The sequence below is a fragment of the Thermobia domestica genome, chromosome 10 (genome assembly GCF_964235325.1).
Source record: "Thermobia domestica chromosome 10, izTheDome1.hap1.1, whole genome shotgun sequence".
Lineage (NCBI taxonomy): Eukaryota > Metazoa > Arthropoda > Insecta > Zygentoma > Lepismatidae > Thermobia > Thermobia domestica.
Genome location: NC_137463.1, coordinates 83,637,071 through 83,925,428, shown reverse-complemented (window position 1 = coordinate 83,925,428; position 288,358 = coordinate 83,637,071). Strand labels below are relative to the sequence as shown.

The 288,358-nt window shown below is 35.5% G+C and overlaps 5 protein-coding genes across 6 annotated transcripts; 4 read left to right on the top strand and 1 right to left on the bottom strand.

Annotated features, from left to right (window-relative positions):
- The first annotated feature begins 1,348 nt into the window (after positions 1-1,348).
- LOC145661528 (uncharacterized) lies at positions 1,349-2,557 on the top strand. The gene has a single exon (XM_081726847.1). The coding sequence runs from the start codon at positions 1,349-1,351 to the stop codon at positions 2,555-2,557; it is 1,209 nt and encodes a 402-aa protein (XP_081582973.1).
- A 762-nt stretch (positions 2,558-3,319) lies between these two features.
- LOC145661527 (uncharacterized) lies at positions 3,320-4,402 on the top strand. Its single transcript, XM_081726846.1, has one exon. It carries the CDS (start codon positions 3,320-3,322, stop codon positions 4,400-4,402), a length of 1,083 nt encoding a protein of 360 aa, XP_081582972.1.
- A 603-nt stretch (positions 4,403-5,005) lies between these two features.
- LOC145661526 (uncharacterized) lies at positions 5,006-6,541 on the top strand. Its single transcript, XM_081726845.1, has one exon. It carries the CDS (start codon positions 5,006-5,008, stop codon positions 6,539-6,541), a length of 1,536 nt encoding a protein of 511 aa, XP_081582971.1.
- A 46,401-nt stretch (positions 6,542-52,942) lies between these two features.
- On the top strand, positions 52,943-160,222 carry LOC145662518 (scavenger receptor class B member 1-like). The gene is made up of 9 exons (XM_081728173.1): positions 52,943-53,144; positions 98,811-98,902; positions 133,991-134,151; positions 135,393-135,534; positions 137,124-137,330; positions 141,200-141,593; positions 149,933-150,051; positions 154,250-154,378; positions 155,942-160,222. Exons 1-9 carry the CDS (start codon positions 53,021-53,023, stop codon positions 156,200-156,202), a joined length of 1,629 nt encoding a protein of 542 aa, XP_081584299.1. The 5' UTR covers positions 52,943-53,020; the 3' UTR covers positions 156,203-160,222.
- Positions 160,223-161,351: 1,129 nt separating this feature from the next.
- On the bottom strand, positions 161,352-244,386 carry LOC145662517 (scavenger receptor class B member 1-like). Of its 2 annotated transcripts, none has more exons than XM_081728172.1 (9): positions 244,083-244,386; positions 211,130-211,221; positions 197,821-197,987; positions 188,336-188,477; positions 183,727-183,930; positions 176,856-177,243; positions 174,057-174,175; positions 162,698-162,823; positions 161,352-161,685 (listed from the first exon to the last, which is right to left on the bottom strand). In XM_081728172.1, exons 1-9 carry the CDS (start codon positions 244,135-244,137, stop codon positions 161,404-161,406), a joined length of 1,575 nt encoding a protein of 524 aa, XP_081584298.1. In that variant the 5' UTR covers positions 244,138-244,386; the 3' UTR covers positions 161,352-161,403. The 2 variants fall into 2 exon arrangements, with proteins under 2 accessions (XP_081584298.1, XP_081584297.1); XM_081728171.1 differs by having other exon boundaries at positions 244,087-244,386.
- Between the last annotated feature and the right edge of the window lie 43,972 nt (positions 244,387-288,358).

The window sequence follows — 288,358 nt, the reverse complement described above, 5'->3', positions numbered from 1 at the left end:
TTGAGTTACCAACACACGAAAACAAACATACAGACTGCAACCATGTAAAAAGAAATCAGGATTTGATCCAATCGATGTCTTGAGTGACGGATAGAATACATCAATAATCTGCATTCTTTTTAAAAGTATTCGGTTGAAACTGTTTTAAACCAATACTAAACGCTTAATTTTAATTAATTTCTTCAGGTTCAATGTTTATGTAGCGAATTTTTCATGGTCATGTACTGTAGACGGATAAACAAATACGATGTTATCATTCACAAACAGTAAAATAAATTCAAGTAGCCTTCGCTGTTATTGTTTAATATAAATTTTTATAGAAGATAGTTGCTCTTCACGTGATTAGATAAAAGTAATCAGTATTTAGTAAAAACTACGTATTGAAATTATGTTGGCATACCATTTGAAACAGTTTTAAACTTCAGTTTCGGATTATTTTGCGACTCTATTAATGAGGGATGATTGGCAAAACAATGTCTTTATAATTGAAAAAAAAGAGTTCATATAATTATTTTGCAAACATTACCGGTATATAAAATTGAACTTCTTATGAGGTAAGACTGATCCTTCCTTTCTGTTGTCTAAATTGTACCCAGATCCCATTTTATTTTACACGAGTATAATTGAACTCTTCCTTACTGAGGCCTCTGGTATGTTCAGTATATATACCTGTAGCCAAACTCTCTCTATAAAAATTCTTGCGTGAGTACCTTAGGATTCTGAAACATGTATTTTTGGATAGCGCACATATTAAACGGCGTGACAAACATCTTGGCATTTGAAGGCGGCGCTCCAAGTTCCTTTTAAATGCTGCTAGAAAATGAGAGGCCAGCGGTATTGCCACGTTTATTTTGCACACATTCACGTCTATTCCCTGTCACCTGATAGCGCACTAGTTTGTCTGCTTAGCCATAGCCACGCCCCTTTACCACTTAGCAACGTCGCGCCAGAGCTTACGTTTTATCCGTTTAGCTGAAATGCCAAGATATTTGTTACAGGCTTTAGTTCCTAAGTGAAGTCTTGACTCGACTAAGCTAGGTCCCTCAGTTTTGGAGCTATGGACCTTTAAAGTACATTTTTTTCATGTTTTCGGCAGCCTATAGCTGCGAAAGGAAGCATTTGTGCACCCAGGTTGGTCTATACTTTTGTTGGATTTGTTATGGCAACATTTGTACCGAGTTTTGTTCTTCTTTTGTTTTTCTTTTGTTCCTTCCCTCGTTTTCTATCAGCTGTAGTGCAAGTGCTAATGTTAGAATAAAAATAGTACTTTTTTGCCTTCTATAATATAATATTAACGTTTTATTGTAACATCTGGCGATCGTGACACGACTGAGAGACAACTTAAATAATGGAGACGGCAAAAAGAGTTAGAACAGTGGCGAGAGCTGTAATTACAAAAATCGCAAAAAATGTGGAACAGTTTTGTAATGCCGCGAATGTGAACATTGACGAAATTGAAGTGAACTTTGAATTATTGGAGGATAAATACAGGGCGGTTGATGAAGCACACAATGAATACATTGAACTGTTATTAAAAGAAGAATTCCAAGAAGATGATTTGGTTCAGGAAACAGAAGCACAAGATAAGTATGTTCTGACATTTTATAGTCTTCGTACGAAAGTTCAAGAGTTGATCGATAAGCATGCATCAAATTCAACTCGTGATACAGACAGTGTTTCGACAGAAGGTAAGAAACGGGGTATTAAGTTACCGGTAATTGAATTGAAGAAGTTTGATGGTGACTTGAAGAATTGGTTACCGTTTTGGAGTCAGTTCAATCGAATCGATGCGGACACGAATATCGCAAACAGTGACAAATTTCAGTATTTAGTTCAGGCCACTCTACCCGGTTCGAGAGCACGCCAATTTGTTGAAAGTTTCCCGTTATGTGAAGAAAACTATCCGAAAGTGATTGAAGGTTTGAAGTCACGTTTCGGTCGTGAAGATACATTGGTAGAAGTGTATGTGAGGGAACTTTTAAAACTGGTGTTAAGCAATTTGAACAGTAATAAGCAATTAGAACTCAGTGTCTTGTACGACAAAATTGAGTCACAATTACGAGCATTAAGTACATTAGGAGTAACGACAGACAAATGCGCAGCAATACTGTACCCACTAGTGGAATCGTGTTTACCTGAGGAACTTTTGCGAGCATGGCAAAGGGGAACTACGAACTATGGAGAATCTACAGTGGAAAATAGACTGGAAAATTTAATGTTGTTTGTGAGAAAAGAAGTTGAAAGTGAAGAGCGGATAGCACTTGCAGTTGCGGGCTTTGATTTGAAAGATACTTCCAGTGCGATAAAGAAAAGGAAGGATCGAAGTAGTCCCACAGAAACTGTTCCAACAGCGGCAGAGTTAGTTAATTGTAAAGGTGACCCAGAGAAATGTATTTTTTGTAGTGATTTTCATGTTACTGAAGAGTGTTCGAAGGCACGTAACTGGTCTTTTGAGGAAAAAACAAAGGCGTTAAAAGCCAAGGGTTGCTGTTTCAAATGTCTAAAACCGGGGCACGTTAGCAGTAGATGTAGAGTAAAATTAAAATGCGCCAAGTGAAAGGGACAACATTCATACATTATGTGCAAGGGACAAAAAGGTAACAAGGAAAATGACGGTACAGTGAAACAAAGTGTAACGAAACCGGTTATTGAAAATACATTAACTAATAACGTATATGCCGAAACATTTTTGCAAACATTAGTTGTAAAAGTAAGGGGTCAAGAGACAGAAAGGGAGGTAAGAGCAATTATCGATACCGGTTCCCAACGATCGTACATTCGAACAGCTACCGCATTGGAAATGGGATACGAAATTGTTAAAAAAAAAAAAAGTGTTACGCATGCACTCTTCGGAGGTATTTGTTCTGCACCTTATGAACATAGTTGTTATCAAGTTAGGTTGTATAGTCTAAAGGGAGATTATGCATGCAATTTTGAAGCACTTAACCAAGATACAATATGTAGCAATGTGACGTCAGTAGTTGAAGGTCCTTGGATACAAGAGTTAGAAAATTTTGGTGTAGAAATTTACGACAGGAACCCTGGCGCGGTAGAAATTTTAATTGGTTCTGACATTGCAGGAAAACTTTTTACTGGGAAAAGAATTGTGTTGAAGTCCGGATTGGTAGCTATGGAAACATTGCTTGGTTGGGTTTTAATGGGCAAAGTTAAAGTACGTGGTGATGTTAAATTCTCGTCTATGGCAACGATGTCCATGTTTTGTAAAGAAGCATCTATAGCGGATTTATGGCGGTTAGATGTTCTTGGTATTACAGATCCTGCGTAAAAGAAGACAAAATTGGAAGCTCAGCAAGCAGTAATGGATTACTTTAATAAGACCGTAGCTATTAATGAAGAGAAGAGATACGAAGTAATGTTACCTTGGATAGAAGGACATCCTACACTTCCTAGTAATATTGAAATGTGCAAAAGAAGATTGAATACACTCATTGCTAAGTTGAAGAAGGAAAACCGTTACGAAGACTATCAACAAGTGTTGAATGAATGGATATATGATGGGGTAATAGAAGAAGTTCCACCAGAAGAAAAGGATAGAGAAGGACATTATTTACCTCGTCGCCATGTAGTCAAGGAAAGCAGTACGACGAAAATACATCCCGTCTTCGACGCTTCAGCCAGGAAGAAAAATTATCCTTCATTGAATCGGTGTTTAGAGAAGGGCATTAATTTGATCGAAATGATACCCTCAATTTTGATAAAGTTTAGGTTAAATAGAATCGGGGTTGTTTCCGATATCAAGAGAGCATTTTTACAAATTAGTGTTTGTAAAAGAGACCGTGACTTTTTGAGATTTTTGTGGGTTGACCAGGAGGGAAATGAAAAGATATTTCGTCACAAGCGTGTAGTTTTTGGTGTGAACTGTAGTCCATTTTTGCTTTGTGCAGTGATAGATCATCATCTTAAGTTAGAAATGGAAAAACAAAAAGAAGGAAAAAGCCAATATTCCAGAGAAGTCATCGCTCAGCTTTCGAAGTGCTTTTATGTGGACAATTGCGTTACCAGCGTAAGGAATGAAGAGGAGCTTCACCACTTCATTAATGAAAGTACCCAAGTAATGGCGAAAGCTGGATTTGAGCTGAGAGGGTGGGAGCACACTTCTTTTGGCGAGATGGAGCAAGACAACGGAGTACCAGTCTTAGGTCTACAGTGGGAAACGAAATCTGACACTTTGGCAATAAGACCAGAATGCTGCGACGGGTTGACACCAGAAGTTCTTACTAAGAGGGTTATTTTGTCGTTTGCAAACCGGATATTTGACCCCATTGGGATTACTTCTCCAGTGACGTTGTATCCCAAGATCCTTTTGCAAGAAATTTGGCGATTGGAATTAAGTTGGGACGAAGAAGTACCAGGGGCAGTAAGGAAGAAATTTTTACAGTGAGTAGGTGAATTGCCTTTGTTGAAAGAACTTTCATTTCCTAGATACATACAAGGAAATTCAGAAAATTGTAGCCTACATGTGTTCTGTGATGCAAGTGAAAGAGACTATGCTACGGCAGTTTTTCTTAGAACTGTTACCAGAGAAAACATTAATGTGCAGTTAGTACAAGCCAAGACAAGAGTTGCTCCTATGAAGAAATAAACCATAGCAAGATTAGAATTATTGGCAGCTACTATTGGTGGGAGACTAGCTACTTCTGTGATTGAGGCCTTGAAACTTGAAGATATACAGATTTATTATTGGACAGATTCTACAACAGTTCTTGCATGGATTAAACGAGATGAGCAATGGAATACTTTTGTTTGGAATCGAGTGCAAGAAATCCGAAAATTAAGTGAAAAAGAAACTTGGCATTACGTACCAGGAACCATGAATCCGGCGGATTTACCATCGAGAGGATGTACTTCAGAACAACTGCTTGAGTCAAAATGGTGGGAAGGTCCTTCGTGGCTGCGACGACCCAAGGAGGAATAGCCAGAACAGAAGTATGAGTACAAAGAAGAAATTATTACACAGGAAAAGAAAAAGACAGTCTCATCAGCTATGCTTAATGTTGGAAAGGAGGACAGTGACTGGTATTATCGGTATCCTTCGAAGTACGAAAAATTAGTTCGCATAATAGGTTGGATGAAAAGATTTATTCATAATTGTCGTTCTAAGCAAAGAAGAAGCAACGAATTGTCTGTTGAAGAATTGATATCAGCAGAGAAGACTGTTATTAGACTTGTCCAAACAGATCCCTTTGAGGGTGTTTGCGACAAGAATTTGAAATCTTTGTGTCCGTTCGAAGACAATGACAAACTCATCAGAATAAAAACCAAAATTACAGAACTTTCAGATGTTGAAACCTTCCGTTATCCAGTTGTGTTGCCAAGCACACATCCAGTAGTAAAAATTTTAGTTTACGATAAACATGTGGAAGCTTGTCATGTTGGTGTTCAAGGTTTGTTGAGTCTTCTTAGGGAACAGTTTTGGATACTCAAAGGAAGAAAAACAATTCGATCTATAATAAAGCAATGTGTCATATGTAAACGATATACTGCCAAGAAGTTGGAACCAATCCCTGTAGCCCTACCCGAAGATAGAATCAGAGATGCAGCAGTGTTTGAAGTAACGGGAGTGGACTTTACCGGACCAGTTAGACTACGAGATGGAGGAAAAGCTTGGATTTGTATATTTACCTGTGCAGTATATAGAGCAGTGCATTTGGAGCTTGTTTCCGGATTATCAACTAGTGACTTTCTTCTAGCCCTTAGAAGATTTATAGCGCGTCGAGGCCGTCCTTCGGTCATTTACAGTGACAATGGCACGAATTTTGTTGGCACAGAAAATTTATTGAGCAGACTGGATTGGAAATGTATAACGTCTTTTGCAACTGTGAAACGCATCAAGTGGAAATTCAATCCACCCAGTGCTGCTTGGTGGGGTGGATGGTGGGACAGTTTAATTCGATTAATGAAAGGATTGTTAAGGAGAATACTTGGAAAGGCTTCGCTAAATTATGAAGAATTCATTACAGTGTTGTGTGACTGTGAAGCTGTCATGAATAGTCGACCGTTAACTTATGTTTCTGATGATAGTTCGGATTTATTAGCTTTAACTCCAGCTATGTTTCTGCAGCAAGTTAGAGAAGTAGGAGTACCGGATCTCGACAACTTGGAATCCGTTAACTTACAAAAACGGTTGAGATATTGTCATAAACTCAGGGAACAGTTACGCAGTAGATTTCGCAGTGAATATTTGGGACAGTTGGTGCAGCATTGGAAATCTAGAAGAGACCATAGTGAAATAAAAATAGGGGATGTTGTACTTGTAGAAAACGAGAACTTGAAACGTTTAGAATGGCCTTTAGCAAGAGTTGTTGAAATATTACCTGGACGTGACGGTGAAGTACGACTTGTGAGGTTGAAGACACGTACCGGATTGATGATGAGACCAGTGCAACGCGCTTTTCCCCTGGAAGTTCATTCAAATGAGATACCACAGGTGATGAAAGAACCAGCAGTGCATCCTAGTGATGAACAAATGGACGGAGTGAGTGATAAAAACAAAGAGACTGAGTGTGAAACAAAACTTTAAACTGTTACAACTCGAACTGGTAGAAAAGTGAAACCTCCTACCAGATTAGATCTTTTGTATATACTTAAAAATAAATAATGTTTGTTGTGGTTGAGTTACTAGTCCCCTCAACGTAACTCAAGGTGGGAGGATGTTGGATTTGTTATGGCAACATTTGTACCGAGTTTCGTTCTTCTTTTGTTTTTCTTTTGTTCCTTCCCTCGTTTTCTATCAGCTGTAGTGCAAGTGCTAATGTTAGAATAAAAATAGTACTTTTTGCCTTCTATAATATAATATTAACGTTTTATTGTAACACTTTTCGTCTTATCTTGGTGTCAGAAACCGCCTCCCAAACGTTGTCGGTGTTTTTTTGAAACACCTGTATAATAACTTTCAATTAAGTCTGAAGAAGAGAAAGGTTTGTTAGTTCGGAATGGATCATTCGCTATGATTCTTTCTCTTGTATCCTGATAGTACGTGAAGGGAAATATTTATGTTCCTTCACTGACACAGACACTGTTAGGATCAGGAAGGAAGATCAAAATCGCCAACTATTTCTTTACTCAACGCATGCTGTACATAGTTTGACGAAACTGGGATTACCGTTTGAACATCTGTAAGGTACACTTGGGGCGCAAAATAAATGTCTTTGAATTCATTAAAAAGTTCACAAGTATAAACTATGGTATACATTTTACTCTTCTCTTTTCAGTATAAATTGAGTTGAGTTGATTTTGAGTTTAACGTCCCGTTCAGTAGCGAGGTTATATGAGACGTGCACCTACTGATTAACGTGGAATCCGAACCACATGAGCTCCCGCCGGGAATCGAACCCGGGTCTCCCGCGCTAAAGGCGAGTACGCTAACCGCTTAGCCACGGATGAGGTCAGTGTTAATTGATATTTAATTACAAAATCGACCAATGATTTGTGCTTATCATATATAGCTCAGCTGTGAAGTCATTGTATATAGGAAACAGCAACCGGGATGGAAAGAAATTTTGTCAGGAAGTCGGAAAGATCTTGATTTTTTTTAAATACTATCCCATCATTTACGTTAACTGCAATTATGGTAAACTCTATGAAGCAGTGAAAACTGTTCATGAGATCATGCAATAACAACTCCAGCTCTGTGAATTGGCGCATTATAGTCTCGAGAAATTATGTTATTGGCTGAAAGGAATATTTGGAACAGAGTTACCTAAAATCTCCTTAAATCTGCATACTGCATCCTTGCCGGTTATGCGTCCTACGAGAGTAATCATAGTACTAAAGAATACTAAAAAAAATAGTATTCCACAGTGTTACAAAGCAAACACCATGTTTCAGGGTAAGGAAATATAGTTCGGAGAATAACATTCTTTCGGCGATCGCCTCAAATAAACCAGCCTATTGTTAGAAATAAATATAAAGATATCTTATTATACCCATTAAGCGTTTTTAATCATAGGAGGTGAACTTTTTCTTCACGCTAAAGTTGTTGGTGGCGATCAGGAGTTTGGAATTCACAATTCGACAGCAGATGTTGAAATTAAGCAAGTTGCACCGAAGTGTGATTATCGCAAAACACTGTTCTGGGTACTGATCGAGTAAACTCATTTTTGCTGTATTCGCTTTATCCTACAGTTCTTGGTGGCAATGCTCTTCAATCCTCATCGATCCCTGTCAATGAGGCGTCTCTTCCGCAATGTTGGGTAAGTTACTTGTAAAAATGTAACGCGTTACAAATTACTTTACTTTCTCTTAAAATGTAACGCGTTCCTAACGCGTTACTTGCCCCAAAAAAGTAACTGTTACTTTACTTCGAAAGTAACGCGTTACTTTTAGGTCCGAAACTTTGAATATGTCAAAAAAATCTTATTACTTCAATTTTCCGTACTACTATTACTACCGATATTATTATTATTATTATTATTATTATTATTATTATTATTATTATTATTATTATTATTATTATTATTATTATTATTGCACATTCTGAATCGCTTTGTGTAAATGCAAGGACAAATTTTTACTTGACAGCTATATGAACATTTTCATATAATGTACGGTAACATTGACAAAAACGCCATACTCCATTACTCGTAGGGATGGGCACAAGTGAGTTCGAGCGAGTTTTCTTTGAAACTCGATTCGACTAGAAACAGACATCTTTGACCTCCACCCGAGAACTCGGCTCGAAACATTTCCTTCAAGTCGACTCAAATTCGGGTCGAGTTTCGAGTCAAGTCGAGCCAAATCCGGTGTGTAGTTTCCAGTACTCTCTTCAAGTATTTTACATAGGCAATATAATTATTTATCATTGATACTACTACTACTACAACTTTTATTATTATTATTATTATTATTATTATTATTATTATTATTATTATTATTATTATTATTATTATTATTATAACAACACTGTGTATAAACATGAAAGGTAGGCGGTTTGTATTTAAATACTTAAAAAAAAAAAAAAAAAAAGTAGTTGATTGCCAACCTCGGTAGTCGTGAAGTCTAGGAATCAAGGACATTGTTCACGAGCTTCTTCTGAATTTGGGTTGAAGGTCTAGGTTGAGTATTCGGGTCGAGCCAAACGTTAAAAGTTATAGGGCACTGGCCAAATATCTTCAAAACTGCTCAGCCCGAGTTTAGAATTGTCAACGACTTGAGCAGCTCAGCTCACAGCTCATTCACTATCGACACGAACCGAGAAGTGAGCCGAGCCACGGAGCCAACAGGTCACCCAACTGAGTCGGCTAGAGGCCTCGGCTCAGTTGAAAAATGAAATGAGATCTTTGAGTCTTACGTCCTTGAGAAAGTGGGAGGAAACGGGAGAACCCTGAGAAAACCCACGCACACGGTGTTTGTCCACCACAAAGTTCACTTTTCGGGAGCTTCGGCTCAGTTGAGCCTAACCCAGCAGATGGCTCATCTCAACCAAGCCAGCTCGAGCCGATGGTTCACTCCGAGCGAGCCGGCTCGAGCCGAGCTGAACTTGTTATAAAAATCTCTTGGAATCTCACTAACGAGACGAGACGAGATGCGACCAATGTGCCCTCTCGTGAGTGACACTAAAAGTATTCCATATTACTGCTTAGCTTACATGGCTTTCGCTTTCCAGTTTAATCAGGCCATGATTTCAAAACGAGTTAAAACGAGCGAGCTATTTATCAAACTCGACTCAACTCGAAACTCGACGCCGAAAACAGTGAATCTGCTCGGAACTCGACTCGAGAATATTACCTTTGACTCGACTCGAAACTCGACTTGAATTCGAGTCGAGTTTTAGCTTGACTCGTGCCCATAACTATGCATTATAAAAATGGTTGTTTATTATTATTCTGCTAAACTAATTATATAATAATAACAATGTTGTTATATAAAATTAAAAATACAGAATATAGAGAAACATTACACTACAACTAATAAAATAAGAACACATGAACTGGGGGTGAATCAAAACTTGGCAGTAACTCTGAAATCGATACATGCCTTTTAAAGCTAGTTGTTCTAACCTCTATAAACAACGGGACTCTAAGATACGCAAACTGATCTGAAAGAACCAGGGGCGGATCCAGGACGGACTTCTGGGGGGACGGTGGGTTCTAATACTGCTACTTAGAGCTACTTTTAAGAGCACCAAACTCTGGTATGGGTTTTATTTATATATAAAATAAGAAAGTTTTCTCTTCTGGGGGGTGCGATCCGCCCCTGGAAAGAACTCTAATATTACATATCATCAACAAAGTATTTTCTAGTAATGAAGTAGCCTGCTCATCAGAACACAGTTTATTCGTATTAACCTCTTACTGTACATCGTTAATTATGACACCCTAGTTGTTGATAAATATTTCCCACCGCGGCACCACTTTACTTTTAAATCCTGTCCACCATCATCTTCAGCTTTTAAGAAAAAGTATGCTTTCAAATGTTCGAACGATAAAATAGTTTCATTCACCATCTTCATAAAAACAACACCAATCAAAATAAAATAGACTACCGGTACCATTGCACTCGTAATTCACTCACTGGATGTATTGATTTGGAGCTGTCAAAATCTATGACAAAATCTTCCAAGCGCTTGCAATCAGAACACATGATCTGACTGAGGTTGTCCTCATCTTCCAAAAACAGCAAGTTTCACTATGATCTTATCTGTTTCTTTGTGTGTCGATGACTGACTGTCGTTCATCTACATCGTTGATGCTCCATTGCTCCATTCTGAGAAATGCACTTACAGGAAAGAAACATTTGTTTCCGAAAAAGAATTTACATATATTGTAGTTACTCATCCGAAATGTAACGCGAAAAAAGTAACGCAAACTAGGTACGTTACTTAAAAAGTTGTAACGCGTTACCGTTACAGTTACATTTGAAAAAATGTAACGCGTTACTAGGAAACGTTACTTTAAAAGTAATGCGTTACTTGCGTTACGCTAGTTCCCAAGACTGCTCTTCCGTCCACCATTACACTTCGCCGATGTGGTTTCGCAATAAGATACGTAAACCGTACTCTTCCTCGCAACATATGTAACACTCTGGGCATATTACACTTATGTCAGTTAACAGTATTCTCACAATTTGGTCTCTTTAAAACGCAGAGAAGTCTCACCATTTTGCGTCACTACCGTATGCCTTAAACCCCTGTCTCTGTTAGGGATGCATTCGAGTCGAGTCGAGTCGAGATTTAAGCCTGTCTCGACTCGTCTTGAGAAAATGTTGTCTCGACTCGTATCTCGACTCGAAAATATGTTTCTGTCTCGACTCGTGTCTCGACTCGACAGTCTCTGTCTCGACTCGACTCGAATTCGAGTCGAGACGTCTCGAAATTCGAGTCGAGACAAAATGTACGAGTTAAAATATACGCACACATCAGCCAGACCATCATGACTACCTACCTAATTGTCAGTATGTCGACTTTTGGCATGGATAAAAACGGCGACACGTCTTGGCATACACGCAATGATCCTTGATAGGTCGCTGGAGAGAGCTGGCACCACATGTGCTCACTCAGTCACCTAATTCCCGTAAATTCCGGGAAGGGGGTCGATGTGTTCTGACGTCACGTTCCATCACATACCACAAGGGACATCATTCAAATGTCCGGTTCCAATTTCAATGAAACTTTTTTTGCTGATAGAAGGCATGTATGCATCATTACTTGTGATGACAAATTTTTGCCATGGTGCATGTTTTCTATTTTTTTTTAATAACTTTTAAGAGTTGTGATGTGGTTATTAGAGATTACCACAGAAGTCCCTTACTACCCTTTGTAAACGGAGCGTTAATGAAGAAAAGTGAAGAAAAAACATGTGAATACATATAAGTCCTGGGGGGAAGTCGTATGGTAGATATGACTTTGATGGCAGCCATATTGAAATCCGCCATTTTGAATTAAGGTCAAGTTTTCAAAATGGGAATAGGGTAATATGATACATAATTTCCGGCTAGAATTTAATTAGAAAAATAATGGTGAGATTAGTTTTAAGATACACCCATTTGGGGGAAAGTTACCGGCATATTAATTGTTTTTACTTACTGTGTGCGTAAGACCCTTCTTAGTTTCGTCTCAAGACCTGTAAATCGATCGCAACGGCAGAGCCCGGTTTCGCACTAGTGTTTAGAAATCTTTAAACTCACTTGAGGCAATATTTGTGGATTATTGTATTGTATTTTGCCTTTAATTAAATTTGAACCCACTTCATGATCTTGTGTAAAGTATCACTAAAAGAGAATTTCTGTTTTTATGGAGAACGTAAGCATAGCAATTATAAAAGGTGAGTAAGGTGCGTATGTATTTATAAGAAAGTTTATTTTACGAGTCTTTTGTGGTTCCGCCGACCTATTCTTTAGTTGTTTTTTTTTTTTTTCAAAATACTCATATCTCATAAATAAAAGAGCTATTATAAAATCTCTTACCACTATTCTTTAGTACTTATAAAATTTTATTTATTGTAAAACCACTGGCGAGATATTTCTTATCGCCCACTAAAATTATGGTGGAGCTCCTTCGTGGCTAACGGTTAGCATACTTGCCTTTGGTGTGGGAAACCTGGGCTTGATTCCCGATGGGAGTTCATGAGGTTCGGATTCCACGTTAATCAGTAGGTCCACGTCTCATATAGCCTCGCTGCTGAACGGGACGTTAAAATCAGAATCAATTCAACTCAAAATTAGGTTTTTGACTTTATTATGATGTCATTAGTTTAAACGCCCAACTGCCCAGTAATTATAAACATTGACTACATTATAAAATTGTAATTTGTGACGACTAAAATATCAGAAATTAAAGATCATTCTTTGGGTTTTGGAACATTTTGAAAAACGTGAAAAACTGGTACTGCACCGATACAACACACCTTTTGGATTTGTCATTGTGTAAAGTGATACAAACTAAAGAAGAATTACAACTTTATAAAATTGTATTAGGACTTATTATTTAGAAATAAACACCAAATAAGTGTAATAGTTCATATCCGTATCAAATACCAAGTTTATGATGAATCAACTACACAAAGTAGGATCCAAAAACGCTCATTACAATTTGTTCCATCCTTCAGTCGAACCAGGAACTGAAACATAAAGAGTGACATTTTCTTTTTAAAGATACTTTGTCCAGCTAAGTATTGTGAAGGTTTATGTCAGTAGAAGGAATTGCATTCCATTATACAAGCGCAATTTCACAACTTTATGTACACATTAATAAATATCGAACACCCTTGTCCATATGATTAGCGTACGCGTCTTTGGTGCGGGAGACCTAGGTTCGATTTCCGATGGAAACTCCTGTGGTTCTGAACCCACGTTAATTTGTAAGTTCACGTCTCATATAGCCTTGATGCTGAAAGGGACACTAAACTCTAATCTAATACTAAATACAAATATTTAAAGAAAAATGATGACGCACCAAGATGTGAATTTGGCTATCAAATTCATTTTGTGTTTTCAGTTATTTTCTAGTAGTATTTTTTCTAGGCATCCTTTCAAAAGACAGTGATGCAAATTTCGTAATTGCGAATTCCTGTTAGAAGCCATGAATTTATCCGATTAGATGCAAAATTTCCCGTCCACTAAAATAGATACCGTAAATTTACAATATCTAACAATAAATAATTTTGAAACATATCGCTTTCGAGGGAAAAAATGAAGTGAAATCTTTGAGTTTTACGTCCCACTGTTATGCCGGTTAGGCTAAAGGAGAGGGGTGATGATGAGAAATTAGTGAAATCGTGGAATGAAGAAAGTGGGAGGAACGGAAGAACCCCGAGGAAACCCACGCACACGGTGTTTGTCCACCACAAAGTTCACTTGGTACGAGCTGGGATCGAACCAGGGTCCCCAAGCACCAGAGGTGAACGATCTACCACTGAGCCACCGCGGCCCCGCTTTAGAGGGGCCATGACGTATAGTTGAACTCATTCACGTAGTATGAAAGGCATTATTTATAATTATGCATGATAGGATCACAAACAAAATTTAAAAATATTATGTGCACTTTCTTTTAACAAACATTATATTGTCTTTTATGGTGTGGAAGGGAATGTTATGTTCGAAAAAAAAAGTCCTTAACACGATTCTTGTTGCTACACACTGCATGTTTCTAGCCACAGAAAAGATGCAGCGATAGGTAGGCTATTTTTCAATTGCTTTACATTAGCTTGATGTTTCAAGTCTTTTGTGTGTTTCTGAAGTTCACTTTTACCACAAAAGAGCTCAATATTAACATGTCTTACATAGCTTTGGTTCGATTCTCAACACGGACTGCAACTACCTGTTAAATTGTACATCCGAAAGGCACTCTTTGTTAAACCTCGCTTATCACCGCTCATCTTAATAATATATATAACTTCACCTCGAAGCAAATGTTGCATTTCTCTCTTTCATCCTAACACAAAACAAAACTAACCACAGCTGTGACACGAAGGAGCTATTTCAAAAAGAAACAAGCTGTGCTTCATAGAGATGTGTACCAAATGATAGAAGTATAAAGTATTGTTTTCTTTCCTGTTTATTGATGTCAGTTGGTGTTCTAAATGAGTTTACTCATTAGTTTAGAAAGAGTATATATGGAATTTGGACATATGTTGTACGTATTCTCCTGAGAAATTGATGAGACCAGAAAAATTATAAGGACAGATGGAATAGGTTTAAGCGCATCTACGTGACTTTATCAAATATTTATTCTCCATAATGGTACCACGCGGAAAACTTGGTATAGGCCTACTTTTATCTTTGCCTCCCTCTGTTAGTTGTTTTGTGTCATATATATCGGATGGTTTTGATATTTCTTCTGATCATTAAAACAACAATGGTACCTGTGTGCGTGCAGAAATGCAAAAGCACAAGGTAACTTCCTATTTGTTTTGGAAACAACAAACCCATTTCACATGTGCGAGAGAAATTGAGCACAGCGAGATCGGGTGTTTACTCACGGTCAGTTCGCAGCAGGAGTCCATGGTAAAAATTTGGCTATCTCAAAAACACTCGCAAAACCTTACAAATACAAAAGACTGCGCTTCAAAGAAAGTTTAGACACAGATGTTTCAATTTTCTTTTAGCATCGTTCTTCAGCAAAAGAGTCGGTTCATTGTATTCGAAAAAGAGGAGGGAGAAAGGGTGAATTTATATTTTATGTGGGGGGTAACGTTGTAAGTAGTATAAACAATACATACCGCTTCCGACTCTGTACGCATACACTAGCCGCGGAGTTCACACACACACACACAGAATCAGAGTCCTCACACACCAAGGGTGAGAGCTGTGCCACTGAGTCACAGCGGCCACGGGGCTAGGTCGAGTCCACTTTACGTTCATAGTTTCTTAGTACATAAATGTTACGATTATGAAATAGATTTTCCTTAATGAGCTGCATAAAAACAAAAGCTTTCGAAATGCATTAAACAATTAGCTCGATTTGAGTGTGAACTTAAAGTTATATCAGAGTGTAAATACGGATACGCACCAAAGCTCGAAAACTTAATACACTATTTCTCCTATATAGTCAGCATGTATCAAGCAATCATTCAGCTTTCATTTGAGAGGATGGAAATCGAAGGCCCCTGAACAACTATGTTACTAATGTGCGGAATGTATTTATCTTACAGTGAACTGCTTTGATGCCAAGGGGCCTAACTCCAAAATTGAAATTTTCCAGGAGTGAAAGTTGAAGTTCAATATCTCATGAACAATCCATATTTCTTTTATATTGGGAACCAAAACCATAACTATTGTATGTAGTTCATTGTTTTATAACTTAGTGTTTACAAAAATCCTTTTAAAAAATACCTATTCATAGAAGTGGATGGTACTTATCTGTACTAGTTCTTGGCATCCAAGCAGTCCATTTATTGTAATACTAGCTTAATATACCCATTCTTCGCATGGGGGCTGTATTTGGAAGTCAACACCTGTGGAAGTATCACCATTCATTTCAGTGACCGCGAAAACTAAGGATTTAACACTACTATCAATCAATATGGGCTATTTATACATATCTCGGTATTCCTCACCCGCTGACACCCGGCCCGCATGCAGTAGTAGCTGAATTTGCAAGTCATCGCTGATGGAAGTGTCACCATTGATCTCAGCGACCGTGAAAACTATGGATTTGACACTAATGTCGATCGATTTGGATTACTTTTACTACATGTCTCGCTAAACGCCCCCCTGAGACCCCCTGGTTCCACTTTGACAAAAACGCTTCGCCTTAGACTGGGACCTGCACCAAGGTATCCGTGACCAAAATTTGGTAACTCTCGGTCAACTTGTCTGGTCCCCAGGTCGGTCCCAGTAAACGTCCCCCCGAGACCCCCCTGGTTCGAAATTTAAAAAAAAACGCTTCGTCTTGATCTGGGGCCTGGACTAAGGTACCCGTGACCAAATTTTGGGAACTCTCGGTCCACTCGTCTGGTCCCCAGGTCGCACAGACAGACAGACAAACACACAAACAAACTCTTTATTTTATTTATATTAGATAAGATATACTATGTAAAATAGTCTCGTATCATAATATGTGATGTACAACAAATGTTACATTATATATTATCCGTAGCTCGTGATATGCTGCAACATATTAAAGCCTGAGAATAGTTGGGCAAGCGAATAATCCAGAAGTTACGTAACCCTATTGCGTTCATGGGAACGAAAACACAATAATTATAACTATGCTAAATTACTATAGACTACCAACTGCTCAGAGAATTTATGAAGTTCACTCTATCGCAATAGTTTTATACAAACTAGATTTAGACTACGGATAATAGTTTTATACAGACTAGATAATCAATTATTATTATTATTATCATTATATTTACAGTACAACCAAATACAACGACATTAACTATTAGTTCTAATTAACTGAATTGAGCTGAAAATTAAATCTTGATCTTTAAAGAATAACTATTAATTTTATGCGTTCTGTACCTTTCTAAAGAAATAAAAGCTGGAATTGGTTTCAAGGCTGTTTCTGAGTGAATACTTTCTTCAAAATAATATTAAAAATTATAGAAAGATTTTCGAGACATTCGAGTCGAGTCGAGATTTTTAAGAGCCGTCTCGACTCGACTCGTGTCTCGACTCGAAAATTCGAGTCGAGAAATACGTTTGTCTCGACTCGTCTCGAATTTTACAAAGTGTGTCTCGACTCGAATCTCGACTCGAATTCGAGTCGAGTCGAGTCGAGATTCGAGACATGTCTCGACTCGAGCGCATCCCTAGTCTCTGTTCTAATCCAAGCTGACACATTACATAACGATCAAATAATACACCACTCTGTCAACAAACAGACAGTGTTAGTACTTCACATATCTTAAATAATTCTATGATTTATGCAACCCGGAGGTTCAATACCACGTTCAGAAAAGCTCCATATTGACTTTAGTTCTTAACCAACTTGATCTATTTTCTATGTTTCTAGTTTGTAATATTATTTCTGAGAGACCCATTTTAATATCGCCCTCCCATCTATGCCTAGGTCTTCCTAATAGCCTTTTCCCGATTGGGTTTGTACTTAAAATTTGAAAGTGTTCCCACTTTCTTTCATTCTGGCCACACGACATACCCACATGAACCACCTAGACTTGACGACCCTAACAATGTGAAGTAAACCGTATAAATTATGCAGTTTCTCATTATGAAGTTTCCACCCTCTTGGGTCCAATATTCGCCTCATGCTTTTAATCTCAAATCCTGTAAGTCTGCGTTTTTCCCTCAGATAAGCGACCATGTTTCGCAACCATACAGCACAACAGGTATAATTATCATTTAATATAATTTTTAACCTTCAAATTTTAGGCTTCACGTTTTTGTTTTTAATTACAGTATCCATCATCTACATAACTATCTGTATAAATTCCAAATATTCTTCTGCGTGCTTACTTGTTAGGACGCTAAACGTAAAGAGCAAGAAAGTTAAAAATGTGCTGTATTATGTCTTGGATTAAAAAAATAAATAAATAAAATAAAACTTTGAAACTATAAACACAAGCAGTTCCTTGTTTTAATAAGACGAACTCCTTACATCAGTAGATGCATTTTTTGAGCATACAATAATGCTTGCAGATATTAATTTACAAATTATTTTGCATACAAGGAATAAATTAAAAAAAAACATATCGAAGTTCACTGCCAAAAATCTTATCATTACATAAGTCAAGCTTATTGGTTAAAAAATGTACTTTATTTTATTGTTTATTTTTAATATGTCCTCGAAGGATCCTGTTTTTCATCGTATCGAACTTCACGACCTTTTAGTGTCGTATTAATTTCCACGACATTGTGATAAAAACAAATAAGCCTTGAAAATTGCAAAATAAGATTTCGTAATTTTCCTTTTACTCACGTGTTAACCAATAGAAATAAAATGCCGTCCATTTTCTTTTTAGTTTTTTTAAAACCCATTGCAATTAATTGCATGTTTAATTCTAAGAAGACGTAGCCTAATAGTATCAAGTACAGAAAATAAACGTAGACTTTATGTGTTTAGAAAGAGCACCGCTCTTTTATCGTTGCTAATTAATTATGCGTACTTTGTCTTTTGTACTGTCAGTTATTGAAGCTAAGAATTAAGACAGTTATCACTACATGAAAATAATTATATTTTGGATATATCATTATCATCATCATCATGATGAGTAGCATTCTAATTTCAATGGCAGGTCATTCAAGAAATAAGTATGCTCTTCCATTAATCGCCTGCAAATGAGAATTAATCTTTTCCAGTACAGTTTGTGATTTTGTAGCTTATCTTTTTCGTCTCCCAATTTACTTTCCTACCACTGTTTCTAAGTCAACGAGAATCTGCTAATGTCACGGAACAGGGCGCAAAATTTCCGGTCGCTAGGTCGCCATTGGCGTTTAGAGCTGGCGACCAGTGCTCAGTAGGAATTGTTTCTGCCTAAACTCACAGGGCTGCGCAGTTTCTATTTCGCACGAAAATACTTGTCACTGAGTGAGAGAAAACACGGAATATGAAGCCATTACACCGAACATGGAAAATGAGTTCTTTACAACGTTGTAATTCACCCCTCCTTTCCCACCCTCAATCGAAATAATTTGCATCCTGGCTAGTGTTGTAAAGGCCTAAAAAAAAACGGAAATTTTGGGTAAAAAAACAGTTTTTTTACCGTTTTTTCCCGGGCTTGGAAAAAAATAAAAAATTGGGAAAAATTGAAATTTTCCAATATTTTACTACATTATGCTTTTAAAATGAAAACTATTTTGTATTTACTAGTTTACAGTTAAGATCATTGAGTAGTTATGTTTCTTGTATTAGAAAAGGGAAATTTTATGGCAACAAATACGGCTTCCTGTGGCTGTGTACCATTCCTTTGCACCGTGATAGAATAGAGTCATGGCTACAAAAGATGCTAAAATATAATCCTAGTTAGAATAATTAATATAGACGTATTTAAATTATCTTAAGTAATCTTATAAAGTTACCGTTTTATGGCAGGGAAGTGTTAAATAACAGGGCCAGAATCATTTTAGTTAATACCAGTATGTTAAAATCAAATATACAGGGTGTTTCAAAAGAACACCGTACACCGACAACGTTTGGGAGGGGATTGCTGACCCCAAGATAAGACAGGGATTGCTGACCCCAAGATCCTGGGTGCACAAATGCTTCCTTTCGGAGTTATAGGCCGCCGAAAACATGAAAAAATGAACTTTGAAGGTCCATAGCTCGAAAACTGTGGAACCTACCGTAGTCGGGTCAAGACTTCACCTAGAAACTAATATGTGCCCTATCCAAAAATCCATGTTTCAGAATCCTAAGGTGCTCACGAAGCAATTTTTGTATAGGGAGTTTGGCTACGGGCATATAATTTGAAGTAGGGCCTACTCCCCAGTTTTCTGATAAAAATCCCTCTTTATTATTTATATTTATATTTTCCGAACAACTGAAAAAGAGAGATGATCTTATTTATATACATACACATACACCGCACAAGTGCGTAAATTTAACCAGCGACAAATATATTAAATAATTTAACATGTGAAATTTCCGTTCGTTATTATTAAAGACTAACAAAATACCCATTCTTTGCACGGAGAGAATGCGTATCATATTGGGTATAAAGGGCACCAAAACTGTCAGCAATGAACTTAAGAACCCCCAAAACTATGAATTCGGGGTTCCTAAGTTTCAGTTATGTAGTCGGATATTTTCAGCTACCCGACTACATAAATTAAACATAAACAATCTTATTCTAAAAATATTAAATTATATTATCATAAATATAATATAATTACAGAGTTATGGAAAGAGAACGTAATTACCTAGTACATTGTACGTAATTATAATATATATATATATATATATATATATATATATATATATATATATATATATATATATATATATATATAGAGAGAGAGAGAGAGAGAGAGAGAGAGAGAGAGAGATACGATATAGATATAGATAAATATAGATATAAATATAAAATTGAAAATCACTATGTTAGTGACTAAATCTCCTTAACCGCTCGATCGATCTTGATCAAATTTGTAACATGGATGACGTTCGAGGCTGGGCTGGTTTTAGGCTATTTACTTTGACGATAGAACTACTGAGGGGTAGTTGAGGGGAAGGGGGTAAAAATAAATAAAACTTATTAACTAGTGAACCACTCGACCGATCTTGATCAAATTTTCACCATAGATGAGGTTGAGGTCTGGGATCGTTTTTATGATTTAAATTTGACGGAGCAACGTAGGGGAGGAGGAGGAGGGAGAGATATATAAAAATTAATCTATATAAGGCGGAAAGGGACTATTTGGGGAGTTGGGGAGAGGATAACTTAATAACTCTTGAACTATCCGACCGATCTCAATTAAATTTTCAAGATATAAGAGATTCGGATCTGGAAACATTTTTGTAATTTCACTTTAACGATAGATCCTAGGGAAGGGGGAGGGAAGGGAGACATAAATGAAAACTAATAAAATCTTATAGCTTTTGAACCACCCAACCAATCTCGATCAAATTTTCAACGTATATGAGGGTCGGGCCTTGGGTGTTTTTTGTTGTTTCACTTTGACGAGCGAACCTAGGGAGGGGGAGGGGGAGATATATATGTAAAAACAATAAAATAAAAATGACTGCCTTTGTGACTTCATCACTCTTGAACCACCCGACCGATCTCAATCAAATTTTCAACATACATGAGTTTAGGGGTAGGGATTATTTTAGGCGATTATTCACTTTGACGATGCAACGTAGGGGAAGGAGAGATGGAGAGAAATTTTAAAATGATCAAAAATGACCGATATTATTGTTGAATCCATAGTTTTAGGTGTCGATGAGAGAAACAGTCACACTTCTGATGCTGTTTCAATCCAAGTGCAGCCCTGATAGTTGGGGAGGGGGAGGATACAACGTTGGGGAGAGGATAAACATTTAAAAATGATCAAAAATGACGAATATTAGTGTCGAATCCATAATTTTAGGAGTAGCTGAGATTAACAGTGACAATTTTGATGCAGTGTGTCGCAGCACGGAGGAGGGAGAGGGGGAGATAAATATAAGAATGATCGAAAATAACCAATATTAGTGTATAATCCATAGTTTTCGGGCTCATTCAAATGATCAGTGACATTTCCGATCCGGTTTAAATCCAAAATCAGCCCCGCCACTTGGGAGAGGGGGAGAAATAGATATATGAAAATGATTGAAAATGGCCACTATCAGTGTCAAATTTATAGTTTTCTGACTCGCTTAGACGAACAATGACACTTTGATCCCGTTTAAATTCAAATTTAAACCCGCAACTTTGGGTAGGGGGAGGAAGAGATATTTAAAAATGATCGAAAATGACCGATATTAGTGCTGAATCCACATTGTTGGGGGTCGCTGAGATAAACGGCGACACATCCGATGTCATGGGCCAAACATGGGGATAGCTATATATATATATATATACAGAGAAAAATCCGTTCTCCGGACAGCGGTATATTGTACAAATATACGATATCCTCCTGCTTAGTATAGAAATCAGTACGGAGCATACGTTATCCGGATGCTACATAGGCAATGCCCTTAGATGTTACATCATACCCTTGCAGAATGTCTGACATCTAACAGTTTCCCGTATATCACATGCATGTACTTATGTTACTTTCGTCAGCTATATGTTATATACGTCCATTTGTATGTGAGATCCTGACCGCCTACATTGTTTCATACGGTAAGTACGTATAGATGGAACACTTATACAGAAAGTATTATAAAACATGCGTTTTCAGTTATACGTCTGCTGTACGTTAAGGCAAAGACTACAGGAATTACGCATGTAACCTATCTCTTTAAGTACGCCACCTATTACATTTTTTTTTCTCAGTGTATATATAAATGGTCGAACATGACCGATATTAGTGTTGAATCTATAGTTCTTGGGATCGCCGAGATGATCAATGATCTTTCCGATGCCGTTTAAATCGATACCATTAAAAACGAAAACAGCATATTTCATGGATACTAAACACATGAGATAATCAGTTGTGCATTTAAATTTTCATTTTCACCTAGCAAAGCGAGTAATGTATGCTAGTATATATATATATATATATATATATATATATATATATATATATATATATATATATATATATATATTATAATACGGTGTAATACTGTGTAATACTGTATAATACTGTGTAACGTTTTTTCCATGGTAGTTTTTTTCCTTTTTTAGGAGCCTGTTGGGAGGCTAGCCAGTGAATGCCGTTGTATTCTGCCTCACTAGCTTGTATTTTTCCATCCAAGTTGTTGGCGCTAAATTTTTTTAATGGAATGTTTTGTAGCTACTTTTTTGGCAGATCAAAACATATAAATTCAGCCTGCTGTTTTGTTCTTTGCTGTGCGTTATAGGAGTCCTTATGTTAAGGTCTTGGCCATCCAACATCTGCATTGGAAGTTATTAGTGCAGTGGGGAGTATCCCATTTAGTCAGTTGCTGTATGTAGTCGGAACAGAGAATCCGTTGCATTACAAATATCCGCTGAAGCAATTGGGCTTTGGCCGTCAGATAGTTTTCCATGATAGAGATTTACAATGTTAAGAATTGTATTAGTGATTAATCCTACGACTAAACGGAGGCTAGTTGGATTATATATTGTTTGATTAGAATGATAGCATATAGGCTATCTATGGGATTTATATCGAAGGCGAGTGACGTCGAATAGACTTAGGAATTTTTTCCGTTCTAGTAGTGGAGGAACTTTGTTTGAATCCGAATGCTGTTGAGTTCGATCCTCTGTGTGTGTATTTCTTAGCACAATTAGGTGCTGTGAATATTTAGCATGTCTCACTGCAACTTTCATGTAGGAAAGTGTAAGAGTGAGTGTTTACCTGATTCCTCATTCCTTGAATGCAAGGAAATTTAGTCTGGGCTCAGGAGTGAAGGCTGACAAACTAATCCAAAGACCAACCTATCCTATAATTAGTTAGTTTCCTTATGATAGACTTATTTTTGGAGTCTCCAATTCAGTAGTATGCCAGACTGAGTCTTATGAGTCAAGGTCCAGTCTTTGAAATGTAAGGGAGTACAGGAAGAGCTGAGTGTTTACTGTAACCCGTATTTCCACAGGTCCCCTATTGATTAGAGAAATTATGAGTAAGTAAAGAATCTAGAAATGATAGAAGTTGGTTTCTTTCTTCGTTAATTACTGGGAGATTGTAAGCAGGAGAATAAGAGTGCATATAGGGACGGGGTGGCGTCCTTACATTCTAACCAATTAATCAACTACTAAATTAAAGTTTCTAATGTCGAAATGAATGTTTAATAGTCCAAATTCAATATTTTTTAAAGGTTAACCCGATCAAAAGGTTACGCCCTTTCTTCGGTAGGAGGAAAACTAGGTATAGGGTTTTACTTTTATTGATAGTTGGGCATTGAGAGTTTGAGGAACATTAATTTGTTTTATTTTTTGTGGTCATCTTTTTTTTTTCAATATGGCTTTGGAGGCATCAGTTAGCATAAGGAAGGCATCAGTATACGTAGGGTCCATTTATTATTCACTATGGCGTTAAGGAGGCGGGGGTATGGTTGTGAAATGAGAGATAAGATGAAGTGCTGATAGACGCCACAACAGACACAGGGATATGGTTAGTGTAAACAAATAAATGGTTATCTTCTGCCCTTGGGCGTCACAGGGCTGATGATGACAGATGAAGCCCGCTGCTAACAACATTGATGAAACACTAGTACAGAGATGGATAAATGCATGGACTAAGGTGAGGTGGACGGTATATAGCAAAATCGGCCTTGTGGGGGGCATTATCGTCTAAAGTGTTATGAAGAGTACGAAGATGTTGAAGAGATGTGGCTTGATGTTGAGGAGGGGTATCATGAATGATGTCCTGCTGAAAAGTGTCGAGGAAGAGCGAATTACCTTCGGCAATGACTTCTGTTATGTATTTTGTACGGAGTGTTTCCAAGTGTTGTAAGATGGTGGGAAAGTTGATACGGCAATAGAGATCGGCAGTTGGTGCTGGTAGTCTTATGCGATAAGCAAGGCGGAGAGAGTGACGTTCGGATATTGCAAGTCTAGTATATAGTGCGTCAGGGGCAGAGATCCAGCATATATGGCCATGTGTGAGAGCAGGTCGAAGAAAACCTTATAAGTCTTAATGACAATATCAGTATGTAAGTCCCAAGTGATGCCCACTAGCCGCCGGAGAAGGTTTAATCGATTTGTAGCCTGTGATCGGATTTTCTGTGAGGTTTCCAGCTGAGTTTTGAGTCAAAGATGATTCCGAGGTATGTTACTTGTGATGATGGGGCGTATGAAAGTGCCATTGACGCGAATATGAAGAAGAGCAGGATTGCGGTAAATTCGTGATCGGCAGCGAGGTGGAAGAAAAATGATAGCCTGTGTTTTGAGGGGATTTATGGTTAGGCGCCACTTGTCACACCAGGAGGTGAAGGCATCAATTGCTGGTTGGAGTGTTCGATTTATGTGTTGAACAGGATTGGCTGTGGTGAAAAAAGCTGTATCGTCGGCATATTGATATAATGAGACATTTTGTGGTAGAGGGGACATGTCTGCTACGTATAATATATAAAGAAGGGGTGAAAGAACAGAGCCTTGAGGAACACCATAATGAAGAAAGATCAGATGTGAAAGAGATTGGTTGATGGTAATGTAAGTCATACGATTTGAACCAAATTCTGTATCTCAATGTTTAATTTTCTTTCTTTGATGCGAAACATTCTTACGCACGTAGTGAGCCTTTATTTATTTCGGACGTATATATATATTTGTTGAGCAGAAGGTTAGTGATTGAGAATTTCATATATTTATTTATTTTAATTGAAAGTTAAAAAAATTATTAATATTTCCTAATTGAACCTATTTTCTTATTTTCTTTTAACCTTCAAGACTAGCACCATCTTATGTGCAGAAAGCTAAGTACCTTTTATTAGCCGTCCTGATATTACTAGGTTTTTGACGAAGATAAAGTATCAACAATTGAAACACATATCAGTTAATAGATCTGGGTGCATGAGTATAAAAGTTAATGCGTAGTTTTCGAGAAAATTGAGAAGAACGAATTATTTTGTAAAGCTAAAAATTGATGCTGAACGAGCACCACAAAATTTATGAAGATGAGACTATTTCAAATACATTGTCGTGGAGCTCTTCATTATGACATTAGTAAGAGGGCAGTCAGTATAGGATATGGTTAGTCAGGTTATTAAGTATTAAAAATTATGAAATAATTCTTAAACTTCATTTTGTATTTAACTGAAATATTGTCTAAAGATAAGACATTTATCGACTGATAGATAATCTCGAGCTTAATAAAATAGCACGCTTAAGGGCAGGGGTAAAAGTGAATCTAAAAAAGTAGTCTAGGGGGAAGCATGTCTTCAAGCCGTCCACCGTGTTTATTTTTGCCCATTGTGCTGAATTTTTTTTAAAAAAAGCAGGGGGGACGCCACAAAAATCTTCTGGAAATGGGGGACGACGTTCCTCCGCATTCCCCCTCACTTTTACCCCTGCTTATTTTTTTCTAAGAAAATCGACAAAAACAAAATTTCGTGGTGCTAAAAGAGTATGTCGTTCCTAGTTAATAATAATAATTGGTATTTCTGCTGGAACATAACTGTCTACATACAGTATTTATCTCTTGTATACGTGGAAAAAAAGTATATACACTGTCAACTATCAAACCGCGTCTTCTCCTAACGTCTAACGGCGATACGTATATACTACTAACAGTTACGTAACTCTATATAATTCTTATGTTCATTCCTTTGAATGTTGTCGCGCGTAGCGTAGTTGCTAATGCTCTCGTCTTTGGTGCGAGAGGTCTCTGGTTCGAATCCAGGTGGGGACACTCGATTGAAAAAGTGTAAAAATGCCGGGATTGTACCTAACATAGGGTTCCAGGCCGCTTACTTCCTTTCCTTTCCTCTTATAGTGATCGCCGAGGGACGTCCATTCCTCATACATAACGGGTTAACGTTGCCACTGATGCCGGAAGTCCAGAAATCTAATTCCTAATCCTGATCAAATTCCTTTGACCCATTCTATGTTATTATTTTTTATTTTTTATTTATTTATTTATTTATTTTATTTTATTTATTTATTTATTATTTTTTTGCATTAAGGCTACATAACTTAAAACAGAATTTGGACATTTGATATTCTCCCATCATAAATTGAGTTGAGTTGATTTTGAGTTGAACGCCCCTTTCAGCAGCGAGGCTGTATAAGACAGGACCTACTGATTAACGTGGAATCCGAACCACATTAGCTCCCACCGGGATACGAACGCCCAACAGAAATTGAATTCAGAACATACTAGTCACATACATTCCCAAGGTGCACATACTAGTCACTTTTTTGTGTCGACCCAAGTCACCTGCCTCCATAGTTATCTAATTAATATTCCTTTTATTACGATACAAATATTTAATCCAACACGACAGGGACACGAATACAAACCAGCAGCGTTATCATTTTACATTTTTCTTAGCGCGGGGCGGGGAGACCAAACCCTAAATGTCAGTAGATTTCCTTGGGTTTCATTGCTGTATTAGTATCTTAGGGATTAAAATGTATATAAATGCCAAAATTCAGGGAAGGGGGAAATTGATCCCCAGAGGAGCCTCAAATGACACTCTGATAAAAATCCTTAGGAGACAGTTAATAACGCCAGTACTCTACAGTTGGATTCGAACACATGATGAATTGCACCTCGTGATTCACAGCCGAACATCCACCGAGATCCCTGAGGTATTGCCATTGGCAGCCACTCGTTAGTATCTAGAACTTTCTGCGCCCGGGGAAAGTAGAATTCGATGTCCCTGTACTTATGTCACCAAGTTTGGCTTTTTTCCTTTCCTTTCCTTTCTTTCCTTTTTTTTTTTTTTTTTTTTTTTTTTTTTTTTTTTTTACATATAAGAGAAACAACTTTTGTTGTAATGCTACTCTGAATTTTTATCAAGATCCTTCGTTAACAGTTATGAAAATTTACATCTATTTACAACATTTCTTGCTATCGATAAGAAATGAAATTTTAGTACATTACAAACTATGTGCTTTTAAAATGTTCGAAATCGGTGACAGCATTAATTTCCAGTAATAATTGTAAACTTTTGAAATTTTATGCTGTGTGGCCACACAAATAACATTTTAATTTCGATTTTTTTAGGCTAAAAAATATCTTGTAAAATGTAACCAAAACTCAGAATTAGACTTGTTTGCAAATTTCTCAATATTGATCGATGGAGGTGAAGAATATGTTTAATGTTCATATTTAAAATGAGTCACTACATACCTTTAAAATTACAGTAATTACTTAATTTCTTAATGAATAAAATTCTGAATTTATGGTTACTTATTATTAATTAACATATGAAAAATACGCTTACACACATGCATACAGTTTAAGTTTATATATAATGTGTGTAATGTAGATACATAAGAATATCACAGAACTAGATACTAATACACACAAAAAAATATCCTGCCGATACAAGTAGTTGATGGAGAAGTGATCCCAATAAATTCCTTCAGATTGGAAGCATTTCATATATCAATGGAATAATAATAATAAAAAAAAAAAAAAAACACTGGTAGTTATCAGTCTTTGGAAAAGACTAAATTCGTTGGGTTAAGTTCTGACCCATTAAGCCCCTATTCTAGAACTGCTTTAAGTACGAAAATGTTGGCATTCCCCTTTTTTACCTTCGTTTTTAATATTCCCGCCCAAACAGCAGCTTATGTGTGTCTCTTCAATCCTTTCATTTTCATACCCTCATTCTCCCCGTTGTGATTAATCCGATTTGGTAGAAAAGTGGAATTAATTAATCAAACTCATCACTATCAAAAAGCCGAACACATATTTCAGATTTTGACTGTTTCTAATTTGGAAAACGCTCCTGCATACTTTATAAGTCCTTATTCGGCACCTTGTATATCACATCGTTATTCAGAAACCGTATATATATAGGCCTATTAACTTTATTTTAGTAACGATTAAAAACTTGTAACACTTTTTTTTGAAAACGTTTCAGTTACGAGCGAAGTTTGGAAGAAAATTATTACCAAAAGTATTTCTTTGCAAACCGACAACAATATTGATTTAATAGGGCGCTAATACTTTTACGGGGGGCCGTGTCGTTTACTCTTTTTTTTCCTTCCTGTTTACGTTCTCTTGCTATCAGTACCCGGGGTAAATGGCCCCGCTCGCCCCCTCGTAGTTATGACTCTGTAGCCACTAGATCAGCTAGGAGGAATATTTTGGATTGTCTGAAACTGAAAAAAAAATCTCATCTTAATAATTGAGATGCAAAGTCCACACTTGGACTACCTGCTACCCTGGAGTTTAGAACAACATTAGTTCTTCTACTGTATTAGCGTTTTCGCTTTCCGAAGTGTTTAAGTTGAATAATGCGAGTAAGATGCTTTTGCATACATTTTAAGAGAGAGAGAGAAAGAGAGAAAGGAGGTTGTACTACCAAAAATCCCCGTGATAACTCCCCTTTTTATTTAAACCTTCTTTTTTGTGGTAATACCACAGGCTGTAAAATTCTAATATTCTTAGCATTTAACTGAAAAATAATGTCCAAACGTGAGCTAAATAAAATGTGATTGAGTGTAAATCTTCCTGCTTATTTTTCGAAAAGATCAACAATTGCTAGTATTGTGTAAATTACCTTAATTGTGTGCTAGTATTGTGTAATTAGGAAGGTTTCCTTTTTACCACTTCATTTTTCCCTTTTAGACTAATAGTCTTTAGTAGTACTTTAAGATAAATAAACTTAAAAAGGAAACGTATTTTTAGTAAACCTGAAAAAAAAGTTCACTGTAAAATAAAAAAAAAATAAAAAATAAAAAACACGATCTACGAAAGCTGAAACTGGTATTTTAAAGTATAAATTAATCAAGCTTATTTCATTGACACTAGTAAGTGTGATATAGCTCCAAATTAAGTTGAATTTTTTTTAAATTTTAAGTTTTGGTTACCATAATATTTGTCCAAAGATAAGATACGTATATTAGTCGATACATTATATTGATCTGAATACAAATGAGAAGTTCTAGAGTGTAAATTCTCACTCGAAGTTTTCGAGATAATCGGGAGGGGGACTAATTTTTGTGAACTTAAAAACTACGTAGTTCTTGCCATACTGATATAATTGAGAGTTTCTATTCTGTGTAGTTGGAATAGATTTATCTACTTATTATTTATTTATTTATTTATTTATTTATTTACTGAATATAAAAAATAAATAGTACACTGATGAGCAGCAAATTGTATACATTGTCGTTTGGTTTTTCTCAACAATGACACTCATACTCCTAATAGTGGGCACGCATAGTCCTTATTGTGACACACATACTATTAATAGTTAACTGAGGAGATAGAAACTATTGCTGCAGTGGTTCTCAACCTTATTCCTATCACGATCCCCATTTTATCATATTCTCTTGACAGTAACTCCGTTATAATTTCTGGTTTGTAAGCTTGTGAGAGATTTTTAATATACCTATTGCGGAGATCTCACGATATCCATTTATTTCTATAACAGTAGAATCCATTTCTTGTATCTAGTGGATAACTTCCCTAAAAGCGAATAGATTAAAACCAAATTTGGTCAGTTCACTCATATTACAAATATCGAATCCGATCCGTCATACTTTCAAAATGGCCGTTTGAAAATTTTAAATCTTCCTAACTCCCTTAATTAATGGCCATATGATAAAAATATCTATTGAAAATGTGTAGTAGGCCATTTTTTTTTTTTTTTTTTTGTTCTTGAAAATATATTTAAAAATAAAAATACGTCTATCAGAATAAAATTCAAAATAATATTAAAAATATCTTCCGATTTTAATTATTTTTATCTCTTTTCCGTTTATCTTAGAAACCCCATGACAACATCTCGCGACCCCCAGGTTGAGAAACCCTGTATTACTGGGTTGCTAAAGCGATTACAAAAAAACTGCTTCTCGATATTTCTTAGTATCTTCGCTCTGATACCTGACAATAGACGAACGAACAGCCAAAGCCCTTCAATAAGACTTCCGACACTTACGCCTAGTATAGTTTGGAGTTTAAAAAAACAGGGCCATAAATTTTGTATGTGAATTCACAAAATAAGACGAGACGACGAAAGCTTTTTTTGATAATCGAAACGAGACAAGAAAGAGAGAGAAGCGAAATAATCGAAACGAGACAAGAAAGAGAGAGAAGCGAGATAATCGAAACGGCACAAGAAAGAGAAAGAAGGGAGATAATCGAAACGAGACAAGATAGAGAGAGAAGCGAGATAATCGAAACGAGAAGCGAGACGAGACGTGATCTACAAAATTTACGAGGTGAGACAAGTAAATTTATTTCTCGTGTCGTCTCGTGGACAGTACAACAGCACTATATAAGACGCATTTATTAATCTATTGATAATAGTATTCGATCTGTGTTACACAATAGTCTTCAGCGATTATCAAAATTTGAGACGACGTCTATTACAGTACATTCTACGGTTTTGTTACAGTCAATAGTCATTATTTACATAGCACATATTATTATATTGCTATAGTATTCAGTTAGTGTTTAGGGGAGACGTTTATAATTCTTGTATCATATTGCTCTGGTTTCGCGGTAAATGTGTTTATTATATCTGAGTTACGAGATAGCTTAAAAATGACAATAAAAAAGATGGAAAGAGTGAGTGACCATGAGATCTCTTTCTATAAATATTCCCTGCTTGATCATTTGGAAAGATATAAGACAACATCATAAAACGCATTGAAGGATGGGTTTTGCTACCGAGAGGGTTGTCTGTTGGCGATATTTGAGTGCTGATCTGTGGTTCCAGGGGAAAAATACCGAGACTTTGAGATTCTAAAACTGTACGTGAGGAAGACGAACGAAATATAACATACACACTCCTAATGGTGACGCAATACTACTTGCAACTCAATTGCTTATGTAATAATTTCAAAATATGAGCGGTTCTGAGTAAAAGAGAATCCAGTCTAATTACTAATGTTGTAAGAAAAAGACAGATAAAGTTTGTACGATACGCGTCGTGCAAAAGTTTACACTGTTTTCCACATTATAAGTTCCTTACAATATCTGGAAATAAATTTTTTAAGCTGTGAAAGGAGCTTAAAATAACGATCTTAAAATATGACCAAAATAATAATTTAAAAAATAGACTTGATTCCCTTGTGTTCTGAACGTGCCATACACATATATTCGTCGCATGAGAACCAGAGCAACGTAACTCCAAAAATGCGGTTTTCGCTTTCTTCATGTTTGGACATAATTTTGAAAGTCCCACTTGGTGTAAATGGAACGTAACGCCATCTGTTCTCCTTGTCGATCATCTGTTGTAATATGTAGCTCAATTACCATCTTATTAAAAACCACATCTCTCTAAGAAAACAATATTTTTGTCCTCTCGCCTGTAGATCTACGAAAATGGAGTTACGTTCGTTTGAATCTCATACGACATATTGTCAAGGGAGATTACTATATGATATTCTTACCTTGTTGATCTGCAAAAGGAGATATTGTTTGTTGCGTGACTATAAACAGTGCTTCTTTTTCTTCACGGTGTGCCTTTTCGTAGGCAGAGTCGATACACCTTCCTTATCATACACACGCCGAAAATGAATTCTTCTTTGCCGGAAACTGCTGTTTAGCTCCGGGTCAATAGATGAAAATTACAAGAGATGTGTAATTGGGTGTCCCAATCTTATTGTGGTATTATGCAATTCAGCCAAAGTGAAGTTCATTCATCTGAGATGATCTCCACGTTTCAAAAGGTGAAACAAACTAGTTTTTCTTTTTACCGTTTGTTGTTTTTGCTATGAAATATCATGAACGGAAAAAGGAGAGAGAAGGAGAGAAGAAAAAGAAAAAAGAGAAAGAATAAATAAAAGAATAAAACGGACAGTTGTTCATAGCTCATCTCAGAATTTGGAAAATATGAGCCATTGGAAAGATGACTTACGTTACTTGGGGACATTTAGAGTTGTCATTCAGTATATACGTACAGTGGAATCCATAAGTTGATTCATACTAGCAGTTTTTCAGTTTTCAATTTACGAAAGTAGCAGTAAATGATTGACGTAAACTAGTGGTATCCAAACCAGAGGGCGCGCATCACTAGGAGAGCGTGAAGAGCGAGTAAGAGGGGCGCAAGCTACTGACAGAAATGAACTACATTTCTTACTACAAGTATTGCGAATATTGTAACAAAAAGGCGTTAAATTAAATACTGTCCACTTACAAAGTAACTATTGAGTAAAACTATGGTTCCATTAAGAACAAAGCTGATAACATAATAATAATACACTAGAACGATAGGCAGAAGTTTTACTGAAGGTAAATTATTATTATTATTATTATTATTATTATTATTATTATTATTATTATTATTATTATTATTATTATTATTATTATTATTATTATTATTATTATTATTCCAAACTATGCTATGCAACGTTCGACGCCATAGAACAAAAAAGCTAATAGATAGAGAGATTTTTTTTTCGAACTGATTCAGCGTCTCAAGGAAACATACCACCAGCAGCCGCAAAATCTACCAAAACTATAAGTGATTGAAATGTACTAGTACTTCTGAATTCAACATTTATTTTCATAGAAATAAAACAGTAAGAGATAGCCAGTAATAGTTTTTAGATATTTATTCAGCGTTCGAGGAACAGGTTCTATCTTTGATTTTATTCAACTATTCAAGTAGTTATACAGGGTGGCCAAAAAGTAGGTATACATTCCTGCATTGACCAAATATAACATTCTAGTTTATGGGTTTATTGGATTCGACTCTTCTGACCTTAAAATATAAGTAAAATCACATTAAGAACAAATAATAAAGAAACTAAGTCTACCTGCTGGATAACAATAAGGAATGATATAAAATGCAATGAGCTAATCAGTACAGTACTGTATACCTACTTTTGGGCCACCCTGTACAGTGTAGACGTTCTATTTCAAGTTTAAGTATTGAATGCGCGTAATATCTAAGTTTAAGTGTCAGAAGTCTTATTGAACAGCTGTCCGTTCGTCCGTCCGTCTATCTGTCGACAAGTATCAGAGGAAATAAAAAGAGACATCGAGAAGGGGTTTCTCTGCAATCGATTTAGAGCTACAAGAATAGGTTTTATTTCCTCCGTTAATTTTCTATTAAACTAGAAGTGGTGGAAATAAACCATTTCCAGTTTCAGCTTTGGTCACCGTAGAAAAAGAACTTTGACAGATAGCAACAAGCGGATTTTTGCAATAAATTCAGCGTCTCGAGAGAACATATCGTTACCACCCACTACACTCTAGAGAAACCGGAAGTTGTTTAAATTTAGTATTACTTCCAGTTTCAATTCTGGTTTCCATAGAGCAAAAAGCGTAAAAGATATCGAAAAGCGGTTTATTGCAATCGAATCAGTGCCCGAAGAATATTTGCTTTAACTCCTCCGTTAACCTTTTATTCAAATCAAAAATGGTTAGAAATCAATCATTTCCGGTATCAACATTGATCCAAATGGAACATAAACGGTAATAGATATCGAGAAGTGTTTTTTGTAATCGATTCAGCGTCTCAAGAAAACCTATCGTCACCACCCGCAAATCTATACCAAAACCGTAACTGGTTGGCAGGGATGGATTAACTCATTTGAAGTCTCGGGTCAAAAAAAATGGCACCTGCTGATTTCACGTAATACATTTCTGTAAAAGTACACCTGGAAAGTTAAAATTTTCGTGAGGACCTATGATAAGTGGCCCTGGTGGATAAGCAGAAGTGATTGTAAAATTTCAAACAACAAATATTTAATGAAACAATGATTTAACCACAGAATTAATTGATAATAATGTTGATCACAATATTTTAGCAGAGAGAGAAATAGAGCGAATTAAATGATATAAAAGGACTTTCATTTTAAATCATTAAATCAGATTTTATAAGCAATATATTACATGTTTTGCAGCATATATAAGTCAGCTCTTGTAATATTCCTAAATTACATATTAGCTTGTTAGCGTACTGTTATAGTTGCATCGTTGGTATCAACCGTCAGGAAATATGGTTACAGCTAGGAAGCACGCACGGAGAGGCCCACAGAATTCGTTCCTCAAATATCATTTTTTTTTTTTTAATGATTGTGTTTTGTTTATACCAGGGCGCACTTATGGAATGTCCATTCGATCTGGACCGCATGCAGTCTTAGTAATGGGGTGTTTACACTTAGTCGATTTAGTCGCACGACTAAATCGACTCGCTGCATTTGCCACTAAATCGAAGCAACTAGGCCGAATCAGATTGATGGATGTGTTCAATTATTTCAACCACAGAAAATAGAACGTCTTTTAATTCAGTTGCCAGTCGATTAGTGGCCTTCGATCAACAAGCGATTAAGTTGAAGTCCCGTTTACACGGTCGATTAAGTTGAAAGTGACGTCAATTCATCTGAATCGAACGCAAATCGACTAAGTGTAAACGCCCCATTACTTGACAGACATTTGTGCACTTTCTAAATAAAACTATACTTGCTTTAACAGAGAAATTATTAATGTGCACTGAGAAAAATCCGTTCTCCAGACAGCGGTATATTGTACAAATATACGGAATCCTTTTACTTACTACAGAAATCAGTACGGAGCATACGTTATCCGTATGCTACATAGGCACTGCCCTTAGATGTTGCATCATGCCGTTGCAGAATGTCTGATATCTAACAGTCTTCCTTATATCACATATAGACCTAGGTATGTTACCTTCATCAGCTACATGTTATATACGTCCATTTGTATCTAAGGACCTGACCGCCTATATTGTTTCATATGGAAAGTGCGTACAGATGGAATACTTATACAGAAAGTATTATGAAACATGCGTTTTCAGTTATACTTTTGCTGTACGTTTAGTCCAAAAACTACAGGATTTACAAATGTAACATACGATTTTACGTATGCCACATACGATTTTTTTTCTCAGTGTGGCTTAAAGATTTGATCTTACACTATATCTGTATTCTTTCCTTTCTTATAAAAACAAATTAGTTCTTTATTTTTCCCCTCTAACTATAGGTAAAGTAGGGGAAGTCGTGTCCAAGGACACAATGTACCAAAGGATATGGCACCAACGGCCCTCCTGATTTTCGTACCAATTTTGCCTTCCTATCACTGAATTCAGTTTTCTCCTACTTCATTTGAGCAACATAAAGTAATTGCATACAGAGGGAAACAAGTGAACTGGAAGGAAATATTTGTCTTTCGTATATTTTTCTGACATTTGGAGAGTATATCTTGCTGCGCATAAGTGGCTTCAGCATATTTAAGATACTTATGTATTGCTTCTACATTCTGATGACTCATTTATTATGCACTCCTTTCGTTAAATTTACTTTTATTTGTAAATAGAGCGATCCAAGTACCAAGGGATACAAATTTTCATGTACCAATGGACAAAACTTTGCATGTGATAATAGCTATTTGATGTAGCCCTAATAAATTTGTGAGTTTGCATTTTTTTTTTTTTTTTTTAATCAACAGATATGCCTAGTTCCATACTCATTGCGTGGTATTTTAACAAATAATGTGATAAAACTGCAATATAAAATCCCTATTGTATTGAGAATGAGAAAGGAAGCTATGGTTTCTATATTGTACTGATAATTGTTTAATTTATCAAATTAGTTGGCAATAATCGATTATCATCAGATTTATGGTTGTCGTTAGGTACAATAATTTAAGTTCCTTGGTACATGCTCATCCCCGTACCAAAAGACGACATGACTTGCTCGGTTAAAATTGCTCTGGCTCTTGTTATTGCTCCATACCAATGTTAACATTTACACTATGAAACTAAAATATCAGGTTATCAGGAGCATATTTTTTTCTTTAGCATATCACAAATATACTCAGTTTTCAAAAGCAAAACATAAAAAGTGTTCCTGGGGTGCACGAATTCCGTTACTTAGAAATTATTTGTCGTTTACTCAGGTGCAGAATAACGTCGTGTCTGTTTTGCAATATTGTGTCCCTCCCAACTTTCGAAAGAAAATTCTGGGTGCGCGCCTGGTTTTAGTTTATACCTTAAGACTCTAACCACAAACTTCAGTTCATAAATAATAATAATAATAATAATAATAATAATAATAATAATAATAATAATAATAATAATAATAATAATAATAATAATAATAATAATAATAATAATAATAATAAGGAAATCAACAAACGATATTGAATAGTGACTTTTGAATGGGTATTATATACATGTATGTAGAAGGCAACAATCGCTTAACAGTTCAAGAATTTGCTTTCTTTCTTTCCTTTGTTATTTTTTAGTGTACCGTAATAATTTGCTGTGAGAATCTTAACTATTCAAATATTACTATACTATAAATAAAATAATAACAATTAAGACTGGTTTATCATACACATAAGAACAAGAGAAACGTACTACGTCAATAATGTTAATTACTTGAAACAATATAAAAATAATTTACATTAATGAAGCTATCAAATTAAATAAAAACTCATATAGCACAAGTTGAGAAGCCACTATACTGCCCACTATCACATTGGTCCAGGGATTTTATTGCATCCAAGCACCAGACCATATTTAAAAAAAAAAAAAAAAAAAATCGATGGGCGGACAAGTATAGACACTATTAAATATGTCGAATGCAAGCGTCACTAAAATTGTTATGCGTAAATTGAGGTAAATTAATAACATTATTTTTCTCCAGTAGAAAAATTCCGGGGAGGGATAGCTTTGCTTCTGGAAGTGACCGGCCTCCCCCTCTAACCCCTCTCTAGTTCCTCCTATGTTCCAAAGACAATTATGTACAAGCAACACCTTTCTAAATATAAGTCTGCAATTTGCTTTTTAAAAGGGAAATTGCAAACTTTAGATGGCATTATAACTTTTCGATTTTAAAGCAAGAAATAAATTATCACTAACTTGTTCAAAAGAGCAAAATAAGAAAATAATAATAGAATAGCAGTTGTCTCATATTCGTTAGCCGTTGTAGTGCTACTCTATTAATGAAACACACGTATTCGGGCACTGTTTTTACCTGCTTGTAAGCCAATATTCTTTTACTTTTTTCTTGGTTCTAGAAATTCCTCTCTGCTGAGAGTCTATATTGTGAAAACGACCAATAAAGTTGACGATGCAATAAAAAAAAAGAAAAGAAAAGAAAAGAAAAGAAAGAAAGTTTCGAACTTATAATCAAATGCCACTATAATTAAGATTTTTGTAATGGTACAGACCAGTGTTGCTAAGTCAGTAGATTTTCTTTAAATTATAAAGGGTTCTATTTTTTTATTAAGAGAGAAATTCAAATTTTAAATTGCTCATGTAAAGGTTTAGCAGATTATTTTTATTTATTTACAGCAAATGTTTTTTAAAACACATTAATTTAACATAATTCATTAGCATTTACCAAGATAATTTGTTCCTTATGCTTGGCATGCTTCATTAATAAATTTCCTTTTTAATTTTCGGCGTGTTGGCTTACAATCAGTTCACCTTGTAATCAAATAAATACAATAATATTTTTGTAATTAATTTTAATCATTACTCTTTGATACTTCTTGTATACAATTAGAAGCATGTAATGAGTATTACTCGCAAATGTATTCGTCTTCTTTTTCCAGGAACAATAAAAAGTTGGAATCAGCGTACTTGGATACAAGAATTAAGGCCCGAAGTGTTGCAAAGTACATCTGGTTCAAAGAGAAGACTATCTGACAAGTTCATGGAGGAAACTTTTTATACCTGTATAAGTCTAAGGTAAGAATATTACAATGCATTGAAGGTAAAATAACCTAATGCACTGATATATTCCTCATTAATTAACTTACCAAACTATCTTCACGTTTCTTAGTGAATAACTTAAAGTTCCTGTTAAAAACTTAACTTCAAAAGTGAGTCAGCTAATATCTACGAAAACTATCCACCTATTTTGGCCCACTGTTCACAAATGGGAACATTTACATTAAGTTTTGGTTTCGTGAATGTAAAGGTTTATATTAGGTATGACCGACTGTCATTTACTTTGATTCAAAACAAGGTTTTTCTGTGCTCTAGCACGTTTTGTAATTCATTGCCCGCATGAATTTATGGATGGTAAACTTGTTAGCAACAGTACAACTTGGCGTAAGTCAAGGGCGCCGATCCTGGGGGCCAGGGGGGCTTGAGCCCGCCAAAACTCATGAGGGTCCCCCTATTCTATTTATGAATATACAATATTTGTCATAATTTGAATGCAATTTGTCTTAAAATCCTCATATATATATACCTTCTGCATCTGAATGCCCCCCCCCCCAAATTTACACAGAAATCGGCGCCCTTGGCGTAAGTTATTTTTCCTAAAGATGTCCACAACCAGTACGAGTAGTTTATTTTTACGAGCAAGTTTATTATTATTATTATTTCTGAATGGTTTCCCCAATAACTGTTCAAACATTCTGTTCATATTTCATCAACAAATATTTCATTAACCCTGTATGACCTGAATTATGTTTCCATTTCCGGCGGAAAAAAAATGGTTTGTTAGTCAAAATAAATACTTATTATTATAAAAATGAAAGAATTAATTCATTCTGATAATTTGTGTATAAGGGATAGCTTTGTTGCCTGCAGGCAACATTCAGTCTTCATGACTAATTTTCAGGAATGTAATTGAAAGAAAGAGTAATTCATGATAATGTAGGTTTTATTTAATTGTAGTAATTATAACAGATTGTACAATTTTGTAAGTTATTATCTCTTAATAGTTGCCAGCAAAATATACCAGCATTGCCTTGACATTCATAAACATATACATATACATATTACCTTGACATTCATAAACATATACATAGCCTTGACATTCATAAATATATACTTTAATATATAAAAAAGTTCTCAAGATGTAATATTATTTTACCTCAAGATGGATGTATTTTACCACACTATACACTCGTTGTGTCGGAAGTGATATGTATAAATAGAAATAAAAAACAATTTCAATTATATTGTCTCAGAACAACATGCATAGAAACTTTATTCATGAAAATATTCTTTTCCGTACGTATTTGCCAAATTGAAAATATTTATTTTCTGAAATAATGATTCTTTAGTTATTGATTACCTTTATTTACTTTCTAATTACCTCGAAATGTTATGCTACTGCTATCGTTAATGCACTATTATCGTTGAAATGCATATTACTTTTAATTTGCTGCCACCTATCACGTGTCATGATTTCACATACTTGACGAATCTGACATTCATTAAACCAGTAGGCGCGACTCTTTGGTAATTTTATCAACGACATGTACAAAAGTGTTCCAAGAAACTGTTCTAACTCATCTACAGTAATACAAAGTGCCTTATAGAATTTTTCTCTAAGCAAAAGCATACAAGTTGGATTGTTCCACTTTGTGTTTTAATATACTTTCATCTAAGAAAGTCCTTACATATTCCATGAGTGACTTCACTGAAGATGGAGTAGGAAGATTGTTAGAATACTGCGATGTGTCTATGCTGGACTTCCTCTGGGAACATCTTTCCACAATGTTCTCCTTGGCTGGCCCTTCACTGACTCCGCTAATGTGGAAGTTGAATTATTCCTATTACTAGAATGACCGAATTAGGAAAAGACCCAGAAGTTGAAGAACGCTCTGAACTAGATACTTCTGGTAAATCATCGCAATCATCATCTGCAACGAAAGATAAAACATATCCTTAGCATACCAATTTGAAATCAGAACTTACGATAAAACAATTTGAAATATATTATATTATTATACAAAACGTATTGCAAAACTAACCTGAGCTTGTTTCGTCATCCGATGTTGGAAGTCTATAATCAGGATCAAAATCACCGTTATCAGAAGATAAAGAGATCGGAGTCGTCACTATCTTCAGGCGGTAGTTTCGAGTTTTTGCGTCCATAAAAGACACCAGCAACCATTTTTAAATCTAAAGAATAAAAAAGGTGATTGGAAATAAAATATTAAAATGTACAAAAAAAATTATATATATAGTGAAATGCACAGTAATTAAAATTGAAAGAAAAGGTACATCTAGGTATGTAAATCAGAGTTGAGTATTTAATTCAAGCACAGAATACAATTAGTAAAGTCGGAAAACAATTGTATACATTCTATCCTCGAAGAAAATAATTTATAGCAACTCATTATCAACTATATACTTTGTGACCTGATGTTGCTTTGAAGCAACCAAGCAAGAACTTCTGTTTTCTGTCTCTAGAGGCGCAAAAGAAAAATCTCTGAGAAGCAGAAGTAAAGTAAATGATAGTTTGCATATATGATTGATTCCCTCAAAACATGCTTTGTCATGCTGGTAAGAGTACGTAGAAGCCTGATGTTGCTTTGAGGCAACAAACATGTTTTCGGAGTTTACAATTCAGGTACCAAACTGGAGAAATAAATATAGAAACACTTACCTTCAGCTTATAGTCCAGTTGCTGGCTATGAAGCTGCATACATTTCGATGTGTACGGCAACACTCACTGTGAAACGATTCTAGTAAGTCCCCTGATGGTAAAAAAAACAGGGTGTTCACTTGGCACTGTGGCAGATTTTTTGGTAATAGGTCTCATTTCAAAATGGCGGCTAAAATAGCGTTCAGGTAATTGTTTTGACATAGTCACGTATATGTATACCCCTGCAGCACCCCAATATTTTAGAACATAATTCTAAAATGTCCAAATATTGTCAACAATGGTTTATGGAGTAAGTACTTATCACTGTCAATAATTTTTCCCGATATTGACAATTTTTGTTTCTACTACTAAAACCATTTCCAAGTGAGTTTTGCCGTACACATCGAAATGCATCCAGCAATCAGATTATTTCTCGAAATGCATACAGCTTTTTAGCTTATAAATCTCGTTTCTCTGTAAGCAAAATATGTAAAAGCTATATTTTTGAGAATTGGCTCTGATACGGAGCGGAATGTTGGACGACGAAGAAGAGAGAAAAACAAAAGTTGCATGTTGTGGTGATAAGGATGCTGCGGTGGATGTGTGGAGTGACACGAAAGGACAAAATTAAGAATGAAATGATCCGGAAAAATAAAGATGAGAACAGTAGTAGAAAAAACTGCAAGAAAGTGGACTGAGATGATTTGTGCATGTAAGAATAAGACCTTTGAAATGCGTAGCTCATCGAGCAGATGCTATGGAAGTGAGTGGGAAGCGGGCCCGAGGCAGGCCAAAGAAGAAGTGGGGAGATTGTGTTAAGAACGATATGATATAGTGTGGTGTCACAGCAGACATGACGCAAGATAGAAACAGGTGGAGGACAGTGATCCGAAAAACCGACCTCAGCTAATTGGGAAAAGGGTTTAGAAGAAGAAGAAGAAGAGTATGTTTAGCATGATTTTCATTTCATGTAATGGAATCTTATCCTTTTGTCATTCGAGCTTCAGGGACGGAACCGGCATCTGCATCGAATCATGGATTACAACTTGAGTGAAGTGTGGTAGTGAAAAAGGAACTGATAGTGCTGTGCAAGATAAAGAAAATGGAAGGAATTGCTCTAACAAAGGAAGCTGACGAAGTATTAAGAAAACATAATTTGTCAAAAGCGCAGAACCAGTCCAACAACAAGCAGTGAAAATGGACGTAAGCGACTCCCAGAAGATGCTTATGTTAGAAATGACCTTGTATCAAGACGACTGACAGAAATTAAACCAAACGAATCATTTGTGTATCATGTGACCAACGAATTTTACAAAACTTATACACACCGGAGAACTTTAGAGAAACTGATGCTTCGAGATGCAAAAACACAGATGATCTACAAGAATCAGATAGAAGTGGTCGTGTTGAAGAATTTTCAAGGTGCACCAGAAGGAGATTTTCAGCAGTGATAGATAACCCAAGTACAACACCAGACAAGTTCATCGCTAACTGTAGCATCCGCCTACAAGCTAAAATAGGTATAGAGTACGCAAAATACAGTATATGCAAAATAAACCTTGGGAATATCTTCTTAAAAGCAACACGATATTTTCAGGATGAGGTATACATACCTACGAGTGATCGTAATGATGAGCATAGGGTATTTGCTGCTGACTTGTATTATCACAAATGTATAAGTGCATATATGACGAGATATCAATGCTGCAATGCACAAAACATATCTCACTATGAGTAATCGTCACCTACATCTTTAAGAGCAGTTTTCTTTTCCGTTCTGAAAGAAATCGAACCGAACTCGGAATTGAATACAGCCAATCGGATATTCGAGATCACATAAATGCAAAAAGTGATTCATAGAGGGCTACCAATAGAGACGTAAAACAGTTTCTCATAGACTTTTTTGGAGACGAGAACTCCTAAAGAAGCAAGAAAAGTCGGCGCTCTTTTTCTTTTCACAAATTTCTGCAGAAGATATAGATAACCGTGTTCACTCCACAGATGTTATCGGAGATTGTGCCAAACAACTGAGAGATGCTCTCTGGAAGGTTGACTTCAAGTTGCAAGATAGGTTTTGTGATGCTGATGACCTTCAAAGAGCATGGAGTGAGATACAAATGCCAACAACTGTTCATATGTTTCTGTCCACGTTGTTCAATTGTAACACTACAGATATTGATACTAATGACATTGAGACATCAGTGGAAATTAAGTACGAAGATCCTTCAAGTAATGGAATGAATGAGATAAAGATACTGTGCATGATTGCTACCTTTCAAATAATGTGTTACGCCAAATGGGAGGAAGAAAACAAAACTCCATTGATGAATGGACTAGCTGTTCATGAAACTTGCAAAAGAAGCATTCTTATTAAATCTTTGAACCATCTTGGTATGTCAGTTAGTTACGGTGAAGTTTAAGGACACCATAAGGATTTAGCTAACTTAATCATCGACAGCAGCAATGATAAAGTTCCTCTGCCTAGTCAATTCGACCCGAAAAAATACATTATTGGTGCCGTCGATAAATTTGATCATGATGAAGCGATTTTGGTATAGGAGGGAGTCATGGAACAGTATCCATATTATATCAAAATAAACCAGAACATCACCATGCAAAACCAAATTTCTCTGAAACAAATGTAAAGCATGGAACTAACCTCCTTAAAACAGACTTGTCGTGCCAGAAAATGCATGATTTTATGAAACCTACAAAAAAAAAAAAAAAAAAAAGTATACCGAAAGGTTATACAGTATCAAAGGTGTCGAAAAAAATGAACGTCTTAGAGTATGAGAAGATCAGAAACGAAGATCTGGTATTGTTTGCCAGCAAATTGGATTTGTCTAAGTTACATACACTGCAAGTTAGCTATCTACCAGCTAGGTAAACGATGTCATCCTGGTCTTCGTTCAACTCTGTCACAGCAGAAGATAGTATATCATCATCGAGCAGATCATTGGATACATCCCTTTAATTCCACACTCTAGCGGAATATTCCACGACATACACAGCTCTGACAAATTTTGTGAACGTCTTCAGTCAGTTAGAACGGAAACAACTTGTGGCGTGTAGCGAAGGAGTATATCGTATTGCAAGAGAAATTCAACTAATCAAAGCAGATGAATATAAGCACATTGATTTAATCATGCATTCCTTCCATGTGACAAACATAGTTCTTCACTTCCTTAGCAAATACCTGAAAGGAAGTGAGGCAGAAAACATTTTCGTACAGAATTCGGTATTTGGAGTGTCTACAACATAGTCGGTCTTGAATAAATCGAATTTTGCGCGATGATTGAAAGGTATGCTTATGTTAGCTGAAGCATTGATTAGGATGCAGTTCACTGCGATTTTCAAATCATATGAAGTTGAAAAGTAAACTGATGCACTAGAAACACTAACAACTGAAGCTGCTGCTATTAAGTGTAATCCAGTGTGTTTCTTGTCAACAATCGAGTGCAACACATGCAACCTTGAGAAGCAATTTTCACTTGCAGAATCGGATTTAATCCAGTATTGAAGAAAGGTAATTCGTTCAAGACATGGATGGATTGCGATGTTGAATTTATCATCATGGAAAAGAGAAAGCCATTGATCAACTACCACCAACTGGCAAGGAATTACGGAGACATTTGCTGACATCTTTTTATTACACTGTGCTTCAAATTACTTGTCTTGACAATAAAACACCAGAACCAGATCCCACAGAGTTCTGATTCAAATACGACATTCTTCATCTATTAAAAACCAATTAAAAACATCTGAAACTTGACAAGAAAAAGTAAAAATTGAATAATCTAGTCTTCCGTTTTAGATACCAGGTAAATCACTGTAAATACTTTTTTAAAAACTAGTGATATCCCACCAAAAACATAAATATGAAAAATGCAAAGCCACGTTCTCGTATATTTATTACTTCGTTCAGCCAAAACAAAAGAATAGAAATATGAAATGATGCCAGATTCTATTGAAATCTAAAAAAATCAAAAAATGGAATTTACAACTTTATTGTTGTGTCCCCGCGTAACATAGTCTCCAATTCTCTCGTCTTTGGTGCGATACAAGCGTTTCCCTCATATCAATTCTGTCTATCAATACAAAACTTGGTACACACATTACTTATCCCCTATAGTATTTTTCGAGATATATTTGCATTGTGTGCTTTTACCCAGGGCCACTCCAGAGGGGTCCAAAGTTAATGGGAGGGATTTTCTAGGAAATTTCCCCGACATTCTCCCAATTTTCCGCCTTCAAGGGCCCCCAATACATAGCATCTCTGGAAAATTTGTTTCATACTGAAGAGAATGAAGTATAAACCATGACTTTCCAATGAACAGTGTTGATGCAATAACTGTTTCACTGCGAGTCTACGATTTTCTTTATATTAACAAGGCTAATAGGCACCAGGGACTTACTCCGTTGTCCACGGCACCTATTTTTATTTTGTGTGTGTGTGTGTGTGTGTGTGTGTGTGTGTGCATGAACATATCTTTGTTATGATTATCGAATGGACTAGGTTTGATTCGGATGTTCGGATGACACGTTCATCTCAATTTCTTGTGAGTTTTTCTCATTCACACCAGACAAATGCAAAAGTCCCAGGCTGCTTCCTTCTTTTCCAATTCCTTTCTTTCCTCCTCTTTCCCCGGATAATGCGCTCGCCGAAGGCCCATCAGAAGGACATTTTTGTGGTGATTGTGGGAGTTTTTATTACCAACAACACGATAAAATATCCTGAATTCAATGTGTGGTATTCAAGATGTTTCATGAAAACTGTGATTCAGGGAAGTGTGAGTCAGTAGCTAAATCCTACCAGGAGTGTGCAAACGGCCGTGCACTGTTGGAAGATGAATACAGTGTAGTTACTTTCACAGTGAATCCAGGAAGTAGAATCATTGTTTTAATAATTACTGGGCACATTTCTTAATGTATTATTATTATTATTATTATTATTATTATTATTATTATTATTATTATTATTATTATTATTATTATTATTATTATTATTATTATTATTATTATTTGCTACAGACTTCTTTATTATGTGACTAATAATCTTTTTTTCTAACATTGGATTGTAAAACCTATCACTGAAATGTATGTTTCTATTTTTGTAAACTCTGGGATTTGTTAGTGGTGACATTACCTTCAGATACTTGAAATATCGCCGTTTTACCTATTGTAACAAAATAATGAATAAACTGTAGCTGATTTCAAATATTGAGCATTTCAAGTGAATGAATTATTTGCAATATTCCAAACTAGTGACGATATTCATACAAATTACCATATCCCGTATTTGAAATATTGTTAATAGAATATAGTATTGTTTCAAGAAATTCAAACATCCAGCACTTTGTTCGTGCCTACTTTTGTGTACGTTTACCCAGCACTCGGACCAGCGATACGTTCTGTCGTTCTGTTCTTTGTCCGAAGCTGTAGTGAGAGCATCTCATGTGATTTTTGCTGCTAATTTTAAGCTCTTTGATCAGTTTTAAGCTATATTTTAAACGTATAAACTATATATTTTTAATTTTATTAATTTTTTATTTAAACAATAAAATAAATGTATTATTTTTTATTATTTGTTAATATTTTGCCAGTGTATTTATTGTTGAATTTCATCCAGGAATTTATTAATCTAGTTTCTATAATTTTAAAGAGGTAAAAAAAATGTCTTGGAGCTCAAACGGTATTCTGGAACGGACTAAGTTCGTATACCAAAATAACATTGCACTTATTAAAATCGTTAGAGCCAGTTTGAAGGAAAGCATCCAAACAAAATTCATGCCTACCAATAAAATACATTTTCTTGAATCTTGATAGAAAAATAATTGTGTTGTGTTATAGGTTAATTAAATTAATAGTTGTTTATGAAACATTGTTGTTTACAAAACTCTAGAGATACTGGGCCTTATGCAGATTCGTTTTGGCGTATGATCAACGTCATACTAAAAGCCTGACTACTGCATATTTTACTCGCACCCTTTAGTATGGCACTAATTCACGCGTCGGAACGACTCTGCATAAAGCCCACTCTCTTTAACAGAAATCGTCCTAATAACCAGTTAGTAAACTATCCTTTATGGCTTTTTTTCTTTCAAAACTAGATTAAATTAAATTATACCCTATACTAATTTCCAATTAATGATTAATAATGTCTGAACATAATCGTTATAGCAATTGTTCAAGACATCACCCGAAAGGAATTCGACAATAAATTACTTTCTTTTTTTTTTTTTAAGTATTTTTCTTTTTCAGAAATAAATTATGGCAAAGTTGTAAGATTGTTAGTGGATCACTAGAGTCGTTTACGAAAAATTTATCTGAACAGAAGTAAGTCTCATTGATGGGGGCCCGGTAGAAGTTAGGGGGGTGCAATCCAACCGTATAATAGTTTATCACCATATTATAGTTCATTTGCAAGCCTACCGTGAACATTTTAGGGGGGCAGTAAAAATTTATGGAGGCCCGTCTGCCTAGACCTCCTTGCATACGGACCTGAAAATTACCCCTTTTCAAATTGTCAGAAAATTGGGCTATGTCAAACTGTAAGATTGCAAATGAAATATTAATCTAAAAGATATAGAGAAGGTCTTGAGGGAAAATGTGTAAACAAAATTCATCTCATTAGTACACAATTTTTTCTTTAATAACCATGGTTCTCGTGCAGCACCAATTTTTAGATTTACAAAGATTTTTAGAGTGTTTTTTTTATTTTTTTTATTGTTCATCCATTTTCTTGAAAAGTAAATACGAGCGTTAATAATCAAGCATATCATTTAATTCAGCTCAATCAGATCTGTCGATTTGTGTACGTCTTAACTTTGAACAGTTTTTTTTCCTTTAAATGCAAACAATATCGTAAAGTTTATGGAACATAAATATTATTTTGTGATTTTTTTTCGCGAAATTTTTTCTCTTAAAAGAAATGCACCAGTGAACCAATCGCTCAGGATTTTTGTATGAGAAATGACTGATGCCATACTATAAGGTTGTTAATGATAGATTGATTTTTGAAGTATATTGTAAACAAACTCATTAGAAAAATCTAAATTTTGATTTTTATACTCCATGAACTACTTTCATTTTTTTAGAAACATGGCAAAAAATTGAAAACCGCATGTGCAGAATTATATATATATATATATATATATATATATATATATATATATATATATATATATATATATATATATATATATATATATATAACTTAAGTTACATATTTGCATTCTATATATTGTAACATAGCTTGTGTGAAGTCACATGTATTCGTCTTTTTGCTAAAATACACGATATGGAGTGATTTCTACTTATAGATTCAAGTCAAATGAAAATGAAATAAAATTACATTTATGACCTGTAGGCTGTGGCTTACCATTGAGCCACCACATTTTCCATTAGGCATGAGTATTATGCACATGATATTCATCTGAAATGAAACAAATGGTAGAACAGTTAGATTTGGATTGAGCGATCTAAATAGTATTGTGATTATACTACGTATAAATCAGTGGCGGCCGGTGGATTGTGGTTTCGGGTGTTGCTGTACGAACGATCGGAGACAGAATATATAAAGTAGACTCATTGAGTAATCAGCATAACTTTAGATGCAAATACTATGTGACATGTTAAATTAAATAAAATTCTGTTTTTAAAAAATAAAATAATGCAGAACATTTAATCCGATTAATCACCTTATTTAATTAGTAAGTTCATTCTTTTCTCTTTGATTGGAACAAATCTGCCTAATACATGCTGGTTGAACTTTAGTATTCTTATTGTTAGGTCTTTTGGATGGAAAGCATAACCAATGGTGATAACCTTTCTTGGGACATTCAATTTCATGAAAGTGTCAATTCTTTTTGATGTTAACAAAATTTTCTTCTTTTACTGAAGCCATAGGTACAGTTAATTTTAATTTCAGAAGCTTTGTAGATTCACCAAATATTTTTTTCTAGATTATTGTGAACAATTCATTTTAGCAAACTCAGTCCCTGACAGTGATCCGAATTCCTCTTCAGTGCAGACTGGAGAGAGTTCGTAGCAGAGATTAATGTTATAAAAAAATTTACATTGAACACGCTTTATTCACAATTTATCTAGGAAAATTTAAAATAAATTGTGGAAATGTATCTAGTGCATACAACATTACTGCCATAAGATGTCCTGTAAATTTAAACTTTTTTTTTTCGAACACTCTCCTGAATTGCACTTTGCTTGTTTTGTCTAAGCCTTAATTGTAAGTTTTTCCTCAGTTGAAAGCTGGGCAATTTTTTTGTAAGTTATTTACAGAAGTCATGGTATGCAATTCATTCAGAATTCGTAGGTTATGTACAGAATTAAAGCACACTCATTAACATTAAATCTAATAACCAAAACAGCTGATACAAAAGAGATACTGATATATGAATTGCGAATGTCACATATTCATACATAGGGCTGTCAACTGGCCAGCTTTTCATTGGCCTAGGCGGAAAAATTGCTGTTAATTTGATTAAAGTCGGTGACTGGTACAAACTTCTCACCAGCCCTTTTATAACCGTTTTTTTTTTTATTTGTATCTAGTTCGAAGCATAGATATTGAAAAGTAGCTGTCATTCTGTAAACTCAAAACTGTGAGTTTACAGAACTGTAACAACAAAACTGTTACCTTTCACCATTTATCAACGATTAATATATTTTGTTCACCTGTTTAGAAAATTTTAGAGAGATAACACGGACTGTATCAGGGAAAATTTGAAATTTACTTTCAAGGAATTTTATACATTTATTAAGAGTGGAAAAGGACTTCTTAAAGCAATTTCCTATAGTTGAAGTAGAGACTATATGTTTAAAGAGTGAATTTCATTTTCCAAATCCAAAATTGTCACGTAAAGATTATTATACTTTTGTTCATCTGTTTCGATAATTTTAAAGAAATGGTAGTTACTGGTAAATACAATAAATTGATGAATGCCGATTGATCAATTTCAGTTTTTCATTTATAGCACGATGTATCTATTAAGCTTATTAGCGAATGTTCTAAGGACATACAGAATATATGTGTTAATGCACTTTTGTTCACGATAGTACGTTTCCTCTCCATGGATAGGTCCGAACATGCTGAGACCTATATCATAGAGAATTTTGAGGAAGTGCCGTTCTTTTTTTTTTTTTTTAATTTTTACAGAATTGGCAACCCTATTCATATATCAACACACACACACACACACACATGTGCGTAAAAGAAAAAAACTACATTCCAAATCATCCGTTTTGGTTGTTATGCAATGCACGATGAACACAATATACTTCCACACGAGGCGAAACAATGTTTATGAATGTCATACGTTCTGGAAAGCAACCTTGAAACCCGCCAGATATAGGAACAACATGTTAGCTTGGAGTGGTCCAAAGTATTTGAGGAAGGTCCAATACGTCTACGTAATAATGAACCTGTCTTATACTGTACCCAAAAAGATAAGTAATTCTTAATTACTGTCACCTATATTTTTAGAAAAAATGATAGAACGATTATTTCTATAAGAAAAGAAAGAGTACATGATGAGGCTTAAAATAAAATATTTAGCGTACATCAAACATTTCTCTGTTAAACAAGTATAGTTCGTTAGGAAAGTCTACAAATGTTAGTCGTTTCGAAATTTTTTGGAGGTCCGGTCCCCCGTTGGACCCCCCTCGTGGCTACGCCTCTGAGCATTGCTAACTAGTCCCAAATTCAATGTGGCGTTCCCCACCATACAGTTTTATCAAGAGTATAAAATATTTTATAAAAGATATGAATACCGTATACTAAAATACTATCCACAGAGAGGGGGGGGGGATTCTGCATATTGACTTATTAATATTTTGTTCACAAATTACTGTCTGTAGAAGAAACCTTCATTATCCATATAAGCTAAGAATTAACTTGTAAATGCGGATCTACTTTGATTTGATTTCTGCTCTACTACATATTTTCTGTCTTATTTTGTAATTCTGCTATCACTTTTTTAATTGTCATTATATTGATTTGCTTCAGTATAAGTACCGTAATTTAAAAATATGAATGCATAAAAACAAATTCTATTTGTTAATTGCTAGTGAAATAAAATTCAGAAAGCTTATTTAGCGCGAAAAACCTTCTCATTCACTGGAAACCGTGCTGTGTAGCAGAAACACTGCAACGACCAGTCTCTTTAGCTTCTGAGATAGGGGAAAGGAGACTTAACATTCGCTCCAATTCCCGCGCTGAAGGAATCTGGTCGTTGTATGCTCGCTGCAACACAATATAAATTAGAGACTCTGTGACGGATTATTTTTCGCTTTTTAAAACGGATGAACGAAACGGACAGTTACAGAAGTAAAAAAAATGTTATTTAAAGTATATATGGGAGTATTAGAAAGTATTTTTTCTGTTCTTTACTACTATTGCTAATAATATTTTTTTTCCTGAAATACTTTGGTCGTTGCGCAACGCTGCAACACTAACATTAGCCGCCACTGGTATAAATACGTATAAGTAATACCGTAATATCTCTGAAGCGTTTCTCAAGTAAACATTCCAAATTTTTGTCAATGTTTTAAAATGTTGTGGAGAAACGAATTGTAACATTAGCCAGGAAGTCAATTCCTCTTACGTTAGTACTTGTAATTATCATCTGCATACAACAATATAAATCCGAAATATGTATCCGGTAATATTCCTATGTTGACCAGTGGCGGCTCGTGCACATCGGTAAAAATTACAATTTTGTCACTATAAGATAAGGAAAGAAGATTCTTGTATACAATTAGTAGGACTTTAGGTTAAGTTTTCTTCTTTTAGATAGTAGCGATAAAAATTGTAATTTGTATTCTTCTCTTATATTGTAGCGATAAAAATGGCAATTTTTATTCTTCTCTTAGATGGTAGCAATAAAGAGTGTAATTTTTATTCTTCTCTTAGATGGTAGCGACAAAAATTTTAATTTTTATTCTTCTCTTAGATGGTAGCAATAAAGAGTGTAATTTTTATTCTTCTCTTAGATGGTAGCGACAAAAATTTTAATTTTTATTCTTCTCTTAGATGGTAGCAATAGTGTAATTTTTATTCTTCTCTTAGATGGTAGCGACAAAAATTTTAATTTTTATTCTTCTCTTAGATGGTAGCAATAAAGAGTGTAATTTTTATTATTCTCTTAGATGGCAGCGATAAAAATTCCAATTTTTATTCTTCTTTCAGATGGTAGCAATAAAGAGTGTAATTTTTATTCTTCTCTTAGATGGTAGCGATAAAAGTTGTATTTTTTATTTTTCTCTTAGATGGTAGTGATACAAATTGCAATTTTTATTCTTGTCTTATTAGATTGTAGCGATAAAAATTGTAATTTTTATTTCATCGACGTGATTTCTTTGGAAAGCCATCACTGATTTTGACATTGCTGTTGATAGATGTTTATCTGTATTGTAGCAAATTTAACTAACTTTAAAATTTTATTTTCTCCTTGTTTGTAATTTCGCCTGAAAAGTAAACAAGTGTCACTTTTCTGACTGAGTGCATTACATACAATTAATAAATTAATGTAAATTTCGTAATATGAGTACATTTATCATCTTGGAAACAGGATGCACGTGATTAGTTTAGAATGAAATAAATAAAAGCAACAAGTTCAAGCTCTGTCCATGTCACTTGAACCTCCATGGCTATTAATAACAATAGCAAGGTAGTGGACTTCGATGCTTTAATTTTAGTATTTTTATTTTCCAGAAAAAATAATAAAGAATGATATGTGTTGCAGACTTAAGAGGAAAAGCGACAAAATGCAGGGGGAAGAGGGGAGTGATTGACATAAGATGTTGAAGGACACAATTATCGCTGTTTAATTACCATTTTTTATATATCAATGTGTATGTATGGAAATAACAAGAAAAATCTACACTGTATAGATTTTGTTTGTTGGCTTAATTCCAAAAGATGGGGTTTTTTAATCTACGTACTGGCACAAGGGTTAAGAGGTCGTCATGTACAATTTTGAGATATCTTCGGAAACGTCGCCTGACTGCAAGATGGGATTTGTTTCTAATGTGAAGTGGAGGCGGTAAGAACTGCTTCTGTCATCATCATCATGTGTGAGCACGGGTTGAAGAATCCTGAGGTGAAATCCGTGCCCAAGGAGGACAGTGCCAAGTCGTCGAAACCTTCAGCACCTCCACTCAAGAAAAGTAGTCGAAGGGGTATAGAAAACAAAGGTAGGTTTAGGAAATGATTGGCTATTAACATTTAACAGTGATGCGGCGAAATCTGTTCAACTCTTCGTGAATATATATTCAAGTTAATATTTGTCCAAACTTACGATGGACTGGAGCTTGAAATATATCCTGGAGCCAGCAAGAAAGATTCCTATTTGTGACATTACCTTTATGTTCTCTATTTCTGGCTTCACTAGAGCAGAAAGAAAATCAGGCAAAATTTCTTCTTAAAGTGTGTGCACTATACAGTGTGGATAAACAAGGACATACAGAGTACTTCAAACACTTCCGTTATGTTATTACTCAAAGAAATCTAATGGCCAGTCAGAAGATAACTTCTTCTGGTTTGGAAATTTGTGACCTGGTTATCAGCAACTACCACTATTAATTATGGGTTTCAAAAAAAAATCGTTATATTTTAGTTGAAATGGATCTCAAACTGTCTCACAATGCTGGTTCAATAAAGTTAATTGTATGTTCACACTGAAAATTAATCCCGAGATCACGGTAACCAATGACTTGAATGCTAAACTATTCTGCTACGTACACACAGGGGCAGATCCAGGACGGACTTCTGGGGGATTGTGATACTGCTACTTAGAGCTACTTTTAAGAGCTCCAAACTCTGGGATGGGTTTTATTTATATATAAAATAAAAAGGTTTCCTCTTCTGGGAGGCCAATGGCCCCGATCGCTCCCCTGGATCCGCCTCTGCGTACACAATTCATTATTATTATGAAAGTTGCAATCACCGTCAGAAACTTTTTTCCAAAGTAGGTAGGCATTAAATTATAAACGAGGCTAAGGGTTCTGGGTCCCGTACCAAATTTATAGAAGAAGCGGCTGTTTTCACTAAATCACTCAGTTAAAAATAAATGACATCAGTCTCAAATATTTTCGTATATCAAAACAAGCATTTTGTGCAATCATATCAACAGAACCATACAATTATTAGATGTCATTAATTTAGTTGATATTTCGTTGCTTACTTCTGTTTGTTTACCTCCGTACGTTCTGTGTATGTACTATCCATTTATTATTTAATTTATTTAGTATCCAATTACTGGGATAACACTACATGGTTTACGCTACCTTCTTGTGTCAAGATAGCGATTGGCCAATCTCCCTGATCGATGACACTACAATTTAATTCCTGATAATAGATTTTGCTGCACCTGAGAACTTTGCGTGCAATGTGATTCTCAAATAGTATATTTTCTTGACGTTAAGTGTCATCCGGTTTAATATCGTCCATCAATTCTTCTTTTCCTGCTTCTCCCTCTTTTTCCTTATCATATATCCTATATTTCTTAGAATGAGCTTGCTTATCAACATTGTTCGAACTACTTTCCTTCTCTCTTTTCAATTACCTCCAACATCGATTAAAATAAACCCAAAAGTAGCATATCCTCTCCCTATATAAACACCGAACTCTCGAAGCTGAAAACTTACTGTAATTTTGAGAAAATTTGCGTTTAAAAATTCATACATATTTTTTCACTGAAAACCTCGACTAAGGCATTCACACTCATAATTTATGGACAGTAAAATACCAATATAAGGGAATTTTGGGGATTCCCGAAATGAATTTCTTACACTGAAATAAATCAATTCTCAAGAACTTACCTGTTGGTATATCCACTCCAGGGTCTACATGACTTTAACATGAAATTACACAAATATATGTATAATATGTCTATAAATATATATAATTAAGTAATTAAAGTGTTTAAGTGTAGTAGCATTAAATGAAATGAAATCTTTCAGTTTAACATCCTGTTAGGTTAAAGGAGATGGATGATTGAGGCAAGTGAATGATGGTCAAAGAGTCGGTGGAATGAGAATGTGGGAAGAAACGGAAATATCCTGAGAAAACTCACGAATACAATGTTGTCCACCACAAACTTAACTTGGCCGGGGATCGAACCAGGGTTTCCATACACCAGAGGTAAGCACTCTACTGTTGAGCCACCGTGCCCCCATCCAGTCATTGTATATGCCACTGTTTGTTTTCAATACAGGTAATTGTTTAAACAATTTCTAAAGACGGATATAACGTTAAAATGACCATTCCTTAATAATTACAGTTAACTTTTAATATTGTACAATAAGATAGAATCTATCTTGGCTACGTTTTAGCTTCTAATTCATTGCATTGAAAGATGCACACAACTTATTTAAGGGAATAACGGTCATTGCTTATAGCTGTCCTACTGGACCAATCGCGTACGTGTATGAAACATAGCCACCATATCATCTGAATAATAAAATAATATTATAAGAGGGAATATTTGTATAATGAATTTTAATTATATTTTGGGAAAATAAAATTAAATATAATCCTTTAAAAAATAGATGAAATTTTTATTCGTTGTACTGAAAGTTCGAGGTTCGTCAAACTGAAATGTTTTAACACATATTAAGCAGGGGAACAAGGAAGAGACTTAAAAATAAATTTCACAATCCTGAGCATTTTATTATACCAGTATTCGTTACAGTGACATAATAGGACTCACAGAAGATGTTTTAACGCAAATACTCATCCAGGAAATGAACTTATTCACATACATTATACATTTATTTATTTATTTATTTATTTATTTATGATGAATATTCGAGGTTTCGGAGTAGTGTCTATTACAATATATGAATGACGCAATTCAACATTAAGAACCTACATATATCTCCGAATATGTATCTCCGAATGGTGCAGTAACTGAGAACTACAGATGTCTTAAGCATAATTGTATGATTCAGAACTGTATTATCTCTCTCTTTCCCTCGTTTTTGGCATAAAAACGAAGCCTTCTTTCTCTGAATAGTATCACTTCCTGGTTCATGTTTTGATAATTCCGCAGTAAGGATCGTGTATCCTTCAGTGATTAACATCGTGAACAAATACAGAGTTGCTTCTTAATGAAGAAATTTATGATAGTTAAATATAGTAGGAAGGATTGATTGTCTGTTTATGATAAAATATGTTATTATTATTATTATTATTATTATTATTATTATTATTATTATTATTATTATTATTATTATTATTATTATTAGTATTGTTATTAATGGTCTGAAATAAATATGAGGATTATAAATAGTTCTTTTTACATATTCCCCTTCAAACTGACGAACAATAAGAAAACTATACTATACTTATACAATAAGAAAACTGACTGCGTTTAATAAGAAAACTGTGTGTCATGTGATTTCATAAACAAGAAGTTTTTAAAAAAAATTGTGTGGAATTTTATACTTTATGACAATGATGGGCAAACTTATTTTTAGAAGAGGGCCAAAGAAAGAATCAAAACTTTAGGCGGACCAGTATAATTTAATAAGAACAGCAATGGTGTAATATTTTAGAAAATTCGTGTAATATTTTACTGTATTAATGATGGAAGTTTCCCATAATTTGGTTCGAACTAAGATGCACTGGTTTTGAGAAATGAGGGTTAGGTATTAGGTTTCTGCGCTTTTGGCATCTAGTGCCATGTTAGCCTGTCACACATATGAGGGTTTCTGGTCGATCACACTGCCCGCGGAACTGGAAAGGGAGAAGGGAATGGGGGAAGGAAGGAAGCAGCCTGGGACCATTGTGTTAGGTACCATTTCGCCATTCGCCTGATATGAATGAGGAAAACCAAGCAAAAATCTCGCTGAAAATAGCTGACCTGAAATATAAGGGTATGCTGTTATACCTTTTCGATCAAGTATCCGAGATTCCCCGCCGGTAATCGAATCTGAGACCGCTCACACTAAAGGAGAGAGCGTTAGCGTCTACCCTACTCGGGGCCACTGCCTTTGACAAGTAAAGGTTAACTCCTTACCGCATACCGTGCCATATATGGCACATACCCTTTTTTCACTTCAGCTTTTTTGTGATTTATCAAAGACATCAAATCACTGTTTTGTCTGCTGTGTGGGATATTGACGTGTATGAATAAGAGATTTTGGTGTCATCTTGCATGTTCTTTGTGAGTTGTAAGTGTGTCATATATGGCACTTACTTATTTCTCGTCGGAATTAAGTGAAAAATTTAAAATTCAAATTTTAATTCATTTTTCAAATTCCCATATGAGGATTTCCAATACTGATTATTTTTTTCGCTAAAAGAGGTTAATACTCGTCTGTCAATCGGTTTCTAATACAACCCTTTCAAAAAATCCTGTTCTTTTTTTTTACTATTATTCCGCAGATTAGGAATCATGTCTCGAGCAGTATAGAAGCTTTCAAGAAGCCACATCCTGTTCGCGGGCCTTAGTTTGCCCGTCGCTACTCTAGGAGGAAAAAGAACCCCAATGAAAGGTTAAAAATAATACCACATAAAGACAAACAATAATATATGCAACCTGTTAGTTAACAGTGTATTTTGTTACATATATCACAATACAGACATACAATCATAGTCATACGTTTTGCAAAACGTCTGATGAGAATGTTGGCTAGAAGATCGAAACGTCACGTGTAAATGTGCTTTTATTAAACAAGTGCAGTCTTGTTCAGGTGTGTTTTTATTTTTCTGATACAGTATTGAAACCACAATTTCTTCCATCAAAATTAAAAAAAAACTCAGTTGACAACAAATGTCATAAATGTTCCTTTTTTCGATCTCTCTCGGAAACTACGCATGAGAATTTATTTGTAATCATGATACTTTTCAGCTCGATCTGATCTATTGACTAATATATGTCTTACCTTTGGACAATATTTTAGTTGGACAGAAATTGAAATTTAAGAATTAATTATATTTTTAGACTATTCTCAAGTGCTAGGAAGTCTTAAGACTCATATAAGTTGTATCATAAAAAGGGACTTTTGTTTGTAGAAAGATCTCGTGAGTTGAAAGTTCCTCAAAATTGAGGTTGTTGTTCAAGAGACGATCAAATTATTGTTTATTCAAAATAGTGAAGCTGTAAAATAAGAAACGCATTAGAGGTTACAGGTTTAGAGTGATTCTTCTGTTTAGATCAGAATTAATGATCAAATATTCAACAATTTTCTGTAAATTTCTCATGCACGCTTATCTCTTATTACAATACATTTTGTTAATTCTAACCCATATTATTAATGATAATAATATCTTGTGAACTTAATATAATTGCGATCTCAGAAGGAGTTGAAAAATTATTGTTGCAAAAAATAATTTTTGCGCTAATACAAAATGTCACTGTAGTTTTGTTTCATTAGTCTTCATGCAGCTGAGAAACGAAGCTCTATTGTTTGATTTTAAGAGATCATCTGATCAGTTTATGGGTTTTGACTGGGTTTTAACAAGTGACTACCAAAACTATAATTTTTTAAATATTTATATAAATTAATATTGTTTTAAGTGAAACAATGCTATTCAAAAGTTTGCTGGATTTTTTTCTTATTTGGTTGCTTGGTTGTTCCGCAATAACATTCGTTATAAAATCATCAAGCACACACACAAAAATATAATTTAAATCTATTAAATGTAACGAAACTACCAGAAAATACCTTAAAATTTGGCTTTAAATTCAAGGTTACAAGTAAGGAACAAATATATGTAAATTTATTATGATATCAGTCAGTGGTGGTTCTTGAGGGAAGTCATAGCGATTTTATCGCTACCAGGTAATTAAAGAAATCTTACCTAACGTCCTAATTCCTCTTCACAAAAGTTACAACCTTAAAATACTTTTCTTCCCTTAAAACTTAGTTATAGTGTTCTTCTTCACAAAAGTTAAAACCTTAGGAAACTTTTCTTCCCTTAAAACTTAGTTATAATGTAATTCTTCACAGAAGTTACAATCTTAGTTACTTTTTCCCTTAAAACTTAGTTACAGTGTTCTTCTTCAAAAAAAGTTAGGACCTTAGGAAACTTCTTTTCCGTAAAACCGTATAATGTTCTTCTTCAAAAAAGTTAGGACCTTAGGAAACTTCTTTTCCGTAAAAACGTATAATGTTCTTCTTCACAAAAGTTAGGATCTTAGGAAACTTTTCTTCCCTTAAAGGTTAGTTATAGTGTTCTTCTTCATAAAAGTTAGGATCTTAGGGACATTTTCCCTTAAAACTTAATTATAGTGTTCTTCTTCACTAAAGTTACGACCTTAGGAAACTTTTCTTCCCTTAAAACGTAATTATAGTGTTGCCTACAAGAGGAGACAATATGAGAAATAAGGTTTCCTCGTCTTGTCTTGTAATCTTTTGCAGAATTCTCGTCTCGTCTCGAAGACTTCTTTCTCGTCTCGTCTCGTTTCATAAATTTATGTATATACAAAATGAATTCCCTGTTTGTTTTCATAATTTCATCTAGAAGTTCTCAGAATCATCCAGCGTCACTGGAGTTCCGCAAAGGGTGTGATAACACAACATTTAAAGTATATTTATTACTAGAGGAAATTGTGATTGTGTAATATATTACGTACCGTATCTTTACACGTTGATAAATGCTTTTCACTATGTTCGTACAATTACTTTGTTAATTTGTAGTTTTTTTAATACTTTTGAATCGTGTAAAACTAAAATAGTGTTTGAGATATAAGACTTGGGTGTACTAGCGTCGCCCATAAGACTTCACAAATTTCTCGTTTCGTCTCGATTCTTTTCTCCAAAATGAGGCAGAATTATCATCTTTTTCATCTCGTCTCGAATTTCAAAATGTGCTTCTTGTCTTGTTTCTCGTGGGCAATATACGGTACTATACAGTCTTGTATTGAAAATTCGTTCACTAGTATTCTTGTAACTCCGCATAGCGTAGTCGCTGGTCCCGTGTTCGATTACCGGTGAGAACATTTGGTCTCAAATAAACTAAAAAAGCTTTTTCAGGCCACCCATCTTAAGTGAGATTTCACTCATTTACACCAGACAAATACTGAGATGGTACCTAAGATAATACTTCCAGATAGCTTCCTTCCTTCCCCGTTTCTTTCTTTCTGCCCAATTACTTGAATAGTGTGATTGTCAAGGGACGTCATTCTCATACGTAAAGGGCCACCGTGGACATAAAGGCCGAAAACCCAGAAATCTAATCTTAATTCTTGTGAACACGTGACAAACAAAACTTATTAATTGCATTTTTGTATATACTATGTATATTTTTGAAAAATAAGAAATCAAACTAACTTAGTGCATTATATGTATATAAACTAGTTCTACTCGATATTAAAGAATTTCGTTTCATACAATTAGGTTATGTACATATGTAGGTCAGATTCATATGATTAGGCCTTGAATTCTGCCCTTAACCATTCACACATTCGCTCACACGCTTATGCAACTAATTTATAACAAAATTGATAATATCTTAATTTTTTATATAAAAAAGAACATAAAATACCGAACGTAGACAAGATTTTTCCTTTTTCGAAAGCACTAGAATTTAGGTAAAGGTCATATTGCATTTGTTCATGACCTATTATATGATGTGGAATAGCCATATCTAATGTGATAAGCAACAGAAATTAAAAGAAGTTACTTCAATCGTAAAACCAGCCTGCTTACCAGCGTAGATAACACTATTCATATGTCAGTGCGAGATACAAAGGGTTTGGTTCCCGGTTAGACCGCAAATGTTTTGGATACCAGTTAAACTGGAGGGCCATGATTAATATAAACAAGGATCTGAAAAGAGATGCTTTACTGGAAAACTACAAACTAATAATATACACACACAAACCAATTCATTCATCCACTTACAATTACATCAGTAGTGGTAGTAACTTGTGAAAGCAGCGGTCATTATCAAAGACATATATAGGCCTATATATAAGACATATATAGGCCTATATATAAGACATATGTATATATACGCGCACTCAAACATATTTCCTGCTCTGAAATGTTACTTCAACATTTAGAAAAATATATGTACGGGAAAATGTGTTCTCTATTTTTATATTTCTTGGCTTAAGTTTGTATGCGCTATTATTAAGTGTATATGCGCTACATAAAGTTACTATTCACTTTCTACATAATTATACAGTGTTTAGGTTAAAAGTTATTTCAATACAAAGCTTTTACTTTGATCTTGTTAAGACTTAGTTGAATAAAATATAACATGTACTGAAAGCCATGAAGTATAATAGTTATATATATTCTGTTTAATTTACGGAATTAAAAACAAAACCATTTCCAAATTTTCCAGCCATACTTTTAACTGAAATAAAACAACAATACATTGTATTGAACTTTCTATACGATTATTAAAACAATTCTGGAACATTTTAAGCAACATTTTCTCCGCCCTTTGAAAATAACTGAATTCGAAGTGCGTACGGACATCCACCACGCTCATATTTGCTTATTCTTACCAAGTGTGTTTGCGTGTTGTAAACAATTGAGTCAAGTGCTGCTAAATAGAGAAATTCGTAACTATTATGGAAGTTAACTGGCGGTTTAAACGATTGTACTATTTATTGACAGTAGGAAAAAGGCACACGATATAGGAATAAATAAGCTTTCCTTTCCTATTTTAAGAAGTAGAAACTCTCAGCCATAGGATATTATTGGACGTAGTTGCAGTGCTTGTGCAGCTATAGAAGCGTAAACACCTAAATTGTCGAATTTTTGAGAGATACATTAATTTTTGTACAAAAATAGGCAGTTGTATAACCATGCAATCTAAGGCAGAAACCGCACCTTACATGCTTATTTATTTATTTATTAGAGTATGTAATGAACCAAAGAATTCAACATAATTAATCTTGAGTAATATAGACCATAAAGGATGGATATGAACAAAAATTTGCACACAAAATAAATAAATAAATACCAGATCTCTATAGTAATTTTCAAAATATTATTGGAAATTACACGAGACTCTCGCTAATCCGGCCATTCCTGGCGCATATGGGTGCCGGATTAGCGGGATTGCCGGATTATTGAGATTCTGACATTTATTTGATATATTTATTCGAAAACTAGGAGATATAGTGTACTGTACTTTATTAAATCGAAGGATATATATTTAAAACATAGAGGATATACTTTATTAAATCTAAATATACATTAATTTTCAAAGGAAAATTAGTCCTTGAGTAGTATCACTCACTATGAAACATGTCCCTACTTTTCAACTGTCGCAATGATGATACGCGACGGTGGCATACTTTATCACGCAACCGAATTGTAAAGAATGCTACAATTTCGAATACGTACAGTATATAAAGCATTGTTGAACTAAGCATTGTTGCGCATGCGCACGATAATTCAGTATGCACGTGTTTTTGGTTGGATGTGCGCCGGATTACTGAGAGGCCGGACTACTGAGGGCCGGATTATCGAGAGTCTAGTGTATCTGTTCTTTTATATATCGTATGCAGTGGTGGCTATTGAGAAAAGTCACATCAGTAAATAATAATAATAATAATAATAATAATAATAATAATAATAATAATAATAATAATAATAATACATTTCGTCGCTACAAATTAAGGGAAGATAGCTTAGCTAACATAATTGTTATTGCATACTGCGTTCTGAAGCCGTATGTAGCTTTTTTCCTATAACTTATGGGGATAACATTTAAATTTCAACCAACGTGACCAGTGTTTCTTTCAGAAACCATGTTCCGGGGGGCACACTTCGTACTCTGGAGGGACACTGCTGGTATTATTTATAGACGTATTATTTTGTCTCCTCCGGGGGGCACTCTCAGAGCTCTGGGGGGCAGTGCCCTCCTAAAACCATCTCTGAAAGAAACACTGAATGTAACTTTCCTTAAAAGCCGCTACTGATTACATGAGAACTGCTAATAAGCAATTATCTAACACTTTAAAAATAAAAATAAAAATACAGTGGAATTTCATAATGGTACCAGTAGACTTCTCTTGTGTCAAAGCCAGACCTGTATTTTAAGTAGAAAATACCTTAAACCAATAACCATTTTCTGTTTATTAGTAATGTTTATTTAAATTTGTTACTAGAAACCAGAATTTGTTAGATTTTAAGCTATAAGAGGAACAAAATATTCTATGTAATTAGTTATTTGAAATTCTCATGTAGCTTATATAAGGTGTTAATGAACTAGACCGACAAACTGAAACAGGTGATTCCTCACATCAAACTAAGGAAGAAAGTTCATATTGACCCGTGATCAAAAGTGCATAGTTTCAGAGTTAAAACTGTCCAAAACCGTGGGAAAATGAACTTTGGGGACGAATATCTCCGAAACTATCAGCTATTGAGTCGAGGCTATATGCTTTTGTCTTACACTTGTAATTTGCTCTATCCAAAAATGCATGATTCTGAATCGTTCAGTGGCGGCGCAAAGGAGTCCCTCCACAGGAAGTGGGGGATCCTGGGTATTCCTTCAGTACAGATGGGTCTGATTTATGAAAGATAGAACAACGTACCACCAAGTAACAAAAAGTTGTTGAAAGACATCAATGTTTTGAACAAAATCAAAATGGCGAAGGATTTTCAGTGTGTTGTGCATGGTTGCATAGCGACAGTTCGGCCTGAAAATGTAGTGGATAAAAATTTTCTAAGAGTAATAACATACATTTAATAGCATGTGTGGAATTAATAGTCAAGTTGTTTATTAATCTCCAGTTTCAATGTAACTTCTAAAAAAAACAAGCCTCATTATTCATTACTATGATTAATATTATCTTTTCTATTTGTTTGTTTTGGAAATTTATTATTAAATAATCTGATCACACAATTTTCCAGACAGAATTTTAAGATGTTCATGACCAAAGAATCAAATTTTTTCTTACACCTTCGTTGTTTAAGAGTACAAAGAGCTAGTATCTATTTCTGTTGCTCTTGTCAATTTACTTAATAAAATATGAAATACGATATACGGTACTTTAACTGAAAAAGATAGTATCCTATTAGTTATACAAACTTTTGGCAAACAAAGGGTTAGAAACAGCCAAGGAAATTAAGGTTGATACACAAATATTCAGATCATGTCCCCCTCCCCCACTTTTAACGTCCAATCGCAGCCACTGCATACAGCCACTTGCTGAACGGGACGTTCAACTCAAAATAAACTAACTACAACGTGACCAACATGGCCAAGAAACTTACCATGTTGGTCATCGCAATGAGAAGGCGTCTCTCCATAAGTGTCCATGGGTTTCCTCGCGGTTCTCTCGTTGTACTTTCATTCCCTCAACTCTGGGGGCCGCGGTGGCTCAGTGGTAGAGCGTTGAAACTTTGTGGTGGACAAACACCGTGTGCGTGGGTTTTCTCGGGGTTCTCCCGTTTCCTCCCACTTTCTTCATTCCACCATTTCATTCATTACTCATCCTCACCGTCTCCTTTAGCCTAACCGGCATAACCGTGGGACGTAAAACTCAAAGATTCCATTTTTTCCCTCAACTCTCTCCATATTTCTTTAATTAACCGCCTCCTTTAGCCTAAGAGGCAACACTGTGGAATGTTAATTTGTTTCAAACAAAAATGAAAGGATAAGTTTCTAACTCTTCTCGAGATATCTGCATTCTTAATACTTTTCCCTCTTTTTGTTACATAACCAGCAGTGGCGTCGGAAGTATTTTTCAGCTGGGGGGTAAACTGCTGTCTTGAAAATAGACACGGGAATGTAACATAGGTAAGATAATACGAATATATGTTTGTAATGGAACAATAATTTGATTTGATTGGTTGATAATAATAATAATAATAATAATAATAATAATAATAATAATAATAATAATAATAATAATAATAATAATAATAATAATAATTATTATTATTATTATTATTATTATTATTATTATTATTATTATTATTATTATTATTATTATTATTATTATTATTATTACAAATATTCTTCTTACCTCCTCGGCTGCAGAAGGGCAGGATTTTACAAGAAGTGACCCCTAAGGGTATTTGAATGATTTTTATTAGCATTTAACAGATATCCAAAACTGTCAACCCTTTTTGGACTTTTGGTAACTTTTGTTACCATGGCGTAGTATCGTCTTTGACCCCTTATTTAGGCCCTATAACAGGTATTTAAGGCGAGTTTTCATTGGTCAAGTCAAGGATGGCCCAAAGAACACCCCAGGTGCGTTTTGGAACTGAATCCGCGTGCCAAGTGGGGGTGCGTGACTTTTTATTTTTAAAAGACAAATTTCAAAAATTTGTCACGCCTTTAGTTTTCAAGACATCAGATTGAAACTTTACATACGTATTGTGTGTACCTTTGGGTATTTTTTTTTTTTTAGATCCCTACGCGAAACCAGGACTGGGCCCGAGGAGCAAAAGTGTTTCGAGGGAGTTATTTTTCAGAAAAATTTCCGTTTTTTTTTTTTTTTTTTCGATTTTTCCGGTTCAAATGTACGATACGGACATGTGAGTAGTATCGTTGGAAAGGACTTGTTATACTGAAGAAACTGACGTTTAAACCATGACTCTAGACCAAATAGTAATGACGCAGAACATTTTTGGAGTATTTATATATACACGGAAAAAAGATCACCTGGAGACTTTCAAACATTTCATCCGACCTTAGTTTTCAAGATACAAGATTAAAGTTTTGCAAACGTATTATGTACATAGCAACGTATTCTTTTTTTTTTTTTTTTAAATAGATCCCTACGTGAACGTAGGCCCGGGCTAGAGGGAGGCAACATTTTCGAAAAATCTCCCGGTTTTACCCGATTTTCCCGTTTCTGGTGTATAATACGGACAAGCGAGTGGTACCGTTGAAAGTTGCTCTATCCTGAAAAAAACGAGGTATGAACCATGATCCTACGATAAATAGTAAGAAAGCAGTAGCTGTTTGAGTGAAAGTCTAAAATTTACCTCAAAAAGTGGAAATCCTAAAAGGGTTAAGCGTAGATTATTGAAACCATGAAACTAATTTGTACATCATCCTATCACCATACAAAGATTCATTAAAATTAAAAAAAAAAAATCTTGAACAAAGGTATGTATAAAAAAGGTTTAAAAAATATTTCCTATTGGGTTAAAATTTTGTACTCGGGATAAGGAAACCTTGAACTTTTTCTCACCTTTCAGTTCTCAGAACTTGAGAGTAGGAACTTGAAAATTTTGCGAAGCTTTGCGAAATTCGAATCCTAAGAAAGAGTGGTAGGACAGAGTATTGATCATTTTTGCCCGTCCACCTGATCTGCAAAACTCGTGAATGCATGAACTCTAAATTTTGTACAAAGTTTTTTCTAGAACTCTGGCCTGTAGGTGGGACGGATTTTGCGAAGAAGTGAAAAGGAGACTTGAAACTTTTCTCTCTGTTTGTCAGATCTTGGAAAGTCTGCATTTTGTGAAATTCGATTTCTAAGGTGGGGAAGGGGTAATCTTTCCCACTGTTCAATAAGTTTCCGAGGCTGTTGGACGTAGTGGCTTGAAAATGTGCACAAATATTATCCTTTAAACCCTAGACCATATATAAGACGAGGTTTGGTGAAATCCGTCATCTGGGAGAGTGGATAGTCGGGTCATATTTTCCTGCTCTTCGTCAGGTTTCTGAACTCGTTCGGCCTAGGATCTTTCACTTTTGTATAAATATTCAGCTTATACCCTAAACAGAAAATATAATAGAATATAAGGGAAGAATATATTGATCTGATACCCTATATCTCTAGTCCTGTTATTCACAGTGGTCAAATAGTAGAATGTACGTGTGTCTCGAAGGCAGGTTCCAGTCTCTTTGCTAGCAAAGCAAGACGTATTCACCAACCTAGCGCTCGTTCATCGTCCAGTGAAACATAAGGTTAGTAAGAAATATTTGCAACACATGACATAACAACGAAATGAATTCTGACTTAGGGGAGTCGTTAAACCCAATTTCAAATTCATTTGAATCATAGACCACTACCGAAATGAATTTCCTGAATTACTAAACGTAGTTGTTCATTCACATCCGAAAACTATAGATTCACTTCCAACATCTGTATTCAATACATTTACATAGTTCTCCCAGGAAAATAAGTTTCTCAGAGTGAATTTCCCCAAAGTTTCAACCAGGGCGGTGCCGTGGAGAGGGCGAGCGGGCGACGGCCCCGGGCGCCGAAGTAAGGGGGCGAAAATTCGGGAGAAAAAAGGAAAAAAAGATAAAAATGCTTGGAATATATGTATGGGTGTGCCGTCGTATACTCCCGCCCCGGGCGCTGATTTTCCACGGCACGGTCCTGGTTCCAATCTAAACTATATCTCTCTCCTACTTTTGTAAGACAGACTCGCCGCACTTTCATAAATGGAAAAGAATAAAACAAGATAGGACGAGGGTATTTCCAAAAGTTCCCGGATTGACATTGAAATATTGCCCCGCTGGCAAGAAACCATTCACTGCATAAAACGCCATCTATAGAAAAAATAATGCATCAATTCAACTGTCCAGCTGCGTCAGTTTGTTGGAGTCAGTCTTTTAAATCAGTCAGTAGGCTATGGGTTGAGCTGGCACACTGCATCATAATCTTTTAGTTGTCAAAGCCGCAATGAAAGATTGTGGGTTCAAGGAGATTCCGCACTCACCCTACACATCAGATTTAGCACTGTATCGTTAGCAGCAACAGCCGTGTGGACTGGAAGATGGTCATGCAGTGTGCAGGCTCAACTCACCGTGTCTGATTCAAATGACTGCCTCTAACGAACTAACTAATGCTGCTAGACATTTGAAACGGATACAATATTTCTTCCACCTTATGCCATGACTGGCTTATTACCAGGGGAGACTTTTTCAGTGTAAATCCGATAACTTTTAGACATACCCTCGTATTTTAAAACTGAGTTTCCTTATAATAAGTATTTTCTAATTCTTAATTTGAAAGTATTGTCTCAATTTTGGTAGTTTATTTTCATAATTAAAACTTAAAGTCGTGATTAAAATAACTTTATTAATTTTCATTTGCTCCAATATACAATAAGAGATTTGCTTGTAATATAAAATAAATCTTAACCTAAACCTACATGAGAATAACATACATAACTTTTTAATTTCTCTTACTACTGTTAGTATTCTACTCAGAAAACAAATATTGAAAAAGCTAAAAATGACCTTGTATAACAGCAATATCAATCTAAATTTTTAAAATTATTGTTACTGGTTTCAAATTAATAACGTTTATTGTTGATACTGACGTCTTGTTTTACGGAAATTCAGGATAAACGAACCAAATTAAGAAGAATAAGAAGAAATAGAAAAAAAAAATATATGCATCCCTTCATTAAAAGCAAGATGGAACTGGGGCTGCTTACAGAGAGGGATATTGAATAGCACTGTGTATATTCTTAGCTACATAGCTATGTACTCCCACCACACGACCAGTGCTTCGATGTTCCACGCAGCAAATTTTTGTGGTGAGGATCTAGACATCAGTCATTTATTTTCCTTTACGTGTTTGCATTAAGTCTCAGTTTGTACGTAGATCTCACCTAAGTGCAATAGGCTTACAACTCACTTGGAAAAACACAAATAGTTGCCGGTGCTGAAAGATTATAGCTTACGTGCATCGTTTTGTATGAAAGGATGCTGGAATAGGTAGCTTTCTCCTAGTAAACAGTCAGCATCTTCACGAGGCAGATCATTGCACAATGTTACATTTAACAATGACATCTGATGCGACGAGGAAAGAGCCTTCGACATCTTTTCCCAATCCATCTTCTGCATCGAGGAAACCAACTTCGATGTGAAGGGAATTGTCTCTGGTGATAAATCGTAGTGAAGTCAGAGATGTTTCTCGAAGCTTCAGAGTTTTCTTCCGATGCCTCAAGCATGTTCACAGACAAAACCCTCTTCCAGTTTCTGAACAACTTGTCTTTCCTTGCCATACCACATTTCACCAGTTTTCTTGTCCTCAAGTCCAGAACAACAATTAGTGCTGCATAATGGCAGATATCGTTGTCTTCTCTTGTTATTGGGTGTATTTTTATTGCCAACAAATAATTCAATAATGACCACGCAACAAAGGTAAACAGTTTCACTGGCCCATAGTTAATAATGGCACAACTGACAGTCATTCCATTGTCCAAAGCAATAGGAAGAGCTACTGTTCCACTCCAGTCGCTTCCAGCAATAATGATATCATTGCAAGATGAGTCGAACAAAACACAAATTCGATCGGCGAATACAAAAGGCAGTCCTTGGTCTTCAAACTGACTCCTAGAGAAAGATGCTAAGACGGATAGCTCCCCCATTGCGTTTAACAACGTATTTCCTTCAATGGTCATTAAGTGAGATATGGAAAATATGCTTCTATATGACAAGGACCATCTCATGCATTCTAAAATTCTTCGGAGTAATTTTCTCCTTTTTCTCATGGATACATGCAACACATAGGCTTCCACTGATTTGTTGTTTCTTCCATTATGCCTCGTTCGGGAAGTACAAAGTCTTCGAAACTTCTTCCTAATCCACCTACCACAACGAGGAAGAAGACGTCGTACAAAGAATCGACTTGGTTGTTTAGACTTATTCGTGCAAAGGGAAAGTTCAGGCACATTTTCTTCTAATATCTGTAATTGCTTAATATGAAGCATACGTCTCCAGCCTCTGAACAGTTTCTTCTTCTTTGCCAAACGACATCTGAGCAGCCGTCTTGTTTCCAAGTCAACAACAACAATTAGAGCTGCATAGTGGCAAATGTAGTCACCGTCTCTTGTAATTGGATGGAGTTTTATTCCCAGAAAATGATCCACTACCGTCCACTCAATAAAAGTGAACAATTGAACTGGTCCGTAGTTGAGAATAGCGCATCCAACCATCAACTCATAATCCTGAGCAGTCGGGAGGGTGGCTGTACCACGCCAGTCTTTTCCACATACTGCAATGTTGTTTGAAGCAAAATCACGATAAATGTCCAACTGACTACAGAAGACGTATGGTAATCCTTGGTCGTCAAACTGGTCTGGCGAGAACGTTGGCAAAACAGACAGATTTCCAAATGCCTTCAGCATTGTCTCTCCATGGATGCTCATGAGGCAACAGGTACAAGACAAGTTTCTATATACGAACGACCACTTCAAGAATTCAATTATTCTCTTCCATAGTCTCCTTCGTTTACTGGCTATCAGGATCTTATCCGGTAAAGAGCAACGCTGTGACGTATCTGACAACACTGTATTTACTTCCAAATTCATATGACTATCAAGATTTGCTACGTCCATTGGTCTCTCAATTAGTGCTCTTCTTCTTTCAGCTGATCTAGAAAAGGCCCTTTGAAATCGCATTCGGATCCAACTGGCACAAGCGATATTCCAGCGACGGCGAAAGATGTATTGTAATCTGCGCTCCGTTCTGTTGATGTTTCGCATGTGAGTGGTAGTTATAAAGTCATCCGACCTGAGCAGTGGCTGAGATGGAGATAAATGCAAACACGTAGAAACTGATGTAGGACGGACCAACAAGGTGTTAACAGGTCGCATCTCTGGTTGATGTAATTTAAAAGATGTGCAAAGAGTCATAATTAGTTTCCGCTTTGTAAAAACACGTCTACTTTCAAAGACTCTCGTAGCTCATCTGTTGCTTAGAGATTTTTATGCCCAAAACGATAGCCATTCTTTATTGTTTTAATTATTGTTGGAATGTACGGTAAAGAAAAATTATAATACTTTAATCACGTTTTTTTAAAAAGAGAAATTCCATTGTTATATTGAATTTTGTTATATTCAGACTGTATTATAATTTATACGAGATCGCTGTGGAATTTCTCGGAATTGATGTCCACTTCAATCGGTTCATGACATCACTATCATCATTCAGTGGCGGCAATAACGACTCTACAAATTCCAAGGTGCGCTGGACATACGGACCCCAGAAGACGATCTAGATCTATCATACTATAAATAAAAAATCTGAAATCTGACCAATTAGGGAATATGTTTTGAAAAAGGACGCTAAATTCCAACCAACTAAAATGTAACAGAAGTTATTACATAATATAAGGTTGCTGTGTTTGGTCAGGTTATGGAGATTAGCGCCCCCTTTTAGCACCGTCGCTATATTAGACGTGCACCTACGGTTTAAGATGGAATCCGTAGTACCGTAAGGAGTTCAAATTTCAAGCATTTTCCACAGGGAATCGAACCAGGGACCCTATACTCCAAAGGCGCTCGTACTAGCCGCTATACTAACCGGGAGAGTTGGTCAGATTTTGGATTTGTATTTACAACTATAGATTAGGTCTAAAACAGGTGGTATATCTATTACTGTATATCTAAATTCAAGAATGTCTGTTGAGCTTTGGCATGCCAAAACTACCGTACTAGAGATCATTTTTGATGTGAGAGCTGGTTATTGCTTCCGACGTGCTACCAGGTATAGATAATGGGTAGTACTGTTCCCGTTTCATGACAATTTCGTTCTTTTGGAAAACCAAATATCTGAAAATTTATTTTCAATTTCAGTTTTGAAAACTGAAACTCGTTTTTCGGTTTCAAAAACTAAACCGATATTCGCTTATGAAAGCCGAAACCGGGGCGCACATTGGGCGAAAACTTAATGAGGAAGACAAAAAAATTACAGAAGTTGTATTATAATAATAATAATAATAATAATAATAATAATAATAATAATAATAATAATAATAATAAACATGGTTGAAGTATGAGTAAAGTAATAATAATTCCAAGTAATGATTTCTTTAATGAGTTCATTGGTAATTGATGTTTGAGTGAAATTTCAAGGTTGTACTTTTATTAGACATTTATGTAAAGGCGGGCACGTAACAATGCTGTGTTGATGCGCGGTGTGTCCCCACTCAGCACTCCCTGCTCATGTTCACATCACATCATTCTATCACTATACAAAAGTTCTTTAAAATTTTTACAAGAATTTTAAAACACAGGTGTGCATAAAATAAGTTTACTTTACTTTGAAAAAAATCCTATTGTGTTAAAAGTTTGTATGTCGGGGTGAGTGGCAAACCCCTTTTGGCCAAAGGGCGGCAAAACAAAATCCGGCCTTGTTTATGTATTTTGATAAACATTATCTGGCGTTGTATGAACACCAGAGATGGAGTGGCTCAGTGGGTCGGTGGGTCAAGTGGGTCAAGTGGGTCAGGTTTTCTGAGTGGGTCAGTGGGTCAACAGCATGTGACCCACTGTGACCCACCACCCACCGTGACCCACTGCGACCCACCACCCATCATGACCCACTGCGACCCACCGACTCAGTATGATCTACCGACCCACTCTGCTCACTGCATTGTAGACAGTATCTTCAGAAGATTGGTAAATTTGTCTTCGTTTTACTTTCAAGACCTTCATTTCCCTTTCTTTTCCATTTGTTTCTGTCTACTTACCTGAGGTGAGTATATCTAACCAAGTGAAAAAAAGAACTTCAGGCACTTTTGGATATTGATATTTTTTAATTGTAATAATAGCAATAGGACTTATACTACTTCTTGGCTTTCAAGACCTATGAGTTTTTAGAGGAGCTAATTACTGAAAAAAAATTTTTGAATCACTGTAATATATAAATTAATATATAAAAAATTGAATGCAACTATGTGTGCTAATCATCACGGTCAAATTGCAAAGTCAAATAAAATTTCTTTTGGTATATAGTTAGGCCTTAATCCAAATTGGGATGTTATATTGCTTTCATTATAATGCATAATATCTTAAGGAGTAGTGAGGATCCGAATTTTTACGAAAAAAAAAATAGTATCTCGCACGCCGTTAAACTTATGGAGCTGAAATTCAGTGTATTAACTCTTTATTGAAAATAAACAGAATGTGTCCTAGCATTTTTTAAATTCTCTTTTATGGGGGGGGGGGCGCTTTCTATATATGGAAAATTGGTAGTGAGTTGGTTTGTAAAAATGATCGAAAACGATCTATGTTATTTAAGAAAAAAAAATCAGAAACAAAAAATACAGTGCTTGGCTTCATATATCCATTGCTTTCTACTATAATAATTGCTGAAGCTTATGTTTATTATATGGAGCGCTTACAGCACAGGGCAATCAACCCAAAAACTTGTGACTAAAATAGGCATAAAATTTATACTGTAAGCTTAATTACAGGGAAATTTTAAGTTTGGATTGTACGCATAATTATATGGAAAATTTTACACTTTTTTCCCTTTACGTTGGTCTACTTACCTTGATTTGGAACTTTCAAATTTCATCCTTTTTTCCACTGAAAAGTATCGATAATTCAGCAAGGAAATAATTATACTATGATAATTTAATTGAAATTCATCGCAATTTGGCACATAGCAAATATCGGTGTGGTAATTGAAGGGGAAGAAGGAGGGAAATTCCCATTCATCTCTGAACACTTTCCAGGAACCTCGTTCCTTTCGCTTTCTAGACGGGGGAGGGAACTTGGTAATGGCATCAAACCTTCATGTGTAATTACAATATATATATATATATATATATATATATATAAACAAATAAGAAATCATCAGTTTATCAGGCTTTAATTGATAATTTACTTACAAGATTCCCTATCGAAGGCGTGGTAGATGAAGTTTCTGTTCTCCATGAGTCGACATTGCCAACTGACATGGTCAATATGGAAAAGATGTTGTATGGTGATAGAGAGATGATACTTCTTGCTGAGTATTTCAAAACTGACCAAGAAAAATCGTTATCAGACTTAAGTCTAACAAGCAGATCTGTCGATGAGGAGTTGCAGAAATCGGGTAGAAGTATTATCAATTTCCACGACAGAGTGCGAACGGGTATTTTCCCTTATGAATTTACAGATGACTGATATTAGAAATAGACTAAGTGCTCAAACATTGTCTAACTTGTTGTTCATCAATGTTAATGGCTCACCGCTAGACAAGCTCATAGTAGACGAGCTAGTTATTTCTTGGCTGAAAGATGGACATCATTCCGCTGCGGATGATTTACTACGAAAAAGTTACCAACAGAAAAATAAACCAGATTTCAGATTTGTTTTAAGGTGGAAAATTACGAGTTATAGAAAACGTATACTTGTATTACTAATGGCTTATTTGTGTTATTCAACTTTGTATCTAATTTTTAGTAAGTCTCTTCTTTGCTTTTGGTAAACTACTTTGAATAAATATTCATAATAATTGTAATTATGCATATTTGTAACTTAAATTAAACGTGGTGTTTTAGTGATTACACAAATTACAATTATGAGCATAGTTTACGGAGATGCTCTCACATCGGGTACCCGAGCACCTTTATACACTATGAAAAACTGATTTTTCAAATCTTTTGTGAGAAAAATACTGTGAAGTGAGAAACGATAACCTTTTCCATATTGTACAGGGATATTTTCCTGCGAATAGAAGTTTCTTTTGGAATGTGTTCAGAAATTAACACTTTCAAGAATACTCTCTTAGTACAAGTATATTTTAGGCACACAATAATTTCCCCCCACCTCGGACTGTTTCAATTTCCTCACTGACAAACACTTTACCATATTATATCGTCAAGGTCAGATCCACCGTTACTGTAACAGAGTGGTGCTTGAGCGATAGACTAAAAATTCAAACTCCGATTAGTGACAATTTCACAGTCTTGTTTTATTACAAGTGTAAACTCTTTTGTCAGTACAGAAGAGGCCGTGGATCGTGTTCAGAGTTGATGACGACGGATTTTTGTGAGTCAGAGTAGGTCACAGTGGATGAGAGTGGTTCACAGTGGGTGATGGGTGACGGTGGGTCATGGTGGGTGGTGGGTCGTGGGTCACGGTGGGTGGTGGGTCAGTGGGTCGTGGGTCAAGTTTTCATTGACCCACGCCAACTCTGTTGTCTATCGTTTTGCAGAATCCAGGTTGATGTTTCAAACGTTTTTCACTATGGCCCGTACGTCACACAAAGATTCGCATTTTCGTGCTACTTCCTGCAGTGGAAGATCTAATGCATGATTATTGCAATGAATGTATACAGCTTTCGGATCTTGAGTCGAAATTATCTTCTGCACACCATTCACTCGTCCTGACATAATAGCTGTACCATCATGACACTATTCGTGTGTATTTTCTGCATTCAGGTTAAGTTTCGTTAGAATGTCTTTGATCGTGAATTCTGTTTGTACCATGTGGGGTGATCATTCCCATAAATATTTTGTTGGGTTTTATGAATCAAAGTCAATACAGCGCACACAGAGACAACTGTTCTTTCTTTGAAATATCAGTCGTGGAGTCGGCTATGATTGCATAAAATGGAGACTCTTTAACTTCTGCTACCAAGTCTCTCTATATTGCATGTCCCATAATCTTCAAAATTTCATTCTTTCAATCAGCATTAAGCCAGTTATCCCGTCTATTAATCCATTGATTGAGAACAGGCACATCCATTTTTCTTTCATCCAGGAGCGACTTCAAATTACCCGTACTATGCAAATATCCACTGATTGCTTGATCACTGGGAGATAAATATCTAAGACTACTAGTTATTATAAGCAGTGACTGTCTTCCTTATTCTTGTTTATGAACTTGGTCTGAAAGGAGAGCTAAAACAGGTGTTCTGTTTCTGCATTCATATCTTGACCCTTTCACTACCACTGGGACATATGTGTCCCACGATACATTCCCAGAGGACCCGTGGTAATTTACCGCATGTTATTGCTATGAATCGATGTTCCACTAGTAAAGAGAAGCCTGCTAATGGTTCACAGAATTGTGATGAACATTATGAAATAGACAGGAGCTAGCGGCAGTGAACGTGAACAATGAAAGTGAGGAACAATGTGCTAGTGATAAAGCAGTCGTTGCATGATCTGTCATTTGGAAAAGGATGCCAAAATATAAAATATTTGTAATCATATATACGACCCATTTTTTTTTTGACAATATATGTATCATAATTGAAAATAGAATATGATCATTCATGTCTCTACCACTGGGACATATAGGTCCCACGTAAAAATATAAGTGGGATACATATGTACCACCTTTCCCACGTCGAAAAACGAAACGGCGGAAAATGTTTTATATATATATATATATATATATATATATGTGTGTGTGTGTGTGTGTGTGTGTGTGTGTGTGTTTGAAAACAACCTAAAGTAGTCATATATTAATGTTTCTCACTCCGAAAAAAACGGTACTGAAAGGGTTAAACGAACGGAACGACAATTGAGTTCGCATTTTTCATGTGCTCTGAATTATTAATCCTACCTTATACATTTTTCCTCCTCACTATAAAACTTACTGCACTCTTCATATTCTTTGTAAGAACATTAATTTAACTTTATGGAAAATGTATTTAGGCCCTAAATGTGCTGTTACTCATTTAAACTGTTATATTTTTCAAACTTTACAATCTTGCTCGACGATTCGTTTCATATTGCAGACTTACGATTACTTAAACAATTTTTAAAGGATTTACAGTGTTTGAGAATGCACACCAACGGAAATAAAGAGAATTTTCAATTCTTTTTCCTAACTCTTTCTGTCTAACATGGGGGCAGAAAAAGCTCCCGGTCCCATGTTTCAAAGAGAAAGGTGAATCTGGAATAGAGATTTTTTTTCACATTACCATAAAAAGCAAAACTTAGTTCTTACAATCAGTGTTGTGTAATGTTTTTTACAGTCTGAAAGTGAGGGGGCAAAACGAGTATCTTGCCCCCTTTAAAAATTTCAGGAGGGGCAACTGCTTCCCTTGCCCCCCCCCGGTTCCGGCGCCCCTGATAACCAGTATTGTGGGTTTTATGTGTCAGCTCCCAGTACATTGTAAATAAATCTGTTATTCGCTACATGGTAGGGGAAAAGGGGTACATGGTAACTCAGTGTTAGTGTGCATCTATATGACAAGAAGTTTCACTTTAGATCTACGACAAGGTGACCAGAATTCTTACTTGCAAAAACGGCACGCATACGAATCAGCTACGGGGGTGGTGGTGTAAATATTTGATTTCCAGATTGCATTTTGGGTAGTGATGAGCAAATGCAAGACCAAGACCAAGACCGGGGTGGTCTTGGTCTTGGTCTTGGTCTTGCACATCCAGTCTTGGTCTTGGTCTTGCCCTCAAATCCTTGGTCTTGGTCTTGCACACCCAGTCTTGGTCTTGGTCTTGGTCTTGTATGCAAGAGTCTTGCAAGTCTTGCATTTAAGAAATCTCAAGCATTCCATAGGTAAATTTTACTATCAATATAAGGGATAATGAACTCTACAATTCGCCAATAGTAACGGAAATACAATGTATGTTTCTAAATGTGATATATTTTACCTTCTTGTAATATGATGATAGTGTACAACGAAGATGATGACCTTTATTTTTTTAAGTGGATGCCTACGCTTCACTACTTATAAGATAAATCACAACGTTTCGTTATGTTTATATATCCAATCAAAACGGCACAGATTTGAAATACCGTGAAGTGCAAAATTATTTTTACATTCTAAAGGCGTCATATTTTTTCTTTTCAACCATTTTCAAGGTTTAGCTAATCCTTGTATTTAGTGCTCTCAAACGGGTCGGGTTGACCCGACCCGACCCGAGTCGGGTCGGGTCAGTTCGGATCGGGTTATCGGGTCGGGTCAGTCGGGTCAGCTCGGGTCGGGTTGTCGGGTCGGGTCAGTCGGGTCAGCTCGGGTCGGGTTGTCGGGTCGGGTCATTCGGGTCGAGTTGTCGGGTCGGGTCAATCGGATCAGCTCGGGTCGGGTTGTCGGGTCGGGTCAATCGGGTCAGCTCGGGTCGGGTTATCGGGTCGGGTCACTCGGGTCGGGTTGTCGTATCGAGTCAGTCGGGTTATCGGGTCGGGTCAGTCGGGTCAGTTCACTTTGGTCAACTGAGTTTAGGTTGAGTTTACACTCGGCTGGAGTCGAAAGCTGCTGTTTTTCACTAGCTGCCTAATTAAAAATAGCAATTTTCAATTGATTTTATAGAAACCATAAATCTATTTTGAACACTTGCAGCTAGTGTTTTTATGATAAATGCTTATTTTTCTACTTGTGTGTACTTTAATTTTTAAATGTGGAAGATTGATTTTACCAATCGACTGTAATATTAATATCTACGCCAATATGGAGTCTGGATTTAGAACAAAACTAGAAGTTGTTTAAGCAACGCCAAAAGAGAGATTGGATATGGACGACCAAGCCCAAGCAGGGCCGCGGTGGCTCAGTGGTAGAGAATTCATCTCTGGTGCATGGTGTCCAGTAGCGTAGCTAGAGTTTTTTCAGGGGGGGGGCAATGAAGCGCCCAAGAGGATTTTGAGGGTGACATCTCCAATATATATATATATATATATATATATATATATATATATATATATATATATATATATATATATGTGTGTGTGTGTGTGTGTGTGTATTCAAGGTGAATGTTTCCATCTTTATTGTTCATGATTTTACTCTTTGGAAAACAGTGAAAATATAAGAATTTAGTACCTCAAACAACTAGGATTCATTAATGCAATTGATTTCTAATATAAGTAAATAGTTATTTAATCATGGCGTTTAAAATATGTGTAGCTGGTTGACTTAAGTGGAAGCAAATACACTTTTACAGGTAAAGAAAATAACTTATAGGTTCATGCCTCTACTTGAAGAGGATCTTTCTATTCGTGTGGGCAGGAGCAAACATATCCACAACTTGTTAAAGATCTAACTATTTAGCAATTTTCTTCTCAATATAAAGTAACACTAAGTTTTTCAACCTATCATGAGTCATTGACTTGCGTATACAAGTCTTTAATCTTTTCAAAGAAGAGAATGACCTTTCACATGTAGCACTAGAAACTGATATAATCACAGAGATGATACCTAGCTTGTAGGTTTCTAGGAATGCGTTTTTGTAGACACAAAGAAGTTCAACGAAATTCGTTAAGGAATCAGCTTTCGTTTTCTTCTCGTCTTCATACAACTTAATTGTTAGAGCAACCCACATTATGCTTTATTTCTTGTTTAATTATGCTTTTTTTAAATTATGCTTTATTGTTAATTTCAATGATTATTTTGCATTAATCGTGTATAATGTATATTTATTATACATCAAATATTCTAAATATCTTGATCTATTTATTGATATTTTTTTGCAACTAGTTTATCTCATATTTAATGAACTTTCTACTTAATTCATTGTAAAGAGATGTGCTTTGCTCGAATAAATTTTTTCTATCATTTGTGTGCGCCTTACAGGTACATATATACAGAAAGGGAAAGTAAAAGATGCCACCAAAAAGTACAGAAAGTGCTTAAGTTCAAAAAGTAAACATAACAATACAGTGATGACGCCAGAGGGGGGCAAGGGGACGAGCGCCCCCTAGTAGCTACTTCTGCCCTCCTGACTGCCACCTAGACTGCCCCCCCCAGACTCGTACAATCTTTAAACATTCTTCATGTAGTATTATATATCAGTATCATAACCAATCTCATTGACAAATTGTAGTCTACTTTCAATGAATTTACTATGTGGCAGATTAATCCTCAAGCTTTTTTCTTTGAGTGTCTGGGTATGCACGCATATTTCTGTTTTCTAATTTAGCCCCTTTTGAGGTAAATTTTAGTTATACTTCTTTCTTATGATTTTTAATAATTGTGCCTAGCGAACAATAGTAGATTTGGTCGACTTGTTTTCTTCTCATTGGATCAACTTCGATTGGAAACAAAAGAAAGGTAAAACCAGTTACGTAACTTGTTTGTATTTGTCCAGGTTTGAAGTTTTCAGTTTCATATTTTGTTTTATTTAAAACTTCTTTTTTCTGAAACATTATTCTCGGCTTCCAATATTCAGAGGATGTGCTTATAACAGCTTAGTTTGCAACTGCCAGGGCTTAATTTTTTGAAGGAGATAAAAAGAGTTGTGTTTTCCCTTCCTGCAAATGATAATAATACAATTATGGAATGAAATTGATTCCCAATAAAATGTATTGTCAGAGTGCTGATCTTTAGTTAGTAATTGGTTTATACTAGTGCTCCTTTACTTATTTTGTTTCAAAGTACTGACGTGACGTCTACCATATTGACTAGGAACTGCTGAAAAATTCGTAGCCCAACCCAGAAGGAGTGCACGTGGATTGGTGAGGTTTTACTTCTTCTTCTCTTCCCCCGAGAGTCAATATACTACCTTGTACAATGCTCCAGCTTTTGCAGAAAAGTTAAAAAATCTAGATTTCCTCGCACCACTGTTCGTAGCACTACCCCTATCAGATCTAAAATGGCGTCTTTCAAGTGTTATTTAAGTTTGGGAAATAAGTACACGTAATAGTTAGACGGAGCTAAATCTGCAGAATAAGAATGATGATCTAGACATTGAAATCCTAGATTATGCAATGTCAGTTATGTTCGCAGGGGCTTGATGGACAGGTGTATTCTCCTGAAGGAACAGAATTCCTTTCTTTTCATTTTCCGCAGCGTTGTACTTTGAATTTTTCTTTCAGTTTTGTAAGTAATGTAGAGATTCTGGATTAAATATCTGACCATTGAGGAGGTAGTCTACCACTCCATACTTATAACAGAAGAATGTTCCAAACAGTTTCTCAACCTACTTCTGTGTCTTGAACTTCTTGGGGCGATGGAAAAATGAGTGCTACTACTCCATTGACTGTTGTTCCGATTCAGGATCATAGTGGTACAACCATATTTCATCTATGGTTACTATTCGTCAGCGAAATTGATCAGCATTACGGTCAAATTGGAAGAATACTTCTCTTAATGCCGTTACCCTTTTATTCTTCTGACATATATTTTGGGAACCCATTATGCCGAGAACTTGCGCATACCCAAGCCATTCTGAATTATGCTACCGACGAGTTCCAAAGAAATGCCCAGAATCCTTGACACAAGTTTTGCTGAGAAGGTAAAAACTGAGAAAGCGGGGTGCAGACCTCAGACTAAAATAAAATATAAATAGCTTAAATTATTTTTGTCACACAAAAACTGGGGTGGCCTAGGCCCTCCGGCCCCGGGCTATATCCACCACTGGCTGAAATGCTGCAATTTTCAAGAATAATGTTACAAATTTCATCCATAATTTCAGGAAGAGTCGTTACTTTTAATCATCCTGGATGTAAAGCATAATTTGTTGAGAAATTGCTACGTTTATACTAAGCCACTTACTTCTTCACCACTATATATAACGGAGGAGAGTCCCGTGGTGTTTCACTGATTTCCTAATTAATTTACTTCGGTGACTTTCCTTGGTGGAACAAAAATGTTATAACAGTAAGGATCTGGATGTTCGTGAAATTATCTGTTTGGGCACACATAATCACTTCAGAGGCCTGAGAAACAATAAGAATTTCATTATTAATATGAAAATTTATATTTGTACATACAGAGATATGTTTTTCTAAACTACGGTTTCATTTTTCTACCTAGTACCTACACTCCTTCTGGATTGGACTACGACATTTTCAGCAGCTCCTCGTAAATTCTCTCTCTCTCTCTCTCTCTCTCTCTATATATATATATATATATATATATATATATATATATATATATAGAAAGAGAGAGAGAGAGAGAGAGAGAGAGGGAGAGCGAGAGATACGTAGCATATAGACGAATGTGTTACTTGTAGCATACGAGAAAGTAATTCAATTTATGTTTAGGCTTCAAAAGTTTCATTGAAAAATATTTCATGTGCAGACGTTACTTATTTGTTAGTTACAAATTTTATTTGAAATAAGTTTAATTTATAATCATATAGATCTAACATAAAAACAGCAACGTAATACACAATGTAATGTAAAATAAGTCAAACGTAATAAATATGTCATTTTTGGTATGGCAAATAGCCGCCCCCGAAAATGTATCTGCCACTCCTTTGCCCCACTAAGAACTTAAAGCTGGCGTCGTCACTGTAACAATATAGTATGGAGTTCTTGCATACTATTCATTGTTGGCGGAAAAATTTCTTCTTTTACTTTCTTTTCTCCACATCAAAGGATTACACCGAAAAGTTTACAGAAATGAAAATAAGCTTTTCATTGTTGCATTGTTATGTTCTCAATGATTTTGCATTGTAAACATTGGCTTTAAAAAATATTGACACAGTATGTTAAACTTTCAGTTAAAGAGAATTTTCCAAGAATTGTGCTATATATTTTAAATTATGCTTTATGCTTTATTTTCTAAAATTATACTTTTAAAACTATTTTCCCAATGTGAGTGCATTTTGGCGTTCACCCAGTGTCGTGACCATAGTGCTCTCAAACGGGTCGGGTTACGGGTCAGGCTACTCGGGTCGGGTTGTCGGGTCGGGTCAGTCGGGTCTGCTCGGGTCGGGTTATTCGGGTCGGATTGTCGGGTCGGGTCAATCGGGTCAGCTCGGGTCGGGTTTTGGGTCGGGTCAATCGGGTCAGCTCGGGTCGGGTTGTCGGGTCGGGTCAACCGGGTCAGCTAGGGTCGGGTTATCGGGTCAGGTCAATCAGATCGGATCACGGTTCGGGTCAGTCGGGTCGGGTCGGGTCAGTCAATTCGGGTCACGGGTCGGGTCGGGTCGGTACCCGACCCGACCCGACCCGTTGAGAGCACTACTTGTATTGAAAAAACTTCCAATTAAATATTGAGATTTTGTTTTGCTGATTCCAATTTGTACTCTATGGGGTAGAAACATGTACATTACGCAAAAGCGATTAAAAAATAACAGGCTTTCGAAACGTGGGCATGGAGGGAAAAAAAGGGGAGAATTAGCTGTGTTGAACGGAAAACGAATGAGAAGGTGTTAGAAATATTAGGAGTAGGGGAAAAAAGAAGAATTTTAGATATTGTTAAGAGGAGGAAGAGGAGCTGGTTGGGATATTGGATGAGGAGAAACTGTTTTATGAGGGACGCGATAGAGGATATGGTGGAAGGAAAGAGAGGGAGGGAGTGAAGGAGACTGTAATTCAAGGAAGGTATTAAAACAGAAAAATGCTACGTCAAGACGAAGAGACTTTCAGCAATATTGACCGAAAAAGAAGAAAAATATTAATTATTATAATAAAACATCTTCATATTTCAGAATAATTTGAGTGAAAACTGAAAACGACTCAACTGTCTGTTTTTTGTGTAAACTCAATCTATATAAATACTTTTGACCTATAGTATATTAGAAATACAAAATAACGGCATCAAATTCCAAGTTATTTGAAATAATTGTACAAAATCATTCACACTTGTGAATATGGATTACTAGCATCAATTACCCACTTTGTTGGGTTAAATTTTTAAAAAATATGTTTTGTTAGTCAGTCAGTTTTTACTATTACTAAAACGCTCTCTGATATCGGTCATTTTCGATTATTTCTTTCCCCTCCTCCACCGTAAGTTGCGGGGCTGAATTTGATTTAAACGGCATCAGAAGTGTCACTGTTCATCTGGATGACCTCAAAAACCATGGATTCGACATTGATAATGGTCATTTTCTATAATTTTTATATATCTTCTTCCTTCCCCTCCCCCAAGTTGCGGTGCTGAATTTGCATTTAAATGGGATCGGAAGTATCAATGTTCACCTTAGCAACCCCGAAAGCTATGGATTCGACACTAACATTTGGTCTTTTCTTATCATCTTTATGTATCTCCTCCATATATATCCCCTCCCCTCCACCAAACTAAGAGACTGAGTTTGGATTTAAATAGCATCGGAAGTGTCACTGTTTATCTCAGCCACCCCAAAAACTATAGATTCCACTCTAATACCGATCTTTTTCGATCGATCGGGTGGTTCAAGAGATTAGGAGTCACAAACATATTCATTTTCAATTTTATAATATAGATTTATTATTGTAGTATGTTATATCGCTCAATCCTCGATGTGCCGTATAGGTCTACCTAATTATGCTAAGAGTTTTATTGATAAACGGTTATTCAACGTATAAGCATGCATCCATGAAATCAAACTTGCGGTCACATGCACATGCAAGTTTTTGTCAATGTCATGAAAATGTTATTTCGATATTAATTTTATGAGCACACATTAAAAATTTTCTAGCGGATGCTTGAGTCTCGGAGCCAAAGCCATACCCATGTATTCGGCATCTGTGTGTACAGAATTACTGATGTTCAATACTATATTTCTCTTTATTTTTTAAGAAGAACATCACTAATATGCTTCGAAATGAAATGAAGTATCTAGTTTAACGTCCCACAGTTATGCATCAAGGCTAAGGAAGACTGTGATGATGAGAAATGACGGAAATGGTGTAATGAAGAAAGTTGGGGGAAACGGAAAAACACCGAGAAAAGCCACGCACACGGTGTTTGTCCACCAAAAAAGCTCACATGGCGCAAGATGACCCTAGGTAGCTTGAAAGCGAGCAAAATCTACAGAAAATGCGAACAACCAATTCAGAAAACGACATACTGCTACACAGGCAGATCGACTCACATGGATTGCATAAACTACTGGGAACACATCACTCCAGCGGCATTTTTACTGAAGCCAGAAATTCAAGTAAAAGATGTAATGACTTTTTCCCCTTTCTTTGCATTCTATAAAAAAATCAAGTAATACCGGTACTTGTGCAAGACTCTTGCGCAAGAGTCTTGGTCTTGGTCTTGGTCTTGCAGGTATGGTTTTGGTCTTGGTCTTGGTCTTGCAGGTATGGTTTTGGTCTTGGTCTTGGTCTTGCACCCCTTGGTCTTGGTCTTGGTTTTGCATCCGGATTCGTGGTCTTGGTCTTGGTCTTGCATGCAAGACTCTTGCAAAAACTGCAAGACCAAGACTCTTGCGCTCATCACTAATTTTGGGACTCAGCAGTGTTTTCAATTTACAAAATACACAAGTAGGAGTGATAACACAGCGTTTCTAATTTAAGTACTGTCCAACAATACTTTTAACTACTAATAAACTACTCACCTCATTATTGAATATCTGTTATTCTCTACTATATCATTACTTTCACTACATGGTCTATAGCGTAATTTTCACTGGCATTTTTGGGAGAATGGATCTTCTTTAAAAGTTCTTTGTTTGATTGCACCTAACAATTTGTAGAAATTGGTACAAGACTGATCAAAATTAATCTTACTGGTCAGCACAACTTCCAAAGTATCTGTAAACAGTTTTTTTTTTTTTTTTTTTTTTTTTTTTTTTTTTTTTTAATCACTCGTCCACAAAGCATTCATGTGCGAGAATACACGTTCAGTTGGAGCATTAGTTCCGGGCGTCCGAAGAAATTTTCCATGGTTACTATATTGCGGCTTGTATTTCTGGTATTTAATATACGTGGTGTGTTATATTACGCATACATTTTCGTGAGCCAGAGGGGGCCCGGGCCCAACCCTGCCCTCCCCTTCGGGCGCCCATGGTCCCGGGTAAACAGAGAAGGAACTTCACAAGTTTTAGAAGATTTGAGTACGGTACGTTATAAGAACAGAAATGGGAAAATACTTCTACCCAGCAGTATTTTCTTTATTTCAGTTCCACTTAAATGAACCTTTCCAATGAGTGTTGGTACGGAAGAGTGTAGAATTTGTATTGACCATTTATATTTTGGATAATAATTACGGAACACCTGGGTCATTTTTCCTTAAAAACGGGACATTTAGGCGTCTCGTTTGAGAATCAGAAAAAAGGGACTGTCCCGGCTAAAACGGGACGTCTTGTCACTTTGATCTACGACGAAGTGACATTGTGATGAACATTGTATCTATTGTTCTTTTTTTTTCGTTTTTTTCTTCCAGACGATACTCCCATTTTCTCGCAAATCTTCATTGGATCAATTCTTCCAAAATCATTACGTACTATTAATGTCTATCTCCTTCAGCACACAGATCATGACTGTGAATGATGAATCTACAGATGTAATGGTATTATTTAATTTACTTTTATCCACTATATTTTCAGGCCCAACTGTCGTTATGCAAACCGCGCACAACACACCGAAAATCCTTCGCCATTTTGATTTTGTTCAAAATATTGTTGGTCTTTCAACAACTTTTTATTACTTGGTGGTACGTTGTTCTACCTGTCATGAATCGGCCCATTGTCCAATGAAATATCCCCCACTTCCTGTCGTGGACTTTTGTGCCAGCACTGAACGATTCAGAATCATGCATTTTTGGATAGAGCAGATTACAAGTCTAAGACAATAACCTGCCGGCTCAGCTCAATAGCTGATAGTTTTGGAGATATTCGCCTCCAAAATTAATCTTCCCACGGTTTTGGACAGTTTTTAGCTCTGAAACTATGCATTTTTGACCACGGGTCCATATGAACATTTTCCTTATTTTGATGTGTGGAATCACCTGTTCCAGTTTGTTGGTCTAGTTCATTAGCACCCTGTATATACTGCGTGGTCTAAAACACGTGCCCGTGCTCACCGAGGGAAAGGAATCCCTTTCTTTCTCCTCAATTTCCCGAGTGTGATAGTCGAGAGACGTCATCCCTCATATGTGACAGGCTAGCATGGTTGTATATACCGGAATCTCAGAAATGTAATTCCTAATCCTAATCCACGCAAGAAATGTTAACTTTTCTCGTATTAACAGAAGTAAATAATTATGAAAGAGTTTGTGGAATGAGAATATGGGAGAAATGGGAGAACCTTAAGAAAACCCTAGGGCACGATATAGTCCACCATAAACATACTGTACATAGGGAACACAGTGGCTAATATATATTAGAACACGTATATACTATTACGAAATAGGTGAAATAAATCATTTTATACTTCGCTTTTTAAACAAAAATCATTATATTGAGTAGACGGGGAAAATTCTGAAAAGATGGAACATGAAATGATAATCATCTAGTCATAAACATTTTTTTAAAAAAATACAGTTTGAGTTAGGCATCCTTAGTATATTTGAAATTTAACTGATTTAAAACACAGAGGGAAAAATAGAAAATAAATGTCAGAAATTATTATTATATTAGCAACCCATTATACTGACAACATGGAAATTTATTTAGAATTAAGGTATAAAGGTAGAGATGTAAATATGTATCGTTAGGTACTTAAGCCTCTGGAGATTGATGTAACATTATATTGATGTAGCACTGATATTGTATTGATAAAACACTGATAGAAATCGAAGTGTTAAGAGTATTCTATGTAGATGCAGTTAGAAGACTATTTTACACTACAAACTATATTAACAAGCGAATTCGGGAAAGAATTATTGGAAAATGAATGTATTAAAAGGAATCATTTCAGGGTTTGTTTAGTGCGACTGAAGATAGCGTTAGAAAAATCATGATGGTCACTTGCGTGTCGTGATGATTTCAGTGGCAGCCTGAGAAAAAATTCCCAAAGACCATCTCTCTGATCGTGCTCAATGTCGACTACTAGGATTTTTCCAGTACTATTTTTACATCCCGTGTATTAAAAACTCCCAAAAATCTTCTGGAATCACTACTCTTTATAAGATTCGAACACACGGACTATCGGAAGAGAATGTCATTGAGTTTATTATTTAAAATGTGCTAAGTAGAACCCTTTTTTGACCATTTCTTGATAAGAAAAATTGATTATTACAGAATAGTTATTATAAGTTTTTTTTATTATTATTTAGTGTCTACTTTTCCGTAAGAAATGAAAAAAATACGTCATATTTCCTCAACTAGAAGGAAACCGATCACGTGAATAGTTCATCGACATCACATGATGGACGACAGAAGGCCAACTCGTCAACTTATCATATCTCTACAGCTATTATTTTGCTGTCTGTAATGGCGGTGTTCTGCTTGAATTAATGTGATTTTGATGTTAGTGCCTTTGCTTTATTGCTTCATTTCTTTTATTTTATTTTTACTTATAGTTTCTTGGGCAGCCCTTTACTCCTCCTTTTTTTTACTCTCTTCTTTTATATCACTATATTTCTGTCTTCTGTGATAAGAAATCGTGGCACTGTGTCATATATTAGAAATGAAATTGATAGATTATATCTCTTTTATTGAGCGACCTTTGTCTGTCTAAAAATGGCCACAGGAAAAAAAAATATATTGTTTAATTCTTTCTATAGCTTATTCATTTCTGACTTAGAGGCAAAACCTAACTTTATGGGAGAAATTCAACCATACATGAATTTTATGAAGAAAAAAATAGAAATTTGATTAGACAATAAATATCCCGATTTCTTAGGAAGGAGGTCAGAAATTAATACTGAGGGAACAATGACAAAAACTTCACAAATTTATTTATTTATTTATTATTTATGGTATCTGTGTATAATGACAAATATGTATTATGGTACACAAATTCAAGACTATGAAACTTCATCATTTGAATAGAAATATTTCTAAAAATGTAACTACATAACTTTAATTGAATTCAACTTCATATGTTTTGTATTACGGGAGATATTTATTGCACCTAGCAAGAAACATCTAGGTGCACCAAGAGACATTTGGTGCACCTAGCATTTTTGAACAATATTATGCAGAACGGAGTAAAATTCACTACATTGAATTTAATTTGGTTATTAAAATTGTAAGAATTTCATATCTAGTTTTGAGCCAACTTAAAAACTCTCTACAACGTTCCGTTTTAGAAGGAGTAAAAAATAGTTTAGGACGACCAACGCTCGCTCTGGTCCTTTCCTTGGCTATGGGTCTGAGTGTAATCAAGACTTTCGAACATTCTGTGCATTTTTGAAGAGTTTTTAACTCATTTATATACAGATGCATGGAAAATTTAAAAGAGATGTGGTTCCTACCGTCAGTTCACGTTTAGTACTTGCTTGGTAATAGTAAGATTTATTTGAATTTGGTTGTCAGATACTGAAGGTCCACAATCATCTCAAAGTAAATGCTATTCTTTTACGCGCTACCAAAAATAAAAGTCAAGTCATGATATATTCGGATTCCGTGAGGTCCTCAACACTTACTCGGCCGTGTCATCTAGTCCCCTGGAAGCTGGCAATCAGAGAATTCGTGCCACAATAGTGTCATAATAAGCCATTACATCGTCAAGTTGAAACTAGACGAAATATTCTGGTTTACAAATTCAGGAAGCTGAACTGTGCGTCAGAGTACTATACTTGGTAAAGTAAAGGCGTTTTTCTCGCGTTTACACTTTCAGCAAACTCAAAGGCTAGGTGTCCTTTCCCCATAACTACAAAGCAGCACCCAAAGGATATTAACAAGCAACCCTCGTACCAGCACAACCTGTCCGTCAATACCCGAAACTTCTCCAAGAAACTGAAATTCTTTTAGTAAAAATTAAATAACCAGAAAATCCACAATTTTCAGACTTCATTCCAACCCAATACACAATAATACCCAACCCGTTCCAACCCAATACTATTTTGTGTCAACATTGAAAAGTTTGTGCCCCTCCGGGAGCTGAACCAACAACCTCGCGTACTGAAGGCATGGTTTAGTCATTCAGTCAAAAGTAAGCACTAAATATGATATTAATAATCATACAATATGTCATCATTAAGTTATCTTGTACGCATCGTGTAATTTACCTTTGTTACAACACAAATTCACAAAGATATTGAAAGGTACGGAAAACTTTTCAGAGAATAGTATCACAAAAGAGCTAAAGTTTTTGTTTAAGTGTTGGTTTGAATCCTTTAAATTACTGCAATTATGGAATAAAGTACTCTAGATTTATTATTATTATTATTATTATTATTATTATTATTATTATTATTATTATTATTATTATTATTATTATTATTATTATTATTATTATTATCTATAATAATAATAATTTTGACTGAGATAATTGATATGATAACCTTCTGAATTTCTGTGAATTAAAAAATCAAATTCAGCTTAATATACCGTATGATTCGTTTTTCAACGCTCGTGTATGCCAAGTTCATCATGTGCTAACATTAAACATTTCATTTCGCAATGTAACGGAGGAAAAGGGGGAGATGAAAATTGTTTTCGTCATAACATATCGCACGTCTTTCATGAATGACCCCAGGTCAAAGGAAAAATTTATCACATTCAAATAACAATTATCTATCTCCAAGTAGAGTATCAAAGCTTAACTTACAGTGTACTTATAAAGTATGGAAGAAATGAGGCCGTATTTCGTTATACAGAAATACAGCAGCCCTCCTTTGTTTCGCTTCCCTGTCTGGTTGCCACTCTTAGCTACCCAGTTCACTGAGATATGTTCTGTAATCATTGCAGACTAAAGACGAAATTAGCAAAACATGTTACATCTTTGTGCGTCAATAGTTATTCCAACATATTCGTTGCGATGTCGTTTTTTTTTTTTTTTTTTTTTTTGGCATTACATGTAGGATTCCTGTTATGCACCACAACTAACTAAAGGTACGGGGGACGAGTTGACATCATCCGTTCTCCTACATTTACTGATCCACTTTTACCCTAAGACTATCCATCGTCTGGAAGCTGATGAGCGAGAGTTTCCTATGTTTTGTTAGTGCAGTTTGCCCACACTTACGATTTTACTATTTTGTATTGATATAGAGCCAAATATTGTAAAAATATCTATAAATAGACAGATGTGACTATAGAGGGATTTTAGGAAGCGGGTTGTTCCCATGAGATTATTTGGAAGGATATAATTTTTCATTGAAAATGGTACAGTCAATCTGGACAAATTTCGGGAGAGAAAAGTATATCTAGAGCGGGAAAGGTACATTTGGGAGGAAAATAGTGAGTATAGTAAATTTTGTGAATGTTGTGTCCAAGCCTGTGCGGAATGGACACCCCTATATGGTGAAGTATATATTTTTTGAAATTAGAAATTCAAATATACAGCCATTTCTAGCTTTTTTTTTTGTGTGTGTGTGTGTGTGAAGGTCTACTTCTTTACACTATGCACAACACAGAGCAAAAGTCTAATGTTATGCGACGTTAACAACTCAGAACAAAGCAGTGATGCCAAACTGAAGCTTTGTAAAAATCCCATCTAGAGAGATAGAAATTCCCATTTTGCTTTTGAGTTTAACGTACCGTTCAGCAGCGAGGCTATATGAGACGTGTACCTATTGATTAACTTGGAATCCGAACCACATGAGCTCCAGCCGGGTATCGAACCAAAGACGCGTACGCTAACCGCTTAGCCACGAAGGAGCTCCATTTTGCTTTTGAATTTCCCATACTACAAAATTTATAAAACATGGAAAGTAAAACTAATGTATGCCACTCACTTTCTTCAATATATAAGTAGACTCAGACTTTCTACGTCAATCAAATATAATTTATGAATAAGTAATTACAAAAGTGTAATAGAAAATGGTAATGAAAACAAGTACATTTACTTGTTAGGACTTAGTGCTTCCATCATGCTTTTGTGTCGTAATCTTCGACGGAATGTTACGAAACTAATCAAGACCAGCTTTATTCTCCAGTAATTTTGTATGAAACGTTTTGTAAGTTGGTTGTTTCTCGCTTGGCAGGGACGGCATTAAGGGTGGGCGGGGGTGGGCGACCGCCCACCCGATGGATGGCCTCGCCCACCCATCCGCCCACCCCAACAGAAGTAGAGTAATGAAGGTGGCATCCTGTACTTCAAAAGCAATAGGTATTACTTTGGATTGTAATGAAAAAGGTTCTAGGACCCTGTTTAACTCTGCAATGAACAATGATTTTAGGACAGATACTTGTATAATGACGCCAAAAGTCGTGATTAACCTTTAAATTACGTGGGCTTTAAATTAAAGCATCTCGTGAACTACAAAGCCATTTAAACGATTTCGTAGGGCTGGAAAAAATGTAAAAATAATCACTCGTAATTGCCGCAGACACATGAAACAAACAAACAAAACTTTTGTTATTTAATATCTCTACTTGAATTTCAGTTGACATATACGTGATTTTTATTGTTTTATGCATTATTAGTATTGTTGTTGCTGTAAATTTCCTTTTAGGAAAGAAAACTAAAATTTCTCCCCCACCCCTCCTCAAATATACTATATGTGTATAGGAGGAATATGTGTTTATTATTCCTTGAAGTCCATTATTTGACATCACAATCCATGTAAACCTTCCCTTCTAATTCCAGTTTTTACCCCAGGAGGAAATAACGCAAGAAAATAAAACTTACATGGTGTATCTAGTTTTAAAGGGGAATTTCCCCATAATTCCCAGATAATTCGCAAATTGCTGAGGACCAATAAAGTTAGCACGGCTAGAATTGTAACAATGTTTCCCTTCGCATGGTGTAAACGTGATTGGTAGCATGTTCCATTGGACATGAGTATAAGTGACTTGCTTTTATTCGAGCTCATTTAATTACACATTTCCGTATTTTGTTTCTTCATTAGCAGTACATGCTGCTCACGTTAATCCAAACCCACCGTACTCCGAACCCTGCGCTTATCCGAATGATATTTAGCCGGCGGGGTTGATATTTTTAGACTGGTTGCTCAAACAGAAACAGTTGTTGTGAATTGTGTGACTAAATCAGGTCACTTTTCTTGAATACAAGACTGTTTCAAATGACTCTTGAATGCTTAACTACATATACAGTCTGTACATATTTTAGATTAGAAATAAACCTTGACAAATATTCATTTGTAACTGGATTTGTGGGTTTTGAGCACTTCCTTTTACGCCAAACAATTTAATAACCCGAACAGCTCAAGCAAATATTCGGATTAACGCGAGCTTCCTGCTGTAGTTATCGAAGATTATTACTGGTCCACATTTTGTTCGCACAGTTACCATGAAAATAAACAGATGCGAAATAATGTTGCTCCTATTGACCTTCGAGTGTCCCCGGTGAGTTCCGGATTCGATTCCCAGTGGGAACACAAGTGATTTGGATCCTACTCTAGGTCCCGTTCTTAGGAGGTTATCATCGTTCCATGGAAGGCTATGGCAAACCATCAAGATTTCACTTTGTCCAGGGACCTTCGGGCCAAAGATTGACCTTCGGACAGGACACTGCATCATCATAATGACCTTCCACTAATCGGTCATCGAGTCCTTTGTATATTGCTGAGGTGTCGTCAGTGATACTACACAGAAAATGATGGCTTCTAATGTACTATCTTCGTATGGTATTTATGGCATGAAGTATCTTCTGAATCACTAACGAAATATTTTTTACCCGTTTACCTAAGGTTGCAGCTTGTGTGGATATGAGGAGAACGTTTAGGGCAGTTATTCTAACACTTCCTGAGATAAGTAATGAAAATCGCAGTCACTCTTCTGAAGCAAGACGTCTATTAAGTGAAGTTATTTTCAGTTTGTGTTCTAACTCAACTTATTCACATTTTTTCTTCGAAAGTTGAAAAGATTGTCAGATTATCCACAAAATAAGGAGAGCACACTGGATGATGCTGTTTTAGTTACGAAGGGTGTAGTGGATTATTTTACTGAAATTCGAAACACAGTCGAGGAGTTCGAAAAAAATTGGAATGAGTCTTTGAGTCTTGCTGAAAATAACGATATATATCTCTAACGGGTCCAATGTCTAGAACACGATCACTGCCCCATCATTTACGTCAATATATTATGACTGAGCAAATATCGGTTGAGGAAGAAGATATCCAATCCCAAGAAGACTACAGACTTAGGATATTTCTTTTTGTACTTGACATAATACTTGCAGAAATGAATAGCTGTTTTACAGAAAATACAGCTATTCTATGTGGGATAAGCAATCTTCACCCTAAAAGCAGTGGTCGAAGTGAGACGGTGGTATGCCATATCGCCTCTGGTTTTTCAGTAATGAGGACATACCCTCTCTGGTTTTCCAGTAATCAAGATGATATTTAAATAACAGGTATGTTGAGTCAAAATAATAATAAAACATACCGCCTCTGCTTTTTTTTCCACTTCGAACACTGCCTAAAAGTGAACACTCTCTCATTTGAGAAAATTGAACCACTTGCACGTCATTATGGATGTGATGTTGATAGGGTAGAGGTGGAACTGAAACTTCTCCCGAAAGTTTTGAAACGCTATAAGGAGGAAAAGCAATGCAAAATTACCTCCGTTTCTCAGTTTACTGAAGTAATAGATCATTTCAAAATTGCTTTCATGAAATTCACAAATTAGCCGTAATTGTTGTCGCCATTCCTGTATCTAGTTCACCATGTGAGCGTTCTTTATCGTGTCTTAGACGGGTTAAAACATATCTAAGAAATCGAATGGCAAACGGTCGTCTAAGCGATTTTTGCTTCCTCTCAGTAGAGAGAAAACTTGCAATGAATATTGTTGTAGAGGATGTGGTAAACGCATTCGATGCTGGACGTAAAAATCGACGCATTGCTCTTCATTAAGGTGCAGGTATAAAAGTTCATTGTAAGCTTGTTCGTGCCATGTGATCTGCCCTTCATAGTTTAAAATACATTGTTCTTTCTGTGGATCATGATGAATTTTTGTTAATTTCTATTTACTTATTTATCCAATTTACACACACACACACACACACACACACACACACACACACATATATATATATATATATATATATATATATATATATATATATATATATATATATATATATATATATATATATATATATATTTGCTAATTTGAGTTTCAGTTTCAAAGATATCTGTGTAAGCTATGATCAAACAATCATGCTGTCGAATTTCACTATTTTTTACTAACATATGTCTTTGCTGTTGCATATAGAGATCACGTAAAAAGAATCTTGTTTTACTTTACCTACTTATTGTGTATTTTATGTTATTAACGAAAGGTAGAATATTATCTGTTAGTCTGTGTTTTTTGAACCTTCTTTTATTTCTATGCATTCATGAGCATTCTTGGAGGGAGAGGGGGTAAAGTTGTCTTGAAGTTCATGGACTACACAGTACATACCATTATTATTATTTTTTTTATTTAAAAAAACTGTAATTAAATTTAGTGTGTCTGCCACACGGAATTCGGTAGGTCGAGCATACAGCCACGAACTCCCGCAGCCCATTCTAAGTCCTGCATTTCTTCAGTCCCACCAGGCGAATGCTGGAATTGTACCTTCTATAAGGCAAAGACAGCTGTTTTCCACATCCTTGTTCCTCCCCTATTTCGGTCTGAGCCTCAACTAACTAAAGAGTATAAGAAAATGAAACTTAATTATTGTCAAAAACATGTCTACATTACCCAGTTCTCATTTTCATTGTCCGCCCACCCAGCAACTATGTCCGCTTCTTTCTGCCCACCCCATCAAACGTTCCTGGCGCCGTCCCTGTCGCTTGGTAATATTTTTAAAACACCAGAGTTGTTAATACATTCCTTGGAGCTTGTTTTTGAGATTTTCAAACTCCATAAAAGCATATACTACATTTTACAGTTAACAAAATCTGACAATTACCACTACTTTTACGTTTATTAAAGACCCAATGGTCTACTTGCCACACGGAGAAAGTTTTGTTGGCATTAATGAAGTAAATATATGAAAAATCCCATATATGCTATCAATTTCTACGAAATTTCCCTTTTATTCCTGTTCGAAAAATTAATGTCAAAAAAAATCCCGCAAACTGGTACTTTCCCCTCTGGTTGGCATCACTGGACCAAAATAGTATATACACAAAAGAATGCATACAAAACAACTTGATCTGAAACAAACTAGAATCAAGCGATCTGCAGGATACCGGAGGCCGCCGCACTCCCAACCACTGTCCCCCGGGGGGGATGAGGGGGACATGTTCCCTCCAATCTTGGAGCTGGGGGGACTGTCCCCTCCAATGATCCTATTTGTGTCACCCCAGAATAAGCCTCAAATATGCCCGCCTCCCAATATTAAAGAAACTCTGCTCCCCCAATGCTCTACAGAATGTTTTTCAACTTCATAAATATTTTGAACATCGCTAATATATATATATATATCTATTTGAGAATGGCGTTACTCGTAGCCCCCCCCCCCTCAATATTGAAGACAGATTTGTGCCGCTGCTCCCAACTGAGGAGTAGAGTTCAATAATATGTGTATCTTTAGCTTTGATTTCTCTTGTTTCGAAGCCTAAAAGTTGTTTTCTTTTCTTTCATTGTAAGCAGGAAATTGCTCTTTCTATACACATGATCTAACCAGAAAAACAATTGAATTTAAAAAATGAAATGAAATCTTTAAGTTTAACGTCCAACGGTTATGCCGGTTAGGCTAAAGGAGACGGTGATAATGAGAAATGAGTGAAATGGTGGAATGAAAGAAAGTGGGAGGAAACGGGAGAACCCCGAGAAAACCCACGAGCACGGTGTTTGTCACAATTGAATTTAGAACAAACAAATTACATAATGATACTCTGTAGAATGGATTATTTTCTTTCTACCTTTAAAAAAAAACTTAGAAAAAGTGCCGTAATTACTTTGCTGTTTGCTTCTTTGGACGTCGAAAACGGATTTTGTCATGGTGGTTTTCTTGTTGTTAAGATGTAAACAACAAGCTCTGTTCCAAGTGCAACAGGAACATCCTTTCGTTGTAACAGCCAATTCCAGATGGATTGATCTGCAACATCTCTCATCTTTTGCTCTGTTGCAATTTTATTATTATTTATTTCGAACAAAATGCCTGCAGCAATGGATGCTCGTGTTGTATATTATGCTGTGTTGCGCATCGTACACAGGAAAAAAAATGTCAATTCAACCCCCTAACACTCTTCTTTGTTACTCGAATTGTGTTATATAAATTTTGACGTAAGTCTGGTAGTACTTCAACTCCATCGCACTGGAGCAAAGTTTTCAATGATAGTCGTCAAATCAACTACCTGAATTGATGAGGAGTCATTTTAGTGAATTAGTCCCAGAAGCGACAGTCCTATTAGCGACAGGAACTGTTATCTGTCCTATGAGCGACCGATTCATTTACATTGAGATGATGGAAGATGATATGATTCCATCTCGTAAAATATGTTTGCCTTTGGCGTTATTAGCTCCCGAACAACCTTGGTATGAAATATGTACGTGCCAGTGATACTGTTCGTCAAAAATAGTTTTCCTCTACTGTGAGTGCAAATAAAACTTATTTTAATTTTGAGTTAGATTTGACATAAAACATATAAAATAACTTAACGAGAGAGCAAGGATATTTCCATGAAAAGTATATTCCTATGTAATTATTGAAAATCCAGTTGTAATATCCCCTTTCTTCAAAACCTCTGTTTTCTGTATTTAATTTGATTCAAATCTAATCAGACACACCACAGTAATATATTTTATTTTGAAAAACTTAAACGTGTAACAGTTTCGCCAACTATCTACTTTTTAGATTTCCTAAGACTCTATGAATAAAATAAAAAAAATGGCAATGATAAAAGACAGCTTTTGAGATCCCTTATATCTGTTGGCTATTCTCAACCAATCCCACCAATTACAATGCAGTTCACTCTAAACAATCCAAAAGGTAAACAAACTCTTTAAACTACCTTCCCCCCCTATTGTAAGCTACTAAAACGTAAACTAATTGCTTAATTTGCCTTCCCTCCCTTGTTTTGACTTATACATAAAAGCTTGTCATGTAGCAATCTGAAATAATCCCTTATAACAAGACGAACTGTTAAGTCCTGCGAGAGATTTGTAACTTGTGTAATAATTTCTTCAAATACACCGTATTTTAGATTTCTTTGATATCCTCAAGTGGTGAACCTTTTTTTCCATGGGCACCCGATGGGAAGACAGGGGTCGCCCCCCTGGCTCACAAAAATGTATACGTAATATAGCAAACCACATATATTAAATACCAGATATACCAGACGTGATACAGCAACCATGGAGATGCCCCCCCCCCATAGAAAATTTTCTTCGGGCTCCCCTACCTCTTTCTGATTTCTTTCTTATGCTATAAACATATTCAATCTAAACTTATGCTCCGTAATATTTTAACATGAAATTTTTAATTATATTAGAATCATAGACAAAGGCAGAGCTACTCTAAATGTATTTAGTTAGTTTTCCCCTTGATAGAGTCAATGTATTCATAGAAATTAATTCAAAAATATAATATTAAAAAAAACGTATAAAAGATTGTTAATGTAATGAGAGCATTCTCACGTATTAAATTCAGGTAGAGCGAAATTTTTCATACTACATTTTGTTAGGTTCTAAATCACATTAGCATGAAACAAGTTGAAGAAGGAAGAACCTTATCTTCTTCCATTATCTTAGAATGAACGAATCGGTGACTCATAGAGCAGTTAACAGATCGAATCGGTCGCTCATAGGACAGTTAACAGTTCCTGTCGCTAATAGGAATGTCGCAAGTGGGAAGACACCATTTTAGTAATACACCGTTGGTGTTATTTTACTGTATATACAGTTGCCGAACAACTAGTTTTGTATATTCTATATAAAAAAACATATTCCTTGTTAAATAGACAAGATTATAATGAAGGATAATAAAGTGTGGCATAAATTATTTATAGGTGGTTACGAGAAATGATACATAATTGGTGACGAAGTGGAGCATAATTAACATAAAACAACAGATGGCAGCACGAGAAAAATAAAATTTTAAGTTTTACGTCCCACGTTATGCTAGCTAGACTAAGGGAGACGGTGATGATGAGAAATGGTTAAAATGATGGAATGAAGAAGGGGAGGAAACGAGAGAACCTCGAGAAAACCCACAAACACGGTGTTTCTCCACTACAAAGCTCAGTTGACACGAGCTGGGAAGGCAGCACAAGACTCAAAAAATTATCGTGTCGTCTCAAATCTTGTCCCGACTCTCCCTTTGTTTTCAGACGCGAGAAGTAAAATTTCTCCTATCGTGGAGATCACTATAGAAAACTAATTTGAGATTAACCTTAGGTACCATATTTATATTTGTATGACAGGACATAGGAAGCAGGATCTTATATATATTTCTTGAGTCCCTGTAAATCAAATACTAACTCGAATAAAGATTCAAAAAATATAAACAAAAAATTGATTAATAGACTCCGAATTGCGATGTGACTATCAGTAGGATATATATATTAAAAAGGTGAAAAGATATGGAAGGCGATTTCAACAATAAAACCTAAGTGAAATCTATAAGTATTGGTAGTATAGAATTGACTGTGTTCTTTCATTTCAATTTCAGTTATTTTGGCGCTGTTCACGATCTTCGTTCTTACATGGGGCCTCGCTTTATTCCTATGGTTAACGAACCTTGTAGACTTCATAATCGCAAAGGTAAGTTACGAAACAGTAATACAATCTTTGTTATATACAGCAGGGCGCAAAATTTTCGGTCGCCAGGTCGCCATTGGCGGCTAAAAATTTAGAGCTGACAACCAGTGTTCAGTAGGTCACTGGATGATTTGCTGACAATTCCCATCAATGACCCTTCACTTAAGGACTTTGATACGAAAACTGCAATCGACAACTGGTACTTCAGTGCGAAAAGGGAGCGTTACACAAATGTGAACTCTTAAGGTAAATTTTTTTGTAACATGTATATGAATTGTCAAATTCAAAATTGATTATCCTAAATCTAATAATCTGGTTTTAAAATTTTATACCCTAATATTGTCCCTTTCTTTGTCAAACCAAAGACCTAGGGGTGGGGGAGGATGGTCTCTCATAATTTGTACGTGAGAGATACTGGCGACCACTATTTTCGGATTGGCGAATTCGTCTGACTTTGAAATTGATATACAGTATTAAACAAATGTTACTTCGAGCCGTTGCGTACCTTAAATTATTTAATGTTGATCTCCATTTTGTCATCTAAATGTGAAGATAGGAATTCACAGGTGGTGTTATTTCAATTTCAATAAAAACTTTACGGTCTTTAACTCACAGAATAACATAATTAATATTAAGTTAGCAGCAAGCAAGACGAAGTGTGCAACCTGCACAGGAAAATTTTGCACTAACACTGTAAACCTCCAACAGGTAACAATATAACACAGTAAAATTTCAAAGAATAGCTGACACTCAGTCCGTCACTGTGTCAATGTTAAATTACACTGATAAGCAGCACTACAATTACAGTTAATATTAAAATATTTATTGGATTTTGTCATTGATGATTCTAATTTTAATACTTGCTATAAGCGTTGTTTTAATGTTGACGACGATCCATTGACAACGCTTTTGCCAGTGATACTTCTTAATTTTACAGAATATCTTATACTGGTACTATAAGTCAAGTTGATCAACATTTACATTTACCATTTCATGAACTTATAACTTGTAGTATAAACATACCGCAACTAACGTGACATTCAAATGAATTGTACAATAAATATTGGATAATCATTTTGTCACATAATAGTCGCTACCACTCTTGCCTTTGGTGTAAGCGGTCCTGGGTTCAATTCAGGGGTGTATCCACGGGGGATCTACCTGGTCCGAACCCTTTTCCAAAACTTCCTAACTCAAAATGCATTTGTACGCTTTCTTAATAAAACGATACGCGCCTTTGGTGTGGGATACTCGGGTTCGATTCCCGGCGAGAGCTCATATGATTCGGATTCCACGTTAACCAGTAGGTCGGGTCTCATATAGCCTCACTGCTGAAAGGGGACGTTAAATCAAAATCAACTCAACTCAACAATCTAGTTCTATCATTTTTTTTCTGAAAGTATAGGTGGAAGTATTTTACAATTACTTGTCAGGTACAGAATAATATCCGTTCAATATTACATAAACGTACTGGCTTATAGTATTGTACCCCCTCCCCATACAAAAATTTCTGGTTCGATTATCGGTGGGGATATTTGGTCGAAAGCGTGTACCGGTAACGGCATTTTCAGGTCAGCCATCCTGAGTGAGTAAAAAACTCACTAGGATTTTCTCATTCATATCAGGCAAATGCTGGGATGGTCCCACTACGCTTTCTTCATTTCCCACTCCATTCTTTTTCCTGCTTTCAGCGAATAGTGTGTTTGGTCAGGGACGTCATCCTTCAAACGTGGTGGGCTTAAGACTAGGGATGGCCATATCCGGAAAAAGAGTTTTCCGGTTTCCGGAAATCACATTTTCCGTTTTCCGTTTTTTCAGAAAATTTTCCGTCTTCCGTTTTCCAGAAATTTTTCCGTTTTCGTTTTTCCGGAAAATTTTCCGTCTTCCGTTTTTCGGAAAATTTTCCGTCTTCCGTTTTCCGGAAAATTTTCAGTCTTCCGATTTTTCGAAAAATGTTCCGTTTCCTTTTCCGGAAAATTTTCCGTTTCCGTTTTTCCGGAAAATTTTTCGTCTTCCGTTTTCCGAAAAATTTTCCGTTTCCGATTTTCCGGAAAATTTTCCGTCTTCCGATTTTCCGGAAAATTTTCCGTTTCCAATTTTCCGGAAAATTTTCCGTTTCCAATTTTCCGGAAAATTTTCCGTTTCCGTTTTCCGGAAAATTTTCTGTCCCGTTTTTCCGGAAAATTTTCCGTCTTTCGTTTTTTTGGAAAATTTTCCGTTTTCCGTTTTCAATTTTCCGGTTTCCGGAAAATATATTTTCCGTTTTCCGTTTTTCCGGAAAATGTGGCCATTACTACTTAAGACTATAGGTACCGGTAATGCTCCCATGATTAGACAATAATATATTTAAACAATAATTAAAATTTCAGAGTTAATCATTAACTCTGAACATCCCTAATTACCCTAGAATAATAATTCGAACGTCATTCTCTTCAGAATGGAACGGCCTTTCAGACGGTATGACTCACGTGGTCCTATCATGTATGTGAGGCGGGAAAATTACGACAAACGGGATTTTTGGGGTAAAAATATCCCTTTTTTACCCCTTTGCCCCTCTGGTTCCCCCCCGGTTTTAGCACTGACATCGGAACAAAAAATCTGGTAAATACTACTCGGTGGACTGAATGTTTGTGCAAAATTTCAATCTTCTACGTTCAAAAATAAGCCCGCCAAAAAATAATGAACATAGGCTTAAAAAGGGAAAAAATTCATTTTAAAATTATGACGTCATCACCTCCCATGTCTGGACGCAGGACGGTCTGAAACCATACGTAATGTCTTCTACAATGTCTCTGGACTTGAAAAACAAACAAAAAAAACCGGACGAAAAAGCTCAAATAGAAGAGAAATAACGCAATGTACCATGAAAAACGCGTATGGTACAAAATGTACCATAAAATCCCCAAAGGGTTAAAGTTCATTTTTTCATGTTCTCGGCAGCCTATAACTCCGAAAGAAAGCATTTGTGCACCCAAGGTGGTCTATACTTTTTCTTATCTTGGTGTCAGGAATCACCTGCCAAACCTTGTCGATGTTTTGAAACACCCTGTATATATATATAATTTTGAAGTAGGTTTAGGGTATATATTATTCCCTGGGGCCACTTCTTTTTTCTCTATTTATCAATGATTTACCAACAAAAGTCGAATACTCAAAAATACTTTTATACGCAGATGATATAAAGCTTTTTAGAGTAGTTAATAACGAATATGATAATTATCTGCTGCAGAAAGATTTAGATACAGTAAATCATTGGTGTGAAAATAATTTATTAATGATCAACTCTGAGAAAACTAAACATATGACATTCACTAATAAAAGCTCACTCAATATTTTGTTAGCAAGTATAAAATCAATGGAGTAACAATAGACAAAGTTCAGCAAATTAAAGATCTCGGTATTTTGTATGACAGACAATTAAAATTTGCTAATCACATAAATGACGTTGTGCAATCAGCAAGAAAAAAAAATAGGTTTTATATTTTATCAATGGCCTGATTTTATAAATGGTAGTTCGTATGTATACTTGTATAAGACACTTGTTAGATCAAAATTGGAATTTGGTTCAGTTGTCTGGAATAGTCTATCCAACACATTTGTTAACAAAATCGAAGCTGTGCAGAAATGTTTCGTAAGGCTACTGTGTTATAAAATGAAAAAAGATTACTATGCACATGAATATGGATATTGGTTAACATTTTGGGGGCTTCAAGAACTATCGGAAAGGAGGAAAGTTACTGATAAATTATTTATTCAAATGGTGTTGGAAAATAAATATAGTAGCGAATATTGCTTAGAAAATATAGGAATAAGAGTGCCGACTTATAGTGTTAGGAATCAATCAACATTGGTTGCATTAAACTTAAAACGTGAAATACTAAGAAGGATGACAATGTCCTACAATTTAAAATGAACAAATGTTAGGATAAATATCAGAGCATTTCTTACAAAATTAAACTGTTTTAACTTTATGACAAGGGTTCTATATGACAAGGGTTCTAGCTGCTTATCTTTATTTTATTGTTATTGTGTATATTCAGTGTATTTTTATGTTATAATCTTTTACTCAAAGAACCAGTCTTTTACGTTAAAATATGACAATATGTGAAAGAGATTTCTGCATGTCAAGGTCAAATTTTAAGTAAGGTTGTTTCATTATTTTAAATGGTAGTTAAATGAGACTAATTTGCATAGTTCTTTTAATCGTATATTTTGAGACTGACAGCTTTCTTTTATTTTTTGTTTTATATATCAGTTTGAACCTTATAATTTTAATATATTACTTTTCTGACAAAGGCTTTAACCTGTTCTAATAGTAATTTTATGTTATATAATTTCTGGTCTGTTTAAAATGATTATATAATGATTTTAACATAGTGCTGTATTTTTGCTTATGAGCTGTTCATAGCACTTAAAATAACATTATTATTATTATTATTATTATTATTATTATTATTATTATTATTATTATTATTATTATTGTGCAAAAGGAATTTTATAAACAAGAGTACATTTTTATACACAAATTATTCCCTATTGAAATTATGTTCCCACGGCAATGTTAAGCAATTTTTTTTTTTTTTTTTTTTTTTTTTAAGTTTCGTGAATGAAATGGTTTGTTTCTTGACCTTGTTCTTGCATGTTGAGAACAATAACTTGTTGGGAAAGCGGGGAAAGGAAAACAATTAATTTAGAAAAAAATAAAATTAACAAGATTGTGGCTAATTAGTACTTATTTTTAACATGTGTGAAGTTTCTCCCCATCACTTTCAAATTTAGGCTCCAAATCCAAGCCTGGGGGCGCGGTGGCTCAGTGGTTCGATCCCAGCTCATGCCGTGTGGACTTTGTAGTGGACAAACACCGTGCTCATGGGTTTCCTCGGGGTTTTTCCGTTTCCTCCCACTTTCTTCATTCTACCATGTCATTCGTTTCTCATCATCACCGTCTCCTTTAGCCTAACCGGCATAAACGTGGGGTGTAAAATTGAAAGATTTCATTTTTTCCAATTCCAAGCCAATTTTTTGTTTTGCGTTTGTTATTGATTTTTTAAAGAAAAAATCGTTTGTTTTCAAAAACATAAAGAGATAGCTAATGAAACTCCAACTGACCAAAACCATGTGTATATATATATATATATATATATATATATATATATATATATATATATATATATATATATATATATATATATATATATATATATATATATATATTTATCCTGATACCGATGGAACTACCATACATTGACGATTTGCATTTCATCAGGCGACCTGGTCGATCAGGCGACACTATATGGTCGTCCAGTGGAAAACCGTGTTAGATGGTCTCCTCTCACCACCACTAGTGCGTAGAAATCAACTTTGAAAATTGACGTTGGTGGTCCCAACGGTGCTGAGATAACTTTTTTTTGTATAACTGCAGTTCAGGGTTTCATCGGCAGGTGCGCGACAGTCGCGAGCGTATAGCTTGTCGAGCGTATAGTTCCATTTACATCAAGGCGCGTTGGACCACCGGAAGTTCTCATTTCGCAGTTGGCAGCTATGCTCACCATTGGCTCGTGCATGCACTTTGTTCTGTTTGCAGATAGAGAGATTTATCACGGTTTCGGAAGCTAGGAGAAACAACATGAATGAAGGAATCAAACAATGATTAAAAAATAACTGAAGAAAACTGACAGAATATTTTATATAGCAATATACAAGACGATAAGAAAAAGTAATAATGTTTTTTAGCTTGTACATAGAATACATGTGACTATCTACAAATAATTATTATAATACGTTGTTTCAACTATTATCATACATATTAATCGTGTGGGGTGTCTAATACTTTTACAAGCAGTGTTGGGTGTCTTTGGGCCACTTTCACATAATACAAGCCGAAAGTTACTGGCAGAAGTTTAAAAATGTTTTATATCCATTTATGAAAAAAATTGTCAATCATTTTATACTAGTTTCCTTAAATCTCGGATCCGTTTCCCGCAGAGCCGTAGCTAGAAGGGTACGTGCGGGGCGGTTGTCCCGGGCGCTGATGGCTAGAAAGCGCGGAACGAGCAAAAAGAAAGAAAAAGTGCTAGAAATGATTTAAAAAGTATTGACGCCCTATTAAACCAATGTTGTTGTCGGTTTTGATACAATTTGATACAACTGTAACACTCCAATTTTGATAAAATTTGGCAGTTAGATACTACACATAAAATACACGAATACGTGTTTTTTTTTTAATTTTCTCCGGAGAAACAATTATTGGGGACCAAAGCCCATACCCAATATTTCGAAAGTTGACGTCCGAACGCAGTATGAAGTGGACCGAAGTGAATGAAATTGTACACAGATATTGTACCTAATAGATGTAAAATGAGGGAATACTTGTTTCGTATTTTCCTGAAACAAAGAAATAAATAGGTGGGGCAAAGACCCTTCCAAATATTTGATTACGAAATATGAAAAGTGCTAATGAGTATACTTTCGAAGTGCTTAAATTACATAGAGAATCGCAACGAAAGTATGTTAAGAAACAATACACAAAAATAAGCTAACCTGTGTTTTGTAGTTTGTGCGGAAGGAGTGGACCGAAGCGAATGAAATTATACATAGATCTTGTATATGTAAAATAAGGCAATACGTGTTTCGCAAGTAGCTAGGGGGCGCTAACTTCAGTCTTTGAACTTGAACTTTTAAGGGCAGAAACACGAAACACTCGAAATTCACTGTACTGATTCCTACTTTTAGGTCATCTATCTATTGGTAAAATTTCACTATTTTCACACTAGTTTTTTTCTAAATATGGCGTATTTTATAGTATTTCAGGGTGCGCCTTTAATCCTTACAGTGTTTTTACCATAAATAAAAACACGTGTCAATTTATTTTCTGTTTACTGTTGATGTGCAAATTTGAAGCAAATCAGTACGGGACACTTGGAAACACAAATTGCTTTATTTTACATATACAATATCTACACACAATTTCATTCGCGTCGGTCCACTCCTTCTTGCGCTTCTGCTGTAATATTTACTTTCTTCGGAGGGGCCTTGGCCCAACACTATTTTTCCGCAGAAACTACAAACACGTGTTCGCTTATTTTTTTGCCTATTGTCCCTACACAAAGTGTTGTAGTAATTCTCCTTATCCTTTAGGCACTTCTAATATATACTTATTCGCACTTTTGATATTTCGTAATCAAAAGTTTGGAAAGGTCTGTGCCCCATCCACCTATTTTATTTTACTTTTATTATTATTATTATTATTATTATTATTATTATTATTATTATTATTATTATTATTATTATTATTATTATTATTATTATTATTATTATTATTTAGAAAATACGAAATACGTATTCCTTCGTTTTAATTCTACGGTATGTATGCATAATTTCATTTACTTCGTTCCACTTCTTCTTGCCTTTCGAGCGCCAACTTTCAAAATTTTGGGTTGTGGCTTCTGCATACTAAAACTGTTTTTCCGTAAATAGAAAATACGTATTCATTTATTTCATGTGTAATATCTATCTGCCAAATTTTATCAAAATCGGCGTGTTACACTTGGGAAGTGTTACACGTTAGCACTTAAAGAAAGTTATTGCTGTATATGATTTTTAATGAAGATGAGATATATATAAGGTGCTAAGTAATAATTTATAATGTACTCAAGAACGTTTTCAAAATCAGAAACAGTCAAAGTCTGAGTCTGAAATACGTTGATGGTGATGAGTTTGCTTACTTAATCATGCTTTTCTACCCAATGGGATTAATATTTCTGTGAGAATGAAGACATGATAATGAAAGGAGTGAAGAGACACGAGAGGACATGCAAGTTGCTGTTTGCGCGGGAATATAAAAATTGTAGGTAAACAAAAGGAATAATAACACTTTCGAACTTCAAGTAGTTGTAAAAAAGGAGTCAGCGAATTTCCTCGTTTTCAAAGACTGATCACTACCAGTGTATTGTTTTATTCCTTTCATAGGCAATATCAAATGCTTCCAATTTGAAGGATTTGTTGGAATCATTTCTCCATCAACCACTTGTATCGCCAGGATATTTTCTTTTGTACATACGTATCTAGTTTTGTGGTTTTTCTGTCAGCATACATACCAAACGTATACACATATATAATATATATGTGTGTATGTGTGTTAGTGTATTTTTAATATGTTAATTAATAATAAGCAACCTTAAATTCAGAACTTCTATTCATTAAGAGATTAAATAATTACTATTATTTCAAAATGTTGTAGAGAACTATATTTTGGATTTGAATTACAGCATTAAACTATTCTTTAGCTCCATAGATCAATATTGAGAAATTCGCAAAGAAGGCTGCTTCTAAATGTTCATTACATTTCACAAAATATTTTTTTTTATCGTAAAAGAATTGAACTTAAAATCCTATTTACCTACAGAATAAAATTACAAAAGTTTACAATTTTTACTGGAAATTAATGCTATAATTCATTTTGAACATTTTAAAAGCACATAGTTTCTACTGTACTGAAATATTATTTCTTATCGATAGTATGAAATATTGCAAATAGTTGTACTGTAAGTTTCCTTAACTGTTCTCAAAGTGGATTTGTATAGAACCAAAGGGAGTTTTGTCAAGTTTAACAAAAATTCCTAAATAAACCTCTTGAAAGCAGCTCTTATTTGTAAAATAATACATAATGATCGCTTTTGGCTGTTGTAATGCTCTTGTAAGCAGCTTAATAAAAATTCAGTGTAGTATAATAACAAAAGCTGCTTTTCTTATGTAAAAAAAAAAGAAAGCTTGGTAAGGTGTCTGTACTGGGTGCCGAATTCTACTTCACACCGGGCGCCGAAATCTCTAGTTACGCGATGGTTGACGGTATTTAAAAAAAAAAAAAAAACTCTGTTGACATGTAAAAAGTTCGAACGAAGTGCCTACAAAACGGAATACCGAGCTCATTCATGGTGTATGGCATGCTTTAACAATGAGAAAGGCAAATAAATTTAAAACGTCGGCACAATCAAGCCCTTAAATGAGATATGAACTTCTTTCTCTGAACATTTGTCATCTCTAGGTTGAAATTGGTAAGGGTAATTTTAATTTTTCATTGTTGGGTAAAGACAGGAAGATTGTGCTGATATATTTACTGGTACAGTCAACTGCTTTCGAGCTTCTGTAAAAGTACGAGTAATTTCATGTGTTTAGGTACAACTCTTCCTCGTTGTTCAAACACTCATTTTCCTCCTTAATTATTCTTTGTTTTTTACTGGTGTTAAAATAAATGGTGTAAGTTGGGTCTCAAAATAATGTAGTACAAACATTACTATATAATTATTGCTCAAGTAATTAAGTTCTATTACTGACGGTTTTATTCAAAGTAACTTATAATCTTTCATACTGTGTGTAAATTCAAGAAACTTTTTCCAATAAGAAAGTAGTTCATCAATACTTGTATTTTCACTTCCAGTATGTCTTTGTGATAATGTCTGTGACATTTTACATATTACAAGCTTTGCTTACTTAATATACATTAATATCATCACTGAGCAAATCAGAATGTTTTAATTTAGAAAGTTGAATATTCACATTCAACTTGATAAACTAGTCCTATTTTACCCCGACCGAAGGAAAAGAGAGTTGTTCCGTTGACAGCTCTCATGACTTATTTATACTTTTCTCGAGTATTCTTGATGACTACGAAATTTTAATTATGTTGTCCTCACTACGCAAATTCAACGAACATTCTTGTGATTACTGTATCTTGTTTTCTGGTTTGTTGAAGTGATGTCTGAATCTCAATCAGCCTTCACACTTTTGAAGACTTGGACTATGATGAATTTTTTTTTTCAAGGAAAGTCCCCAAAGAATATAATGTCTGCACCAGAGATGGAATAGGTCAGTGGGTCAAGATTTGTGAGTGGGTCAGTGGGTCGTGGTCAGCAGGACGTGACCCACTGCTACCTACCACCCACCGTGACCCACTCTGACTCACCGACACACTAAGACCGACTGACTCACTCTATTCAGTCCATAGTAGACAGCATCTTCTGAACACTTCTGAATGTTCCTGTGTTTCACTTTCAAGGTCTCCATTTTATTCCTTTTTCATTTTGTTTCTGCTTACTTATCTGAGATGAGTATATCTATGTGAGAAAATAACTTCAGGTATTTTGGATATTGATATTTGTAACTGTTGTAACAACAATAGGACTTACTACCTGGCTTTCGAGATACAGCCTGTGAGTTTTTAGAGGAGCTAATTACTGAAAAAATAGATTTTTGAACCACCTGTAATACATTAATTATTACATAAAAACGAATGTAACTATATCTGAGTGATGATCACGGACAAATCGCAAAGCCAAATGAAATGAATTTTGGTAGATAGACCCTAATCCCAACTGGGATGTTATCATATCACTTTTATTATAATACATGTACTAAAAGGGGAGAGGAGGTCCAAGTTTTTACGAGAAATTGAGTATCTCACAAGTCGTTAAACTTAGGGAGTGAAATTCAGTATATTAACTCTTTATTAAAAATAAACAGAACATGTTCTAGCAGTTTTTAAATTTCTCTTCTATGGGGGAGACTTTCTATATATGGGAAATTGGTAGTGGGCTGATTTGTAACACTAATCAAAAACGATCGATATTAGTTGAGAAAAATTTAAGAAACAATTATTAATTGAGACACAAAACATACAGCCTCAATTAATTAGAAAGCAGTAATAATTAGAAAGCAGTGGTATCATATATCCACTACTCTTCTATGGGGGAGACTTTCTATATATGGGAAATTGGTAGTGGGCTGATTTGTAAAACTAATCAAAAACGATCGATATTAGTTGAGAAAAAATTAAGAAACAATTATTAATTGAGACACAAAACATACAGCCTCAATTAATTAGAAAGCAGTAATAATTAGAAAGCAGTGGTATCATATATCCACTACTTTCTAATATAATAATTTTTGAATCTTATGTTTACTATATGGAGCCTTCTCAGCACAAGGCACTGAAGCTATAAGTTTGTGAGAAATATATATATACACAATTTGTACTGTATGTTTAATTATATGGAAGTCTTAAGTTTTCACTGTATACTTAATTATATGGAAAACCTTACATCTTTTTTTCACATTTACTTTGGTCCACTATACCTTGATTTGAGACTTTCAAACTTCACCCTATTTTCCACTGTAAAGTATCTGTAATTCAGCAAGGAAATAATTATATATAATACTTCAAATTCATCGTAATTTTACCCATGAAAAACACTTTACCATTTTATATTGTAAAGGTCAGATCCACCTTATTGTAACAGAGCGGTGCTTGAGCGATTGACCGTAGAAATTCAAACTCCGATTAGTGATAATTTCACAGCATTGTTTAATTGCAAGTGTAAACTCTTTAGTCAGTGGACAGGAGGACGTGGATCATGGGTTAAAGTTGATTACGATGGGTTTTGATGAGTAGTGGGTCAGAGTGTCACGTTAGGAAGTGGGACATATTGGGTCACGGTTTGTCGAAGTGGGTCATGGTGGATCACAGTGGGTCATGGTCACGATGGGTGGTGGGTCAATGGGTTGTGGGTCAATATTTCATTGACCTACATCATCTGAACAGTGATCAGAAATAACGAATTGAAGCAAGCATCGTTCCTTGTGATCACTGTTAAGACATTTTCTCCTTTATATATTTTCCTTGGGACAACGTAAACATGATAGTCTAAACTAATACTTGAAGGCTTTGAAGGTTGCTTGAGATTCCGCCATCACTTTTTCAAGCTTGACGTATTATAAGAAAAGTAACAATGCACTGTAGTGCCTTTCTTTGCTAAACAAACGCATGTTTAATTAGATGCGTAACCGCGGTCTCAATTAATGCGGATAATCAACACTATTGCATTTGCTGTCACTACTGGAAGTAAGATTTCTTTATACATTAATTGGTATTTTAGGCTTCAAGACTTTTACTTGCCTTCTGATGTGACACTCGTCAATGAGCACGTAAGGTTGTAATGAAAAATGAGACTGAATTAAATTGTTCATTACGAAGCAACAGCCTGAAAGAGGTTTGATTTAAAGAGGGTGTGTCAAGTAGAAAAAAGTAGATTTTGTTGCGGAGGATGATAGGTAAATATAAAAGTTCGTAGTAAAGCTATACGTATAAGGGTACAATTTTTGAGGAGATGACAATAATTTCAAGAAGCAAAGAAATATGAAGTTTGTATACAGGGTGTCCAAAAAGTCACTTATCATAGATGAGAGCACATTTGTTCAATGTGCCCTCTGTTGAATTCTACCCATGTTTTGAAGCGAAATGGTAAAGGATGAAAATACGAGGGGGGGGGGCAATTTGAGCAAATTGCTTCCCTTATATATCCTTTGTTTTCGTGCAAAAATGAGCCCCGTCGCGAATCTATACGCTGCATTACAACAGAGATTAACCGTACTCCCAGAAAGCATAGTTCATCGAACTCAAATTAAGCTTCGGGCTCCTTGACGATCAATACAGTTTGCCTGAAATCTATTGTTCAAGTAGTTTAGTATGACTAAGACGTAGTGTGCTAGGGCACAAACTTGCATGAACCATGCTTTCTTTATATGTTCTAATAACAAAGTGCAATATTCTTATCCATGTTCAAGAAATGACCACACAATGCTAGTTTGTATTCACGATCATGGGGAAAGAAAAGTCGCAGCTTAAATCGATGTAGTTTTCCTTTGGGATATCGTGAATGGCTGAGCGTCTTGTCTTATCCTTCTGTCCTCCCTTCATTTTCAAATACCGTATTTACGCAATCCTAAAACGCGCACTTTAAATTATTTTTCAGCCCCAAAATCAAGGTGTGTCTTACATTCGAGTTTGCAAGTTTACGCCTACATTTTGCACTGTCAGGAAGGCCCAATTTACAGCAGAAAACCATTGAGTTTTGCCGGAGATAGCTAATCTCGTTAGACATGATTCTGTGAAAAATGTGTACTAGGAATACCCACATTTTCCAAAAATGGGAAATTGTTTTATCCGGAAATTGGAAACTGAAAATGGAAGACGAAAAATTTTCATTGTATTTTCACATGTTTATTTATCTTTTTCATTCTTAAAAGTCAATGCTGAGTAGTTTTTTTGTCTCACATTTGAGGGCGTTTTAGACTCGCGTAAATACGGTTTCTAAAATGTCCTACAACCCGCTTTAATTGAAACCTACGCTTGAAACTGCTAAACGTTTATTCTTATGAACTTTTAGTTGAGATGCATATTTAACAATTTTTCCTATGGCCACGGACTTTCACCCCAACGAAACCATGTTGGGAACCTCGGAAACACTTAATATATACAAAAGTGAACATAATGTTTAAAATTGTAAAAATTCTGTTCTCACACATTTTCAGCGCAAATTCAGTTTTACCAATTTCTTGTATATTAGAGCACTTTTGAAGTATTCTGTAGATATATAAATGAAAGTCATCGCTTTACTTTTACATAACAGAAAATTACATTTGAAGAAAAAATCGCCATACAGTTTACCTCAGTTGCATATTCACCCATTTAAAGGAAAGTAAACGTTTTATTTTAAAAGAACTGAACACTGTTTGAAACTGAAAGGAATGTTTTCAAACCTCAGATGTTATTTCACGTAACCCATTTCAGGAATTTTGCAGAAATTTTAAAGTAACATGTGTACAGGGTGTATCAGATCACCCGTCCCAGGCATTTTTTTTGGTTCGTAGTGCACGTATACACTTCAAACAACAAATGGTGACGCTTTCATATTTGGTTCTTCACCTAAGTCAAACTAGCTTCAGGTATTCTTATTATGATAATGATATTAAGGGATCAGCTAACTGCTTCACATGGCATTTGATACATAGATTTGGTGTCCCAAATACTTCCCTGCAACACAGACTGTCACAGCGAAAGCAAGGAATGAAATTACCTGCTGCGCGTAAGTTAGTAGTTGAGAAAATACTTTCCCCGATCTGTATGGAAAAGAGCTGAAATGCCGTGCGAAACAGTTAGCTGATCGTTTAATGTCATTATCACGGTAAGAATACCTGAAGCTAGTTTGACTTAGCTGAAGAACTAAATATCAATGACAGGTTCAACAAAGATAAACAGAGTGCTGTGAAAGGTTTCTATACGAGTTTAAGAAGTGACTTACCAATTTATTTGTTAGAACACCTGTGTCTACAAGTATATTGAAATCTTTGAGTTTTATTTCCCACGCTTATGCCGGCTAGGCTAATAGATACGGCAATGATGAGAAATGAATGAAATGGTGGAATCAAGAAAGTGGGAGAAAACGGAAGAACCCGGAGAAAACCCACACACACGGTTTTTGTCCACCACAAAGGTCACTTGGCGGAGCTGTGATCGAACCAAGAACTCTATGCAGCAGAAGTGAACGCTCTACCACTGAGCCACAGCGACCCGTAAGTATATCGTGAACAACAACTTCCAATAAGGAACAAATTGCAAAGTTCTATACAAATTAGTGCACACTGATGAACAAATGTTCTTTTCCACCATCACAAATACTGAACGCTCATGAGATTGGTGTATCGTGTGTTCATGTTAATCCCAAAGTGATATGTGAAAAACGGAAACAAGTTCTGGGCAAGTTGACGTCGGGCTAGGGTTGCCAGACGTCCCAGTTTTCAATGAAAGAATTAACTGTCCCGAAAAAGGCTTTCAGGACGCCTGTTTTCGCTCTTCAGATTGAAAAAGAAATCAACCCGCAAGAACTAGTATGTCTCACCTGAAAACGGAAGGTAATATTTCTGACTCAAATGATGACGCAACAAAGAAAAGAGTATCTCTTCAATCATAAATTTGAGAGTGTGTCCTAATTGGCGCAATACTTAGGACCTGTTAAACACAAAAGCTCGGAATTCGGAATAAGGGACACCAGGCAGCTCTCCCGTTACCTCTCCACATTTTTCATACACCCTTTGTGGGGCTTCATTTGTGCTAACTGTATATAAAAAGAATGAACTGGAAAATTGTAAGTAGCTACTAATCTGGAAAAGACAGGTTTAATCGATTGTTACCAAATGAGTAGGAACCGTGATCTTTATGGCTATATAGCGTGAGATTGTTGTCCCGGGTTTTCTGGCAATCCTACGTCGGGCTAAAGAGGTCGGAATATAACATTGATATTCTGCGTGAGTGCTACTGGTTAGTTTGTACTGCCCCTCTTCATAGTCGTATTTCAGCGCCAGAGAATGAGTGAGGGACTGTTTGTTGATGATCCACCTGAGAGTATTGTTGTAGCACAAAGTACTGATTGGATAACGAGTGATACTTTTTTTTTTAAACTTCGTTGCAACACTTTGTGAAATTCTGTCATCCTTCCCCTCACATCCCTCACATCTGCTAATTGTTGATGGACATGGCAGCCATAAAGAACTGAAAGTGTTTAAATATGCGAGGGATCACAGGATTCACTGCTCAGTACTCCTCCACATATCATTCACAAGACTCAGCTCACTGATAGGTGTTTTATGAAACCATTTCAAGACGCATACAATGATGCTTGTTCACTGTGGATGCGCAAGAATGCTGGAGTAAAGACAACCGAATACAATGTAGCGCATCTTGTTTCAGAGGCATACCAAAAGGTATGTCACATGAACGTAGCTCTCAACCGATTTGCCTTCACCAGAACATATTCACTGAACCCTCAGATATTCACAGACACTGACTATCTGTCCGCAAACGTGGGCACGTCCATCCTCACCACAACAAGCGTCTGCAGATCAGGCGCCATGTTCAGGATAAACGGTCTCCCGACATCCTTGATGCAGTCCTTATGGTTCCCCAAATCTCAACAGGACGATTAGCTAGGGATGCTGCTATGAGCCACATAATGATTTAGAGGATTCTGCACAATAACGCGTTAAATCCTTATCATGTTCGTCTGCACCAAAAACCCCGAGAACAAGATTTCCATAAACATCTGGAGTTTTGTCAATGGGTGAGCGCCAGGAACCCATGTTTTACCAGAATATTCTGTGTACGGATGAGGCGACCTTAAAGATTAATGTAGATCAACGTACCAAACGCTCACTACTAGTCCAGCGAGAATGCTCACTGGGTACGTGAAGTGGACAATCAACATATCTGGAATCTAAATGTCTGGTGTGGTATAGGGGGAGGCCAAATTGGTAATTATTTCTTCGAGGGTACTTTAACAGAAGTAGGATACGCTAATTTTTTGTCAGATGTTCTTTGTGAGCTCTTGGAAGAGGTCTCATTAGCAACTCGTGAAATAATGTGATTATAAGATGGTTACTCTGCTCATTTTGCAAGAGTTGCCGGGCAAATTGTTGCTCTTTATTTCCAAACAGGTAGATCGGAAGAAGAGGCCGTTTCCTGGTCAGCTCGTTCTCCGGACCTGACTCCTCTCGATTTTTCTTCTGGGTACGTGTCAAGGAGCTGGTTTAGCAAGAGCGTCCTACTACAAGGGAAGACATAACGAACAAGATCTATAACGTCTGCCATGGACTCAGAGGAAATGAAGTGTTAAGAGCAATCTACAATGTTCCGGTGCGCATTCGAATGTGCATCGCACGTGCTGGACGATCCTTTGAACATTTATTGTGAGTTTTATTTTTTTTTGTGTGTGTGTGGGGGGGGGGTACGACATTTTGGTGAGAATGTTCAGAACTTGCAGTTCATGTTATTTATTTTATTTATTATCTTCAGTTTGTTTATTTGTACTATTCTTGAACAATTGTTTGTGCAATGAGTTCCGAAAAGTGATTTTTTAAAATGTGTACATAAGTTAAGAAGACTAAGAGAATGGCAGTGATTTCGTAAGTTTGATTTTTTTGGGAGGGGGATTGTTGTTGAACTTTACATCCAAATTTGTTTCATACGTAGTTTAAAACCAAAGAGTGTATTTCTCTGTTTTTCTGTTTTAAATTGGTTCAGATTCCGAAATTTAACTAGTACTATTGTGTAATATTGTTTTCGTTTGTTGATAAGTAGACGAGATATGCCCCAACGTTTGATACTGAATGCTGTAAAGAGTTTTCAACAACTATTTAATATAACATGTGCTATCTGATCTTCTTTTGGAGTCATTACCAATTAAAACTGTTGTTCTTAGTTGCAACTCAACAGCAAATAATATTCTACATATATGCCAAAATGTTGAGTTTAACGAAAAATGTTCCTCTAAAAGTTGTTTCCTTTTCAATAATACTTCCAAATAAATCGAAATTGGTACCACTCTCCTTTTAAAATTTTGGAGTTGATCCCCCGCGGAAGTATTCTCACTACGCCACTGAGTATGAAAGAATCACAGTTTGATTCTTCACATACGATTTGGTCATTAATTTTCTTGTTTGTTTGAAGTGTCTACCTGTACTACGAAGTACGAACTGAGAAAAATGCGTGGGACGGGTGGTCTGATAGCAATTCAACAACAAATAACACACATATAAATGCCAAACCGTAGAATTTAACGAAAAGTGTTTCCTGCAAAATTGTTTGTTTTTCAGTAATACAAAGAAATCGAAACTGATACCACTTTCCATATATTTTTTTTTGAAGTTGATCCCCCTGGGAAGTATTCCCGCTACGCCACTGGATACGGATGCACCACTATTTGATTCTTCATATACGATTTGGTAGTTCATTTTCTTGTTTGGAGTGTCTACGTGTATTACGAGGCGAAAGTGCCTGGGACGGGTGGTCTGATACTCCTTGTATATAGTAAAAAGCTGAAGGAACAGAATAAAGAGCTCGTCGCTCCATCAGATAAATACATACATATCTGTTACCATAACTAGAGGTGCGTAAAACATCTATACACAGCTTCGCCGGAAGTCCGCTTCATTGTAAGGCTAATTGGACGCCCAAGCAAACGTTGGTACTTCTGCTTGAATGGGCGCAGAAATTGCCTGAAACTGTACGCAAAAAAGCATCTATACTGGACTCCGAAGAGGTACTTCAGTGAATTGTCTCCAGAAGAACACCAGTTTAGGAACAGGCAGAAATACATCAATTTTGAAGAAAAAAGTTGACTATGGTGTCATCCTCAATGGCTAGACAAGATATATCCAAAAACAAATTTCTATACTCCAGCCGTTCTACCGGTTGCAAAAAGGATACGTTTTATGACGGTCTCCATTTTGGTAGAGGGATTTAAATATATATATATATATATATATATATATATATATATATATAGAGTATATAGAGTATATAGAGTATATAGAGTATATAGATAATATACTCTATATCTGAGGAAGGTTATGTTACATAGCCGAAACTACACACACACACACACACACATATATATATATATATATATATATATATATATATATATATATATATATATATATATATATATATATATATATATATATATATATATATATGTGTGTGTGTGTGTGTGTGTGTGTGTGTGTGTGTGAGTGTGTACGGCTTTGGTCAGTTGGAGTTTTATTAGCTATCTTGAATTTTCTAAAGCTGCAACGAATAATTTACAACATAAAGAGATATTTTCAAAATAAAGTTTGGGGGAGGGTCACTTCATACTGACCCACGATTTTCAAATTTAGATTCAAAATTCTAGACAATCGTCTGTGAGGAACCCCAAAACTTTTATGAACACCCTCCGCCCAAGTCCGTTTTCATGAAAATATTCAAGTAACAATTCAAAAGTCGCTATTATTCTCGTATTATCAATGGATTAAACTTTATTGTTGCCGCCGAATGGTATTTACAAAATCACTAACGAAATTCCTTATTTTAAATCTAATTTTATTTAATTTAATCTCTAGAACTGTTGTGGTTATTTTGTCGCTGTTGAAAATTTCAAACTTGAAAAACAAAAGCAAAATTGGACTTAGAAAACTTTTTTTTTTAAACAAAAGTATTATTTTTATGGGGATGCCATCTCCTTATGAACTTCCCTACCTAAGAATATGATGGTATCTTGTTAATGAACTTAGATCAAACCTTTAAATATATACATGGAAAGACATTAGATTCATTTTAACTTGGATGCGCCAATTAGGAACAATAAAAATAAATTTACCTACATGAATTAAGAAATACAAGGAGATAGATGTGACAAACAATGCCTTTTTCTTTACGATTTACACTAGACTTTCGCTAATCCGGCCATTCCTGGCACATATGGGTGCCGGATTATTGAGTGTCTGACACACAGTATATAAAGCATACGTACAGCATACGTAAAGAATACTTACAGTATATAAAGCATTGTTTAACTAAGCATTGTTGCGCATGCGCACGATAATTCATTATGCACGTGGTTTTGGTTGGATGTGCGCCGAATTACTGAGAAGCCGGACTGCTTAGGGCCGGATTAACGAGAGTCTAGTGTAATTCTAAACTTTTTTCTCTTAGTTTCATGTAAAGTTTTCATCTTCGATTAATTTGATTGTTTACATATATTTAATAGTTTACACACTTTATTGATTAATTGATTCAATCAACCTATAAATTTGACAAATTCAATAAAATAAAACTTTAATTGCAGTTGTTGGAATCAAAATGTAACTGTATATCGTGTAAGTCTGAGAAGTTGGGTGTGAGTGAATGAGGTTTGATATTATACAATGACACCTCCGCCCTTTAATTCATTAATTTGTACAATAATCCTTTCCAGCATGCAAACACAAAAGTAATTAGATTCTCATAATAGTAATTTTTAGTGTTATCATTTAACATATTTGCCCTCCCCAGCGTAGTTCACTGCACGATTTCAATCTATGTGCATGTAGTATATATATATATACACTTATTATACTTGAACTTTGAATGCGTCATATCTGCTAATTATATGTCCGACAAGTACTAAATAATAAATACATTTGAACTCTTTTGTCTATCTGACTAAGCACAGTCCAATTATCAAATGAAATATGCGCATGGAGCGACATATTTGTAAAGGAAGAACCAGTAAATCTCCTCCTCAGACTGCTTCTATCTTCTTTTAAATGTTTTATTTTATCACCCTTTTCTGAAAAAAAAAATCTTATAATATTTCCTTCAACTTCCGAATAATATCGATATTTCTTGGCTGTTACTTAGGTTTTCTATATTAAATCTATGGATAGTACGCATAGTACGTATTATTACCTGTGATCGTTTTAATAGGTTACACAGTACAAAGAATAAATCAGCAGTTGAACATTGTTGTTAGAATTTACTTTTGATCATTGTTTAACATGTCGAAAAATGTTCTAAGTGTTCTATCAGTGAATAAAAACATGTCTAAAATACATCCTAATATTTGGTTAATAAGAACTGTTCTAAGAGTGATCAAAATGTTCCTGAACTTGTTCAAAATGTATGTGTCAAAAGAGTATATGGGTAGAACTGATTTAAGTGTGTAAATGGCAGAGTAAAATGTCTTAACATTGTTTCAAAAGTTGTTTCTGTTCGTATTCTGATTGGAAACATCAGAAGTTCAAGTATATTTTGAACATCCTTAGGGCAGTTCCAGAGACAATACGCTCTCACTCTCGCATCCACCTTACTCGTTATATTTAGCTCCCATGGACTTTGCTGTCTTTTCTATGATGAAAATTCAGCTGAAAGGTCGCCGTTTGAACCACAACGGAATTTAAATGCAAAAGCAGATGGTTGGTGCGCTTCTGTATCAATACGTAGAGGACGTAGTCTAGAAAGTGGTTGGAACGCTGCAGTGCCCTCTAAGGGAACTATTTTGAAAGTGATAATGTGTAAACGTAGATGAAGTAGAACTTATAAATTTCTTTTACATAGAACTAGTCTCGACACTTTTTGGTGCAACCTCTCCTCCTCTCTCGTATATAGTCACCACTGAAGGTAATGCATTTACGTCCGTGAAATAATTCATTTGCGTTTACGTTATGTGGCAGCAACAAGATTGTATATGCCTATACCTACAGTCTAACATGGGATATGAATAATTATTCTGCGTTCAATGCTCTCCTAGAAGGAATCGCATCCGGAACCTTGTGCGTCAAAGACATATTGGGCAAGCATTTTGACTAGGAAAAAAGGCTATGTGTAAGTTGTATCGAATGTATTGTCCACATCGAAAATATTTGCGCGGTATTAAGTACTATGTTCTAGGATGGAAATATGTAATGAAGAAAAAAAGAACATTCGATATACCCAAAAGAAGGTGCGAGGGTAATGAAATGCAAAATTCCAAGCAGATGGATAATAACCATAGCGGGATTAGTTTGACTTGGAACAGAAAATGTAGTTCAGTCTAATTACCACTGAGAATGAAACAGAAATGTAAACAGAAGTAAAAATCAATAGAAACGTTCCGAAAAGTGCCCCAAGTGACATACTAAAAGTCCTTGGAGATCCCAGCGGAGTAATTTTTTTTTTACCTGACCCCATCAATATGACATCCACTGCCAAATGAGGTACACAAATACAAATAGCGGCATCTTTCTTATGATTCAACTTACAAGGGACATCACCCAACTGCCCGGCTACAATTTCACTGATTTTTTTTTTTTTTTTTGCTAATATAGGACATGTACTCATTATTTGTGATGACGGAAATTTTTCTATCGGAATTGTGATATATATAATTTTTGAGAGTTGTGATGTGGTTGTTAGAGATTACTGCAGAAGTCCCTTACTAACCTTTGTAAACGGAGCGTTAATGTAAGAACAACCATGTAGATACATATAAGGCCTAGAAGGAAGTCGTATGGTAGGTATGACCTTGACGGCAGCTATCTTGAAATCCGCCATTTTGAATTAAAGTGAAGTTTGAAAAACTAAAACCATAGTATATGATACCTCATTTTAATAGCTAATTTTCCCGAAAAGCCAACGGTATGCTTATTTTTGTTCTATAGTTAACCAGTATAAATTTAGGATTGCTTCTGTGCACCAAACGTCCATTATGCGATCTTTCAAATTAGCAACACTCCTAATTTTCACCGCATGTTTTAAGATTCCAACTGGCACTTTGCAATTGTTGCCATGGCTCATGTTTTCTAAATTTATTACATTTTTTAAGAGTTACGATTTGTTAGTTCATGAATAGTGTTGGGATAAGCATCCAGCAATCTTTCTGAATTTTGAAGACTTGCCATGTAATTATTGATTTCCTATACCTGTCCTTCAAAAACTCGTTTACTGACGTGAATCATCGCACAACGAAGCAATTCCAACTTTGCATTCAGGTAATGCCAAAGATGTAGCTTGTATAGTAGAAGAGACGAGAAATCAAATGAAAATTCACTTCAAAAAGGAAAACGAAATATGATTGTTCTGTAAATCAAGGGTCTTTTGTTTTGTTTTATATTTATTTCTTTATTGTAGACTTATATGTATTTATTTATTTTCCACGGCAATTTTTTTAGCTAGTCAGACAAAAAAGTCATTCGTTTTCTAGCGATTGTTGTCGATGATTCATGTTTGTAAGATTTATAATCAGTATTGATCAGGGAACTCAATTAAGTTACACCTCTTTATAAAGAAGTTACCTGTTTTCATATTATGTTCATGGTACAAACAGCGTGTTGGGAACAGTCGTATTATGCCTCTTTGATATTTTCTATCATTGCTACTGCTCCTTTAAAGTAGTATTTATTAAAAATATTTTATTGTTTGTTGTTTGCGCAACATGTAAGCTACATTTCGTAATAATTTTGTGTTCGTATAACACCAATTCGTTATAATTTCATTTGTATTTCTTTACATCACATAGGTCCATAGGTTCTTCATGTATTCTCGTTTAAAATAAATCATTATATTGAAAGTCTTCAAAATTCAGAAAGATTGCTGGCTGTAACTTTTCTCCAGATGGGTGTATCTCAAAACTATCTTTCTGATTAAATTCTAGCCCGAAATTGTGTATCATATTACCCTATTCCCATTTAAAAAACTCGACCTTAATTCAAAATGACGGATTTCAAGATGGCTGCCGTCAAGGTCATACCTACCACACAACTTCCCCCTAGGCCTTATATGTATCTATATGGTTGTTCTTTCATTAACGCTCCGTTTGCAAAAGTTAGTAAGGGACTTCTGCAGTAATCTCCGATAACCACATCACAACTATTAAAAATAATAAGAAAAAGATAGAAAACATGCACCATGGCAAAAATATCTCTCATTACAAATGATACATATTTGTCCTCTATCAGCTAGAAAAAATTCATTGAAATCGGAGCCGGATAATTGGGTGATGTTCCTTGTTAGAGAAGTGATTTTAGTGACATTTTAAAGAATATAGACAAGTCAATGTTTTATATAGAGACACGATTTTTCATAAAACACAAATTTTGAGATATTTAGCTCTAAATTCGAAACCTTAGAAAAATATTTTTGTCTTCAATTGTAAACTTTAAATTTCTCATAAACGAAGGGAAACAAAATATTTGACCTGAAATAAACCTAACAGAGCACCATGTAAGCTTTCTTATGGCTCCTTTATATTTATCGTATCCAGTTCATATTTTAAGACATTTTCACTAGGCGACATTAGAACTTAAGGAAAGCTTGCATCATGATATAAGGTATCAAATTAAAGGACTTCGTAAAGCCTCGTTACACGCTAACATTTTATGCCACACATTTAAGTTGCATCGCCTAGAAGGAATATATGAACAGTGAATGTTAACGTAGTACCACTCTTTCTGTAATATATTTTATAAGGTACAAGTGACACTGTTCATAATATATCGTTTAATCTTTAATGGTTAATGGGTTAATCATTTAATGAATACTGTCGTATTAAAACCTTATTAGTGCTTCTAAGTTCCATATTTTTATCTGTGAAGTTGACTAATTTTTGTATGAAATCCAACGAGAATGAACTTCAGAATATTTAAAATGAAATAATGAAACACTAGCATAGTAGAAACAGAAACTACAGTAACTTAATCAATTAGGTAATGAAATATTAGCATTAGAATGTGTTAACACATATTTGATCGAGAGTGAAGAAAATATTAGAAGATACAAGAATGAACCTTCAAAACAACTATCTAAATTAGGGCTATTCAATAGGCGGTCCGCAGGTCGTAGAAACAATTCTGTGTGTCTCACAAATGCCCCAATGATTTGTCTTGTTTATTACTTTTGTTGAAGAGTTTAACGACTTGCCTCCCTCCATATTTCCGTTAACATGGTTATTGCTTTTGGGATTATTGTAATCGGACAGTACTGGTCCAAATGCATCAGAAGTAATGGAAAATATGGCGCATTTAAGTATCATCAACGATACGCTATCTAACCTGGATCCCCTTAACTGAGTTTTAACTAACTCTATTAAAATCTTAATCTAAAGATAACCGACGATATAAAGTACCAAAAGTAATCACGATGGACCAAAACAAACGCTGAAAAAGGAGTAATGATTAAAGGTTTTATTTATCAAATGAAAATTTCGAAACAACATATAATACAACACTGATTTTTTTTTCTGCGGTTCTTTCATACCTTAATGGCATAACAAAATTTTGAATTTATTCTTTGATATACCAGATACACGTAGTTTTACATTTACCGTAAGAAAATATACAAAATCTTTTGCATATAACACAGATACGACAAATATAAAGCAGAATTAAAGTAAGCAAATAAAGAAATAGATCCAGGAGCTTAAGTAAAATAAACATTATTATTTTATGAATTTTACACAGATACTGAACTTATATAAACTTATCAATATATCTAATTTCTTTTATTCATAGAAAATAGTGCAACTTTGAGAATTTCTGTGTAAATATTAGAGCAACTTCACTTAGCAATTACAAAATGAGATAATCTTAACTAAAATCGGATATTGACGATATATTTAATTTTTCTGTGTGCAAGTTGATGCTTTTTGTTATTCTACACATGTTATTAATACTTTCCGCATTAAAAGTGAGTTAGTGATCGTCCACTTGATGGACAAAACATATAACGTCACCACTTCGCGCTCCGGTGTGATAATAATCAACAGAGCGGAGGCTATAGAGCAAGAACATTAAAATCACCACTCCGATGTCATTTTACTAGTATCATAGAGGCTGAGTGATGTTATCTGAATACCTTATTTTCATATTACAACGATAGATTTTATTAGTTAAGAAGTCATCATTATAGATTTAGGGGCACTGAATCTAGTCAGCTAATTGCAGTGAGGTCATTGACTACTACTATACTTAACGACATTTAAAGAACACATATAATAAAGTACCTTAAAGCTTTAATATTACATATAGAACCATAGCAACATACCAATAACAGTTACGTAACAGACAGCAAATATATATGGAACATCAGAATTCACGATAATGCTTTTACAAACCATTAAAAGCAAAATTTTTGATCTCTTTGACTTTGAAAAATCACCATCAAAATCCTAATAACTAGCTTTAGAACTAAAATGTGACTCATTGTCAGTTAAAGTAGCATACCACACAAGAAACAATGGTAACTTTCGGACTATATGGGGCTATACTTAGAAAAACAAATTCTTGATATATGTAACTCCGGATCTGGAAGTTTTTGTCTTCTGTCTTTAGTTTGTAAAAATTTTGCCACAGCAGGCCTAGGATCATAAAATGCTATTTCAACACCATTAAGAGCAATATACATCCTTGAATTTAGAGCTTCTCTTGAATAACTCAACTGCTTCTTATTTTCAATATTGTATGAACTGATACTGCTCTCTCGGGCCCAGCGCTATATGAGGTCAAACAAATATAAAGACTGCACCAATTTTGAAAATAGAGTACGGTCTGAACACCTTTAAATAGTGATATAATTTTTCCGTGGAGTTACTCAAATTCAAAAGAATGGGAAGTTTTTCAGCAGCAAGTAAACTTACAATATTGTCTGTCAAAGGAGAAACTGCACTTTTTCCAAATAAATTTTCAACCTGGACGCGTGCTACTTGGCTTCATTCTTGCCTCAATGAGTGCATTTATTGAATTCAGGATGCCTTGTTGCTCATTATGAAGTATTTCGGAAATAAATTCTTTTCAATTAAATACTACTTCTGTCCTTATTGCGGACCATCACCTCTTAGTAGGGACAAGGGAGTTGATAGCACGTTTTTGGGGAAGAGCTTCCAAGCCAGAAATGAGATGGGTCAGTTTTTTCATAACTTGTAGCATTATAGTTATTGTGCAATCCTTGTTCTCAAAGAAATTTTTCTTAAAGATGACATCGATTTGCCTGCACTATGGCTGTTCACTAGGCGACAGTAGGTGACATGGCTGTTTACTAGGCGACACCAGCTTGCCACTAGGCGACACTTTTGTCGCCTAGTTATACCTTATTTTATGCACTGATCGTATCTAATAAACTAAGTGAGCAATTCGATTTTATATTCAGTGATTTGCGGTCAAACGTGTCAATGAAGCAGGCTAATTCAGGATAAGTTTCACAGATAAAAGAGTGACATCTTTGTCCCAATTCAACATAATTAAATAACTTTGGTGTCGTTTCATACAACAAACAAAGAACATAATATTATGAGGAGAAACAATTTTTCATATAGAGCATACGTTTAGAGATATTTTGCTCTAAATCCTAAAATATAGGAAAATATTTCTGTTTTTAACTTTTAGACTTAAAATCCTTACAAACAACGATTAATATCAAAAACAAAGGTCCAATTCAGAAATGGAAATAGACCTCATATCAGCCTTGACACTACGGAATATTAGCAATGTTCCTGCGAAACAGTTTACAGCTACACACAACGAAGGACTTGAGGTTATTCAAATTGAAGTTGTAAGCACTGAAATCTACTTCCCACCAGTGCTTCCGTATAACGAAGTGTTGTGGTTTACTGGAAATTGGTTGAAAGTTTCATGTGCCCCTGGGTAGAATGGATTTATACATATTTTAACCTGAAACATGATTTACGAATAGTCGCCAGTCATTACCCTACCTTTTGTTAATCTTCAGTCAACCAATCCAAGAAACATCTACTCCATTCTTCAGTATGCATCAGAGGGTGTTATTACCCTCGTGCACATATGTTATTAGATTCGACTAGCCTTCTTATATTAAAGTCAGTATCGCTTACCGAACATTGATGTAATGAAAGGGAAGTGAAACATTTAAAAGTTGACACAGTGTAAGCTTCAAATTCAAGCTGTCTCCTTATAATGGATTTTTTTAAAGTAGTCCAGACTTGTTACTTTTATACCTTATATAACAATGTTGAGAGGTAATGAAACGAGATAAAGAAAATAAAAAGAAAGGAAGAATAAAATTCTTTATTACTTAACGAGAGAGGAAAATCTACTGTTAAGAATGCATAAGTTGAATTTTTTTTATCATATCTTTTCCTTCGCGTACTTTACATGATTTTGAGACTTCCAAATCTCATCCTATTTGCCATTGTACTTTAGAGAGAAAATATTTTTATAAGAAACATTAATTCAAATTATTGTAGACTAATGTAGACTACAGAAACACTTCTTACTGTTTATGTCGTAAAGATTAAAGTTGAGTTGATTTGGAATTTAACGTCCCTTTCAGAAGCAAGGCTATATGAGACGGGACCTACTGATTAACGTGGAATCCGAACCACATGAGCTCCCGCCGGGAATCAAACCCGAGTCTCCCACGCCAAAGGCGCATACGCTAACCACTTAGCCATGAAGGAGCTCGCAAAGATTAGATCCATTAATATTGGCCCCATGACTATACTAAAATGCAGTTCTACCTACATATGAAGCTGCATATCAGCATAATTTATGTGTGTATCACCAAATTCAAGCATGGCATGGATGTTGCTTGCCAGCCGAAAACTAGGGTTAGAAGGCTGATGGAAATATTCTGGTACCCATTAAAACAGAAAAGTTTCTAGCTACAAATCATCTACGATTTATCGCTTCTAATTGTAAGACGATGCGTACGCTCATGTGGACAACAGGTATTAGGTGCTCAATGACATGTGGACAGCGTCGTAAAAGTGCCTGTTTTATCTCTGAAAGACGGGAACACGAGTATTCTCTAAGCCCTGATGGTCACATTATCGATCAGAACACAGATAACCGAGCATATCTGGAGATGGATGAAATATTTTTTATTGTGAGAAAAATGTAAAATGCAATTTACCTATCAAAGGAGATTTATAGTTCAATTAAATTAACACTTTTTGGGGCTAGAAAATACTCTGTATGTTCTGTGTTAAAAAGTGTTCTCTACATAAAATAATGTCTTTTCTCTGTTGTATAAAGCGACATCGAAGTTATTTACGTTCAACTGTGACGGAGATATCGCTCCTTTGTCAGTGAAACTCATCCTGAATTACTCAGCTTCATTGCCAAGTTCTACCACAAATCCTTGGATAAAATCGAATTATTCCCTTAGTTTATTAGATTCAGGAAAGCATTGTAAGAAAGCTTACATAATGCTTTGTTAGGTATATTTTAAGTCAATTTTTTATATTTCTCGTCGTTTATAAGAAATTTAAAGTTTAAAATTGAAGGGAAAAATATTTTTTCTAAATTTTAGAATTTAGAACTAAATATCTCGAAATATATGTGTTTTATAAGATAGTGTCTGTATATAAAATACTGACTTATCTCTGTTCTTTAAAATGTCACTAAAATTACTCCTCTACGTTGAACTGTGACGAAGATACTGTTATGTGTAGCTCGTTTGGCAGTGGCCGCCATGTTGATGACGTCACAAAACATGTCCTCTGTTGATATTTGCAGGGACTTCTATTATGTCGCTCGGGGCATTTTAGTGAGCATTTCCATCAATTTTTATTTCTATTTAAATTTTCATTCTTAGCCACAAAAACTGCTAATTTGCCTCCAAACAAGTGATCCAATTCTGAAGTTTTGTTTTTGCGGCGATAAGTCTTTGCCTTTCTAAGTCATAGAATTATTATTCCTTCATCTGAACCCAGTATTGGTTTAATTAATGGGAAAAAGTCTCATTTATTTGCGTGCAGTAGATATGATACAATAGTTTTTTTCCTTCTCTTTCTTTTGTTTATCAAGTAAATTTCCAGCTATTTTAAAAGCGGTATCTTAATAATAATATCGTTATTTTAACATTTTGAATTGGTTAGCAAATTATCTGGAAAATATATATAATTAAGTTATCTATGATACAAATGGTTTTCTACTTTCCATCGAGTAAAACTAATACAGCACCACTTACGCAGTTAAACTAGCTACTTAAAGTGGACTTTGCTATCGGTTTGGTAACCATTTTGTTTCTTTCTGAGTCGATACTGCTTCGCCGCGCCACCACAAACACGGTATTGCTACATCTTCTTCCGCTTTCGTATTTTGTTCTGCATGAATTGTGGATGGTTGATAAATTATTACGTAGGATAGTTGAGCATCAACAGCTAATACTGTATACAGGGTGTTAATGAACGCAGTTTCGTAAATTTAGGAGATGATTCCTTACACCAAATGAAAGAAAATAGTTCTACGAAAATGCGAAATATTGCGATTTAAAACGCTCAGCGTTGCAACTTATGAGACCTCTTGGAAGCGGTTCAAGAAATTACACAGGAACTAGCATACGCTCTACCTAAATATCCATATTTTGCAATCAGGGCTCGCAGTAGCTCAGTGGTAGGGCGTTCATCTCTGGTGCATCGGGTTCATGATTCAATCACCGTGTGCGTGAGTTTTCTCGGAATTCTCCCGTTTCCTCTCACTTTCTTCACTCCTCCATTTCATTCATTTCTCATCAGCACCTTTAGCCTAGCCAGCATAACCGTGGGACGTGAAACTGAAAGATTTTACTTCATTTTTTCGTTAACACCCTGTATATAACAGATTTATTCTGACATTTGAAGTAATTTTCATTTGTTTGAGGAATGAGAAACAAAGTTTATGAAATTATAGGTATTAAGGTGTGTATCATTTGACTGCACAAGGACTATATTAAACAACATAGGTACTTCGTTTCACATCATAAACTTATGATAGAGTTCGACATTATGGAGATCCAATATTGAAACTGAAAGATCTACCACTTCCGGTTTTAATAAAGGAGTAAGGGCGCAGATGGGGACCATACTTGTGACATTGAATAATCCATGTCAAACACGTTCTGTCGATCTCACTTAGCCGATTTTGCTCTCATATTGAAATCGGAAGTGTGATCCAATAATATTGAAACCCGAAGATATAATACCAGTAACGTTGCCCGCGAGACAAGACGAGACAGAGCTCTTCGGAAGTAAACAGATACACTTTCCGAAACGGGACAATACTTTCATGATACCTTTTTAAGACTAGACAGCTTCTACTTTTGTCAACTCTAGAGGAATAAGAGCAGAGATGTAACCTATTCTTGGGATCCTGTATTCATTCATAATAGTGTTTTTTTTTTCTTTGATAACTGTTGACAGACATACCCACAAACAGACGTGTCCTTAAAGACTTCTCATACTTATGCGTAGAGTAGATTGAAAATCTGAAAACGTATGCATGAATACAAGCCAACGATTACAGTATTACCACACAATGTCAGATTGGGATTTCTGGGGGGGGGGGCAATTCAGAGGTACTGGTATCTAAGCATGTTAGAAGACTGATTTGTCTCTCAGCTGTAAACGTGGAGACTTATTGAGTATGGTTTCAGCAAGATGGAGCTCGTACGTTATTGGTTTGTCGTGGAAGAATATATGGATGACATGTTTCTCAATAAATGGATTGGCCGGGGGTTCACCGAAGTTACCAGCACTTCCGGACTGACCTCCCAGAAGTCCCGACCGTAGGGCTAGGCCTTGTCAAACAAAGCAATCAACACTCATTACCACACAACTGACAAAGATGCCGTTCCAAATGTATATGCTACGATGGCTCTAACAATGCTGCGAAGAATTTTACACAGTACCTATAGGCGAATAATTATGTTCTGAAAACTATGATGTACGTACAGACACTTTAGAATAAACTGCTGTTTCTACTCTCCTCAGATAATATGTATCTTATATTATTACATTGTATTCACTTCAGACCCATCAACAACCATAGGGTAATGAAAGTTCCGGCTCAACCTGTATACTTTTTCTTTTAAATTTTCGGCCTACTCACAATCAAAGTGCATTAGCCCTTAGCTTCCAATCTTCCTACAATGAAAGCTTAATTTTGACTGGTCCTTGTAAATACTTTTTCTGTTGTATTTAGAAGAGCAACAAGCACTTTTGAATGAAACCATTCCTTATTCTTGAAACAACATCGGATAAAAAAATTATCAATATGTTGTTTGCAGCATCCCATAATTTTGATAAACTCTTCTCGATGTTATCTTTACTTCAACGTCCTTACATAAGCAGATCGTTTTTAAAATAGCGTAGGTCATTAATTTTTATCCTTAATAGCGTGTGTTACACAGCTACTTAGAGCCTTGTGACCTTTAAATTAAACTGATATTTGTTATTGAGGAGATTACTAATGCTCACGTTGAGTAGACAAAATCCACGTGTTTTGACCAAAGATAGATAAACTGCTATATAACAACATAAAAAGGAATTAACTTGTTTTGTAGATTTTAATCTTTGTTGTTTGTTGTTTACGATAACGTAAGCTACTTTAGCTAATAAATTCCTTTAAGAATGTTTATATACAGGGTGGCCCAAAAGTAGTTATAGACTCCTGCATAGATCAAGTATAACATTCTAGCTTTCAGTTTATTTGCTTCGACTGTTCCGGGCTTGAGGTATACGTAAAAAGATATTAAGAACAAATAATAAAGGAGCTAGGTCTACCTTTTTGATAACAATAAAAAATGATACGAAATACAGTGAGCCTATCAGTACGGGACTGTATACCTACTTTTGTATATATTAGCTGAAATGCTAGTTCTTCGCACGGAGAGAAAAAGTTTATGGAAAGTATTTGAACACTCTTCCCCCTTAAGATACGTACTTCAATAAAGCGTAATGATAAAAATTCAATTTGAGAATTAAACAGATTTACACCCTTCAAGGCCCTTACATGTCGGAGAAGAGATTTCTGGATGTCTGAATGTCTATTAATTGGTCGATCTTTTGTCCCTACTTACACCTGTAGGCTATAAGGTTCAACGTATCTGGACCGAGGTTCGAATATTCTACATCCCCAAAATTAGGAGGACAAACATAAGCGAGTAGAAGTGTCACGTGTACACCACGAGAAGACGTTTGGTTTGTATAGTGTGATATTTTCTGAATTATTTTTAAACCGGAAGTCGTAATAGATTTACACCACTTCCTGTTTTAGTAGGCAGATTAGAGTGTAGATGGAATATATTCTTAGGATACTTAATTGATTATGGAAAATCGCTTCTCGCTATTCGTTACCGGTACCGTTTTCACTCTATTTCAGTCAGCGTTAAAACCGGAAGTTGTTGATTTCTACCATTTTCGGTTTGCATAGGGGGTTAAGAGGGAACATGGTACCTATTCTTAGAACTCGAAATCGTTTCCATAAGACCGCTTCTCGTTGTCTCTTATCATTTTTGTTTTATACAGAACAATATTGAAACAGGAAGTCGTAGTGGATCTGAACCACTTCTGATTTTAGTAGAGACTTAAGGATGGAAATGAAAGGTACTGTTGAGACTGTTAATCAATAATTGCAGGAAACTGCTTCTCTCTCTATCTATTACTGTTTGTACTATATAACAATCAACGTTAAAACCGGAAGTGGTTTATGTTCTGCCACATTCAGTTTTAATAGAGAGATTAGAGTGGAGATGGAATATATATTAGGGACCCTCAATCGATTGCAGGAAACCACTGCTCTCTATTATTGTTTCTACTCTATAGCGATCAACGTTAAAACCGGAAACGGTTATTTTCTGCCACTTCCGGTTTTAACAGTGATTAGAGTGGAGATGGGATATATTCTTGAGACATTTAATTGATTGCACAAAAACACTTCTCGTTGTTACCGTTTTCACTCTATGTCAATCAAAGTTAAAGCCGGAAGTGGTTGATTTTGGCCACTTCCGGTTTCAATAAAGAGGTTACAGACAGTAGAGATGGGATATATTTTTGGACGCTTAATTGATTACAGCAAATGTGTCTATCTATCTTCTGTCTATCTATTACGGTTTTCATACTAAGGCGATCGACATTAAAACTGTAAGTAGTTGATTTATGCCACTTTCGGTTTGACTATAAAGTTAAGAAGAAACATGATACCTATTCTTACAAGGTTAAGTTTATTCCGAGAAAACGATTATAGCTATCTGTCATCGTTTTCTCTCTATGTAAATCAACATTGAAATCGGAAGTTCTAGAGGATTTCTACCACTTTCGATTTGAGTAGAGAGCTAAGGATGAAGATATAATATGTATTCTTGGGCCGCTTAACCGATTATAGAAAACCGAATCTCTCTATCTGTTACTGATATTGCTCTATAGCAATCTGTTACTGGTATTGCTCTATAGCATAACGTTAAAATCGAAAACGGTTCATTTCTACCACTTCTGGTTTGAATATCGGCTCCAGAAAAAATACACCATTCCTTACTTTTGACCATCTACATTTCCGCCAAATTTGGTGATGATTCGTCGAGTATTTCTTGAGAATTTTGTCTCCCGGAGGGACAAACGGACATGTTAAATATGTAAAGGAATTTTGGTAAACCAGACTCCTTATAAACTACAATATTCTCTAAACCAGCTCTAAAGATTTTTGTTAATATTCATAAATCGATATTGCGTTAATAATCCTGTAATATAAAACAGGAAAACTTTTTTTTTTTTTTTTTTGAAAACAGAAAGAGTAATTAACTCTAGAGGGTGAGTTCTTTTCGGGCGATTTTCTCAAAAATGACTATAAAGCCCATTCTGTTCATATTTCATAACAATAATTTTAGGAATGATCAAAAAAAAATGGATCAAAAGATTGTGATCTTAGCCAATAATTTTAAGAATGATCCAAAAATGCATCAAAAGATTGCAATCTTAGCCAAGAATTTTAGAAATGATCAAAGGAATGGATCAAAAGATTGTGATCTTAGCCAATAATTTTAGGAATGATCCAAAAAATGCATCAAAAGATTGCGATCTTAGCCAAGAATTTTAGGAATGATCAAAGGAATGGATCAAAAGATTGTGATCTTAGTCAATAATTTTAGGAATGATCAAAAAAATGCATCAAAAGATTGCGATCTTAGCCAAGAATTTTAGAAATGATCAAAAAAATGCATCAAAAGATTGCAATCTTGGCCAATAATTAGTTCTTGGATCAGGGGCCACAACATTTTTGAATGGACACTAAATCGAGTTTTCCCATTTTTTTTAAGGAATTAGCACATCATACTGAGTTAAGTGATATTTTAGATTTAGCTACACTATATGTAATTCAGGGGCGGATCCAGGACCTACTTCTGGGGGGGCGGTGGGTTGTCATACTTCTTCTTTTAAGGGCTCGAAACGCTGGGATGAGTTTTATTTATATATATAAAATAAGAAAGTTTCCTCTTCTGGGGGGGGGCAATCGTAACCCCCCCTGGATCCGCCCCTGAAGTAATTCTCCAGATGTAAGGCCTACAAGAAATATAATGGCTCTTTTGATCCGAAAAGGAAGTTTTATTAACAATCTTACAGTATGACATATTATGCCATTGCTTCTGGAAAAAGAATCTATAACGGGCAATTTAATCTTGGGATGAGTTTTAGGACAATTTCGTCTGAAATAACTTAGGCGATTCTGTTCGTATCCTATAAATAAATATTCTATTAACAATTCAACAGTACTGCATAAGTTGCATATAGAAAAAATCCAAAAATCCACAAAGGGTAGTTTAGTCTCGGGGTGAATTCCTTTTTGTGAAATTATCTCAGAAACGATCTTGATTTTATTCTTACTTTGTAAAGGCATATTCCATTAATAACTACATATATAACCTGTAAGTCATGTCTTACGAACAAATTCACAAGAGATAGTTGACTGTTAGTTCATCGGTGTTTCAATGCTTTTAACAAAGTGTGCTTGTAAGTTTTTTTTTTCTTTCACCAATACGTTCACAGTATTTTTTTAAAAAAGAATTTTTTAACGATCGTGGTGAAATTGACCTATAACTATTTTAGTTGATTTGAATGTAGTTGTACTTAGTAAGTTCAATCTCTCTTTTCCATTGATATATCTATAAAATATTAGAAATGATTCAACATGTTTGTTTTGCAGTCGCTTGTTTTACGTAATGGCTCGAGAACGTATGACTCGTGGGTGAAATATCCAGTAGATCCTACGTTTAAACTCTACATATTTAATTATACAAATGCTGATGCCTTTCTAAGAGAACGAGAGAAACTTCGTCTTGAAGAAGTTGGACCTTACACATACAAGTAAGTATGGAAATATACAATTTTAAAGTGATTTCCTTATTATTATTATTGAAAGAAATAAAAAACGTTTGTATTTCAAGTGTTTTCAGGATATCATACTGGTAATTCTAAACTTTCACTTTCTTGAACTTCTTAAAAGGTGTTTCGAATTTTAATGCATACAATTATGTTACTAATACTGAAACCTCTGTCCATGTACTGTACTTTGTTTTTCATTTGTAGACATTCGATTCGGATTAACGAGATTCTTATTTTCCTTCTTAACTCTTTTAGTCAAAAATAACATGTTAATTACAAAAAATGAGCCTATGGTACTTCTGGTCTATTAATGTGTATATCTGCCCATGAATTAAAGTGTGTCATTAGGGCTTTAAAGATTTTTTTGAATCTTTAAAGTCCCGTACTCTCTTGGTCACATAGTCAAGTTACCTCTGAAAATAAGTAATATAAACCACTAAACGTGCGTAAATAACTACATGAAAAGAACTGACTGGCATGAACAACAATGCTTTCGAGAAGTTTCAGATAGGAAACATTAAGTGTCTAAAGGATCAGTCTGTCGACCGTCATTCTCATGACAAAGGATAATACGCCGCCAGGTTCTGTGCCATATTTTGCGGAACATTGCAGCTGTAACGTGAGTGAAACCTTGTTTCATAACTTCTGTCAGTTCGGTAGTGGTATCGTAACAGTTTTGTGCAACGATGCCCTTTATGAACTCCCATAACGCATTATCACAGGTGGTGAATCTGGGCTTCGTGGCGGCCAGGCAAGAGGTGTGGGCAGATCCGGAATATCACGACAAATCCATTGCCCAGAAAAGACTTCCGTAAGATATTAGCGTACGACGAGTGGATAATGCGCAGATGCCCCATCATGCTGTAACCAACATACTATTCCTGATTCCATGCTCCTCCAAGAGAAGAACAAACCAGTTCTGCAACATGTCCAGGTATCACTGGTGATTCACAACACCGTCGAAAAAGAACGGCCCAAGCAATAACACGTTCTTCAATACTATAACTGGAAGTATCAGCCATCGTTCGAACAATCTGAAACAATGGAAAAACCTTACATTAGCATTTATAAAGGTGTAACGAGAAAACTTACATTAGCATTTAACAAGGGGTAACAGGACTTTGTGGTCACCCTGTATATGAAGTATTCCTGTATAATTTATGTGTGAAGAGTATTCCACTCATGTCAAATTAACATTCAAACTATTTTTCTTCTTCTTTCAGAGAAAAAATATCGAAGGTCAACGTAACTTTTAACGAAGATGGAACAGTTTCATTTCGGGAGAAAAGAGAATTTATATTTGCACCTGAATTGTCCATAGGAGACCCTTCCGATGTAGTAACTGTCCCAAATATTCCTTTGTTGGTAAGTTTTATTTTATATTGTTATACGTTGAACATATTCACTCAAACTGATCTAGAACTCGAGACGTTGGTGTATGTATGTATGATTTTGTATAACTATCCGTCCGAAACTATTCGATCGATTTCAATGGTATCGTTATCATTACTATTATTTTATTTAGTAAGGTTTCAAGATGGCAGGCTATTATCTACACGCTTAGAATTCATGAAACTGAATAATAAGCAACAGATCAAGTCAAGTGTGTGATATTTCTTTTTTTCTTTTCTTTTTCTTTTTCTTTTCTTTTCTTTTCTTTCTTTTTTTTTTTTTTTTTGCCTTGTTTAATTGTTTCATGATCCAACAATTTCAATGAAATTGGGCGTGTCTATCATTTTCGGGTGCGACAAAGCGATGTAACTAGGTGTGTAATTTGGAAGAAGTCATTTAGGGAGGCTTAAGAGAAAACGTTCAGGATCTAGTGAATTAGAATATGCAGCACTAAGGTGTTAAAGTCCTTGTCACTTCCGAGAGGGCAACACCCATAGTATATGTTGAAGAAACACTATACTAATATAAATCGTGTTTCAAAAAGAATGACCTGATTTTGGACGGTAATAATTACGGAAGATGGGACGTGCCGGCAAGGAAATGAGTGTTGCTTGAATGGGCGTGGCCTAGAGTTTCAGTAAATCGCTGTTAGATGTCAGTCAGTGCGTCTTCTCAGTTTGAAACCAGTCAGAAGTAAGATCGCGTCCGTTCAACAGAAGACGTTCTGTGTATTGCAGTTTGCAAAGACTGAGTCAGTGATTTCGGTCCAGCCTGCTTTTCGTCCGCGTTTTGGCACTGATCCGCCTGCACCCTTGCGCATATGGGGAATCCACAATCCTCATGACATTATCAAGCACGAAAGAAACTCATCTAAAGTGAACGTCTTTTAGTACCTTTTCTCGTGAAAAAGTGTACGGTCCCTTCTTCTTCTTCTTCTTCTTTTTTTTTAAAGGAAAATACAGTGACTGAAATAATCTATCTTCAAATGCTGCAGAATTGGCTATTTCCACAACTTCAGGAGGACTCCGATGACTTTATTTTTCAACAGGGTGGAGCTTCACCACACTGGCACAACGACGTACACGTCAGTTTCTCAATCACACTCTGCCTCAACGCTGGATAGGGCACACGGGATCCCAAGAAACTGCCCTACATTCTTGGCCTCCAAGATCGCCAGACATGACCCCACACGACTTTTCTTGTGGGGATATGTGAAGAATAGTGTGTTCATCCTCCTTTACCTCGTGATATAGAAGAAGTGAGGAACAGAATAACAGCCGCTATAACTGCTGTAAACGCAGATACATTGTGTAAAGTTTATGACGAATTTAGTTGTCATCTAGATTTTGTTCGTGCTGCAACTGCTGGACAGATAGCGCATTTGTAAAAGCATAGCTAAAACTTGAAGATTTTGTGAGTATTTTGCAATTTATCCCATTTTTGTAGTATGTTTTTTATCAATACATATGGACGTTTAAAATCAGGTCATTATTTTCGAAACTCTCTGTATCATATTTCATTATTTTAATTATGATATTTTACATATGTATTTATTCTTTCAGACTCTAGTCCATCTGGTAGCTGACAGCTATCTTTTTGTTAGAATTGCTGTATCTACGATGTTAACTTCACTAAAAGTTCGTCCTTTCATCAACGTAACAGTACAAGAGTTGCTCTGGGGATATGAAGATAAATTGTTTGAAATTGGCCAAACTGTACTTCCGTCCCAATACGTTCTTCCAATTAAGAAATTTGGCCTGCTGGCACCTGTAAGTAATCTCTCAATTGATTTAAACAATTTGTCTGCCTGTGTTCATATATCTACACACACTTACCCACAATTATATATGAATTATTTCAAAATAGTGAAGATACAATCATACGGAAAAAAAGAACACTATTTCAAGAGCTTTCGCTAAGAACTCATCAGATGGGAGGAGATGAAATAGGGAGAGAAGAAAAGTACGAGGATAGCTAAGTCCATGTTGAAACAGTGACGTTACAATATGGAACCTATCTGGATGCTTCACAGCTACTTCTCTGTTCTTCAATTTTTCTTTTCTCTCCACTTTCTCTTCTCCTTATTTGATGAAGGTTTATCGAAACTTTTTTTAATGTACCTTTTCTTTCGCGTGTATAAATTTTCAATATTTTTCGGCGATATTGTTACGTATGGCTTCACGATTTTGTTGTATAGGCAGACAAGGGCGCCCATGTTCTAGTTTCCAAGGGGGGACAAGTATAAGCGACGTTTCAAATATAGTTTCAAATTTTGCTGCAACTAATGTAAAAATTCTATTGGGTTTTCGATATTCTGAAGTACAATTTCTTCTAGGGGGGGGACAAGCGCCCCACTTTGCCCACCTTGATGGGCGCCCTTGTAGGCAGATCCTCTATTTTATAACAACCTTGGTTGAGAGTTAAGTAATAATAATAATAATAATAATAATAATAATAATAATAATAATAATAATAATAATAATAATAATAATAATAATAATAATAATAATATTTAAAATGTCAAAGAAAATGGGTGCATCCGCTATGTCTGAAAAACACCAAATGCTAGAAAATGATCTGTTATATTGTATTTTAGTGGAAAATGCAAAAAATGAAAAAGAAAGTGTTGGTTGATTGGAATGAAACATAACGTTCTAAACCACATGATCTTGGTTTGATTTGATTTCTCTGACAGAAAGCATTAATATTCTACAAGCCCTTGGTGGTTAGCGAATGAGAATGAAACATTTTATGCCAATTCCCGTTTTCGCGTTGGTTCTTTTTTTTTTAATAATAATAATAATAAACTCACTTTCAAGGTACATCAGTTGGCACGCATATTATCATATCAACCTGTATCCAAGTATCTGAGCATGCACCAAGAAAATAACAGACCAGAATGAATTAGGAGATCATTTAAATCAAGAAAATTGAAGGATTCTTTTTTCAAGTTCGACGAACCTTGTAAATCTCTGCGTAGGCTTTAATTTAACATGGTGCTTCCTTACATCAGAGCCGATAATCTACAATATGTAGTACCATTAACAGATTTTACTTTTTAATTTCATGGAGATCGTTTGATTTAGTTTAAGGTCCCACGATTATGCCTGCTACGGTAAAGGAGACATGGATTTACTGATTATAGTGAAATCCGAACCACTTTGGTCGTTCAACTGTACCCCAACAGGGAATCTAACTCGGGACCACGCGAACCGAAGTCAAGCGTACTAGCCACTGGATCAAGCGAGGGTTCAAAAATCGTTTGATCTGTTTAAGAGTTAACATTTTAGCGTCCCCATAATGGAGTACTTAAAATGCTCCCAAGTCAAATTTTCGGAAGTTGAAACTAGGCTAAATTGATTTCTTGCACTCAAAAAGTTTTTTTTTTTTTTTCTTTCTTACAAAATTTCATTGTAATCATAAGAGCTACTTTTAAGTTAAAATTTTGGCGCCAACAAATGCAGCCTCTTAAAATATCGCTAAAGTACGTAGTTTCCGGTAGTTGAGTCATACCTAAATCATTTCTTGTACAGCGGTGGACACTTCTAAATGGTACAGCCATATGGAGATTTACGGCTAAGGTGTACCATTTAGAAGTGTCTACCGCTGTACACGGAAACGGATTTACACAGAACTTCGTGAAGTTTCTTTGTTGTTTTTGAAATGTAATTGAGGCGCTCCCAAAACCCAGCCAGAAACGCTGCTAATAGGTTTTCTCGAAAGTTAAGAGCAAAGTAAATAGATTTCTCACAAAATTTCTTGAAAATCGTTAAATCCGTTTTCAAAATAACGAGCTTTCAATATTTCTTCCATTGTAATACGAAAGCCCTACCAATGATGACACCATGGTTTCGCTCTCACAGGCCTTGTATATCAGTGGCTACGTCCCAGCTCGTGGCAAGTAAACTTTGTAAAAGACAAACACCGTGCGCCTGGGTCTTCTAGGGGATTTTTCCGTTTCCTTCCATTTTTTTTTCATTCCACTGCTTTATTTATTCTCATCATCACCGGCTTTTTTAGTCTACACGGCATAACCAAAATAAATAAATAAATAAATAAATCGGAAAGATTTCAGTTTCTTCTGAGATTTTTATTTAAAAATGTTCGGGAAACATAAAGAAAACAACGGAAAATATATATTCATTTGACTTATCTTTTTTACATGTCAATATTTTTAAATTTCTGCCGCTGTTATTCCCGACCTGGTTCTACCCGCTTGTTTACCTTCGCTGACCTGGCAATACGTGGACTTAATGCTAGGTTTCAATTTAGCGCAGACTCCTGAATTCCCCCAATCAGTTACGACAGTGAAGGTTTGCTTATTGGTGTAACGTAACAATAGTTGAATACATTCAAGGGCATAAAATCAGCAGCAGCCAGCGACGAGCGCGCTGTCTGGCTTTGTTTTCTGCTTTAGAGGGTAGTAGTACGTAACTGGAGGATGGTTCATACAGCGGCTAGACTATAATTACTGGAGTTCTCGGTGAAGATTTTCATCTTCCGTAGCGATGTTTCTTTTTTCTAAACATCAACTGCGACATAGTGTCAACGTATTTTTGAGACGTATATACGAGGATGAATAAAAAATTATGTACCTTTCGATATATCACACACTCAGCATTGTAATACTGCCTCCTACGTAAGCGTACTTAAAGTTAGTATGACTGTGATCATATATACGAAGTTTGATTACGATCGCGTAATTTGCCTTTTGGCTATTACAGTGTAAACATGTCCACTCCGCTACCAGTTTGTACCAAGAAGGAGCAACGAACAGTGACCCGATTTCTGTGATCGGAAGGCATGAAAGGGGTTGAAATTCATCGCAGAGTCTTATTACAGTACAAAACAATGGTTTATCGCGTAAAAGCGTTTTCCATTTTTTATTTCTTTCTTTTTCGTGGATCGAGAGGTTTAAAAGTGGTCGGACGAGTGTGACTCACGAAAAGGGAACAGAACGCCTGTCATGTCTACCACGAACTACAAGACAGAAAGCTCAAGAGATGGTTCTGGCGAATAGGTGAGTTACCATCGATGAAATAATGTCCTATTTGAACTTCTGGTGCAGAAAACGCTTCGCGACCAATCAAAAACCTTCTTGGAACGAATATACAAAGTTGTGAACCATTGGACCAAGTGTATTGACAAAGGAAGTGACTATGTAGAAAAATTAGGTATACGTTGAACCCTTCCCTTTGTGTAAATAAGTTTTAGAATAAAAGTATGGGTAATTTTTGACTCATCTTCGTATTTAGAAGAACGTCGCTGAAGAAGACGAAACCCTTCATCGAAAATTCTGGTAATTAAATATATTGATGTAAAAACAATGGTGAATCAAGTTATTATTTATAATCATGTGTTAGTTTAGTTCTTCATAAATGATGGAAAATATATAATAATTATTATCATTTGATAAATATGTTAATTATGTATGTCCCTATTGTACTAAGTTGTAGAAAGTATTTTTTTTCTTCTATAGTTACCAACAGAAAAATGAGTAAGCTCCATTTTAAACATTAACAGTTTTTCTGTTGCAACTCTTTCCCTACTATTATTCGCTATTAAGTAAATGTAATACAGTGTTAAAGTCTGCAAAATATTTAATTCATTTTAATTCATTGTCGTTCATTTCTTTCAGATGAATATGACGTCCCCAGATATCGTAACCCTGTTTACTGGAGCTACAGACTTGAGTGCGATGGGTATCTTGAATAAAATCAATGATTTCTCTCAAATGGAAATATGGGGTGATGAAGGAGACTGCAATAGAATTGATGGTGTTGACATAACGCTGATGCCTCCGTTTGTAAATAGAGATTCAACAGTTTACGTTTACAACAAAGAAATTTGTTTCCGACTGCCTTTGGTTTACACCCAAGATGTCTCTGTCGTTGATATCCCTGCATACAAATTCCAACCGCGTGATAATGTATTTGGCAGCGTCAAAGACAATCCTGATAACGCTTGCTTTTATCCTGACAAGTCTCCTTTTCCTTATTCTGGAGCCTTAAACATCAGTCCTTGCAAGTTTGGTAAGCTTAAACAATAGACAATCTTATTTTCTAAGTATTTTATGAATAAATAACACATTAACTTATATTAAAAATTTATGTTCCTTGCATTTAGTATTTCCAAAGTTGTATATATGAGTAGCATAACTGTGACAAATTTGCCACATTTTGTGGCCTTATCATATGACAGAGAATTTTACTGATTTTTTTTTATTTCACGACTTTTGTTAATATCTCTTTCAAACAGAAATTCAAGAACCGTTTTGGCTTTTTAACATTATTTTCATTTTACTACTAATAATCAAATATGTATAACTAAATATAATATTAAGATAAATCGAATTTCGGTCTAAAAAGCCAGAAAGACAGTATTTGTAGTCAACGCGTTAATCACACATCTTATAATTCAGCGTCACTACGGAACTTGTAGGCATGAATAAAGGAAGAAGCGAGCCGGTTAATATTTGTTCAATATCATTATTTTTGTTTGTTCGTTTAATCCGAAAACAAATTAAGGATTTTAAAACATGAACACTATGCTCTGCATTACTCGCAGAATTTACATTTTTTACACCATATGCACTTATGTGTATTATACAATACATTATCATTATCTATGAGTTCTATCTCTGTAAATAAGAAATGGAAATTTACGAAATAGACGTATGACATCATGGAAGCCTAAAAATGTCTAAATAACTTTCCATTTTCACATTAGACAGCTTCAACTTAATATATGTTTAATTGTATATAAATTCATGGAGAAAAAGAAAGATTTTAGTGTACGATAAATGATAATTTAATGTTGCTCGAAGTGGTATTTTTAGTAATATTCCATGCACAACAAATATTAACCGTTGAAATTCACATTCAACTTATAAATTAAAATATTTCTCACAAGCATCATAGTTAAAGACAGTCTGTATTATCAAAGAGGCTACTAATCCGCTAAATATTTAAATAACAGTGTTGAGTGGAGACCAGTTTTAAAATATCCTCGTAGCTACACCACTGAACACCACATATATTTTTTTTTTTTATCTATCTATCTATATTATATATATATACATAGAAGGTCGATCCGCGTATATGTGTCCAATTTTGAAATAGCACTAACCTTATGAAAATCCATGGGACCACCATCGGTTGGCCTCAATGTGATGGCCATGTGTTCTGGCAATAGCCCTGCACCGTAACTTCCATTGTAGAAGACTACGACGAAGTACAGGAAGTGGAATCTTCTCCCATTCCTCCCGGCAGGCTTTCCACAGGCCCCCGAGAATAGTGACACGACGAGAAAAAAGTGCCCTTTTCAGTAGACCAAACCCGCAGAAATCCATGGGACTGGCATCAGGTGATTTCACTGTATATCATGAAATGAAATAGCACGAATACCGGTGTCTGTCTCCATCTGCTTCAGAAAGTTCTGGGTAGAACAAGATGTATGTGAGGAGGCCTTATCCATATCCACAGACACTTGCTTTATGGTATGCCCATACAAACGAGGCAGATCTTCTGTATAAATTGGGGTCGGTATATGTTGCTGAAAGAATGCAGAGTTGATTTTACAGCTTTTAGGGACCTGACGAATTGTTAACTTGCCCTGATAAGAGTAACCGGCGACAACCATAAATCCTTTCGAGAAAGTTGCTTTGCAATGACGGATGAACGCAGGACGGCTTTTTGCATCTCGCGAAGTGTAAGTTATCGAGCGAATTTTGCCACAATCTGATAGATACACCCATGCTTCATCTAGTGTGGCCACAAACTTCCACTTTTCCCCAGATAGATGGCGTTCATAGAGGCGCCTGCTGTTGGTGTTTCTCTCACGGCGATGGGCCGCACTTAGGTAATGTCCATTACTTTTAAAGACCCTCCGGAGGTTTAATTTCCCACTCAGGGCGCGGTTAACAGTTGACTGTGGTATGTGGAGTCGAGCTGCCATCACACGTTGCGGAGGGGGATTTTCTTGTAAGGCCATTCGCCGCAACTTCTGAGCTACTTGTGGAGTCACTGTGGTACACGCTCGCTTCCTCGACCCCTTAGTGGGTGAATGCTTACCTGGTATGTCTTCTTTTTTATACTGCTTGATTATGTTCTTGATAGTCGTCGAACCCAATGCACAACCATTTTCTTTGCACTGCTTTTGAATTTTTAAACCGAATATTTGGAGTGGAAAAGTCCAATTACGTAGCCCTTCCAACCTCCAGGTATAGCACACGCGTTTAACCACTTGGTTCGGTCGCTTCAGTGGTCAGGGGTACGGGTGTAAAATTGGACACATACACGCGGATCGACCTTCTGTATATATATATATATCGGGTGTTGCAAAATAAGTGTTACAACTCTTAGGAGGTGATTCCTGCCAATGAGACAAGAAAAAAAGTTCTCTTGAACTTTCGGCTATCGGACATAGTTTCAGATCTACAAGGTGCCGAAAGCGTGGGAAAATGACTTTCGGACGCCAATAGTTCGGAAACTATCCAACGTAAAGAGGGCGGGTAAAAAATTTACTGAAGAAGTCGTACCAGCTCTATTGAATTTTGCATATTTCACAATCCTACCACGCACGCGCAAGGGATTCCCTAAAGGAACGTAGGGATTCCCGGATAATCTGCCAAATGAAAATTGCTGTAAATGATATGAATTGAGAGGATTTCTACCAGGTAACAATAATTCGTTTGTATCAAGTCGATATCTGGAACGAATACAAAATGGCGGACAACTTCATGCCCGTTGTGTGTGGTTGCATAATCGCCAGGTACGGATGTTGGCCAACAGTGACGTTCTGAGTATTAAGTGTAGTGAATTTGTATTCAAATGCTCTAGAAAGACGTCTGGAGTGTCGGTAGAGCGTAACAGATGAAGGAAGGTGATTCACATGTGTGGAAACACGTAACGAAAAATGACCAGAAATATACTCTATAAACGTGAGTTCAAAGAGTCGGAAATGTAAGGAATACAACAAGAACATGAAAGTCATTGCCAATTCACCAATAATATTCCCTCAAACCGATGCAATATAATGTGTACTGTTGCATACCAATAAGGATGCAACAACTGAGGCCAAGGAGACTCACAAAGAAACTGGGGAAACTAAAGGAATGTGACTAGTGGGATCGCATGATCGATATTGAAATGTGGCAAATGTGTATGTTGATATCGACATATAGCTAATGGAAAAATGTTAACATGTCCTACTGCCGTTGAGAAACCGTCCCACGTGGGGAAAAATAGGAAACTAACGTTCTAAACTCTGCTATTACATCTGGTGCACTTTCTGGTAAACAGTAACTAGAACCCGAATGTATCAATGTCTCCTCTTTTCTAAGATGTTGTCCCACACTCGACACATATGAAAAGAAATCTCTTAATTCATGGTTCAAATTCTGATAGAACGTGAAAGTAGGAAACTTGTATCTTACGTTTTCGGGTAATATGACGTACTCGAAATATAGGAAAATACCTCCAGAAATTCGTATCTTGCACACAGTGTACATACCAGGACAAAGAGGAAAATGAACCAATTTGGCACATGTATCACTACTGCTTGAACAGCATACAAATGGAAAATAAATCGACATGAGAAACAAAACAAAAAAAAGTCTGAAAGCTCTGATTGTTTACAACTGTGCAATAAGAATAACAAAATGAAACACACATGCATATCGGGATGCTGACAAGAGTACTTGCCAAAGAAAGTGGGTACTACTCAAAGAAATGAATACAAAGAAAGTGATGCTCCCTCGTAGTCTCAGGGCTTGAGAGCTCGCTCTCGCGCGCGTGGTCGCAGTTTCAAATCCTGCTTGGAACCCACGGTCTCAGATTCAAAATCGGAGTAGTGGTTCGGATCCCACTTTAAACTGTATGTCCCACCTGTGCCTAGCCCTGTCGTTGAAAAAGATACTAAACGCCATAACATAAGCAAAAGAAGAAAGTGGAGTAAACACGCACGATGACAGGTAACGCATCGAGACATTTACAGGGATATTTCTTGCTTGTAACCAAGTAGTTCGGGGTGGAGACACAAGTGGTTCGGATCCTATGTTAAACTGTAGAAAGTCATGATCATCCCATTGAAGGCAATGGCTAACCATCAGCTTTACCTTGCACAAAAATCTTCGAATCGAACACTTACTTCCATCCAGAACTCCACATCAGCTTCAGCACCATCTGTTGTGATTTGCCGAGGAAAGTCATTCCACAAACAAGTGAAAGAATAAAAGCCATTCTTTCTAATGGTTCCGTATGACTCAATGACAGCTTGGTGTGAAATTGCTACCATGAAAGGCACGACCACAAAGGCAAATAATAATAATAATAATAATAATAATAATAATAATAATAATAATAATAATAATAATAATAATAATAATAATAATAATAATAATAATAATAATAAACTAAACATAATCATAATAATCATAATAGGATGTTTGAATAACTACATCTGAAAATGACGCTATGTAGTCAGAATAAGTTGATAACGATTTCAGCTATGTAATACAGAAAGCGCCACTAGAGGCATGGGATGTGTCTGCTGTGTCTGCTGTGACGTATTAGCGTTGGTGAATACACCCAGCAACTGTTTTTAGTCGACAGTTGATTGTCTTGTACGTCCTTCGCTTTGCTGTTCTGAGTTTAGTCTGGCTTGTATGTGTCATTGAATTGCGCCAAGGAGTATTCTACCTTCAGTGCGTATTTCGGTGTTCCTTTTGGGTTTGTGCGTGAACACCTATGTGACATTACGTGGGTGCGAATCGAAATAGTTGTCATTTGTCACTGGGACGTAAATTTTCCCCCTCCCGTGTTCATCAGCTCTGGAACAGGATAATGGAGGAATACTCTACCCACGAGCTCACCGATATGCACCTCATCTACGGGGAGGCACACCAAAACAGCCGTCAAGCACGCCGTATGTATCAGGAACGCTTTCCAAATAGGCAGCTACCAGCACATACACTTTTTGCACGACTTGATGCTCGACTGCGTGAAACTGGCTCGCTACTACCTCGTAAGTGGGATTGTGGAAGACCTCGCACTGTGCGCACTGTGCAGTTTGAAGAGGAGGTGTTGGATGCAATATGGGACGATCCTGACACTAGCACACGTGCTATTGCTCAGCCGAGACAAACCCATCATACTAATGTGTTCCGCGTTCTTCAGGAAGAGGGTTTGTACCCATACAAATTGCAGAAGGTGCAGCACATACTACCTACGGACTTTCCCAAGCGGATGGATTTTTGTCAATGGTATCTGCAACAAACACATACCATTCCAGATTTTCCAACAACAGTGTTGTGGACGGATGAGTCAATGTTTACTAGAGATGGCATCTTGAATAGCCACAACAGTCACGTCTGGGATATGGACAATCCACACGCAATACTTGTGGGCCATCATCAACACAGGTTCGCAGTGAATGTGTGGTGTGGAATCGTAGGTGACCATTTGATAGGTCCGTACATTTTTCCTACTACCTTAAATGGTGGGAATTATCGTGTGTTTCTTCAGGACGTATTGCCAGAACTTTTAGAAAACGTGCCGCTTGCAGATAGACAACGTATTTGGTTTCAGCACGACGGTGCCTTCGCACATTTTGACCGGGAAACCAGGGTCGTACTCAACAACATTTTTGGCGATCACTGGATTGGCAGGGGTGGACCTCATCCGTGGCCACCTCGGTCACCCGACCTCACACCGGTGGATTTCTTTTTGTGGGGGGAAATAAAACGGCTTGTGTATGACACCCCCGTGGAAAGTGCTGAGGACCTCGTTGCTCGCATCAATGCCGCTGCTGGGACCATTAGTGATATGCCACATGGATTTGCGCCTACCAGACAAGCTGTGCTTCGCCGGTGTCATCTTTGTATTGACGTCAATGGCGAACACTTCCAACAACGTCTCTGAATATTATAGTGTTTGTGAGGCTTTCTTCGTACTACATAGTTTCTTAAAGTGCATGGTACAAGATACAAATAGTGCAGATCCTGAAGCTTATTGTTAATTTTTTTCTAATTGTTAATTGTTCTGTGTCCCCCTTTCTTCAGCTCATTTTCTTTTCTTTCTGATGCTATTCTAGCTTTAGTGGGACCTGTGCCGATTTGTTTTATTTATTCTTCGTTGAAATGTGCACAAATTTGAGGCTTTACTTTTTCTATATTTTGAGTGCGTAATATCGTCCCAGAAGAAGTGGGACATGCTAACATATAGTTACTTTCAAGCTGTATCAGAATTTGAACCATGTCTTTTAGAGAGTTATTTCCCATGTTTCGAGTGTGGGACAATGTTCCAGACGAAGGGGGTCGTGGATTCAATTGTGTTCTACTTACGTTGTACCAGAATGTGACTTATGTGTACTAGAACATATTAGAGTTATTCTCCTATGTTTCGAGTGTGGGACAATGTTCCAGTATAGGTGGGACATGGATATAATTGTGTTCTTTTTACGTTGCACTACAATACGAACCAAGTGTAATAGCAGCATGTACAAAGTTAGTTTCTTATTTTTCCCACATGGGACGGTTTCTCAACGGCAGTAGGACATGTTAACATTTTTCCATTAGCTATATGTCGATATCAACATACACATTTGCCACATTTCAATATCGATCATGCGATCCCACTAGTCACATTCCTTTAGTTTCCCCAGTTTCTTTGTGAGTCTCCTTGGCCTCAGTTGTTGCATCCTTATTGGTATGCAACAGTACACATTATATTGCATCGGTTTGAGGGAATATTATTGGTGAATTGGCAATGACTTTCATGTTCTTGTTGTATTCCTTACATTTCCGACTCTTTGAACTCACGTTTATAGAGTATATTTCTGGTCATTTTTCGTTACGTGTTTCCACACATGTGAATCATCTTCCTTCATCTGTTACGCTCTACCGACACTCCAGATGTCTTTCTAGAGCATTTGAATACAAATTCACTACACTTAATACTCAGAACGTCACTGTTGGCCAACATCCGTACCTGGCGATTATGCAACCACACACAACGGGCATGAAGTTGTCCGCCATTTTGTATTCGTTCCAGATATCGACTTGATACAAACGAATTATTGTTACCTGGTAGAAATCCTATCAATTCATATCATTTACAGCAATTTTCATTTGGCAGATTATCCGGGAATCCCTACGTTCCTTTAGGGAATCCCTTGCGCGTGCGTGGTAGGATTGTGAAATATGCAAAATTCAATAGAGCTGGTACGACTTCTTCAGTAAATTTTTTACCCGCCCTCTTTACGTTGGATAGTTTCCGAACTATTGGCGTCCGAAAGTCATTTTCCCACGCTTTCGGCACCTTGTAGATCTGAAACTATGTCCGATAGCCGAAAGTTCAAGAGAACTTTTTTTCTTGTCTCATTGGCAGGAATCACCTCCCAAGAGTTGTAACACTTATTTTGCAACACCCGATATATATATATCGGGCCGGGTTCAGGATTTTCTGACAGAAAGTGCACCACTGCATTTAAATTAAATTTGAATTTTTATTTTTGAAATGCCTTTAGGTATCTGCGGTGTCAATAAGGAATATTGTTTTGCTTTGTAAATCCTTCAATCTTCAGAAAATCGACTTAAACTATTACTTTTACTAAACTCTGCTTTCTTTTAAGCCCCAAACGGAAACATAACTACAGAAAGCCTCGGAAAGTGTTGCTATTTTCAGTGTTAGCTTCTCATTTTAGACAGTGTATACTTACAACGAAGGGAGATGCACGTGCACTTCCCCTAAATCCAGCCCTATATAGTGCTTCTCTTCGATACCATGAACTCTTAATTTTCAGGGTTAATCATCAACATTCAATATACCGTATTGTACCGTCTCACCAATCATAATCTACCGTACTTTCCATAACTTCTAATCTGCACCTACCAATCACCTAGGAATGTGTAGAAAACAACGATAGGGGCGACCCCAAAGATTTGAAGAATTTCACCTTCGTTCTACCTACTTAATTCTATTTGATAAAAGACAGAACTTCCCAAGAAAAAGTGATCATAGTTTTATTTTTATTATTACTTAATTTAATTATATGTTTACGTTTGCTCGTACATATGTATAACATTGAAAAGTTAATTTCAATGTTAGACAATTTAATGGTTTTACATGAGAGAACGAATATATTAGTATACTGTCCTCATAATTTATTTAATTGACAAAAATTAGAAACTAGAGTGTAGGTATTCCTATGTGTGACAGCTATTTTGGTATCATAATGCTTAGCACAATTTATTATTCTTAAGTGTATGTTAAATTTTAAATTTAAGCTCCTTTTTAGCTTAAAAATTATATATCTCTCAAACACACCTGTAAACTTCAATTAGAATACATTGCCATTTTTGTACTTACAGGAGCTCCACTAATGATCTCACACCCACATTTTTATAAAGGTGACGAAGAACTTTTGAAAGCAGTAGATGGTTTATCTCCAAACAAAGAGGAACATGAAACATTCTTCTACATAGCTAGGGTAAGAAATGTCAGTTATATATATAAATTCATTTGAAGTTTTCCCAAATGTTTTTTTCTAAATTCTTGTGAATTTTCAATTTACTATGGCATGACATGAAGAAATAATCTAGAAAATATTCCAATTAATGAAATTTTTAATGTCATGTTTTCTATTTACATAGTCAAAAGATGGAGATAATAGTCAGTACAGCCGAAGACAAAAATTATAATCATGTCACAATCCTTTCATTATCATACATTTTCTAATTATCTGCTAATGGCTAAAATTTGAATTAAATATATAAAAGTAAAAAATAAAATAAAATAAAATAAAATAATAAAAGAAGCAGAAAACAATAACTAAGTTCTATACTTTCTTCATTGTTTTATTGACGAATCAAAATTTAGTTTTATAATAATGTGTTGTATACTAACTAAATATCTACCACTATGGTCTATGGAACACGAAAGTTCAATGGGCATTTACAAAAGCTCTGCATTGACTTCTGTCCTTACTCAATCGGATTCAGTTTCTACTTTGTATTCCTATTTCTGCGATATCCGTTTTCATATAGTTCTCTCATCTGCGCCTATATCTTCCTAATGGACTTTTCCAATTGGAATTACAATTAAAATTTTGAAAACGTTTCTACTTTCTTCCAGTCTGGCTACATGGCTTACCCACTTGAGCTTCCTAGACTTGATGATCCTAACAATGTCAAGTAAACGGTATAAATTATCTAGTTTCTCGTTGTGAAGTTTTTGTCATTTCTATTCCCGTTCTTCTCGAGTTTTAATATTCACCTCAAGATGTTATTCTCAAATACTTTAAGTAAGCGAGTATGTTTCGCAACGACACAGCATAATTATCGTTTTATATATTTTAAGTTTTAAATTCTTCGACAAAATTCGAGAAGACGAAAGATTTTGGACTGAAGACAAATTCCCTGCTTTTAGGCAACATTTAATCATAGATATGGTTTTGGTCTGTTTTGTTCTAGATAATTGAAAGCATCTACTTTGTCGAAAGCATTATTACATATTTTATCATATCCATAATTTAAAGTATTACGGTCACGGTAAACTTCTGTGTAGTTCGTTTTTTTCTGCATTTACTTCTATGTACATTTCCGTGCAGGCGTTTAATAAAACCTATGCGTTTCTTTCTATTGTTATCATATTATCCCCTATCAGATTGACATAATCAGCATAAGCCGTAACCTAACGAGTACCATTCAGCTTTAAGCCCTAGTTGCTACCTTTAATTTTTCGTATAGTTTATTCCAAAGGAAAATTGAATAATAACGGCGACAACGCGACAACTCTCCTTGTTTCAGACCATTCTCAACGTGCAAGCTTATGGACAGGTTTTTTCCTACTCGTACTTTATTTTTGGGATTTATTTAAACTCATCTTAATCAATTTAACTAGTTCTTCGATATACCAATTCGGTAAGAATGTTGTACAATGTTCCCTCCTAATTGGGTCGTAGGCCTTTCTGATATCAATAAATAATTGATATACTCGGAGTGTTGCATTCCCATTTCTTTTCAAGTGTTTGACGAATGAGAAGTATCTGATCGATAGTTGAGCGATTTCGTCTAAATCCTCATTGATAATTTCCAATAATTTCATCAGCATATGGGCTCAATCTTGCCAACAAAAGTAGATTTTATAGGATGTTGAAAAGAGACATGCCTCGATAATTATTACATTCAGTTTTGTCATATTTCTTGTGAATTGAAACAATTATTGATTCAATCCATCTTTTCCTCCTTGTTTCAAATGAGGAAAAATAGTTTGTATGTCCTATTCTTTAATTTTCCCACTCCAGCTAAAATTAACTCAAGAGTTATTTCGTCTACGAACGGATATATATTCTTCTTTAATTTCTCTTTAGCAATTTTTATTCTTGTTCGGTTAGACTCGAGAACTAGAATATACGATTCTATTCTATGCATTTCCCCTTTTCTCATTATTTTCTGGCTACATATTGAGAAAATTGTCAAAGAAATCTTTCCATCTATTTAAAATACCTTCTTATCCGTCACAATTGTTTCGTCCGCTTTCTTTAATAGATAAAAGCGAGGTTGATAGCCTTTCTTAACACGTGGACCGCCACGTGCATCACCGGTGATTCACAGTGGTGTACTTAGCGGAGCCATATGCATCATATGTGACTCACAGGCTTTGCATCCGTGTTTTTGAAGCCGTTTGAATCACCGGTGGTACACAAGCACGTAAGTTTTAAATGGTGAAATAAATTCTCCGGCCTCAGAAAGATGTTTGGCGTTTTTGGTTTCCGGCTTCTGACAGTTTTTTTCTTTTTCAGAAATTATTTGATAATTTTGATACATATTTTCCTCCAATAAAAATGGCCCCACAATTCGCCTTACCCGATTTCGTTCTGGCAGTCACGGTGTTAAATATTGGTGCATTTATACACGTTCCAAATATTTTTGTTTTTAATGTTATCATCAAGTTCATCAACTTCAGCTTTCAAAAACTTACGTTCCATTGTTCGAGAAGTTTTGGAAGATTCCCGCCTGATGCTAATGAAATTTTCTGCAGTTCTATCGTTCGGATTTTATAGCCAATGTAGTTTTGCCTGTTTTCTTTTCTCTGCTAGTTTATTGCATTCTTGGTCGAACCATGGATTGTTCGTATGTACTTTCGTGTGTCCCTTTCTTTCTGAAATTTAAATGTTATACATAATTTTAACCCAAGTATCCTCAACACTAATGCATTCCAAACCTTCTAAAATCGAGAATCTATTGGATACTTAAAGCTGGTATTCTCCTCTCGCCTCACCCTCCTCAGATTTCTTTAAATTTAACCTCTCTATTTTCAGATGCTTAATATTTCCTTTTTTTTCAACGGTAATCTTTCTTATAATCACTGCTAGGAGTAGTGGTCACTGTCACAGTCAGCTCCTCTAAACAACCAAATATCAATTATGCTAAACTATGTACTTCTATCTACTAAAACGCGATCAATTCGATTATGTGATTTTTTTTCTATCTAGTGAATAGGTTGTAAACGTTCTTTGAAATACAATAAACGTGAAATACATGGCTGGACTCAGAATCAAACCCAGGTCTCCAGATTTTTGTGCTGATGCTTAGTTACTACCCTATTGTAGCAGTGGACTGTAATTCCTGCCGTGCTTGAAAATCCCAGTGATTACATTACAGAGGACACTTGACGGTTGAATCGTATCATTTACGAAATTTGTTCAAACCGTCAAACTGTCATGCATTAAAAAAAAAAAAAACTATTCAGATACCACAATCTTACATTAATCTCCTTCAAAGTGGTCCCCTTGGGCTGCCACACAGTTTTCTCAAAGGTTGTCACATTGTTGGAAACAGCGCTGGAACGTTTATTCTAGAATTGCACCCAGCTGGTCCGTCACATTCTGCATGATGTCCTCTTGTGATAAATTTTATTCACTCATATATTTTTAATATATATGATATGGAAAGTACTTTTCGAGATAAGAAATGGTTACTAACTTCTTGAACATTAATTTCAATTTTAATTTAGTTCTCAGCGTTCACGTGCTACCTGTCAGCGTGGTTCATACACTTGATAAAAACTTGCTTAGCAACCCAAGTGTTCTAACTGAGCATGCGCAAGAGACTAAGAATGACGAAATCTGTCAGAGACACGTTGCACTTGTTCGGCTGCTTCTGACTCCTGAATATTTTGTACTTCACTTGTTTTGCTTCAAAGATAAATATTATATATATCACATATACACCGCATACATTCATCTATAACCTTGTATCAGGTTTTGTATTTGTATTGACAATAAAACATCAATTAGAATTAAATATGTTGTTCTAAATGACATTGAAGTGATACTGTCATTTAAACAGCATGCAATTGTATACGAATGTGAACATCCAATGGTGTATGAACAAGTCCAAGTCCAACGTCGCACACTTACCAACATCACATTACCAGCTGAGTGCTTATTTATACAACAGAGGGTAGCGTAGAGAATTCGGTTATAAACTATTGATATCTATGATTTTAAAAAAGAAAATCTTTCCATTGCCGATTGTATTTAAACAACTATAAGTGTATTTTAGAAATTTTGATGAAATAAGTGATAAGTATTTTTTTCTTAAATCAATAATTATGAAACTAGTGTTTGAAATAATAGCGCTTTCAGTATAATAGAAACCTTGTATTCATTTGAAATATTTCAGAAATTTGGTATTCCACTCGGAGGCAAAGGTAGATTTCAATTAAATATCATGGCAAAGAAAGTTTCTGGAATTCGCAGGATGAAGGCTTTCCGTGAGGATACTCTTCTTCCGATAAATTGGTTTGAAGAGGTAAGTTTAAATCTAAGAACGAACTTTACCAACAAACGCATTGTTTACCAAGCTTGATTACTTTTGGCAACTCTTACTTTCTTTAACAATAAAAGAAAGCTAATTAACCCTTTAGAGACGGGGATGGAATATAAACACAGTAGATAGTTTAACTTATGACAAATGTGGCATATAAACACATAACAGATAGTTTCATTGACGACAGATGTGACGTATAGACACAAAATCTCTACGAAAAGGGCAAGCGTGGTTTATAAGCCTCATTTGATTTTATTTTGTCGAACAAGTCATTCAATACCCAATGATAGGCTTCGATGGGATTTTAGCAAGTCCATAATTTCGTCTCTGAAGAAAGACTGATAGCCGTCCGTAAAATGACCCTTTAGAGATAAGGGTGGCATATAAATACACAGCCGATCGTTCTGTTAATGAGGAATATGGTATATGGTATGGAACATGGTATATGGTATGAACAAAACGTCAAACGAAGAGAACGGATATGGTTTATAAGCCTCACTTGCGTTTAATTTGTCAAATAAGTAATTTCATACCCAATCATAGGTTCTGATGACTTTTAGAGCGTCCATTTTTTCGTTCTTAAAGGGTTAATGCTTACAGTTTAATCAGTGATGTTTTTAGTTTCAAATATTATTACCGATGGGGCTAATTTGTGTGTTCTGAAATTTCTGTAGACGTAAACGTTACAAATGAAAGTAAAGAATATATAAAAGTAATATTATCCAAAACACTGGGAAATATAAGAGAAAATATTTAATTTTCATCTTATTGAAAAATTCCATACTAACCACCAAGTTTCGAATAGTGTTCTCAATATCAAATACGAAACTTATAGTGTGTTAAAGAGAAATACGCACTTCATTTAACGTTTAAACCAGATTTTAACTTTGGATTTTAGGTTAAGTTCCAAATCTTGAGTTCATTATCCAATTAGTTATTATCGAAGTATTGTTAAATATTGTTGGCATTTCTAGAACAACATTCACAATATTCTGTAGAAACGATTTTAGTTTGATATTATACATTTTTGTATCTTACCAGTTGTGTATATAACAAAATGTATTTGATGCAATTAAACGTTTTACAAAAAAAGGAATATACAAGTTCGCAAAATATTTTAAAGATATTTACATTTAAATAACATAAGTAGAAGCTTCGCTTTGTTATAATTAAATAGCATATAAACTAATTATTTGCTGAGCAAAACTATATATTTTCATTAAATTCAACACGTGTTACAGTTTCGCCAATTAACTCTTTGGTTTCATCAGACACTATGTGATACAGGATAAACGATTGTACAGTTATCTTGTATCACATAGTGTCTGATGAAGCCAAAGAGTTAGTTGGCGAAACTGTAACACGTGTTGAATTTAATGAAAATATATAGTTTTGCTCAGCAAATAATTAGTTTATATGCTATTTAAATAACATGAATTACAAATTTAATTTTTGAACTGGAGTTAATGTAAATAGGATTTGAGGAAATACGTACACTTTTAATATAGCTTGCAGACTGATTTTTTTTCATTTGTATTATTACAGGGTGTAAATGCTGAAGAAATGCCAGAACATATCACACATATGGTTCATTTAGCCATGATTGCGTCCCAGCTTGTCATCTATATTCTGATGTGTGTTGGTGCAATATGCTTACCGTTCCTGGCTTGGTTTTTGAGTAAGAGAGTCCGAATCAGGTGGCCAGTTACTAACATACGAAAGGACATGTGGTATTCTAAGAACGCAAAAGCGAATAAACAAACGACGTTAAAAGAACCAGTCAAGAATGGTGTGGTTACTGCATAAATTCGTAGAGGGAAAAGAATTTTTTAAAAGAATGTGCAAGAGTAATTTTACAGTAATAATACTGTGAAATATAAATAAGATCTGTAGAAAATAAAAAAAAAATACATATGCATTTAAATGTTTAATATTAGCTCAATGGCAGGATCAAATAGAGCTATTTTTTCTGAAAGATATTTATTAAGAAATTAGGTTAATAATATTAATTCAAAATTACATTATATTGTGTATACCTAAACCAAATTTACAATAATATATCAAATGATTAGATAAGTATTTCGACGAATAACGAATGGTAGAGAATTTTTGAAAGATTTGGTCATAAATTATTGACGTTCTATGAGATAAAAGTAAGATTAAGGGAGCTTTTTGTTGTATGTTTTTTATACTGTTATTAATAACGTTCTTCGAGTGGTATATGCATATTCGTAAATTTATAGAACAAATCTTTTATTTATAAAAATAAAATGTAAGCTTACGTGAAATTAAGAAAGAAGATTATATATATGTGAGTGCCTTAAAAAGAAGTGCCTCTTTTGAAGAAACTTATTTCTGATGTATATATATTACATCTCTTATTAAATGGCAAATTTCTCGTTAAAAAGATAATTTTCAACCACAAAAAAAGAAAGAAAAAAAGAAAGAAAGAAAGAAAGAGGAAAAGATGTGAGTGAACTTTTTAAACCAATTCTTATTGTTTGCTATCCAGTTTCTTATTGTGTTTACCTGTTTACAGGGGCGGATCCAGGACCGAATTCTGGGGGTGGGGGTGGGCGGTGGGTTGTCATACTGCTACTTTTAAGGGCTCCAACTTTGGGATGGGTTTTATTTATATATATAAAATAAGAAAGTTTCTTCTTCTGGGGGGGACAATCGCCCCGATCACCCCCTGGATCCGTCCCTGCTTGTTTAATGTACATATTACTCTTTACCGAGTTTAGAAAACAAACTACTTGAAAAACGACATTTACAGGAGTGCATAACCACTTTGTTCTAAGTGTCTATTCTAATACCATTACATTTTGTTAATTATACAAAACACGTAAATGAAAATAAAAATAAGAGGTTGAAAATATAAAAGAATGTACAGATACTGTAATGATAAGTAAATAGATAGATGGTACTGATAATTGTGCATCATAGTACATCTCATATTATTAGCAGTCAAGCAAGTTGTTATATTATTGAAATATAATACTATCCTTACACATCATAATTCATTGTAAATCTCATTGGTATGAACATAAGTTGATGAAGAAAGTATTTGTTCTTTGTTTTAGTCTAATGTTGGTTTTCAGTACAAAGGTATATGAAATAAAGATCTACAATTTAACGTAGATCCGAACGGAAGTGCTGCAAAATACTTATACAAATGTTTCTTTAGTACATTTCATACTTGTATGTTGTTTTAAAGTATATGAAACAAACAATTTCATATTATTATACTTATAACGTGTAAAAGTCAATCATAATATGATTACTTGTATAGTATAATCTTAAGAACAAAGAGATCAATGATGATAACGTTCTGAGCTCAGCATTATGGGTTCCTTACGTTAATTTTCTGGTAAAAGGGCTTCCGATACTTCAGACGAAATGTTATGGGAAAATTCAACGTCCCTGTTCTGCATCGATGATATATAAGACGTAGAACTACAGCTTAATGTAGAATCCGAGTTCGAACATGAGTAACCAAACCTGGGTCTCCCGCACCAAATGTGATAAACCTAACCGTTTAACTACTAGAGAGAGATCCTATTCTATGAATTATTTATTGTTTGGGTTAAGTTCAACGTTGGTTGGTATCATCGAGACTATGTGAGATGCGGATTAATTCCAACTTGGCTTCCCGCACTCAAGAAAAAATACAAAGCATTTGACCGCTAGGGGAAAAAATATTCTGAATAAATGATTTACAAGATGTAAATCAAAATGTCCTCATGTTCAATGTTTAATACAGTATATATAAGTAGTACTATTATTTTTATGTAATATAGAAATTGATTTATAAAAGTGACAAATAATCATTAACCTTAAAATTAAACATATACTTAGATCTTCTATGTTGTAACCATATAAAATTAATGGATTTTAATAACTTCCACTTGATTGTTTCGCTGGCTTACCTGTCGCTTCGCCAGACACGTAATATAAGGTTATCAGTACATTGGTTTAGGGATCTAGATGACACGTTTGTGATTGAAAATATAGTGAAGAAGTAGTGATTTTTTTTTTTTTTTTTTTTTTTTTTTAATTGAACAGTATTAACAATACATAATATTATTTGCCATAGAATAGACAGTTTCCCTTTCTGGACGTGTTAACTTAAAAATACGATAATGGTGCACTAGACAGCAAGGTGTTAAGGTGTTTAGGAAATAAACATATAGACTTATCGCCAGATAAAGATTCTTACCATAAACCGACAAATGAAGGAGCAGTAGTTCCTACAATATTTTAAGTAGAATTAATTTAGTTTACAAGAAGAAATTAATCATCTTTTGTATGTAATGGATGTAGTATGACGTTTATTATTAAACATAACTTTCAAGAAAATTAATAATAAAGCGAGTAAAAAAAAAGCAAAATTACAAAGAAATAACTAGTTCCTTGCACCAGAGGCACAAGTGAAAAAATAAAATAAACTTGTTTTTAAAGAAAAAATACCGCCTAGGCTAAAGGAGACAGTGATGATGAGAAATGAATGAAAATGGTGGAATGGAGAAAGTGGGAGGAAACAGTAGAACCCCGAGAAAAGCCACGCACACGGTGTTTGTCCACCACAAAATTCACTTGGTGGGGGCTGGGATCGAACCCGGGACCCCAAGCACCAGAGGTGTACGCTCTACCACTGAGCCACCGCGGCCCTGACCATTAGTATTAGAGAAAAATTATAGAGAAATTAAAGGAGTAGTAGGACACTAAAGTAAGTGTCTATCGAAAAACCAGCAATAGAAAAACATGCAATAAAATAATAGATATCCCACAAAAGAATATACGGAAAGGATCTCGAGTAAAGCTATAGAAATAAAATAAGAAAAAGAGAACGTCCATAAAGATAAATATTGTAATTTCAGTGAACATATAGATATATATATTAATCTGAAATTACCAACCTAGCAATATGATATGGTAGTAAAATGAAATCAGTCACCCACATTATAGTTCATACCAAGATCAGTAAGTTATTTATACATCTCTGACCAAGGTGACTGGTAAGCCAACGAAATGATCATCATCAGATGATGAAATGCACGACGAAAAAAGAAAATAGTAAATTAGCTCTGCCTCAATGAATTCTAGACATGAAATCATGAATAAACGAGGTGATAACTTTGTGCCATACTAATAAACAAGAACTTTTATCTAGTGCTTTTAATTCCTTACGACTTTGATGTTAATATCATCACTAGTTATTTGACACAGTATATCACTGATTTTTTACCTGTTTAAAAAGAATGTAAAAAAATCATGGGATTTTTGAACTAGCTTTTATTATGCCTTTAAAATTGATTCCATTTTTACTTGATAACTTGTTTTAAAAAACAGAAAAATTAAGGAAAAAGGTTTTTAATGAAAATTGTACATCTACCAATACTCATAGCAAAATCATCAAAATCATTATTTTTTTTCCGAGCCAAATCATTAAGCTAATTCAGTTAAAAAATGAAATTTCAATCAAAACAGATTTTTAATTTTAAAAAAGTGTTAATAAAGTACGATTTCTTAAATTATTACAGTTATTTAATAGCAATACACTTAAAAGAAACTGAATTGAGTAGAAAATTAAGATATAAGAAAACTTCAGCATCATCATATTCATTCTCTTTAATCATTATATTAGTGTCAATGTTACGTTAGTTGTTAGACGTTAAAATATTTTTTATGTCCAATGTTTCTCACTGTGATACTGGAAATAATGTAATGTATAATGTTGAAAATTTGTATATAAATGAATATTTTGTTGTATTATAGACTCGAATCTCGCTGCTCTTATGGAGAAATAAAAAAGAAAATAAGTAATTTAGTGTATTATTGTATCTAATGTCACAAATATTTACCTTAAGTACATTCTGTTGATTGGGATATTTCAATTGTTGTGTGCCAACAGGTAATAGTTACTATAGAAAACCCTTTAATATTATCCAGTGTAATTCTTTTAGCAAACACCTCCAATACGGATTTTTTTTTGTTTGTTTGTTTGTTTGTTTGTTTGTTCCAGAAAAATTATACATATTATTACAAGACAGAATCCTCTCTTTTACGGACACGCTCAGAATCGGGAAGCACTTACATTTTTCTGTTCCCACCACAGCACGTTCATACATTTTAGTACAGAAAGTACCCTCCATAATTTGAAAATTAATCTGTAAAGCAGTAGAGCACTGAAAATTTTTCCCTTACACAATGTATTAGTTGTAAATCAATGATCTCGTAAACATCACGCAGACCAGATGCGAGCTTAACTTGAAATTTTTCTTTTTCTTTCCATAATAAATTTTCAGCGTTAGTAATAACGTTGCACTTTTTTGTTGTGTTACTTTTATTTTTAGTAAGTCAGTATTGGAAATTAGTTTTTTTTTTCTTTCTGGAAAATGTGATGTACTGCACTTATGAATCTGAACAAAAGTCACATAGTACATGTTACAATATAGCCTCATGGTCGAGCCCCTTTGCGGTGTCCATTGTTATGTTCCAAAATAAATCTAAACGTTGCAATTAATGTTTTCAATCTTGATTGCTCTTTCATATAATGACGATTGCCCATGTATGGAAGATTTTGCGTAGATTTGAAAGAACAAATCTTAAATAAAAATTGTACGAAACAATAAGAATATGTGATTGGTTTATTTTGTGTATTTATTTAAATAAGCTATACATATAATACAATATAGCATTACTCCACAATAGTAATAACAAGTACTAAAAACAGATTACAAAAATAATAATAGATCTTGAACAGTAAATAATAGTTATTATCACAGTATAACATTTTAATTTTACTCTAAATAAGTACACAGCAAAAACATCACACACGTTAGTATTTTCATATTTACCTCTGTAACTGAATTCTCTTTTGTTTGCACAGATTGGAAATATCCGTAACATTTCACCAATTGAATCTATAGAATTGCACGATTTATCACTAAAGTTGTTTTCAATTATAGAGAGCAATCATATTGTTAGTACTAGGCTTCTATTCTTCAGCTTGGAATATGAGAATTAGAAGCAGGAGAATCCATCATACTCGCGTCCCTGAGGCGTAAATCTAAAACTTCAGTCTCTGGAATAGTTGAAGGTGTTGAACCTTCCATCTTCTTAATGTGGTATTTTGTTTTATATTTACAGTAATACCTGACTAAAACTATGAAGACAATTACCACTATAAGCGACAGTCCACTAACGAAACCTATAAAGACCATTTTCATTAAATGCAAGCCATCTTCAATATCCTGTACAACATCTGGTGGTAACTCGTCTACAGTCTGAAAACAAAACAAACAATTATTGTTGGTACAATGAATTTGTGCATATAGGAATATTTTGTTTAAAAAAAAAAAAAAAACGTGCTTTTGTTCTAACGAGTTCTGAAAATTTATTAATACATATCGTCGCTGCGTCCGAAAAAACCGTTTTGTACAGATCTAGCAACTTTCTGGGAGAAGCAGCAAGAAAATGTGCTTTCTCATAATTTACATAAAAGAACATGCAGCACGGTCTTCTGTTCACAATGTACTCATTTCAAACAAAAAATGTCACATTACGTTTTTTTTGAGGAGCAGCCACGATGTATTAACGAACTTTTATCAAGTCAAATATTCAAAAAAATAACCTAATGAAAGCAGTACATATCAAGTCTGTATCATATATAGATAGAAATATTGTATAAAGGTTTATTATATGAGTATATCATCTACCGAGTGGGGATGCACAGTGGTTCGTTGGTAGAGACTTATCTCAGATGCGAGGGGTCTAGTTACATTCTAGGTCATGAGAGTTTGTGGTGGGCAACATTGTCTAATGATTTTCTAACGGTACTTCCCTTTCCCCCCACATTTTAAATTCATTAATCCTTTTCATAATAATTCATTTTCATTAATCATCTGTCTTCTTTATCCTTAGGGGCATAATCGTGAGATGTAAAACTGAAAGAGTTCATTTTTCATTTACACCTAAAGAAATATAATTTTTGATACAATTTCTTTAAGATTTTCTGAATTACTTAGTTTATAAAAAATATTGTTTATTATCCTAAATTTGTACGTACTTCAGTGTATGAACTGTACATAAACGAAGACTAAAGAAAATAACAGATAGTAACTCAAATTTTCGTTTCAGCATTGTTATTTTGATAGCATAAACTGACAAAAAATTGTCTCGCAAAGTATGAGATAAAAATTTTTAAAATTAAAAATATAAATGCAAAGAACAATTGTTGTTTTCAGACACTTTCGAAATCTGAGTTCTAAATGGAACTACAAATTGCCAAGTACTAACCTCTTCTATCCAAAGAATGGGTAACAGAGTCTCCGATTGTGGAGAAGAAAGATTGAAAGCTTCAACTACACGTGTTAGGATGTTAAATTGAAGTTGAGCCTTTACTCGAAGTGGAACGCCCAATGACTGAAAGTAAATGTGAAAATTATACGAATTAGTCAAATATCTATTCTAACACAGCATCATTAATTGTACAATGTTATTAACGTTTACCGCTTGGAAGGACGGGGAAGGGGGGGGGGAGGTGGAAGAGGATGACCAAAGATGATGATATAAAGTAATCAGTAGACTTCATTCAGCTGGATGAGTGTAGATCATCATGCGTTGTTTTCGAGAAAATCTTTCTTTTTTCCATTTTTTTTTGTAAACTTAAAACTTTATGCTGGATGATAACTACACCACCTAAACATGATAAAACTAATAAAATATTTTAATAAAATTTTTCTCTATCATATTAACAAGGCAAGAGAACATAGTATGGTTATTTAGGTACTGTCCAAAATTATTGTTAACTTTTGAACTTTAATATTTGTTTACCTAAAAAATTGCTCAAAGATGAGACCTAAATCAATAGATAGATCAAATGCAGCTAAATAAAACGAGAATGCTTGAGAGTAAACATTCATGCACAACAGAAAATAATCTCAAGATATTTCCCATTTTTTTCTTATGGAAGAAGTCTTAAGTGAGTAGGGTAATTATATACATATATTTTGCATATCTCGTGAAGAAAACACAGATTTACATTTGTCGCTATTATTTTCTTTACTCCCAGTTGCAGACTTCAGTCAGCATACTAATATCTTCCTATAATTTCTCACAAATATTAATTGACGGAACTTCAACATTTATATTTAAGATCATAAACATTAATATTTAAGATATCAACAAATAATTGCCTAGAGGCTTTAACCGAGTTAGGTGAATCATTAATGAATAATGTTAAAAGTACAGGTTCTATGTTTAATCCCTGACAGACTCAAGTGCTTACGTAATCGTGATCTACAGAATCAAGCTATTTCTGATTATATTGTAAAACTTTGTCCCATATAGATATAGGTAGAGCGTTAATAAAAAGTGTGTCCGGAATAGACTCCCACTACCGGCTTTTATTATAAAAGTTTCACTATAAAAGTATTTTTACAAAATACTGTACAAATAATCTCTCTAGTATACAAGGTTAGTTATAGGCAGTCTTTGACCATAAGGTCGCAGACAGGATCTCTACAGAGCCCCGTAGCAGACTGAGCAGAGGGGAATTAAGGAACCAATGCTCCTAGCAAGCAGATGAGGGTTAAGTGGCCAACAGAGCCCCGTAGCAAGCTAAGCTAGAAGATAGGATATGCGTAGTCCCGTAGCAGACTAGAGGTCTGGGGTTAGGTTACTCCTAATGTTCCGTGGCAAACAGTAGGAGGGTCCCCAGAAAACTGGTACAGAATTGCCGTTGTCCAGCCAATTTATAGGGCTACTCGGGTGGTGCTGGCGCTGCTGCTCCGTGGTCATCTTCTGCTCCATGGGAGGGGCCAGAAGCCCGTCGTCTGCAGGTGACTGTAGATCCATCTGGTGTGGAATCCTCTTGCCAAACCACGTGGTGGTGTTTGTAAACACTGGCGTGTAGAATTGTTTATTCACTACATCACGTGGGGCATTACAATATAGAGTCTATTTGATCATAAAACAAGAACTGTAGCCCTAGAATCAGTAACCATTGTCATATTTGGACAACTTAATCATTTTGTTAGTAATTATGCTAAAATGCCTAGATTGCAGTACAAAAACGATTTATAATTCTATAGAATAAAATATTCATATACCTTAGCAAAGAAGGATGTCACTAAAATCTATCTGAAATTTTCAAGATCGCTGTTGAAATCTGATGTTGGCGTAAGCCCAAGTAACTTTCTTCCATTTCTTTGAAACGGTAAAACTTCTACGTAGATGATATATTTTATGATATGCAGAGAAATTTTTAGAATATCCCTAGTCTTTGATTATGTAAGGAGGCTGTAAGACATGGCCTATAAAAACATCTCAGATTCCTTATGGTTTTCTCAACTTCCTTTGTGGTAACACTATTGAAAAATTTATATAAAATCATAATTTTAGCCTATGAGCCTATTTTCTCTTTTAAAACCTGAATCTGAAAGTAAGATTAAATTAAGCTGGATCGCTAGTCACCATTAGGGTAAAACTTTCTCAATAGATGGCAGAGCACATTGCGACACATGCGATGTTGCCACATGAGTTAAGGATAGAAAAGTGTTTAGACACGATCACATTTTATACATGATTTACTACGAAGAGAAATGAGAGTTTTATTTCCATTTTACTCAATACTACCTGCTTTAAAATGTGAATTAATTATATTCTTGGATCAAAGGTGATTGTTTCAACTCATAAAACGTTATGCGTATATTTCTCTCAAACTAGATGTCTTTAGGACGCTGATTAAGAAATCGTATACCAATTCAAAATCATTACATAAATTTCAATTTTTTGGACAAAACAGACTCTCAGTACGCTCAAAAATGGTATTTTATAAGCGTAGTTGCCATCCTTGGTGTAGCTCTACTTTAGAGGCTTAATTTTCATGGTTAAAATTCCAGCGTTTTCAGGTCAAAGCGCAAGTCAATTTGCTTCTAGAGGAAAATTATATAATTTTTATGATAATAGTTTCTCAGAGAATGGCAGTGGAACGTTATACATTTATTTATAACTAGATATCTCTACGGTGCAGATTAAGAATATATGTACAAATACAAAATCATTACCTGGGTACATAGGACAAAACAGATTCTTAGTAGTTCAAAAACTGTATTTTATAGGCGAAGTTGCAATCCTCGGAGCTGCTTTAGTTTAGGGGTGTAAATATCATGGCTAATATTCTAGCGTTTTCTGGGCAAAATACGGCTTAAACTGCGTTAAATGAAAACTGTTACCAACTTTTACTAGGTTGCTTACGTACATAGGCAGATTTGTTTCACAATCCAGGTGGAATGAGGAATCTAAGACTTATAGGGCCTTATGCAGAGTCGTTTTGACGTATGGTTTGCGTCATACTAAAAGCCTGATTACTGCAGGAAACATATTTTAATCGAAGGCTTTAGTATGGCACTAATCACGCATCAGAACGACTCTGTATAAGGCCCGTAGTGAGTAAAGCTACGCGATTAGCACGGGTGTTAGGGTACCGAAGGCGTTATTTGAAATTCTCTAGTTTAATATTCCACGATTATATTCCGAATCTAAAAAAAGCAGTGATGGTGACTATTGAAATGGTGGACTGAAGGAAGTGGGAAAACACCGAGAAAATCCACGCATACTATGTGTCCTACATAAAGTTTTCATGGCGAGAAGTGCGATCGAACCAGCTATCTCGTACGTCAGAGGTGATTTATCTACCGAGCTATTTTTAGCTAATTTTATTAAAATCTACAAGTATATTTGAACCACTGATTGGAAAAAGGGAATAAGTACAATTTTTTGCGATTTTAACCTGAGATAGTAGATGTGTTCCTTTAAGATAGTTACATCGCTGAGTAGAAAATAGGAATGTTTGGGCAACTGTATATGACCAAGGTAGAAGACAAAATCTCTCGCTGATTAGAAAAAGGGAATAATTACGTTTCTTATTTCCTTCTTCCAATCACTACAGGACACCACCACAACTGTGAGACTGTGTGTATGTAGACAACCACCAGAGCCCTGTGCTGTCGTTACGATACTTCGCCTTCTTTTCGCATTGCACAATCTATAGAGAACTTTTTGCCCCAGTCAGTTACAGATTTACATGTTTTCAGTGATACAAGTGGTTGTCAAAACTGCAATCATTCAATAACATGAATGCTTTTCAGCCTGACCGTGTCATAACGGTGAAGCACTATACTGCAATATTTGCCTGTCAGAGGTCACAATTTTTACCATGTGACCGAAATTTTGCCGTAATCAAACCAGAACTCAAACGACACAATCGCATTTATTTACCAGCACAGTTTAGCCATATGATTGCGAATGCAAGAAATACTGATTCTCCATTTCAGGTTTATGAAGTTGTCAATGAAGAAATCTTACATTTTGAACATTGGTGGCAACCGTTTTACAACAAATCATCAGGGAGCATTGTGAACAAAACAGTGAAATTTCAAGTAAGTAGAGACACTGTTTACAAAGCAGAATTCCAGGTTATGTGCGAGCTCATAAGTTTATCAATGGATTAAGAACTGATATTTTTCGATTACTGAAAAGTAATGTCACAAATGTTCCACTGCCAACGTCAAATGCATACGATTGGCAAGTCTCGATCAATCAGAAAAAGATCAACGATTCTTCACAAATCATCAAATACATACCTGACCAATAGAAACAGTTTTATAGGACGATTTGTTCATGGAAAACCACTGACCAAGAAACTGTAGAAAACGAAGATTCAGACGGATAGGACCCTATGTAAACCCATTCTACTGTGACAACGTATTTTGCTACGTATTTTGTTCAGTTGTCTATTGTATTAAGTTTTTTGCTGTACGAATAACATGTGCTGTACAGAAAAACGAACGGTGACAATAAAAGTGTTAGAAGCCTAACATTCGTGATAGTTCGAATACATATATCCAAGATTAGCATACAACATTGCATTCAACGTACATTTTCATAGCTCTCTATCATAAACTGCACATTACATACCCTACACACAATTAGAATTGCATCCAACTTTAATTGATTGGAAAAAGGGAATATTTTTTCCATTTTTAAGCTTTTCTAACCAATTGCAGTGCTGCAATACAATATTTTTCTTGTTGTCTTAGTGTTTGTTAGTTGTTTTGCTACAAGTAACCAATTATACACTTTTTGCAACAAATGCAAACAACGCCTCGAGAAGGTATTTTAGCGTTATTGAAAACTTAGGTCTGATGCACTTATTCCCTTTTTCCAATCAGTGATTCATTTAACCTACTTCACTTCTCCAAGTTTTTTGCAAGTACTTGCTTTTGCATCTTGATTGCTGTACTTCATATAACACATGATCTTCTACAATAACAAGCTCAAGTATGAATTCTCCCGTCTAAGTTTCCTTCGAAGCACAATAATAGGACGTTACAGAAAAAAAACATATTTCTCGGTTATGCCATGTAGGCTAAACGACACGGTGATATTAAGAATGAATGAAATGATAGAATGAGAAAAGTAGGAGCACACGGGAAACCCCGAGAAAACCCACACACACATAAAGCTCACCTGGCAAAGCTGAGATCGAACCAGCGACATCACGTACAAAATGTTAATGCTCTACCACGGAGCCACTGCAGCTCCGGAGTAGAAAAAGGATTTGCATTTCTACAGGAGTCGTTGCGTTTCTGAACTGAAGCTATATATACACTTTCTTTCCTCTATAGGAAAAAAATAATTCAAGCTGTAGGTTTTACCTTTTTTTTAAAAAAATACTAACTAGGGTAGGTCGCGGGGTGTTACTCTGGCTTCGTATCGATATTATGCTCAGTCGACGCCTTTTTACATATGAAACAATTAGGCAACCGGAGAAATCCTCAATCACAAGCGTATTCGAATTACGAGCGTTAAAAGTTCAAAATTGAACAGATTTTGCAGAAAGTTCGAAGTACCATTTCTTGAGATAAATGCTTCAGTTTTAGTAACAGGGAATTCTCTTGGGCGCTCAACACAGTGGTAAGATCAAAACGTACGCATTTTGCAAGATAAGGGCAATTATTTGGAAGAGGGTGAAGGCTTATGGTGTCTTACACCTTGCAAATTGCCTCCCATTTGGTATACTGGACCAATAAGCTAATAAAATGTATTTGCTACCCCTATTCGACTGTAGTGTCATTTAAATATCACTTTCCCTCCACCTTCAAATTGAATAATAACATTAGTGTCGGAAACGCTTTGTCAGGCGTGCAAAATTCAATGAAGAATGTCGTGTACGATTATCTATATTGTAATGTTCTTCCCCCTTCTGTAGCTAGGAGTGAGACCAATATTTTCTAAAACAAACAAACAAAAAAAAAAAAAAAAAACGCTCTATCACCAATATGTTGTTTTATCCGGATCAGCTGTTCAGCAAAAAAAAATTGCACTGGGGCGCACTACAACACAGTATCATATATGGAAAACGAAAATCAGGTTATTGTTGAAATGAAGTTAAATCAAATAAATTATCCACTACAGGCTGACATTGACAGTGAATACAAATATTGATTTATACCACCGGTATTTCATTTGTGGTTAGTCATGCGTAAATGGCGATCCAAAGAGCTCGCGCAGCGCCAGAGAGGCCTGTCGCGGAACAAACCTGAGCGGTACTCCGACCCTGTTAGCCAATGCTTATGCATCACAGAATACGGTGTTCTAATATTTCATCGGTAGCCATGTGCTTAGTTTTCAGTGAATTGGAATGTCGATTATGGGAAAACATTGGGCCAACTCCAAGGAATATTCTAAGACATTCAACGACAAACTAGACCGAAAAATTAAAAAAAAAAAAAATGGTTAACGGGAATGTGCGCTCAAAGTTGTGAACAGGTGGTTTTTATTCTCGAGAAAACCGCTGTTTTGCACACATCATCGCTAGCGATTGTTTGTTTTTTGGTCACATTTCTCGCGGAATACCGTAAAATACTGCCTGAAGTTTGGTCACTATTTTCAAACAATCGTTATTAAAATCCATTGATTTTTTTTTTAAATGGTTAGTGGTGAAATATTGAAACACGGTCTTCCACAATGGATACCATCATGTCCATGGGATTTCTCGGAGTACTCCCGTTTCCTCCGTTCTTCTCATTCCATCTATTCTTCCATCATCATTCACTTGCCTTAATTATCGTCTTCCTTAGCCTAAAGGGCATACTCGTTGGATGTTAAACTGAAATATTTAAATCTTTTCATAACACTCAAAGGCCGGCTGGATTGGGAGTCCCATTCACATTACTTCCACGGCAAAGCGTTTCGAAGACATATGTTATTGTTCAATGTTAAGGTGGCCACACAGGAAAGTGACATTCAAATGACAATAGAGTAGAATAGGAGTGGCAAATAAATTTTATTGGCCTACTGACCCGGTGTGACAAACAGTTGGCAATTTGCAAGTTGTAAAACGCCATTACCCTTCAAGCTTTAACCTTTTCTCAATAAGTTCCCTTATCTTGCAAAATACGTACATTTTGACCTCATCATTCTGTCGAGCACCCAAGAAAACACTCCAGTACCAAAAATGAAGCGTGTATCTCAAAATATGGTTACTTCAAACTTTTTCAGAACTGTTCGATTTTGAACTTTTAACGCTCATAATTCGAACACGCTTGCTATTGAGGATTTCTCCGGTTGCCTAATTGTTTCATATGTAAAAAGGAGTCGACTGAGCATAGGATCAATATGAAGTCAGAGTAACACCCCACGACCTTCCCTAGTAAGCGAAATGAATTAGTATTTTCCACTAACGGGTTCAGGCAACTACTCGTGTACGTACGAAAGCTCAAAAACATAAATAAATTATTTTCAAGAAGATATAATATTTTACGTAAGCAAATTAAATTTCATAAAAAATAAAGAAAGAAAGGAAAGGAAAAGAAGAAAGAACACATATTACATATTTAACGTTCAAAATGATAGTGAAAATAAACTATCTTTATATTATACGTGTGTATAATATTTACGTAGCAACAAACAATTAAAAATTGAAAAGCGCTTAGCTGTTTCTTAAAATTATTCTCCCTTTCTTTTCGCTTCCTTTGGCTCTTCGACCTTCTACTTTGAGTTGGATTCTTTTTTCTTTTATATGATTCCTCCCGTTTCCCCATTTTAAACTTTTATTAATTATAATAGTTTTGTCACAATTCACAGGTCCCGCCTCTGGACTTCAAACACTAACAGGAAATTGCCCTGCTACTGTGACTGCAACAGTACACATGCAAGTTTGGCAACGAAGCATTATGGCGTCCTGCGCAAGCATGAGATTTAGCCGCTAAAACTATTTCCTTAAACTTAGAATAATATTTGGATAAAATGTGAAACATAACACAAAAAACGGTCATATAATATCCATATTGCGTAAAGAGATAATTACTTGTAAAATAATTTATGCTTATAAGTAAAAATTTCATAAAACTGAGCACAGGAGTAGCAAGATCGAACAGCAAGTGCCATCTTGCGTACTCATCTTAAAACTCATCAAGTTTTCCTCTTATATCTTACTTTTTTAGATAACAGAATACAAAAGCACAGGAAATAGTATCTTATGTTGTAGCTAACGCATAACTCTATTTTATAGTGCAATACTTATAATATGTGCCATTTGTTACGCATTGGTTAAGGCAATGAACTAATGCTTATACTGACTTCCGGGTAGTGATCCACCTTAAGTCTGTTACACCACTTTTATTGGTAACTTCCTTACTAATAACTGTTTATAAAGCTAGAGTCCATGTATCAAAATGAATTTCGAAACATCGACAGTCTTAATTGTTATGTTACACTCAGTAAAACAACGTCAAACATGTAAGATACTTTTATTTTATCATTTTTTACTATTCATTGTAATAAAAAATGGACATTTTCATTTTATTTATTTATTTATTTTTGAAGAAGTACCGTCTCATGTAAGTTTATTCTTCACACACTCCTAATAACCCCCAACCTGCTTCCACTAATTTCATGAAGAACCCACAGAAATAGCTATCGCAAAAACCTTTGCATGTGAAAAAATGTATTGGAAGATTTCCATATATTTTAACTGTCCCCCCTCTCCCCAATTACAAACTTTAGAATAATTTATAGTTTAATACTTTTTCAATGACATAAGTGTGGTACTTCCAAGAGCATTTTTATTTTTATACTAATTCGTTAAAAATTAGTTTAAAACATTTTACCAGGCACAACTAGAAGAAGATTACGCTGTAAACACATTTGTTCACGAATCATCAGGTAGGAAGGAAAGAAAAGCATGCAAAAATAAATGAAACACGAGAAACCCGTCATCATAATAGAAAACTACCATTGTAACTGTTTAATTTGTTTCCATTCTTTCTTTTTCGGGAAGCTCATAGGCAAAATGGGACAGGCTAATTTCATAAATTACTGTTATTCTTCGTAATAAATAAAAAGAAAAAAATCATTATATGATAAATACAGTTCTATGGGTGATGAGCCCCGGAAGTGATATCTATAACCATCTTTATTATTGTATTTGATACTTTTAGGTGAAGGAAATTTCACTCCAAAAAGAAATAGTCAAGTCCGGAAGTGCGCTATTTTTCCACTTCTTATATGATGCTACTGCCAGTACTAGTATCTAAACGTAGTACCAATTGGAACCTCAATATATGACACTATAGTGGCTTACTTCTTCTTTTCTCTGTTTCTAGCCAATGGAATGGACAAAGACCACCCTGCTGGCTCTCTCTTACATAGCTAAATTTTCTAGGAATGCTACAAATGAAGCTTATATAAGTGTATTATCACTGATATTTTATACGCTCTTTTATTACTTGCACGACTTACGATCTCACAGTATACGAAACTCAGTTCTGTAAGTTCTCCACGTTCCGCATGGAGCAGGAAACTAATAAATGTAAATTCTCGTGTCAAGACAAGTATACGCTAATGAAATCTAATTGGACGTAAAATTGAGAATATCGTGTTTTATTATATGTTTTATTTTAATAAATATTACATTGATGTTTTCATTAACCTTGCATTTATAACCTACTTATCTGTATTGCTTGCTAGTAGGCGTGAAAGCATACCTGTAAGTTTGCTCCAAATTCCCCTATATGTAACTCAGCAGAAAAGAGGAAAAACACTAGATCTTCTTACCTGATGAAGTCTTATAGCACTTTACTTGACCATCCCTTTGTTCTAACCACGAACTAATACATCTCAAGCAAAATATATTAATTTTTGAATGGTATAAAGTAAATCTATTTTAAAATTTTCCGAATCAGTAATGAAAAGATGGTATATTTATCGTAGACATGCAACAGTGTTTTCCAACCAAACTTGTTATGCTATTTTTTTACTTCTTCAATGCTGTGAAGTGAACCACAGAACTTACATTTGAGTTGCTAATGTAATATTAGCAAACTTGTAATGACGGGCTTAACCTACTTCAACGCATTTTATTGTTTGATATTTGATTAATAATGTAATTTCATGCAATACTTTGAATAGGGCTGTATCTAGGACTAAACCGATAATATATGGTTTTGTATTATCACCTTTATATTAATGATTTTGTAAGGAAAGGAGATGCATTGTGTACGAAAAGAACGGTTCAATATTTGCTTGCACCACTATGCAATGGTGTTACAACGAAAAAGTTGCACCCAGTGAAGAAAAGAAACTGAGCATTACGAAAGGAAAATAGGAATAAAATTCTGAAGTTCTATAACTGAGATATAATTTGAAACTCATCCATTATTTGAGTACTGAAAATATGCAGTATTACCTCCTACAGCTAATATATACTTAAACACAAACAGTGGCTCACAACAAATGGTACCTATAATAAATCTGATTGATTAGGATTTATAATTTGTATTCTTGCATCTCTGAACCCAAAAGTAATATCTTGTGTCAAGTTTGAGAAAGCAGAACATTCTTATTCTTAATATAAAAACGTTGAACAACACTTCTACTAGAATATTGCATAGTTTGAAGGGAGGGAAAAAAGATACATTATAATAAAATTAGGTTTTAGTGAAAATGTGTCATTGAATATTTTCTTTGCACTACACATTTCAAATATTAGATTGTACTCCACCTCAAAAGCAAATAATTTGTTTCCTGATGAAAGGGATGTTGAGAATAAGTTCTTGAAACACGCTGTTTAATTAAGTCTGAGGATAACATAAGTTTAATTAAATAAATACGACACTAATTTCTTAAAAGGGAAAAAAATGAGCATCTTGAAAGGGGATTTGTGAGGGAAGTCGAATCGGTAAAAACTTATTTCTTTTCACTTACAATAAAAGAAAAAACTTTCTTAATGTAATCAATGTTCAGTACAACAATCAATACACTGGAGAATCTTTATTCCCTTAGATTCATACGATAAAACTTTAATTTTTACCAGTGACTTGCCGGTACCTTATATTCCTCTGAAACCTTGTATTTCTTAGTAACTTTCGTTGTTTTCTGGTGTAAGAGTAAATAAATGAATACGATGAAATAAAACAAAAATAATGCAAGATGAAAATAAGGAAATATGAATGTACTGAAAGTCATCTTTTTAAGTTTTCATCTTTCAGTTAAGCATTCTGACATCACTGATAACAGGGACCTCAAAATAGAAAGACTGGCATGAATTCAATATACCTAAGTGCTGACGAAAAACCAAACATATACTCACATGCTGAATATCGAGATAAAAATCCGGTTCTTTTGCCTGTGATTGTCGTATATCTAGTCTTTTATATTGTGAAGGATCTACGCCATATAAATGTGGAAATGATATCATAATAGGAGCATCTGTATCAAAAGAAATAAAATATGTCAGTCTTAAAATATTAAAAAGTGACACAAAAATATAAAGAGTAGTTCAAAGTGTTACCGAATATAAATTTCTTAAAATACAATTGATCTTAAAATATAGTTTCAATTCCCTTATAATGTGTAATTTTTCAACAATATATATTAGGTTGGTGCCAAAGAAATGTCTACTCTGACGCCTGATGAGAAACTCGTCTCATCAACGTTACACAGGGATGAACTAAGATCACGCGTCTAACGCCAAAAACTCAGTACACGCCCAGCAAACAGTTTGGGGCATCCAGACAGTCAGGAGGCAGTGTGTGGTTGAACAGCGTCGTATGAAAGTTTACCAAGGAGAATACACCATTACGAGAGATTTTCCTTTCAGATTCAAACTGGGATCTGCTACACAGCCAGCCGCAAAATAAATAAAAAATAAAATACAATTTAAAAAAGAAAAAAATAAAAATATAAAAATAATAAATAAAAAATAAAGTAAAATAAAAATAAATAAATAAATAAATAAATAAAATAAAAAATAAGTGAATTTGAACTGGTATAGCAAATAAACAGTGCATTTGAGCACGGACCAACTTGTTCGGATGAGCTCCTTAGAAACACCGTGGAAGCAAGCCCTCAGAAAAAAAGTTCGTGCCATTCCAGACAAGTTAAGCTTGCACCACATCACAATCACTCTACGGCTACATGCAATCTGTAAGGTAAAAAAAAAAATTGGAATCATGGATGCCACACAAGTTGGTACTGGCCAACAAGAACTGATAGAGACGTGCATTTTTGTGAGAATAATGGTGCATGGGGTCCCGGGTTCAAACCCTGCTCCCGCCAAGTGAACTTTGTGGTAGACAAACACTGTGTGCGTGGGTTTTCTCGAGGTTCTCCCGTTTCCTCCCACTTTCTTCATTCCACAATTTCATTCATTTCTTATAATCACCGTCTCCTTGCATGCATGTAGCCTAACCGGCATAACCGTGGGACGTAAAACTCAAAGATTTCATTTCATTTTTTTTTTCTGAGAATAAGGAATAGCCTGGAAAGTTTCCTTTATTGGATTGTCAGTTTTTATAAGTTTTTAAAAATAATAGATCTGTTATAAGACAAAGTGTTGAAACACTAGTTGGATCGTGATGAACGACCAGGACTGTTTCTTAAACAACGGAAGGTGGTCTATGGTGAAAGTGATCCATCGTATCTTTCTCAGGTGAGGTGAAATCATCTATGCAGATCGTTACAGTGCTGAAGTCCATGAAATGCACCGCAAATTATCCACAAGTATCTAGAAATGGTCAACAGACATGGTGTCCTTTTATGCGTAACCACATTTCGCTCGATGCACAGTATAGACTCTCCATTAGTTGCAGTAATAAATCGTTTGGAAATTACGGATATTTCATTCGCACCAACTTATTATATTTTAAATATACACCCTATTCCAAAAAAAGAGTGAGTGCATTGATTACGGTTATTTTGAGCTAAAATATTTAAGTCCAACTTTAGATATCTTCGGAAACAGTAAATTAAAGATGTCAGGTTCGAGTCCCCAAGCCAACCTTCGAAATTGGGAAAAAATATACAAAAGTGTTTATTTCTTATTTTAAGTGTAATAAGACATGTTGAAATGTTATTAAGAGTAGAAAAAAGTAACATTCATTGAAATTCTTAATGATATAGTATGTCGAAACTATGTATACACGTGAGAGCATACTGGTTTTGTCAGCTACGTTTCCAAACCTTAAAAAAACACTTCCAATGAAAGGAAAGATAGTGAATATAGTTCTCGCATTCATAGTATACAATCAGAAAGACAAGCGAGAAGGAATAACATTTGCAACGGATATGATCTTGTCAATCTTGGAAATTGAGTTATATTTCTTCAGAAGGAGCTCGGCAGGAGTATTCATGTTAGCTTAGTGGTACAGCGCAGGACTTATAATTGTAAGGTCGTGAGTTCGATTTCTATTTGGGTCAAACCTTTTGGTATGCAATGCTAAATTCTTCAATCCATGAATATTTATATAAAATAATTACATTGAAATAAATCAATTGTTTATATATATATATATATATTGTAATGTATGGTAGAAAACTGGTCATACGGGTTTATCCCTCATATTGATTAACCTGACCCGAATATGAAATTATCACATCCTAGAAACTGAGAAATGTTCCAAGCACGTAAAATAAGACTCCTTGTTATGAGATACAAATGTACAATAATACATTAACTACAAATATTTGCCCACCCTCACTGGTTTAGTGGCTATAGCGCGCGTCTTTTGTACACGAGATTCCGAGTTCAACTTCAGTGAGATAGCGTTGAAATTTGAACGTAATACTGTGGTTTACATTCCACTTTAAACTACAGGCTTCATATAGGTGCTGATAAAGGACGCTAAATTTTATGAAATGCAAATAAAAAAGAAAGGTAAAGACGTACAATTTACTTGTATTTCCGATTTTCTTGTATTGTTTTTCTTACCCTGGGATAGAAAGAGTCCAAATTAATGCAAATTTCATATACAAATAATAACAATAAAGCCATAGAACGAAGACGCCTTTTTAAGTCAACATTTTATATCGTGTTTTGTATTCTGAAAAATCTGAAAACAAAAGACTGAGATGTAACTCTAAATGTAATAAATAATAATAATATACGTACGGAACAAACAGCTCTGTGCATTATACAGTCCTTGAGGTGTACACTTTGAGAGACCAGCGCAGTAACATTCATTATCAGGATTTTCATCTTCAGATGCAAATACATCATCTCTTATACGAAACCTGTATCCATCTACATTTTTCATCGAAGTGGTTTCATTGTACACAAAAGGAAACCGTCTGCATAGTAAAGGTAGATAAAGTTGCACGTCACTTTCTGGAGTTAAAAGTGGCGGGAAAACAGTTCCTTCGCTTCCATCGATTCTATCGCAATCTCCATGCCACATGTTTAGATCCTTTTTATTGTTATGACTGGCAACAATGCCCAACAAATTCAAATTGTTTTTTCCTGTATGAACACTCAATTTGTTTTGTACAAGTCCAGTTTTCTGAAATGAAAACAGTCAGCCCATTTCAGTATACGATTTCCAAACATCACAAAATACGTGGGTCAGTCAGAAAATTAGTTGCACTCCTTCGTAAATATTTTCGGTCAAAGGCTATTTTGATGAAACTGTGTGGTAACACTGTAGACATGTAGCTATATCGTGTGACGTAGCGGATTTCACGAGGCAAGTGGAAGTGTTTTGATAATCAGTCGTAAACATGTCTCGACAGCTGCAAGTGGCGTCCAAATTGGAAATGCGTGCAGGGATTCGTTTTTTTTTGGGGGGGGGGGCGGAAAGTTTAACTGTACTAAAATATATTAACAGTTGCATGAAGGTATGGTGGAAATACAATGTCACATCAAGCTATCGCGAAGTGGTGCAGCACAACAAACGTGCGAACTTCTGACAAAGTTTAGGTGGGAAGTGTGGGATCACCCTCCTTATAGCCCAGAGCTTTTACCGTGTAACTTCCATGTGTTTGGTCCCGACGAACTTTTAAAGCAACGATAGTAGGAATGACGAGGTGAAAGCTGCAGCCCAAGAATGGTTATCAGGTATTGGAAGGGATTTCCTTGCAGAAGGCATACGCCTCGATAAATGCTTAAATAACGGAGGTAATTACGTTGAAAAATAGATTGCGAACGGAACTTCACGATACGAATAAAGTTATTGTAAAATTTCTATTCTGTTTTATTTTCTTAAGCAGTGAAACTAAATTTCTGACTGACTCTCGTAATAACAATTATAGAGAAAGATGTGATGATGATTGTAGAAATATATTGCTTATTTTCACATCATAGTAATTTTATTAAATAAAGCAATTACATGTCTAATAACAGCGCAAGGAAAGTACCATAGAGCATAGCACCGAGCAATAAAACATGAAATGATAAAATCTGTGGGGAAAAAAAATTAGGAAGGAAGTAATTTTAATGCTCATGTCTAACAATTACCGCCAACTGAGCAAGGTTTTATAGTTTCTTTTTCGTTAGTAAAACTTAGAAGGTACAAGTGTGAAAGGAATTCGCTGTTTTAAGAAATGAAAATAAGTCTTTTCTAAGTATAAGGCAATGATCATAACATTTCTATTAACGCAAGGTCACAAACTTAACAAAGTTTTTTGCTAACGCTAATAATTTATTGTTCATAACCTTGAATGTTATGTACAACTATGAAATTACAAAATAATTACGTAATAATCCATTTTATTACTTTTGGAGCATTTTGAGCATGAAGAGATAGTGAACAAAAAGTTTAAAGTTGTTTAATACTAATAATTAAATAATATAATTCAATGTTTATAATAACTTCTAAAGGAACAAGATTTTGGACGTAATGTTGTATTTACACAGTTAACACGTTGTAAGATACTCTCTACCCTTTGTGGGGGCGCGGTGGCTCAGTGGTAGAGCGTTCATCTCCGGTACTTGGGGTCTCTGGTTCGGACTTTGTAGTGGACAAACACCGTGCTCGTGGGTTTTCTCGGGTTCTCCCGTTTCCTCTTACTTTCTTCATTCCACCACTTCATTCATTACTCATCATCACCGTCTCTTTTAGCCTTACCGGCATAACCGTGGGACGTAAAACTTAAAGATTTCATTTCATTTTCTCTACCCTTTGTGGGAGGTAATCTTATACCTTCATACTATCTACCTTGAAGGAATATTTGTCTTTTACATTAGGTTTCACAAGCCCTACAAAACACGTACATTTTTACTTCTACAAAAAATGTAATGGAATATTGAACTCAATAACTTAATTCTCCATACTAATACACTACAGAACAAATTCGTTAATATCTTAGTTTTGAACTTGATCACGCAGAGGAATGTAATGTATATTTCTGTTACACTTGATATTATTGTGTCAGTTTTACACTTAATAATGTAAATTAATTGTAATTAATTTCGTTGAGTTTAGCAGGGTGGTAATTACTCATAGCAGCTAAAAAGTAAAACTTCATTTAATAGTCAGATAAACACAAGAGCGTGACTTTTTTTTAAAAAAATAATCACGTTTACATGAAAGTAGCGTAGAAGCTGGGGTTAAACTCATTTCCAGAACAATATACCTTTTTTAAACAAGAACGCCATTAATGTTGATAAGATATTCAAATTGGGACATAAACAGCGCATGGCGCTCAACATTATTAAAGAGTTCATATTCACAAATATTTCAAAATTTTAAAAAATTACTTTCTTTTTCATAAGCTTTATTTTATTTATAAAATTTACTTCCAATTAAATACATAAGACAAATTCTAGGTTGGAGCTTACTAGGACTTAAAGTCTGGAGCACCAAAAATTCTGGAGCAACTTTTTTAAAAATTAATTACCCCAACTGTTCAACAAGACATTATCAAGTTCTTAGATGTGAAGAATATTATTAACGCTATATATGGCATTTGCATACTTTGCATTAGCGCACACACACACACAGGTGTATATATATTTACAGTATGACGCTAAATTCGTTGTACAAAAGCAGAGGAGTGATTCCTGAGAGTAAAACAAACAAAAGAGTTCCAATAAACATAGGGCAAAAACCCCATTGTTTACGCGTTATAGGCTGCCGAAATCATGAAAAATGAATTTTAAAGGTTCATAGCTCCAAAACTATGGGACCTACCTTGGTCGGGTCAAGACTTCACTTAGGAACTAGTATGTGCTCTATCCAAAAATGCGTGTTGCAGAATCCTGAGGTGCTTCCACAACAATTTTAATAGAGGGAGTTTGACTACGAGCCTATGACATAAAGTACTCTCCAACTACCTCCATAAAAATTGTTACGTGAGTACCTTAGGATTCTAAAACATGTATTTTTGGATAGAGCACATACTAGCTCCTAAGTGAAGTCTTGAGCCGACTACAGTAGGTCCCATAGTTTTGGACATATGGACCTGTAGAAATCATTTTTTCATGTTTTCGGCAGCCTATAACACGTAAACGATGGGGTTTTCGCCCTATGTTTATAGGAACTTTTTTGTTTTACTCTCAGGAATCACTCCTCTGCTTTTGTACAACAAATTTAGCGCCATACTATATATATATATATATATATATATATATATATATATATATATATATATATATATATATATATATATATATATATATATAAACTGTCGATAACTTTTACTAAGTTTACTTTCTCTTCCTCCAATATAATTTTATTTATTAATGATAATTGCTAAAACTTATTCATAATTACAAAATATAATTAATTCGTATATACTATCATATCAATATAGTCGTATAAAAATATATTGTCTTACGAAGAATTTGAAACCTATAGTAAAAGGTGTAAGATTTCCTTAAGATAGAGATTTATCAGATTTTAGAACTATGAACATAAGTAGGCATTTAAATACAATATTCTTGCCAAATACTTCTATACTTTCAATTCAAAGTCAACCAAGAGAAACGAATTAATTTGGACATTGATAAACAAGACTGGTCACGTGAACCAGTCTGATTCTCAAATAACGTATCACTACCGCTTAGCTCATACCTGACCGATTTTGAAGGCCAGTCACTTTGAGAGAAACTTCACTGATGATAATCTATTGGAACCTCGACACTGTGAATTATCGCCAGATATCGCAATTTCCATTGCAACAAACAACACTGGGGCATAGGCATGGAAATTCCATCCTACTTCTCTTGCAGGTTTTCCATAGGCATTGAAGGTGAGGTTGCAATGTCGTTCTAACAGCACACATACCCAGAAATCGATTTGGTTAGCGTCACAGCTTTTGATAGGCATGGCATGAAAGAGAATAAAATGGATTCTCATTTCTTGCTTCATGTCATGATAAAAATCCGAGAATATAGGTTGACACTTGATCCATGCGGATCTGCGCCTGGTTCCTGTTGGGTCTGCACAAGTGAAAGATATCTTTGCGGCAAATTGAGGAGCAGCATTTACCTTCACGTTTTACTTCGTCTTACGTACTTCCAACTTTCCCTTGTAATCTCATGTGGTGACAATCACGATTCCGTGCGAGAAATCTTTCCTGCATTGACGATAAAACTCAGTACGCCTCTATGAGAGGTATAACGGTGCATAATTGCCCGAATGGACTATTACGCGTATGATAAATATAACGGCTAGGCATTATCCAATGTGGCAAGTGTTTTCTATCCCCTCCCCCCCCCCCTACCCAAAGTCTTATGCCTTATCTTTGTACACCCTGAGAAGGTTTTGGATTAATATGGACTATGCCAGATTTAATCTCTCGAACATGTCACGTTGGGGTGATGGATTTCCTGGCCTGCCAGTCGACGAATTCCACGAAGCACTCAGGTGATGCTTTCGCTGGTAACCTCAACAGGTCGCATTTGTTGTCGAATGTTTCTACAAGGGCCCTATTTGTGTTTACCTGGCCACAATATCTTTAACTGTGGTCACTCCGATGGCTAAACGTTTCCTGACACTATTTCACTAGCCAGCTGTATAAAAAAAAAAAAAAAAAAAAAAAAAAAGTAAAATAAAATAATAAAAAAAAGGTGCGTGGGAAAAAAAACATATGATGTACTCTTCCCAATAACGGTCCACTTTCGGTAACATTTCATCAGCATCAACTCCTTGGCACCTGCAAGCTGAAAGCAAACTCATGACGAAACTAGCTTCATGCTTCTGGCGCAAGTACATAGGTGACCGCACTGTTTCCAAATTGGTCGGAAATAAAGCAAGCAACCCCCTGTAGAAGTTTACTCAAGTAATTGAATTACAATATTACAATGTTATACTTGATAACAAAAAGTAATCGCCTATTAAAAGCAGCGTTACTATTACTTTAAGTAGGTTCGCCCATACGGAGGGATGACGACTATTTGAGTGGCAAAGATAGCTCGCTAGGACGTCATTAAATAAATTCTGTTAAGACTGACTATTACATATATTTATGAATCTATAAGTAACTTTCTTTTCAACTGTCGAACCCAAGTACATTTTCAATTGTAGTAAACTTTTCTACAATATTTTTATTTTATTAAGTTATTTTATCTATTTGGTTAGTTTGAACATGAACTTACTGAAATAAATAAGTGTCCCACATGCGGTTCGATAAGCACCTGTACAATCTGTATACAGCTGTAGATTTATATGTGTATATTGCACACATCTGGCTTTAGGTTTGTGTGTGTGTGTGTGTGTGTGTGTTTGTATGTGTGAGAGGGGGGATAAGCAAATGATACATACAAGTAACAAAGAGGGACGAAAACTACAGTCTTACCGAGAAAAATAATAAAACAAATTGAAGTCTTCAAAATTCACTTAAATTTTATTAATCCTGATAGACGAAATGTTAGTCTATCTTATAGGCGTATGCAATTAAATTATGAAGGGAAAAAGCACTATTTAAATCAAAACGTGTTCACTGAAAAAAAGAAAAAAAAATCCAACGGCATTGAAATCCAGGTCATTATATGGATACACCAGTGTTTCTTAAATAATTAACACTTTTCTGATGAGAGTATATACTTATTTATTGAAATTAAAATAAGTTAACGTCTGATGAAGATAACGTTAAGTTATTGAAACGGTTACGTCTTATTTTAATTTGAATAAGTAAGTATATACCCTGGTCAGAAAAGTATTAATTATTTAAGTAGTAGTAGTTCCAGAGTAAAAATGGATGAAGTTACCAGCAAGTATTCCACTTTTTTTAAAAAAAAAAATAATTAAACTACGTAATTCTTTAATAAATCAAGGTGGCACAGCGCTACCCTGGTTCGATCCCTGGCCAAGTAAGTTTGTGATGGAAAACATCGTGTCAGTGGGCTTTCTTGGGGTACTCTCGTTTCCTCCCGCAAACTCATTCCACCAATTCTTCCATCATCTTTCATTTGCCTTAATCCAGGGCCGTGCCGTGGGGGGGGGGGCGAGCGGGGCGACGGCCCCGGGCGCCGAAGTAAGGGGGGCGAAAAATTCGGGAGAAAAAAGGAAAAAAGATAGGAAAAATTGCTTGCAATATATGTATGGGGGCGCCGTCGTATCCTCTCGCCCCGGGCGCTGATTTTCCACGGCACGGCCCTGCCTTAATCATCTGTATTTCTTAGTCTAAAGGGGATAATTGTAGGATATTAAACTGATAAATTTAATTTTATCTATTTTAATAAAATTTCATTTTCTTCCCAACTATTTCTTTTTCATATTTTCCTTTTATTTTGTTAGTATTCGCATTTTTCACAAAAAAAGTAGATATCTGTATCTGCGATTACATAAAAGTAGGACTACATGTTCTATATATAGGAAAGAATAGACAGTTTATGAATATTATTTCTTTGTATCAGTAAACTGAATTTCTCCTACTATTAAAGAAATCTATATACACACAACGAACAGGACGGTATAAATATACTCTCACAATGTTCATTGGTTCTTACGTTATTATGGGTTAAAGTTACGGCTGGGTATTTTGTAACCTTTCCGACAGTGAATGGAAAATTATTTTTACAGCTACAAATCTCAAGTACTTACCAATCTCAACAGTCCGAATGGTTTCCCTGCAAATGCCCTGAGATCAGGAATAACTGAGCTGACAGCTTGAATAACTGGAGCCTCATAACCCCATAAGTATTGTTCCACCCGTAGCTCCAAAAATGGTTCTCCCGTCGTAAACTCTGCAACCCCCTGCATTAGCAACTGAAGCATTGTGTTGTCCTCAAATATAGAACTAATAGTCTGGAAGAAATTCAGTTGATTAGTCTTCTTCGAAATTCAATACTTGAAAGTCTATTAACGGGTAATTAATACGAAAAGCATACAAAAAACAAGCGTATTTTTAAAATATTCACTACAACGTCCAAACCATATTACATAATAAACACTAAAATATAATAAATAATGCATATTTGCAGAAAGTGTCTGCGAAAGTATTAATGGTATTTAACTGTTCTTTATGCTCATCATAAAGACATCCGTGATAAATGTGTTACAGTATTTGTGATTCAGAAGTCACCATAAGCGTTGAGACATTTGTCACGTTGTGTGATTAATTTACAAATACCGTCCATATAAAATTTGGAAGATTGGCGTTCGAACCATTCACGGATAACAGCCTTCACCTCGTTATCTAAGGGACTTCTGACCTTCCAACGCCGCCTTTAGAGGACCGAATATGTGAAAGTCACAAGATGAAAAGTAGTAGCACAGAGGAAATAACAATTTGTTATTTCCTCTGTGGTAGTAGTAGCGAAAGTAGCTTTGGATACCTTTGTCCTCAGTGGCAACAACATGTGTTTGACCAGGACGGGAATAATCACGTGTTCCTTCACGTCGTGCCATAAACATTCTTGATATCACCCATCGCCCGCTGCTTTCTCGATACGATGCGTCACTATACACGCCATTCCTCCAACGAAATACTTCGATTGGTTGATATTGTTCGGCAGTGCGTATGAAAGCACGTTGATTTTATTTGGACAGGTTGTGGATGCAGAACGCCATCTTTCAACGGTTATACCCGCAACGAGACAAAGCATGGAACTATTATTTACACTATACATGAGCAAGGACATACTGTATGTCATGATATACCACTCCAACTACAGGTTCTTTTATCACATCAACGAACGGGTTTCAGTTAGTGAACCTTCATAGAATATTCTACGTCAAACAGAAACAATTGTATATCTGTTTCAAACGAATTAATTACGATCCCCATTCTATTGTTTGGCACACATGTTAAATAAACAAAATAGAATTTTGAAAACTAGTAAACATCCATTTTGTAAATGTTAATTCCATAGATAAAAGCTAACCTGGTTGACTTTTTCTAACTACAAATACAATAGAATAATTTTCGTAAATTCGTTAGGCCACGTCGACCAATACTTTGTAATCCTTCAGGTTGTATCAAACGACTAGATTATATGAACATGTTTTGAAAAGTAATTACACAACAGAAACAAAGTCAAAGAGGATAATAAAAATAATTATGACTACAGCGTTTATAATTACCGTATATCCAAAGTTCTGTTTTCATAGAAATAATACTAGACACTTTATTTTGAATAAATTTTATTAACGTGGACTACTTTATTAATGACAATAATAACTGACTATACAATAATTAGTACCTATTTCGATCTAATATCATCTCAAAACAATATGTTATACAGGCACTACTACCGGTAACTCAGTCTCAATACGTTAAGATAATTCCTCAACAACGCATATCAACGTTGTATTGTGTTGGATTTCGTTTTCTTTTTTAGCCATAATCACATTGAACTAAGTAGCCATGTGGTTAACACAACGATTTCAATCTACACTCCACCTCTGACAACAATAATAGCCTTATTTTTATCTGTACCTATATTAATCTACATTTATAAACATTTCTCATAAGTATTTTGCAAGTACACTGTTCAATGCCTTTTAATGATCTATTTACGTTAACTGTCAAACTAAAAATATTAAATCTAATACATATAAATATAAATAAATGTAAATATAAATATAAATAAATATAAATATAAATAAATATAAATATAAATAAATATAAATATAAATATGTATATAAATAGTATTTTGAATTAGTGACGTGTTGTCAAATTGTGAGTTTTTTCTGATGTAATCATGGATATCACTTTTATTAGTAAAACGTGTATTGGTCTATCGAGTTAAATTAACAAATGTAATTCACAGACACTGACGGTGACAATTTTTGGTTTCCGTATATTTACTCTTATTTAAAAACAAAATCCATAAAAAATGTTACACATACGATTGAGTCATAATAGACAGGAAACGGTAAGTTATACTTTACGATAAAAACTAAATCTTTCAGGCATTAATAAGAGAAGACATTCAACAATATATTATATTAAGCTAATCAATTTGTAATAATTTGTAAGGAATAATTAAGAAGATTGCTGTAAAATTCTGCAGTACACTACATACGAAAAATAATTTAATTTATATGATAATAAGGAAGTTAAGCTTACATTAATATTATTTACGTGTGAATACTTACAGAAAGCTTTGTTATTGCAAAGAAGTCTTCAATTTTTCGACAAAATTAAAATTTTTGTATACTCTACGCATAATATATCATACATAGACAAAATTATCGTAAATAATGTATTTATAGATGACATGAAAACACAAAAAATAGGATTAAAATACTTCCTAGAACTGTATTCTCAATTATTCCGTTTCTTTATTTCATGAAAGAAGTCAGTCAGTTGGATCACAGTACAATTGCTAACCCTTAAATACAATTACTCAATGTGTGTAATGTAATAAAGGGTGATTCAAAGAAACGGGAAATTGTGTTGGCAACAGTGGGTGTTTGGTAACACTAAATAACATACGCCAGGCTGTCAACGACACTCTGCCATTTAGTTATAATGAATGCTTGGAGTGGTGCGCAACGTATTTTCGCGATCAAAGCGTCTTACAAGAACACTGACAGTGAGCACGTAGAGAATTTAGCAGTCCTTTTAATTTAGGACGTCACGATCGTGTTCCACCAGCACATGCAATGAAAACATGGATACGTAATTTCGAGCAAACTGGTTCGGCAATGAAAAAGAAACCTCCAGGCCGTGTGCGAACCGAACAATGTAACGAAGAAACTGCAGGAATGTTTTCATAGAGAAGGACCCCACTTGCAAGATGTCATCTTACAAAAATAAATTTTACAGTATGTATTCTAAAATGGCATTATTTTTACTATTAAATGAGATAAATAATTTTAAATGTTTTCGTGAAATTATTTAATTTCCAAAATTTCCTTTTTTTATCATTATGTATTATATTCATACATTCTGAATTAAAGTTATTCTTTACTTCCTGATGAAAAAAATATATCAAGTCAAATTTTTAGGAGTTTAAGCGGAAACTGGTTTCAAAGGCCTCACCAGCATGCTTTAGAAGTAGTACGACGACTTAAAACACCCATTAACTTACATATGTGCAGAAGAATGTAGTGAAGGAAAACACGTACTTACGATACAATAAATAATATAATAAAAAACCAAAGGTATTTTTACTCAAAATTGAAGTTTTGAACTATAAATTCACAACAAAGCTTAACACTAAATAAATAAATAAATAAATAAATAAATAAAAATAAAAAATAAACTGACAAAATATACACAGAAATATAAGAAAAAAAAATAAAAATGGATTAGTGTATCTAAGTTATTGCCGATACATTACGACCCAGAAATAAATAAATAAAACATACAAAATAAGAAATATTATAAAAACAAGATCTAAAGAATGATAGAGGACGTTAAAGTAATAAACAAGTACACTCTCAAGAGCAGGTATATTTGCATATACCTGTTATATAATACTATTATAGTTCACAAGTTATGACGTGAAATAAATTGATGTTCTTGTAATGTGAAAATGAAGCACTAACATACATTTAAAAAAAGGAAGAAAAAAAATATTTAAACTTTTTGTAATAATTAAAGACTTTGCAATATGAAAATGAAATTTTTAAGTTTTACTTCCCACGGTTATGTCATGTAGCCTAAAGGAGACTGTGATAATGAAAATGAATACAATCGTAGAAAGTGGGAGGAAACAGGGGAATTCCGAGAAAATCGACGCACACAGTGTTTGTCCACCACAAAGTCTACTTGGAGCAAAGCCAGAAACACCACCCCACGCACAGAAGTTAATGCTTTACCACTGAGCCACCGCAGCTCCAGAATTTGAAATATCTATTGCAAATTCTTCAATGAATATAGAAAGTTTCAATACAATTTTCTTCTAATATTCAGTTGCTTCAAGCATTAGTATACGCAGAATTTCGTTGGGAGGAGGGGACCAGCTTCCAAGTTCCTATCATTTTACGGAGGGCATAAACCTGAACCCTCCTTGCGTATGGCACTGACTTCAAGGAAGATATTAAGATTTATCGCACCAAATGCACATGAATAAAGTACATTCAATACATTTAGCTCATATTCGGGTTCGGAAAAGATTTGAAAGGAAAGAGGAAAAAACTAACAAATTATAAGAAAACATAACAGCATCAAGTGGGCAACTTTCGAGTTTACCATTGAGACAACTATCTCGTAATAACCATTAATATCATATTAAAATAAAAACAGAATTTTCTTACCATGTATGGAATGTTAGGAACTATCACCATATCAGTTTGTAAACCTTTGGATAATTCAGGTAAAAATTCATAAGTCGTCTTTGTTTGAAATGATATTGTTCCATCAGAATGCTCCATAACTTTAACTTTCTTCACAGTTTCTCTGTAAAACGTTAAAAATAGAAACTGTAAATAACACTAGCAGATGTTTTAATAATTCATTCTTCAATGCAGATGCAACAAATTATTTTGTATATCATTAACCGCAAAAGATTGAGTTAATATTTATACATGCATAAAAGGAAATGAACCAAATAACCGATCCAAAGTTAAAAATTTCATATATTTATTTAATCACCACACATTACATTACAATTTTACGTTCGTTAATAGATTTTCGAATAGATATACACATAACATGCACTTATAACTGTGTGAAATAATGGATTAAATTTCAGGAGAGAAAACTACTTTTTTTAAACTTAAGAATATACACTTAGAATGCAAAATAAATAACAAAAGTTAACGTAGAATGCTGAAATTTTACATGTGTATTGATACATCTCTCTATAAGTTATGAGAAAAATTTAATCTCTTAACTATTAACATTTTCTATGTTACAGACACTTAGGTGAAAGAAAATTTAAAGAGGATAAAACTGAATCTCGAGTGGTGATTAACTTTCTGTATTTGACAAACTGCACACTAAAGGAAATATTTGATGAGAAGAAAGACTTATGGAGAGGAAACTCTAGTATATGAAGTTATCAAGCACTGGCATCGTCAGTTCAAGTATGGTCTAACTTATGTAGAAACGGCCCTCATTCTAAAGTAACCCCAATTAGCTATTGATGAAGATATCAATGGGCAAGTGGACGCCTCTATCTTGCAGAATCGCCGCATAATCATTTGCAATTACCTTAGAAGTGTGCTTAGAGATATGTCACGAAAAGTGTGGAAAAAATAGTCTATGAGCATTTGCACATGTATAACATGTTTACTCGATGGAATGTTTGGCTAGTGGTACCTTTCAGAAGCAGAAACGATATAGTTGCTCCCAGGAACTTTTGATCCTGTATCCGGTTATTCATTTATTTATTTATTTATTATTTTTTATTTTTTTTTTTTTTTTTTTTTTTATTTTTATACAGAGATGAGTCGTATGGCCCAAAGATTAAAGACTAAAGTTCATTCAACAGATGATTGGCTATCGGTCAGCACTTCTTTCGAGAAGCACATGCTTGTACCCTGTCAGTGTTTTACATATTCCCCGCACGCGGCCGTATTGTAAATTGTGATTCACGCGTAAGGTGGGTCAAAGCCACTTTCTACGCATACGTATTTTCTTTTATTGCATTTAACTCAATTTAATTCTTACATACAGTGTTATTTATGTTATTTGATAGTAAGTAAATTGTATTTCTGGTAATGAGCCTTATAAGCAACAAAAACATTGAAAAACAGCTTACTTGACCATAGACTATTTTGTCCTGCCGCGTGGATGTTCCAAGGCTCTTTAACCGATAAAATAAATCAGTCATTACTTGTACTTGTTTACGTGAGGTACTGAACGTTCCTTGAATGAACTATAGTAAAAGTAGTGAAAGCGTATTTATTCATCAACTTAAAAAAAAAAAAAGTTTACAATTCTCACGGGTAAGGTCATGCTGACAGTTTTTTTTTTTTTTTTTTTTTTTTTTTTTTTTTTTTTTTTTTGAGACCAGCATGGAGTAGTGATGGTGGATTTCCTGGTGAAGAACACAACAATTACAAGGATATACCCTATTATGTTTTACTGCTGCAGAAATTATGGGATTCCATCAAAATTACGAGGCGTGGAAAGCTGACCAAAGGTGTCTGTATCCTTTTAAGACAACGCTTAAAGTCACAAGTCGCATGTTCCCGACAGAAACATGATCCTGTGTGTATAAAAATCCTTTCCCATCCATATACTGTTCTGACCTTGCACTGTCTTCCCACTCATGAAGTCATTTTTGAAGGAAATGCATTTCCAAGATGATGAAACTAGTTTCTGTGGTCAATGGCTTATGGAACATCCTGCCAACTTCTACAAAGTCTCCATAAATGCATAAAGCGATAGAAAAAGTGAGTGGCTGTTAAAGTTTCCCACATAGAGAAGGAATAATGTCTGTACCAAATTTTATCTCAGTCAACAATAGATGGGGTAGGGAAAATTTTTAATGAACACCCCTCATAAGTATTGGATGTCCATCTGTAAATCGTCTGTCCGTCTGTCAACAGGCAAAAGAGTATAAAACTGTAAGAGATATCGGAAAGGTTTTTTTTTTCTTCCTTTTGCCACAGATTTAGCGTCCTAAAACTAGGTTGCATCTCCTCAGTTAACACTACACAAACCGGAAATAGTAGAAATCAACCATTTCCGGTTTCAACGTTGATTACCATAGAAGAAAATGGTAACAGATAGCGTCACGTAGTTTGGAATCAATTTAGGCTCTTAAGAAAGGATACTATGTACATCCGTTTAACAATTTATACCCATAACAAAACTGGAAGTGGTTTAAGTTTCTAGTACTTCTGCTTTCAATATTGATTTATATAGACCAAAAGAACAGTAGGAGATTTCGAGAAGTAATGTCTTGCAATAGATTCAGTGTTTTAGGAATGGAAACCATTATCCTTCTATTGAAGCCGGAAGTGGTAAAAAAAAATAAGTGTTTCAGTTTTCAAAGTCAATAGCCGCCATAGAACAAAAGCTATTATAGATAACTACAAGCAGGTTTTTTCAAAAAATCTATTCAAGATCAAGAAAGGATAAAATTACCACCCGTATTACTCTACTAATACTGAAAATGGTCAAGTTTACTGGTACTTCCAGCTCCAACGTTGCAACAAATACAGTAATTTATAGCGATAAACACATTTTAGGGATCAATTTAGGATGTCAAGAAAAGGTATCTTTACCAGTATTACTCCAATGAAACCAAAATGATAAAATTATCAAGTATTTCGAGCTCCAACGTTGATCATCATTAAAGACCAAAAGTTATGGCAAAATGAAAACACCAAAATGGCAGACAAAATGGCGAAATAAATTTCCAAAATTCCTCTAAAAGATGGCAAAATAGGTTTCAAAATTGGCATTTGATGTGGCAGAAATGAGTGTATTCGTTTTACTTTTATGACTTCGTCTTAGTAATAATGATAAAAAAAAAACGTGATCTCTAATAATTACGCAGATTACTAAAATTAATATCAAAATAATAAAATAATCATTGCAAGTATCACTAATTTAATTCATGATCTTTGAGTTATGAAAAAAGAGAAGAACACATCATTTAAAAAAAGTACATAGCACATAAATATTAGCAGTTTTGTACCACAAGAAAAACTAAACAGAAATAAGCTTATGTATGCTTCTATGGGAGACATCTAACAAATGAGCAGAGCTCTATTCTGGCTCCTTGTTACACATTACACAGTTCACTTCTTGTTGCATGATATATATATATATATATATATATATATATATATATATATATATATATATATATATATATATTTTTAATTTTCCACCGTAAGATTATGCCCCCTGTTTGTTAAAATTCGTTTGAGACGCGAAAACGATCTTTCAACGTGTACCGATGTGACAGGAGAATATTTAAAGCACGTTTTTCAGCGAAAGCCAATTTTTGGCATAGTGAGAGAGGAACAGTAACTCATACAACAGGACCCAGAAACAAACAAGACCGAATTCCTTTAACTGAAGAAATCATTTGTCATCACAGCATCTGCTACCTTTTATTTATTTTTTTTTCCAGGAATCTGTGGAATTCTTTTGGTCAAAAATATGGTGATTCAAGCCCTGGGTCGGGCCAGCTAGAAATCTTACATTTTTATCTCAGTGACAATGCGTTCCACTCTATCAGTTAGCAATATGACATGAGATTACCCGTTACAAGGAAAAATTAAAAAGAAGAATCAATCAGAAAATGGTAAATATGCCAATTAATTGAAGAAATAGCATTTATCAGTTTTGTTTTTAATGGCAAAATATTATTTTGGTGTCACATGAAAAGATACCATCTATAGCCATAAAACTCTACTAAAACCAAAAGTGGTAGAAATTTCCTTGCGCTTTAGGCTTCGATAATTGATAGAGCAAGAACGCTCAGAGATATCGAGAAGCATTTTTGCAATATATTCAGCGTCCTAAGAATAGGTCTCATTTTCTCCTTAACCTTCTATTGAAACCAGAAGTGGTAGAAATCAACCATTTCTTGTTTCAACGTTGATCGCTGTAGAAAGAGTAGGCAACAAACTGCGAAGATTTTTTTTTTACTTTTTATTTTTGAATCAAAAGATCCAATATATTTCAGTCAAAAATTTTCTTGTAGGCCTTATGCATGAGAACTACATACAATGTAACCAAACACAAACCATCACTTAACTCAGTATGATGTGCTTATTTCGTAAAAAATACGAAAACTCGATTTAGGGCCGTTCAAAAATTTTGTGGCCCTAATCCAAAAACTCATTATTCGCCAAGATCGCAATCTTTCGATCCATTTCTTTGGGATCACTTAAAATTCTTGTTTTTAAATAAATAAAAATTTACTTCAATTTTTATTTATTTATTTATTATTTCCAATCGAATCAGTGTCTTAAGAAATGATTCCATCTTCAACATTAGCTTCTACTAAGACCAAAAGCAATAGAAAATTACTATTTAACAGGTTTCATCTTTCATTATCCCTTTATTGCAAAATTTATGAAGACACTTACAACGTTGGTACAATGAAGATGCAATCTTAAGTTAAGTATCTGTTTGTTTCAACATTGAATTCACATAGTTTGGAAGTCAATTGTAGTTTCAGAAGTGTGAGACGAAACTCACCTGTAAATATTATATGGTTACAACAAAGAGAAAAATACAAAACTGCACTTACTTTCTTTCAGAGACAAATGTCTCTTAGTAAGTTTACAGACATGAACTTAGCAAAGTTATGCATCCTAAAACATAACGAATTCCTGCTAAGTTGCAATAACTTTTCTAGGAATTTTATGATCTCCTTATTTGAAAGCGAATAATTTTGCTCCATATCTAATTCTTTAATCTCTGCTGGATGAATTTAAGTACGTACTTCAATTTGGACCAGACTAGATTCACTCATTATTACTTTTCTTTTTCTAAGATATGTACCTTCTTCCGATACAATATTCCTTATCTACTGTGAATCTGTGCATCTTATCTACTGTGAATCTGTGCATCTGTTGTATATATATATATATATATATATAAAAGGTATTTACGGTAATTAAGAAAAGGAAACTTTCCGTAAAAACTAATATCTAGTCTCTGAGTCCAAAAATATTTGTTTTGTTATTCAGTCAAAGCCTAGTTTCCGTTTGGGACAATTTATTTTATCGAATTTATATAACAGTATGGAGCTAGATTCATTGTACAAAAGCAGAGAAGTGATTCCTGGGAGTGAAACAAACAAAGTTCCAATAAACATAGGGCGAAAACCCCATCGTTTACGTGTTATAGGCTGCCGAAATCATGAAAAAATGAATTTTAAAGGTTTATAGCTCCAAAACTATGGTCGGGTCAAGACTTCACTTAGGAACTAGTATGTGCCCTATCCAAAAATGCGTGTTTCAGAATTCTGAGGTGCTTCCACAACAATTTTTATAGAGGGAGTTTGACTACGGGCCTATGATATAAAGTACTCTCAAACTACCTTTATAAATATATATAACCTTTGCATGCTTTTCGCTTCAGTGAAACTTGTATATTATAATAATAATAATAATTATTATTTTAATTTTCTTTTGGGTATAGTCACTTCGCGTGTCCATTGGTCATCCACCACTCTCCGGAGTAATTTAAATTACTTTTCTGCCTGAATCAATCCTTATCAAATTTGGAAGGCCATATAAATGCATCACCAATTATTTTTATTCCAGTTTTGGTCCAAAGCAGTCACAGTATTCTTGAAAAAATAACGAGTTGAAAAACAGGCACGATCTTATCCTTTTGGTACATACAGATTATATTCTTTTATGTAACACAAACGGAACAGAGAGTGAGGACAGAATCTAAACCTCCCCCCCCCCCCCCCCGGAGAAGCGTCTTCAGTAGGAAAAGATCAAAATATATAACTTTTAGAGGAGAAGCTGAAGCAAAAGTACAGATGGAAGGATAGGGTATTAAAGAAAGTGTATATCTCGGTTCGACTTTGACTAAGGGTGGAAATTTGGGTGCTGAAATAGCTCATAGAATTAAGTCGAAGAAGTTATTAGGTGTTATTTGCGACGAGCGTCAGAAGAAAATGTTAAGTGTAGAAGATCGGAATGTTGTATGGAGCAGAAACGTGTGAAATAAAGAAGGTGTTTGAGAAGACACTAAATGTAAATAAAATGAAAGTACTAAGATGGACGTCTTGCGTCACGGGAATGGATAAGATTAGAAATGAAAGAAAAAGAGCCAGTGTAAAGGTGACACATTTCGAAGAAGATCCAAGGGAAAAGACTAGAGTTGCACGTATATGATCGCACGATGAGAAGAAATTAGATTCATGAAGATTAAAAAAAAAAATTTAAAAAAAATTAAAAAAGTGGGGAACATTGAGGTACAGTCCGCAGCAAAAGAACCTGCAACATGAGCATGTAAGTTTATTGTGAAACAACGAAGTCTTTTGCTCCAAAATAAGTGTGTAGGGGAGGACGCCGATGTTTCTTCTGGTGGGATTCGTGCCACTTAGACGTTATACTGATTCCCTGGGCTGTTAGGCATAGTTTTACAATAAACGTACATGCTCATGTTGCAGGTATTTTGCTGCGGACTGTACAAGACACAAAAGAAAAAGGGATACTAAAGAGAAAATGCTTAGATTGTGTGAATACGGACTTAAAAGAAAATAGGCTAACAGAATATAACGTATAGGACTCAGATGAAAACAAAGCATCGACCCACAGAAAGATAGAAAAAAGTTATTACAAATAATCAACACTGATAAATAAAGCATTTAAGATTTTATTTATCAACCAAGCCAGAAAAGATTAAGAATTGGAATATGTGAACGAGTATTAGAGAACACCGACTTTTTCTTTTTAATATTTTTCTTCATTTTCCCTGTACATAAAGATTCAATGAATCGGTACAATATTAAGACCCAAGGGGAAGATATTTTAACGAAATGACATGAAAATGCAAAACTTTCTTCTGCGAAGAAGAATGGTTCTTGTCCAAGCTTCATAAATTTCTGATACAGTCACTTAGGGATCTTTACATTAACTCAATAGTGGGAAGGGAAAGAATGCAATTAAGGTGCTACCAAGATAGTGCCAAAGTGTAAAAAAGCTCAAATGTGCACACTGCCTTGATTCTCAAATAAAAATATATAAATAAGCAACTCATAGCCATAAAATAAGATGGTGAGTGCACAGCCAGACACACAAAGCATATCCCCACGATATGTCGTAACTGAATCATAAAGTATATTCAACATACGCTTATATGTTCAATAAATAAAACTATATATATATATATATATATATATATATATATATAATATAAGTATTTTCAATCTGACACCGTATTTTAAAAAAAATACAAAACGCAATCTAAGTGTATTTTCGCTAAAATTACAAATGCATTTAAGATATGTAGTTCATATACATGTACTTTTGATACTGCTGAACACTAGTATTTGGGGGCACTATAAGGTTAAAGAATACCACATTTTTACTTACCTATTCTTCATTAACTCTGTGACAACAAAATGAAAAAGCTTTTCCATATAACGAACACGGCAAAAAAAAAAAAAAAAAAAAAAAAATATATTTATATTACATTTATTTATTTATCATTGTGAACATAATTATGAAAAAGAGGAAATCTCTGATTTTCTGAAAAAGTCTCCGGACGCTGATTACGGTCTTTGGAAAGAAAACATATGCAATGTAAGATCACCTTAATCTAAAATTACAGAAAGTTTAAGCTACAATATAGTACCTCAAATCCTACTTAGATATCGGTATTATCATAGATTTTAACATGTTCAACAGCATATCTCGAATGTTTCAGCTCCTCTCGATAATAAGACTGCTAAATGTTTTGTTCCCTTCTTTAATCCGGAGTTACGTGTACTCTTACGGGTAAGTAAAAATAAATTTTGGTACAAATAAAGTAGGTGTAAGGTTGAACCACACGAAGGTGTACTCTTTGCCTTTGGAAACTACTGTCCGTAATGTAGAAAACCAAAACATCATACACAAATTTCGGGATAACTTTTAATTTATTTTGTTTTTCTTTTTTAAAAACAAAGGAGAACGAAGAAGAACTAGATAGTACTTTTGTAGCGGGTATCATTTTACCTATGCAAATACACGTTAAACTGAGAAAACGCTCACATTTCAACAATTAGGGGTCTACGGGGGCATTTTCCCCGCTTTTCGGACGCTTTGAACATTGATAACGGCCTAATATTTATAACTATACACATGTTACATGTAATTTTTATTTTTTTTTATTTATTTTTTTTAAAGCTAATTGAACACTACGCCACTGCTCCGTTCTTAGTTTTGGACATTACCTGAAATAGTTCAGCATGCTGCGAAGGAAAAAAATTGTGTTCTGATAGGGATTGTCTGTGACACAAATCTAATGATTTAGATTGTGTCCATTTCGATGCCGTATTGTAGTGTTGATGCCATTATTTTTCAATCATTCTGCTGAGCTACTACACACCTGAACTTTGGCCACCGAACTTCGAGATCCTATGCTTTTTAATATATTCGTTAATTTGTGACATGGGCTAGAGAAGACATAGATGAAGAACGAATCGAGACCTTCCCAGGCCTAAGTAATTGTAGAAGTTGGGCTATGGAGACAAAACTTAAATATCCTTGTTGGGTTCGCTATTCGTAGTATTAGTTCAATTAATCAGTGCCAGTCAGGTTCTAAACATAAAACTGTGAGTTCCGAAACTGTGCTCGGAACCAAAGTACAGACTCGAACCCCAGTACCCTCATATATGGCTCCCAAGCGAACAGGGGCATATAAAATTGAATCGTGACCATTACACACTATTACCCTGTAAAAGATTTAAAAAGTTAAACAAACAAAAAAGAAAAAAAAGAGAAAAATAAACACACAAAGAACGACCGCTCATGCCAATGGTTAGAAAGTGACCATGCTTGAATCAAGTTCTAATGCGCTTTATATATTAACTTGAGAACGCTGAGTCCAAAGGAAGTATTTTGAAACACATCCGTCACGAAGAAAATTAACTCAAAGTTGGGATATCTAGATCTATCATTTCTTTTATCCTAATTCTAGGTCATTTTTCTCGTGACCTCATGGATGGGTATCTTTAAAATACTTAAACTGGATTCAGCGTTTCCAAATTAGTATAAAAAGCGCGATTAGAACCTTATCCAATTATAGACACTTTTTAACCATTTGGCGTGAGCGGTAGTTCTTTATCCAATCACACATACTGCAAGAAAATTTGTGTTACCTGTAAGTATAGGGTCCCAATTCCTCCACTTGAATCTTTCCTCCTAAATGCACAGATCCATCTTTAATATTTGTATAATTATATAAATAAACTTTTAATATAGGATAGACTGGTGGATCTTTCCATGACTCGTATCTTCTACTATCTTTCGTTAATACTAATGTATACTGTAAAGATAAACAATTAATTTAATAAATAGCATATACAGTTTCTTTATATTATTATTATTATTATTATTATTATTATTATTATTATTATTATTATTATTATTATTATTACTAGTAGTAGTAGTAGTAGTATTCAGATTAAACTGATTGAACAGGTTTCTTGTCACTACATCCTCTGGTAACTTATTCGTTTCAACGTAAAAACTGTCGTCAAAACTGGCACACAAGTTCCTGTCTTTCATGAAAGCTCTTCCAATTAGAGTAAAATTTCACCTCAAATGGGCAGCGGAAGATGACACACGGAGATGAGCTCGAAGGAAATGACACTTCCCTTGAGCCAACAAGAATGATACGACTAGATAATCCCGATCAAATCTATAATGCGAACGAGAGTGGTTTGTGGAAAAAAAAATGAAATGAAATTTTTGAGTTTTACGTCCCACGGATATGCCGGCGAGGCTAAAGGAAACTGTGATGATGAGGAGTGAACGAAATGGTGGAATGAAGAAAATGGGAGGAAACGGAGGAAACCCACGCACACGGTATTTGTCCACCACAAAGTTCACTTTGCGGGAGCATGGTTTAAACCCAGGACCCCATGCACCAGAGGTGAACGCTCAACCACTGAGCCACCGCGGCCCCGAGAGTGGTTTGTTTCGGCGGCTTTTACCAAAAACATTTATTCACCGTGCTGAAGCTAATGCTCCGGAACAAAACCTCTTTCATGCCTTGTTTGATTGTGCGAGTGGTACGCATAAGCTGGGTTTGCTAGTAAATGGTAAATGAAAAAAAAAAAAAAATTAGAACTTAAACCGAGTGTGGATAACTAAGATCAGCTTTTACAGACTGATTTAAGAAACAGGGCATCCTGATGAAGATTATTGTTTAAAACTTGAAAATGTTTTTGCGTGTGTACTTTTCTCACTTCCAAATGGTTACTGCACTTTTACAGTTTATGAACCAAAATGTTATTCAAAAGATTAAAATTTATTACAAAATAGCCTATTGTAGAAAGTTTCATCTTCAGACGAAAGTGTTGTTCAATTTTCAATCAAAAACTTCTCAGTGAGTGTAAAAAACAGCTTGAAAGGTTTAAACCAGCCTAAGTCAATTTGCGTGAGAAGTGTTATTCAACCTACAAGAAGTTGCCTATATACTCCAACATTTTTTTTTCTGACAGAGCCAGAAAGCGTGTAGAGAGTGATGTTTGTAAAATATTTTTTTTTAACGAAAACTTTCTTTGATATAATAGGTGACTCAAGAAGGAAAAGAGAATGAGAAAATCGTGCTCGGCATTTTTTCATTTGTTAGAAACCCTTGACTAAGCTATTTTCTGTGGTACATACATTCTTCCTCCTTCCCGCTTTGTAACATCTTAGTCAAGGTGTCCGGCTCCAGGTTTGAAACCCAGGACCACTCAATTACGGAGTAGGCATAATATCACTCTAACGTGATTAAATCACTGCAAAGAAAAAAAACACTCACACCCACATTTATATATATATATATATATATATATATATATATATATATATATATATATATATATATAAGGGGGCCGCAGTGTGCAAAAGGTTGGGAAAGGCTGGTTTAAACAAAGATGTTCGAACAAAATATTTCTAAAACTGATCAAAAAATTTTCAACCAAAATTTTTAAACTAAAAAATTTCAAACTAAAATTTTTTCAAACCAATATTTCAAACTTAAAATTTAAGAAATGAAGTAATGACCAACAAATTTAAGCAAAAATTTTGGAACCTTTTCAAAAAATTAAAAATTTTAAAGTGACCAGTCAATCAAATTGTAATCAAGAATAACTTTGCACCAACAAGGTAATAAATCTTCATCAAAATGGGATAAAATAGGTCGAAAGCCTCTTAAATTTGAATTTTTAGTAATTTTTTACTCATAAAAGGGAACTCGATGGACCACTTACACTTATAGAGATACATACCACGATCCTATATTACTATACCAAATTTTTAAATTTGACAATTTCCAAAATTTAAACAGGATGACCCTATGTACACCTCCTGAAATTTAGGGAAAGGTCAACATACCCATGACAAAATTTTGAGGGGTGGTCCTATGTATCCTAGATCATTGTCACTGGACTATTCAAATATTTTTCTCACAGTCGCGTCAATGTCTGTCAGTACTTCTTACGCATATGTATGTGGGTGGGTAGGTGTTTTGATCTCTGAATGGGAGAATAAAGTTATAAGAAAAAGAACTCCTTACTGATATCATCGTTCTCTTGACAAACAAGTCAGAATTGCAAAACATAATAGATGAATTCAATTTGAAGAGCAAGTTAGTCAGGTTAAAATACGGAAAATACGAAAGTCATGTTCAACAACGTCGTAAAGAAGTCAATGATTGAAGTTTAAAATCAGGAACTAGAAAGTACGAACCTACGCCTATCTGGTATGCAGGCCATGCAGGGCTTAGAGAAAGCAACAGAACTATATTGGAGTGCATTCGAGAGGAACAGCTTCCTATTGAAAACTCAAGAAAGCAAGAGAACTAGGCTGGAGTGCATTCGAGAGGAAAAGCTTCCTATTGAAAACTCAAGAAAGCAACAGAACTATATTGGAGTGCATTCGAGAGGAACAGCTTCCTATTGAAAACTCAAGAAAGCAACAGAACTAGGCTGGAGTGCATTCGAGAGGAACAGCTTCCTATTGAAAACTCAAGAAAGCAAGAGAACTAGGCTGGAGTGCATTCGAGAGGAAAAGCTTCCTATTGAAAACTCAAGAAAGCAACAGAACTAGGCTGGAGTGCATTCGAGAGGAACAGCTTCCTATTGAAAACTCAAGAAAGCAACAGAACTAGGCTGGAGTGCATTCGAGAGGAAAAGCTTCCTATTGAAAACTCAAGAAAGGAACAGAACTATATTGGAGTGCATTCGAGAGGAACAGCTTCCTATTGAAAACTCAAATGTAAATGTGTTTAAAGCGTAGAAGTTTCAATAGATGTATTGCACGGTCAACACCCTAGCCGCACTGGAATACTGCTTGTCGTGACATCAGTGAAATCAAGCAGTGCAGGGTTTTTGTCAAGAGGAAATGTTCGTACTTACCAGATGCTGTCGGCAGTGGTGCGTTCATCCAGCGTCATGAGGAAAATTAGGTACAGTCCGCAGCAAAAAAACTGCAACATGAGCATGTAAGTTTACTGTGAAACAACGAAGTCTTTTGCTCCAAAATAAGCGTGCAGGGGAGGACACCAAGGTTTCTCCTGGCGTGATTCGTGCCACTTGGACGTTATGTTGATTCCTTGCGCTGTTAGGCGTAGTTTCACAATAAACTTACACGCCCATGTTGCAGGTATTTTGCTGCGGTTTGTACCTACTTCAAAGGAAGAAGCAGTGCACTCCGGTTTACAAAGATTATTTTAAATATTATGCCTGTTTCGAGCGGCACGGTGGACGCCAACCAAACCAGATATTCACTTTCTACAGACTATGCAACGAAGCATGAAAACATGTATGTTGTGAATCAACAGCAAAGCCGGGAAACCAATTACACGGATCAGAAAGATGACAGAGTGATCACAGTATCATGAAAATAGAAATACTGAAATGGCCGTGCACTGGATATATTACAACAAGAAATGATGATCGATGGACAAAAACAGTTCTAGAGTGGATACCAAGAGACAAGAAGTGACTTAGGAAATGTTCTAATATAAGATGGTGTGACAAAAGGAAGATGCATAGAAGAGTAAGTGAGGCAATTTGAAGTTGAGATTAGAGCTGTAGAAAAAAATAAGAGTAAACATAGAAAGTTTCTTATTTTGGATCACTCAAAGTACGACCCTCCTGGCCATCAGTGCATAGAAGGATTGTTGGAAATCCTTTCGTGGGATGCTGTTGAAAACCTTTGTCATATCCCTCTTGATGACCGTTACATCATCAAAGTACGAACGTCTGAGTGTAAACTTGAATTTAGAAAACAGAGAAAATCGTACGAGGCCAGATCTGGTGAACAGGGAAGGTGGAATAACAGAGATTCCCTTTTTGGGACAAAAAAATCTTATGACACTGTCATGGAGCAGACGCCACTGAACATCACCCCGATACTCGGAACTTACACGCATGATACGTTATAGTAACCGCTTCAATACTTCAAGGTAAAATGAGGCATTAATTGTCTGTCCTGTAGACACAAATTTCTTATGAACAATGTCTTTACTTTCGATTGATAGTGCAATGATTTACTTTCGATTTAGAAAATAATGATTTTGAATTTTGACTGGCGCAGATTTTGACTTGTAGAGACTTAGGAGACTCTGCACTCTGACGTTCGACATTTTGTCGAAGGATCATAAAAAAAAAAAGAAGAAGTTTCATCCCCAGTAACGATATTCAGGAGAAAGTAGGGTCCCTATTGGGGTAGCAATGTCTTTTGGGTCCCTATTATGGTAGCAATCAGTCATTTGTAATGATCAACTCTACCTCTTAGTTGGTCATTTGTTAACGAATGAGGCAAGAAATGGGCACAGACCTTCTTCTTGTTTTGACCGTGGGTTATTTGCCGCACGGTTTCTTTATTCACGTACAACTTCTGAGCAAGAATTCGCAATGTCGCATTTCGGTCTTCCTTGATCAATGTCCTCACTTTCTCCAATTCTTGTGTTCTCACTGTCTTTGCCACACCCGGATGCTCGTCGTTTTCAATTGATTCCCTTGCTCCCTCAAACCCCTATGCCATGCAAATATACGCACACGGGATAACAAGTGTGACCCCATACACTTGTTGCAACATTTGATAAGTTTCTATAGCAGTCTTACCCAGACGCGCACAAAACTTCATGTTTGTTCTTTGTTTTATAGTAACTCATGATGAGCTTAGTAACACCTGCCTATACTCATCACGCCCATACATGTAACTGGCAGTCAAGATCAATGCACTTGGTATCAGTTACTCAAGAAATATTCATCTTTTGTTTGTACCACAGCTCACTTGCACAGCTGCGCTACATGTTGAGAAAAAATAAGTCTCGATTTCAAATTGCCGCACTATGTAAGTAGGAGAGAACTTCCTATCATAGATAGCTACAGAGAAGACCTGGAGATTACTTTGTCCAGGAGTGGATTGATAATGATTGTTTATTGAAATTTAGCGCACCTTTTCAGCACCACGGCTATATGAGAAGTTTAAGGTGGAATTTGAATTACCGCAATACATTAAAATTTCAATGCTCTCCTACCGAAAATCGCGGTACCATATATGTATATAACAATCATTGAGTACGTCTGTATCAGTATTTCTTTTTTCACTTACATTTTACTTTCATAAGAATCTCAGTAACTGCTTCTTTCTCATAGCTTCATTTTTCAGAAATTCAACCTTGTAACCTTGATTTTAACCATTAGGGTCACCTTTGGTTCGTTACTTGAATATGTAGAATTTCTTACCAACATCAATCGCTTCGTAACTGTACCTAACTTCACAAATACCAATCAAATCTGGATTAATTTATTCTAATCTTCTGTGATCTATTTTTTTCTCTTTGTATCGTAGTATCATAGTATTTCCCAATACAGTTTTCTTCCGCACATCCGCGAAAGGGGATAGTTCAACTCTATAATCTTTGGTCTCCAGAAAAATTATACTGTCTATAGTTTCTTCTTTTCAATAAACTAGTAAAAAGCAGTAGTTGTTTCCGTTTTCAGTCAATCCGACTAATTTTAGTGAAGAACTGTTTGCTGTCTTCTCCCAGGAAACTTTTTTCTCGGTCATTTCATTCAAACTAATTCTTGTAATCAACAACCAAAGTGGATCTAAATTTCGCCGAGCACGCAACCCTTTCTACCCTAGGGCGAGATTGTTTCCTATTTAAGATAGTTGTCTGATGTCCCGAGAAACATGCGAATGGCACGCAAAACGTCCCTTTTTAGGAAAACAATAACCGTGTTATTTTAAACATTTAAATAGAAATCTGGTTATTTTGAAAGGCTAAAGATTTCTTCCTCAATGGCATTGATAATGACATAACAGTCGTTAGCTTATACCTACGTAGGTTAAGTTATACCAGTTTGCCGAGTGCTCCATTTTATTTATGTATTATTTTCTAAATCTGGTCATCCTATTCTATTGAACACAACAGATCTTCCATGTAAATCTGATGTCTATCAGTAGCAGATAATACTGCCCTTGGGTCAAAATGTAACAACAAGTCTTTGAAATAGAAACGAATACACACGCATTATGTAACAACTGCATTACATAACTGTTTGTTTTTCCACGAAGACTGCTACTGCAGTGTAATACAACCGTTGAACATGGCATTAAATATTTTCATTATGAATTCACATTTTTTTCCTGTTTACTTTGAACATTATTATATGCGGTATGAACTGTGTGTGCCATCTGTAAAACGCAATCCTTTGTGCTCTTTTAGAATCTTCCGTTCTTTCTCGTTGCCCAGTAGACAGGAAGGAGTGATGAGGCGCGTCACAGATAGATTGGACATAGAAAATGAAATGAAATCTTTAAGTTTTACGTCCCACAATTATGCCGATTAGGCTAAAGGAGACGGTGATGATGAGAGATGAGTGAAATGGTGGAATGAAGAAAGTGGGAGGAAACGGGAGAACACCGAGAAAACCCACGAGCACGGTGTTTGTCCACCATAAAGTCTATACGGCGCGAGCTAGGATCGAACCAAGGACCCCAAGCACCGGAGGTGAACGCTCTACCACTGAGCCATCGCCCCCCCCCCCCATATTGGACATAGACTGTCAGAGCGACCAGACAATGTAAGTTTTCTTTAAAATAAATAAATAAAAATAAAAAAAATTGGGGAAGGAGGCGAATTAAAGTCTGAAGGGGACGGCATGGATAATAATATGTGCTCCCTGCATAACAGTATCCTATCATTGCATTTTAATTTACGAGTACCTTAATTTCGGGGCGAGGAAGATTGGTCTAATCCGGAAAACTTTCGCTTCCCAGGAAAAACAAAACACACTGTGTTTTCGCAATAGTTCAGATTTTCTGTTAGCTGTCTTGAAAATGTTTTTAAGACACCAACATAGGTTTCTGAAAAGAAAGAAAATATGGACTGACACATAATATACCAGAATAACGTTTTTCATTGCATACCAATCCAGATCAACCCTTAAGTTAGCGTTTCCCAACCGGTGTGCCGCGGCACACTGGTGTGCCGCGAGTGGGCCGTTGGTGTGCCGCGTGGAAATCGAAACAAAATTATTAATCCTATAGCAATCAAATTGCAAGACAGGGAAAAAATGTATATTTGTATTTCACATTACTATGAACCTCTACTATGAATCTACAATTTTAAGTTTCATATTTGACTTACTTTTCTGTACATTTTTAACGTTGAAAAAAGTATTTGTTATCATTGTTATGATCATTATTGCTTCTTTATTGTTGCAGACAATTTCGTAACTTGAAATTTTAAAATATAATTCAATCCTTTCGACAAAGCAAACGTGCATACAAATTACCTACATTTGTGTTTAAAAGTAAGAGATTTGTTTGTTCGTTCATTATTTAGTGATCTTCCTTCTTTGTGAAAGGTTGGATACAGTCTTCGAAAAAGGAATTGTATTTTTAGAAACCCAAGTCCTATATTTCATTGTAATTGTTGTCAAGTTTTAAATTAAAATGGAAAATATGCATAATGATATATCACAGGGGAAAACCAGTGATCGAGCTTTCTTCTCTGTGAGATCAGTAATCACAGAGAAAAAAAAAAACTGTATTTTATATTTACAAATAATAATAATAATAATAATAATAATATCTATATGAGTGTGCCGCAAGAATTCAAGTTACACCTGTAATGTGTCGCAAGTTGAAAAAGGTTGGGAAACGCTGCCTTAAGCTGAGGAGGGCAGCATGTAGAATAGAGGCGGTATATTTTGCTTCCTTCCCCCTCCTTATATATGACAGAATAAATTAATGTCTAGAAAATTCTCATGCAGGTGTTTATGCACTGCAGATTATTATGTTTTTTTTCTTTCTTTTTAAGTGATCGTGCCATATATAAACCTGAATTGAACAATGAGACTGTCTAACCATGACCATTATTTCTATAACAATTTGTTCGCCTTAATTTATAATGAAGCCTAAAAGATAAACTAAAATACATTTTCTTCATATCTGAAAACAGAATGGAGTAACAACAACAGCATCTTCGATATCCATTTGGCGGGAAGGAGGAGAGCAGTTCCGTAAGTATGGCAAAAGGGTGTTAATCTCGCACTAGGTACATAGAATGAATATAAAACACACTATTTTGAAAAGAAAATTATTCCTGGTAAAGATTTAACGAGGTGACTACATACCTGGAACAATAGCATAATCCTAATGGTAAAGAATCTTACAAATAACATTAAGTTGTTAAGCCAAGCAGTGACCTCATGTATTATTACGCGTAATTCGAGGGAATTATCAGTTGCGTGAACTTTTGATGGCTTTCAAAACAAAGTTCTACTAACAGATTGAGTGAAACAATTATATTTTCCACACACAAAAATGTTGATAATAATTACCGAAAGTCTAGCTCTACCTGTAAGAGCATTTTACATTTAAAAGATGTGAAAGTATCGTATCTTATGAGGAAGTAGACCAGAGCCTATAATTAAAAAGATATCATTCCAATACATTCTAGGCAAACTGAGGAACGACTTCAGCAAAATGTCTTACAACGAGATGTGAACCCAGTATTCTGTTTGAAAGCAAGATTGCTAACCGGTTACCCACGACATATTGATAAAATATTCAGTGCATTAAAACTAATCTACGTAGACGCAACAATCTAACTTCTAGAAACTTTCAACAACACCTGTTTCTCTTTTAATACGACAGAAAAAAATCGTACGTTGTTTCTCCTTTAATACGAAGGGAACAGTCGCACATTGCTTCTCCTTTAATTTGAAGAAAACAGTCGTAGTTTTTTTTGCCCTTTAAGAAATACGAAGGAAATAGTTGTATGTTTCTTCTTTAATACACGGGAAACAGTCATAGGTAGTTCCAGAAACATTACTGAAACTTACAGAGCCTCAGTGAAAATTTGTGAAAAATTGCTCGAATAATTCAGAAATTGTGATTTTGATTTCAGCGGCAGAAAAGCTCAAATAGTTTGAAGGTATAGAGCTGCAAGAATTATTGGGCAAGAAACCCAGATCAACTCACTTCAAAACCTACCAGAGTATTGCAATGGTGTGCCACTAAGGGAATTATGGTACTGTGATTATTTTACAAAAATATTTGTTACGTATTACGAGAATATTTGCAATTGACGAAGAACTCAACATACCCGTTCTCAAACTGGTTATATTTTACATGTTTGGGAGAATAAGGTCTTTAATAGAACTACCAAAGCTTCGAAGACCTCCAAACTAGACAAAGATTGATCAAAGTAAGATATCTTGATTTTTTTTTCTACGTAGAACTTCAAAGAAACCCACAAATTTATCAAGTAACAATGGTTCATTCCAGATAAGAGATCAAGGCAAGTTTTCTCTTCCGCGTCTGGTAAATGTGAAATTTTGGTGTTCCTCTTCGCACCAAACACTTACTTATTTAGTTAGCATTATGAAGCATTATTTAAATTTACAACATATAAATGTGAAGACATACACAAATATTATTCCTGTTAATTGTAATCTATTGAGATATATAGAGGCTACAGAAGTAATGTTATCTATTATTTTAGTGTTTCTGATTTATAAAATATTACGACTTGTAGAAAAGAATATTTGTAGAACTTATAAATTTTGTGAAACGAATCCCAGTACGCCCAACTTCAGTGCATTGGGTGTAGATTCGAATTTGAGTGAAAGCAGAAGATTTGGTGTTTCACCATCTTAAGGAAATGGATGCTATTTGAATTACAAGATACCGTGCTTTGGTCAAGAAAATGATAATAATAATAAAAACAGGTTCAACAGAAACCGAAGTATTCTTCTACTAACACACCCTGACCTGTATTTACAGACGGATAGGGCAGCAAATTTGCAGTGGCGGCACGAGAAAAAGAAAACTTTAAGGGAAATGTAAAATGAAAATAAAGCAAAGTATGTAGACTCTACTACAGGAAAACCAAATATTGACGCTACCTTGCTGCCAGCGTAATCCGAGCATTTGGTAATGCACGCTTCATGCTGTTGCTGATAGCCCAATGTAACCGGACGCGAAAGTATTGTTTAGACCAGCGTTCCCCAACCGGTGTGCCGTGAATGGGCCGCTGGTGTGCCGCGAGGAATCGAAACAAAATTATCAATTTTATAGCAATCAAATTGCAAAACGTAGGCAAAAATGTATATTTGTGTTTTACATTACTATGAAACTCTACTATGAATCTACAATTTTAAGTTTCATATCGGGTTACTATTCTGTACATTTCTAATGTTGTAAAAAGTATTTATTATCATTATGACCATTATTTCTTCTTTATTGTTGCAGACTATTTCGTAACTTGAAAATTTAAAATATCATTCAATTCTTTCGACAAATTACTTACATTTGTGTTTTAAAAGTAAAAGAGATTTGTATGTTCGTTCGTTATTTAGTGATCTTCCTTCTTAGTAAAAGGTTGGATCCAGTTTGTAAAAAGAAAACGTATTTTTAAAAACCTCAGTCCAATATATCATTGCAATTTTCTATTTTTAAATTAGAATGAAAAATAAGCATAACGATTTACCACGGGGAAAAACCAGTGATAGAGCTTTCTATTCTGTGAGAAGGAGATCAATAATCACAGAAAAAATACCACTGTGTTTCATATTTACAAATAATAATATTTATAAGTGTGCCGCGAGAATCCAAGTAACACCCGTAGTGTGCCGCAAGTTGAAAAAGGTTGGGAAACGCTGGTTTAGACATACCAAATACAAACAAATAAGGGGAAGAAGGTGTGCAAAATTTTCTTGGGTCCAGGGGCATAAAAAAGATAACTAAATACGGGCCAAAGCATTACGTAGCACTGCGAGCAACGAAGAGCATTTACAGCGGCCGAAATAGAGATATTGTTTGGTCCTAGTAGGTTGTACTATAGGCTGTACGTAAGTCCATTCATTATGTAAGTCCTATATATATATATATATATATATATATATATATATATATATATATATATATATATATATATATATATATATATATATATTAGAAATGTAAGCCTATATTCCAGCGTCTCATCGTCACCGTCTCCTTTACCCTAACCGGCATGACCGTGGGACGTAAAATGAAAAATTTCATTTCATTTCCTATATTCCAGCGTAATTGTGAAACATTTGGAGCAATTTCAACTAAACTTGGTAGACATGGTAGATCATCATGATCAACATAGGTATTCTGCCTTTATTGGCATGTCACTTGCCGCAGCTAAGAAGCTTCCATGCTCCACGGTCCTCCGCTAACTTCTTCGTCTTCGCGTATGATCTTTCTGTTTTAATATCATGCATTAATTGTAGTCTCCTTCGCCCCCTTCCTCTCTTTCCCACCACCATACCCTCTAGGACGTCCCTCATGATACAATTTCTTCTTAGGCAATATCCCAACCAGTTTCTCTTCCTCTTCCTAATAATATCTAAAAGTGTTCTTTTCTCACCCCCATTTCTAACACTCTCTCATTCGTTTTCCGCTCGACCCAACCAATTCTTTCCATTCTTCTCCACACCCACATTTCGAAGGCTTCCAGTCGATTTTCGTCACTTTTACGTAATGTCCACGTTTCCGCCCCAAACAGTACAACACTCCACACGAAATATTTTATGAGTCTTTTTCTCAACTCTTTATTCAAGGTCCCACAAAACAAAAAAGAGAACATGGTAGATAATCTGGAGAAAATACTGTGGTAGTGAGACATTAACAAGGAATGGAAGATGGAAGGAGTGACATGTAAAAACAGTCCAAAACGACCGATATTAGTGTGCAAACCACAGTTTTCGGGGTCGCTGTAATGAATAGTGACCTCCCCAATGCCGTTTAACTCCAAGTTCTACCTCATCGGCAGACGGAGAGTGGAAGATGTAAAATGTCAAAGATGACTGAAATTAGTGTCGAATTATTAGCGTTCGGGGTCGGGAAAACCGGATGATCCGTTTGAAGCGAAGTTTTAGAACATACTTAATACCCACCTCAATCTTTTTTTTTTTAAATTATTATTAGGGCTATATCAATTTTATTGAGGGTGTATTCTGTTGGGGTAGGGTGTTTCAAAATTTATGTCAAACACTTCCATTGAAATAAGTATCTTAAGGGGAAAAGAGATTCTAATATTTTCCATAAACCAATTCTTCCCATACGAAGAATGGTCAAATCAGATAATAATAATAATAATAATAATAATAATAATAATAATAATAATAATAATAATAATAATAATAATAATAATTTATCTAACTAAACTACAATACATAGAAAACTATGTATATGAACGCTACTAACATATATAAAAAATAACTTTCGGTGCAGAAAATGTGGATTCAGTTTGACGAGAGTCTATATGGTTCGGATTCCACGTTAAGCTGTAGGTTCAAATGCATGGTCATCTGTAGCGGGAGGCAAAGAGGGAAAATTCCCCGTCCTCTAGATTAGTGGTTCTCAACCTTTTTTAAAAAATAATAAGACATTTTACTGAACATTCAGGACATCACGACACACTTATTTGATATTTTATTATACTTAATAATAATATATTATAATAGTGAAACAATAGTTTTTTTATAATGACTATATAGCAGTGAGCATTATTGTTACCGCTGGAGGTGTTGATTGGTACAGTCTGTCTCGATTTTAATTAATTATTATTACATTCTTCACGATTCTTAAATTCTAAAATTTCGCGACATACATTAGGAGACTGTGTGGCAAACCAGTATGTCGCGACACATCGGTTGAGAACCACTGCTCTAGATTTTCGAGAGGGGTCCGATCCTTTGAAAACATACTCGATTTGCTTGCTCACATGCTACAGTATTTAATATAATAAAGTTATAAAATGTGCGCAAATAACAATCATTTTACATAAAGTATTATGTGTATAAACGCATGTGTATTCGCGATTTCGTTTTGAAAAATTCCTCTGTGTGTTTATGCGATAGTTTAGGCGGTAGAAAGAAAGGCTAAATTGCAGGGAAGAAAATCGAAATAGCTTACCTTGAAGATAATACTGTAGAATACATCCGTCAGCAACAACACTCCAATTAATATTAAGAGTATTATTAATGCAATTATTAAAGAGACGAATACTGTAAAGAAAGAAATTGAGACATTCATTAGAATATCGCAAAACAGCATATTAATGTCATGGTTAATATTTTACATAAATACTTCCCTTTAAAGATATTTTCAAGATACAGTACACACACACATTATAAAGGGTACCCTAAAAATAGGTATACAGTCCCGTACTGATCAACTCATTGCTTTTTATATCATTTCTTATTGTTATCCATCAAGTAGACTTAGTTTTTTTTATTATTTGTTCTTAATGTCTTTTTACTTATATCTTAAGCTCGGAACAGCCGAAGCAAATAAACATATTATATATATATATATATATATATATATATATATATATATATATATATATATATATATATATATATATATATATATAACTCTATGGCCTATGGAACCCGGAGGTTCAATGCCGCGTTCACAAAAGCTCTCCACTGATTTCTATCCTTAGCCACCTGCATCCAGTTTCTACTTTGTGTTCCTATCTCTGCGAGATCCATCTTAATATTGTCCTCCTATCTGCGCCTAGGTCTTCCTAATGGTCGTTTTCCATTGGTCTTCCAGTTAAGACTTTGAAAGCGTTTCTACTTTCTTCCATTCTAGCTACATGCCCCGCCACCTAAGCCTCCTAGACTTGACGACCCTAACAATGTTGGGTAAACCGTATGAATTATGTAGTTCCTCGTTATGAAGTAGTGCTCTCAACGGGTCGGGTCGGGTTGAAGACCGACCCGACCCGTGACCCGAAATGACTGACCCGACCCGATGACCCGACCCGACCCGACTGACCCGAACCGTGATCCGACCTCATTGACCTGACCTGACAACCCGACCCGAGCTGACCCGATTGACCCGACCCGACCCGTAACCTGACCCGAGCTGACCCGAGTCGGGTCGGTTCGGGTCAACCCGATCCGTTTGAGAGCACTATGGTCACGACACTGGGTGAACGCCAAAATGCACTCCCATTGGGAATTAAACCCGGACCACGTGTACCGAAGTCTTACACGTTAACCACTAGCTAGATCAAGCGGTGGATTTGTATATGCATCTTAATGAATATTTGGCACTTTTGAGGTTTGGTTATTTCTTTTTATAACTGATACCAATGTCCGACGTGGGAGAAGTTTATTTTTTTTTCTTGCTTTAGTTCTATGTGACGAAATTTTTATTTAAGATCAGTGTTCTCACCTGCTTAGACGGCAGGGGGTCTTCTCGGAAGGCAATAGGAAGAGTCTCTTGGAGGAGACAAAAGGAAATCGTTTAACTACAATGATAAGGGTTGAGAAAACAGGAGAACACCTGTGATTTTTTCCAAGCCTTCAACTTTCATTCCAAAATAGGTTCTTATGATTCCGGGACCCGTGCCACTTTGATTTTTCTTTCTTGGTAATTAAAACGTATTTTACAGTATATATAGTTGCACGTAAGAAGACACATAATATGAATTTTGTAATTTAAAATTTAAAAATACAGTATGATATTTAATTACAAAGTACTAATTTTATTTCATCACTTTCAGCCCAACAAATGAAATTCAAACAATTCGCTCCCTGGGTCTTGATCATCAATACTGCGTCTTGGTGATCACCAAAACAAGGCCAAGAGCAAGATTACTATGCAATTCGTCTTGCATATCCAATCTTTATCTTGTTCTTGTATCGATGTCCTTGGGCTTGGTGAAATAAAATGAAATATTCAGTTTAAGGTCCCTCGATTCTGACTGAGGCTAAGGGATACGGTGACCATGAGAAATGAATGAAATGGTGGAATGAAGAAAGTGGGAGGAAACAGAACCCCGAGAAAACCCACTACACGGCGTTTCTCCACCACAAAGCCTACTTAGCACAAGCTGGGATCGAACCATGGACACCATGCACCAGAGATGAACTCTCTACCACTGAGCCGTTTTTCGACTCCAGCCGAGTTTAAGCTCAACCTAAACTCAGTTGACCAAAGTGAGGCGACCCGACTGACCCGACCCGAATAACCGACCCGACAACCCGACCTGAGTAGCCTGAGTAGCCTGACCCGACAACCCGACCCGAGTAGCCTGACCCGACAACCCGACCCGAGTTGACCTGGCCCGACCCGACCCGTAACCCGACCCGTTTGAGAGCACTATTATGAAGTTTCCGCCATTCCCCATTCCCGTTCCTCTTGGGTCCGAATATTCGTCTCAGGATCTTGTTCTCAAATACCTTCAGTATATGTTCTTCCCTCAGAGTAAGTGACCATGTTTCGCAGCCATACAAAACAACAGGCATAATTATCGTTTTGTATATTTTAAGCTTCAAATTTCTCGACAGAATTCGCGACGACAAGAGATTTTGAACCGAATAATAACACGAATTCCCTGCTTTTAGTCAGGGGTGCCCACAAAGGGGGATTATGACGCAAACTGCGTCATTGAAATATTTGGGGGGGTAAAATCTATATAAATATGTTTGAGGGGGCGTAAAAATTAATCGAAAAGTTTTTTTTTCATGGAAGAACACCTACGGATAGACAATTGAGGGGATTGCGTCATAGACATGAGGGGGGGGGCACCACTGTTTTAGTCGACATTTAATTTCTTCGTGGATATGATTTTCCTGTGTTAATATTGATCCTAGATATTTGAAACTATCCACTTTATCAAAAGTATTATTTAATATTTTAACGCATTTATAATTTGCTGTATTACGGTCCCGACGCATTTCCAACTGGCACTTTGCAATTGTTGCCATGGCTCATGTTTTCTAAATTTATTACATTTTTTAAGAGTTGCGATTTGTCAGTTCATGAATAGTGTTGGGATAAGCATCCAGCAATCTTTTTGAATTTTGAAGACTTGCAATGTAATTATTTATTTCCTATATCTGCCCTTTAAAATCTCGTTTACTGACATGAATCAAATCACAACGAAACAACTCCAACTTTCCATTAAGATAATACCGAAGTCCTAGCTTGTAATGGATAGCAGATGATATGAGAAATCAAATGAAAATTAATTTCAAAAAGAACGAAATATGATTGTTGAGTAAATCAATCATCTTTTGTTGTATATTTATGTCGTTATTGTTTTTTATGGCAATTTTTTAGCTAGTCAGACAAAAACGTCATTCGTTTTCTAGCGATTGTTGTCGAAGGTTCATATTTGTAAGATTTATAACACTGTTGCCACACTTGGTACGATTGTACCAAATTCAGCCCTTTTTGTCATTCATCGGCCCGTTGGTACGACGCTGGTACTTTCAGCCCCTTTTGTGAAAAAGTTGGTACAATTCTACCCAATTCAGCACCATTTAACAAATATTTGTCACATTTTCAAATGTGTCAGTAAAACATTTCACACATTTCACGTTACTTGTGTCTTGGTCTCTTACAAAATACTGTTGAGCAATCATTCTGTGATGTTGCATCGCATACCGCTACAAACTTTGTGTGTCTATTATGCTCCTTCGCTCGCGAAATTCGCAAGAATAAGGTGCAATAATTTATATTTTAATATTTTATTATAACATAACTGTTTACACACAGAGCTGATTGATTTGTTCCTTGTTTTATATATTTTTCATATATGGGCATAATACCGTTTTGGGTTCTTGGTTACTTTGAAATAGAGGCGCGTTTAGTTTCCTTACAACACATACCGAATATCATAACTGTTTTCTCTATGAATTTACGGCCTCTGTTATACTTCCTACGTGCGAGAAAAGTTTCATCTATTTCCACGATTTTTCGGAGTCCTCCTATTTGGCTGTTTTTAAAAAGTAACTTTTAAAATGAGTACTTTTTTATTTGGACTCTTGGAAGAGGGACGGAGTCTAGAATTTTACCTCTTTTAGTTTCGTCTTATAAAGCGATGTATTTCACTGGCTTAAAATAATGAATTCAGCCCTTTTTGTTTCAATTTGGTACTATTTTTCAGCCCACTCCAGAGCGAGGACTGTGGCAACACTGATTTATAATCACTTTTGATCGGGAACTTGATTAAGTTACACCTCTTTATAAACAAGTTACCTGTTTTTATATTATGTTCATGGTACAAACAGCATGTTGGGAAATGTCATATTATGCCTCTTTGATATTTTCTATCATTGCTGCTGTCCTTTTAAAGTTGTATTTATTAAAAATATTTTATTGTTTGTCGTTTCGCAACATGTAGGCTACATTTCCTGATAATTTTGTGTTGATATAATAACAATTTGCTATAATTTCATTTGTATTTCTTTACGTCACATAGGTCCATAGGCTTCTCATGTATTCAGGTTTGAAATAAATAATTCTTCAAAATTCAGGAAGATTGTTGGATGCTTATCCCAACACTATTCATGAACTGACAAATCGCAACTCTTAAAAAATGTAATAAATTTAGAAAACATAAGCCATGGCAACAATTTCAAAGTGCCAGTTGGAATCGTAAAACAGGCGGTGAAAATTAGGAGTGTTGCCAATTTGAAAGATCGAATAATGTACGTTTGGTGCACATTAGAAGCAGTCCTAAATTCATACTGGTAAACTATAGAGAAAATAAAAGCATACCATTGGCTTTTTAGGAAAATTTGCTATTAAAATAATGTGTCACATGCTATGGTTTTCATTTTTCAAAACTTCATTTTAAATCAAAATGGCGGATTTCAAGATGACTGCCGTCAAGGTTACCCTTACCGTATCACTTGCCTCTATGTATATGTATTACCGAAGCTTTTATGCACTTCATTGATACACGGGTTAGAAGCGGAGGTAAGGGACTTAAGCGCATGTAAGTATAAGCAATTAATATGCCTGTAACTTTTCCCCAAATAGGCATATCTTTAAAGTAACTTCACCATTGCCTTCCTAAGTAATTCTAGCCCGAAATTATTTATTATATTACCCTTTTCCCATTTAAAAAGCTTGACCTTAATTCAAAATGGCGGATTTCAAGATGGCTACCGTCAAGGTTATACCTACCATACGACTTCACCCTAGGCCTTATATGTATCTACATGGTTGTTCTTTCATTAACACTCCGTTTACAAAAGGTAATAAGGGACTTCTGCAGTAATCTTTAATAGCCACATCACAACTCTTAAAAATTACACTATAGAAAACATGCACCATGGCAAAAATTTCTATCATCACAAATAATGCATACATGTCCTCTATCAGAAAAAAATAATAATTCATTGAAATCGGAGCCGGACAATTGAGTGGTGTCCCTTGTAAGCAGTCATCTCCATAACAGCAAAAAAGAAGCAGTCTTTCTCCTCCTCTTTGTATTGTCTCCTTTCCCCATTGATTCATTATTATATCTGATAGTACTGGACTCAAACAAGATCCTATATTAAGTCCTTCCTTCATTTTAAAAATCCTGTCTCTGATTATACAGTATCCATTCTCCTACAATGCCTCTAATCCTTTTCATACCTTCTTACTGTTCCAATTTTCTATACTCTTTTTACCCATTTCCTCTTCTATTATTCTCAATATTACTTTTAAGGCTCGGGAGCATACTCTTAACATCCAAGCTTAAATAACACTGTGCTCTCCTTTCTTCTTCCTAACCTATCTATCATCCTCTTAACATCTTGCGCATTCTCTACTCTCCTACTTTCCTGTCCTTCTCTCACTGCCTCGGCTATCCTCTTAAGCTTTTTCAACAACAGTTCTAACATATTATTCCTGCAATTACGCACTGGCTTCAACTTCACTACTTCTTTGTGGATTTTTGGAAATCCTTTCATCCTCGACAATTTTCCTTCTTCTCTCACTAACTTCTTGAACCCTTTCTCTTTGCAGTCCTCTATAATCTTTTTCTTTATCTCTTCTTCTTGTCCTTTTTCCGCCACATCTTCGTATGTCTCGTCTTTCAGATCTCCAAGTTTTTGTTCATACCAAGAGGTGACCAACTCCCAAGCAGCCAGAAGGAGTGAAAGTCTGATGAAGGCACGGTTATTGTGCCGAAACTGTTACGTGATTGTGTGTGTTTTTTACATATTATCAGATAGCCTTGCTCAGTGTGTTGTTGGGTTTTAGTACAAAATGGAAACAAGGATTGATAGAATAGTAATAAGAATGAGGCGTATGTGGTAATTTTAATACATGGAGTTGGCAACTGTAGAGAGTTTCACCCACCCGCCACCTACAGTGCTAGTTGTATGTAAACGTAAATGGCGACTCGTTTGGAAAACTGATCTCGCGAAGTCCGCTCAGCTATTCGATTTCTGTGGGAGAAACATTAACCGCGGCTGAAATACAACAGTAGCTGATAGACGTTTCCAGATAGACTGTAATGTCTCGTCAACATGTCGCAGAATGTAGGGTTGTGCGCGAGACAAGATTTATGGCTGTCTCGTCTCGAAAATGTGTTGTAAAAGTGATGTCTCGACTCGAAAAATGTATATTCCTCTATTGGAAGAGCGTGTCTCGAATTTTGTCAGAAAAATCCTGTCTCGACTCGTCTCGTGCGCATCCCTAGCAGAATGGTGTCGAAAGTTTACGCGTGATAGAGAAAATGTCACCGACGAGGAGCGCAGTGGCCCACCCCAGACGGCATTAACAGATTTGAACATAGCTCGCGGTAAGGGCTGATTCAGGACAACAGGAGGATCACGTCATGGACTTTCATCTATTCCCGCACTTGAAGGAGCACCTAGGAGGCTGTCGCTTCGTTTTAGATGAGGTGAAATACGTCGTGACAACGTGGCTGAACACACAAGGGCAGGATTTTTACCAGGAGGGAATCTCTAGAGTCATCCCACGATGCGACAAGTGCCTCAACCGATGTGGGGACTATGTCGAAAAATAACCTAATGTATTTGCTATCTGTTGGCTGTATTGTTTGTATGAAATAATATACGTTTCACTGCAAGCTTTGTAACCTTACTTTCTGATCAACCCTCCTATATAAGAAACTAGATTATCTCGTCAAAATTATACGTGAAGCGGATTCAAGGCAAGTTTTCAAGCTATAGCCATCGTGGATCCTAAATTTACTTTGAATAAAATAATTATTCTTATGTCATTCGATCGTAATACATGTGTACAATGGGCGTGTCTAATCGTCCTCCTTCAGCAAACCCTGGATCCGCGCCCTGTATTATGTAACGCCTACAACAAGTAATTCAACAGATGCGGTTGATGTAATAAGTTGCATGGTTATGCAACTGTTTATCTTTTTAACCTCAAAGAATGTTCTTAATTGAAATGCTCGAGAAAAATTAAGTTTTTGCTATTCTTTATGAATATTTTATATTTTATATATATATATATATATATATATATATATATATATATATATATATATATATATATATATATATATATATATTACACAGGCCTACAGAAAAAAATTTTTTCTTGGTGCCTAAAATTTTAGAGCTGATTTTAACTATGTGTGGGGCGCTGAATCCAATAATGTAAGCAGTTTTTTCTATCAGCTCTACTTTGGTAGATACAGGCTACTGTACCAGTAGTGTTATTTACGTTACAATGTATGTGGAAGAATAATTACAATCCAAAATAAATATGTAAATTATAAATGATGTAACCACTATTTCTGCATGCTTCTTGCAATAGTATACAAAATAAGCAAAAGAAATACAAATATTCTCGTAATAACAAGTTTGAATATGATCTTATAAATTCTGCAACTCAAATAAATCCTACTGTGCTCTATAGAGATTTCTATTTGGAAGAACGGCGCTCTTTTCTCATTAGTGCTGCTATCTGTCGGTACTAAACGGAAACTAGTCATATAGTAGTTCCAGGAACGTCCACTAGATTGCATTGGTATTCTACTTGGCTAGTGGATCGTAGTTGTTGTCTTGCAGGTGGAGTGACATGTTGGAACATGTGAGTTTTGTTCTGAAATCATAACTTGTATCGCGTATACTAAGGCTTTATATTTAACATCCGTGTTAGTGGCCTGAACATAAAATGAGTTCAAGTCGAAGAAGTTGTGTTAACCATCCTGATGTGTTTTGCTACATATGTGGTGAGTACACATTTAAAGACAATAGAAAACATATCAGTGACTTTGTAAAAAAAGCATATCATGCATATTTTGGTGTACGCCTAGGGAACCAAGATAAAACGTGGGCTCCACATATTGTGTGTAAAATGTGTACTGAACACTTGCGACAGTGGACAACTGGAAAAAGAAAAAGTCTTAAGTTTGGTGTTCCAATGGTTTGGAGGGAACCCACAAACCATGTTGATGACTGTTATTTCTGCCTGGTAAATGTTACGGGTATGAATAGAAATAACCGGAACAAGTGGACATATCCTGATCTGCCTTCAGCAAGACGTCCAGTTGTTCATTCCGATGAAATACCAATCCCAACGTTTCACCACTTGCCAGAGCTTTGTGAGACTGAAAACGAACGTAGTGAACATTCTTGTGACATGGATGATGGAAGTGACAGTGATTATGAGGGAATGTCAACAATTCTTCAACAGTTTAATCAAGATGAGCTAAATGATCTAGTTAGGGACCTTATTCTTTCAAAAGAATCGTCTGAATTACTTGCTTCCAGATTGAAGGAGAAAAACGTACTAGAACAAGGAACTAAAATCACATTCTACCGAACAAGGGAAAAGGAGTTTTTACCATTTTTCACTGAAGACACAAATCTCGTATTCTGTCACGATGTTAGAGGTCTCCTAGAACACATGGGTCTTCCAGAATACAATCCAGATGATTGGCGCCTGTTTATTGATAGCTCCAAGCGAAGTTTAAAATGCGTCCTTCTACACAATGGCAATAAATATGGCTCAATTCCAATCGCTCATTCAACACGACTGAAAGAAGAATATGAAGCAGTTGCTTTGGTTATGGAAAAAAATAAATATCAGGACCATCAGTGGGTGATTTGTGTGGATTTAAAGATGGTGAACTTTCTTCTTGGACAGCAAAGTGGCTACACAAAATATCCTTGTTTTCTATGTCTGTGGGATAGCAGAGACAAAGCAAACCATTGGTCAAAAAAAGAGTGGCCGCAGAGAGACGACATGGTTGTTGGTAAGAAAAATATTATTAACATGCCTATTGTTGAGTGTGACAAAATCATTTTGCCACCTCTACATCTCAAGCTCGGTTTGATGAAGCAGTTTGTAAAGGCGCTAAATAAGGACGGGCCGTGCTTTGCTTACATGGGAAACAAGCTACCTCAGATCAGCACAGAAAAATTAAAAGCTGGAATATTTGATGGTCCCCAAATAAGACAACTCATGAAAGATCCGGCTTTCGTGGAGTCCATGAATGAGACTGAACGTAGAGCTTGGACCTCATTTGTAGAAGTTATCAAGAATTTCCTTGGCAATAATAAAGCTGATAACTATGTTGAGCTAGTGAACCAGATGCTTAATGCATTCCAAAAACTTGGATGTAATATGAGTATCAAAATTCATTACCTGCACAGCCATTTGGACCGTTTCCCAGACAACGTAGGCAGTCTGAGTGAAGAACAAGGTGAAAGATTTCACCAAGATATTAAAACAATGGAGGACCGCTACCAAGGAAGATGGGATGCCCATATGATGGCAGATTACTGCTGGAACCTAAAAAGAGACTGTGCAAAGAAACATTCAAGGATGTCACGAAAACGAAGCTTCCGAAGTGTTGAATAGATCGTTTTGAACAAATTATTTGATTTTTTATTCATAAAAACTATTATAAAATGTAGTTACAGAGTTATTATGTACTTGATGTTTGTGTTTATATGGTTTTCATTATTTTCAAAGTGTTCCAAATAACAGATTTAAATGTCATAGTTTTCTTTTCACTTACAGTAAAACAGCACCTATGCAATTTTCAACGTTGTAGCAGGTCAGTCTTGCAATTCCTATATCTCAAAAACTAAAGCTGTTAGGGGAAAACTAACGCCATATTTGGATTCAGCGTCCCAATTCTACTTCAAATCAGCTAAGAAACACCCGGCACCAAAACCACTGTAAGCCAGTGTTATTTATAAAAACTGAAAACAAGAATGGTTCTATGAGCGCTGCAACCACGTCCGGTAACATTAAAGATATGACAGAGAACTATTTACGATGGAAAAGCACATTTATACCTGCACCGCTCCTACAGTATTCTTTTTTTGTATTGTCGACAATTGGTTGTAGTCGTTTGACAACCACCAGCCACTTAGCAGCAGCTGACTCAATGTTTGTTAATTCACTGTGGGCAGGTAACTGAGGAGTGGGGGAAAAAAGAGAACAATGAATAATTGACAAACATGCTTTACAAAAACAAACAAGATGAAGGTGATTGTGAATACAATTGAATTCACATTATTTTCACGAGTAGTGTTGTTTAAAATATTCCAAGTCTGTTGTTAATCCTACAATAAAAAGTAAACGTCTAGGCATTGTTTTATTCTATTACAAATGTGCCACGAGAATGTGGTCGTGCTTTTAATTCCATACATTAAAGCGAAAGCATAGTAATTATTAAAGCAGTGGTTTGTAACTTGGGAGGAGCGAAAACTACTGACAAAAAATATGAAATTATCAATAAAGCACTAACTGTAATGACCATCTACAATTTTCCTGTAGCTGTAACAAACTTCTCAGACGCTACGTCTTTCCTATTGCTATTCAAGTTTTTCGACGTAATTGAAAACTAAATAAATAATTAACTCTCTCTCCTATAGAATTCGAAGGTTCAATGCTGCGTTCACAAAAGCTCTCTATTGACTTCTGTCCTTAGCCAACTGGATCTAGTTTTTACTTTGTATTCCTATTTCTGCGAGATCTATCTTAATATTGTCATCCCATCTGTGCCTAGGTCTTCCTAATGGACTTTTCCGATTGGATTTCCAATCAAACCTTTGAAAGCGTTCCTGCTTTCTTCCATTTTAGCTACATGACCTGTCCACCTGAGCCTCCTAGACTTGATGACTAACCATGTTTGGTAACAGTATAAATTATGTATTTCTCCGTTATGAAGTTTCCGCTATTCTCTATTCCCGTTCCTTTTGGGTCCGAATATTCGTCTCAGGATTTTATTCTCAAACGCTTTCAGTCTGCGTTCTTCCCTCAGAGTAAGCGACCATGTTTCGCAACCATTCAGCGCAACAGGCATGATTGTCGTTGTATATATTTTAAGCTTCAAATTCCTCGACAGAATTCGTGACAATAAAAGATTTTTAACTGAATAGCAACACGAATTCCTTGCCTTCAGTCGACAATTTCTTTGTGGGTATGATTTCGGTCTGTTAACTTTGATCCTAGAATGAAAACTAAATAAATATAAATTTGTATTATTATTATTATTATTATTATTATTATTATTATTATTATTATTATTAGTAGTAGTAGTAGTAGTAGTAGTAGTAGTAGTAGTAGTAGTAGTAGTAGTAGTAGTAGCAGTAGTAGTAGTAGTAGTAGTAGTAGTACCACCACCACCAGTACCAACACCAGTAATAAATAATAATAATAATAATAATAATAATAATAATAATAATAATAATAATAGTAGTAGAAGAAGAAAAAAACAATTTCTATCATATGAGCGTGTGTTAGAACAGCGTCTTCGTGAGTTTTCTTCACTCTCTCTCTCTCTTATCATACATTAGCATTCCACCGATTCTTATATAATCATTTACTTGCATGTATCGAAATTGTTCCATATATCGATATTAAAAACTCATATTGTCTGTCTAGCAGAAGCTCCGTTCTTCCTAAAGAAAAATAAGGTTTCATGAATATGAAACCGGAAATTTCAAAAATTTGTCCCTTTTCCCCTTTAGGAAAGGAATTTTCGAAAATGCTGAAACACGTATTGTTTCATCTTTAACTAAGAGTTTCTTTAACAAATTTCATATCTCCAACCTAAGCAAATCCTCACATTGGACGTTTTCTGAATAAATAATCGGGAATTTGGGCATTTTATATATATTGTCCCGTTCCCTCTCCCTTTTTAAGAAGCGTAATTTTCGAAATTGCTGAAGTATGTTACCGGTTACTTTTAATGGAGAGTGTTTAACATCCAGTTTCATCTTCCTAACTTCAGAAGTTCTTGGCAAAAATTTGAACCCACTTTTGGATATGTTTTTTTTTTTTTTTTTTTAATATTTCTTATCCGTTTCTCCAGTATTAACTTATATAAAAGAGACTCACTGAATATATGAAAAATCAAAAGGGGTATTCTGTCCAGTGGCGTATGCAAGACAAAGGGAAGGTTTCCCGAGTTTTAACCCTCCTTTGAACAAGATATTATGGAAAATATACAATTACTATATTAAGATATGTATACATTTCTGAAATGATATGAAACATGGATGTTTAAACTCCTTTTTCCCTTGATAAAATTCTGTATATGATTTGATTCTCTCAAATTTTACATTTTCTAGGTATAGTATTATAGTTCAGTGCTTCTCAACCGGTGTCCGTACACAATGGTGTGTCACACAGTTCCTTAAGGGCAGTGATTTATTTGTGAATTTTGTAGAAGGGGGGGGGGAATGTCTATGCAAGATTATGTTCCGTATAACAGAACAACTTTAAAGTCGTGTTGGGACAACGTTATTTTTAAACCTACCTACTTTAAAATTATGCTAGTAGTTTGATAGGCGGTCCCCAAGTTCATAGTTTTTTTTTTTTTTTTTTACCTTTTTAAAAACAATTTTATAATAAATACGGGTAGGTAGTCAGATAAGATTTGGTTAGGTAGATTAGATTACATGCGTTACTTGCCTTGCTACTTTTCGTCCTACTACTGAGGACAAGTGTGCAGCATCCAGTAAGAGCCATAGACTGTAGTTACATTGCAATCTGCACAACTTGTAACAAGTGTCACACTCCTACGTAAAACAGTTTTGTTATGACAAATAGTTCTTTAGTCCGTTCTGATCTGGTCTTTGAAAACCAAATTCCTCGTCCGAACAATAAATACGATATAAGGTAAGAGTTTACTTTGAGCAGAACAGTGATAGGTGCACATACACTTGAACCTGATTTTATTAAATAGAAGTTAAAAGGCGGTACTAGGTGTCATTCCTTATATCATAAATAAGTTTTGGCACTTGCTCCTTGTACTTAATAAAATTAGATTCAGGGGTGTGTGTCACTGTTCTGCTGAAAGTAAACTTCTGGTCGACAAAACATTCTGGTATTAAAATGAATCCAGAATTGAACAAAGACTAATCTGGTCTCCGAAGAATCATGAGTATATATTAAATAATTACCAATATAATGCTACCTAGAAAAAAAAAAAAAAAACTTTACCTTTTCTTTCACTTTTACTCTCGAAATTGAAACAGCCATTGTAGCCTACATTATTTACAGTTTTTACAACAAAATCACAAGAAAGAATTGACTGCCGATTTCACCCTGAGTTATGCTGAGACATGACTCATGGTGTGTTATGTAACATTGTCTTTAGCAATTAACAATACTTTTACAGCGTACCTCACTTTGAATAGTGAAGGAATAGGAGGTTGGTTTACATTAGATATCGTCTTTTTTCAGTTGGTTTGTCGGTAGCAGCATGATGTCCACTTTTTATCCAGCTGAAGGCATACTTTTCTGCATTGAAAGAAGTAATGTCTAGTCCATTAACGTTTATGGAAAGAAGAGATTCGAGGGTTTTTACAGATAAACGGTTTCTAGCGTCAGTATGCTGTAAGTCCAAGCTGGATAAGCCTCTCTTACACTCTGCAGAAGGAACCGAAAGCAATTCTATGAACAATTCTTCGGTAAGCAATGCTATAAACAAGACGAACATAGCTCGCGACAAAACATACTGGAAAAATAAAGAATCGCTACTAAAACATGAAGTTGAATCAAAGCACTTCAAAGCAGATTATAGCTTAAGAAAGGGGGAATATATCTTCCCAGGCTGGGAAGACTGAATTAAACCCAGAGACAGGGAAGTCAAAACTTAGAAGGGGGGAAATTCCCAGGCTTCCCTGGTTACAAATAAATCCCTGCTTAAGGGGTGTCGCGAAATTTTAGAATTTAAAAATCATGAATTCAATAATAGTTAAAATCGAGACAGTGTACCAGTCAACACCTCCAGCGGTAGCAATAATGCTCACTGCTACATAGAGTCATTATAAAACAAATTGGTTTCACTATTATAATATCACAGATATTATTAGGGTCAATTATTATTAAAAGTAAAAATATCAAACAAGTGTGTCGTCAGTCAAAAAAGGCTGAGATCCACTGACGTAGCCTATGCGTTAATGAACGAGTCTTTTCTATACTTAAATACAAGAAATATAGCTGGCTCGATTACTAACACTTTCGATGATATTTCGATCGATGATATAGATTGATAACGGAATCCGAATATCGCACACCTCTAGCAGTAACGAAGGCATTCGGCTACTCTAAAATTCTGCCATTGGGTAATTGAACATTTAACAGAGAAAGATATATCTCCTTTTACTATGTAATCAAACGAGAATAATAATAATAATAATAATAATAATAATAATAATAATAATACCTACTGAAAGACTGTGTCCTTGAAGATTTAACGTGTTTTTCTCCTAAATTCAAGAAAAACACCAGAAACAGAAATCCATTGACATGACACGCAAGCTTGTTATCTGTGAATTCCATGGCTGACGAACAGGCGGAATTTTTCTTCCAAACCAAAGTAATGTCTCGCACGATTTCAACACAGAAAACATATTACTTACGAAAGAAAGAAGTAATGGAATTTTCATATGTCTGTTTTTTTTTTTTTTTAGGCGAAAGAAGTCAATATGGTTTTAGCAATTCGTACTGTCTCTCTCTATTCTAATTATTATACATTCCAAATTAATCTGTTACGACTAACACTTTTTTTAAGGAGTTGGTATAGGCTTATGTTCACCATGCCTGTCCGTGTGTCCGTCCGCCAGTCCCGAAGACAAAAAGTGTGTTCCTGTTTCCGGGAGATAAAAAATTTGAAGTACGTACTACTTGGCGGATCACTACAATTTTGGCCAGGGTGTAGAAGATCAAAAGTTAAACATCCAGTTCGTTGGAGGGAAAATTCAAACCGGTAGTAGTAGAAATTAACCATTTTCAATTTTAATTTTGACCACTATAGAGCAAAAACGGTAATAGATAGCGAGAAGTGAAGTTCTGCTATCGGTTATGCGTCTCAGGAATACATTCCATATTCATCCTTAAATCTCTACTAAAGCCAGAAGTCTCAGTAACTCATTACGACTTCCGGCTTCAATATTGATCTACATAGAGCAAAAAATGACGAAATGAAATGAAATCTTTAAGTTTTACGTCCTACGGTTATGCCGGTTAGGCTAAAGGAGATGGCGATGATGATAAATGAATGAAATGGTGGAATGAAGTGGGAGGAAACGAAAAAACCGGGGAAACCCACGAACATGATGTTTGTCTACTACAAAGTCCACACGGCACGAGCTGGGATCGAATCAGAGACCCCAAGCACCGGAGGTCTACCACTGAGCCACCGCGTCGCCCTAACTGCCATATAAAGTCACAATAAATACTAATTTGTTTCACTATTATTACAGATAGTATTTTTATCACTCTACCACCTACAAGAATTTCCGTCAAAGTTAAGTCAGTTTCGTAGAATACTACTATGTATAATGGGATTTTGAAGCAATAGTTGAAATTGAACTGTGAAACGTTCTAAAGTCATAAAAAAAGATAAAACTGGGAGAAGGTGGTTTCAGCCTCTAATCGGGGTTACTTTGCACCGGTCCAAAGTTACCCCTTACATAGGAAATTACTATTGATGGTACCTTCTGCCTTCTAATTTTAGGTTTTCCTATTTAGGTAGATTCCGGAATTAATTTCTTGTTGGAAAATAAATTACAAACAGTGGTGGATCTACAAAATAGTTTGATAGGGGCTTCACTCAGAAATGCTTCGTTTTGTCTTAAAAATCACTAAACTTTTGATGGGGCTTATATGCATAGGGATGACTAACATTAGATTTAAAAGAAAAAGAAATCATGCAATTTAAGTAGACTTCAGCCTGAAAGCCCCAAACCCCGTAAATATTCCACTGATTACGTTTGGGATGATATTTTTGGACATAAAGAGCAACGAAGTCAAATCAGTTCACGGGGATTTTTTTTTTTTTTTTTTTTTTTGGTCTGTTCCCAAGTTGGCATTTCTGTGGGGCATACGCTAAACTATCAGAATGTGGTTCCTGCTGCGGTACCACAAAATACATAATTTTCTTTACAAATATCGATAATTCGTACTAAGTAGTGATACCAGTACCTGTACTATCATTCTAATATTAATATTTGTAGACTGCAAGCAGTTTTGTGTAGAACTGAAATGTATAAATACTGAAGGGAAATCATCGCACAAAAACATTATGTTCGTATGTTGAACATACTTTTTTTTTTTTTTTTTGTATTTTACACCAAAATTTATATTTGAATAACTATGGTCATACTGAATGTTTACTAATGTACTTGCACCAATGTTTTCCTTATATATCTAGCTATTATATGTTTAAAATACAGTATTCTAAATCATTAAGTTTGCAAGTTACATGCGATTTTCTTTAAAATTCCTTAAATCTTCTGCAAAATAACCCCGTCTTACGGTATTTTAATAATTAAATGTTTTTAATTTCATTTATGAAATTAAAAACAGAAGCATTACCACATTCTCCACTCACACTTGCAATAAAATAACCCTACAATGAACAGTAATTTCCTGCTTATAGGAGGAATAAAACAGACTTGAGACATTTTAAACAACAATCCTTTTACCCTAGTGAAAATAACTTGAATTCAGTTGTATGGACCACTACCATCACCATACTCAGACTTATTTATTATCGTGAAGCGCCTCTTTCTTCTTACTTTTTCGTCACTTGTCCAAGATGGATAACAAAAACCGAATAAAAGGAAGTTGTGTGAATTATGCCAATTCATCTAGAATGGAAAAATGAAAATGAAATCTTTCAGTTTTACGTCCCACGGTTAGGTCGGCTAGGCTAAAGGAAACGGTGATGATGAGAAATGAATGAAATAGTGGAATAAAGAAAGTGGTAGGAAACGGGAGAACCCCGAGGAAACCCACGCAAACGGTGTTTGTCCACCACAACGTTCACTTGGCGGGGGACGGGATCAAACCCGGGACCCCATGCACCAGAGTTGAACGCTCTACCACTGAGAGTCACCGCGGCTCCCCATCTAGAATGGAATAGGCAATGAAGGACGCTGAAACAAACTATTAGCCAATCAAAATGTCCAAAAAAAACTTCTAAATAGCCTCAAAACCATTATTCGTATAAATTTCATTTACTCTAAACACAAATTAAGTGAAGTGGTAATAACTGGAGAAATTCATAACCGTTATGGAAGTAAATAAAATCGAAACCTTTCACTTTAACGTCCCACAATCATGGCCTTTAAGACGGATGATGAAAGCAAGTGAATGATGAAAGAATTTGTGGAATGAGAACGTAGGCGGAAACGGGAGCACCCAGAGAAAATCCACGGACACGATGTGTTATGGAAGTTGGTCAAGTAGTTCCATCTACTTATCGACAATACGGGAAGATAGGAGAGATGAAGATATAAATAAATGTTATTTCCCATGTTAAGAAATAGGAAATCACAGCAATATACTCAATGTTACTGGATGTAGTTGCAGCGCTCGTGTAACTATGAACGTGAACCGCTCTTCCTTTGAGCTTTTTTTCTTCTACATGAATGTTTGCGAGATGCTCTAATATTGTCTTATATTGAAAACGAAAATTCTCTTTTTACTAAAACTTTCAAAAACACTTTTTTTTTTTTTTTAAGATTAGGAAATAGGGGGTTAAGTAACTATGTACCCCACACCGGCAGCCGCGCCTGCTATATATGGTATCATGTGTGAGTATGTCTAAGATGCAGTACATTACCCTCCAACCCGTCCCTACCTGAGAAGCTAATTTAAAATGGATGGAAATTCAACGAGAACAAGTTAGATATCACACCATAAATAAACAACATGTAAGCCGTCATCAACTTACCTTTTTCAAAATTAATGCAGACACGAAGTTAAGCATGGGAATAGGAAACAATGCTATTGTCTTTGAACGTGCATTATGAAACGGATTATAAATTGACTGAATACATACATTAAGCATACAACGTGATACGTTATGGTAATAAAATCGAAAATGATAAAACATCCACATGTATCATGTCCTATGTTATCATTGGTAGATCAATAGAGCTACTAATACGAAGCGATGGAAACACCTGATTTATAAAATTTTTATTTTCTTTCTTTTCTTTCTCTTTCTTTTCATTTTTTCAAGTCAATCGACACAAGCCTGTTCGTATCACAACACATACAATACATGACACACACACATTTAGTTTACTGAACTGTGATAAACAGAACACAAAATGTATTTGGAAATACTGCATGGAAGTGCTGCAGAAAAGTCTAGACAAAAATCCAAGAAAGTAATATTATGTAAGTTTGTTTATTAACGTATTATTGTGTTCATGAATTGTTATTTTTATTTTTATGGAATTTCAGTACAGGTAAGTCTTGCTATTATTATTATTATTTCCTGTTGTTCTTGTCCTTCCAGTCAAGACGATAAAAGATAGTGATGTAGCGTGACATAACCAATTGATGACAGCAACTAAGCATCTTTTTTTTTAACATATTATTGAGCACGGGCGTCTCTGGCGGGGGGACGAGGGGAACGCGTCCCCCTCAATATTTTACAGTACAAAATATTCAATACTTTATTCTAATTTAATTTATTTACTAACGACAGAATATCATATAAATAATAGTAATTATTTTTATTTGGAATATAATATTCAGGTTGTGAAACGATTCTTTTTCTGTAACACGAGAGTTCTTAATATATCTTAGGAGGTTCGTGAAGGTAAGCAGAAAGATAACAACAAATGGAATTGAAGATAATAAACAGGTTGGACTAAATACCATTTAAAAATCACTTTCTTTGATGTCCCCTCCCCCCAAATTTTACATGCCAGAGACGCCAGTGTCATTGAGTTTGAAGAAAGTGTGCATGTTTTTCTTTTATGAAGTGCAAGCCACAGAGATTAGTCTTTCGCTGTGGAGCAGTGGAAGCGATAACTACAAAGCAGACACCATGGCGAGGTGGAAAGCGACTTTTATGGACCCCTGAAGCGATTAGTGTCGTACTATGCTCATTAGGGAACTTTTATCTATTCATAATTGCTAAACACTTAAAAGATAAACGGTTTTAGTATGTATGTAGAAGTTTAAATGTATGATGAAAATGTTTAATGCTTCCATATCAATGCAAAAGATAATGTGCATGATACTTTGAGTGCAAATGAAAGGCAGAAGAAGAAAAGAAATGAAACATGTCCGGCACTGCAACTAGTTTAAAAATTAGGCATACTTCCTTCCAGGCATGAATATAGGCATAGTCAAAACGAACCTCAAAATATTTTATTTCAAGATTTTGCTTCCTGATTTTATTAAACTATAAGCACTCGTCGTTTCCGGTCTTAATTCAGAATCTGGTTAAAAGCAGGAAGAAAGAAAATCTTAAAGAATTTCTTCACAACTATTTCACTACCCGGGTATTTATCTTCTGCTATTATTTAAGCCCACATAACACAGAAGTACTGTAGGTTGCCTGCAGGCAAAACATTCTTAGCGACCACGAGACACCTCCCCTTCGAGCCGAAAATCGAATAAACTTCTTCGTAGTATGCTTACATCTTGTAAAGAATCTATATCTGTGTAGAAAATTAGATGACTGAAGAGGATAATTTTTTATACGAAAAGTTTATGAAAGAGACACACACAAACATATTTTTTATTATTATTAAGGAAGCTCACATTAACAATTTATGCATTACTTCTAGTAACAAGGAGTAAATTCAAGATATTGCTTACTCATTTATTGCCAATATCGGTGGTTCTTATCTTAACCAATATGTCGTGACTACACTGGTATATCTGACGGTGGCCTAAGGTGTGTCGCGAAATTTTAGAATTTTAAAAATCATGAAGAATTTAATAATAATTAGTTAAATCGAGACAGAGTCACTATAAAAACTAATTTGTTTCACTATTATATTATTATTATTATTATTATTATTATTAGTTTTATAATAAAAATATCAAACAAGTGTGTCGCGATTTGGCATGGGCAAAACAGTTTTTTATAAAAACCGAAACCCGAGAAACCGACATTTCGGTTTTTCACCGAAACCGGTTCGGTTTTCTCCAAAACCGGTTTCGGTGAAAACTTTTCGAAAACACATAAAACTATTTCTGTGGAAATGGATTCGGTTTCCGGAGAACAACGAAACACTATTCTGGTCAGAAATAGAACAAATTTTTTTAAAAAAACGGAATCGGTTTTGAAGAAAACCGAAACCGGACTAGGTGAAAACCGAACCGGTTTTTCTAAAAACCGAAAACCGAAAAACAGGTTTTTGTGCCCACCACTAGTCGCGATGTCCTGGACTTCAGTAAAGTGTGCCGTCAATCAAAAAATCCGCATTGATAATGCCACTTTCCCAAGATGGCCGAATAAATTATGATTAGTTTTGAGTAGACTAATTTTTGTTATTTTACAATAACAATGTACATGAAAATGCATAAAACTAAGTTATAGAACACTATCTTATTTGATATATGTAACTTCAGAATTATATTATTCGCATATTTCATATTTTTCATAGCTCCTATAATTAAGCATTTTTCACAACTGATCCAGAACGTCATACTTTATGATTCTCAAGGTCCTAGGTTTCCCACCCCTGGTCTAGATAATCACTTGCAAATATATTTTATGAGAAAGGAAACTATTTAAACTGGGTATTTAAAAAGAAATAAACATTGCTAAGAACTATATTCAAGAAAGATAGAAAAAACAAAGAAAGAAAAAAATAAAAAGAACTTACACAACTCTGAATCTTGAAAACAGGATATAAGTAATATTTGTGTTTCATTTCAGCATTTAAAGAATATTTTCAAAATAAAAAATCCTTACAGGCAACAAAGTCGTGTGGGCAGGGGGGAGGAGATTCTGCGGAGAGGTAGAAAGTAGGTATCGCCGTCACCGTATCGCCACGTTTCGCCTAACTATCTACACTTTCACGACAGATAAAGGATAAGATTTGCGTCCGCCATTTTAGGGGAAAAAAGAACCCTCGTTTGGCCTAATCCTCGTTACGCCTAAAATGGCGGACAATGAAAAATATCGTGGAAATTCAACTAAAGGGAAATTACAAGAGAAAATTCCCTAGAAGTATTAAGAAATGTAATATATAGTTTCACCAATGAAAATAAAAACTAATTGATTAAGTGCTTTGAGAAAATTCAAATTGTAATGTATTGGGACGACAAAAGTATAAGTGAAGCAGAGTCATATAAAAACTGCTAGGATATGAAGAATACTTGTTTATTTTGAGCTCTTTTCGTATGTGTTCGTTCACAGCTGTATTTTAATGTACTTCAGAACATTTCGCAATAAAAAAATTCAAATGCTGAAAGTAGTGAAAGAGCTTTTAAATAATTTCCTACATTCGAATTTCTGAGATTTGAGTAAATATTGAAAACATAGTCCAGTATCGTGTGAAATATACCAATTATACAATATACTGAAATATACAATAAAATAACTTCATCCACATAAGAACTAAACAAACAAAAATGTAAAATATATATATATTTCCGTTTATACTCACGCAAACTATATTTCTTTAAGATAGCGATTAGCAGTATCATTTGACATTATTAGATATTTGGAAACAAACTGCAAACTAAAACACTCCTGTTTAAACGAAATTAATAGCAGAGAATAAACTACGTGTAACTTATTGTTTTTCTCTCATCTCAAATATAGCCACTATGCACACTGTGAAGGCATTAAGTTTAAGTGAAAGGTATATATAATAAGATGTTCTCAAAATGGAAAGGAAAAATAACCTAATACAACTCTCAAAGTATTTTCTAAATTACAAATTAGTTATGGGGAAATCAAATATTTCTCAGTTCTTCACATAGTAGGAAATCTCTCCAGTTTTATTTCCGCGATTTTTTTTTTATAGTCAGTCATTTTAGGCAAAAAGAGGATTAGGCCAAACGAGGATATTTATTTCGCCTACAATGGAGGACAGAAATCTTATCATTTACCTGTCATAAAAGTGTCAGATAATTGGTTAGGCCAAACGAGGATTAGGGTCAAACGATGCAGGATAACCGTCATTGGTCAGTAGGGTGTAGGATTAATAGAAAATATTTCAAATATACCCGCACACAATTTCATCACGGGGGAGGATTAAAATAGTCTACTAAATCTCATATCCTTTCAAGACAAGCGCGTATATATATATATATATATATATATATATATATATATATATATATATATATATATATATATATATATATATATATATATATATATATATATAGTGTAAATTATTATCTTTTACAATATCTTGTGTAAACTATGAACCTTCCTTGTGTATATACCACTGCTGTGCATTGTATGCCCGAAGTCATTCCTAAATTAATTTTACGATAGTCGAGACACAACTCAATTGTTTTCTCTCACACAAAACCAGTAAATTCATCTTATTTCATTACAAATAATATATCCCTAAAATGAGTTGTCCAGTCCAACAATCATGCCTAAATAACTTTCTCCGAAATCGATACTTGACTAATTAGTCTTCTCGCACCCTGAAACGGTGAATAACCTAACTCTCCTAATTACTGACACTTTCTCGTCTATTCGTCAAGTCTCATTTCGCCCAATTTTATCAATTGTCTTTCACAGATCATTTTCTTCATTGTAGGTGAAATGCAAATTCCCATTTGGGCTCATTCTCGTTCCGATTTGATTTTTGTGTCTAGTTTAGATAAACGCAGAGATTACGCTTATTCTTGGGATGCTATCTCTATATCATGAAGCTATTACTATCTCTTACCATTTTTGTTGTATATGGACAATGTTGAAATCAGAAGTTGTGGTGAATTCGTAGCACTTCTGGTTTTAGTCTAAAGATGAAGGTGGAGATGAAATAAATCTATTCTTGGGACGCTGAATCTTGGGAGAAGAGAGAGCCGCTTCTCGCTACCTTTTTACCGCTTTTGCTCTATGGCGAACAACGTTAAAACAAGAAATATTGGATTTCTAACATTTCTAGTTTGAATAGAATGTTTATGAAATAGACAGAACCTAGTGTTAGGATGATGAATCGATTCTTCAAAAATTGCTTCTCGATTGGTCTGATATCTCTCGATAGACGAACATAGGGAGGAAATAGACGTTCTATAAGACTACCTATACTTAAGTGTAGCATAGTTCAAAAGTCTAGGTAATTACTATCCGCTTTTCACAATCTCATTTCATCCTTTGCTTTATTGGTCGGTTCCACAGCGCCTAATAATGACAATAGATCTATGTAGCTTATAACTATATTAGGATACTAAAGAGATTAGTATATGCAAAGTATGTGGATTGTGTAATCTTATACAGGGTACCCGAGAATCTTATACAGAGTCCCTTGTCGTTTCTGGAAAGGAACACTTTAATTCAAGTTAATCGTTTATAATATCAAGACACCGTAAGTTGATGGAAATCACAGCAGTTCAACAATGATCGCCCTCCATATCCAACGAGAGTTGCCATCCTTCCGCGGTGCACTTGAACGTTCACCCAGGTATTTACAATTACCTCAGCAATATTGCGGCGTGTGTTCCGCTGCACTACGGAGAGACGGCAACTCTCCTTGGATATGGATGGCAGTCATGTTGAACTGCTGTGGTTTCATTACCTTACGGTGTCTTCTTTGATATTATACACTTAATCTGAATTCAAGTGATCCTTCGAGAAACGGTTAGGGGCTTCTGGAGCACCCTGTAGAATGACTGTCTCTCGATAGCGTGAGGAAAAGAACGCTAAGAGACAGCATTTTATTATTATTATTATTATTATTATTATTATTATTATTATTATTATTATTATTATTATTATTATTATTATTATTATTAATGTTTCAGCGCCTCAAGGATGGATTCCATCTCTTCATTTAACCCTCGATACAAACCGAAACTGGTAGAAATGTACCATTTTCGGTTGTAACATTGATCACCAAAGAGCAAAATATCAGTATATATTGATGGGGAAACGCGGTTTCTTTTTAATATTAATTCGGCTATCCTTATACTAAAACCGGAAGTATACAAATCTACTACCAATTCATGCTACAATACTGAATTTCCATAAAGCAAAAACAGTAATAGGTAACACGCTCACACAACGATATTATTATTATTATTATTATTATTATTATTATTATTATTATTATTATTATTATTATTATTATTATTATTATTATTATTATTATTATTATTTACAATAGTGACGTTAAGTATGAGAAAATATAAACAGCAAATATTGAAATTTAAATTTTGATATTCAGTTTAGTGTTCCTTTCAGCAGAGAGGCTATATGAGATATGGACCTACAGCTTCACGTGAAATCCGAAGCAAATGAGCGCTGCCGAGAATCGAACCTGGATTTCCCATGCCAAAGGCGCGTACACTAACCGCTCAGCCACGAGGGAGATCAAAAACATTTTTTTTTAGTTTAACGTCCCATGATTATGCTTTTTAGGCTATGGGAGAAGGATGATTAAGGCAAGTGAATGATGATGGAGGAATTGGTGGAATGATAATGTGTAAGGAAACGGGAGTATCCAGGGAAACTCACGGACACAATGTTGTCCACCACACACTTTAAAAAAATGAAATGAAATCTTTAAGTTTTACGTCCCACGTTTATGCCGGTTAGGCTTAAAGGAGACGGTGATGATGAGTAACGAATGAAATGGTGGAATCAAGAAAGTGGGAGGAAACGGGAGAATCCCGAGAAAATCCACGCACACGGTGTTTGTCCACCACAAAGTTCAGTTGGCGGGGGCTGGGGACGAACCCGGGACCCCAAGCACCAAAAGTGAACGCTCTACCACTCACCATAAACTAACTTGGCCGGGGATCGAACCAGACCCCTCGTACCAGAGGCAAGCATTCAACCACTGAACTACCGTGCTCCCCTCAGAATTCTAAAGAAAGAAAAAAAGGGAATATATTTGTAACTTGATGAAGCTATACGAATATTTATTCTGATTGTTGTTGATGTTTGAGATTATCATAATACATTGCCTAATGATTTCAAAAATATTGGAATCAAACATAAAATTAATTCAAATCTCAGTTATTGAGTATATTGAAAGATCGCTTACATCAGATAAATACCACAGACTGACAGACTGTTCTTGCCTTCTGAAGTCCCTGACTGAATGAGATGAAGTTCGATTACTCGGAGATAACTTTCGAGCTACTGGACATAAAAGGCAGGAAATTTGGAATCTGGTGACTTCTTGATACGCATAGGCCTATCTAACATATGTCTACTGGTGGCCTTTACGTAGTACGAACCGGGTAACTGCCCAGTCTCCGCATTCAAAGGTTATTCTAGATTTCTAAAAAGATATTCTGCCTTTCAATTTATCCTACATTATTCTCATTAATGAGCGAAGTTCTCTGTTACGTCAGAAACATACTTTTTTTTTTTTTTTTTTTTTTAACTCGGAGGAGGTTTCGAAGTTTAGCCAGAGCATTCACCTGCTGGATGTTGAAATCTACTGGGTTACTTTCTCAACTTTCATAACTTGCAACCTATTTAGTACAGTACCCCAAATGTTGGCTGGTGAACAAAACAAAATCACAAATGTGAATTTCCCATGCTAACGAATGATATATTGACTACTATTGTATTAATGTATATACAGATGATGATCAGAAAAATGGAAACACCTGTAGTTGGCAACACGTCAGATGTATGGGTTGGCAGTGGTGTCGTGGTGCCCGCAGCGCCGGACCACTGGTGGTGGTGTGTTAGGTCGGTCTCCATACTACGTCAGGCGCAGTGGAACAGCAGTGTCCAGTGGCTGCAACAGACGAAGGTAGTGTAAAATGGGAGACCTCTCCGATTTTCAAAGAGGACAAATTGTTGGTGCGCGGTTATGTGGAGTGTGACGGCAGTGGCTACTGTGTTAGGTGTGTCGCGTGGGACAGTGTCGAAGGTGATGACGGCCTACACAACACACGGGAAAACCACATCGGGGAAGCGGAACAGTGTGCTGAAGAAAATCATGAGTAACAAGTCACTCCGGGTATTAAAGCTCATTGTCACGCAGAACCGTCATACCACTGCGGAGCAAGTGACGAAGGAACTCAATCAGCACCTCCCCCACCCTGTTTCGACAATGACAGTCCGCCGCGAATTACATGACATGCACTACGGGGTCGTGTTGCACGGGCCAAACTGCTCATCAGGGACCATAAAGCTTTCGCACGCCGCAAATGGTGCCGCGACCATGCAACTTGGAACGTTGAGGGCTGGAAATGTGTGATATGGTCGGATGAGTCATCCTTCACCTTATTCCCAACCACGGGCCGTGTTTATGTGTGCAGAACGCCCAAAGAAGTTTATGATCTGCAGTGTCTCCGCCCAACTGTGAAACATGGCGGCGGCTCGGTGATGCTGTGGGCAGCAATATCATGGTTTTCATTGGGTCCTGTGGTCACACTTAGCGGACGAATCACTGCCAACGATTATGTCGCAATTTTAGGAGGCCACTTGCATCCTACGGTCCGGATGTTGTTCCCGGACAATGACCCATCTTTCAGGATAATAATGCAATCATTCATACAGCTGGCGTTGTTGCAGCGTGGTTTGAGGAACATCGGGATGAAGTTCAACCCCTCCCCTGGCCCGCCCAATCTCCAGATCTCAACATCATTGAACGTCTGTGGTCCGTCTTGGAAACACGACTCCGGCGACGATTTCCACCTCCATCCTCTCTCACAGAACTGGCCGATGCCCTGCACGAGGAATGGTGTAAAATTCCACTTGCTACCATTCACGACCTCTAAGCCTCCATCCCACGTCGCATCAAGGCTGTTCTGAAGGCGAAAGGTGGCCCGATACCATATTAATCTGGTAAGTTGCAACTTCGTTCAGGTGTTTCCATTTTTCTGATCACCATCTGTATATGACCATTTCGATTTTCCGATTTATCGTACAGAACTCCCTTGTGTCTACTTAGGGACTGGATTCGATTCCGCGGGACCACACGTGGTTCAGATTCCACACTAGGCTGTTGATTTACGTTTCACAAGAGCCTTGGTGTTGAAATGAACGTTAAGTTTCAAACCACTCTATAAACTCGATGGGCCTTATGCAGAGTCGAATCCAGTCTGAAGAGTTCGACTTACATATGTTTCTTGCAATAGTCAGTCCTTTAGTATGCCGCTAATCATACGTCAAAACGACTCTACATAAGACCCGAAATGTTAAATAGACCAGGGTAAAGAATTAACTAATCAAAATGATTATAATTTGAAATAGACTGATTTTGTCGAAGATGAATGGAAAAGTTGCGCGATTCAAACCATGCCATATTCTGAAAACAAATTAGTGAACCATTGTCAATCCACTACTGGATACCGTAGATGTCTCTGGAACTCTTCTCCATAACCATCTATCTTTGGCAAATGTCTTCCACGTTCCTCCAGTGCTTCTTGATTTTATCATATCACTTTGAATTAGAATGTTTCTTAAATCTCCCCCTTTTTCTTCATATCTAATCAAGGATTGCTTTCGTTCACCTATCATCATTTCTTCTTACAATATGATCAACCCATTGTCACTACAATGCCTCTATTATGATCACCTTAGTGAATCTTATAAGAATGTAATTTAAGCCCGTCTGTCCGTTGCTCCACATGATAACTCTTGAGCGAAAGTTATTTTCTAAATCTTTTCGGCCGAGTTAATAGAGTAAATCCGTTAATATCTTAAGGGGAAACTGAGGCTTATGTATGCCCGTTACTCCACACGATTACTCTTCAACGAAAGTGATTTATCTATTTATGCAAGTAATAACTAGAGCGAATATCTCAGCTGAGTTCGTTAATGGAATCAAACCGTTAACATCTTCACGGATAACGGTGACTAAGGCAGCTATGCGTATCCTATTTTCTACTATTGAAACAATGGTGTAATAACTGTGGAATGCTAGAAGTTACAGATCGCGCCGTTAAACGTGATTTAAGAAAGGGGGGACTACATACCCGAGAGTCACACCATCACACCAGCTGTTTCGAAAGGTATGGATCGGTTGTTGAAGAGACTTCGACGTGTGAGTCCGAAAGTTTTTGATTCTCGCGAGTGGCTCATCCTTCATGACAAGTTTTATCAAAAGACGATTCTTGTTGAGCAGTTTCTGGTAAAGAAACAAGTTGCCTAGGTATCAACCACCTCCTCATTCTCCAAAGCGAAGGAACAAAGGTCTGACTCATTTCTGATATACAACAAAGATGTTACCAATGAATTGAACAGCGTCACACAAGACTTCCAGAAGAGGATTTTACAGTTCTACACCCGTACCACTACTCGTATCGAAAGAGGAGGGACGTTATTTGGAGTATTAACATGTGGTTATGGTTATTCTGTCTTTTATTTCTCTTTCATGCCACCACTTTTAAAACTTAGTAGACGGATTGTTATATTTTAGTGAGGCTATCTTCTATTACATTGTTCAGTTTATAGCTTCACACAATTCCAGACTGTGAGGGAGAAAAAGTCAGAAATTGGCCAAAATGAGATAAGTCAAAATTGGAGATCTATGTGTCATGCTCCACCTCTAGTTAACTTGGTATAAGTCAATTCTAAACGTGAGTTGAATAATCGCGTCTTGATACTGTTAGTATAACTGATTCATACTTATGCTTGGTAAAATAAAAAAAATCGCCTCCTGAAAACCTGTTTATTATTATTATTATTATTATTATTATTATTATTATTATTATTATTATTATTATTATTATTATTATTATTATTATTTATACTGTTTCTCCCGCGCAGTCTAGAATTTAGCATTTAAGAGTCATAGAGAAATATAATCGCCAATTTTAGAGATAAGTTTCAGAATTTAGTCGAATAAATTCTGAGTCGATGCAAATTTGCGCTAAATGACGAAAAGATTATTCATTTCTGTTTTAAAACAAAAAAGTATCCAAAATGAATTTATAAAACTCGCAACAAGGAAAAGCAAAAGCTTAAGAAAACTTGTTAAATATAAACAAGCATTACTCCATTACTTTGGATTTTGCATGAGATATTACTTATGTTAAATATAGGCCTAGCTCTCTGTAATATCGCGATCTAATCAATAAAAACGCCGCTGAACTCGAGCATAATTCTATATTTGCTTGCCGATGTTTTGACGGACGATATTCAGTTGTCGGACACTTTTGATATTGAAATGAAATCTTCCAATTTAAAGTTCCATGATTACTCCTTTGAAGCTAAGGGAGATGATTAAAGCAAATGAACGATGGAAGAATTGACGGAATGAGAAAATGAGAGGAAACGGGAGTACCTCGAGAAAACCCACGGACACAACGTTGACCACCATAAAATTACTTTTCTGATACTTTTTATATAATACCCAGTGCTGTAGTCCTAAAATTTTCAGGGGTTCCCCTGATTTGTGATCATTTATCATTATCATAAGACACACTCAAGGCATTTTTAATGAACAATGTAAATTGTATGTATTAATTAATTCAATATAAAGAAAACGTTACTGTTTTATAGTCTAAAAGCATTTCATGCTATTTTCTTGACGACACTCCTTACATCACACCCTTAATCACATAAATGGGTGTAGGTATGGAGAAAAAACCAACTCACTCCGAGAAGGAAAAGAAAAAATCTCGCCGGATTTTCTTTTCTTTTCATGACATATATTTCAACACCTGCTAAGAATATATGAGAAAAAAGGTGATATAGTCACTTTATCATTGGAGCCATGGCCCGATTAAATAAATAAATATAAACAAAAATATACACTTTGAAGCAGAAGCTACAGTACATTCTAATGCAGCTTTTTCCAACCGGTGTGCCGCCAAGAAATCGAAACAAAATTATTAATTCTATAGCAACCAAATTGCAAGACATAGGAAAAAATGTACATTTTCGTATTTCACATTACTATGAATTTCTACCATGGAAAAAAAATACTGTAATTGCAATATATTATTCTACATCTATTACTGTGTAGCAGACAGTATTTCGACTCGTACACATATCCACGTTTAGCTGCTATGTTACGCTTCAATTGAGAGTCATACTAACACCAAGAAATGGAAGCACTTGTACAGCGGGGGACACTTCTAAATCATACAGCCATATGGAGATTTACGGCTATGGTGTACCATTTAGAAGTGTCCCCCGCTGTACAGTACGCGTCAAGTGAACGTTCGTAGAACACTCATTCGCACGTGAATGACGGAACAACACTTTGGTCAACAGGTGTGTTTTGACTTCGACGCATCGCAAGCTGTGTGATTGCAATAATGTGCACCAGTTTTGGTTAAAACAGCGAAGTTAAAAGTACAAGACATTTGTTTGTTCGTTCGTTATTTAGTGACCTTCGTTCTTAGTGAAAGGTTGGATACAGTTTTCGAAAAAGAAAGCGTATTTTTTAAAATCTGATTTCTATATTTCATTGCAATTGTTTTCTATTTTAAAATTAGAATAAAAAATAAGCACAATGAATTAGCATAGGGGAAAACCAGTAATCGAGCTTTCATCTCTGTGAGGAGGAGATCAGTAATCACAGAAAAAAAAATACCATGGTATTTTATATTTGCAAATAATAATAATAATAATAATAATAATAATAATAATAATAATAATAATAATAATATCTATGAGTGTGCCGCGAGAATTCAAGTTACACCCATAGTGTGCCGCAAGTTGAAAAAGGTTGGGAAACGCTGTTCTAATGACTAAGATTAAGCAGAGAGTATACGGCGTGTACCGCCGTGTACCCTCGACTACAACTCTGATTATATCATGCAACCCAAAACATTTAACAAGAAACATGCCACTGGAGAAATCAAGCAAGCAAGAAAGATATATATATATATATATATATATATATATATATATATATATATATATATATATATATATATATATATAGATTAGGGTGTCCCTTATTTTGGGTAATTTCGTGTTGCGATACGCACACCCTCCAAGTGTAGTCTATATGGCCATAAACACGCATTAGTGAAATGGCAGCTGTCTACAAGAACGTTGACCCGTGCCGACTTGACGACAAAGTCATGAAATGACGTTTTCATATTATAATTTAGAATTTCCAACCGTGATAACGGAGAAACTAAAAGAGATAGAGGAACGAAACTTTGCACAAGAAAACTAGAGAAAGGGCGACATCTGCCTGTTTATTGAAGAACATCACCGGATGAACAGTGTTGCCAACCCGAGAGAAAGTAATGTTTTTGTAAATTAAATGAGCTAATTTGGATATCATCATTGGAAGCAACAATGAAAAGATAAATAAAAGAGATGGTAAACGCAGATCAGTGTTGCAAAATTTTTGAGAAATAACGTGAAACATGAGCAAACGCCGTTGGCGCATAAGAGAGTGAGGTACTAACATTTTGTACACATTAAATTAAATATTGACAAGAACTGTTTAAGCTGACTCTAAGTCTAGAAGGGTCAGCTGAACAGTGTTGCCATCAACAGAAGAGAAAAGTTGTGTTTGGAAAAGGTACAATAACTCGGAAAGTTACTAGTGCAGTATGGTTTAAAACATAATGCAAGGCGGTAGAGAATGAAATGAAATGAAATTTTTGAGTTTTACGTCCCACGGATATGCCGGTTAGGCTAAAGGAGACGGTGATGATGAGTTATGAATGAAATGGTGGAATGAAGGAAGTGGGAGGAAACGGGAGAACCCCGAGAAAACCCACGCACACGGTGTTTGGTAGAGAATGAAGAGTAATACCGTGGTTATGTGAGATCGATAAATAACGTACTGACAGAGATATTCGGTATCTTGTTAAAGCTGAGACGTAAGTTTGTAAAAGGTTGCAACGCTGCACAGCGGGTTAGAATCCTAACAACCTGGTTAAAATATGAAAACGGTGTGCAATTTGCATGTGTTTATGCACTCGTGGGTTTTTGAGATCGCTGATAACGATGAAGATGTCAATAGTAAACAACCGCCGCTGTGCAGCGTTGCCACCTTTTACAAATCTTACTATGGTTTAGCCCCTCCCTTGATCATATCCTGGATCCGCAGATAGATAGATATTAAAATTTTACTTTGTGATCATCTGTACCAAAATGCCGAAATAGCAAGTACTTCGTTGGGAAGTACTATGTGTAGTTATTGTGACGATGCATTTCTAACATACGTTCAGAATGAGATTTCTTGAATACCGTGGCTATTCTAGTCTAGTTCTACATTTTCTTTGTAGCAGTGGCGGATCTAACACTGGGCTGGGGGGGGGGGGGGTGCTAGGCCCCAATTTTTTGAGTAACAAAAATAATGAAGCTATTATTTATACATTTTTGAAACTTCGTAGTGAACTCGTGTTATACCTATCATAGTCTGGGTTCTGGTTGCCCCAGCTCCCAGGTTTTAAATTCTAGATACGCCTCTGCTTTGTAGCCTGCAATTTGATCTTTTCCTGGAAGTTATCTTTTTTTTTTTTTTTTAAAGAAAATGAAATATTTTAAAAGAATAAAAAGTTGAAATGCACTGCAAAATTCAACATTTAAAAGGATTCTATATAAACAGCAAAAATAATAACTGCTGTCCGTTGCTATACTAACATACCTATAGTGGATTAAAAACAAATGGCTTTGCTACAAGAATTGTTTGTTGATTGCAAATTGAAATGAAACTACTATTGTACAGTACAGCCTTCTTTGGCATACATTAAAAACGAACAAAGCTGAAACATAATACGTGAAAGTAACTAAATTATCCCACAACGATGACGTCAATCATTGTGAACGTACTCACTGGTTGTTTCCTTTCGACAAGAGCAGCGTTTCCGACTGGAACTATCCTCATGAATTGTCCAATTTCTCAGCGGCTCGTAATCAGCGTTCTCTTCAGTTGTTGATTTCTGCATATTTGATCAGGCTCAAGAGAATGTCGTATTAATATATTACGCACACATTGTCTCTTAGTACTGGAAGTGTCAACACATATTGACTTCGTACCGTGTTACATGTCGTATATGCGAGCACTTCACACACGCACTCACGTAACCCAGCAAGGTCGTCTGCTCTGCTCTTACACGTTTTGTTCTGTTGTGAAAGCAGAGGCAGTGTTGCCGTGTTCATAACTGCAAAGTCACTGCCTTATAACGGTCAATGTTGTCATCTTCGTACGAATGAAAAGGTGAATGAACAAATATTAGAGGTTTTCTTATTGTGTAGTCAATAAAGGCCCCAAAACATCGGACTTGAGAAATAATTAGAGTAAAGCTGAATTTTACCTGATTGACAGACCACACTACCAGGGGAGCATTTTTACTAAAATTCGTAAAAGCCCCCCAGGAGCTTCTCCCAGCCCCCTTCAAAGCTTCCCTTCATATTAACAATAGCTTTTTTTTTAAACAAATTTTAAAAAATATGGAAAAAGTAGCTTTTCACTTTGAAACTCTCAATTTTTCTACGATATCTTTGTCATATGTTATGTTATGTGAAAACTCTTCCTATAAAAGTTATGACCTACACTTTTTACAATTTGGGGGCGCGGTGGCTTAGTGGTAGAGCTCCGGAGCTTGGGGTCCCTGGTTCGATCCCACCTCGTGCCGTGTGGACTTTGTGGTGGACAAACACCGTGCTTGTGGGTTTTCTCGGGGTTCTCCCGTTTCCTCCCACTTTCTTCATTCCACCATTTCATTCATTTCTCATCATCACCGTCTCCTTTAGCCTAACCGGCATAACCGTGGGACGTAAAACTCAAAGATTTCATTTCATTTTTTTACTTTTTAAAATTTACTGATATACAGTTTTGTTTATTATAAAATGAAAAACGAAATATTTTTTTTAGTTTAACGTCCCACTATTATGACCATTATGCTAAAGGAGACGATGATTAAGGGAAGTTAATGATAATGAAAGAATTGGTAGAGTGAGAATGTAGAAGGAAATAGAGGTATCCGAGAAAACCCACGGACACGATGTTGTCCCCTAAACTTACTTGGGCGGGGTTCGAACTAGGAACCCCACACCAGAGATAAGTCCTCTACCACTGAACCACCGTGTACCCTTTATTTACTTATGCGCAATGCTAATAGTGGAGAGGGGGGTGAAAGCAAGAAAGTTCAGGATGTGACGCGACCACTACCCAGTCAGTGAGCAATGTGATTTATCATATTGAGATTTTAGAATAGTTTATCATGTAATTTATGAATGAAGTAGATATAATGGGATTTCCTAGTACAACATGTAATAGATATTCAGATAGACAAGATTATCTACTACAATTATAGTTAATAAACCTATATCTTTAAATTATGTTTACCAAGAAAATAACAATACGATATAAAACAATGTTTTTTTTTTTTTTTGCTAGCGCAAGCTAGCCCCACCCAAGGGTTATGCCCTCGACTTGGGAAGAGGTATTATAGGAAAATTGGGAAGGTTTGTTACATTGGTTGGGATAAGTGTTCATTATTTATTTATTTATTTATTTATTTAGTAAGTTCTCATTGATTTTAACATATTTAGGATTTTATGATCTTTAGATCATAAACATATGGTTGGGTAGTGATGAAAATGAGGTATGAAAGCATGAAGAGGTGCTTGCACATCACAACACATAGGTAGTGTTAAAGAGACGAGTGAGGTTATCTTCTCGCCCCGGGGCAACGCGGGGCATTGATGTAAGACAGAGGGAGCCCTGTTAGTACACTAGGATTACTGTGCTTGATATGATGGAAATATGAAAGGTGAATGAAAATGAATTTGAAAGGCATCTAGAAGAGGAATATCGGGATGATCAGGAGGAACTGTGAAACGATACAGAGTAAAGAGCAGAGAAAGAAGGGTGGGGCGTAAAGGTGTGAGAGTAACGAAGTCTGCTGCAGTGTGAACGGTGTCCATAAGTAGCGGATGATTGGTAGTCAGGCGTTGAGTTATAAATTTCAGTCGGAGCGATTCTATGTGTGCAAGGAGAGTAGGAAACGTAATACGGCTATATAGGTCGGCAGTGGGACTGGGCAAAGGTATACGATAGGCGATTCGGAAGGCATGACGTTCAATAATTTGGAGTTTTGTATAGAAGAAAGGGGCAGCATTTATCCAGGCTGTGTAACCGTATGTCAGTACGGGTCGTAGAAATACTTTATAGGCTGTAAGAACTGTATGAGGTTTGAGGCCCCAGGTTGTGCCACTCAAGCGACGGAGTAAATTAAGCCTATTGTATGCTTTAGTCAGAATAGATTGTAAATGAGGTCTCCATGTGAGGTGTTTATCCAACAGAAGCCCAAGATATTTTGTTGTGTTAGAAGGATGAATCCGTGTGCCTAGAACTTGTATATTCAGCAGGGTTGGGTTGCGATGAACTCGAGTACGTTTGCCAGGAGGAATAAAAACAACTGCTTGGGTTTTGTCAGCGTTAATCTTAAGCCGCCATTTGAGACACCAAGAAGAGAACAGATCTATAGCTTCCTGAAGAGTTCTGTTTATTTGTTGAATAGTTTTACCAAGTGCCAGAAATGCTGTGTCATCCGCATATTGAAAAATACTGATGCTGCGTGGGAAAGGAGGGAGATCTGCCACATAAAGAAGATAAAGTAGCGGAGACAATGCAGATCCTTGCGGGACTCCGGAATGTAGGAAAATTGGATGAGATAATGCATTATTAATAGAGATATAAGCTATGCGTCCGGTGATAAAGTTGAATATTAGACGAATGTAGGTAAGAGGTAGATGATACTTATTCAGTTTGTAAACCAGCCCGCCATGCCAGACAGTGTCAAAAGCTTTTTCAAGATCAAAGAGTACAAGACAAGAAGGCTTTGTGGAGTGGAATTGATTGGAGATATGATTGACGAGTCGAAGTAGCTGGTCATTTATGCTGAACTGAGGGCGAAAACCGGCTTGATAAAGTGGTAGAAGGCGGTGGTTGGTACAGTAAATGTGAAGGCGATGTACTAGAATTCGTTCGAATAGTTTACTGAGCGTGCTGGTTAATTGAATAGGGCGATATGACGAAACAAGGCTTGTGGGTTTTTGAGGTTTTAGAAACATTAGAGTTTTTGACATTTTCCATGTAATAGGGAAGAGACCTGTGCGAAGAATAAATTTGAAAAGTATGGCCAAGAAATGGAGAAGACAATAGGGAGCCTCTTTGATATGGCGGTAAGATATATTATCCATGCCAGGTGCACTATTTCGTTTTCGCTTTGTAACAGATAAGATGTTATCGATAGTTATAGGTGCTGTGAGTTCGTGATTTTCAGCTAAGGAGTGGTCAAGTGCAGGTTGCAGATGAGGAGAGTGGAAGTTGATGCGATCTACGGGATGTCGCCGTGGGTAAGGTGGTGGGGAAGGTGGAGTGAATATATCTTGTAGATAGTCAGCAAACGCATTAGCTTTGTCAGTATCTGTTAGAAGAGGCTGATTATTATGAATGAGAGGATATGTCGTGATCGAACGTTTTCCAGTGAGTTGGTTGAATCGCTTCCAGTACTGTGTCGGATGTGATATTTCAGATAAAGTGTTACAAGTTTTCACCCACTGCCGGTGTTTATAAGCTGTTATGTAATTGCCGACGACACGTTGTAAGTAACGGTGATGAAGTAATGAGTCTCTATTGCCTGTACGTTCGTAGTCTCGGTAGAATTGACGAGATCTGCGAATGAGGTGGCAGTTTTGGACGAAACGGATTCGAAGTAGTTGTTGGAATGTAGGTATTGGATGCCTGGTTTATCGTCTCAGTGATGAGGTTGAGAGATTCGTACATGGAGTCTTCTGACAAGTAAACCTTACGTTTGGGTGAATCGAGTTCCTAACTGAGACACATATGAGAAAGTAGTACTAAATGTGGTCAGTATTTCAGTGAAGTTGTAGGTGCGAAGCTCCAGGGGTTTAGGAGATACAGCTACCAGAACATCACATGGAAGTACAGAATAGTCTTCATACAGTTTGAGGTAAAATCTCTGTAAGACCTCTTGTAACGACAAAAGGTGAATAACAAATATATGGGTACATATTAGGACTAGGGGGAAGTCATATAGTAAGGGTATACCTGACGGCGGTCATCTTGAAATCCGCCATTTTGAATTAAGTTTAAGTTTTTAAAATAGGAATAGGGTCATCTGATACATGATTTAAGGCGCAAATTTAATCAGAATAACAATGGTGACGTTAATTTTTATTTACGCGCAATTGGTAAAAAGTTACAGGGAAATTAAATATTGTTGCAGCATATGTATTAGTCCTTTGCCCCACCTTGTAAATTTTGTGTTAATGGTAATAATTAAATAAAAAGCAGGTGGATAAATATTAGGTCTATGGTAAGAGTTGCCTTGATGGCGGCCATGTTCAAATCCACCATTTTGTATCAGTTGTAAAAGTTTTAAACAAAACGCATAACATTGACACCCTATTAGTAGCAAATTTTACCATAAATCCAACGGTATAACCATTTTTGCTTTATCATTAACCAGCATTTGTTATCGCATAAACAAGTTGCTAATTTAAGGAAAAATGACCAAAGTGGAATTGAGTCATAATTGAACTTGGGTCTTTCTTCCAGAAAAGTCCTCAATTAGTACAATCAATATGTAGTTCAGAAAAGAGTGCATGACTTGCACAAATGCCCTTGTCACAGTGAGCACACCTGACAAAAGCAATCGAGTTACACTTGACACATTTGTCGTTAACAATTCCATCAAAGCAGTAGTCGTAAGGAGCGATCCATTTAATTTTGTGCTGGTTAATGATAAAGCAAAAATGGTTATACCGTCGGAGTTATGATAAAATTTGCTATTAATAAGGTGTCACTGTTATGCGTTTTGTTTAAAACTTTTACAACTGATACAAAATGGTGGATTTGAACATGGCCGCCATCAAGGCAACTCTTACCATAGACCTAATATTTATCCACCTGCTTTTTATTTAATTATTATCATTAACACAAAATTTATATGGTGGGGCAAAGGACTAATACATATGCTGCATCAATATTTAATTTCCCTGTAACTTTTTACCAATTGCGCGTAAATAAAAATTAACGTCACCATTGTTATTCTAATTAAATTTGCGCCTTAAATCATGTATCAGATGACCCTATTCCTATTTTAAAAACTTAAACTTAATTCAAAATGGCGGATTTCAAGATGGCCGCCGTCAGGTATACCCTTACTATATGACTTCCCCCTAGTCCTAATATGTACCCATATATTTGTTATTCACCTTTTGTCGTTACAAGAGGTCTTACAGAGATTTTACCTCAAACTGTATGAAGACTACTCTGTACTTCCATGTGATGTTCTGGTAGCTGTATCTCCTAAACCCCTGGAGCTTCGCACCTACAACTTCACTGAAATACTGACCACATTTAGTACTACTTTCTCATATGTGTCTCAGTCAGGAACTCGATTCACCCAAACGTAAGGTTTACTTGTGAGGTGGGTTCCTGAAGAGTTGTGAGTTTGTCCGTAATGTAAGTGCGGTATCCGATCCAATCTGCCTTGTTATAGTTAAGTGATGAACGCATTAAAGTTTGGCGGTTTGAAGGATGTTGATGGCGATGATTGATAGTAAGTTTGATCGGTAAATGATCGCTGCCGATTGGGTCCAGTATTTCGATGATACAGGAAGGTAGCAGGTTAGTAGACGTTATAACAACATCAGGAGTGGTTTGTGAGGAGGGTCGTGTGGGCTTTGGCAGATGATGAAGAGTCCCAGTGGTGTGAGTTGTAAGAAAATTGATAAAATCTTGCCGTTGTTGAACTGTTCTACTATGAATATTAATGTCAGCCATAATTACGTAATATTTGAAGTTGTTTGAGATATACTGAAAGAAGTCTGTTGGGATAATATGACCAGGACGAACGTAAATTGTTGCAAGAGTGATATACAGCTTGTTGAAGTAAAGCGTGAGTATGATATATTCTGGTAGATTGAACTGTGGAAGGTGAAAGTGACGACTGGGTATAGATGGAGGAAAACCTATAGCAACTCCACCATTTGCACGCCGAGCGGGCATAGTGTTGTCTTTACGGATGATGGTATAACCAGATATTTTGCATGTAGCTCGGGGTGTCAGGTGCGTCTCATTGAGGAGAAAAGCTGAAGTTCGTTGTTCCTGCAAAAGCAACGAGAAGAGTGGTTTGTGCTGGATTATAGAGCTGATGTTTACAAATATAAAAGCAAGCACCATTATGATAAAAAGGAGTAATGAATAGGTTTAGACTTCGGTTTCCAACGGATTGACATGGAAGTATACTTTATTTCCGCTATATGTTGCATAGAAATTCATATGAAAGATCGCACGTGTCGAGTACTGAATCTTTTGTAGAATGTGGGGTCGGTGAAAAGGATGAACATTTTGGAGGGTGAGAGATATGAAGGCGAGAAATTGTTCAATGGTGACCGGCTGAGTTTTGTTTGTAGGTACCTGAGAAAACATCGTAGTTTTGTTGTGATGTTGCAGCGGAACAGTCATTTCGGGTTTACTTGGCTCCGGAGGTGGTCGTTGTTTGCATTTGTAGCTAAACGCCGGGTGTTGTTCATGACATGTTGGACAATTTGGAGGCTGTTGAAGATTTTGACATTGGCGAGTATTATGAGGGCCGGAGCAGTAACCACAGATCGGTTGATTTGGACACTTATCGGTTGAATGAGCGTTATATTGCTGGCATCGTTCGCAACGTAGTGGAAGTGGGGGCTGTGACCTAGAAGGCTCAACTCTATGTCGTTTACGATATATAAATGCCCCATTGGACAGTAGATCGTCAATGGTCTCTTTGGATTCAGTAAGAACTCTGACCATGTAAGTTACGCCGTTGTTGTTGCGAATCCTGATGCACTTGGAGATGGTGTAGCCTTCTTCCTTGAGCTCATCGGCAACTTCTTGGTCTGAAATATCAGTGTCTACCCCACGAATGACAACTGAAAATAAAGGTTCTTTCCGTGGTGGAGGCGGCTGTTTGAGAGGCTTCTGAGCGAGCCGAGTGAGAGTGGTGTTTTTTTCAAAGATTTCGAAGCCGTGCTTATTGCGTAGTGTGGTACCAAAATTGGGATCTGGAGTTCGTAAGATTGTGCCATTTCGTCTGGGAATAATTTGTGTGATGTTGGCTCGTGGCATGTATTTAACCAATTGCTTATACAAATGATGTGCCTGGGAGTATTTAGGATCAAAATTTGAAAGTAAAAATTGATGGATTTGTGGACGAACTGTTTCTCTTAATTCTGGGAATTGCTCGTGGTCTATGACAAGACCGGGCTCACTTGAAGTGTCAGAAATGTCGCCCTGATGGACCTTCTTAGGTGGTGGTGATTTCTGGTTTTCGAAGTATGGCTGGCCATTTAGAGACCGAGCGGGACTGGTTTCACGGCTGGCGCTAGGGTTGCTGGTACCCTTTCGTTTTCCACCTGTAGCAATAGATGTAGGAGCAGATACGATCATGGGAAGGCCTTGATGATGACCGAGGTCCCGACCAGAAGGTATGGACATAGTCCTGATGTGTGGGCCCGAAGGCCAAGATTAGAGCTGTGTAGACTACTATGTATATGAATGAGATTAACAAAGGTGAGACTACCCGTTTGGATAGTAGTCTAGGGTGAGTAGCTCCCGTCTCCTTTACCGTAGAACCAGACGCCCTTGGCTGGATCAGTCTGACAGCAGGTTCTCGTGATAAGGAACGACGAAGTACCCAGGATCAGGAATAGGCAGGAAAACAACACAAGTACAAAAGGCAGCTTCTTGACGTATGGTACGTCTATAGCTGATATGATCGAAAACGAGATCGATCTAGAGTATTAAAACAATGTAAAATATTTTTTTAATACAATTATACTTATGCAAGATTTGGTTCGAGAGGTATCACTAATCCAGGCGCGTACTCAGGAATATTTGCTGAAAGGGGTCCAAAGTTTTTTTTTTGTGGTGGGGGGAGGAAGCAATACTACAAGACACTACGTCTAGTAGCATTAAATCAGTGTTATTGTACACCCGAACAGACGGTAAGTAAGGGTTCAATAATGCCACCTATATTTTCAGGAAAAAAATTAGAAGAATGTTGTTTATATGAGGAAAGAAAGAGTATTATATACATCAATCATTTCCCTGTTAAACAAAATTAATTTTGAAACTGTGCAATATACGTTGAGTTATGCTATTATTTGGGAAGGGGTCCGGACCCGGTGAACCCCACGTGGGTACGCCCCTGCCCTAATCCTTTCCACAAAGAGTCATTTCATTATCCACTACCTATGAACCCGCCGTGCGCGAACTGACAAAACCGACAGGTGTTTAAAGACATTGTATCACGTAGTCAGTGGCGGATCTATCCCGGGACCGGGGGGCCTAGGCCACCCAGTTTTTAAGTGACAAAAATAATTGAAGCTATTATTTATATAGTTTTGAAAGTGGATAGTAAATTCATATCATAATCTGGGGTCTGGCGGGTCCCCCACTTTTTACCTACTAGATCCACCTCTGCAGGTAGTGACAAGTACTTTACAGAACCACGGACTACAAACCTATCACTAACATGTTGTATACCTGTACTTTGTTTATTCTCTCTTGTCATCCAACTCTTTTTATATTTGCATTTATTGCTTCTATCATATATTCAATCAGTGCTGTTTATAATGTAAAGAGTTTTATTCTACAGAAGATGGATCCACACTATTTTCCTCGGAATAAATTGGTCAGTTTAACCATGATAACTCACTATAATGCTTATACCAAGCTACCTCTCTGCACCCCGCAATAACTGCCATATCATAATATATATATTAATATATAAGGGGAAGGAGAGAGAGAAGGTATACGAGGAAGACAAACAAATAAAAATAAGTCGTATCGTTTTCTGACAGGTTTACTGTACATGTTACACCTCACGCACGCATGGCACTTGCTTCGAGACGCAAAAGTCTTGGGCACTATGTTAATAGGTGCTCAAATTGGTGTCCCTCCTGCTGGTGGCACAAACGGATACGGCGTCGCTCACTACCACGCACACGCCGTAGTGTTTGGGATGTTATTGCCCTACACACGTTTCGAATATTCTCCTGCAGCTGTTCCACTATTCTGGGTCTATTCCGATACACAACGGACTTTAGATTAGGGATGAGCACGACTCGAGCTAAAACTCGACTTGAGTCGAAACTCGAAGCGAATTCGAGTCGAGTCAAAGGTAATTTTCTCGAGACGAGTTCCGAGCTGCTGTCACTGCTTTGAGGTCGAGTTTCGAGTAGAGTCGAGTTTGAAAAACGGCTCGCTCGTTTAGCTCGTTTTAACTCATTTTGAAATTATTGCCTGATAAGACTAGAAAGCGAAAGCTATGAGAAATGTAAGCAGTAATGTGGAATATTTTAGTGTTGCTCACGAGGTGAGAAACTGCTCGCATCTCGCCTCTTCTTGATTAACAAGACAACAATGGATTTTTATAACGAGATAGCCTCAAATGTCGTGAGCACTAACATAAGTATATACTGTAGTTCTCACCACGCCCTGCTGTAAGGCTGAGACCTGCACGTTGAAAGTTTTAAGCCGAAGCAGAAGCCCAACCCGTGTAGGGATATTAGCCGGCTTAGCTTGGTTCAACTGAGCGAACAGCTCGAGTCGGCTTGGTTGAGATGAAGCACAGGTGAGCCATCGTCTCAAGCCGGCTCGGTTGGGGTGAGCCATCAGTTCGGTTTGTTTCGGCTTGTGTCGGTTTGGGTGGGTGAGCTGTTGGCTCGACTCGATAGGGAATGAGCTGTGAGCCGAGCCGCTCAAGCCGTTGAGAACCCAAAACCCGGACCAAGAAGTTTTGAACATGTGTGGCCGGTGCCCTCTAACTTTTAACGATTTCTGGTTCGAGCCCGGATACTTGCTCCTCCGGAACTCAAACCCAGAATCTCGTGAACGATGTCCTTGCCTCCTAGACTTTACGACTACCTAGGTCAGCAGTAGTGATGAGCACAAGAGTCTTGGTCTTGCAGTTTGTGCAAGAGTCTTGCATGCAAGACCAAGAATCCCGATGCAAGACCAAGACCAAGATCAAGGGGTGTAAGACCAAGACCATACCTGCAAGACCAAGACCAAGACCAAGCCTCTTGAGCAAATCATCTGGAGCAAATGGTTTGGATTCTGTAACTGGTTGCAGTGTTCTTTTCAAACTTCCATTGTGGTTTGTGTTTGTAGTTTCAATTCTCCATTCCACTACCTCTGAATTTGTAAAAATAAATAAAACTCTAAGTAAGTGTTGATGACTTGCTTCTAAGTTCAGCGATAGTTTTGGAAGGTCAAGTTACATCTTAGCATATATATTTTTTTTTTTGTGAAAGTCCATGTCATCGAGCCCCTTTCAACGTAAATACAAGTATTTTTTTCAACCCATTCAAATACAGCATTCTTCAGCATTCAACAACTCTTCTTTCGATACGGTAGTAACCAGAAAGATTTCGGCGGAATTGTGTGTCTCTGGTAGCTAAAGCATTTGCATTGCTTTTATTTTTCTATGCCATAAACCATGGGCGTCTCTAGCATGTGAAAATTGAGGGGGACGATTAGTTAAAAGAATGCTTCTCAACTCTTAATTAAATTTACATCAAAATCTTGAAGTAAGGAGGAAACTACTTGAATCCGGTTTCTACCTTTACCAGAATAATTAATCATAATATTGTTCCACCATTGATACCAGTAGGTTACTTGCTATGAATTTAGAAGTTTCCATATGCTATTATCCTTAAGGTAATTCGTCTTGATTTAGGAATCTAGATATTAATAGCGGTGTCTGTGAACCAAAAAACTTCAGATCCAAATTGAAAGTAACTATGTTTGTGACTCTTAATCTGTTGAACCACCCGACTGATCTTGATCAATTTTTTGAAGTAAATGCAGTTCTAGCCTGGGAGTGAAATTAGCTATTCACTTTGAAGGTAGAACTCAGGGGAGGAGAAGGGGAAATTATAAAAAATAAATAAAGCTTAATAACTCTAGAACCAAGCGACCAATCTCAATCAAATTTTCAACATAGGTGAAGTTCGAACCTGGAAAGTTTTGAATTATTTCATTTTGATGGTAAAACTTAGGGGTGGGGAGGAGAGAAGGGTAAATATATGAAAATGAATAAAACTTACCGTCCATTATTCGATCTTTCAAATTGGCAACACTCCTAATTATCACCGCATGTTTTAAGATTCCAACTGGCACTTTGCAATTGTTGCCATGGCTCATGTTTTCTAAATTTATTACATTTTTAAGAGTTGCGATTTGTCAGTTCGTGAATAGTGTTGGGATAAGCATCCAACAATCGTTCTGAATTTTGAAGACTTGCAATGTAATTATTTATTTTAAACCAGAATACATGAGAAGTCTATGGACCTATGTGGTGTAAAGAAATACAAATGAAATTATAACAAATTGGTGTTATACAAACACAAAATTATCAGGAAATGTATAGCCTACATGTCGCGCAAAAGAAAAACAATAAAATATGTTTAATAAACACAAGTTTAAAGGAACAGCAGAATGATAGAAAACATCAGAGACAAAATATGACTGTTTCCAACACGTTGTTTGTACCATGAACATAATATGAAAACAGGTAACTTGTTTATAAAGAGGTGTAACTTAATCGAGTTCCCCATCAATACTGATTATAAACCTTACAACATTAACCATCGACAACAATCGCTAGAAAACGAATGAAAGTTTTGCCCGAATAGCTAAAAAATTGCCATAGAAAATTAAATAAATAAATATACAATAAAGAATAAAAATAAAACAAAACAAAAGACCATTTATTTACACAACAATCATATTTCGTTTTCCTTTTTGAAGTGAATTTTCATTTGATTTCTTGTCTCATCTACTATCCATTACAAGCTACGTCTTCGGTATTACCTGAATGCAAAGTTGAAGTTGTTTCGTTGTGCGATGTTTCATGTCAGTAAATTAGTTTTTGAAGGCAGGTATAGGAAATAAATAATTATATGGCATAGGAAATAAATAATTACATGGCATAGGAAATAAACAATTACATGGTCTTCAAAATTCAGAAAGATTGCTGGATACTTATCCCAACACTATTCATGAACTGACAAATCGCCTCAAAAAAAAAAAAAAAAAAAAAAAACAATCAACCAACTTAGAAAACATGAGCCATGGCAGCAATTGCAAAGTGCCAGTTGGATCGTAAAACAGGCGGTGAAAATTAGGAGTGTTGCCAATTTGAAAGATCGAATAATGGACGTTTGGTGCACATTAGAAGCAGTCCTAAATTCATACTGGTTAACCATAGATTACAAATAAGCATGCCATTGGCTTTTTGGGAAAATGTACTATTAAAATGAGGTGTCACATGCTATGGTTTTCATTTTTCAAAACTTCATTTTAATTCCAAATGGCGGATTTCAAGATGGCTGCCGTTAAGGATACCCTTACCATATTACTTCTCTCTAGGCATAATATTATTAAAGAAGCTTTTATCCACTTATTATCATTAATACGCGGGTTAGAAACAGAGGTAAGGGACTTTCGCACATAGTAAGTATAAACAATTAATATGCGTGTAACTTTTCCCCAAATAGGCGTATCTTAAAACTAACTCTACCATTGTCTTCCTGATTAAATTCTAGCCCGAAATTATGTATCATATTACCCTATTCCCATTTTAAAAACCTGACCTTAATTCAAAATGGCGGGTTTCAAGATGGCTGCCATCAAGGTCATACCTACCATACGACTTCCCCCTACGTCTTATATGTATCTACATTGTTGTTCTTTCATTAACACTCCGTTTACAAAGGGTAGTAAGGGACTTCTACAGTAATATCTAATAGCCACAACTCTTAAAAATTATAGAAAAATAGAAAACATCCATCATGGCAAAAATTTCTGTCATCACAAATAATGAATACGTGTCCTCTATCAACAACAACAACAACAAAAAAAAACATTGAAATCGAAGCCGGACAATTGGGTGATGTCCCTTGTTAGTTTCTACAATGTTGTAGTAGTTTTCCCTTGATAGTTTCTATTTCTATTAAACTTACCTATATATATATTACTAGAAGAATACCCGTTCTTCGCACTGAGAGAATACATTTCATTTTGGACATAATGGGGTAAATTTGGATTTAAACGGCATCGGAAGTGTCATTGTTCGTCTGATTGATCATCGAAAACTATGAATTCGACACTAATATAGGTCATTTTCGATCACTTATATATATATATATATATATACCTTTCCCCTCTCCCAAGTTCCGGGCTGAATCAGCAGGTGCTTTGGAGACTGCCTTGAGAGAAGGGGCACCGTGCAAAACACCTATTTCCTCTCATCTGATCAATAACAAGATAGACAATATTTTTACTCGTTGTAATCAAACACATTTGTATTTAACAAATTTTATAATAAATTGGTGAAGGGGAAAAGACTAGCCCGGGCCGTCATTTAGCTTTTACCTATAAGTCATTACAATATATATATATATATATATATATATATATATATATATATATATATATATATATATATATATATATATATATATAATTACAGCTTAGGGATTCTTATATATTGAACGATCCACCCACATATCTATTTAGATTAATCAAATAATCACAACTAAATAAAGTACACCAAATATACTATATATAAAATATTTTAAATTTGTAATGTTATATTTTGATGTTAATATATCGGTACATGAGAATAGGGCCTTTCTTTCGGGAGATTTCATAATAAAATCACAGATCTTTTCTACTGTTAGTTTGCTAAATAGCAGTTAAAAGCAGTTAAATAGTTACGAATAGTTATGTTTTTTTCATATCATGAAAATATTAGCCTATTTTAACAGCGAACACGTATTGCTATGCAATTTGATTTTTTTCCACTACATAGGTATATCCAAAAAAATTCAACGCTGTCATTTAGTGAATTTATATTCCTTTAAAATATTAGTGCAGTTAAAGAGCCAAGTGATTGGATTGTTACAAAGGTATTAAAAAGGCATAAAATCTATTTTATTTTCTTTGTGCACACCCAAATATAAAGTTCTAGCTACACCTATGTTTGGGACTCTAAGGCATGCCCTGGAGTTCTTTTGTTATCACGATAAATATTGTACTTCTGAAACGATGAGAAATGTGTTTGTCTCGTTTCACATCTGTTGTAGATTTCTATGCGTGGCTACAGACATTTCAGTGGAAACTGTGTTGACATCTTGACCGACCGCCATTTTGCACAGCGTTCATGTAGGGACTCAGCTGGTACCATTTTCTTTCTTTTAATAATACCTTTCCAACGATATACTACTTGACCCTCCTTACCATTTGAAAATTTTGAGTTGGACTCCATCTTGGACCCCCAGGAAACCCTGGGGCAACACTTTTTACCTCGGTATGTTCTACTTTTGAAATGATGCGACATGTGTTGTTCGCTTTTGACATCTGATTTACTGTTTCAGATTGCTAGAGGTGGCCACAAGATCTGCAATGCGCACTGTGTTGACATCTTGACCAACCGCTATTTTGCACAGGATTCATGTAGGGACTTGGGACTGGTACCATTTTCTTCCTTTTAACAATACCTTTCCAACGGTATACTACTTGACACCCTTGCCATTTGAAAATTTTGAGTTGGACCCCATCTGCGACCCCCCAGGGAACCCTGGGGCAACACTTTTTCACTCAAATTGTGTACCCATAAAAATAATGGGATATGTGTTCGCTGTTTTTTTCCATCTACCCAACCGTTTCCGAACAAATGACCTGGGTCAGACTTTATAAACGCCCTGTGTATATATATATATATATATATATATATATATATATATATATATATATATATATATGTGGGGGGGTGTAGGTGTAAGTGTGTGTGATCCATTAAAACATAAGTGTTCCATACTTCGCTTTGGTTAAAATCAATTACTTTCAAGGAGTGTAAAATAATATAGACAAACACTATATTAAACTGATCAAATGCAATATACAGTGTTTTACAAGTTAGAATATATTGTGAAAAAGCACAAGGAGGAAAGGGGTAATACTTTAAAATATGCATGAGCCAAGTACTTTAAACTTATGCCAAGTACTTTAAAATATGCATGAGCTATTTTGAACCCATTTATAAAAATAAATAGGTCATAATTTTATACATGTTGTCGCCCTGCCCCGAAGTGAAGGAAGTTACGTTGTCCCCCTTCCCCCAAGTTACGCTAATGAACACTTACAAAAGCTGGAAATTACGCTTCTAAAGTTAAATAATCTTTCACGCGATTATTGTTTTAATTACACGGGAAACCTTTTTAGGTATTTTTTAAAATATTGTACCGGCGACTTTTTTCAGTTTCTTGTTTAACAGTGGTGATAACTGGGCCTCATTCCCTTTTGTGGATTCACCCTCTTTGGTTTCTATTATATTACAAAATAAATAAATAAATAAATAAATAAATAAATAAAATACAAACAAGTAAAGGCAGTACCGCTCGTGAACAATTTCGTTTATTGCAAATTAAATATAACTTTCTGCAAAATTATTATTGTAATTACGAGTATAAGTAAAACTATTACGTAAGAACTTTGAAAAACGCAACTCTGAATTTTCCTTGAAAAAGGTAAAAAAAATATACATACTAATAGGATAGTTACATCTGCCAATTGACAGAAAGAAGAAAAATTCGTGAGAAAGAATTTTAAATTCTAGTAATATCCACATGTGATTTTCTTTTATTTTTTGTTTCCCTTTTTTTTTATATAAAAGCGTGGAGTTTTCCTTTTTTTTTCGTATAAAATTGCCTTTTCAATTCTCACGTAACAAAGCCTAACAATTGACCCGTTGTCTGTACTCAAACTAGTTTCTTATACAGTACCGTAATACAGTATTATAGGTTTCTAAATGCCACTTTATTCATTTGTCGAACAAAATACATAGCTATTTGGTACGCCATATCGTCATTTTCGGAAATAAATAGAAATAAGAACTCCTCAACGAACTTACACACCGTGAGTGAGACCCAGTGTAACCATGACCACCTAGCAAAAATATTTCGTACTAGCCTATGCAGAATAAAAAAGTACTAGATCTGGGGAAAAAGTACTAAAATTTTATCTGGTCCCATTTCGCCCTATTTATAACATTTTACGATATCTTATTAGAAGGTTTCCTTTAGTTTCCCCTCCCCTGTAGATGGGGGAGTAACCCTCACATCCTTGAAAGAACTCTAAATTGTTTACACTCAAAATTAGATACAAACCATGCAAAACACTAAACACGTAAATTTTAACTTTACAGCCTCAAACAAAATATCCTGGCAGAATCTTTGCTTAATTGTCATATTAGAACTCGCTGTAAAACCATTAAAGTACCACAAGTATGACAAATATAGATAATGTCTTGAGAAAACAAGAAATATCATATAATGGGCTTATTGAGAAAATCGAGTTTTAATTGTTTGAACGGATCACCAAATATGTAATACTGTTTACTAAAGTCATTTATTAGTTGGAGGCGACCGGACGGCACATATGCCCCACTTCCTCTCTTGTAAATGCCACGGTTAAAAAAAAAGCAAGCAGAAAAAGGTCACCAGGAACAGTGAAATTTTCGCACATTGCAAAATTTTTATGAGATTCCTTTTTCTCTCCCAAGTGTATGTCTGAGAAAAGAAGATGAGGAGAAAAGTACTAGACTTGTTGGTGAACGTACTAGAACACTAAAATATTATAAAATGTACTAAACGGCGTGACAAACATCTTGGTATTTGAAGGCGGCGCTCCAAGTTCCCTTTAAATGCTGCTAGCAAATGAGAGGTCAGCGATATTGTCACGTTTATTTTGCACACATCTACGTCTATTCCCTGCCAGCTGATCGCGCTGTAGTTTGTCTGCTTACCCTTTACCACTTGGCAACGTCACACCAGAGCTTTCGTTTTTATTCCTTTAGCTGAAATGCCAAGATGTTTGTCACAGACCTTAAATCCAGTCGAAAGTACTAGCGGTGGTCATGGTGGTGAGACCTCCATGATGACAGCGCTACCAACATGATCACTAACTTATGACACATACTCCAGAAAATAGTGCTGATGACAGTAGCGGATCTAGTGTGGGGCCGGGGCCTAAGCCCACCAGCTTTTTAAGCGACAGAACTAATTGAAGTTATTAGTTATATGTTTATGAAAGTTTATAGTAACCGTTGAATTTTATTCTTTATGCGAAATTTTTTGAAACATTAGATATAGTTTCAGTTGGAATTTTTCTGTTTGTGCAATGTTTAAAACAATACTTGAGGTACACAATATCAATATCCAACCTAGCCATAATCTAGCCAATCTAGCCATCGGGAGATTGTTCAGTTGGTATTGGCAACTTCTGCAGGACCCTTAAAAAATTGTAAACTCATGATATACCTATCATAGTCTGGGTTCTTGCTACCCCCTCCTCCAGATTTTGCATTCTAAATCCGCCACTAATTGACAATACAGCATAGAAAGAAAATTAGTGCTCTTACTAGAAAGCTGACATTCCATAGTACTGATTTTGGAAAATATACCAAAAATTAGTGCTACAGTAGTGCTGACGAGAAAAAAAAACAGAGAGAAATTTAGTGCTGGTTATCCCATCATGAAAGTAAGGGATCAGCTGTTTTCTTCGAAGGACTTCGTTTAACACAACATTATATTGATTTAGAGTAATAGTGCAAGTAGTGACACCTATTAGTATGATTGTTCATTTTTACGAATTAGCGTTACTCACATACTGAGATGCTTCCCATTTATTATTAAGACACAAGGAGTTAAAGAGATTCTCATAAGTCCATAGTGACTATAATAACACTAATATATGACAATACTGAATTTTCTTAACCCAAAGATAACAAAATAACGAAGAACCAAACAAGTCAATAGATCTCGTGAGGTTAAATTTCTCGACAAAATTGGCATAGTCATTATAGCGCAAAAATATGTCATTTGTGGCCAGCAATAACAGGCTTTATAACACCACTTATTAAAGAGAAAATTGTACGTACCAAGATATACTATATCATGCCTAGGACTCCCAGATTTTTAGATTAAACGACTATGACACCCTATGAAAATTTACAGAAGGTATTAATAGTTATGCACTTCCTCCTTGCTCTAATGTCAGAAAAATCTGGGACTGTCCCGGCTAAACTGGGACGTCTGAGAGTCCTAATGGCCACGTCAAATCATCGACACCAAAACATTAACCCAATAGCATCGACGACATTTAACATTGGTGGTACATTTTGATCGACAACCAAATCACTGACAGCCAAACCATCGACCACCAACACATCGACAACCAAATCATCGAGAAACAAACAATTAATAGCCAAATTATTGACACTCAAATCATTGGCAATCAAAACATCTACAGTGCCTGGCATCGGCACTCAAAATAGGTACCTAAAAAATCAGCTACTAAAATGCTGATACCTATAACATTGACAACAAAAATAGACGGCGAATCTTTACATTGGCGATTTTTGAATAAAGAAAGAGAAATTTGAATATTAGAGAAACAATATCCTTTTTCTTTTTAGAAGCGAAGTTTCGAAAATGCTGAAACATGTATTTCCTTGTTTCCAATGGGTATTCGCAGACGTTGAATGGCCTTCACACTTCCCTGATTTATCACCATGTGATATAGTGTACTTACACCGACGTCATACTATAAAGAAATTGCGGTGTTTCTTCTTATTAATATTTTTGATCATTTACAACAATTTACTGTAAAATTTAAGTCACTGATTCAAATAACCTGGAAGGAGTCCTTGGTCTATTGAATTTTATGAGGATGGGACTTTAAATATTCATAAAATGCGTCAAATGGTTCTAGGAGTTCTAGGAGCTACGTTTAAGTCTGTTGGTTGGCGACGAGCAGAACCGGTTAGGACTATGCTGAAAAGCTCGTGGCACTCTGCGTATACATTGAACCATGATTTTTATAATGTTTCTTTGACTAAAATAAGTATCCTAAGGAGAAGGAAGAGGTTCGAAATGTATGCCAAAATAGAGTATCTCACAAGCTCTCATGTTAGAGTTTTGAAACTTAAAATATGAAGCTCTTAAATAAATTTAAGTGTTCAGTGTTTAAGAAAATTCTGCTTCTAAAGGAAAGGGTAGAAAGGGGCAATTTCTATATTTTTCTGAATATATAAAAACGATATCAACGTTGTCTCTCTTCAGTATCTCGGACAAGCGTTTGAACTGTTTCACATGAACTTTGGAAAGTAGTATGTTAGACTTGGATCGAACTCGGTCTATATAATTTCATTTCAATTCAAATACGTATCCTAAAGAGGAAAGAAGAAGTTCAATTATATCTTTCAAATATTTGGCATATATTTTTTTTTCTCGTGCAAAGAACAGAGACTTCAGCTAGTCTTTCTATATTGCTTTCTGTTCAAGAATATACATTATAGAGAGTTGTAATTTTGTTTAGAAAATATGTATATATGCTGGCAACATTTTATAGAGCGATTTATAATAACTTTTCGATCGTATTAGGAAGAATTTTCTAGACGTAATATTATTTCAGGTGACTGACAAATATGCCAGTGAAAAAAAATATTTTTTTATCAATGTACGAGGATCATTCAATAAGTAAAGAGACAAAGTCTATATTTTTAACACTAATCATTTTTTTGTTTTTTTGTTTCAGGGGTGTTAGCTGGCAACCTTGGGATATGCTCTGATCTGCTGTTTCGTAATTTTATGTCAACATAACTTCAAAAATATCAATTCATCATGGCAAGTCCTCTAGAAGATTGCACCTTAAAAGAACAGCGCTCAGTCATTAGGTTTTTAGTCGCAGAAGGTGTAAAACCAAGTGAAATTTTTTCTGGAATGGTGAGACAGTACGGTAACAGTTGTATGAACCGTGCAAATGTGTACAAGTGGGTTGATTGGTTTAAAAGTGGCCGAACAAGTGTAGGTGATGAACCCCGATGTGGACGTCCAGTGGAAGTTTCTGGTTTTTCGTTGGAATCGAGGATTGACGGACTTATTCGTGATAACAGAAGAATTACTGTTGAAATGATAGCTGAGGAAGTTCAAGTAAGTGTTGGAACTGTTCACAATGTCATTAGGAACATTTTAAAGTACAGAAAAACGTGTGCCAGATGGATTCCCAGACAGCTTACTGACGCTCATAAAGAATCAAGGCTTTCCATTTGTCAAGCCTTAACGCAACGAAGTTTGATTGAAGGAGACGCTTTTTTTTTTTTAAAGAATAGTGGCTTGCGACGAGGCCTGGATCCATCACTACGACCCTGAGACCAAAAGGCAGAGTATGGAGTGGAAACACGCTAGCTCTAAAGTTCGCAAAAAATTCAAGATTCAACCTTCCGCTGGTAAAGTGCTGCTGACCATCTTTTGGGACTCACAGGGTCCAATCTATTGCGATTTCCTTGAAGATCAGCAAACTATCAATAGCCTATACTATTCTGAGATGCTAGAACACAAAGTTAAACCAGCTACCAGGAGCAAACGCCGTGGACTCTTGTCAAAAGGAGTCATTCTTCAGCACGATAACGCCCGCCCTCATACAGCCCAGCTGACCCGAGATAAGCTTCAAGAATTGGGTTGGGAGGTCTTACCTCATCCTGCCTACAGCCCAGATCTCGCCCCATCTGATTTTTACCTGTTTGGACCACTCAAAGACGCCCTACGTGGAAAAAGATTTGCTAACAATAAGGAAGTTAAGGCAGCGGTGGAAAGGTGGCTTCGGGGTAAATCGAAAGGTTTCTTCGCCAAGGGAATTAGGAAGCTGCAAGAAAGATGGGACAAATGTATAACTGTAAAGGGTGATTATATTGAAGAATAGCCTTAGTTTTGAAAGATTGAAATAAATCTTTATTGAGCTATAGCAATTTGTCTCTTTACTTATTGAATGCCCCTCGTAGCTTTATTTTTGTTATAGCAAGTGGACATTTTTCCTCAAAACTTAGCTCTTATTAGAATCGTTATTTTGTATATTTATATTTATTTCCTTTATTTTTTTTTATTGTTTACCAGTTTGTGTTTTATCTTTTTTTATATTAGAAAAATATATTTAGTTTTGTTGATGGTATGGATACCAATGTCTTAACCAAGCAACATTGAGGGATGGTTACTCTCCTTACTCGTTGTTATGTCGTCATTTTCAATATTCCACCAAGAAGTGAATGATTTTGAAACAATGTTACTTGTTAGTAACAACAAATATGTACCCCACCGGGAATCGAACGTAGATCTGTTTCTTTCAAAGCGACAACACTAACCACTTGCCCACGAAAAACATCGAATCTAACAAGTACTAGTAACTAATCGTTAAACGTTGTAGAGATAAGATGGCAATTGCAAGTCTCAATAGAAGTCCAGTTACAGGAGAAATGGATGCAAGGAAGAGGCCGTTCTATAAAGAGCTTTTCGTGTTGGCTGTGACTTTATTTAGGATTAGTATGTTGGGTAGTCCCTGTTAGCTTCTATTACGGCTCTTAGTCGCCTTGGTACGGATCTAATTAAGCTGGCGACATGTGGGTGTCACTGTGCCACCTCTTCCTACACATTAAGAACTACCTCCCACAGCTTTTCAGCTCTCCTTGTTGAGTTGACAGGCCAATTTTCTTATAGAGTGCTAACAACTTCTGCCCATAGAGTTTCCATTAGATTCAGGTCGGATGCTCAGTCGACCAATTTAGAAAAAAAAAAGTATTTTCAAAACATATCTTGAAAAAGATCAATTAAAGGTTCTATTTTAGTCTTTCGTGTGTCAAAAATTTCGGATGTTTTTTCTTATATATATTACTAGCTGAAGTGCACTTCTTCACAAGGAAAGGAAAGGTCCATGAAGAACATTTGTAAGTTATATTTAAACCCTCTAACTTCCTTAAGATATGAATCAAAGTATAAAATCCCAAGTGAACTCAATGTTAACTAGATCCATATTCAAATATTCATTTTTAAACGATTCAACTGTTATCTCACTTTGGCCATTTTGTGAATACAAAATGGGAAATCAAAATATTGACATAGAAATTGTTCATTTTTTTTCTGTTTACAATCGAAATTTTTGAGAACGCTGGAACACGTGTAAACTTATTTTTAATAACCAATCTCTTTCCGACATTCGTCTTTCTAACTTAAGGGGCTAATAAGATATCATATTTTTCAAATATATTTTAAAACTTTTCTCCTCCCTAAGAACATTCAGTTTCGAGACTATGTTATCTTCATAAGAATTAATTTCAAGTGATGTAGCTGTTTTCCCGTGATGACACTGACGTCAATTTGAAAGTGTTGGAAAAGTTATATCAAATTATTCCATTCTCTTCGTAAACGAGGAATTTCCAGAAAAGGTGGGATAAGTATTCGTTTACTTTTAAATAATGAGTTATACACTAAGTTTCATTTCCCGTACTTGAAGGTCTCCTATGAAACTTTATTTTTTACATTAATTTTGGAGTCTCTCTTCCCCTTAGAATACATATTTTACGAAAAGTGACATGACGAAAACCCAGACTCTGCCAAGTGCTAACTCAGCTCAAAAAAATAATTCAAACGTATAATGTTTCCTTATGATTATGGGACAAATACCATATTATAGTTTTTGATGAATTGATAAAAAAATCAGACATTGTTCACCTTCTTCTCCTTAAAACCAGAATTTCTCAAAACGTTGGGACACGTATCTATTTTTTCTTAATAAGGAGTTTATACACCAAGTTTCATCTCCCTTCATGAGGAACTCCTGAGATAGTAGGGCACACATTTGAAACTCCGCCTCCCCTTTAGGACAGGCATTTTAATAAAAGGAAGATGGCAGAACCTTACTCAAAGATAGATTATCTGTGACAATAATTTCTTTATGTTTGCAAATAGTATATTTTACCTCTCGCAGTAATGAAAGGTGTGGGAAAATCAGTTCACGTAAGCATTTGATCAACTTTACTAAAATTTTTAAAGCTGTAACTGTTGATAAAAGATAAACCAAATATATTACGTAACGTTTGCAAATGCAGTTTATGCGACACAAAAATAGTGTAGGAGCGAACAAAAACAGAGAAATTGTTATATGTTAAGTTGCACACAATAGAAGTATAAACGTAACTTGAATGTTTAAATTTTATCACAGGAGTGCAGCACGTGAATATTTGACATAGCGAGTATCGTTTTTACCTACAAGTCTGCTGTTTCATGTTCGAATCTTTACAAAGTACATTTACTTCTCTTCGTGGAAGGAATAGCTACGACATCTAGTATTACAGTTTTAAATCTGGTTTCATTCTATTATAGTGCTGCCAAAATGACTTGAGCCGTGGCAAAAATGCGAACTAAAACCCCACCCTCGACACACTCATGCGTTGAGCCAATAAGAGTTCAGCTGTTGCTAAATGAGAGAGAGAACTGTAGCGAAAGGGAGTGGAATTCCTTCAGCTGATAGCAGCGCCTGGAACGGAAGACTAGGTGTCAAGTCAATGTGGTATACCTATAGATTTTTCTTACTATTTTTGGTAAGATAATAATATAAGGCAACAAATATAATTCTAGATCAAAAACATGCGTATTCTAGATTCCTCTTCAATTAGTAGACTAGAAATAAGTTTTCATCCTAAACTAAATAATCGAAACGAACGTAACGAGTTTTTATCATTTTACGCAACTAGCATTCGTGATTGTTTCACTATAATTCTCGTAAAGCTTACTCGGTTTTAATGAAACTTCGTATTATGCTTTCCTTCAATCTACCAAAACAACCTTATTGTTTGAGGTTCCAAGTATCTATCATGAATAACGGTGCAAAAGGAAATAAAACTTTCCTAATGTTGAAAATGTTCACTTATGGAATGCAATTTTCTTGTAGGAACTACGTAAAACTTATTTGGTACTGGATAAAACGTATTACATACTCTTTATTTGGGGTATTCCAATAATCTCCAATGGTTGTGGTTCAAACCAGTCAAGGATAAGTTGGAAAAAAGGGATAAATTTCCCCCAAATTTTGAAGTTTCATTATTGAAATAATATGATATGGAAATTATTTGCTTTGACAACTTTCACAAAAATAATTTGGTTTTGATGTAATATAGCATATCCTTTTTCTAAAGGCTTTCCAATTATTCCTGAATGAGGTTAAAGTCTGGCTGAATCCCAATACAAACTTATTTTAAGATACTTTTCGTCAAATATATATATTTCATTTCTAGCAACATAGCGTATATGTATTCTTTGAGGTTTTTACTGATTCACCCTGGATGTAGTTAAACGTTGTAAATAATAATAAGTGGATTTATTTTACCGATCAAGAAATATGTCTCACGATAACTTTCGTAAAAAAAAGTATTCGGTTTTAGTAGAATGTGGGATGTACATATCTGAAAATTCCCAATCATTACTGACGCTTTAGTATAAAGTCAGTTCAGGATAGAGGAATGAATTTAACTTCCTCCCTGCAATTTAGAATATATATATCTTATGATAGGTTTCGTAAAAGTAATGGGATTTTCATAGTATATCTGGACTGGACGTGAGTTCGACTGAATATGGACACCTCATGACGACGTGAGTGATGGAGTCCAGCTGCAATAAACTCTAGCCTTAATGTCTCGTGCGAACGTGCTAATTCAACTCCTTTACCTTTGAATACAGATTGATGACGCAAAGATGGTTCCGTTCTTCTTCAATTAGAACTTCAACTGCTCATTTTGCCTCCAGTCTATCACTATTAGGCTTTGACCTAGTCGATTCTCTGGCCTCTGTACTCTGCATGATGATTGAGCCACTTTGCTGGAAACCTGACCAACAATCATGAGTAGCTATTGTCCTCACAGTTCTAGGACCACAACAAAAATCTCGAACAATGTGGAACGATTTCTTATCATTCAAATCTAAGAGCCTAATGTTTCGTCTATTAAAAAATAAATTATTCTTACTCTTTGAATAAAATTTCAATATTAATAACATAAGAATATTTAAGATTATCAAAATTAATATGAGAATATTGCTTAGAAATATATATATATATATATATATATATATATATATATATATATATATATATATATATATATATATATATATATATATATATATATATATATATATATATATATATATATATATATATTTGGTCTAGGAATTAATTCGTGCGGTTGGTACGCACACATTGAAGCTGTAGTACAAACACAAAATACATAAATACCTTAAGAAAAATATTGTCCATCGCTAGCCACCACTTTCGCCCATCTGTCAGGCAATGTACGGATTCCGTGGCGAAAGAAGTCCTCATCCTTGGAAGCGATCCAGTCAGAGACCCATGTTTCGATATCTTCTGAAGAAGTAAACCGCTGTCCAATCAAATCGTTGTTCATGCAATCGAACAAGTAGTAGTCCGAAGGAGCAACGTCTGGTGAATACGGCGGGTGGGGTAAAACTTCCCATCCGACTTTTTCTAAATAGGTTTTGACCGGTTTTGCGACATGTGGGCGAGCGTTATCATGTTGAACAATAAGTTTATCATGTCTGTTCTCCCATTCTGGTCGTGTTCTGGCCAGAGCTTGCTTCAAACGCATTAATTATCGTCGATAACGTTCTCCATTCATAGTTTCACCCGGTTGCAGCAGCTCATAGTACACCACACCTTTCATATCCCACCATATGCACAGCATAACCTTTGCACAGTGAATATCTCGTTTTGGTTGTGATGGACCTGGTTCACCTGGTTTCACCCAGGCCTTTTTTCGTTTAGGGTTCTCGTAATGGATCCACTTCTCATCACCCGTAATAATTCGATGCAGAAACCCCTTTCTGCTCTGTCGTTGAAGCAGCAATTCGCAAATGGTTTTTCGTCTTTCAACGTCTCTGTCTTTCAATTCATGTGGAACCCAATGTGACATCTTTTGAATCATTCCCATGGCTTTCAAGCGTTTGGAGACTGTTGTTTGATCAACGCCTAATGCTGCTGCAAGTTGTTCCTGCGTTTGACACGAATCCTGCTCGAGCAATGCTGTCAATTCTTCGTCTTGAAATTTTTTTGGCTGTCCAGCTCGCTCTTGGTCTGCCAAGCCGAAATCACCACTTCTAAACCGTGCAAACCACTTCTGACACGTTCGGTCAGCTAGAGCATGGTCACCATACACTTCCACCAAAATACGATGACTTTCAGTCGCACTTTTCTGCATGTTAAAGTAATGCAGCAGGACACCCCGCAGAAACACTTTATCAGGCACAAATTGCGCCATGTTCACTTAACTACAAACTGGTGTTGTTGACGCTTTAATCCACTGCCCTATACTACGAACGATACGCGATGACAGGGGTTTGCAACACATGTGTGGATACACGGAACTGTGGGACGCTCCGTTCGTTGCGCCATCTCTTGTCCACCCGCACGAATTAATTCCTAGACCAAATATATAGTAATGAAAAAGGGTTGAATTAGAACAATGATACAATCAGTAGATTCTGTGTGTAGCCTTGATAATGCACAATTAAGGGAATATTCATTCCTAACATTTAGATGTGTGCTAATTAGCTTATACAGCAATCTATGAATATTTCTTATGACATTCAAACAACAAACACAACAAAGAAAGTTTTATCTTTACATTTGAAGAGAGCCATTATAAATTATGAATCTGAAACAATCTAAACTAATCTAAGATTGAACTAAAACAATTGTAACTAATCTAAACTAGTCGGTAAAATAAGTGGACTATCAATAATCTAAAAATGATTAGGATGCCTATCTAAGGAAACCTGACCAACAATCATGAGTAGCTATTGTCATCATAACAAAGGTCAAAAGGAAGGTAGAAGGATATGTTACTAGCCAGGAGAGTGTTCTGCCATTGTAGAAGCTTTCGACGTAGAATCCGTGATCAAGAACCAATCCAAATATATTTTTCTTGACTTGTTATTGAAAGTGAGGCTTTATATACTATTTTGGCAAAACACTTTCCCTTTCACCAGAAATTGTTTGTGTTCTATTCCAGGGCTGATGTAAACCTCTGACGTATTACAAAGAATGTTGCCATTGCTTTTTCATCCTTTTACATAATGTGACTTAAAAAAAAGTTTTAATTATACTCAAATATACCATGCAAAATTTGATTAAACAATACACTAAGGTATTTAGAGGTCCCATTTTTTTCTGATTCTCTAAGGGGGACACCTAAATGTCTCTTTTTTAAAAGGAAAAATCAACAAATTGATCCGTAAGTGTTATGTAAAATATAAATGATAATAGCAAAATTCCACGTTCTTTCTTTAAAATTATTATGAATAGAGCTATTTTTCCAACCAACGCTCATTGGAAATCTCTAGGATTTGCAGTTCATCCATTTCTCTAGCAGCCAGTGTGTGTGTGACTTTGATAAGGTTCCGGGTTCAATTCCCGGATAGAGCACAAAATAATTTTATAGTCATTTAGTTTCTTTAATCACCCGTCTCTTTTAGCCTGAAAGACATACCCATGGGAAATTAATCTAATAGTTTCATTTCGTGTCCTTTAGGCCATAACTAAAAACTGTTAGATGCTTATCACTACTTGAAACTTTTGAATGCGTTACTTGTGCATTTTGTAACTTGAAAATATTGCTGATGCAAAATGCAAGTTAGGAATCAGCGGTTGACAGGTCTCCCGATTCATAAGCGTATTGTTTTTGTAAGTTAAAATGCTGGTCCCTTTAAAGAGCCTCTAGTCTAGGCATCTTTGCTGACGCCAATTAAACCGCGGACGAAATATTCCATTGAACGAATGAATGCATGTGAAGACGTCTGTTAAGGATCAGAGTAATATTATGTGTTGATTTATTCATTGAATTATGTCTCATTATTGTGAATATTACTTTCTGTAAAGAAACATATTACTACCCACATATACAAATACAGGGTGTAACACCGACAACGTTTGGGAGGTAATTCCTGACACTAAGATAACACAAAAAGTATAGACCAACCTGGGTGCACACGTGCTTCCTTTCGGAGTTATAGTCTGCCAAAAACATGAAAAAATGAACTTTAAAGGTCCATAGCTCCGAAACTATGGGAACTATCGAGTCGGGTCAAGACTTCACTTAGGAACTAATATGTCCACGATTCAAAAATACGTTTCAGAATCCTGAGGTAGTCACGCAATAATTTTTATAGAGCGAGTTTGGCTATGGACATATAATGTGAAGTGCTCACCAACTACCTTTATAAAAATTGTTGCGGAGATACCGCAGGATTTTGAAACTTGGATATTTGGATAGGGCATATACTAGTTCCGAAGTGAAGTCTTGACCCGACTCGATAGTTCCCATAGTTTCGGAGCTATGGAGCTTTAAAGTTCATTTTTTCATGTTTTCGGCAGGCTATAACTCCGAAAGGAAGCACGTGTGCACCCAGGTTGGTCTATACTTTTGTCTTATCTTAGTGTCAGGAATCACCTCCCAAACGTTGTAGGTGTTGTTTTGAAACACCCTGTATAATTTTAGTCATATTTTCTTTCTTTTTTAAATAAGTATGACAAGTGTGGACTTAGGTGTGAGACCGTGTACTCATTGTCCTCTTCTTTACCACTTGTTCAGTGAGTAATATATACTGAACACTATAGACGAGAGAGCATGACAATATTACCTCAGGTGTTATTTGAAATAGGGTGAGTATGCCTAAAGTCAGCCGTCTCCAGTAGTCAGCCATTTTCCAGTAAAAAGCATATTAAATAAGCATACAGTTGCCTGTTATCAAACAAAAATTCAACTAAAACTTAAATCAGAGCTCCAGTAGTCAACCTCATTTGTTCTGGCCTGGTGTGACTTCTCGTGGCAAAAAAGAAAAAAAAAATATAATTTGAGGTCTGCTAATGCAAGTGAGCAAAGGGAGCATTTTGTTAATAAAAGAATAAGGAAGAAGCTTTACTTCAAAGTTAAGTTAAAACTATATTATTGTAAAATAGTACGAGTTATTGCTTTCTTCGATGCATGAATGTATGTAGTTTGTTAAAAAAAAATCGTGGTTTTGATACAAAACAAGATATTGCGTAGAGATAAGGGGGGCTGACTACAAGTTGCATTTTTGATAACGTTTCCCGGTAGTCAGCCATTAGGGGCTGACAACTGGAAATGACTCTTGACTTCATTTTCCAGTGGTCAGCCCCACATTACTTTCAACGGACGACTAGTGAATACATATACTCCAGTAGTCAACCACTTATTCATTCAATTTGAATACATATTTCTACAACTAAGACACTTAACTAATATGTAGAAGACTTTTCTAACGATTTAATGAAAAAAAGTAATTGTTATGAAGTCGCTAATTGCATCATACAAGCATAATACAGTTATAAAATACGGGACAAAATTAATCGACCGAAAATGCCATTAAAACTTATGACGATGTTGGTCGTTTATTTTTGTCCCGTACTTTAACACCAGTCTGGTATTACAACCATTTTAATTATTGTATTTTCCTGAAAATAAGATTAAGGATTTATGGCTGGTCTGAATTATTTCTCTAAAATTTAAAGGACAGGTAATGAGTATTTTTTTAAACCCTGATTATAGGTTAGTCTTTTAATCTAAGGTAACTATGAGGAAACCAAGGATATCAATATCTAATTAATTTGATGATTTAAATTACTCCGCACAATGTCACATTTCTGCACGTTTTTAATTCCAAGGTTGCAACTGCTCTTGAACTATTATTATTATTATTATTATTATTATTATTATTATTATTATTATTATTATTATTATTATTATTATTATTATTATTATTATTATTATTATCTGCTCTGTTCCTAGAGTTGCCTGATTGCCGAAACAATACAGAATAATCATAAATATTTACATTCTAACTCACTGTGAGCGTGAGGAAAATATGCCTAACAGTTTAAGAACGCGTGATTTAGCGTTTCTTTCAACCAGTCCAAAGACATCTACTGGAATAGACTCAGTGTCAGATGTTTTTGCAATCAGGTGCGTTGAGGATACTCTATCCAAAGAGTCTTCTTATTCTACACTAATGAACACATATAAGGCTATTGTTCTGTCCGTAGAGGATCGATCTGCTACATCAGTAGATACTTGCTAATGAAATGCTCGATAATCTTAGTCCTGGAACATACCAGATTTTAGCAATTGGCCTTCTAGAGCCTACAAATATATCTTCGATATCAGAAATAGACTTTACGTCTGACTCAAACCAGGAAAACAACACATCCGTTATGGCATCTTGTGCTGAAACGACACAAGGTGAAAGATCTGCTTCGATTTCTACAATCAGTAGTGCCAGAAATAACTTCACATGATCTCAGAAGAAATTCAAAGAGAACCTTTGTCAAACACTTCCATGTCATCTGCCTTTCATCAGCATCTTTTTCTGGCTAGCTCCAATCGAAAACAAAACTACCAAACATGTGCCCAGAGAAAAAGTTCAAAGTGCAATATCCTCCCAAGAATGGAGAAATTATCAGATGGTAAAGAATGAAAAAGAAAAGAAAACTAGAAGAGGAACGTCTAAAACGAAAAAGGGAGAGAATAAAGAAGAAAGGAAAATTTGTAGGGTGTCAAATAGAAAGAAAAAGACTGTCAAGCCAAGTAGCACTAGTAGTTGAAAAGACGAGATGCAAAAAGTTGCTGAAAGCCGTCTAATGCCTATGAAGAAGAATTGATAAAGTGATATTGAGAACAATACACTTAAATATATTGGGTGTGATTTTTGTGATCACTGGTACCACTTAAAATGCACGTGCCTCAATGAATTATCGTACGAGGAAGCTGCTAAACAAGTGTTTGTGTGTCCTGAATGTGCTTAATGAACTTCATATTAAAGGATTAATATTGTAGCTAAGTATAAATATCAATGTAAATATAAATAGGCCTATATATTAGTTTTAAATAGGCTAGTCTAGGTCGAGGCACATTTTTCTTAGTTTATAATAAGTATCATACAAGAAGTCTTTTTTCCCGTATCGCAATATATTCTCCACGAATTTTTCTCTGTAGGAGCTCTGAGTGCAATATATTTGTCCTTTAATTTGCTATTGGTGAATTGATCTCTAAAATTCCATTAAAAAAGTCAATTCTATAGGTGGCTGAGTACTGGTCAGGGGCGGATTAAAGGAGGGGGCGAGGGGGGCGTTCGCCCCCCCAAGAGCCCTCTAAAATATTAAAATTACACACACTGCCACTTGTAGCTTACCGCCACAAGAACGAAAGTTTGGGATCGTTATTGCGTTATTTCAAAGGAGGGTGAATTCTTTAAATTCTATTTAAAAATAGTCTCTATCCGGCATGACGCGTTTACGCTAACGATAACTCGAGTCATAATATCAGATAAATCTCAGGAAGAATGGCGGTGTTACTTGAGGCTAGAACATCTGGAAAACTATCCATGGCTGGTTGTTTCCCATAAGGAGAGGGATCTTTTTTGTAAATATTGCTCACTTTTTGCAACGGTTTTTTTTGGGGGGGCTATCGAAGAAACGTGCCCCTCCAAACTCTTGGGACTAAACCTTTGAAGAAATTCGCTACTTTCTACGGTATTTTAGAAACTCACAAGAAGGCACAATATCACATTAACGCTCTTGAGGTCGGAAAAGCGTTTCTGAAAAACTACTGGGAACCAGTGAAATCAGTTGAGAATCAAATCAACTCGTCAAGAAGACATCATCCAAAATCGCGACAAACTGAAATTAATGTTGCGGAATGTGATATTTCTTGGGAGGCAAGGCATTGCTTTTCAAGGCCACAGGGACGAAGCTTGTGCGGATAATTGGACCTCAGATAGTGACGATGCAGAAACTAAGTTCAACGAGGGTGATTTTCGAGAATTGCTCAAATTTAGAATGGCTTGTAGTAACGATCTCTTAAAGAATCACTGGAAGAAAGCATCGAAAAGGACCATTTTTGCCAACAAAACCACACAAAATGTCCTCATTGAGGGTTGTGGATGAGAAATCACGTCTGTAAAATTGTCAATCGAGTGCGAGAGGATCAGTTTTATTCTATTATGTTTGATGAGACTACGGTCGTTTCGCACACATCTCAGCTGTCTTTGATTCTAAGGTACGAACACATGGGTGAAATAAGAGAAGACTGCTTCGGTTTCATTGATCCTCCACCAGCAGAGCTGAAAGGTGAGGACATTGGTTTGAGCTCGGAACCGCCCGAACTCTCGCTGACTGGAGAGAAAATTGGAGAAATTGTTCTATCTTTGCTACAAGATTTCTCACTCGACCCGAAAAACTGCGTTGGTATTGGTACAGATGGTTGCGCCGTCACGACTTCTCAAAGTCGCCGGGCAGTGCAGGAGATCCAGAAGGAGGCCTCAAACGCGCTGCACTGTTCATGTTGTAGTCACAGCCTCAACTTGCCCATCTTCAGGTCGTCGTCAGTACAGTGCGTGAGGAACTGTCTGGGAACAACGAAAGAGATCATTGCGTTTTTCACCGCATCTCAAAACGTAATACTGTCCTTAAGCTTACGGTTAGTGGCCAGTTGGAGACATTGTGTGAAACGAGATGGGTTGAACGGAACGACGCGGTATTACAATTTTACGTGAAATTTCAATAAATACGTGAGACTCTACAGTGTGTTCCAAGTGATCCGAGTTAGATACAGCAGCCAAAGCATGGGCACTTTCTTCTGCCATGCACGACAGCGAGTTTATCGTAACTATTACGTGTCTTCAGGGTGTTCTCTCGATAACCCTCCCCTCAATCGACTTTTGCAGAAGACAAATTTAGACATGAACGCAACGTCAGATGCCATTCAGGACACTATCACAGCATTAAACAAGAAGCGTTTAAACAGCAAAGAATTCAAGGCAACTTTAGAAGCAATATCCAGAATGGCTGCTAGCGTCGACGTGCAGATTCAAACTCCTCATCTCACTCAAAGACAAACACATCGTACGAACTTCAGAGCAGATGACACGACATCTTACTACTGAAGAACTGTCTACATTCCGTTTATAGAGTCGGTTTTAGAAGACCTCAAAACTCGTCTTGCGTAGGAAGTTTTCAATGTATACGGACTCAACATTTTATTGCCAACACGCGCAACTGACTAACTCTGAGCAACAACTTCCGCGTTCTAGCAGAAAGATTTTACAAAACTATCGGAACTCAAGAAAAAATGCTGTTTTCCCTCTTTAGTTCTGAATTTGCAATCTTCACTTCTAAATGGAAGAGAATTAAAGAAAAAAGTGGAATTCTATCACGGACTGCGTTGGAGACCTTGCCCACCAGTGACGAAGATCTTCACGTAACTATTCGAAAACAGCTGCGCATACTTGTAACCCTGTGGTACGGATTCCACGTTAATCAGTAGGTCTCATATAGCCTCGCCGCTGAAAGAGACGTTTAACTCAACATCAACTCAACTTGTAACCCTGCATTCGAGCGTAGTCAGTGCAGAACGATCTTAATCCACATTGCATCGACTGAAAACGTGGTTGCGATCTCGTTCTGGCGAAAAGCGGCTGAAGGGACTAGCACTTTTAAATGTCATAGGGACATTGTCGTAGATCGCGACAATATTATATCGACAGATACGTCTTGGGTAGTATTTACCGAAAAGCGTGTTTTGAGTGTAACTTCCAAGCTCTTTTGTCCTTTTGTTTAATTCATTTTACTAAAATACAGGAACATTATGAGCGTTCTAAAAAATGTTTAACCTGATATTTTTTCTAGCGAAATATTTAGTAAAGCATAGCCACGACCAGGCCTGTACACAGAATATCGTTTTGGGGGAGGGGGCATTGTGGTGAAAATTCCGTAGCAATTATATATTTTACCCTCTTTTCCTGAATCCGTTTTACCTTTCTTTTTTTTTGGGGGGGGGGTTTCGGGGAACATATCCCACTCCACAACAAAGAGCCCCCTCCAAGACGTTTGGTTTAATCTGCCAATGGTACTGGTTAAAGTAATGGCTGACCTTTAGTTTTCATTAGAGATGCAAAAAAGCCGGCTTTTTTGAATCGATGGTTTTTTCACATAAAAAGCCGGCTTTTTTGGGAAAAAAAACGAGAATTTTGGAAATTTTGGCTTTTTTCAACTTCATGATTTTTCTATCTAAATAGCTTTCTTATAGTATATTCTATAGTTAGATAAAAATTCCATGACCTGAATGTGATATTTCGCTCTGAAATTCACCATCAAGATGGATGGAGCACATGTTTTACGAATTAAAGCTAACCTGAAGAATGTAGGATGTATTTGAGGGTAATTTTAGAGGCTATTTAACTTTATTTTAACTTTTGAGTTATCGACATCTTTTTTCTTCTCTAGTTTGTCATCCGTGTTTCATTTCTAAGAGCTTTTAGTACTCTAGCTTCTAGCGCAAAAGTTAAACTTGCCCGTTTTTCTATTTATCCGTCAAAGCGTACGTTTTTCAATATATCCATCAAACCGTAATTCCACATTTCTGTTATACTGTAGCTGTGAAGTGATTTAGAAATAATTTTCCGGACACAACCTTGAATACCAATTTATACAAATAATCAGTAGCGGATTTAGAAAAGTACTTTAGGAGGGTTTTTTCTGATTGTTTCGTTTCCTAAAAAGTCCTAATTTTATTTGGGAAGTGCTTGAAGTTTATGAGTAGCCTACAGGCATAACTAATATTTCGTTTCGTTTATATGTTTAGCAATAATCTTCCGGATACAACTTTAAAAATCATTTTATACTGAGAATCAGTGGCGGATTTAGAAAAGTATTTTGGGAAGGGTTTCTTACTAATGTTTAGTTTTTTTAAACATTCGTAATTTTTATTTGACGGGAGCTTAAAGTTTATGAGTAAAGGCATAAATAATAGATATTTCGTTTGTTGCAGACATTCCGTAACTTTGGGGAACGGGCTTCAGTCCGAAAGACCGCCCCCCTAACCTTCGCAAAACCGTCACTGCTGGTAATTAGTAATAATAACGATTTAAAAACAATAAAAAAGGAAGTCGCCCAACTCACAGTACACGCACTATTTCTACATTCACAGATGGAATGAAGAAAAGCTTTGTCAGAATGGTCGAATGCTGGTTGAATCCCGGACTTTCCGATAGAAGCGCAAAAGCTAATCACTCAGTCATGTTTGTTGTGCAGTTGTATTTAGCTTAACTTAAATATATTCCGTAGTTTTTTTTTTTGGGTAGGGGGGGAGTTCCGTAATGATATGTTGAATCCCTCTTGTTAAAAATTCAGAAAACTTGAGGATTGGGTAAACTGTGATGGTGGTTCTATAGGGGAGAGTCGGGTAGTATCGTCATAGATAGCTTTGTTACAATTATTTGGTAAGTGTTTGGCGGAATATAAATTGGTAATACATTTCTGAAATCTTGATTCCTTGCTGAACAATTACATTATACCACGAACTTACAACATACAATAACTGAGTAATAATGTATCCTCGTCGCCAAAAGTGCCTTTACATCGCTGTGACGGGTATGTGATCGCGCAGTACTGCAAGGAAGGGATGGTTGCATAAGAAATTGTGATTAATTTTGAAGAGTTTTTATTTTGACTAGGGAATTAACTTAGGTGAAGGGAGAAAAGACACAGATTTGAAGCATCAGTGCACTGTTATTGAAGCATCAGTGCACGAAAAGATTCGTATTCTCAGTTTTTCTATTTATTGCTTTATATGTTAAACATCACAATATGTATCACTGATATCGCAGATCGTATTATTTTTAAAATCGTGTTTGTAACCTATTGTCAAAACATTCATCTCCAGACATGATGTAGAGAGAAAAGAAAGAGATACGACATCTGTAATATATGTATATGTGATTCACTAAGTAACTGTAGAAATTAGATAAAGGACACATAAGAGAGCGAAAAGCAGGTCTAGAAGTCTGAACTTTTTAGAAACGTCCTAGATAGGTGAAAATATAGTTAAAAATTGCGAAAGGTATCATGTAATTTACCTTTCTTTTCTAGTATACTTTTCCTTTCACATCCAAAAATCTCTATTCAGAATTACGAGATAAAGGTGAGGAGAGAAACATTTCCATTTCAAGAATTATATCAGGAAAAAATCTATTGACTTAGACTAGTTTTGAACTAGCAAACCTTGAATCCATAGCTAAGCGCTCTACCGATTGAGCTAACAACTTCTGCAGGAAAAGCCTGATTTCTGCAACTACCGGTTGCTGAATGGTGTGTATTAACCAAGTTGGCCGAGATAATAGCTTCATATAGCTATTGCAATAATAATAATAATAATAATAATAATAATAATAATAATAATAATAATAATAATAATAATAATAATAATAATAATAATAATAATAATAATAATTAAAGAAGAAGAACAGAATTTAAAAAGTCGCACATATTAAAAGTTTGACGTGTAGAGTAAGTCCTAATATGATATTTTATTAATTATATATAATAAATGTAAGCGTGGTTTATTTGTGCGTGCAACTCAAACTGCGCAACTCACTACCGTAGTCCCATAAGGGTTGTACGCGCATGGTACAGTAGCCTTGCGTCCTCCAACCGTGAAGAATGTTTCGGTTTGAACCTATGCGTGTCCTAAGAGGAAGGAGGAGAAGGAAGTATTAGTTTTTTTGTTTTTTTAAAAGTGTGTTCCTAGTTTCATCAGAGGACTGAGAACATTTCTTTAAATAAAACTTTGGCAACTACTTTTCTCTCAAATTCCATTAGAAGGGAACATTATATGAATTGCAAATCTAAAATCCACAGCTGAGAACAAAATATTATGTTCAATATTTCATTATTATCCTTTGATTTGTAATGAAAAACTAATTATAAGCATTGACGATTTCAGAAGATTCTCCCCCGGTAATGGTCAATATATGAATGAGAAAAAACTGAGAAAACATTATTAGTCCACTTTGAGCATGGTCCAAGATAACTTATGGTCATGAAGGGGGAAATTTATGTCGACAGAGTCTCAAATTCTCCCACAGGTCATGCCCTGAAATCATCACTGTTTGAAAGGTTTCCTTAGCAAATAGAATATTACATTTATTTCTCGTTCTACGTTTTGAAATGGAAAAATCATAATTTTAAAGTGAATTATAATACGATAAACATAAATATTTATAGAACTAATGAAGTAAATATTCTTGTGTAAGTTATCGATTTCTAATCAGATTAAAACTCGAATATTCGTTTGCATCGCACTTTAAAGTAAATCCTCTCTATATATAATTCTTACTGGAAAGTATGTTTAGCTCCAATTACTTAATCAATATTTTTAATAATATATTTTTATTGTAATACTTTTACTATTCAATGTTGTATACATTACATTTCCCAAAGCAAAACCTCGAAAACTATAGTGGACTAGAGAATATTATCAAATAAATTATCATTTTGTTTACGTAAATACTGCATCGCCTCATTCATAATAATAATAATAATAATAATAATAATAATAATAATAATCATAGCCATACCTTTATCAGAATTTCAGGCTTAGTCAATAAATGAATTCAACGTGGTCTCTATTCGAAGTTCTATTTAATCGAATCCGATAGGAATACAGAGAGAAACTTCGAGAACAAGTAAAAGAAAAATGTTACTTTGGTGGGATTGGAAGTAACTTTTACAGTGCCCGAGAATTATCCTGGCAGTGACGTAGACTTCGCTCTTGTTCAAATGCTATCCCACTGGTTAAAGCAGATGCTTCGTTCAATTTAACGTCCAATCCCAGGAAAGAGAAAATGCGCGAACAGAAATACCAACTTAAAAGCACGCTCCGTTCTCTACAACAGGAAAGCGAAAGGAAATGAACTGAAATGGGAGATTCGTTTTTGATAAATATACTTCTCATCTTTATATAACGATAACTGGAGTTCGAGGAGACATAAATGCTATATTTTTTGCTATTATATTTATATAATTTTCATGAAGAACATGGTTATTTTATATTTGAATTTTATATTATAAGTATGTGGAAAATAATTTTAAATGATAGCCATTTATGTTTATTCTGTTGTAACAACACTCAGATTTCAACATGCTACAAACTTTCGTTCTATTGAAGATAGACACAAACATGCTGTGGACGAAATGGGAAGGGGAGTCCAAAGTTTATTTTAAAGAAACTCCCATGTCTTTACCTATCACGGTTCTTGAGTTAGAGGATGATATATGAATGTGTTTCCTGGTCGCGGAAACAGAGGGGGGTTAGTGAATGTAGCTTCGAAAAGTATAACATTTACCAATAGGACATAAGAACAGCATTCCAGGAAAAACACACAAACAAATTAAAAAACAAAAGCAAAATGAAATGAACTGAAAAGCGCGTGTTTTCTTTGTGTAGGGCTGTACAGTCTATGCTGACTGGTGAAAGTTGTCAATCCTTTGTTTTATTCTCGTTCTCGAAATTTAGTGTATAAGAATGGCTGATAGTACCTTAAAGAAAGGCAAGCCGTTGCATTGTGATGCAGGAGACATTGTTTTTAATGTTTACAACTTTTCTTGCAGCAAACAATAATAAATCTGACAGTGTTAATGAAACCTCTCGAGCAACATGTGTCAGTGAGAGAACCGTGTGGCGAAGAGAAGGAGTAAAGTCTGGACAACCCGTCGTATCACCCTGTAAAGCAAGGCCAAATATACAGAAAAGACAAATAAATTTAGATTCTTTCGATGAAGTAGTAGCTCGTAGAACAATTCACAATCTCTATGCTGAAGACATTGTCGCCACCTTAAATAAATTATTGTACGAACTTAAGAAAAGCATTGACTTCAAAGGTTTTGAGTGGGCATTACAACAAATGCTGCGTATGTTGGGATTTAGGTTTTAAAAAAAAATCTATTGGAAATAGAAAACTGCTTTTTAAAAGGAAAGATATTGTCGTTTGACGACATAAATATAGGATCTAATCTTATTTTTTCTTTCTTTGTCGTAACAATGCACATATATATGCTTGCATTATTCAAATACATTGTTATCTAAATTCTTTCTAGTTCGTTACCAGCATTATTTTAAACTGTAGTTACGACGTGGCGTGCGAAGCGTGTACCATCTAAGCCCTATTTGTGAATAGCGTAAGTTGGTAGCCTTGCAACTGAGAGCGTTGACGTCACTGCCAAGATAGTTCTCGCCGACTGTAGGAGTTCTTTACAATTTACAAACAAATGCCTTAGACAGTTTTTTCTTTTCTTTAAGTTAACTTATTCACCAAAGGTATCTGAGTAACTTGTCTCTATTTTCTACTCGGTTATAATGTTTTACAATCATTTCCGTTAATCTTGAACGACAGGAAAACGAATACAAAAACATCTAAGAGAATTAAAATTCCAAACTCCCCCACCGGGAATCGAAACCGGGACCCCATACACCTAAGGCACACGTGCCTGCCACTAGACCAGCGGGGAAAGCAAATGAAATGCATTTTGTAGTATCTGAAGTTTACATCTATTTCATTCTGCTGTAATAATGTTTACCGTATTCGTTACTTTGAGGAATGATATATGTTATTCCTATAGGTTCTCTTACGTATTCGTCCGTAAATATTATATAAATTATCAGAATTATTCATGATCTTCCATGGAAATTCACTGGTGCATGCGCAGTAGAAACAGAAGAATGCAGTTTACTGATATTAGTCAGAATGCAAATTTCTAACAGGCTATCAGAATTCCTTATTGGAAAGTAGTGCTTCCCAACCTGGGGACGCGCAGCTTCCTCCTGAGTAAGCATGAAGTGGGAGTAAGGGGGCGAAAGCTACTGGCAGAAATGAATTGTGAAATAAATTATTATTATTATTATTATTATTATTATTATTATTATTATTATTATTATTATTATTATTATTATTATTATTATTATTATTATTATTATTTTTCATACCACTAAATCAATTTCTTCACTGCTTTCTCGTCGCAGCCCAAAACCCAAGCGATCTGAATGAGAGTTTGTTCCACTTTTACTAAACTATAATTTCTCCTCGCAGACTAACAGATAGTTCTCTACAGCCTTTACAGCTAGGGATTTTGACAACTTGTAGAAATTTGCATTGTGATTCGTATTAGCAATGACAGTAAAGTGGATCTTTCTGTTTCTTCTGTGCATAATCAGCATCATTATATCAGAAGTATTCCGCCATTACCAGGGGTCACTTACCGTAGCTAAGAAACTGCCATGCTCCACAATCTTCTGTTAATCTCTCCATCTTCACATACGATTTTTCTGTTTTGATATCGCCAATAGCCTAATTATGTTTCTATATAGTCTAATTCGTCCCCTTCATTTCTTTCCTGCCACCATACCCTCTAGCACATCCCTCATGATACAGTTCCTTCTTAACCAATATTCCAACCAGTTTCTCTTCCTCTTCTTAATAATATTTTTCTCCTTCCATTTCCAACCATCTCATTCGTTTTCTTCTCGACCCAGCTATTTCTCTCCATTCTTTTCCACGCAGATATTTCGAAAGCCTCCAATTGTTTCTCATCATTTCTGCGTAATGTCAATGTTTCTGTCCTATAAATACAGTAAAATACAGTACACGAAGCATTTTATGAGTCTTTTCTTTTCAACTCTAAGGCTCCACAAAATAATATTTTCTTCATCCTAAAGGCTTCTTTCGCCATTTCTATCCTTGCTTTTATTTCACGTTCTCATGTCATATCACTAATAATACTATTCAGACATCAAAAACTAGTCACCTGTTTTTTTCCTGCTCCTACTTCTATATTTGACACCGATCGCTTCCTTTCAATCACTATGGATTTTGTCTTTCTAACATTTATTTTCATTCCATATTCTTCAGAAGCCTTCCATAAGTTTTCTACATCTTATTAATTTTCTTTTTAGATTCTGCAACAACTATCATATCAACCCCAAACCGTATACACCTCATCATTCTATCTCCTACCGAAATTCCATCTTCATTATGAAAACTCATTTTTTGCTATCTCTTCTACATAGCTATTAAATAATGTTGGCGAAATATAAAATATCTGTTGAACTCACCTTTCAATTACACTGTCTGTCTACTGTGCATGCGCCAGTGAATTTCCATGGAAGATCATGAATAATTCTGATAATTTATATAATATTTACGGACGAATACGTAAGAGAACCTATAGGAATAACATATATCATTCCTCAAAGTAACGAATACGGTAAACATTATTACAGAAGAATGAAATAGGTGTAAACTTCAGATACTACAAAATGCATTTCACTTGCTTTCCCCGCTGGTCTAGTGGCAGGCACGTGTGCCTTAGGTATTTGGGGTCCCGGGTTCGATTCCCCGTGGGGGAGTTTGGAATTTTAATTCTCTTAGATGTTTTTGTATTCGTGTTCCTGTCGTTCAAGATTAACGGAAATGATTATAAAACGTATATAACCGAGCAGAAAATAGAGACAAGTTACTCAGATACATTCGGTAAATCAGTTAACTTAAAGAAAAGAAACAAAGTGCCTAAGCCATTTGTCTGTAAATTGAAACGAACTCTTAAAGGTTAATTCCAGTCCCACCAAAGTAACATTTTTCTTTTATCTGTTCTCGAAGTTTCTCTCTGTATTTCTATCGGTTTCGATTAAATAGAACTTCGAATAGAGACCACGTTGAATTCATTTATTGACTAAGCCTGAAATTCTGATAAAGGTATGGTTATGATTTTATATTATTATTATTATTATTATTATTATTATTATTATTATTATTATTATTATTATTATTATTATTATTATTAATAATAATAATAATAATAATAATAATAATATTATTATTATTATCATTATTTAAAGTACGAAATTGCAAATGAGGCGATGACAATTTATTTGATAATAATCACTAGTCCACTATACATTTGCGAGGTTTTGCTTTGGGAAATGTAGTGTATACAACATTGAATAGTAAAAGTATTACAATAAAAATATATTATTAAAAATATTGATTAAGTAATTGGAGTTAAACATACTTTCCAGTAAGAATTATATGGAGAGAGGATTTACTTTAAAGTGCGATGCAAACGAATATTCGAGTTTTAATCTGATTAGATATCGATAACTTACACAAGATATCGATGCCGTTTCAGGGCATGACCTGTGGGAGAATTTGAGACTCTGTCGACATAAATTTCCCCCTTCGTGGCCATAAGTTATCTTCGATCATGCTCAAAGTGGACTAATAATGTTTTATCAGTTTTCTCTCATTCATATATTGACCATTACCGGGGGAGAATCTTCTGAAATCGTCAATGCTTATAATTAGTTTTTCATTACAAATCAAAGGATAATAATGAAATATTGAACATAATATTTTGTTCTCAGCTGTGGATTTTAGATTTGCAATTCATATAATGTTCCCTTCTAATGGAATTTGAGAGAAAAGTAGTTGCCAAAGATTTATTTAAAGAAATGTTCTCAGTTCTCTGATGAAAATAGGAACACACTTTAAAAAAAGAAAAAAAAACGAATACATCTTTCAGGGTTTGAACACACAAACTTCTAATTGAAAGACGAATGACCCAAACCGCTCGACCCGTTCGTATGTCTTCAGTGCGTCTCTTTTGACTTTTGGGTAAAGTAGTTTCCTGCTTCACACTTCTTTTTGTTTATGTCGATACGGCTATAAGTTTGTGGTGAATATTTGGCAGTTACAGGTTTTGCAATGCCTAAAAGTCTTTTTCGTATAAATTATGTTCAATTTTACGTCCTAATAACTTATATGCAACAGGTTGAATCTGTGAAATGATTGGGGTTAGAGTGATCGTAAATGTTTTCATAGTTAGGAGCCTGGATATGCACACCCGCTTAACGTGGGGATTTACTTTTGAGAAATTTGGTACTCAAAAGCTATGGATTTAACATTAATATAGTTCATTTTCGATTATTTTTACATGTTCCTGTGTCTCCCATAATAGAATTAGAGGTGATACGGGCTTCGATTCTCGTCAGGAGTCGTGTGGTTCGGGTTTCACGTTAAGTCGTAGATGCACGTCTTGTATAGAGTAGTACCTGAAAGACACGCTGAACTCTATATCACCTCACCTCGTAAGATATTCTACGTTTGCATAATTTCTAAACCACTTTTCATTCTTTGAATCTCCTCCTTCCTTTAAGGACACGCATAGGTTCAAACCGAAACATTCTTCACGGTTGGAGGACGCAAGGCTACTGTACCATGCGCGTACAACCCTTATGGGACTACGGTAGTGAGTTGCGCAGTTTCAGTAGCACGCACAAATAAACCACGCTTACATTTATTATATATAATTAATAAAATATCATATTAGGACTTACTCTGCACGTCAAACTTTTAACATGTGCGGCTTTTTAAATTCTGTTCTTCTGCTTTAATTATTATTATTATTATTATTATTATTATTATTATTATTATTATTATTATTATTATTATTATTATTATTATTATTATTGTTATTATTATTATTATTATTATTGCAATAGCTATATGAAGCTATTATCTCGGCCAACTTGTTAATACACATCATTCAGCAACCGGTAGTTGCAAAAATCAGGCTTTTCCTGCAGAAGTTGTTAGCTCAATCGGTAGAGCGCTGAGCTATGGATTCAAGGGTTGCGAGTTTGAAACTAGTCTAAGTCAATAGATTTTTTTCCTGATATAATTCTTGAAATGGAAATGTTTCTCTCCTCACCTTTATCTCGTAATTCTGAATAGAGATGTTTGGATGTGAAAGAAAAAGTATACTAGAAAAGAAAGGTAAATTACATGATACCTTTCGCAATTTTTAACTATATTTTCACCTATCTAGGACGTTTCTAAAAAGTTCAGACTTCTAGACCTGCTTTTCGCTCTCTTATGTGTCCTTTAACTAATTTCTACAGTTACTTAGTGAATCACATATACGTATATTACAGATGTAGTATCTCTTTCTCTTCTCTCTACATCATGTCTGGAGATGAATGTTTTGACAATAGGTTACAAACACGATTTTAAAAATAATACGATCTGCGATATCAGTGATACATATTGTGATGTTTAACATATAAAGCAATAAATAGAAAAACTGAGAATACGAATCTTTTCGTGCACTGATGCTTCAATAACAGTGCACTGATGCTTCAAATCTGTGTCTTTTCTCCCTTCACCTAAGTTAATTCCCTAGTCAAAATAAAAACTCTTCAAACTTAATCACAATTTCT

Bases quoted from the DNA above. Each gene is read 5' to 3' on its own strand.
- LOC145661527 (XM_081726846.1), top strand. From the start codon at position 3,320: ATGGATTACTTTAATAAGACCGTAGCTATTAATGAAGAGAAGAGATAC.
- LOC145661526 (XM_081726845.1), top strand. From the start codon at position 5,006: ATGCTTAATGTTGGAAAGGAGGACAGTGACTGGTATTATCGGTATCCT.
- LOC145662517 (XM_081728171.1), bottom strand. From the start codon at position 244,198: ATGCAGAAATCAACAACTGAAGAGAACGCTGATTACGAGCCGCTGAGA. The intron at 197,988-211,129 runs GTAAGCTATTTC...TTATCTTTACAG, and splicing joins TCTACAGTATTATCTTCAAG to TATACATTAGTATTAACGAA. The intron at 177,244-183,726 runs GTAAGTACTTGA...TTTTCATTTCAG, and splicing joins CATTCGGACTGTTGAGATTG to AAAACTGGACTTGTACAAAA.
- LOC145662518 (XM_081728173.1), top strand. From the start codon at position 53,021: ATGTGTGAGCACGGGTTGAAGAATCCTGAGGTGAAATCCGTGCCCAAG. The intron at 53,145-98,810 runs GTAGGTTTAGGA...TTTCAATTTCAG, and splicing joins AAGGGGTATAGAAAACAAAG to TTATTTTGGCGCTGTTCACG. The intron at 150,052-154,249 runs GTAAGAAATGTC...GAAATATTTCAG, and splicing joins CATTCTTCTACATAGCTAGG to AAATTTGGTATTCCACTCGG.
- LOC145661528 (XM_081726847.1), top strand. From the start codon at position 1,349: ATGGAGACGGCAAAAAGAGTTAGAACAGTGGCGAGAGCTGTAATTACA.